Here is a 288,358-nt window from a genome sequence, read left to right on the forward strand (position 1 = left end):
AGAGGGGGGGGGGGGTGGAAGAGAGTAAAAGGAAGAGAGGTGAGAAAGTGGGGGATACAAGCACTGATTTGAATAAGTTATTATTTTAAGCTGTAACAATTATACCAGATCTGCTGGAAAGACAAATATTACATCAAAGGTGAAATTCTGACACGAAGATGAGCGGAAGACATCTGTCCATCAATACACTGTGGGTTAAGAGGAGGGATGAAGCAGACAGGGAGCAGTGTGGCAGTGTGCACGTGGGGGTGGAGATACATGCATGCTGCCGAAGTGAATCGTGTGTTCATAAGGGGAACCAGATCCTTCCCAGCCCGACCAGCCAGACCAGAAGAGATCCCCAGGCCAGGGGCTCCCCCGGCGCCGAGAGGCAAGGCGAACCCGGCCCCCAGGCCACAGGACAGGAGTGCTTAGCCGTACCAGGCGGCAGCCATGGGGGCCACTGGGCGCCAGACACTGAGACACGGGCCAAGGACGAGGCCAGGGCCCCACCACCCAGCCGGCGCCCTGTCTCTGCAAGCCAGCCCCGGCACCCGACCCCAGCAACCCAGAAATCACTGCACACCCACAGCTCCACCACCCCACAATATAACCCTACCCTCTACAACCCTCCTCACCCGCCATTTAATCTGACCCTTCCTCCCATACCCCCCCTAATGCCCTCCTCTAGAGAACAGGACGTTCTCTAGAGGAAGGTCTAGAGTGGGAACCTGAGATTCAATGTAGAAACTTTGACTGTCAAAGTCAATGAGGGTGAGAGGCTCTGTCAAGCAGAGAGAGCTCAGAATAGAACCGCTGCACCTCCAGTTCTTCCTCCACACGTCCAGATGCCTCCTGGACACATCCATTGGGAGGGGCTCTGGCATGTCCCCCAGGTTGGTGACCGCGGTGTAAACCCAGGACATGCTGGAGAGACTATGTCTCCCCACTGGGCTGGGAACGCCTCAAATTTCCTCCAGAGGAGCTGGAGGAAGTGGGCGGGGACAGGGAAGTTCTGGTCGTCTTTGCTTAGATTGCTGCCTTCAAGACCCGGATGAGCAGAAGTTTTAAATAAAAACAAAGTCAATTCAGTTCTATAATTCAAGTGAAAATGCAGTTTACAACCGTCAACTCAATATGCAATTAAGTCATTAAAAATGCATTATGCATTTGTTAATTAAAAAATAACTTTTAATTTCCTCATTATAAAGCATCTTTTTGGAGTTTCATTAGTCATTTGTCTTTTTGTGCCTAAATCCCGAAGAAAACAAAAAAAAGGTTTCTACAAAAGAATCAGAACGTTAGCACGTGTCCTAAGCTTGTTAAATTTATGCTAAATGTTAATTTATTTCACTGTTCTATTAATAGTATCAACAGTTCTCTGTCGTCCTCTGGTGGTTAATCAGGAGGTATACTCCAAAAAGCAGGTAATGCTAGTTACCACGGTAAGTTTGAGGCTAAGAAAGTTGATAACCTCAGCTTTCGGTTCCAAAAATGGAGGTATGTTTCAGGGTATGTCAAGTTGCCATAGCAACTCCTGCTCTGAACATAACCTGGTCTGGAGCACGTTTAGTTGAAGGTTACTTTGTTTACAGAGAGGTGAAGCAGCATGGCGTGTCCATTTGAAGATGATTTAGTGGATGAAGAAGCTCAGATAATACTTTTTCCACCGTCAGAGGGTGATAAGACCACGAATGGATGTTGGAAAAAAAAACTTTTTCACTTTGATCTAACTTAAATATTTGATTCAGTTAAGATAAATCATTTTTTTAGTTAAGTCATCTTAAAAATGTCACATAGTTATCGGACAGTTATTTTAAAATCCATTCAAATTGATTCAATTAAGTAGGTGTAACTTGCTGCTGTTAGATCGGCAGTGCAAGGAATTCTGGGATACCATTCCTTTTGCCTGTCTGGACGGATTTGGGTTTAAGTGTGGGTTTTTGACCAAATGTGTTTAGTTGTTTAACTGTTTTACTGTGTTTTACCGAATTATTTGTCCTGTTATGTTTAATTATTTTTATTGGATAATTTATATATATATGCGTCACAATGAAAATGAGATAGAAACTTGTGCGTTTACTTTGTCCGTTCTTTTTCCTCAAGCAGAAACTCTTTCTTTTGCTGATGCAGCCGTATTACTTTTTTAATGGGCGTATAATCTTCATACGCCGTCATTTAAACCTCAGACTCCGTCTCACTAAAGTGTAGCGCTCTCTTTTTTTCTCCACGCGTTTCCATGGTGACTCCGGAAATCGGCGATCCATTGAGAATTTTTACATTTTTCGTTCTTATATAACTGCTATTTGTTATTTTACTTTTTTTATTTTATTTCCCAACTAATGACTAATCCGCGATGATCCAGTATAAACTGAGGGAAGTGACTTTGACAAAAAAGTAACAAACAAAATAGAAAAGAAGTAGTCCGCTTAATTTTAGTCAAGTGGACCGGCGGAGCGCGGACTTCCAGCTTTGTGTTTGATGGGGGGGGTGCTTTGTTACATGAGCGGTATGTGTGTGAGATTTAAGACTGCGATCCGTCCCGCAGCTCTAGGGGTACGAGCTACCGAACTCAGAACCGGGTCTAAACGTGTGTCTGAGCACAGCTCGGATCGTCAGCACACACAGCGGTTTGAGCTTCAAAGCAGAAATGTCGCTCAGTCCTTAGAAAACATTCAAACAATCACGTGGATTTGTGTTTCCAGTCGTGTCCCGACTAAATAAAGGCTGTTGTTATTCCCACATGTTTACGTGCAGCCAGGATGCAGCGCCCCCCAAAGCTAATGTTGTTAGCCCGTGTTAGCATACTGCTAATCCTGGCTTCGTTCAGAAAAAGCACTGACCACACGGATTAAAATTCAAATGATGAGCGAACAGGTGTTTCATAATAACCGTAACATTATTAAAAGCATGTTTAGATTACCGAGCTGACATGTCAATGTATATAGCCGCTCGGCGCTGTATCAAGCTGTGCAATATGCATATCGCAAAAGACAGCAAATTTGCAATAAATGGTTACCTTAGATGTGGCCAAACAATCCTATGGCAGCTTGAAGTGTTTAATGGATTGAAAGAATCCCTTTCTGCATTTGACCAATCAGATGGACCCCTTCACGTTGTTAACTAATCGGATGGCGCCCTATTATGTTGTATGTTCGCCTCCTATGTCAACAAGGGTCATTTGTAGTATAATTTTTAAGCTGTTGTAATGGAATGGGAATAATATTTTTGGTTGTTTTGCTAATTGTTTATATACCGCAAATTATATCGTTATCGCAATATTAATTACTAATATCGCATATCGCGAGTTTTCTTCATATCGTGCAGCCCTAATTGGAACATTATCATGTATAAAGTAAAAATTTTTGTTGGAAAAACAATGTTGTTGCATAACGGGGAAATAAAACAATTTATGTTCTTATTTTGATATATATTTATTCGCCATCAAAAAGTATCGATAAGAGTATCATTAAAATACAAAACATGTGATCAACTGTAAAAAACATGTAAAAACCTTTTTTTTGTTTTTCTCAAATACAGAAATAAGTAATAAAGTACACACTAAAACATACAACTGTCCAGGAACAAAAAACAATTGAAAATTGAAAAACAGCAACAACTGCAACAAAAGTAAATTAATTAATAACCTTTTGTGCCATTGCTTCCATTTCTGACAGCACCCTGGTCTTGATGTTTGAGACTTGATCTGTGCCTATATAGTTGGCTTTGAATCTGGGATCCATGAAAAGCGCCATGTCCAGAAGTTCTTGGGTAGCTGGATTTTCATATTTTTAATCAAATAGTCAATGTTTTTTTTTCTTGATTGATTTTGTCAAATCACTGTCTGTCCACTTCCATCTATGTGAGCAAGGATGTCTTCATCAAGTGGAGGACTGGTTTCTCATATGAAACACTAACATAACTCTCACCTGACAGTGCATCTTTAAAGTCTTGCAGGGGGTGTAATGCCTGGTTGACAGATTCCAGGACGTCCAGATCCTGCCAAGTTGATTTCTTGTCTGCTGAGAGCACATCAGAAATGGTCCGCTGCTGCTCCAGGACTCTCTCAATCATCTTCTGTCTTCTTCCCCACCGTGTTGGGCATTCAGTGATGAGTGTGTGCCCAGGGAGGTTGTGATCCATCTTTGCTTTTTTCAGAGCCGTCTTGGCTTTCCAGCTCTGATAAAAAAAATGTCAAACTAACTTTTTGCAAAGGCCAATGGCTCGGGAAATGCAGGCATCATCTTTGATGGAATTTTCTTGAATAAGAGGAAGATACAGAAAAAAAGGTTTAACAGTTACAACGATTTTTTTTACCTTTAAAATGTCATAACTTTGTGTCCATAAATATTTTACATAATTTTGAACATGACTCATATGAGTAGAACTAATTTAATAATAAAATGAATTTTTAAAGTCATTTTTAAGTGAAATATTAAATCATGACTAATCTTCTTCAGTATAGAGCAGTACATTGTTGAGTTCATGATCTCATCAATGAAATTCAGCTCGCCAACACGAGCAGCACTGATGCAGCCCCACATCAGGACATTGCCACCGCCATGTTTCACTGTAGGCACCATTCATTTCTCTTTGAAATCCTCACCTTTACGACGCCATACGGTTCTAAAACCATTAGTTCCAAAAACTGTGATCTTTGTCTCATCACTCCAGAGTTTTGAGTCCCAGTACTCTTCATCTTTTTTAGCATGGGCCATAGCAAATTCTCGGCGTGTTTTTTTGTGTACAGTGATCCCTCGCTATAACGCGGTTTACTTTTCACGGTTTCGCTACTTCACAGATTTGCGTCGTACATTCTGTTCTGCATTCTGATTGGCTAAAAATTCAGTCTGCTTCTTCTCTACCTGTGCGTCAATAACGTTGCAGTTTAATATGTACACGTACGTAAATCAGCTTGCCAAATTTACCACACGTACGTGCAAATCATCTTGCAATTTAGAGTTTCTCTAAAAACCATAGAAAAAAGAGCGACAACAACTACGTATCACACAAACACACCTGCACGGCGGGCTTCAAAAGAAGAAAACGCTGCAGAGTGGAGTCAGGATGCAGCGACTCAGTCTTAAGAGCAGTGAAATACACCTGAGTCACTATTTGTCCGACTGTACTTTGTATTTTTTTCCTAATCATTTTAAATTTTCTCCCGTTTAATCTTATTACTCGGGTCGCGGTGGGCGGGGCTAATCTCCGCAATTTGAAGCCTTCTGTTCACATTGATGATCAAAAGTATTATTTGACAGTACAGTACAGAAGTTATTTGTTGAAAAAAAGTTTCTAAAGTACTTTTATTTGTGAAACAAATGCTTGAGCCTGTAAAAGGGTTTGTTCATTCTTTTCAATGCATAATAGAGTATTTAATTGGATAATAATTGTAAAAAAAACAAAAAAAAAACAGGGTTTCTACTTCACGGATTTTTCCTATCACGGGTTCTCTTTGGAACGTAACCCCCGCGAAAAACAAGGGTTTACTGTACAGGTTTTAGGAGAGGCTGCCTTCATGGATGATAACCGTGCATGCCATTCCTCTGCAGTGTGCGTTGTTTGGTGTCACGGGAAACAGTCACTGCAGTTTGGCTGTCTACTGCTTTAGCTAACTGCAGTGAACTTTCATGGCAGGTTTCTTCAACCCTTCTCATAAGAAGACACTCCTGTTGAGATGTTAGCATGCGTGGACGGCCTGTACATCTCTGTAAGAAAGTTCCATCTTTCTTAAATTTTTGGATCACTTTGCTGCAGTATTTTGACTCATGTAAAGCTTTGTTGATCTTCTTGTTGCCCTCACCTTTTTGTGCAAAGAAATGATTCCCTTTCTCAGGTTTTGTTACATTTCTTTTCCGTGGTGAGCCAAGTTCCTGTTAAGAAATGCCCTTTTCTAGTCACCTGTGTGCTGGACACCTCTTAAATGAATCATTAGACTCACCTGTGGTTGAATTCCTGTTAAGTAGAATTTTGGAGTCTTAAGTTTGGCTTTTGTCCTAAGACTATGACTGGGGTGTACTCATTTTTGAAGCATGGGCTTGAATTTATTTTGTCAGGAAATCATTTTTTTGTGTGCAAATTAACATATCTTGTTTGTAATCAATGGCCCGCCTTTGTGGGTTTATTTTGTAGTATAGTATTCCACAGAAAATGTTGATTCTAAAAGGACACCAAATGTTTTCTGTGACAAATGTAGTGGGGTGTAATAGAGCGGTGACGGTGTGGAATTTTTGATCACCGTGGCGCTGAACCACCACACACACGCCAAACACAAAATCCCCCGGCGACCGCATCCCAAATGAATACAATTACAACACAGTATTCTTTATTAACAAATAACAGTAACAACTAACTACTACTAAACTAATACTAAACTTCTGTTGTAGAATGAAGATGTGTGTGTAAGTAGAGGGAGTGAGAGGCGTGGTGCGGGGAGTGAAGGAGAAGAGTAATAAAAGGTTTGCCCAAGAAACCCTTGAAGTCTGAAGACAGGACTTGCAGAAAAAGTAAATTATCAGCAAAGATGAGTTTATTATAGTTCCAATCACTCACCATATGCATAACTTTAAAAAAAAACTAAAAAGAAAAAAACGTGCGGTGATGCGGTTATCGTCACACCCCTAGGGGGTATTCGTTTATGCTGTGAACTGTATTTATTTTAATTTGTCCCTTCCAGCTCACACTGGACAATAAAATCATTAAATATGTAAAGCTTTAATAAGCTTTTTAATGGCCTTTTTTATATATATAAACACATTTAATTATTGAGTTTCAATTTTATTTATTAAATGACTATTTTAAATAATAACTTACACATTAATTAAATAATTTAATGGTGGATATATTTATTTTAATTACCGTATTTTCCGGACTATAAGTCGCTGCGGAGTATAAGTCGCACCAGCCCAAAAATGCATTATAAAGTAGAAAAAAACACAGATAAGTCGCACTGGACTATAAGTCGCATTTTGACGGGAAATTTATTGGACAAAATCTGAGACCAAGATATAATAACACAAACTCATATGACACAATCATAGCAGACTGTTTATCTCATAATTTCACAGTAATTCTTTCTCATACTTATTTATTTATTCCTTTCATGAAGCATCATTGGCAAACTAATACTCTGTTTTCATCCTGTATTTGTAGAAACAGTTGTCATTTTTATTGCATTTCTGAATCTATGAAATCATTCGAAAATAGAATATTATGGTTTTAGCCTTCAAGATCTTACTGTAAAAAAAAGTTTACTGATTCTCTGAGTCACTTAACATACTCTCAACACTTAACATACCTCATACATCAAATTGACCCAGGAACATCACATCTCTGTTCCTCAGAAATGAACATAACAGGAGGGTTAACAAGGTTTTTATTTCAGTATATTTCTAATATAAGTCGCTGCGGAGTATAAGTCGCACCCCTTGCCAAACTATGAAAAAAAGGGCGACTTATAGTCCGGAAAATACAGTAGTCTCTTCTGGTCCTCCAGACTCCTCAGACTTTTTCTCTAATGATCACTGAGTTTATTGGTGCTTGAGAAAACCCAAAAGTTCTGCTAATGTATAAAAGGCTCCTTGTTGTGTTTGTGTCCCTGCAGTCCTCCCCCAGCATTGGATGACTGAAGAGGAAGATCTCTGCAACCAGCAGAGGAACTTCAGAGTGGAACTGGAGGAACCAGAACTTCCACAGATTAAAGAGGAACTGCAGGATCTAGAACCTCCACAGACTAAAGAGGAACGGGAAGAACCAGAACCTCCACAGATTAAAGAGGAACTGCAAGAACCAGAACCTCCACAGATTAAAGAGGAACTGCAGGAACCAGAACCTCCACAGATTAAAGAGGAACTGCAGGAACCAGAACCTCCACAGATTAAAGAGGAACAGGAGGAACCAGAACCTCCACAGATTAAAGAGGAACAGGAGGAACCAGAACCTCGACAGATTACGGAGGAACTGCAGGGACCAGAACCCCCACAGATTAAAGAGGAACTGCAGGAACCAGAACCTCCACAGATTAAAGAGGAACGGGAAGAACCAGAACCTCCACAGATTAAAGAGGAACTGCAAGAACCAGAACCTCCACAGATTAAAGAGGAACTGCAGGAACCAGAACCTCCACAGATTAAAGAGGAACAGGAGGAACCAGAACCTCGACAGATTACGGAGGAATAGGAGGGACCAGAACCTCCACAGATTAAAGAGGAACCAGTGGAGCTCTGTATCAGTTGGGATGAAGAAGGAAACCAACATGAAGAATCAACATCAACTACTGATAGAGGGACAAACCCACAGAACAGAGATCAGAGGAAGAGAAGAGACAGAAGACATGTCCAAAGTGTGGACAGCTCTCAAGTGTCAGAAAGTCGGTGTGACTCTGATGTTAGTAGAAAAGATGATTTGGTTAAGAAACGCAAAGAATCGTCAAAACAGAAAAAACTTTCCTCTTTCAAGTCTGGTGAAAACTCAAGAATGGCTAACAATCTTTTTCATGTAAGATTACATCCAGGAAAGAAGCGATTTTCATGTAAAGAATGTGGTAGAAGTTTTAATCATAAATCCAATCTCAAAACACATATGAGAACTCACACAGGAGAGAGGCCTTTTTCTTGTATGGAATGTGATAGAAGTTTTAGTCATATATCTAGTCTCAAATCACGCAAGAGAACTCACACAGGAGAAAAACCTTTTTCTTGTATGGAATGTGATAAAAGTTTTAGTCAAATATCAAGTCTCAAAAAACACATGAGAACTCACACAGGAGAGAAGCCTTTTTCTTGTATATATTGTCATAAAGGTTTTAGTGATTTATCTAATCTCAAAATACACGCGAAAACTCACACAGGAGAGAAGGATTTTTTTTGTGAAGAATGTGAAAAAGGTTTTAATCGTATATCTCATCTCAAAACACACATGAGAACTCATACAGGAGAAAAAACATTTTAAAAGAGTTTAAAAAAAGGATTTATTAAAGACTTTAAACTCAGGAAAACCTAGAGCAGAGAACTTGTTCAGTAAAACACTAGGTTTTCATGAGACAAGGGAAAGATTTGGAAAAAGTACACATTTTCTTCCATAAAGACAGAAACTAGTATGTTATTCGAAATTATGATTTTTAGATTGAAATATTTTAAGCCTTTGTTTTATGTTGCCATAAACGTATAGGATATACCACTTATGTACCTTCTTTAAAAGCCCAAAGTGCTTTACAGTAACAGTCCCATTCACCCCCACACACACACCCATTCACACACTGATGGCAGCTGTGCTGTCTCACACTGGCACCAACCTATAACCACCAGGATCAATGTGGGGTTCAGTTTTGTCCAATGACACTTTGACACATGGACGGGCAAAGTGGTAATTCAAACTGTGATATTCTTCTCAGAGGTCAACCACACTCTGCAGCAAAACTGATAACTTTAGTTTCTGTATTTCAGAAAATGGGAATATTTTAAAATACATTTTTAATATTTAAAACTCTTGGGATCAAACCCTAATGTTCTCATTTACTCCAAAGCAGCCTGAGCTTTAATTACATGAACACAGAGACGCAGACTGTTGGCCTCCATAATACATTGATCCAGTCATTCAATGAAAATGAGACACAAGTTAGTCTTGAACACATAACAATGAACAGTTTCTAAAGTCTGACATGAGCTGAAAACATCCCTTTTTTCACAAGTTAATATATACTAATTTTTTCGAGTCTTTTTATTTTATAATCCATAAGCCACAATTATGAAAACCAAAGAAAAAAAGAACCAATATATTTCAATCTATGTGTAAAGATAATAATCAATGAGTTTTGCTGCTTTCATTGACAAAAATGTTCACAAAATGAATTCTTTTAGATGTACCCGTTAATAGAATATAATAATGGAATGTGTTGTTTTGTATTATTAGAGTTAAATCTTGAACAGATTCAATGTGGTTGTAGTTTATGCTGAGATCATGAGTATGTCATTAATGTGTGTGTTACCATGACAACACTAGAAAGATTTTGTACACGTCTTTTATTCTAACAGTTTTTTTTGTGATCAGTGAACATTTGATTATTATTTTAAACAAAAAGTAGTAACTGCAGTTTATATTTTGTTACACCAAGTTTAGTGAGGAAAAGATTTTCTCCAAAATGTATGAAGGAAGAGGCGGATAAAGAACCAGACTGGTGTTTGTGTCTGGTGTTCTTGTGATTAATGTTTTTAAGTAAACATTAGAACTGTTTATCTGTTGTCTTTGGTTCCCAGTGTTCTGTTCCAATCTTTACTGGGAAGAATAAAGTGGACGTGAACATCAGTCAGAAGTGTGAAGTTTTTCCCACAGTGTGGGTTTCTGCTGTTTGTTGGTTCTCTGCTGGTTCCAAAGCTGGACTCTGTTCAAAAAAGCAGAGTATGTGACGTATTCGGGTAAGTTTAAGGGTAAATTAGTTGATGTTCTACACTTTTAGTGCCAAATGGAACTTTAAATATGAAGGACTGCATTCACTATAAAACATATTTTTTCAAAGATCCATACATCAATCCGTCTTCTTTCGCTTATCTGGTACCGGGTCGCAGGGGCAGCAGCCTGAGCAAAGATGCTCAGACTTCCCTCGCCGCGGCCACTTCCTCCATCTCCTCTGGGGGACACCATCTCCTGGGACTTCCCCGGAGCCTCCTCCCAGTGGGACATGCCCGGAACACCTCCCCAGGGAGGCGTCCAGGAGGCATCCAGACTAGATGCCCGAGCCACCTCAACTGGCTCCTTTCAATGTGGAGGAGAAGCGGTTCTACTCCAAGCTCTCGGTGGTTGATCGAGCTCCTCACCCTATCTCTAAGGGAGCGCCCAGCCACCCGACGGAGGAAGCTAATTTCTGCCGCTTGTATTCCGGACTTTTTTCTTTCGGTCATGACACAGAGCTCATGACCATAGGTGAGTATTGGAACAAAGACCGACCGGTAAATTTTGGCTCAGCTCTCAACGGACCGATACAGGTACCACACAACAATAGACGCTGCTCCGCCCTGCCTGTCAATGTCATGCTCCGGTCTTCGCTCACTCGTGAACAAGACCCCAAGATATCTAAACTCCTCCACCCACCGAGTGATGACAAACTACCTTTCTCCCGTTGAGAACTATGGCCTTTAGTGGTCCTGATCCTCATCCCAGCCGCTTCACACTCTCTAGCAAACAATCCCTATGCACGCTGGAGGTCCAGGCTCGGTGAAGCCAACAGGACAACATCATCTGCAAAGAGCAGAGAGGAAACCCTATGGTCCCCAAACCAGACCCCCTACAGCCCCTGGTGAGCATAAAATGACTTTTAAGGAGAATTAAATCTTGCTTAAATTTGACATTAGATGGAGACTGAAGCATTAGCAGGTAGTATGAATAAAAAAGCTAAAATATAACCAGTGTGTTTGTGACTGAAATATAAAATGAAGTAGACATAAATATGATGGAGAAATCAATAGAATCTGCAGTTTTTTTTATCAGTTTTTGTTAAAAAAAAGGCTGCATAAAAATGACAGACAGCTTTCAGGTTCTGATGCAGTTCTGAAAAAACTCAGAAACATGATCTGATGGAGGCTCTCATGTATCCTCTTTATTCTTCCAAACAGCCCAATCAAGTTGGCCCAAAGGCACATTGGCAGAGCAACATGTTGTCTATGAAGAACCTACTCAGCTGTGCTACAAATAAAAAAAAAAAACATCCAAACCACAACGGTAAACAATGAAGACCAACACAACTGTCAACATCCAGAATCCGGCAAATATCCCAAACAGAACAAAACATTTTTACCCACAAAGCACTTGGACAGTACAGGTCTTGCAGCAGAAACAGTCTTTCCAATAATTTAATTTGTCTCATCGTTTTAAAACTGGAAATGTTTTTCTTCCACATTTAAAAAATAAAACAGGAAATGAAAATATGTATGTAAATAAAATTAAAAACAAAGCGTGCACGTGCTGCTGCATGTGCTTCTGTCATGGCGTTCTGGATGAGCTGCTGAGGTCTGTTTGCATCAAGACTCTCAGCTGCTTTAGTCAAACTGCTGAGCGATGGAACAATGGAGCCGTTTCTGAAGGAAGAGGATCAAACATGATGCTCTGCATCCGTTTGCTTCAGGAAGTGGAGGTTTTTTAGAGTCTCCAGACTGTTTCTGAACGGCCAAAGAAAAGCAACTGATGTGGTTCTGTCTCCTACCAGCAGGGAGCGCTCCCAGCCGGACAGAACAGATCCTCTGCTCTGAGAAGGAATCTTCAGGGCAGGAATAACAGTTTAGTTTAGTCTATTTTGTTAAAGTTTAGTATTATCCTAATGCATTCTTTGTATTCATGATCCCTTTTTCATTGTATGTTTACCTTACAATTACCGGTATGAAGCCCATTGAGACGTCTGTAGTTCGTATTTGCGCTAAATAAAAAGAAAATATTTAATTGAATTAGAGAATTTATACAGTGATTGCTATCTTCTTATGCCTTTTACAAGTTTCCATGTGCATGTTTTAGGGAGTTAATAAATTTTGTCTGGCCTCACGGACTCAAAATAATAACTCATTGGATGAACTCAATTTAATTGTGGGCAGGATTTCCATCCAATAAATATGAGTAACCCCGTCTCAAAGAAAATTCTTCCATGTAACGAAATATAATTGAGTAAGTCGAACTCAATTTTATCAAGAAAGGCAAGGGAAAAAAAAACATGCAACAACAGTCTGAAACCAGCCTTGAACTCAGCACCTCTGTATGCTTAATCTGCTAACTAATCCACTGAGCTAACGCTTTTGCAACAAGAAAAAGCAGCCGGTATACAGAAATAGATTCATTATTTACATAAATGAGGCTCGTTGTGTATCGTCTTATTGGGAGAAGCCGAGTTGAAACGATTTCATGCCACAGTTCGTTTTTTATGTCGAAAAAAGTGAAAACTTTCGTTCGTTTTTTACACTGTAAGACGGCAAAAAGAATAAATAAAGAGAAACAGGAAAACACCATTCAACAGCATGCCCCTTACTTGAACTCAATTATTTTGGATTACTGGAGTTACAGTGAATATGAGCACATATTCCAGAAGAAAAGCAACACCGCTGCATCTGCAAAACAGAGACAGTTAGCGTGGGAAAACATAGCTGCTCAAGTTAATGCCTAAGTTTGCATTTAAATCATTGTTATAAAATATTGGCTGTAATAACTTTTTAAATAGCGTAAGGTGTGAAATAAAAATGGCGATATTTAGGTGTACTTTTGAAGTGTTATTCCTGGTGTAAATGCATGAAATGCTGCATAGTGTACAGAACCAATCTGGGGAAAAATGCCGTAAACGTCGGTAATGTTTAGAGGACTTTCTTGTTAACCTTCCCCTCTTGAAGGCGTTGGTCAGTTTAATATTAATACATGCAATTGTGTTTTTAAAAGTGAACTTTTGTCTACTGTTGAACCTTTCGCTGCGCGAAGGCTTCTCCTTTCTTTTCTCTCGTCTTTCCGACCGTGGTCAGAAGTGCAGGGGAGATTTCCTTCAGGGCCGAAGGGAATTCTCCTTCGGGGTTCACTTCCCGTTGGAAACCCTCAACCTCCAGAGCGGATTAAGAATGACTCCAAAACAGTTATTCTGAGAATGACACCTTCTCTTTATTTAACTAAGTGCTCCGTCCTCCGAACACACAATATATTCCACGCACGCACCTCTGCTCCGTGCTCACCCCCCCCCCCCCCCCATCTGCACCTGCAATCGCCCCTCCCCTTGTCTCTCGTGGCTCGCACCCCGCTCAGCACACACACATGGCAGCAGTTAAAAGTGAAAAAGAAATCGAGTCTTCTCAAAATCCTCGTACGAGGTAAATGTAATTCTCTACGAATTAATGCAGCCTCCTCGTCTATTGGGTCCTCCAAAAAAGAACAAGCCATTCTTGTCACTTAGACAGTCTCTGTGTGACGGACATGTGGGCAATGAAGGTTAAAGCGAAAAATACGTCGTTCGTCTTTAAAAAGGGGAGGGGACCAGCAGAAACTTCGAGTTTGGAGAATAAAACCTGCTCCCGACCAGGTTAGGTTCACAGCATAAGTAACCATGGATACGGACTCCGAGTAGAAGTTACCTCTCTTTCAGAAACGGGTTTGACTTACTCTGCTTTCTCTGGTTTAACAAACCTCCCATTCTGAAACGGAAAACCCAGGGTTTCCCGGATTTCAGGGTTAATGCACTCAGAGTTTACACTTAACCTCCTTTCTGAAACAGGCCCCAGGTTAGGTTCACAGCGTAAGTAACCATGGACACTGACTCCGAGTATAAGTTACCTCTCTTTCAGAAACGGGTTTGACTTACTCTGCTTTCTCTAGTTTAACAAACCTCCCATTCTGAAACGGAAAACCTAGGGTTTCCCTGATTTCAGGGTTAACGCACTCAGAGTTTACACTTAACCTCCTTTCTGTAACAGGCCCCTGGAATACAATAAGAATACAATAAACAAATGTGATAAGGTTTAGTTAGTCTCTGATGCGCTTTGTCCAAACTAAACATTGGAATGAGATACAGTGTGATGACGTCACAACGCCTCTCATAAAGTTTGCCCGAAAATGTTTTTCTTTTTCCAATTTTCTTTATTATATAATGCATTAAAAGTGTGGAAGCATTTTTAACCATATTGAGTTTATTCGTTTCTTTTTCAATAAAGTTTCTGCACGTGACCCGGAAGTTAACACAGCACGAGCCGCTATCGGCGTTAGCTTGTTAGCAGGCCAGCAGCGTTAGCTCGTGTTGAGAGGATGGTGGTGTTCTGTTGGGACGTTTGTGAGGTTTTTGGACAGAAAGGACGATACGTGGTTCGTGTGGGAACTCTCAGCATTTTCCAAAGTGTCGTAAATGAGTGAAGAAGTGTTGAACGGAAAGACAACGTGAATTGCTGTGATTATTGTGAGACTAGCAGATGATCGATCGATCGGAGCTGCAGTGAAGAGGACGGCGGTGTTTGTGGGAGTTGGAGCTGAAGATCGGAGCAGGAACCATGTCTTTAGAACCTCAGGAAGGTTCTGTCAGAGAACAACTTTCTGCTGCTGAAGGAACCATCGTCCAGAACGAGGAGGAGCTCTGTCGTCAGCGCAGACTGCTGGATATCAGCTGGAACCCGCAGCTTCAGCTCAACATAGTTGGTACGTTCACTGCTGCATCCACCTGCAGACACATAGATCCATCATGGACGTTTTTGTTTTCCTCCTCTGAGCTGCTATCTGGATCCAAACTGTGCGGCTGGAAAGCTTCAATGTTGCTGCTGTTTTAGTTTAACCGCTAATGTTAGCTAGTGGTAGACTGTAAACAAGAGCATGATGGGAAATCAGTGTGCAGCTATGAACGAAACACCATGCATGTTTTAACGCCATTAACGTGGTTCAAATTAATTTCTGCTAACGCGTTTAGAGTAACAGCCCCAACAGCGCAGTGTTTTCAACCAGCAGTGGCGGTTCTACACTAACTTACTCCCCGGGCACCACCACCACCACCACCCCACACACACACAATTTGATGACAGCCTTGCTTTTAAGTTCACTACTGTTATTTGCTAATTTTACGCAAAAATGCATGAATTTGATGAACTCGTATTACAGCGGTCTTAAACGCAGTCGCACAGGAGGCCTAAATCCAAAACACGCTTTAGGTTTTGGGCTGAAAATGATAAACAGTTATTAAACACACTAAAGCTAAATTTTAAACCTTTAAAACTTGTATTTTTTGACATTAAAATGAATAAAACGGACAGGAATAACAATCCAGAAAAAAATCAAGTTAAACCTTAAATAATATGTAATATTTGGCTCTCCATAAAAAGAACATTCTGTCAAAAATTATACAAATATGAACATGCTGCACAGCAAAAAGCCTGAAAACATTAGTTATTAAAAATAAATCAGATCATTCTGTTGTCTTTGCTCTTTTGTCATTTTTTAGAGCTGAACTCCTGGCATCATTTTTAACATAAGTTCATTTCTTGGTGTGAGACGTCCTGAGTGTGTCTTTGTGAAACGGATCAGAGGGGTTTGATAATTTTTTTTTTCTCTCAAAACCTGTTATTGTTAATATCATGTTTGGGTCTTATAAAACATTCAAAACTAAATCATATGACTCATCACTGGGATTACTCCAAATATAAAACCGCTTCTGTCAACCAGTGTTCCTCAGCACAATAGTGTTCTGAGAGATGGTCAGGTGTGCTGCAGGAAAAATACATTTATCATCAGCATAATATCATCTCTGTGTTCTAAATATAAATATAATCGACCAATACTATTAAAAAAATTGTTTAAAAAATGAAATAAATCAATAATCAAAGTTAGAAAATACCATACGAATTGAGACATGGTAGGTTTATTTTACTATGATATAGAAACGACTAAGTGCCATCACAGCGGCCATTATACGTGTGATGGCAACAAAGAATCATTCCAGTCCAATGTATAGAAACACATTGAATTTAAAAAAGACATGTGACCATGCCGTGCGCTAGAATGTTCTAATAATGTTCCCTTTAGATCACGGGTGGGCAATTATTTTAACTCGTGGGCCATATTGGGTTCTCAAATTCGATAGAAGGGCCGGAGCAGATGCATGGAGTGAGAATGATATAATATGGAATGTAGATGAAAACGTTTGGATTGAAAATTATATTCTAAAAGGGAACATTCTAAAGTTTTTAGTTTAAAAGTTTTGTTCCCATTTTAGATCTCTTTTTAATTGTGAAGCCCTTTGGTACCTTTTAAGGAGTTATAAAGTGCTGTATGAATAAAGTTTCATTCATTCATGATCCTTTTAATAAAATAAATAACATTATTTATGAAATAAAACAATGACCAAATAACTCTATGATTTTCAAAGACAAAATTTCTGGAAAAATATACTGATAGATTTAAAAAAACAACAACAACAAAAAAACAATAAAAAATGGATCCTCTCACTTTGAGCTTGACTTTGAGCTCATCACATGTCTCACAGTTTGTGCAGCTGCGATGTGTCCCGCACGTCTGTTTCTCATCTAGTAATAATGAAAAAACAAATTTCCATGTCTTTTTCTGTAGCTACGCATATTTCTGTGTTACCTTTAGGCCATTATAGAGTTCCCTCGTTTATTGCAGGATATTGCAAATAACCGTGATCTGTGAAATCCACGGAGTTGGATTACAGATGTTTTATGGCAGAAAAGCTCCTCACTGAATAAATACACTTTTTTCAGACAAACATGAACATTTTCACACTTCTTTCTCTTTTTTTTAAATTCTGAAACCTTCATAGAAATTAGATCCAGGATCTTAGAATGAAAACAAAGATCTGATGGATCACAGATTTTTGATCTGAAGAGGTCCGCGTTTCTGTATAACAGACGCGGAGGATATTGATTGACAAGGTCTCCAGACAATCAGGACACAGAACAGGGTGCGCCGTTTAAAAAAAGCAGCATAATCGCTCTAAAAGAATGAGCTCAACCTGGAAAGATGAACTGCGATGTAGAAAAGGAAGACTGTCTTCAGTTCTGTTTGATAGGGATTTTTAGAGGGTTTCAGGTTGGAGCACAGACTGCAGAAGGGTGGAATAAATGTCACGTCTTGATCATGTGGCCAGATTAAAAAACATGGCTCTCTGATATTGTTGAACAATATCAGTGGGCCGGACCAAACTTGGAGGCGGGCCGGATCCAGCCCGCGGGCCGTAGTTTGCCCACCCCTGCTTTAGATTATGCTGATGTGAAAGAACACCAGTGGGCTAAACTTAGAACACTAAAATGTACCGTAATTTCCGGGTTATAGAGCGCACCTGATTACGAGCCACACCCACTCATTTTCGAGAGGTTAGACAACTTTTTACATGCATAAGCCGCAACAGTGTATAAGCCGCATGTTGTTACCAACACAATCAGATCGTCACTGACTACCATGTCCCTCAGTCTTTGAGACAAGCTTCAATCTCACTGAGGGAGGAGTTAACTGTGCGTCAGGCCATGTATTTGACCACGCCCACATGTACCAATCAGCATGCAGCTCCCTTCTGTTCACAGGTTCCTCAGTTATGTTTTTATTTATTTATTTATTTTTTTACTGATTGACAATTGAGGTATCATACATAAAATAACAATCAGTAACCGTATAATCAACATTACATCCCCTCAGTTATGGTGAGAAAATTTACACCCGCAAATTCCCCACTTCCCATGAGTCTTAGGGGCTTAAGGCGGGGCTAACCCCCAGGTCGCCAACTGTGTTGTGCGTGTTTAAAAAGAAGCAGGATGCGGCAGCAGAAGGAGGGGAGAACGGTAGAGCAGCTCTCCTCTCCTCTCCGCCTGTAACACGGCAGCAATATGGTAGTAACAGGGCTGGTCAAAAAAACATACCAGTAAAAGAGAGCAGCGGCGACTTAAAAGCGCGTGCTTCAGCGCAATACGTCTGCCTCTGCACAGCGCGTGCCCCAGAAGTTTCCTTCCACAACAGTGACACACTGTTGCGGACGCCTCTGCACTCCGCCCTTGCCACACGGGCTCTTTGTCTCTCCTTTGCTATCTTCTCCGACACCCCTCCCGAGGGGGGCGCCAGGGAGGAGTGCTTCGTGCCCACTTACGTCCGGTCCCTGCGTGCGAGGCGCGGCGGCTGCCGGTGGACGGAGCGAACCGTGTCTCTGACTGAGCAGAGCAATCAGACTTAACTTTTGTGTTTGAGGGGCGGGGAGGATGCTTTGTTACGAGAGGGAGCCTTCAGACTGACATCTGTCCCGCAGCTCTATCGAACGAACGAGCAACTGAATTCAGAAGTTCAGAAGAGCCATGTCTCCATCTCACACAGCGGCTTTGGGGCGGTGTGAGCTTTTCAAAGCAGAAATGTCGCTCAGTCCTTAGAAACTGTTCAAACAATCACGTGGATTTGTGTTTCTAGTCGTGTCCTGACAAAATAAAGGCTGATGTTATTCCCACATATTTACGTGCAGCCGAGATTCAGATTGCAGCATTTCCCGCATCGATTTATGTTCCTCCAGGCTACATGTATTTGTTAGCACATGTTAGCCTTCTCCTAACTGTTCTTCCGGCTCTGTTCTGCCACAATAAAGCACTGACCACACAGATTAAAATAAAATGATGAGCGAACAAGCGCTTCATAATAACCATAACAATAATAAAAGCACATTTAGAAGATCATCTCGTAAATTTTGGAGCTGCTAAATAAATGGGCTCGTGTCACTCTGAGGTAAATTCACTCCTGAGCATGCGCTGTATTATAGTGGCGGTCAACGTTGGGTCTAATGGCACCAAAGGATTGTGGGATGCGGCTGGGCATGGGTGTTTCTTTTTGTTGAACCATGACTAAAGTGTCTAAGACCTGAAGTGAGCTTCATGATGTTTGGTTGCTTAGACGTGTGTCGAAAATAAATTGCATTGCTGCTGCTGGAAGTTGGATCATGCATTCAGTCTCCGCTCCGAGACCAAAAGAGCGCTCAAGGTGGCCATCAAATAAATGCTTAGATTAGCCGCGTCATTGAATAAGCCGCAGGGCTGTAAGCGCATGACAAAAGTAGCGGCTTATAGTCCGGAAATTATGGTAAATGGGTGGGTTAATTTACAATTGTACTTGTTTATTTATCACACGTTTAATTAAGACATGATTATTTTGAAAGAAATCCAAAGAATCTGGAAAAGTTGTGCCTGCTCTGTTCAGTACCAGGAGTTTCTCTCTGAGTCACACTTTTTAGGTTTTTGGCTTAAGGTGTTCTGGATAAATTTTAGATCAAGTAATCTGATTGAATTAGATAGTTTAAAATAAACCAAAATCGAAAGTGAATTTAATGGGCAACCACAAATATTGAATTTATGTGAATCGTTGTTAAAATAAATTGTTACACTCCTTATGGGGCATGTTCTGGACCTTGTCTACTGCGCAGATGTCTCACCAGTCTCCTTTTAATGCCGACTCAATACTCTGACTATAAGCTTCTATCCTTCAACCTAAGCCAGGGGTGGCGAACACGCAGCTCTCGAGCCACATGTGGCTCTTGGCCAAAAAGTACGCGGCTCTTTGCATCTCGTCAAATTTTCTATATACTGTGCCTCATTTCATGGTTTTTTTCCCTCTTAAACCACACTCAAATCCATCAGAGGGTATTAAAAATAAATAATTAATAAGGATAAAATTATTTGGCAGTGTGTGTGTTTTGATGCTGCTCCTGACACATACATTTGCGCGGGATACGCCCAATGCCAGACAAAATAATTAAACATTTGATGTGCGTGCAGACTGTTATTCCTCATGGTCAAAATGGCGAAAGTCAGAGTATAAAGAGAAACACAGGATGTTTCTGGAAGAATGGGAAGATTCTTACTTTTTTACTGAATGGAATGGCAAGTCACTATGTTTATTATCATTTTAAGCTTTTGGAAGCAGGAACATTGTTAATGGCAGAAAAGAACTAAACGTATCCAGGGGAAAATGAGAAACTCTTCCTGCTCTGACACAAATTGTCTCCTTTATGAACAAGTGGAAGCTTTTGAAAGTGCACATTTAAAATGGCCATCATCCCACTTTCCTTCTTTGTGGAGCTCACAGCAGGAGGCTGCATTCAAAATGAATAAAGCGCAGAAAGTGTCGCTGCTTGCGCACCTGGACGGAAACTTTACTTTGCGGTTTGAGGACCTGCAGCAGAAACGACCGCAGATCACTTTTCTCATCGATATCTGACCTCCAGGGTAGTCGCTGTGTTAACTCTGGCTTAGCTGCATTGATGTGTGTATTGAGGGTGGGCACTTTCCTTGATATAAACACAAGTACAATACTTGCTGTTGTATTGTAGGAATAGGAGCGTTTTATGGAAAATAATACGGCTTTAATTGTGTGTTTGTGTGTGCACGTCTTGGCAGGTCAGTGTGTTGTGTGGCTCTTTGACTCTCACAGTGAAGAAATTCTCCTCTTGGTGTCCAAATTGTTCGCCACCCCTGATCTTAGCCTTTCACTCTCTAAATCCAGCAATACCCACAATACAAACGTTTGTAAGAAGAATAACAACCTGGACAATTTATATGCAAGTATTAATAACCTTCTTAACCTGGGTTAAGCTATTGGCCGAATAAGGGAACTGGGAGGGCTGGAGTGGGAGCAGGGGAATCTAAAGTTGGGAGAAGCGCTCTCATCTCGGCGGGAGAGATTCAGGAGCTGCTGAATTAATTGAACGGCGTTTGTTGCGGTCTGCAGTAACCAGAATAAAGAACCCTAAAAGAGGTTAAGTCTCCGTGCCTCAGTGTGGGAAAGGGACACTACATTATTGTATGGCTCTTTCGAAATTACATTTCAAAATATGTGGCGTTTATGGCTCTCTTGGCCAAAAAGGTTCCCGACCCCTGTTTTAGAAGAACCAGCCTGGATCGTTGGGGAGACCGGGCGGGGGGGGGGGGGGGGGGGGGGGGTTGTGAGATGAAGGCAAATCTGCAGCAAGACTGAAGGAGGACAGAAAGTTGGAGTTGTCCTTAACTTTCAATTTAGTTTTAATATGCCTCTCCTCCTTAATATGATCTGTGTTATTATATATTTTAGATTTATTTGAATTTTTTGTAATGTATCTAGCATTTTTTTAATTGATTGGTATTTTAAATTATTTTAATTAATCACTCAACTACAAAAACCATCAGGACACATGTCCCATAATGCATTGTTTTGTAGTCTGTAGGGCAGCTTTCAGTCAGTTCAGTTTCCAGCTGTGTCCACGTAGGTTTGCCCCTTGCTCCCACCCCTTTCTCGCGATATTTTTGTGATGATTGACAGTTGATGTTTGAGCAAAAACAAAAATATATGTCACACACCAGGTGATCTGCGCAGCGTTGAGTCCATCTGGGTGATCTCAAACACGCTTATTGTGCATCTTGGCTGCACCTATTTGGTGTCACAAAGATAAATTTCCATCCGTTTTCTTTACTATTTGTACTGTCATGACAGCGATGGTGCTGTCAGTTTACCTTCTTGTTGCATCTTCTAAAGTGCAAAATAAAATGTGACACTGAATTTGAAACAGCACATTGTAATTTCTGCATCTATTATTAAAGTATTTATTAGTAATACAGTGGAAATTAGTAGATTTGGTTAGCATGTTGATTTACGGTATGCACCCCTAAATTTTCTGGTTGTGCCCCTAAATCTTTCAGTCAGGGGCCACTGTGCTCCTAGTGAAAAAAGTTAGTCTGGAGCCCTGATAAGTATGACTTGGAAAAAAAAACTGTACTATTAATATGTCTTTCATTGTAATAAAATTGTAAAATTCTGTTTATTGAATGATCACAATGTTAAGCACTGCAACTGCATCTCATGTATAAGGCAAATTGTGCTTTTATTTTGGTAACTTAAAAAAAAAAAGGCAAAATTGTACGGTGTCTGATTTCCACAACAGGATATATTTCAGTATAAGAAAGAAAAGGAATGAATGTGCCGTAACCAATAATGTTTTAAAAGTATGATTGAGGAATTAAAGTGCTATGTTTTTCCCCCCAATATTATTTAATGCAGCTTCTCCACGACTTTTAAACGGTTCTTCAGCCTGAACAGTGTCTCAAAAATAAAGAAAAAAAACACATTCTTTCCAGAAACGATAAAGTGTGATGATGATGCAGCATGAAGGAGATCTCTTAAATGTGGCTAAGATGCTTTCTTCCACGCTCTCTCACACATGGACGGAAACTGGTAACGTTCATCGCCATGATGTCGGCTATTTTTCAGAGCGTTGGACACATCACTCTGATCGATCAGGTCGCTGATATAAAATCTATTGCTGGGAGGTTCTGCAGAACTTTGGCCCACTTTGCCAACAGCATTTTGGCTACGTGCATTAGCCGCTGTGCAGCTGCAGTTCTTCACTTGTTCTCATCTGAGCCGCTACGAAGCACCGCAATCTGTGTTTTTATATGATCCTGGCAGCAACATGGCACAAAGTTGCAGTTCGGTACCCATCCTTAGTAAAACCAAAGTAGTGGGTGTCTTATAACAACAAAACAAACGGCTTCTCGCTGAGATTTGGTTGTTTTGTGCGTGTTGAGCTGCTCAAAGAGGCTCAGTGTGCTCTGCTGCCTACTAGCAGTTTAAGGTTTAAGTGGAAAACAAGAGTCAGACGCTGAAGGACGCTCAGAAATAATTAAATAAATGTCATCCTGACAGCATTTTGAATCCGTACAAATATCACCAAATGAATTATCACTATATATCGACAAAATGATTTTTTCTTACGCCCCTACATAATACAGTTTCTGCACAGCAGTGTCAAGCCAGACTTGTTCCTACTTTTGTGTTCAGGGTTCTATTGGGGGACCTGGGTGGGCGGAGGGAGGAATCTGGTGGGGGAGGTGTGCCAAATTAGCAAATTAGCAGCAGTCACTGACTGCAAGGACCATATTGTTTTCGCAGTTCGAACGACTTCGCCGCCTTTCAGCGAGGATGTGACCCCCGCCTGCATGCTCGAAAAGTCACCAAAATGTGCACACACCTGGGATAAATTGGAAATGAATTTTCCAAAAAGTCAACGTGAAGAAGTGTCGTTGACCTTTGACCTTGGGAAAAGGCCGCCATTTGTAATTTTCTCAAAAAAGCACCTTTAGCACCAGATACAAATGAAAACTCGTCGTTGGAATTTTAATCAATCGTCTCATAACCAGCTACTCTGGACAAAATGTTGGAATTAGAAGTTGTAGATTTTGAACGGCGTTCGCGTGGCGAGCTAGCAAAGTGGCCTCTGTTATAACTGCTATGTTTTTCAATGGAATACTGTGAAATTTGAATGCATGCATTCATGCCTGAAACTGAATACATTGAAAAACACTGAATATGGACATATAAGGAATGTGGGCGTGGTTAGCATTAAACCACTGTTTCTAAGGACAACAAAATTGTATTTTTTCCGATCTGTCTTAAATTGACGTCGATCTGTTCGTCTTTTCGAGGGGAAAAAAAACATAAAATTTTTGCTATGGAGATACAATTTAACAGAAAAGCTGCCATTTTGAAAAAAGTGTTGTTTTTTTAACTAAATAATGACATATTGCTCTCACCAATGGAGCAATGTGTTTTTCTGAGTCAGTTGATGATGCTGATCCCAGTGCTAGCACTTTTAGCCACATTAGCATAGTTAGCATGGTTAGCAAATGCAGCTTTGACCAGCCTTGATCAAAGGGGGGCCAGGAGGGTGGTGAGGGCGGTGAAGGTGGTGATGGCGGCGGTGGTGCGTAGAGTTGGGCGTGGAAGGCAGGTTGCGTCTGCGGGCCATACGCCGCTTGCCGCTTTAATTTAGATTTATTCTACTCAAATGCAAAAAACATGAGTGTTTTTTTTCTTATAAACATATTGATGGGTCAAGAGTTATAGAGTTTGATTCACTGAAGACTAAGACACCAAAATCAATTTTTGATTTCTTAACTTTGAATGACATCTTAGTAGATACATTTAAAAAAAAGTTTTTATGCATTTTCTTTACTGCAATGTTTTTAATATTTATTGCTGTTTGACAAGATGTTAAGTCCTTTTAAAGAATAAGAGGCCTCCTTTCTGTGTTTGTGTCTCTGCAGTTCTCCCCCAGCATTATGTGACTGAAGAGGATTTCTGTAACCAGCAAAGGGATTTTACAGTGCAACTGGAGGAATCGGAACCACCACAGATGAAAGAGGAACAGGAGGAACCAGAACCACCACAGATTAAAGAAGAACAGGACGAACCAGAAGCACAACAGATTAAACGGGAACAGGAGGAACCAGAACCACCACAGATTAAAGAGGCACAGGAGGAACCAGAACCACCACAAATTAAAGAGGAACGTGACGAACCGGAACCACCACAGATTAAAGAGGAACAGGACGAACCAGAACCTCCACAAATTAAAAAGGAGCCAGAGGAACTCTTCATCATTCATGATGAAGAGAAGCTTGATCTGAAGCAGGAGACTGATACCTTGTTGGAGATTCCTACTTATGAGGAAGATGAGAACAGTGAAGCAGATCTAAACAATCAGCAGAGCTTTAATGTAACTGATAGTCAGGATGAAGAAGAAAACCAACATGAAGAATCAACATCAACTACAGATGAAGAGACAGACCCACAGAACAGAGATCAGAGGAAGAGTTTTAGTTATTTGTCTCATCTCAAAACACACATGAGAACTCATACAGGAGAAAAGCCTTTTTCGTGTAAAGAATGTGATACAAGTTTTACTCGAATAGATAATCTCAAAAGACACATGAGAATTCATACAGTCAACATGCCTTTTTCCTATAAAGAATGTGACAACAGCTTTGCTCAGAGTATTACTCTTAAAAAACAAATGAGAAATCATACAGGAGAAAAGCCTTTTTCTTGTAAAGAATGTGATAAAAGTTTTAGTCATGTATCTAGTCTCAAAACACACATGAGAATTCATACAGGAGAAAAAACTTTTTCTTGTAAAGAATGTGACAGAGGTTTTTGTCGTATATCTGATCTCCAAAGTCACATGAGAATTCATACAGGAGAAAAGCCTTTTTCTTGCAGAGAATGTGATAAAAGTTTTCGACATATATCTGCCCTAAGAAGACACATGGTAACTCATACAGGAGAGAAGCCTTTTTCTTGTAAGGAATGTGATAAAAGTTTTAGTCATGTATCTAGTCTTAAAACACACATGAGAACTCATACAGGAGAAAAGCCTTTTTCTTGCAGAGAATGTGATAAAAGTTTTCGTCATATATCTGCCTTAAAAACACACATGAGAACTCATACAGGAGAAAAGCCTTTTTCTTGTAATGAATGTGATCAAAGTTTCAGTCATGTACCTAGTCTCAAAATACACATAATGAGAACTCATACAGGAGAAAAGCCTTTTTCTTGTAAAGAATGTAAAAAAAGTTTTAATCAAATATGTACTCTCAAAACACACATGAGAACTCACACAGGAGAAAAGCCTTTTTTTTGTAAAGAATGTAAAAAAGGTTTTCGTGATGCATCTAATCTCAAAAAACATATGAGAACTCACACAGGAGAAAAGCCTTTTTCTTGTAAAGAGTGTGACAAAAGTTATAGTCAAATGTCTCGTCTCAAAACACACATGAGAACTCACACAGAAGAGAAGCCTTTTTTTGACTAAGTGTGACAAAAGTTTCAGTGGTGTATCTAATTCAGAAACACATAAGAACTCACACAGGAGAAAACCCTTGTCTGTTTAAAGGGTTTTGTTTATCTTTACTTTGGTAAGTCAGGAAAACTCAATAGAGAACTCCAGCAGTAAAAGTCATCAGGGCTTGACAAAAAAAGTGGGAAATGATAAAAAAGGAGCACTTGTCTTCTATCAAAAATAAACTGGAATTTAATACAGACTGTGAACAAATAGAGTGAGGTTTTGTTTTATTTTGCTGATTTTTTTGTACAGTAAACCCTTGTTTTTCGCGGGGGTTACGTTCCAAAAAGAAGCCGTGATAGGCAAAATCCGTGAATTAGAAACCTTTATTTTTTTTTTACAAATTTTTCAACAAATAACTTCTGTACTGTACTGTCAAATATAATTTGAATCATCAATGTGAACAGAAGGCTTAAAATTGCGGAGATTAGCCCCGCCCACCGCGGCCCGAGTATTGGATTAAACGGGAGAAAATTTAAAATGATTATGAAAAAATACAAAGTACAGTCGGACAAATAGTGACTCAGGTGTATTTCACTGCTCTTCAGACTGAGCCGCTGCATCCTGACTCCGCTCTGCAGCGTTTTCTTCTTTTGAAGCCCTCGGTGCAGGTGTGTTTGTTCGGGAGAAGAACATAGTGATCGGCAGTTGTTGTCGCTCTTTTTTCTATGGGTTTTAGAGAAACTCGAAATTGCTAGAGAATTTGCACATACGTGTTGTAAATTTGGCAAGCTTTTTTATGTACGTGTACATATTAAACTGCAACGTTATTGACGCACAGGTAGAGAAGAAGCGGAGTGACGTTTTTGCCAATCAGAATGCAGAACACAATGCACGATGCAAATCCGTGAAGTAGCGAAACCGTGAAAAGTAAACCGCGTTATAGCGAGGGATCACTGTATCTTAAAAAAATACAACCCAAAGTTCATGAAATTCATTCTTTTAGATGCCCCTGTTTATAGGGCACCTAAAATTTTCTTACATTTTCTCCAAAATGTTGGGGGCGCCCATGAGGCGATGCACCTAATGTGTTATTGTGGGACTTAAGCAGAGCACTTAGAAGAAGACAGCATGAATACGGGGGAGGGAAGTGTGGGTGTGAAAGAAGACACCCCCCAAAGAGTACAAAAGTGCAGGTATGTCCGTTCAGCAGAACGCCATTTTTTTCAACCCTAAAAATGGCAACTGCAAAAGTACATGCTTATGAAGCGCAGTTGAAACTGCAAGCCATCAGCCATGCGGAGGAACATGTGAATCGAGCAGCTGTGAGAGAATTCAACATCAATGAATCCACGGGTTGCAGGTGGAGGAAGCTGGGAAATGAACTCTGGCAAGTCAAGAATTTCTGTGGGAAAAAGTGGCCCGAGTTGGTAGACCAACTCGAGCGATAGATTAGCAATCAGAGAAAATCTCTACAGTCACGATTCGATTAAAGGCATTCAACTTCCAGCGGATTGCAAGGAAAAGCTGTCCATCTTCCGCTCATACTGCAGGAAAAAGATTGCCGATAAACTCATTCAGCCGTGCCATGTCACCAACATGGACTAGGTACCGCTCACTTTTGACATCCCGGTGAGTCACCCTGTCGAAAAGAAGGGGACCAGCACGATAGCGATATGCACAACAGGGCACGAAAATTCGTTTTGGATGCTGTTTTACGACTGAAAAAATAAATCACAACCATCTCAGTTTTTTTCCCGCTCCCTTTTTTAAACACACACTAGCATGCATGATTTACCGGTATATGTCAACTTTGACGCCTAGTCATTAATCGAAATAGAGCTTTTAAAGAAAAACTTAAACTTTTAACACTTTGATTTGAAATGGTTTATTTCAAGCAATAAAAGCTTGAAATAAACCAAAGAATAATGCACAAAACAATGTAATCAGCAGTTTTACATTCAAACAAAGATGTATCAAACTTCAGATAATTAGTCAAGTGCATTCAAGAATGCCCATTAAGCGCATTCTCGAACGTGCCACACATCCCTGGTGTTGTTAGCATAAGAGTTAAATTTTCATCTCTTGAGTGGCTTTTACCATTTTAAAGTTACCATTTCTACTTGAATTGTTTGTGTATTTTTGCTTTTTAATGATATTTTGTTAAACGACAATCAAAAAGCAATGTTCAGTTTTTGTATTTTGCTTTTTTTTGGATTGATTATTTGTGATATAATGATTTGGTTTAAAGTTGCTTAGTTGACCATTCTGGTCATAGTTTATCCTGTGACAATGTGTAAGCTGTTTTAAGTTTGTGTTACCATGACAACACTAAAAATGTTGTGTATACATCTCTAACACTTTTGATGTGATCCGTGAACATTTCTGTTTATTGTTTTAAACTAAAACTGATTAGAGTTTCATACTTTGTTGAGATGTGAGCAAATAACTATTTTGTAAAAGATACAATTCAGATTAGTCAGAAAAAGAAACAGACTGGTGTTTGTGTCTGGTGTTCTTGTGATTCCTGTTTTCTAGTAGATGTCAGAACTGTTCCTCTGTTCTGTTTGGTTCTCAGTGCTCTGTTCCAATCTTTACTGTGAAGAATAAAGTGGACGTGAACATCAGTCAGAAGTGTGGAGTCTTTCCCACATTGTGGGTTTCTGTTGTTTGTTGGTTCTCTGCTGGACTCCTCAGGTCCAGTTTTGACTGTTGAAACCAGGACTGAGGTGAGATCACAGAGCTACAGCAGAAGCTGTGAAGAAGACTGAAGCAAACAAACTGCTATTCTGTGGTTTTCTCATCAGTCTGAGGGCAGCAGTGAGGTTCAGCTCAACACAAATCTGCAATCTTCATTCTTCTGGTTTTGGTGAGTCTCTTTGATGTCTTCTTGAGTTTATATTTGGAGATGAGGTCAAAAACCCAAATCCAGGCCTTGAGGGCTGGTGTCCTACATGTTTTCCAACCAACCTGCCATTGAAGCTCCGTATTGGCTAAACACACCTGATCCAGGTGATTAGTAGCAAATAAGTGCTGCTACGCAGACCCGAGAAACTAAACCACCGCTGAGTGCGTGTTGGTCCAACCAGCAAACGCCAAAAGTTTAGCATGGCGAAAGCCCTGCCTCCCCTCTGGAAATGCTAATTCGAAATGAATTATGTGACAATGTTCACAGGAGCACGGCCACCAGGGAATCAAGAGGACCTTGTCTCTATTAAGATCGGGCTGTTATTGGCCAGGGATGGCGTCGGAGGTCACCCAGTGGTGCCAGGCATGCGAAAGGTGTCAAATGGGAAGAGATGCCCCCCAGCCGGCTGTCAGTCTAATGGGGCACTTGATGTGGCATCACAACCTAATGAAATTTTGGCCATTGACTAGACCCTGCTGGAACCAGCAAGGAACGGGGTTGAAAATGTGTTGGTCATGACTGATGTTTTCAGCAATTCTAACTCTGGACCAGTGGGCCTCCACGGTTACTTTTAATGTCTGCTCAGAACTTCTTTTGATGTTTTAGCAATCTGTTGTTTTTAGGGCCCTGTCTCATGCGATGATGTGTTGTGGGGGCTGCGTAAACAAAAAGGACATGAAAAAACTGAATCGTCCGATCAGGAGGGCAGGCTGTGTTGTGGAGCGTAACCTGGAGACAGGGGAGGTGGTCGCAGAGAGGAGGATGCTGTCCAAACTGGACAGCATACTTACTGATCGGTGTCCACAGCATAATGAAGAACACCGATCACCCCCTTCATAGACTCTTCGCTGACCAGAGGAACACATTCAGCATCCGCTGAATGTGTTTCTGTAACAGTGAGATGTGCTCAGGGATTTTGGTTTAGGACACTTTGGTTTCATTGCAAATATATATATATATATATATATATATATATATATATATATTTCTCCAGTATATATATATATATATATATATATATATATATATATATATATATATATATATATATATATATATTTCTCCAGTATATATATAAACTGGAGAAATACCAGGGACTCAGATAAGAACAGGAGAAAGCATGGAAAGTGAAGGTGACAGTGGTGCCAGTGGTAATTGGAGCACTCGGGGCTGTAACCCCCAAGCTGGAGGAGTGGCTACAACAGATACCTGGAAAGACCTCAGACCTCTCAGTCCAGAAAAGCGCAGTGCTAGGAACAGCTAAGATACTGCGCAGGACCCTCAAGCTCCCAGGCCTCTGGTAGAGGACCCGAGCTTGGAGGAGAAACCACCCGCGGAGGGTGAGAGGGGCGTTTTTCTTTTTTTTTATATATATATATATTTATAGGTAGATCTTCAAGACACTGTCGATTCAAAAGTAGCTCACACGCCAAAAAAGTGTGAGCACCCCTGTACTAGACAATTTGAGTTTTACTGCTTTTAGGACAAAAATGGTAAATTATTCCACAAAATGAATTCTTTCAGATGTACCAGTCAATAGAAATTATTAAAGTTAAATCTTGAACGGATTCAATGTGGTTGTAGTTTATGCTGAGATGATGAGTATGTCGTTCATGTGTGTGTTACCATGACAACACTAGAAAGATTTTGGAGACGTATTTAATTCTGACACTTTTTATGTGATCAGTGAACATTTGATTATTATTTTAAACTAAAAGTAGTAACTGAAGTATATATTTTGTCAGACTAAGTTTAGTGAGTAAAAGATTTTCCTAAAAATGTATGAAGGAAGAGGCGGATAAAGAACCAGACTGGTGTTTGTGTCTGGTGTTCTTGTGATTCATGTTTTCTAGTAGACATTAGAACTGTTCCTCTGTTCTTTTTGGTTCTCAGTGTTCTGTCCCAATCTTTACTGTGAATAATAAAGTGGACGTGAACATCAGTCAGAAGTGTGGAGTTTTTCCCACAGTGTGGGTTTCTGCTGGTTGTTGCTTCTCTGCTGGTTCCAAAGCTGGACTCTGTTCCAAAAAGCAGAGTATGTGACGTACTCGGGTAAGTTTAAGGGTAAATGAGTTGGTGTTCTTCATTTTTAGTGTCACATCTGCATGAAACTTTAAATATGAAGGACTGCATTCACTATGAAACATACTTTTTCAATGATCTAGCCATCCATCTTTCTCCGCTTCTCTGGGAGCAGGTTGCGGGGTCCGCAGTCTAAGTAAGGATGCCCAGACTTCCTCTCGCCCTGGCCACTTCCTCCAGCTCCTCTGGGGGGAACCTGAGGCGTTACCAGGCCAGCCAAGAGAGTCGTAGTCGTATAGTCTCTCGCATGTCATGGGCCTTCCCCGGGGCCTCCTCCCAGTGGGATATGCCCGGAACACCTCCCCAGGAAGGGGTCAGGAGGCATCTGGACTAGATGCCTGAGCCACATCAACTAGCTCCTTTCGATGTGGAGGAGAAGCTGTTCTACTCCAAGCTCTTGGCGGGTGACTGAGCTTCTCACCCTTTCTCTAAGGGAGCGCCCATTCACCCTACAGAGGAAGCTCATTTCAGCCGCTTTTATTTAGGACCTCGTTCTTTCGGTTATGACCCAGAGCTCATGACCATAGGTGAGTATTGGAACAAAGATCGACCGGTAAATTGAGAGCTTTGCATTGCAGCTGTTCTCTCCTGACAGATGGAATGATGGGAAATGAAGTTCATGTTGAAGTGTGGTCCAAGCAGAACAGAAAGGTCTCACCTCATAGTCAGGACTTGGATCAGCAGCTGCATGTGCTTCTGTCATGGCGTTCTGGATGAGCTGCTGAGGTCTGTTTGCATCAAGACTCTCAGCTGCTTTAGTCAAACTGCTGAGCGATGGAACAATGGAGCCGTTTCTGAAGGAAGAGGATCAAACATGATGCTCTGCATCCGTTTGCTTCAGGAAGTGGAGGTTTTTTAGAGTCTCCAGACTGTTTCTGAACGACCAAAGAAAAGCAGCTGATGTGGTTCTGTCTCCTACCAGCAGGGAGCGCTCTCAGCCGAACAGAACAGATCACTTAGTTCCTTACTCATTTTTGGCCGTTTTAATGAACTGAAATACCTCCACACGGGCTGAAATTCAATTTTTGAGTCACAAACATGTTTTTTTACCGCCCAAATTAAAACACTATTTTACATAGAAATGCCTTTGGCGTTTTACTTTTTGAACTATTTTCTGATTTGTTTAAAGAAAATTGCTCATAAGTCATTAATAATTGGTCTGAACACGTCTTTTTTGTCATCTAACTGTAAACTCCAATTCAAACATGCTGACAAAACAAGGACAGATTTCCTAATTCTGCTTCCATGTGATCACATGAAAACAGTCCAATGTTTTGTATTCTTCTTCTTCTATATCAGTGTTTTTCAACCTTTTTTGAGCCACGGCACACTTTCACCCTGACAAAAATCCCGCGGCACACCAGCATCCCAAAAAAAAAAAAAAACAGAGATTCATGGTCTGTATTGATCGACCGCCCCCCCCCCCCCCCCCCCCCCCCCCGTGCAATCTCACGTGGATTTTTGTGATAATTGTGGCAGAAAAAGCAGGAAGTTGCAGCTGTTTTTTTCTAAGAGATGAACCACCACTAAAGACGAGCTCTAGCTGGTATTTTTGTTAGAACTGAGCGACTTTATCAGCAGAATTAAGAACAAGGAAGGGGCCAGACTTTTCCTTACACAGTTATAGCTGCAGCTAAATCGCGGTACCGTGATTCTTATCAAAATGTCTTTAATAGAATTAAATAAACACAAAGAAAAAGTAATTTTAAGATCTTTTATACTCCTAACTACTCAGTGTTTTATCAGGGCCTGTTTGGATGAACACAGAGCTGAAATCCTGGAGATGGAAAATGTTTTTAGATCAGTGAATCAGGGCAATTTCTCCACGGCACACTTGACCATCTCCCACGGCACACTAGTGTGCCGCGGCACACTGGTTGAAAAACACTGTTCTATATCATTGACATTAAAGCTGCAGCTCTGTCACCAGGAAACAACATGTGAAAGGTCCCAGTTTTTGGTGGAACACCGTCTCTGTGATGCTACAGACGCTGCTAAAACACAGTGGATTTCATTCTGTTCTATGTAGAAAAGACTGTTTGATTCATGTCTGATGAATTCATCTTGGAGTTTTTATCCTCCACGTCTATAAGTCCACTCCGTGAAAATCCTGTCCGACTTTAAAGCGGTCTGTGTTTCCATGGTGACAGAAGGAACAGCTGGTTAGCATCTTTCTAACTTGACTGAACTGAGGGATGGGGCTTCCAGCAAAGAACCAACCTGAGAGCAGATGTGTTAAAGTGGGTGTTTCCACACAAAAAAACCAGTCCAGCTTCGTTGCAATATCCCAACTGGGTCTGCATTTATTAACACCGTCGGCCTGTATCTCTTATTCTCCGGTCTCACTTCCTGAACTTCAACATAAATAGACAAACCATCATTGCCCCCTAGTGGCAGGCCCATTAACTTAAACAAACAATATACAATATTGTTACATCTTTTCTCTTTTTGGAAGCTACTGCTCAATGTTATTCTTTGTACGGTCAAAATAAAAAGAATCATCACATATGTCTAGAACAGCTAAATCAGTTTACCATAACACAATCCAAACTTTTCAAACAAATGTTTGATTTTTTTTTTTTTTTTTTTTACAGGAGTGTCTTTGTAGCGCCTTGGCTTGTGAATGACCCTACCAGTTCTGGTTGTTATTGGTCTCTCAGGGGTCGGTTGAGTTTGTACTAACTCTGCTTGGGCACTTTCCGGGTCAACCGTCTCAATATCAAGGGGTACTGTTGGTGTTATGTTGTGAGAACGCCTGAGGTGCCTACGGTTTCTCCTCAGCACAGCACCTGACTCCATTGCAACCTCATAGGACCTATCCTCGACAGATTTTCTCACCAAGCCTCTCCTCCATTTGTTGTGGGGCTGAAAAGGCTGAACTCTCACAACATCACCTACTTTCAAAGGACTGAGGTCTCTGGCTGATCGGTTGTAGTAAGCACACTGACGATGTTGGTTGTTAAGCAGTGCTTCTTTGGCTTGAGGTACTTTGGGCTTGAGTAGACTGGGTTTGACTGGAAGCAATGTCCGTGTGCGGCGACTCAGTAGCCTTTGTGCTGGGCTGCTGTCCAGTCCCTGGGATGGTGTATTGCGATGGTCTAAGAGTGCAAGATAAGGATCTAGTCCAGAAGCTTTGGCTTTGTGTAACAGTCTCTTGGCCGTCTTAACAGCTGACTCGGCTTTGCCATTACTCTGTGGGAAACCTGGGGATGAGGTTTTGTGTTCAAATTCCCACCGTAGGCTGAATCTCTGAAACTCTTGAGAAGAGTACTGTGGTCAATTGTCTGAGACTACAGTGTTGGGGATGCCGTATCTGGCAAAATGAGCTTTTAATTTTTTGATCACTGTGCTCGATTTGGTGTCTGGCAGAAAGTCTATCTCCCAAAGGTTGGAGTAATAGTCAACTATTACATGATAGTCTTTGTTGTCAAACTGAAATAAGTCAACACCCACTTTGGCCCACGGCCTGTTTGGTATTTCATGTGGGTGGAGTGTTTCCTTTTGTTGTTTGTCATCTACTGACCTGCAGATATCCCAACGAGCAATATGTTTCTTGATTTGGTCACTCATGCCAATCCAGAACACGCATTCCCTGGCTCTCCTTAGGCATCCTTCTGCACCAAAATGAGATGAGTGCAGGCGCCTGGTGATGTCCTCCTGGAGGGAAGAAGGGATAACCGCACGTTCTCCTTTAAACACAATGCCATCTTGGTGACTGAGTTCCTCTTGAAAAGAAAAGTATGGATTTATTTCAGTTGGTATTGCTCTTTTATCTGAAGGCCATCCTTGCTGCATCATTTTGATAATCATTTGTAGAGTTTTGTCACCTTTTGTTGCTGTTCTGATCTGGCTAAGACTGTCATGGGAAATAGGCAAATGTTGCAACATATTAACAGTCTCTATTTCAGCTTCTCCAGAGTCCTGGTGTGCACCTTCTGGGAGGTATGCTCTGCTCAATGTGTCTGCCAGTAACATGTCTTTGCCTGGGACGTACACCACATTCAGGTCATATTTCTGAATACGTAGCATCATTCTTTTGAGTCTCTTTGGTGCACTTAACAGTGGTTTTCTAACTATGGTCACTAAGGGCTTATGGTCAGATTGGACGGTGACTTTGCGACCATAAGTGTACTGATGGAACTTCTCGACACTGAAAACCATAGCTAAGAACTCCTTCTCGATCTGAGCATAACCGCGTTCTGTTTGCGTGAGTGCTCTACTTGCATATGCGATGGGCTTTCCCTTCTGTAGGAGTGCTGCACCCAAACCTGCGTCTGATGCGTCACATTGCACCACCAGATCATCTTCTGGGTTGTAGTACTTTAGGGTAGGAGCATCTGCAATCGTCTGTTTAATATTCACGAAAGCATTCTTATGATGATCTGTCCATTCCCATTCAGTGTCTTTATGGGTCAACTGTCTTAACACTGCACACTGATTGGAAAGATGTGGGCAAAACTTAGCTAAATAATTAGCCATGCCTAGCAGTCTTTGTATTGCCTTCACATCTGTGGGCCTCGTCATTTGTTCAATTGCACGCACCTTGTCTGGGTCAATCTTAAGTCCATTCGCTGTGAGACGATGTCCGATGTATGTGCACTCACGTTGTCTCAGTTTAAACTTTTCTGGGTTCAGTTTGATGTTTTTCTGTTGACAGCGTTCCAGGAATTTTCTCAACTTTGCATCATGGTCTTGGATGGCTGCTTCCGGACTTTCACCTTGGCCTGTTATAAGCACATCGTCAGCAATAATGTAAAGGCCTGGCAGCCCATCCAGAGCTTGGGTCAGTTTTCTCTGGAAAACCTCAGGTGCTGGACTAATCCCCATGGGCATTCTAAGCCATCTGTAGCGCCCAAATGAAGTGGAGAAGGTAGTGAGGTAACTCGACTCCTCTGCGAGTTTCACATGCCAAAATCCATTCTTAACGTCGCAAACTGTGAACACTTTTGCCTTAGACATGTCTGGAAGTACATCCTCAATAGTAGCCAATGGAAAGTGACTTCTTTTGAGTGCCTTATTCAAGGGCTTTGGATCAATGCAAACTCTGAGTTTATCGTTCTGCTTTTGCACAACCACCATGCTGCTGATCCAATCTGTGCTACAGTCAACTGGGGTGATAATACCTCTCTGCTCCAACTTCTGAAGCTCCTCCTTTAGTGGCTTCATCATGGCGACAGGCACTCGTCGCTTTGGGAGTTGTACTGGCTTCACGCACTGGTCCACTTCCCTTTTGTATTTTCCTTCCAGACAACCGTCTCCTGTGAACACATCTGCAAAATCTGTTTTAATTTGTTCGAATGTCCATTTCCCGTTTGCGTCTTCTCCTTTTGTCACAATGCTATCCATAGTCATAATGTTTTCATAGTGTACTTTTATCAGCTTCATAGCTTCACTAGCTCTTTTACCAATCAGTGGCACAGGGCCGTCTTTGCCTACCACCTGGAACTCTAACTGGTACAGTTTTTGGCTTCTGGGGTTCCTTAACTTCACTTTACATTTACCCAGTGGCTTCACTTTGCTACCGTTATACATCACTAACACAGAATTTGTTTCATCAAGTGTTACATCTTTGTTTAGCAGGTAAACAGGTAACACATTACATGTGGCTCCACAGTCTATTTGAAATTTTACCATCTTTTTGCCTAAGAGCATGTTTGCAAACAGTTTAGCGTCTTTCATTTTGTCAGAGCTAACAGGTTTTCCATTTTCTCCTTGTGCCTCATCTTTAACACACAAAATATCCTCAAACTCACTTTCACATTCTGTTATATGATGCACTGTTTTCTTCTTTCGTGTGTCAATGCGGGCTTTACACTTTGCAGCAAAGTGGTTTTCCTTACCACACTTTTTGCATTTTTTCCCAAATGCTGGACATTTTAGTTTGCTCCTTTGATGCGTTCTGCCGCAAAACTTGCATTCGACTGTGCTTTCTTTGTCTCTTTTTCTCTGATGCTGGTGAGGAGACCTGTGTACAGCGTGAACGTCCTCCTCCGTTGTACTTGAAATTGCTTTGCAGTTCTCATGGGATAATTCAGCCGCTCTGCAGAGTTGAATACAGGTGTCCAACGTCATGGCTCTCTCTCTCAGAAGCCTTTCTCTCATGCCGTCATTGTTAATGCCACATACTATCCTGTCTCGGATGAGTGAGTCTCTTAAAGTGCCAAAATTGCACGTTTTGGTGAGCAGTTTCAGTTCAGTCACATAACTATCAATGGACTCACTGATGCCCTTATTTCTTGTGAAAAATTTGTACCGCTCCACTGTTTCATTCACCGTGGGATTGCAGTAATTGTTAAACTTTTCAATCATGTCATCCACCTTCCAGTCAGACTGTGGCTTGTCCCCCATTAGTGTATCCAGCAGCTCTCTGCCATTTTCTCCCACCAAATAACGGAATTGAGTCACTTTCTTACCCTCCTCATCTGGGGCAACTGTCAATCCAACATAAAGTTGAAACTCATCTCTCCAAGTCTTCCATGTTTTCGACAGGTTGTTGGAGTCCAGACACAGTACTTGTGGAGTTTTCAGTCCTTCCATTTTAGCTAGCTCGTCCGTGTATGATGCTAAGCTCTGCTAATGTTAGCGCTTCACCGTCTTCCACGGAACCTCTGCAGCAAACGACGAGAGAAAAAAAATGCTCTTAAAAAAACTGGGTAGAGTTCTCTACCGCTGCCACCATGTTAAAGTGGGTGTTTCCACACAAAAAAAACAGTCCAGCTTCGTTGCAATATCCCAACTGGGTCTGCATTTATTTACACCGTCGGCCTGTATCTCTTATTCTCCGGTCTCACTTCCTGAACTTCAACATAAATAGACAAACCATCATTGCCCCCTAGTGGCAGGTCCATTAACTTATACAAACAATATACCATATTGTTACAAAATGAACATTCAAATCCTCCACAAGCTAAACCCCATCAGCGTTGGATTGCTGCTGACAGACAGACTTCATTGATGGCATCTTCCGTTCTGGACCTGACGTTTAGCACACCATAGCTGGATTCCAGAGCGCTTTATCAAAGCGCCTTAAGCCGTTTGGACTCTGGCGCTCCACGCGCTGGATGAATAGTGGCGTTTGGAGGAAGTGCGGCTGCGCAGCATATCTGCCATAAAGTGAAAGGGTGTGGAGACAACTGAGCGGGTGTATTCAGGAACTGAGTGAGTGAACCTTACAACCGCGCAGGCGCAATTCTAACCTAGCGACCCCCTATTTTACAACTGCACGGCTGCAATCTTCCTTTGCGCCCTCACCAGGATTTACGCTAAGTGTTAAGGGGGCGTTTTTGTGACTTGGGGGCAGGAAACTTTCTAGTTGATCTGATTGGCTAAAATTTGCATGTCGAGTCCAGCGAAGCAGCGGGGCGGGACTTTCTGTTTGGGGCTTTAATAGAAAAGAAACGGCAGCTGTAAGGTGGATTAAAAGGATTCAAACAGTAACAAATGCAGTGTTTTTCACATGAGATAAACTTACAGCACAAAAAAACCCGCTACACTTTCTTACCTTGGTCTTGGGTCGTTGGTGAATGTTTTAATTACATTACATCCACCGTGTTTTTATATTAAAGCCTCTAACACAAACAGGGGCGGCGAACAAGTATGACACAAAGAGCCGAAATTTCTAACTGTGATGGTCAAAGAGCCACACCACACACTGACCTGCCACACACAAACATGTAATTAAATCCATTTTATTTTATAATACACTCCTCTCCGTACAATACAACAGCACTGGATTAAATGGCACTGTTTCAGTCATGGATTTTTTTTTATGTATTTAATGTTAAAACACACATGCTAGTGTGTGCTTTAAAAAGGCAGTGGGAGCAAAACTGAGTTGGTTATGATTTTTTTTTTTTTTTTTCAATCAGCATCCAAAAATGTCATCAAAGTCCTCATCTGCTGTATCTGAAACAGCTGAGCTTAACCCTTGTGCTATCTTAGATGACCCCACCCTGACATTGACGTGTTCTCCCTACCATGACAAAGGTGGATAAAGGTGGAAAGATTTCATGTAATCCATGAACACCAGTGAAGATCACAAATCATTGAAGAAAAAAGGTTCAGCGCACTGTCTAGTGGGTCTAGATGACCCAACTCCCAATGTTAAAATGCCTAGGATAGCACAAGGGCTAATTTCTATCAAACAAGCCGGCTTCCCTTTCGTCATCGTCAGAGTCCGTCTCTTTGCCGTGCTGCTCATAAGAACAGTGAAAGCAGACGCATCAGCCCAAGTTTAAGTTCTACAGTGCCAAAGTGTGGCGTAACTCACCGGCGCTGCGTCCCTGTTAGAGGAGCGGAGGATGGACAGCTTTTCATTGTCATCTGCTGGAAGTGGCTGCGCTTGAGTCGATCTTCCACCACAGGCAATCTCCTTTTCCGTGGAAACTCAGCTGCTGCTGCGTCTTCTTGTCTTGTCGGAGATGGTTTTCCAGCGTCTTCACTTGCGAACCATAGATTCATTATTTTAAATCCTCTGGCAGCTGAGGTTTGATAAAGATAGAAAGATCTTCACAGATTCTGACTTCCTGCTATAATAACTCTTCTGATAAACGTTCAAATGTGTCAGCAAGTATCTCAATCGTTTTGTATTAACACAGAGAGTGAACCACAAATGCATTTCTAAAGAAAAAAGATCGTTTTTTTTGCCTTTTAATCAGAATTGTTCGCTTCAACCTGTAAATGCACACATGCAGCGAGCCGGCTGCCAAGGGACCGTCAACAAAGTGCAACCTCTGTGAACTGTGAAACACCACTGTGTAAAAATCAATAAAGATTTAAAAAGCGAAGACATGTGCATATTAATATGAACTGGTAATGAAGACTCATCAGCACAGTCATGCCACATTATTATTATTATTATTATTATTAGACTAAATTTTGCGAGAAAGCCGAACTGCAGCTGCTCTATTCCCGTGTTCCTCCGAGTAGCTGATAGCTTGCAGTTTAAACTGTGCTTCATAAACGTGTCTCTTTGCATTTCCAGGGTTTCCAAAACGGAGTCGTTCTGCATTATACTCATAATGCACCTTTGTACTATGGAGGGGGGGGGGGTTCTTTCACATCCTCTCTCTCTCCATATTGTTCTCATGCTGTTCTCTCCTAGATCCTCTTTACCGAAGTGACACAACAACACACTAGGGCCGCTCTGTACATTCTGAAAAAAATGTAAGACTTTCACCTTATGGTTGTAAAGGTATGGTATATAGAAAATATGATAAAAGGCAGAGACCCGCATGCAGTTCAAGAGCTGCCTGTTAGCCCCCTCCCCCTCTGAAACATGAAGGTCCCGCCCCACTTCCTCACCGATAAGACATGCAAATTTCGGCCAATCAGATCAACCAGAAAGGTTCCTGCCCCCAAGTCACAAAAACGCCCCCTAAACACTGAGCGTAAATCCAGGTGAGGGCGCAAAGGAGGATTGCAGCCGTGCAGTTGTAAAATACGGGGTCGCTCGGTTAGAATTGCGCCTGCGCGGTTGTAAGGTTCTCTCACTCAATACCTGAATACGCCCACTCAGTTGTCTTCACGCCCTTTCCCTTTATGGCAGATATGAAACGCCATAGCGCAATCCGTCACTGCCTGGACCTCTTTCTGGGTCCTAGTGCCCTAAATGTTACAGCTTCTGGTTACACAAAAAAAAGTAAATTCTAGAGGCTGCTCATCATCATCACTACCTGCTGCTCATCATTACCTAGCAACCATACCAAGACCATAGCAGCTATAGAGGGAAACACAACAAACCATCAACGGCGGTTAAAGCAGTCAGACGTTTGTTCTGCAGCTCAGCAAAAATCTCTGCTTTAGGTTTTGGGGAGAAAAACAAAGGAAAACACACGGAGAAGGATTCTGCAAAGGAAATCCCAAGTTCTATTGGTAAGTCAGCGTCCTGGAAACATGCTTTGTTGGTTCTGAAGTGGCATGAATGCAGACTTAGATTGGTTTGTTTCCTTGGATTCTTCAGATGGATTCAAGCTGTAAATGTTGTCAGCATAAAGCAAGTTTGGACTAAACTAAAGCAGAAAGTGGCTTTGAAGATGGTCAGGAGAAATGAGGGCTTTTTTCAGGAATTCTTGGAAGAGGAGGACTTCTCCAAACAACCAGAATCTAGGAGGAGGTTTTTTCAGCATTGAGATCAGGATTTAGCATGAGCTTCAATCCCATTTTTGTTCAATCCAAATGTTTACCGTCATATTCAGGAGTTCAACTCTGAAAGCCACCATGACATCATAGACATTAAAGACCCTGTTACCTAGCAACCAAACACAACAAACTGTAGACTATTCAAACTGGACATTTTGGGGCAACAATTCTATTCTAACTCAAGTTTTTATGAAAAATCCAAATGATGGAAACAGATTGTGTAAAGGAAATGAGGATATATTGGTGAGTCACAGTCCTGGAAACATGAGTTGTGCTCTGATGAAGACGCCTGATCCAAATGTGGATTTTTGAAATGTTCTTCATGAGATTCAAACTGATTGAAGCTTTGAATTAGAGGTGTCAACACAGTTCTGCATTGGATTCATTCTGTTTCAGTGTCTAAGGTTGGTTGCGCTGTGGTTAGCGCTCTTGCCTCACAGCAAGAAGGCCCCCGGTTCAAGTCCCGGCTGGGGGACATGAAAAACAACATCAAAGGGGGACCTTTCTGTGTGGGGTTTGCATGTTCTCCCCGTGCATGCGTGGGTTCTCTCCGGGGTCTCTGGCTTCCTCCCACCATCCAAAACCATGCTTCATAGGTTAATTGGTTACTCTAAATTGTCCATAGGTGAGAGTGAATGGGTGTGTGATTGTGGATATTCTACCCTGCAACAGACTGGCGACCTGTCCAGGTTGTCCCCTGCCTTCGCCCACAAGTGGCCGGGATAGGCTCCGGCAGCCCCGTGACCCCAAAAGGGAGAAAGCGTAATAGAAAATGAATGAATGAATGTCTACGGTTGGTTTTGTGGCATAAACCAAGTTTTTGTTAAACAGCAGCGTTTTAAAAATGGAGGGGGCGGTATCTGCAACCGTATCCTCTTGGCGTGATGGAGAAACGTAGAGCAACTTTCTCTTTTGTGCATAACGGGCACATTTATTCATAATAGAAAGATCCAGAACATAATCCTCGGATCAGGAAGTCCATCATACACACACTGAACATTTGCACATGTGCAGCTCTGCTGCAGAAGCAGACTTCACTGTCATCAGCGTACTGTAAAGAACCTTGTATGAACACATGCTAAAAACACACACTCATACATACACTCTTCCATTCCAAATCTTTCTAAGGTCTCATTCACATATTTTTTTCTGTGAAATTTTGCCTTTTTGCAATGATGGAAATCAAAACCCAAAAAGTGTTTCAATCTTCCCAAATCCTTCATTTAAATCTGTCAGTTAACATTTGCTTTACATCACTTAGAGCCAGTTCACTGCTTCCAGCTAGAATAATATCAACCCAAATCACAAGGATCATGTTTTCATCCTCCCTTTCCCTAGAATAGAGACAGTGATCAGCAGGATTCTGTTCAAAACTGTTTTCAGTCAAATGCGACCCGATTGCTTTAGCCCATAAAGTGACTTATGTAGCTTACACGCCAGTTTTGACCTATTTTATCTGCTTTTTGAAACATTTTAGTTGTTCCACAAATATTTCACAGTCTATTTGTCATGTCTGCAGTGGATGAAAAAGTCACACTGAAATCTTTTCATTCTTTATGGTTATAGCCTTTAGCCACAAACCTTGCTGTAACCCTTGTTCTATCCTATGCACTTTAAAATTGGAAGTTGGGTCATCTAGACCCACTGGACAGTGCTCTGAACCTTTTTTCTTCAATGATTTGTGATCTTCACTGGTGTCCATGGATTACATGAAATCTTTCCACCTTTATCCACCTTTGTCATGGTATGGAGAACACGTCAAAGTAAGGGTGGGGTCATAGGATAGCACAAGGGTTAAATTTATCAGCTCCGTCAACGTCTGTTTTAACGGCATAGACCCACCTTCCCCCCACTGCTTTCCTGCCTGCAGGTACCTTAGTAAAGGTGAAAGTTTTGTTGTCTATCAGTGACTTCATTTCTTCCTCCATAGAAATCTTCCATTGCTCTGACTCTGCTGATGCTACTGCTTCCTGGTAGGTATTGGGGAGATCACTCTGTAAAAGAAATCTACACACATTTGGAGATTGCCATTACAGTCAGTGTCAGTCTATTTTTATCTGTTTTTTATTGAACATTTGCAGAATACAACACAAAAATACGGCATTTATAACAATACAACAGAAGTTTGAATACAAAATAAATTTGTTTTTACCTTTTGAAATGTTTAACTTTAAGGAACAGAAATATAAGTTTTATATTTTTTAGAAACAAACTGGTTTTCCATAAAAACATTTTTTTACATGGAAATTAATTTGAAATTTTGCTGTAGTTCTAGTATCAGTAAGAAGAATTCAGGTTTTTTTATTGGAAAATTTACTTTCATGAATATGCATAGGTCAAACGAGAGATCCCTTCTGCTTTTCTAAGCAGAACTCTGCCCTTCAGAGATAGATCTCGTTGCAGCCATTGATTAAGGTTTTTTTTGGGTTTTATCTATTATATGAGAGAAATTTTTAAAACATCTGGATTGCATATCTTCAGTAATTTGAATACCAAGGTATGTTACAGATGTTTTTACAGGAATACATTGGATAGATGTTACTAAACAGTTTTTAACAGGCAGAATTTCACTTTTGTTTAAATTAAGCATAAGTCCAGAAGCTTTAGAAAAGGATTGGATAATGTCAATCGCCACAGCTACTTGTGGTTTCTCGAAGAAAGAGAGCAGTATCGTCTGCTAGTTGACTTATGAATATTTCCCTCTTAGTAACAATTAAGCCTTTTAATGGACTGAGTTTGATATGTAGGTTGAGGAGTTGTACAGAAAGAAGAACCAGATACACCGATAAGGGGCATCCCTGCCTTGCGCGAGTTTTAAGTAGAATCTGATCCTGTTGCTGTCAACATGTGCACTGTTACCTCCGTCACTTAATGGCTGTTGAACCTGAACTGCAGTGACGTTTGTAAATTTGATCCAAGTCCTCTTGTAGTTTGATCGTTTCAACTTTCTGCTCATCTGACTGGCTGTCCAGATGTTTTTGTGGAAGTATCGTGATGCCTGTGATTAGATCATGTTCTTGTTGCTTTCTTCATTTGGCTAAGTTGCCACCAAATGTTCTTAAAAAATTGGCTGATACGTATTTGAACAACTCCCAGTTAACTGAGAAATTATTCTCCAATTTGGCTTTATTAAAGATTTTTTGTCATGGTGCCTCTGTCAGCCCCGCCCCTCTGCTCTGCTCTGCTCCCGACTCCACCAGCTGTGACCAATTCATCCTCATCAACTCTGCCCTTCTTAAGGAGACCCAGCTCCACAACTCATCGCCAGATCGTTGCCCCTTATGGTGACTAACCTGGTCTCAGTCTCGCTCATGTTTATGCATCCTATGCTGATCCCGCAATTAATGTTTTTATTCCTGTCTCAGGATTCCTGCTCTCGAGTGTCACCTGTGTGGAAGTCAGTTCGAGCCCCCCTGCTGTTCTGGAAAAACCCCACCCTCCGCTAGCCGCGCTACTACCTCCAGCCATGCCTCAAGCTTCGCTCCTCTCTGGATCACATTCACGCTATCACCATCTTCCTGGAAGGAAAGAATAAAAATCATCCTTACTTACCTCTCATCTACCTGTGTCCTCATGCTGGGTCTGCCGCTCCTCCGAATCATGGTGCTTTTTAAAGAAAATTGTAAATTTTTGTTTGCACCTCTGTAATTTTGAGCAACAAGTTATTTAACTTCCAACTTTACTGACATTTTGTGACGGCCATAAAATATCATTATGAACAGCTTGATGGTCGCTTAGTGGACACGGTAAGATGTTCACTGAAATATCCTTATCCTGTAAATCACTAGAAATGAACCAAAAGTCTGTTTGAGAAAAGGCTGTTCTAGATTTATTACTCCATGTAAAAGATGGTATATTTGGATGTTTGAGTCTCCAGATGTCAACCAAGTTAAACTGTTCCATTAAAGATTTGAAAAATACGTTTTTGCGCTCATCATGTGATGATGGCCAACAACCATTTTTAGGGTTTAAAGTCATTTTAAAATCTCCCCCCAAAATAATTGCAGAGTTGATACTTTCGAAGCCATGTTTTTCAACGTATTCTCAAATTTAAGAAACAATAGTTTATTCTCTGCATTAAAGATGTAGCCGTATATAATAAAGATAATTATAACATTATTGTTGTAATCGCTACCTTGCCCAACAAAGGGCCCTTTAGCATTTGTTTTTGTGGGCAGAATATTCCCATTATATTTCTGTTTCAGAGTTAAAACTCCTGCGGATTTTTCAGAGTGGCGAGAAAACAAGTCATCACCCCACCGTGTTTTCCAAAAATTTACATCAGAAAAAACAGAATGAGATACCTGACAAAATACAAAATCTGCATTCAGCTGTTCAAGAAAGAAAAATGTACCTTTACGTTTGACATTACTTCTTAGCCCCCTGGCGTTGAAGGAAACAATAGACAATGAAATGTTTAGAACAAGACAAAGATCCTCTCAAAGATAAAGAAATAACAATTATTTTCAGAGCTTAACCTGCACATTAATAAAAGTGTCAAACAGAATAGCTCAACAATATTTGGTGAATATATTAGATATTCATGAAATTTCCGAAAGAGGAAAAGTTGAACTAAGCCCATATCTGTGACAGAATGTCCAAGGAAAAGAACCCAGGAGCGGGAAGAACGACCCAAATCCAATAGTTCACTGGAAGGGGCTTTAATGCCAGAGAACCATAACACCAGGGCATAGAACGAAGACGCTCCGATACAGAAACAAGAACAGACACTGCAGAAATAGACAAACATAATCAACATAAAACAGGACACCTGTGACCAGCGGGAGGGCTCAGGAAGGGGAGGGCCTCCAGGAGATCAACACAGGAGCAAAGTCACGGGCTCCATGACAATATCAATATATTTTGGACTTGTGTTTTCCATTTGGGCATCCGTACGTTAATGTTAGTCAAATCCATCCTGTTCTTGTTTTAGCAATTTGGCATCCATTTTCATTTAAAGACATGTCAGTGTCTCACATCACCATCAGTGACCTGATTACTTGACTTCTTGAGCATTGATGAAAGCTCTGCTTCCCACCAAGTCAGCTCGTTTTCCTTCCTCTCTGGCTTTTTGGATGAGGGGCCGCACGTTCAGCTGGGCTTCTCTGACAGCTGTGGAAAGGTCCTTGGCAAAGCAGAGCTTTTTTTCTCTCGTAGAAAGGAGCTGTTGTCAGCTGCCCTCCAGACTGTGTCTCTGTAGGCTCTTAGGGAGAACCGGATGATGATCGCTCTGGGACGTGTGTTGTTTGGATTGGGCTTTCTCAAGGCGATGTGCAACATCAATAGCATAAAAAGCCTGCTGAAACTCTTCTGCAATGATGCATTGACATATCTTAGTGACCTTGGCTTTCACATCTTCATCAGGACTTTCAGTGACACCAAAGAGTTTCAACCTCCACGTCCTTGAAGATGACTCCAGTTCCATCACCTGGGCCTGAAGAGCTGCCACAGTTTTTTCCTCATTTTTCAAACGTAGATCAACATCTTTCGAAGATTTGTGTGTCTTTTCTTTCGTTGCATGCAAATTCTAAGCTTCTCTGTATCCCTTCAGTCTTCAGAGTGTTTTCATCTATCTTCATTGAGTTTTCACTTATCAGCTTTTCCAAGGAATCTGCACGCACTTCCAACAAATCGCCACGCTTGTTTATCAGCTCAGATAAAAAAGCAATGACTTCATTTGAATCTGATGAGCTTTGTCCAGCTGCCAACGGGGCTTGTTTTTTTTGCAGCTGGGGCCTTACTTGGAGTTTTAGGAAGAGGAGGGAAAGCGTCCATGTCCGAAGTTGGTGACGACTTAGCGTAATCATGACACGTGGTGGTCCTCAATATTATTTTATTATGTTACATCTCAATTTTTATATTTTATACATTTGAACAAAGTACTTTATTGCTTATTTCACTGTAATAAGAATTTCAAATTATTCCTTGTCTTTGTTATTGATTACAGTTTAATGTTTATTTATACTCATAATTATCCTCTTCAGAAACTATTTTTAGGATCTTTTTGCTTTTAAAATTACTTTATTCAACGTTGTTTCTTCACTTAAGACATTTCTTTATCCATTACTGTAGTTTAAGAATACAATATACAAATGTGATCAGGTTTATTTAGTCTCTGATGCGCTTTGTCCAATCTGAACATTGGAATGAGAGGCAGTGTGATGACGTCACAACGCCTCTCATAAAATTTCCCCGAAAAGTTTTTTTTATTATTTGATTGTCTTTTCTTTATTATATCACGAATTTAAAGTGTTTTTAATATTGGAATTATTTTCAACCATATTGAGATCCAGTTAAGCAGTTTATACGTTTCTTTTTCAATAACGTTTCTGCACGTGACCCGGAAGTAAAGAGCACGAGGCGCTAGCTGTGTTAGCTTGTTAGCAGGCTAGCAGCGTTGGCATGTGCTGAGAGGACGGTCGTGTCTTTTTGGGACGTTTGTGAGGTTTTTGGACAGAAAGGACGATACGTGGTTCGTGTGGGAACTCTCAGCATTTTCCAAAGTGTCGTAAATGAGTGAAGAAGTGTTGAACGGAAAGACAACGTGGATTGCTGTGATTGTGAGACTAGCAGATGATCGATCGGAGCTGCAGTGAAGAGGACGGCGGTGTTTGTGGGAGTTGGAGCTGAAGATCGGAGCAGGAACCATGTCTTCAGAACCTCAGGAAGGTTCTGTCAGAGAACAACTTTCTGCTGCTGAAGGAACCATCGTCCAGCTTTACTTAATTGGTAAGTTCACTGCATCCACCTGCAGACAAATGGATCCATGAACGTCTTTGTTTTCCTCGTCTGAGCTGCTATCTGGATCCAAACTGTGTGGCTGGAGCTCCAATGTTGCTGCTGTTTTAGTTTCACCGCTAATGTTAGCTAGTGGTAGACTGTAAACAAGGGCATGATGGGAAATCAGTGAGTTCGGTAAAGTTAGAAAAAGTCTTTCAGATTCGGATTTCCGGTCTCATTACACTTCTGATAAATGTTCAAATGTGCCAGCAAGTATCTAATTCCTTTTGTATTAACCCAGAGAGTGAACTACAAATGCATTTCAAAAGAAAAAAGATCGTTTTTTCACCTTTTGATCAAAATTGTTCTCTTCAGGGTGTAAATTCAGACATGCAGCGAGCCGGCTGCCAAGGGACCGTCAACAAAGTGCAACCTCTGTGAAACACCATTCTATAAAAATCAATACTCTTTTGAAAAGTGAATACATCTCTACATTTATATGAACTGGTAATGAAGATCTGTCAGCATATTCATGCTAAAATAAATATTTTGTGTCTTTCTTTATTATATTTTATTGCGCATATATTTCACATTTTAATAGAGATACGAATCATAATTAAAGTGATCAAAAGCTTTTAAAAATTCTGAAGCTAGAGTCCCCAAACTTTCTGTACTGACTAATCATGACCTTATTGTCCAACTACAACAAAGATTTGGTCAGAAATTTTCTTTGTTCTTTTTTAAGAATGAAAAGTAGTTTGTCAATTACACTCATTTGCTTATAAAATACAATTAATGCAGTCTTTAACCTTTTACTCATTTTTACTATACCATCTTACTACCACAACCTTTATTTCTTTATTTTTTCTGGTATCTCAACTATTCAAATATTGATCATCATTGGCCCTTGACATTTAATTAGTTCTGCTTATAGTTAAACCACAGTTAACTCAAGGCCCGTACACACCGGGACGAATATTCGCCAGGCGTTATTCGCCAGCGTTTTTCGCCACGTTTTTTGTATTCACACCCAGGCGATTTTCGCTGACGATGAGTGGAGTGAACATGCAATTTCATTCCCTGACATTATATGGCGCTTAATGTAAAACAGAAATACTCCTGTACACAAGGTGGCGCTGCGCAACTTTACGCTTCTTAAAGTCGCTTTTCACTCAGAAGAAGAGAGCAAGTATTTACGCACTTGTCAGAATCAAACAAAGAAAACATGAATATTTCAAGCACCAGTAGCTCCAACTGGTGCTTGGTTCGGGGATATTTTAGAATGTCCGTCATTATTGCTTCGCGGCTGTGTAGACGCTACTTGGCGTCTATCTTCTTCGCTGGTATGTGTGCTCAGCAAGGCAGTTTTGTGTTTGAGCGCCCCCAAGTTGTGTTTTACTGTAACTTCAGAAGCTCCAGACACGTGAGCAAAAGCGCCATTCTCATTGGTCGAGTAGATCTCGACGCGTCGAAGAAAAAAAACGAACCCGAGGCGTTTTTTTTTTTTGACGCTTTAACGCGTGGCGTTTTTTCGCGTCGGTGTGCACACTCTCGTTGGTGCCCTTTGTTTAGTCACGAGGCGTTAAACGTCGGCGAAAATCGCCGGCGAAATTCGTCCCGGTGTGAACAGGCCTTAACTCTGTACAATGACAACTGTTCCACATTCATTTATACCATACCACTAAAGAAAATATTGATAGAAAATAACTTTCAATAGCTGTTGAAGACTGCATTAATTGTATTTTATGAGCAAAAGTGTGTAATTGTCAAATTATTTTTCATTCATAAAAAGAACAAAGAAAATTCCTGACCAAATCTTTGTTGTAGTCGGACAATAAGGTCATGATTAGTCGGTACAGAAAGTTTGGGGACTCTAGCTTCAGTTTTTTTTAAAGCTATTGATCACTTTAATTATGATTCGTATCTCTATTAAAATGTGAAAAATATGTGCAATAAAATATACTAAAGAATGACATACAAAATATTATTTTAGCATGAATATGCTGACAGATCTTCATTACCAGTTCATATAAATGTAGAGATGTATTCACAGGGCTCCAGACTAGCTTTTTTCACTAGCAGCACAGTGGCCCCCAACTGAAAATTTTAGGGGCACAACCAGAAAATTTAGGGGCGCATACCGTAAATCAACATTCTAACCAAATCTACTAATTTCCACTGTATTACGAATAAATACTTAAATAATAGATGCAGAAATTACAATGTGCTGTTTCTAATTCAGTGTCACATTTTATTCTGTACTTTTAAAGATGCAACAACAGGTAAACTGACAGCACCATCGCTGTCATGACAGTACAAATAGTAAAGAAAACGGATGGAAATTTATCTTTGTGACACCAAATAGGTGCAGCCAAGATGCACAATAAGCGTGTTTGAGATCACCCAGATGGACTCAACGCTGCGCAGATCACCTGGTGTGTGACGTATGTTTTTGTTTTTGCTCCAACATCAACTGTCAATCATCACAAAAATATTGCGAGAAAGGGGTGGGAGCAAGGGGCAAACCTACGTGAACACAGCTGGAAACTGAACTGACTGAAAGCTGCCCTACAGACTACAAAACAATGCATTATGGGACATGTGTCCTGATGGTTTTTGTAGTTGAGTGATTAATTAAAATAATTTAAAATACCAATTCATTAAAAAAGGCTACATGGATTACAAAACATTAAAATAATCGTAAAATAAATATATAATAACACAGATCACACTAAGGGGGAGAGGAATATTAAAACTAAATTAAATGTTTAGGACAACTCCAACTTCCTGTTTGTCCTTCAGTCTCGCTGCAGATTCGCCTTCATCTCACAGCCATGGGGGGGGGGGGGCTGGTCTCTCCAACGATCCAGGCGAGGTGCCGGTTCATCTTAAACACGTCTATCGTTGCATTTTCCCCACGTATTTTCAGTATGTCTAAATCTAATGTTGTTTTTGCTCGCACGTGTTTAAAGTTCAAGCCCCGTTAGCTGTCACGCATGTAGGTGTGGGACATTAATTCTCCTCAGCTAACCCGACTCCCGCGGGAGCGGTGTGCTGCCGTAACAGCTGCGCATAAACCGTTTGATGCGCCACCGTAACCAAAACCTAAATCTTCCTCCGGTTCTGTGAGACCCAGAGAAAAGTTCAGCACGGACTGCATGTATTTAGAAAATTACGAGCGAATAGATACGTTCTAGAAAGGAAAGTAAGGAACTCCTTGATGTGGTCCGGGGAGGGAGGGGGCTGTCAGGTCTCCTGCTTTCAAGCCCTGTCTTTGTCCCGCCCCCAAGAGTCATTTACCCCACTGTGATTGGTTGGTCATCTCCGTGCACGACAATGAAAAAGTGTCATTCATTAAAACTGGCGGGCTGCAGTAACATTAAATTTTCATATTAAGGCGGGTATTTTATAAGCAAAATATCATCTCGGGGGCCGCAAATAACCCGCGGACCGCGAGTTTGAGACCCCTGCTGTACACTCCGGCACTGGTACACTAGCCGCAGGCCGGAAGAACGAATCAATAGTTCGCTTGCTCATAGCTCAGACGCACATATCAGGTTGTGACTAAATTTGTCTCCGTTTCCTTCCCACAGATGTTTACGCGCGCGCGAATATCTGTGGCCCCGCCCCCTCCACATATTTTAGCCACTTACAGTGACTTATTCTTCTCACACGCAGTGGCCGCCTCACAGACGGGCATCACGCGAGAGTGTGTTCTTGGTTTCATGAGTATGTGCGCGAGTGTGTGTGTGTCTTCCTGCGTGCGTGTGCGCTCGCGTCTCAGATTATTTCATTGATCATTGACGTGCCCCTTCCACGTTTAATGTATAAAAAATACGGAGGGTGGGGGAGGCAAATTTACTGGTCGCACATGTGCGACTGGATGTAAAATTCAGTCGCACACTCTCAAATTTTGGTCGCAAAATGCGACCATTTAGTCGCAGTCTGGAGCCCTGATTCACTTTTCAAAAGAGTATTGATTTTTATATATATGCGCAATAAAATATAATAAAGAAAGACACAAAATATTTATTTTAGCATGAATATGCTGACAGATCTTCATTACCAGTTCATATAAATGTAGAGATGTATTCACTTTTCAAAAGAGTATTGATTTTTATATATATGCGCAATAAAATATAATAAAGAAAGACACAAAATATTTATTTTAGCATGAATATGCTGACAGATCTTCATTACCAGTTCATATAAATGTAGAGATGTATTCACTTTTCAAAAGAGTATTGATTTTTATAGAATGGTGTTTCACAGAGGTTGCACTTTGTTGACGGTCCCTTGGCAGCCGGCTCGCTGCATGTCTGCATTTACACCCTGAAGAGAACAATTTAGATCAAAAAGTGAAAAAAAACGATCTTTTTTCTTTTTAAATGCATTTGTAGTTCACTCTCTGGGTTAATACAAAAGGAATTACATACTTGCTGTTACATTTGAACGTTTATCAGAAGAGTTATTGAGACCGGAAGTCAGAATCTGTGAATATCTTTGTAACTTTACCGAACTAAATCAGTGAGCAGTTTTGAACGAGCCACTATTCATGTTTTAACGCCGTTAACGGCTTTCAAATTCATTTGTGTTAATGCGTTAACAGCGCAGTGTTTTTTTTTTAAACTTTTTGAGAAATTTCATGATACAAACTTAAACACACGAACCTGCACAGTAACCCTCCCACCCCAAAACATAATAATAATAATAATAATAATAATGAATAACTTTAGAAAAACATAAATTAAAAATAAATTAAAAAATTAAAAAAAAGGAAAGAAAAGTGTACATCCAGGACAGAAATTTTCAAATGTTTTTCTCTATTTCTTCTATCTGTAGAAACACAAGTACCCGTGCATATTCAAACACTTATAGACCCATACAGATGCACACACTTATGTACGCATACCTCTACATCTTCACAGGTTATTAGGCTAAAACATGCAAAGAGGCTTCAGCTTAGACTCACATTTTTAACATAATTTGTAAAGGGTGTCCAAATTTCCATAAACTTTTCACAGCTGGATCTCAATTTTTCCAGTTGTAACACAGAGAGCATTTCTCTAATCCTGCCATTAAACGAAGGAGGTTTATCTGATTTCCACTGGAGGAGGATAGTCCTACGGGGCTATTGTTGTTGCAAAGGCAACTGCCCTCCCTTTGAATGTAGAGACTTTGACCTCAGGGGGCAAAACCCCAAAAACAGCAGTGAGTGGGAAGGATGGAACCTTCGTCTCAAAAATCAGTGAGAGGACCTCAAAAATATTTGTCCAGTCCTAGAGAGGCAGGACTTTGTTTACACCTTAGACATAAATGACTGACATTAGGGTAGATCCTAGAAAGTCTTTCATTTGAATAATGAAGACGGTGTAACACTCTAAATTGAAGAAGACGGTGTCTAATACAAATAGAGCAGGTATGAATTTGTTTCAAGCAGAGTTGCCACGATGTTTCTGAAAATGTAACCTCAAGATCTTTTTCCCATGCCAGCCTGTTCTTGTTCCATGAAAGTGGTTTAATACCCTGGATCTTGTTGTAAATTTTAGATATGTTGCCCTTTATATGAGGGTTTAAAGCAAATAAGTCGTCCATGGTGTCAATGTGGCAGGCTTCTCAGGGATCAAAATATTTATTAACAAAACTTCTGAGTTGGAGAAATCTGAAAAAGTGGGATCTGGGAATATTGTATTTTTCATGTAGTGATTCAAAGGGCATTAGATTTCTTTTGGAAAAAAGGTCCTTCAAAAATACCAGCCCATTTTTGTGCCACATCTGGAATGCACCATCGATATGGGACGGTGGGAAAAGGGTATTATTAACTATGGGAGAAAAAGAGGAAAGACGAGTAAAGCTAAAGTGTTTTCTAAACTGAAACCAGATTTTTAGGGAATGTTTTAAAACTGGATTAAGAATCTGGGGATATGAAATTATAGGGATTGAAGAACTCACAATTGAAACCAGACCAACTGTTGACATGCTATTTACCTCCATTTTAGCCCAGGCTGGACCCTGGCTACTACCCCACGTGGAAATCCAATGTGGTATCTTACTAATGTTAGCGCCCAGTACTACGATATAAGATTAGGTAAACCTAGACCTCCAGCAGACGTTGGTATTTCCAGAAACATCTTTTTCATTCTTGGAACTTTTCTGCACCATATGAAAGATGAGATCATATTATCTTTTTCTTTAAACATTGTCTTTGGTAAAAAGAAAGGGATCATTTGGAAAAAATATAAAAAACGGGGGAGGACAGACATTTTAATTATATTAACTCTCCCGGCTAAAGAGATGGGTAATGAAGACAATCTTGTCAGATCTTCCTTGATTTGTTCTGACAAAATCTTTAAGTTGAAATGGTAGAGGTCTTTGTAATTGTGTGTAATTTTAACACCAAGATAAGTAAATTCTTCAACTCTTATATATATATATTGCTGCTGCCAATTCATTGATTGGAAAGAGATTACTTTTGGCGAATAAAAATTCCCATTCTACTCAATCAAATGCTTTATCTGCATCTAGCGAGATGACAACTTCTGGTTGGTACACGGAATGGGAAGTGTGCAGTAAATTCAGCAGGCGGCGCATATTATAGAATGATTGTCTACCGGGTATAAAGCCTGATCTGGATTTATTATTTTAGGGATCACAGATTCAAAGCGACGAACTAGGGTTGGGCGATGTCCCCTAAATTGGCAGTTGACGATGGTTGCAGTCAACCATCGGGATGGACGATGATATCGTCGGGGGGGGTTGTTATTATATCAATATTATTCATTATTTTACTCCCTTTTATTCCCAAAAAATGACTCATCTGCGATGATCCAGTCTAAACTGAGGGAAGTGACTTTAAAAAAAATCAAATAAACAAAGTAGAAAAGAAGTGGTCCGGTCCTGCGATTGATTAGACCGGTGGAGCGAGCGACCGTGTCTCTAGCAGAGCAGACGGACTTACAGTTTTGTGTTTTAGGGGAAGTAAGGATGGTTTGTTACGTGTGGGAGACTTAGGACTGTGATCTGCCCTGCAGCTCTACGTGAACGAGCAACCGGAATTTAGGAGACGGGTCTCCCGGTAAAAGTGTGCCATGTGCGTTGAAATACTATATTTTCTGGGAAGGTTAGGTCAAACTGAACAGGGGAGTGATCAGAGATCACTATACTATGATATTGACTATTAGTTATTAGAGAAAGGAACCTTTGGTCAATTAGAAAGAAGTCTAGGTGTGGGCTGCTAAGCTAGCCGCAGCTAGTTCCTCCTCACCTGCGGGGTCTTTGCTAGTGGGGGCTGCAGGCTGGGTCGGTGTGGCAGGCCTCACCTGTAAAAGAGTTGTCTGCTTTCCTCTCGATGGTTTTCTAGACATTTTAAGTATTTATTTCGTGTCACCGCAACTTTAAACAAAGTCCAGGCTAGAATTTACTCCTCAATCGTGTTAAGAACTATACTTTAAGGCAATTATTCTGCTCCGCTCCACAAAACACGTCTTAATCCATGCTCTGTCAAGCCATGCCCCCTGCGCAGAGTTTTTTAATTTACTCCCCAGGCAAATCCCCCCCCCACACAATTTGATGACATCCTTGCTTTTGAGTTCCCTACTGTTATTTGCCAATTTTACGCAAAAATGCATGAATTTGATGAACTCGTATTACAGCGGTCTTAAAACAAAACCGCTTCTGTCAACCAGTGTTCCTCAGCGCACATCTCTGTGTTCATCAAAAAAGGCCTAGGTTTCAACCTGAGTACCGTATTTTCATGACCATAGGGCACACTGGGTTATCACGGTGGCCCAGAAGGGTCACAACATAACACTATAACTTTACACACAACACATTAACTTTACAGACAACACATTAACTTTACAGACAACGCATTAACTTAACACACAACACATTAACTCACAACACAAAACATTAACTCACAACACAGCACAATAACTCACAACACATAACAACACATTAACTCACAACACATTAACTCACAACACAACACATTAACTCATGGCCCAGAAGGGTCACAACACAACACATTAACTTAATTCACAACATTTTAACTCACAACGGAAGTAAAACAGCAATTGAAGTGCTTTTATTTGGAAATTTCCACTGGGCTGAGTGGCTAACTAAACACACACAATATGAACGCACACTCCTCCCTCTGCTCTCACACCCCTCTCTGTCGCTGCACCCATGCTCCTCTCCTCTCCTTTCTTCCACTCCCTCCTCTCACACACGCACGTGCAGTCCCCAACACACACACACACCCATTCTGCAACACTAGACACAAACAATGTGGAGAGATGGGGTTTAGTATTTTGGAGAGTTCTACTTGGTAATCATGTTTCCATGTTTGAGATCATGAGATCATCTCAGAGAAAGTCTCTGCTTCAACTCCTGCAGTGAAAGCTGCATCTAAATCTGATGCCCCTGTTTCTATCTCTCTGACAGAGTTTGAAGCCCCTCCCCCGCCTCTCTACCTGTTCACCTGTTCACATCCTCTGCAGCTGAGAGTTGTTTTCCCCCACGCTCCTCCAGTGTATCCTACACAGAGAGCGCAAAATACGGTCATCATAGGTTCACACGATAGTCGCCGTGCTCAGGTCTAGCACATGGAAGAAAGAGCCGCATATAGCGGGGATAGAGCGGGTTAAGAAAATGAATGAAAGACAGCCGGTCCGCTGAAGAAATATTCAATACTGTCCTCCTTTTATTAGATCAGGAGAAAGAAGAATACACAACTTTCGTTGAGTTTTTCCCTCTACTGGACTGATTTAGCACCCCATCCGATGATTTTTCAAAATAAAAGATAGTTCAGACTAATAATAAAAGGATTGATAAACGCAGACACCGCTCCATGTAGCGATCAGACCATAACTTTAGCTGGTAGCTCCTCCCACACGCAGCCGCAGTGTCAGGCTTTAAAGAACACAATTTCTAAGAGGCGGGGCGTTGCACACCCCCAACAACAGGTTAGATGACAGAGCCCGTTAAGCGTCTCTGCCTGGTGCGTTTACTGAGCTTCAGTACATAGAAGTTCACAGCCACACGGCCTAACGTAGTCCGCTATTATATATTCATGTGGGGGGAAAAAACGCCGAACCGACCCTAAAACCGCCCAAATTATGCAAACCCGGCCAAAGCCATTTTTACCCGCAAATTTAGAACCAAAACCGCCCAATCTGGCAACACTGCTGCTAGCTTCTCTTGTAGAAAAATCACGCTCCCTCCACAGCTCACTGTGACGTTACTTTCTGTTAGCTAGTTAGCAGCTCAGCCCAGTGGAAATTTCAGAATAAAAGCACTTCCATTGCTGCTTTACTTCCATTGTGAGTTAAAGTTTTGTGAGGTAAGTTATGTGTTGTGTTGTGACCCTTCTGGGCCATGAGTTAATGTGTTGTGAGTTATTCTGTTGTGTTGTGTTGTGTTGTGAGTTAATGTGTTGTGTGTAAAGTTAATGTGTTGTGACCCTTCTGGGCCACCTTAAGTTATAGGGCGCGGTCTCAGTTATGGGGCATTTTTCAGTCTTTGACACAGACAAAAGGCGCACCAGGTGTTAAGGCGCTGGCACATCAACGCCCCATTCAGACCCTCAGAGCCTCCAGAGTGGGTTAATGAAAGAACTGGCCTCTGCAGGGGTTGACATAGCCCAGAAATTTGCACTGGCCCACAGGGCCAGTAGTTTTTGAAAGTTACTGGCCCGACACCGCGCACAGCAAGACCCGCTGCTCCGCAGGTGCTTGCAACTTTAGGGGGGTCCGGGGGCATGCCCCCCCGGAAAATTTTAATATGCTGCAATTTGGTGCATTCTGGTGACATCTAGCACTTATTTATACACTTTTCAATGACTAAAAATAGAGCATATCAAACTTAAATCTGCTCTAGTCTGTTTCAGATGTTTTGAAGAGAGCACTGCAGTGTAGTAGTTAACACTAGTTAAGAAGTTTTCATGCTGCTTCTAATCACTGCTATTTCACATTTGTTCCTAATCAATAGTTAAGAAGTTTTATTGACTTTTTTGCTCTGACTGCCTTGAGGTTCTGCTTTTTGTTACTGTTGCAAAGTTACATTTACTTTTTAGTTACTTTAGTTACCTAATTAAATTAAATAATTGAAAAATTAAATACAATTAAATTACTGAGATCATTCAGCTAACTAGAAATACTTACTGCTTACAGTGTTGTAAAGAAAAACAAAATTAAGTAGTTTGACCTTATACTCCATTTGAGTCTGAGATTCAGGTATTTTGAGTTGCCTTTGATTCTTTGACATTCAGCTTAAAGCTTAGTGGATACAGTTTCATCTTCAATGCATTCATTAAATATCTTGCTGTCCATAGTACTGATTCCACCCGTCACTCCATCTGACATATTCCTATCTATTCCTGCCATGTCTTCCACATCTCTGACATGCTTCAGTCTCTCTTCAGTGACGGTGTTGGATTTATGATCATCGCGGTGAAAAACCACCAGGGGGCGCGCTGATATGTGTGTCAGTTTAAATATATCTGCCTAAAATGTAATAATAACCCACTGGCTTGTTCCTTCGTTGTTGCTGTTTAACATTGTTTAGTATTGAATTGTTACATTCAATAAAGTTTGAAAAAAAAAATTGAGTGAGCGCGTGCCGCGTGGTGCTCGGCAGTGACAGTCGCGCGCGCAGGCGGGAGAGGAGGAGAAGAGTGATAAAAGGTTTCCCATAGAAACCCTTGAAGTCTGAACACAGGACTAGCAGAAAAAGTGAATTATAAAGACGAGGTAAATCTACACGTTTTCGCAAAATATACTTTATTGAAAAAGGTGAAAAATGTATTAATTGTTAGATATTTTAGTGGCCCGAGCGGACAAGTAAAAAATAAAGTCTTGTGGTCCGTACTGCATGAAAAACAGGACCGGGCCAGCGGACAAATGGCTATGTCGAGCCCTGCTCTGTTCTTTTTGAGGAAACCCTTATTATTACTGTTCTCCATAACTGAGTAACACAAACTGAATGCTCACACACTCATTTGCGCTGAGTGTCTCCCTCCCTCCTTCCTGCACATGCGCAAGCGCAAACACCAGCTTCAGCGCACACACACAGTTTGTGTTTAAAAAGGCTTCAGGAGCAAATCTGACTTGGTTGTGATTTTTATTTTTATTTTTCAGTTATGAAACAGCATCCAAAAGTCCATTAAAGTCCTCATCTTCAAACACAGCAGGTTCCCTTTCGTCATTGTCAGAGTCTGTCTAGTTGCTGCGCGGCTCCAAGCAGACACGTTAGCCCAAGCTTCTACAATTCATTCACAAGCTGTAGCGTAACTCGCACAACAACAAAAGCCAACTTTTCCTGCCCCGTTCTGCGTATCCTACCACGCTGCTTTTGTTCTTCTCAACATTGTGACTCACCTGGATGTCGAAAGTCAGCAGCACCTCGTCCATGTCGGTGATTTGGCTGGGCTGGAGTTGTTTGTTTGCTATCTTTTTACTACAGTATGAGCGGAAGATGACAGCTTTTCATTGCTATCCACTGGTTGTCTCTGCAGCACCGGGATCCTCGTCTGGATTTCCACGGAAATTTAACTGTGTCATCTTGACTTGTCGGAGTGCGTTTTCCAGCTTCCTTCACTTGTGAACAATGGATTCATTCATTCATCTTAAATTCTCTGCAGCTGCTCCCATGTTCCTCCGTGTAGCTGATAGCTGCAGTTTCAACTTTGCTTCAGCCATGTTGTATACAAGAGTGGCGACCGGGGGTTAGTCCAACCTATGGCCCCTAAGATTCATGGGAAATGTGAAATCTTGTGTGTGTGGATTCCCTCACCATAAGTGATGGAGCTGTGTAGAGAAGTGACGTCTATGTTGTTGCCCGTTTTGTTTGTGTTTAAACTATATCAACCAAATGTCATTCAACCAGTGTGACTCAGAGATGAATACCTGGCACTGAACTGTGCAGGTGAAGTTTTCCAGATTCTTTGGATTTCTTCAAGATAGTAAAGATTTAAATAAAAAAATTTTTTTACAAGAAGTAAAAATATAGTTGTAAATCCAACTAAAATCCAGTATCACTTCTTAGGTATGTCCTCCATTAAAATATTATTTGATGAGTCAGGATCGGTTGTTGCTGTTTATGGTTTAACCAGCTCATTGAATCGCTGTGTCTAGGTTTTCTGAGCGGGTGACGTCCTGGGTTCTGAGTCCTGCCATTAGATATGTCTGTATCTTGTTACTCTAGCTTGATTCAGCTATAATCGATCAGCACTTGAGTTTGTGTACAATTAGCCAGCATATCTACTGTAAGAGTGTGGGGTAACCCGCCTGCTCTCTCTCCTTCACACCTCCTGCACATCAGGATGAACTACATTAGAATTATAATTGTCTGGGATGTCATGTCTCTTGGTTATCAACCATTGAAAGTGCTGCTACAGTACTCTGCTATGGAACTCGCCAAAATCTGCTCAACTCCTAAAGATCCACCAGCATTGCTCAAGCACCTTATATGAGCCACCGTTTCAGTTGCACTTACCGAATCTTCCCGGGCAGTACTTCCAAATCAATTAAATCCTTCTGGTCGTCTGCCCACCGTCCTCTGAGGAACTCTCGCCGCCGCACGGATTACAGCGTCCTGGCCCACTTAACTTGTTAACAATGGCTAACAATGCGACTGTGAAACATTCCTCCACGACCATCAACTTTGGTCTATTAAACATCCACTCACTCACGAAGAAGGGACATCTCATCCATGATCTCCTAGTTGAACGGAAATTGGATGTTATGTGCCAAACAGATGTGGCAGCAACCAAATGACTTTTCTCCACTCAATGACGCTACTCCTCCAGGGTTTGTTTATATAGTAGAACCACGCGTCATAGGCCGCGAGGGGAGGGGGTTCTCTCGATGTTGACCATGAGAACTGGAACATGGCGTGTTACTTTCTCTTTGTATTAGGGGTGTAACGATACGCTAATTCAGTTTCATAGGGCTCGGTTCGATACGTTTCGATTTGGTACGGCTGTTTAACAAACCTGGCTGATGTTAACTGCTATTTTATAATTGACATTGTTATGTATTGTGTGTATTTTGCTGCCGGACACCTGCATTTCTCCCTTTGATAGATAAAAACTTTATCAATCTCCAATCTATTTTCTGTATTCTTTTGGTACAAAAAAGGCAGAAAAAATTACTTGCAAAATTAATTTATTGGTTTTATATAACAATAAATAAAATTGACCGCGACTCCTGCTGCTTCATCATCTTCTCTGCATAGAAGACAGCGTTTCTTAATCGAATTAAAACCTTAGACCCCAGATATGAGCTGTATTGTTAATCCTTTAGAAACTTGTGCTACTGTCAAGGTGGATGTTTTTCTCCTTTTAGTCTAGACTTCAAAGTGTGACTTAAAACACAGCTGGGACTTTATGTAAGTAACCTTTTTATTTTGGACAAGTGAAAGCAAGTGTAGAATAACGAAATTAGACAAAAACAAGACAAAAGTTATATAAAACAAGACAAAATTATTTAAACACAAGTCCAAAAAGGGAGTAAAAAGAAAAGTCTTATACTTAACTTTGATTCCAAGAGTATGTTAGTTTATTTATTATTCATACCAGAAATGGGGGTTACATTTGTCTTGGGTTTGATTAAATAAAAGCAACATTTGTTTTAAGTTGTCTGCCGTTTGTACTTACTGCTTTCCTTAAGCAGGGGGGGGGGGGGGGGGGGGGACAAATCGGGAAACAATCGGAAATGGAATTAAAAAAAATAAAATCTGAGATTTTATTTTTAGGCCATATCGCCCAGCCCTATCAGAGAGTATTAAAAATGAATAATAAATAATGATAAAAGTAATTTGGCAGTGTGTTTTGATGCGTCTCCTGACACATACGTGACCACCAATCGTATGCGTGGGTTACGCCCAATGCCAGACAAAATTACTAAACATTTGATGTGCGTGCAGACTGTTACCCTCATGATCAAAATGGCGAAATTCAGAGTATAAAGATAAACACAGGATGTTTCTGGAAGAATGGGAAGATTCTTACTTTTTTACTGAATGGAATGGCAAGTCACTATGTTTATTATTATTTTAAGCTTTTGGAAGCAGTAACAATGTTAATGGCCGGGCAAAATAAAAACTCTTCCTGATCTGACAAACTATCTCTTTTATTAACAAGTTGAAGCTTTTCAAAGTGCACATTCAAAACGGCCATCGTTCCACTTTCTTTCTTTGCGGAGCTCACAGCAGAAGGCTGCAATCCAAATGAATAAAGCGCAGAACGTGACCCTGCTTGCTGGAAGGAAACTTTACTTTGCGGTTTGAGGACGTGCAGCAGAAACAACCGCAGATCACTTTTCTCATCAACCCCTTTTTAATGCAGAGACTGACTGCCTAAGGTTCCCCACTTGTCACTGATGAGGCAGCGAGCAAACTGGAGATGACTGAGCTGAAATCTCTTTGAAAGAAGAGAACATTTTATGAGGCAGCTCGGTAATATACGAGACGATCTTCCAAACGTGCTTTTATTAATGTTGTGAATATTATGAAGCGCCTGTTCGCTCATCATTTTATTTTTAATCCGTGTGGTCAGTGTTTTTTTGTGGAATAACGGAGCTGGAAGAAGCCAGGGTTAAGAGAGGCTAACAACACATGCTAACAACATTAGCCTTGTTTGATGGACACAAAAAAAACAACCATGCAGGAAACGCTGCAATCTGCATCTTGGCTGCACGTTAATGTGTGGGAATAACATCAGCCTTTATTTTGTCGGGACACAACTGGAAACACAAATCCATGTGATTGTTTGAACGGTTTCTTAGCACTAAGAGGGATTTCTGCTCTGAAAAGCTCACACAGCGGCTTTGGAGCTCTGCTCGGACGCGGTTCTCCTGAGTCAGCCAGCCGCTAACCCAGAGTGGCGGGATGGATCGCAGTCCATCCAAGTCTCCCACACATAACAAAACAACAAAACGCACATATAACAAAGCATCCTCCCCTCCCCTCAAACACACATCAATACATCCGGCTGCTCTGCTCAGAGACACGGTTCACTCAGTCCATTGGCATCCGAGCCTGGACGCAGAGCTCGGATGCACGGTCCAGAGGTCAGGGGGCACAAAGCGCTTCTCCCCTGCATCCCCCTCGAGGGGTGTAAGAAAGGGGAGAGGCGAAGAGCCAGCAGGGCGAGAGTGGAGCAGGGCCTCTGCAGAGCAGCTGGTCGGTCCCGTATGCGCTCCGAAGCTTTCTCTCAGTGAAACACCGTCTATGCATGACGTAAACCAGAGCAGTAGTGACACACGATCGGAATGACCGTTTACATGCTCCACGATCGGATAAACAATCGGTATAACCCACCTATCTCGATCGGAAAGAAATTTTGATCCAAACGAGTCTGATCGGGGCAGAGTATTACGATCAGCGTGTTTACATGACGCATTTCCCTTCCGATTACTTTTGTCCATGTAAACGCAGCTACTGCCTCACTAGCCATTAACCTCACTGCCTGTCACTGAGTAGTAGTGCGTGTTAGAGAGAGGTAGAGAAAAGAGTGAGATCTAAGCCTTTCACTAATAAATACAGCAATTTAATTCAATTTAGTTTTATTTGTATAGCCCAAATTCACAACAACAGTCGTCTCGATGGGCTTCGTATAGGTAATTAAAAAAGTAAAACATAAAATCTAAAGGATTTTAGGTAATTCTTTGTATCTCATAGAATTTAATAGGAAAAAACAAAACTGAACTAACAAACTGACTAAACTAAACTGGACATCGCTGCCCTAAGACCCCTTCGTGGTAAGCAAAAACTCCTAAAAAAACTGATTCCGGAAAAAACGAAGAAACTTAACGGACGACAGCGAGGTCTGGGAGCCGTCGCGTAGCGTCAAGAACTTCCGGGTTACGGGCAGGGCGCGTGGCGTGTCTCTCTGTGGATACAACTATCTTCAAATGACTTAAAAAGTTGATTTTCTCCAAAAAAGAGAGCTTACTATGGCCCCTAAGAAAACCCAGGAATACGAAGACCTCAAAAAGACTCTTGATTATATTCAAGCTACGATGAAAAGCTTTATTGATCAGGTGCCGGCTAAGCTAACGCCACTTTGGGAAATGATGGAAGAGTTCCGAAGATTTCGGGCTCAAAACGAGCAACGAGAAAACCGGGTCGACATTTTGGAGAAAAGACTGGACGATGTGGAACAGCAAGTAAGGATGAATAATGTCATTCTCACTGGAGTACCAATCAAGCCTCGAGCGAAACTGACAGCAGGAGCAAGCACTGCTAATGCTAGCGCTAGCGTAGCTAGCAGTGAACCGGCGAGCGGTGCAGAGTCTCTGGAACAGCAAATACATTCATTTCTCACATCTAAAGGGATTTCCTTGGATCTCAATACCATTGAGACCTGCCACCTGTTCCCCAGGAGAAAGGAGACGGATAAACCAGCGATCCTCATCAGGTTTGTGAATCAAAAACACAAGCTAGCTCTGATGAATCAACGTAAAAATCTCAGAGGATCTGCTGTTTATCTGAACGACCATCTGACCAGAAGGAATGCTGAAATCTCCAAACATGCACGGCTTTTCAGGAAGCAGAAGCAGATTGAGAACACTTGGGTTAAAGGCTGCAGGATTTATGTCAAACCACTCAGTCCACCGGACCGGCCAAGGTTTTGGTTGTGAACACCATGAAGGATTTTCAGAAGTGCTTGATTACGGTTGTCTGAAACAACATGCAGTAATAAATCAAAGAGCCCAATAATTTCAAGAAATATGACACCTGGATTCATCACTTTCTCCGTCGTCTGACATCACCTGAATAACAGCAGAGTTCTGACCTGCAGACAACTTGACCCCAACTTTCACCGCAGCTGATATCAGCTGAAGAAGGATATGGACCTGAATCTAATGTCTGCAGACATAACATGGAAGAGAACTATTAACTGTTTTGAACCCAGAAGGAGAGCTGTTATTCAGCAGAAGAAGAAATGCCAACCTTGGACAATCGACAGATTATGGACCATGTTATTTTTTTCCCTTACAGCATTACTTTAATATATAAAAAAAAGAAAAAGTAAAACAAATGATTAATCACCTATTGAAAATGGTTAAATTGATCGATGCTTAATGATATTACTTCACTTCCTTCAAAAATTGATAAATTGATTCAAAAATCTTTCCTAATGTAGCATAACTGTGCACGTTTTTAACTTTTGATACTTGATTAAATTTTGCTATGAAAATTCCTGAAACAGTGTTGTCTATTTTACTGATATAGTATTATGTTTTAATCATATGAATGACTTTTATAAGTAACATAATCTGCATATATTTTTGATGACTGATCTGCATTTGCCATGTTGATTTCTAAAAGTTATTTTTTACATAATAATTAAGTAATTCATCTTTGTCATGTGCTTTATCAATACTTTATGATTTTTAATTCTGTCTGATAAAAACTGGGAACCGGATATTGATAAATAATGTAATAAAATGGTTATAGTATAACGGGGTGGGATTATATAAGTTCGCTTCCTTCCACTCCCTTTCAAGCAATATTTATTAATATGTCTAATTATCCTACATTTGATTAGTTACTGTATGAATGTAAAACTGATGATTATATTGCTTTGGTGTATTATTTCTACTTAATTGCTTGAAATAAAGCATTTGAAATCAAATCAAAGTCTTTGACACTACAAAGTCCTTGAAAAAACATTGTTTCCAGAAATAAAAAAGTGTGATGAGGCAGCATGACAGGATGAAGGAGAACTCTTTAATGTGGCTAAGATGCTTTGTACCATCTTTTTTCCCCATGCTTTCTCACACATGGAAGTAAACTAGTAACATTCATCGCAACAATGTTGGCTTTTTTTCAGAGCGTTGGACATATCACTGATCGATCAGGTCGCTAAACTAGAAACTATTGCTGGGAGGTCCTGCAGATCTTTGGCCCGCTTTGCCGACAACATTTCGGCTGATGCTTCGTGCATTAGCTGCTGTGCAGCTGTAGTGCTTCACTTGTTCTCCGCAATCCGTGTTTTTATATGATTCTGTCAGCAACATGGCACAGAGTTTTAGTTCGGTACCCATCCTTAGCAGGGGTTTAAGGGGTCGGGAAAAAATCGGAAATCGAATTAAATCGAATCAGGCCATATCGCCCAGCCCTACTTTGTTTGCTATTTGTACTGTCATGACAGTGATGGTGCTGTCAGTTGACCTTGTTGTTGCATCGTCAAAAGTGCAGAATAAAATGTGACACTGAATTAGAAACAGCACATTGTAATTTCTGAAATTAGTAGGAAATTAGTACATTTGGTTAGCATGTTGATTTATGGTATGCGCCCCTTAATTTTCTGGTTGTGCCCCTAAAATTTTAAGTTGGGGGCCACAGTGTTCCTAGTGAAAAAAGTTAGTCTGGAGCCCTGCAATGAATCATTATATAATATAATGCCCCATACATTATACCGTTTCTGCACAGCAGTGTCAAGCCACATTTAAGCTACATTTCCTATTTTTTTGTTCAGGGTACTATTAGGGGACCTGGGTGGGTTGAGGGAAGAATCTGGTGAGGGAGGGGTGCCAATTTTGTGTGATTATCCTGTGTTTTCTTCTTTAATTAGTTTTTTTTATTGCCGTTTTCTTTTCTTTTATGTTAAGCACTTTGTGTGCTTAACTGGAATTAAAGACGCTACACCAATCAATAAAGTTTGAGTTTTAGTTCATACTGGAAATGGTAACTGGATTTTTTTCCCCCCATAGATCCCTGTTGTTGCAAATATATTAATTTATTAAAACTTAAATATATGGCTGTTTATATGCTATAGTCAAATTACGGATCTGAATCTAATTTGGCTTCTACTTAAATGCAAAAACATGATTGTTTTTGTTATAGATTGATGGGTGAGGAGTTATAGTTTATTTGATTCACCAAAGACAAAATGACAAAAATCACTTTTTAATTTCTTAATTTTGAATGACATCTTAGTAGATACATTTTAAAGGTAAGGTAAAGGTAAAGGTTAGAAAGGTAGCTTGCCATCTCTCGGTGGGTGGAGTATCCCTACCCCAGGTGGAGGAGTTTAAATATCTGGGGGTCTTGTTCACGAATGAGGGAAGACCGGAGCGTGAGATTGACAGGCGGATCGGAGCGGCGTCCGTAGTGATGCGGTCGCTGTATCGGTCCGCTGTGGTGAAGAGAGAGCTGAGCCAAAAAGCAAAACTTTCAATTTACCGGTCGATCTACGTTCCAGTACTCACCTATGGTCATGAGCTATGGGCATGACCGAAAGAACGAGGTCCCGAACACAAGTGGCTGAAATGAGCTTCCTCCATAGGGTGGCGGGGTGCTCCCTTAGAGATAGGGTGAGAAGCTCGGTCACCCGCGGAGGGCTCGGAGTAGAACCGCTTCTCCTCCACATCGAAAGAAGCCAGTTGAGGTGGCTCGGGCATCTAGTCCGGATGCCTCCTTGACGCCTCCCTGGAGAGGTGTTCCGGGCATGTCCCACTGGGCGGAGGCCCCGGGGAAGACCCAGGACACGCTGGAGAGACTACGTCTCTCGGCTGGCCTGGGAACGTCTCGGGGTTCCCCCAGAGGAGCTAGAGGAAGTGGCTGGGGCGAGGGAAGTCTGGGCATCTCTGCTTAGACTGTTGCCCCGCGACCCAGTCCCAGATAAGCGGAGGAAGATGGATGGATGGATGGATATACATTTAAAAAAAAAAAAAAACTTTTTATGCGCTTTTTTTACTGCAATGTTTTTGACATTTATTGCTGTTTGACAAGATGTTAAGTATTTTTAAAGTATAAAGGCCTCCTTTCTGTGTTTGTGTCCCTGCAGTTCTCCCCCAGCATTATGTGATCCACAACCAGCAGAGGAATTTCACAGTGCAACAGGAGAAACCAGAACCACCACAGATTAAAGAGGAGCAGGAGGAACCAGAACCACCACACATTAAAAATGAACAGGACGAACCAGAAGCACAACAGATTAAACAGGAACAGGAAGAACCAGAACCACAGATTAAAGAGGCACAGGAGGAACCAGAACCACCACAGATAAAACAGGAACAGGAGGAACCAGAACCTCCACAGATTAAAAAAAAGCAGGAGGAACCAGAACCACCAATGATTAAAGAGGAACTGGAGGAACCAGAACCACCACAGATTAAGGAGGAACCAGGGGAACTCTGCATTAGTCTATATGAGGAGCGGCTTAACTTGAAGCAGGAGACTGATACCTTGTTGGAGATTCCTACTTATGAGGAAAATCAGAACAGTAAAGCAGATCTAAACAATCAGCAGAGCTTTAATGTAACTGATAGTCAGGATGAAGAAGGAAACCAACATGAAGAATCAACATCAACTACAGATGAAGGGACAGACCCACAGAACAGAGATCAGAGGAAGAGAAGAGACAGAAGTCATGTCCAAAGTGTGGACACTTCTCACATGTCAGAAGGGCAGTGTGACTCTGGTGGTAAAATACACTTATTAACACATGCAACTTTGGGTGAAAAACACAAACAATCCCCCAAAGAACATGAAATTCCCTCTGCGAAGTCTGGTGAAAGCTCAGGATTTGTTAGTAATCTCTTTATCCCCATGAAAAATGAGTCTGATGACAGACTTTATGCCTGTTCAGAAGGTTTAAGTCAATGGTCTAACTCCAGATTGCACATGAGAACCCACTCGGGAGTAAAGGCTTTTTCTTGTAAAGAATGTGATAAAAGTTTTTGTCATTTATCTCGTTTCAAAACACACATGAGAACTCACACAGGAGAAAAGCCTTTTTCTTGTAAAGAGTGTGATAAGAGTTTTAGCAGTGTATATAGTCTCAAAGCACACATGAGAATTCATACAGGAGAAAAGCCTTATTTGTGTAAAGTATGTAAAACAGGTTTTACTCAAATATGTAATCTCAAAACACACATGAGAACTCACACAGAAGAAAAGCCTTTTTCTTGTAAAGAATGTGATAGAAGTTTTAGGAGTGTATCTAGTCTCAAAGCACATATGAGAGCTCACACAGGAGAAAAGCCTTTTTCGTGTAAAGAATGTAGAAAGGGTTTTAGTGATTTATCTGGTCTTAAAAGGCACATGAGAACTCATACAGGAGAGAAGCCTTTTTCGTGTAAAGAATGTACAAAAGTCTTTAGTTTTATATTTGATCTCAAAAAACACATGAGAACTCATACAGGAGAGAAGCCTTTTTCGTGTAAAGAATGTACAAAAGGCTTTGGTTGTAAGTCTAATCTCAAAAGACACATGAAAACTCACACAGGAAAAAATGCAACATCTAGAGAAAAATTGTAATTAAGAATTATTAGAAAAATTGATGAAACATTTTTCAATGTAAAATCGTTCCTAATGGTCTTTTAACTGATCATGTAGTTTTTAGCCTGTGTTGTATTTAAGAAGACATATTTTCTGTGGTACAGCAGGAGTTCATCGGAAATGGTCATCTGAGTTGTGGGCAGGACTGTTTTCGCTGACATTAGCTTTGCTAATTTTCCCAACATTCCTTTGTTTACATGCTCTTCTGATAGCTCAGGGGTGCTCGTGACGTTGATCACGATCGATTGATTGATCTTCAAGGACATGAGGGTAGATCGCAGGCCAGCAAAGAGAAATAACCCAAAAATGAAAAATATATTCCTAAAAAAATCTGTCAGCCAGTCAAAAATCTCTCAGAGAAATACGCAACTTGATTGAATAATGATAGTAATCCATTTTATGTATATGGCTCATTTCTGGACACACTAGGTAGCCTCAAAGTACGCAAATATGCAAAAACATAAAAATACAACAGTAAAACTCCACAAAACAAGTTAACAGTTAAAACAGGCGCTTTAAATATTATGTGCTGAATACATGACGAAAAAGGTGAGAAAACTGAGAGAGTGAGTCCATATTTTTTAGATCAGAGGTGAGTTCCAGAGTTACGGGGCAGAGCTGCTGAATGCACCCCCCTCCCCCCACCCCCATAGTAATGAGACTGAGTCATGGAACAGCCAGTCGAGGGGAGGAAGCCGGTCATGCTTTAGAAATGCCACGCCCCGCCTATATCGCACGGTTTACAGCAGAGCAGTAAAATTTGCAATAGTTGCTGCTTTCTGATTTTGTAATAAAACGCCTCATCTGTTAATGTTAAAATATCTCTCTCGCTTTCGCTCTCGCTCTCTCATTCAGTTAAAAGGAGGCACAAGGGATTATTGAATGCATAGAAGTTACGTTGTCTAAAGTCTGATTAAAGTGCTGAAAACATTCTTTTTTGGTTCTTTTGATTTTCTAAGATACTATTTTTTATTTCATCAATAAGCCACTATGATCATATAGCTGAAATATTGTAATGTGTAATGATTCTATGCAGCCTGAGTTTCACTTTTTGTATTGATTGACAAAAATATTTTAGTTGTTCATGAAATTATTTTTTTTTTAGATTCGCCTGTAAAATAGAAATGTGTTGTTTTGAATTAAGAGGATACGATTTTATTTAAAAAAAAATGTTAATCTTTTTCAATTTTTGCTGATTGATTTTATAAGTAGATTTTTGTACTTTTATTATATTGTTTAAATGTGTTACAGTTGACCATTGTTGTTTTAGGTAATGCTGAGACAATGTGCTCCAAGTCAGTGTGTTACCATGACAACACTAGAAATATTTTTACACGTCTCTAATTCTAAAATATGATTCATGAACATTTCAATATTGTTTTAAAAATAAAATAATTACAGTCTATATTTTTTTGAGTCATGTTAGCAAATAACAGTTAAATAAAGAAAAGAATTTCCTAAAAATGTATTAAGGAAGATGCAGATAAAGAACCAGACTGGTGTTTCTGTCTGGTGTTCTTGTGATTCGTGTTTTCTAGTAAACATTAGAACTGTTCCTATGTTATTTTTAGTTCTCAGTGTTCTGTCCCAATCTTGTGTGTGAAGAATAAAGTGGACGTGAACATCAGTCAGAAGTGTGGAGTCTTTCCCACAGTGTGGGTTTCTGCTGGTTGTTGGTTCTCTGCTGGTTCCAATGCTGGACTCCTCAGGTCCAGTTCTGGCTGTGTAAACCAGGACTGAGGTGAGATCACAGAGCTCCATCCAATCGTTTGATTGGTTCATCAGTCAAACTGACTATTTGATGGCTTTCTTAAATCTGCCTGTTTCAGCTCTAAAACATCTCCAACTCTTGGACTCCTCCCACTTTGGTTTCTGTCAAATGTAGAAAAACTCAAAGAACCCAAATCAATCCAGTTTGGATCAATTCTGTCTTTCAGATCTTTGGAAAAACTGAAGGAATCTCTGCATCCCAGACTTCTTCTTGGGTTTTGGTTTCTGCAGGTTTTCAATCTCCTCCTTGATCTGAATGAATGTGTCCATCAAGGTCTTTGAAAGCATCATTTTCTTCTCCTCCTCCTCCTCCTCCTCCTCCTCCTCCTCCTCCTCCTCCTCCTCCTTCTTCTTGAGGGTCTCTGTGAGTGAGGAGATCAAACTGAAGGTGGGACTCCCAAAGCAAACGTTCTGGGATGTTTGCTTCAGCTCTGTGCTTCTGTTCTCTGGTTGCTTCTTTGCTTTGGTTGCAGAGACTTGGAGCTCTCTCTTCATGCAGATCAGCAGCTTCTTTGGAGGCAGAGGCAGCTGTGTGGGAAGTCTCTGCAGGTCCAGAATCTTCTGATGGATCAGCAGCTGCTGCAGGTTCCTCTGGGTGGAAACACATTTCTGCCTTTCAGAAGTTCTGTTTGTCTTTGTTTGGATTGAAAACGGACGAAAGAAACTTCTTTGGAGAGAAATCTGCTTTGTTTCTTGTTGCTATGAGGTTGTTGAATAAATGTGGTCACTTTCACAGCTTCACTTCAAATGACTTCCAATAGACAGAAATTATACATTTTCAGTTGATTAGAATAAGTTTGTGATTTTTTTTAAAATGTTTTTTCTGTAATTCTAGGTCTGATTTCTTCATACATGATGGCTAAAATAACAAACCAAACCAAATCAGTCAGGGGGGTATTCTAGGAAGCAGGTTATAGTTACCACGATAAGTTTGAGGCTAAGGAAGTTGATAACCCCAGCTTTCAGTTCCAGAAATGGAGGTATGTTCCAGTGTATGTCAAGTTGCCATAGCAACTCATGCTCTGAACATAACCTAGTCGGGAGCAGGTTCAGTTGAAGGTTAGTTTGTTTACAGAGAGGCGAAGCAGCGATTGTTTTTTTGTTTTTATTAATAATGTCAAATGTTCTGGATCACAAAAATCCCATTCAGTTGATGTCAAAATCCTCATCTGACATGAAATCAACCGCTATTCCTGCTGTTTCTGACCATTTTCATGGTCTGCAGGTCTGACAGCAACAATCTCAAATGTTGGACTGGGGCCTGTTTCACTCATTTCACCCTCTCACTCATGGTGTGGAAACCTGAGCAAAGTACGACAAATAACTCGGCAAAACACAGTAAAACTGCTATACAACTAAACACATTTGGTCAAAAAGCCACAGTTAAACCCAAATCCGTCCAGACAGGCAAAGGGAATGGTATCCCACAATCCCTTGCGGTGCCGCTCTAACAGCAGCACCAAAGTTACACCTACTTAATTGAATTAATTTGAATGAAAGCAAAATAACTGTCTGAAACCTAGGTGTTATTTTTAAACTGACTTAACAAAAAAATTATTAATCTTAACTGAAGCAAATAATTAAGTTAGATCAGCAATGTAAAAAAGTTTCTCTTTCCAACATCCATATGTGGTCTTATCACCCTCTCATGGTGGAAAAAGTATTATCTGAGCTTCTTCATCCACTAAATCATCTTCAACTGGACACACCATGTGGAAATAGCACATTACAAGCGTGGAAACATAAACGCTCCGATTGTTTTTTTGTTTTTATCAATAATGTCAAATGTTCTGGATCACAAAAATCCCATTCGTTTATGTTTCCACGCTTGTAATGTGCTATTTCCACCAGCAGGGGGCGACAATGTTCAGCTCTTACGCCAACTTGAAGCAGTGGTAGAAAAAGTAACGTTACATCCTCAATGTTTCTGGAAGAATTGGTTAAGATATGAGCCCTTTATGTCTCTGACTTTTATGTTTGATTTTTATTTGATTTTCATCATTTGATTATTTTCAAATGTTTAATTGGCCACCAAGCGGCTCCTATCCAGAAACCGGCTCCTTTCTTCCTTTAGAAGAGCTTCTGTGTTTCCTGAAGCTGTTCTGGATCCAGACTGAGGAAGAGGCTGGACTCTGCTTCATCAGCACAGAGGAACAAAGTGGATCAATGGTTCTCATCCACAGTGGTCCTTGGAGCCTTACTGCTGTTGTCTTGCTATAAGGATGATCATTATCGACACCCTAATGACCAAAATGTTGTCAAAAAGTGAAGTGGAGTGAAGAGCTTTCCAGGAAAAATGGACAGTTTTTTTTTTCTTTCTTTCACGAAGCTGAATGCAAAACCCAAATTCTTTGTATGTCATCAACATCGCAGTGCTCAAAGAATATGACTTTCAGCACCACTAAGAGACTCACCATAAAAAAAAGTTTCTGGATTGCTTCAGTGTCAGTAAAATATTCAGTCTGTATTAATTTGAATAGACCAACTTTTTTTTAATTGAAATTAATTTTATTTGAGATCCATTGGCCCCAAGTCATTAGGCTACTATGTTGATTGAGGCATTTTTTCCAACTGAGTAAAAAACTAAAACAAAGCTGTTATTTTGCATTTATGTTACTGGTCCGGCCCACTTGAGATCAGACGGGTTAAATGTGGCCCCCGAACCAAAATGAGTTTGACACCCCTGCTCTAAGGTGAAGCTTCATGTGGACGACTTCTTCTTCTCTCCTCTTTTCTGGAGCTTGGGCTCCATGCAGTCTGATCAGCTCTGATTTGGGCTTCAGTTGATGTTTGTGATCAGGAACTCTGGATTCTTCTTAGAAGGAGACGTTCTGTCTCTTTAGCAGAGAGCAGAACCTTTCTACCTCTAAAATGAAAGTCAAAAACTCATCTGTGCCAACTATTCTGTTTGTTGTTTCCACCACCACTTCCTTTTCCTTTGTGGCTTTGGTAGTCACGTGTGTGATGTCACTTTGAATCAGTGTCAATAAACACAAAGGTGTAACCACCTAAATTTCAAAATTGTCCATTAATGGAGGAGAAATTAACGATTATGGTTTGTGCACGGCCTGAATTACATGAAACTAAAGCATTTGAGACCTCTTGGAGATTTGACATTGAGCCTCTTTCAGCTGTAGGAGGCGGACACAGACTAGTAAACAGTAGAAGAAGCCTTTCTTCTTGCGTTTACATGCAGTTCATTGTCTGTTGACACACTGCAGTTTGTGCTGAACAAGTGTTCTTTATCACATGTCAGTTGCATGGTGTGAATATAGCATAAGTCTCAGGGTTTGGCTGCAGCTTTCCTCCAGAGGAAAGAACATTGAGATCCTCTGAACTGTTCTCTTCTGCTCTGCTTCTCAGCATCAAGTACAGAGTTGAAGGTTTTTTCTCCAATTTCTGATTCATAATCTTTGTTTCAGTCTTTGTGAAGCAGATGAACTGAATCCTACCAGAAGAGAAACCTCCTTCAGTTCCTTTAGGATTAACTTTCATGGAGAATATTTAGAGTAAAAGACGATAAAAAAAATTTACTTTCAGTTTAGTTCTGAAATACAATCAGGTTCTCTCTCTACTGCTTGTTGACTGCTACAGCTGCGGTCCCACCATTTCTTGTAAATGCAGAGGAAACACTTACCCACCTGCACACACACACCCATACACGCACACACACGCACCCATACACGCACACACACAGAAGTAGGTCTGCTGTCAATCTCAGAGACAGCAGAGTTTGTCCAGCAGACACAGACGTTGGAGTTTCCTCCGTTTTCTTCTTCTGTCACGGTGAGTCTTTGTGAAAAAGTTGTTTTCTGCTCTCATCATGAAGCTGTTTTGTTTGATCTGTGAGGAAAAAAAGGAGCAAACAAACAAATCAGAGGTCACTGACAGCCTGGGGACTCTGAAAGTTTTCATGCAGGCGTGTTGAGATGGTTCTGAGAAAATCTGGTCCTTCTTCCAGAAACTCGGATTCAGTTTGATCTGTGGATGTTCTTTCCCGCTTTTAATGTGTTTTTAATAATCCAAGACAATTATAATGTATGTAAGGGTTAAAGGACGACGAAAGTGTGCATTATCAGAAATTTAAGCACACCGTTGAAGCCTAAATAATCAGATGCAAAGCGGAGGACTGTTGCCTCGGCTAAGTGAGTTAATGCTGATAATCCACACTTCGAAGGCCATTAAGCCAAATTTTTTGGCTTAATACTTTATTGTTATTGTTTTCGGTTTGGATTGCTTTTCCCCCTACAAAAAGTGGACTATTTGTTACCTCCTGCTGCGCGTTGACAGAGTAACATGACAACGCCCTGAGTCTGCACCGTCCTCAAAAGGGGCAAAGGAAAGTTAGTCAGTTTTTGTTTGCTGATCATCACAATGTGTTACATAAAGCATCAGTTCAGAGAGAAGTTCACCCCTTACTGTTTTTGTCCAGATGATGAAGCTAAAGTTTGTTTTAAAGAAACCAGTGCAGTGATACAAAGCATTTCTGCTATGTGACTGGAACTTTTTTTTAGGCGTCCCTGTTGATTACGACTTTTTGTGAAGGTGGAGGTGACACCCTTGGGAGAAAACGATTATCTTTGCATCTTTCCAGCATTCTCCTGAGAACCTGTGTTAGCAAGCACATCCAGCAGCCAATGAGAATCAAGTATTCACCTGGACCATGGTATAAAGAATTCTTATGGAGTCAAGAAGTCAGGTTTTGTTTTGTTGTTGTTGGTTCTGTCTTCGTCTAATAGAGTCTGAACAGTGTTCGCTCATATCAAGTACAACTGGGAATCTCTTTTGAGGTTGGAACAAACAACTCACAGAGACATATATTGACACAAATATCCTGAACCCCCACCCGGAGCTCCAACCCCACGCTGGGATCTTGCAGCGACAGTGTTAGGAATGATTAGAAACAGAATAGTTAGACACTCCCTTTTGCATTTTATTAAACTAACTTTTACCTTTTATCACATTAATGGCTTAACCTCGATTTACTATGTATTATCATCTCAAAATTATATTACACTCCACACAGAGCACAACCAAGACTATTGTCTCGCAAACATTCCTTTAACATCCTCCCTTTTCATCTTTGTGTGTTCTGGTGTATGCGTTCTGGCAAATGTCTGCAAGAGATCTGACACTTTAGGTGCTCTGACCTTCGAGCATCTAGCCTGCAACAGTCTGTAGGTGTGTTTGTCACACCATGATCCATCGAATGAGGTTCTGAATATGCAAATGCAAGGTATATATGCCAGGCCTTTTGCTGAACCCCTTTGTTCAGACTTTGAATGTATCTTGTTCATCTGTCTGTAACCCTGGATACAAATCTGTGCTCTTTGTGCGGAGTAAATCTACAAAAGATAAGTAACTGTCTCTGAGTCGTTATTCATTATTTCTGTGTGTAAGAAACTGACGGAGTTACGAACTAATACAAATACAGTCCTTTCTAGAAAATCCAGTTTCTTCACAGACAGGCTGCAGCAGGCTCGTCTCCCGGGATCCAGAAGCCGCTATGCAAGCGTGGAAGATGGGAAGGGACAGCCCAGAAGTTATGCTGGCTGTCTAGCCTCCTTGGTTGATGAATCAGTAGACCCTATCAGTTTTCCTACCGCCCCAATAGATCAGCAGAAGACACGGCGGACATGCCACCTCACTCCGCCCTGCAACACCAATGAAGAACCCCTATGCTCGGTTACTGTTCCTGGACCACTGAAAAACTCGCCGAACTGGGAGTATCTACATCCACCCAAAACTGGATACAGGACTTTCTCACGGACAGACCACAGGTGGAGAGGATGGGAAAGAAGGTCTCTGCAGAGCAGACAATCAGCACAGGAACACCACAAGGGGTGCCGCCTTTGTCCAAAGTTCTTCTCACTGTACATTATGACTGCACCTCCCCGGACTCCAACAACATCATCATTAAGTATGCAGACGACACAACTGTCCTTGGTCTCATCAGAGGAGGGGACGAGTCTGCACACAGAGATCACCATCTACGGCGAGGACAATAAGCCTTGATCTCAATGTAGAAAAACAAAATAAATAATCATGGATTATAGAAGGAAAGCACCGCAATATCAGCCACTCTGGACTGTGGTGGAGCGGACCAACTGCCACCGGTTCCTGGGTGTGCAGATCACTAACAGCCTCAGCTGGGAAAGAAACATTGTTGCCATTGTGAAGAAAGCCAAGCAGAGGCTGTACTTCATCATACTGCTAAAGAAGGCCGGACTCAAGCGCTGGACCCTCACCCAAACCTACAGGGGGTTGAAAACATCCTCACCAGTGGACTAAATGCTTGGTTTGGAAACACCACCATAAAAGAGAAGAAGATCCTGCAATGGGTCATCAATACAGCTTAATCTTAAAACCAGGATGACCAATTCTAACAACATTCCACACAGTCCAATAAGTCGGTTCATCAGCTTAGTTGACACAAACAAACAAAACGTATCCAGAGTACAGAACTCAGAACCACATCTGGTAACAATCGGGATGACTGTCAGAGGTGAAGAAGACATGTTTCCTCTGCAGGTGAAGGTGGAAGGTGTGTGTGAGCTGATGTGGATCCAGTGAATCCAGAAGCATGGATCAGTGGGAGGAACCACAGGAGGGAGCCCCTCCCTCTAAAAGCAGAGATGGTAACCATGACAACCAGATCAAAGCTCAGAGGTGAGATGAAGATCTCCAACTGTCCATGATCTTCTCCATGTCAGAGCTCAGCACTCACACCAGCAACCTTCATTCTTCACAGGAACCAACCTGGATCTGGATCTGGATCCAGCTGTGGGTCCAACAAGAGTGAGGCAGCAGAATATTATTTAAATGAATTCAAAAACAGTTGTTCAAGAGTGAAACAGTAAGTGTTTGGATAAAAGTTTGTAATAAAGTACAAGTTTTGGATGCAATTGATCGTTTGGAGGTTTTTTGCCTACAATGACAACACCTGCAGTGTCACACAGTTGTCAGAAGGGGGCATTTTACTATGATCTGAGTTCAATAGTTCAACATGGAAGATAATCTAAAAAAAACCTCAACGACAAAAAAAAATGAATTTTTGAAAAAACAAATGTTTTTCCATCAGGATCCAACAGATGTTTCAAACTGACAGTGGATCTGAACCCAGCCGTGTTTTCTCCAAGACTAAAAAATCATTGGCTTCTATTCCTCACTTAAAAGACATCAGTTCAGGAGTGGAAAGGTGAGTGTTTGTCAAAGTTAAAGAAGCATATCAGAGTTCAGCACTCACACCTCCAACCTTCATTGTTTACAGGAACCAAGCTAGACCCGGATCTGAATCCAGCTGGGGGTCCAACAGGAGTGACAGATCAAAGGATTTACCAATAACCTCCAAGGACATCCATTCAGGAGTGAAACAGTGAGTGTTTGTCAGAGTTTTTGGAGGCTGGATTCTAGTTCAGATGATCAACAGTTTTCAGATGAAGGACTTGAGGTCTGGTTCAGTTCTGGATCTCTCTGATCAGACTCACTTGGATTCAGATTTTCATGCTTTCCAAACATCACATTGTTCTAGTTTGACTTTCTGCTCTCAGAATTTCTACATTTCTACATGGAGAATTGGAATCAGCTTTTCTAGAAAAAAGTCTGGATTGACTGACAGAAAATGCTGAAAGCTGGAAACTGTTGATCCAAACATGTCATGTTATTCCAGACTAAACAGCTCAGTCTGTGTTCATGTCAAAGTCCATCAGCTGTTCATGAAGAAGCAGATCCTCCAACACTCTGATGGTTTGGTGTTTGCAGAGGTCAACAGGTCACACAGAGAGTCCAGTCTGCAGCCTCCAACAGTGGCTCCATAAAGAGTGACAGGTTCAAAGGTCATCCTCCAACCTTCAGAACTGAACCAGGACCTTCAGACTCACAGTAAGAAGCAGTTTCTAGTGAACAGAGATCTGTCAATTAATCTTTTTCCACAGTCAGTGTTTAGATGGGATTTGATTGTTGGAGGGAAACCCAAACAGTAACTTTAGCTCCAAATCACAAACAGTCTATAAAAATGTCAGGGATGATGTCATCATCCTCTGATGGTTTGAAGTCCTTCAGGTCACTGAGTGAACAGAATTCATTCCAAATGAAACTGGTTTTCTGAGATTTTCTGAGTCTTTCCAGATCTTAGGCTCACTTATCAACCAAAGCACAAAGTCTAAAGGTCAATGAGGAATTTTTACTGGACTACAGAAATTCAAAGAGTTGTAGCATTTCTGACTGACATGTTGGCTCCTCCCATTTTCTGTGATTTCTGTTTTTCTTCTCCAAATGGTTTCAAAGACTAAAACCAGAGCAAGTCCAAGTGTCCTCTGGAGCTCAGAAACCCTCAGAGAAAGTTGTTGAAGTAAAGCTACGACAGAGTTCAGAATCCCAAACAAACAGCAGAGCTTTGAACTGAATCTGGTCGTAATTTCAGTGTCATGGAAATTCATGGAAGCTCTTCTCACCACATAATGTCTCACTCAGCAGACTTACTGTGTGGGGTTCCTCAGTTCTCTGTTCTGGGCCCTGTTCTATTTCTATACATAATCCCCCTTGGAAAGATCAATCAGGATTTCAACTATGTCTCCTACCATTTCTTTGCTGATGATATCCAGCCATATTGCTCTTTTGAACCCTCAGAAATACACAAGCTGGACTCTGATGAACTGCCCGATGCGGATAAAACAATGGCTCTTTAAAAACTCTTTGCAGCTAAACTCAGAGAAAACAGAAACATTAGTCATTGCCCCCGATGATGCTATACCAGGGATTAAGCAGCATTTGGGTTCTCTTGGTCAGGCTGTCAAACCCAGCTTTAGAAATGTGGAGCAGCACTCCAAACAGCTGATCAGGAACTGTTTCTTCCAGTTGGGGAATATTTCTAAACTACGGAAAATGGTGTCATATGAAGATCTAGAACTTCTTGTTCATGACTTTGTTTCTACACGGCTAGACTTTTGTAACAGTCTATTTTCTTGCCTGAACAAGAAGGAGCTGTCACGCCTGCAGTTGATCCAGACCTCTGCTGCGAGGATCTTGACCCGCAGAGATCACATCTCCCTTATCCTCAAAGCTCTTCATTGGCTCCTGGTTGCTTACCGTTATTAATGCAAAATCTTAGTTTTGACTTTTAGGGCGCTTCATTCTCAAGCTCCTTCATATGTTTTTGATCTGATCGCAACGGGAACCCATCTGTGTGCAACTCTGTCTTCCCGGTGTATGCAGTCTGGCTATATTGGTTGATAACATAAAAATGGGTCATTCAATCAGGGAGAACAGAAATATATCTTGTATGATCAGTACATTTTACGTCAGTGTTTTCTCACTGAAAGACAGAACTGAAACACAATTATATTAGGGTGATGGCAGTGTGTGAGCAAATGATAACTACATGAACTCTAACAATGTTATTGAAAGTTATTCATAAAGTTAATTTTATACTTGACCACAGAAAATATAATGATGCATAATGGTTAGTCTCTATTACATTTTTTAAATAGAAAGTTTTTCTTTGTATCTCATCAACAATTTCAAACATTAAATTCTTTATTTTCTTCTGGTCTAAATGAGAATCAATGATCCAGTTGACTGTGATTCACCTGTGAGTCAGAATGAATGTTGGAATCATTGCTGTTCTGAAAACCACAGCATTCATGATGCATTTATGATCTGAGATGATCCAAATCCAAAAGAACTCATCGAACACCATCATGAAAGAAACTCACTTCTAACTAAAAAAAGTGTTTTTCTATCAGGATCCAACAGAGACTCAGAACTGGATCTGGATCTGAACCCAGCAGTGTTTCCTTCAGGAGTGACCGGTCAAAGCGTGGCTTCATCAACTTTAAATCATCTTCTGGTTCAGAGAGGTGAGTTGTATGTAAATGTTCTTTCTCACAGACATTTCTATCTTCATGTGTGCAGCAGTGAGTGTTGGAACTTTTCCACAAACACAGAATAGATCTTCTAGATTCTACTGAGTGTTTGTAGGACACCAGTGGGTCCAGTAGAATCTGATTGTTGCTGATTCTCCACAGACTGGACCAGCAGAGCTCAGAGACTCCCAGTGGTCCGTCTGTCCAGCAGCATCAAACACAGCTGGACTCCATCTTTCTGGTCTGTACATGAACAACAACTACTTTTCCATCATTCTGTCCACAGTCGTCTCCATGCTGCACTTTGGACACCAGTGGACTGTCAGTGTGTCCAACATGGAGCTGATGTTTGGCTCCATGACTTCACTCTGATTGGCTCATTCATCTGGAATTCTGTTGCAGCTGCTGGAGGACAACATTGTCACTTTTGTCAAGAAGGAGCTGAAGAAGATCCAGAAGCTTCTGAGTCACAGAGAGGATGAGGAGGAGCTGGAGGATGAAGATGAAGAGCAGAGGAGCAGCAGAGAGTCACTGATGAAGATCACAGTGAACTTCCTGAGGAGAATGAATCAGGAGGAGCTGGCTGATGGACTGCAGAGCAGTAAGAGGATTTCTCTGAAGGTTTCAGCTGCTGAGAAATGAAGATTTACTGATGTCTGAACACATGGAACCACAGGGATTCAAACCCTCATCATTCAGGGCTGCAGAGAGTTGATTTACTGTTTGTTGTCTTCTTTCAGGATCTGCTGCAGTTTGTCGACATAGAGTCCAATCTGGTCTGAAGGAAAAGTTCCAGTGTTTGTTTGAGGGGATGACTAAAGCAGGAAACCCAACCCTTCTGAATGAGATCTACACAGAGCTCTTCATCACAGAGGGAGGAAGAGGAGAGCTGAATGAAGAACATGAGGTCAGACAGATTGAAGCAGCATCCAGGAAAGCAGACCGAGCAGAAACAAGCATCAGACAAGAAGAGCTCTTCCAACTCCCAGCTGGAAGACAAGAACCAATCAGAACCGTGATGACTAAGGGAGTGGCTGGCATCGGGAAAACAGTCTTAACACAGAAGTTCACTCTGGACTGGGCTGAAGGCAAAGCCCACCAGAACCTCCACTTCACATTTCCATTCACTTTCAGAGAGCTGAATGTGCTGAAAGAGGAGAAGTTCAGCTTGGTGGAACTTGTTCATCACTTCTTCCCTGAAACCAAACAAGCAGGAATCTGCAGCTTTGAACATTTCCAGGTCCTCTTCATCTTTGATGGTCTGGATGAGTGTCGACTTCCTCTGGACTTCCACAAGACTCAGATCCTAAATGACCCTAGAAAGTCCACCTCAGTGGCTGATCTGCTGACAAACCTCATCAGGGGGAACCTGCTTCCCTCTGCTCGCCTCTGGATAACCACACGACCTGCAGCAGCCAATCAGATCCCTGCTGAGTGTGTTGACATGGTGACAGAGGTCAGAGGGTTCAATGATCCACAGAAGGAGGAGTACTTCAGGAAGAGGTTCAGAGATGAAGAGCAGGCCAGCAGGATCATCTCCCACATCCAGAGATCCCGCAGCCTCCACATCATGTGCCACATCCCAGTCTTCTGCTGGATCACTGCTACAGTTCTGGAGGATCTGCTGAAGAGCAGAGGAAGAGGAGAGCTGCCCAAGAGCCTGACTGAGATGTACATCCACTTCCTGGTGGTTCAGGCCAAAGTCAAGAAGGTCAAGTATGATGGAGGAGCTGAGACAGATCCTCACTGGAGTCCAGAGAGCAGGAAGATGATGGAGTCTCTGGGAAAACTGGCTTTTGAGCAGCTGCAGAAAGGAAACCTGATCTTCTATGAATCTGACCTGACAGAGTGTGGCATCGATATCAGAGCAGCCTCAGTGTACTCAGGAGTGTTCACACAGATCTTTAGAGAGGAGAGAGGCCTGTACCAGGATAAGGTCTTCTGCTTCATCCATCTGAGTGTTCAGGAGTTTCTGGCTGCTCTTCATGTCCACCGGACCTTCATCCCCTCTGGACTCAACCTCATGGAGGAAGAACGATCACAGAAGAAAAGATCCTTAATGACTCTCAAACTGAAACAAAGTCCAGTCCAGTTCTACCAGAGTGCTGTAGAGAAGGCCTTACAGAGTCCAAACGGACACCTCGACTTGTTCCTCCGCTTCTTCCTGGGTCTTTCACTGCAGACCAATCAGAATCTCCTACCAGGTCTACTGACTCAGACAGGAAGTAGCTCACAGACCAATCAGGAAACAGTCCAGTTCATCAAGAAGAAGATCAGTGAGGATCTGCCTGCAGAGAGAAGCATCAACCTGTTCCACTGTCTGAATGAACTGAATGATGGTTCTCTAGTTAAGGAGATCCAACAGTTCCTGAGGTTAGGACGTCTCTCCACAGAGAAACTGTCTCCTGCTCAGTGGTCTGCTCTGGTCTTCTTCTTACTGTCATCAGAAGATCTGGAAGTGTTTGACCTGCAGAAATACTCTGCATCAGAGGAGGCTCTTCTGAGGCTGCTGCCAGTGATCAAAGCCTCCAACAAAGCTCTGTAAGAACTCTCAGGAAAATCACCTTCAGTGAACAAATGAATCTGAGTGGAAACATGAAAGTTTCAATAACTGCTGTCTGTCTTTATTTCTTTCAGACTGAGTCACTGTAATCTTTCAAAGTTAAGCTGTGCAGCTCTGTCCTCAGTTCTCAGGTCCCAGTCCTCCAGACTCACAGTTCTGGACCTGAGTAACAACAAGCTGCAGGATTCAGGAGTGAAGGTGTTGTCTGCTGGACTGAAAGGTCCAGACTGTAAATTGGAGACACTCAGGTCAGGTTTTATTTAAACATTCATTCTCTTCAAGAAGTTTGTTTTTTTTTTTTTTTTTCAGGAAAAAGCGTCAGATAGATATCAGTGCAGAGGAAATAGCAGAGGACTGTTGCATAGAAGTACAAAGAAAAGAGAAAAATCCAGATTTTTCCTTAACTGATGGTTACAAATGTTCTCCTGGGTTTTTGCAACACACTTAACAGCAGAACATAAGTCCATCCAGGTGTTCATATCTGGGAGAAGTTAATGTTTTCTGTGTTCTTTGAAAGAAAACATGACTCAATCGCAGAACTGCAGATTTAAAAGGAGAAACAGTTGCAGCAGATTTCTGACCCACAGAGCAGCAGCTCCTTATGAAGAGAAATAAGGAGATCAAACTGCAACAGACTGACAAGGTTTGATTTCCACTTTGCCTGCCCATATGTCGAAGTGTCCTTGGGCAAAACCCTAAACCCCGCCTTTACTCTGGTGGACGGTTGGCGCCAGTGTTTGGCAGCGAGGGCACCACCAGTGTGTAAATATGTGTGTGAATGTGCGAATGGGACTGTGTCTGTATAGCGCTTTGGGCCTCGAGGAATACAAGTCTACATGTATACAAGTACATGGCTATACAAGAATACACCAAACACTATTTTCCATTAACTTTCACACAGACCTGGTTCAGTTATTATTCAGAACCAAGCTTGGATCAGAACCTGTTCTTTCATTTCAAATAGTATTTAGGTTAGCTTCTGGTTCTCAGTTCTGGTGCTTAAACAGACACTAAATCTTTGCTGGTTAGAGTGAAGGACCTCTGCATGTAGTTTATGGTCAAGGCTGGGGACAGAGCTACCTGGCCAAAGGAAGATGGTTAGATCAGCTAACCAAGAAATTGAAGAAGATCCTAAAAGATTTCTGGTATCAGAAATGGGACTTTGGGAGCAGCAGACACAGGGGACCTCACTAAATTTTACTCTCTGCATTTGACCGGTACACAGCGTATTTATTTACATAATGACACAGCAACAGTGAAACAACTAGTTACTGTTAAGTATTATATGTAAACTATTTCACTCTTACTCTTTCTACTCCATTTCCCATGAGTCACTTCTGTTCCCATGAGTCATTGTTGTGGTATCTCTGTGTCGAGGGTTGATGACATCACTCGCAAAAAAAAAATGAATGAGCCCTGATGTACGAGAGACACGAATTTGTTCCGTGCTCAATGTTTAATAAATAAGCCTAGAGGAGGCTAAAGTTGATCCTGTCCCGGAGTCTTCTTCATCTATCCACCACGCGGATGAAAGATCGGAGCTGCGCTCAACAGTTACTCACTTAGACCTGAAAATGTGCAAACACATGCAGGTTCTTTAGAAGCTCCAGAACTAAACCAACTGAAACCCTTAGACTACCAGCAGAACCATCAGCAGCTCCTCTGCAGGGCCACATTCAGACATTTTGGGCCCCGTGGATCCTCATGTTTTTTTAAGGCCCCTCTACAGTTTAGAGATGTCAGGAAAGGCTTTCAGAGAACACCTGAAGACTTTTTAAGCTGTTTTTCTGCAAAACCTGCTTTTACCAGTCAGGATGAAGAGAGAAAGAGAATCAGTGAGTTTTAATTGAAGAGCTCAGTTCAGGTTTAGAAAATAATTTTTTTACTTACAAACTGATCTAAAAGATATTTTAAGGGTCTATACCAATGTTTTTCAACCGGTGTGCCACTCCAGCTGCATCATTGCTCCTGAACACACTTTTCTCTCTGATTTCAGGTTGGAGAGATGCAGTTTGTCAGAGATCAGCTGTGAAGCTCTGGGCTCAGCTCTGAAGAAAAACCCGTCCAACCTGACAGAGCTGGACCTGAGCTCGAACAAACTGCAGGATTCAGGATTTCTTCATCTGTGTGGTTTCCTGGAGAGTACAGACTGCAGACTGCAGACTCTGAGGTTAGACTCCATGTTTCAGTTGTGTTCAGATTAATATGATGAGTACAAATGACTGACTGATGACAAGACTACAGAACAACACTGTTACATTAATGTGATTTTTTTGTTCTTGTTGTTTTGAATTTACTTTGGTGAAATGTATTTTATAATCTTGCTCATTTGCCATAGTATTTTTGTTGCTATGTCAGTGATAAAGAGGGCAGAATATATTTTTGTTGTTCTTAAGTGGATTAAATGATGCATAAGGAAGAGTGAGAGAAAGGAGAAATGATGACATCATGAGGAGAAGGTGATACACTCGCGGTGGTCCAGCAGAGATAAAACATTAAGAAAATACGTTAAGAAGTCCAATGAGATCTGTGTGTTAAGAACAAATGTAAAGTAAGTTTAGCATAACCTGTTTATGGTTTTGAAGGTTGTTGAGGACTTTAAGGGTGTGAGCATGCTAGTCATCTGGACTTAGCTAGCTGTATAGCATAGCCTGCATGGGACTGTGTAGTTTGAGTCACTAACACAGTGACTGAAAACACCGGGACTGCACGATGAAGACATGAGTCTAGTGCGGGGGTCGGCAACCCGCGGCTCAGGAGCCGCATGCAGTTTTTTAGCGCTGCCCTAGTGGCTCCCTGGAGCATTTTCAAAAATGTTTGAAAATGTAAAAAGATGGGGGAGAGAAATATATATATTTTTTTAATATGGTTTCTGTAGGAGGAAAAACAAGACACAATCATTCTTAATGTTTTCCAATGCTGTAAGAATGTGTAGAAGAAATATTAAATTTCAACATTTCTGTCAACGAAGATTTGCATCATAGCCTGCGACACACGTTTCTACCAGCAGGGCAGTGGACCGCTAGGCAGGTGGCTGATGTAAATGAACCAACGTCAGTTCCGTGCATTGCTTGATGAAGTTGAAAGCGAATATTCTGATCTCCTGCTACACAACACAGTCCGATGGCTGTCCAGGGGTGACGTTTTGCGTCACTTTGTCATCTGTTTCGAACACGTGAAAACATTACTGAAAAGTAAAGACCTGAACTACCCACAACTGGAAGATACTGAGTGCTGTAAGAATGTGTAGAAGAAATATTAAATTTCAACATTTCTGTCAACGAAGATTTGCATCATAGCCTGCGACACACGTTTCTACCAGCAGGGCAGTGGACCGCTAGGCAGGTGGCTGATGTAAATGAACCAACGTCAGTTCCGTGCATTGCTTGATGAAGTTGAAAGCGAATATTCTGATCTCCTGCTACACAACACAGTCCGATGGCTGTCCAGGGGTGACGTTTTGCGTCACTTTGTCATCTGTTTCGAACACGTGAAAACATTACTGAAAAGTAAAGACCTGAACTACCCACAACTGGAAGATACTGAGTGGCTCCAAAAGCTGCCCTTTTTGGTGGATATGACTGTGACAAACCAGCTAACGAGCTGAATGAAAGTCGTTGTGCATTTTACCCTTGGACTGACTTGCTTGGCATTTGCACAGAAATCAAACTTAAGTGTATTAATTTGATTTCATATACTTTCCCTTTTCAAAAGGCTGCTGTTTTCTTTTTATAAACTCAGGCTGTGTTTTATTCTGTTTAGTTCCCAGAGAGGGGCACGTCACGCACGTTCCATTTTATTGTTTTTTGTTCGAATCCTCAAAATAAAAATGACATCAAAAATCGGATTTCTTTATTACAATTCTTTAATTTGATCAAAGCAGTCACGTGACGCGTCGTTCTCCGCAGAATGCACTGCAGGGCAAATAAATATTTAATCGTTAATAATGCTCATTATGTATTTGTAGCAACTTAGTCATTTTGATAGTAGGCTAATTTAGCTGAAATAGATACATATTGCAAGTGTTGCCTTCATTATGAGGCTTAAATAGGGCTTTTAATATTTTGCGGCTCCAGACATATTTGTTTTTTGTTTTTTCGTTCCATTTGGCTCTTTTAAAATTTTGGTTTGCCGACCCCTGGTCTAGTGAGTGGAACATACGCACGATAAAGTTTGTTTCTGACAGAACCGTCAAAGTTTATTGTCAGGCTACAACCAGTTTGCATCTGGACCTTGTAACGTGCTTAGGAAAAGACCTAACATGAACATCCCACGTCCGGACAACAGGCCTGCAACATGGCAAATTTGAGCTTCTGATTATTGTAAATTTCATTCATCCTGGCTTAGGTATATTTGGGGCTCATTTTTGTCAATTGCATTTTTGTTTTGACACAAATATTTCTGTTTTGAAATTTATCTGAAACAGACTATGTTTACGTTTAACTGGGGAGAAATAATATATAAATAGTTAAATGTTCAAGAACTGTAATTTTTGGTGAGAAAGTGAAAACTTGTATTTGCATGATTGGTTAAAGAAATATTGGGTTGATTTTAGTTTTACATTTTCTGTTTTACATTACAGTTTTACATAATGACACAGCAATAGTGAAACAGCTAGTTACTGACTTAGACCTGAAAATGTGCAAACACATGCGGGTTCTTTAGAAGCTCCAAAACTGAACCGACTGAAACCCTTAGACTACCAGCAGAACCATCAGCAGCTCCTCTGCAGGACCACATTCAGACATTTTGGGTCCCGTGGATCCTCATGTTTTTCAAGGCCCCTCTACAGTTTAGAGATGTCAGGAAATGCTTTCAAAGGAGAACTAAATACTTTTTTTTTGCTGTTTTTCTGCACAACCTGCTTTTTCAGTCAGGATGAAGAGAGAAAGGAATGTTTAGCTCTGCTTCATTATTTTATTGTGGTGAACATCTTTGAGTTTCTGCAGAGAAACTTCATGCTGACCTAAATTTCCCTACATTTCTAATAGTTTGTTTCCAAAACTCCAACATGAAATCCAACATTTCCACAAGTTTCTAAATGGGCTTTTTGTTCCTCTGATTAAAAAAGAAATAAGAGTGTTTTGTGTCTGCAGAAACTTTTCATTGGAACAGTTGGTTTTCTTTTCTGTCCTCTTCAGTCTTCATCTGAATCTGTGTTGAACCTCATGGAAACTTCAGCAGTTCAAGTGGAAACATTGATGCTGTCACAGCTGTGGAAATCTGTTCTCTAACTGAAGATTCCCACTTTAAGCCAGAATGATCTGTGACTTTTGATTCTTCAGACTGTTGTTGGGTCTGTGACTGTCAGACACTCAGATATTGCATTGCTCTGTCATCTCTCTCCCATGAAATGTGCCGTTAACTATCTGAACTAGTTCAGCAGCAGTCCTGGTCATGAGTTCTTTAGGACCAAACTGGTAATCCCAGTTCTTTTTATAAATCCGGACTCACTGTTTAATTCTCTTTAACACAGAGTAGGATTTTCTGAGCTAAAGATTCTTAACAGGGTTCTGTCTAATTGAGCTTTGCTTCTGGAAAAACTTTCAGTGTCTCTTTTCCAAGTTTTTATTAATCAGCAACTTTGTTTTCTTGAATCTTCATGTCATTTAAAAATGAATTTCACAATGTAGGATTCAAGATGAAGAAAAACAATTTAGAAAACAATTTAATCTGACATTTTTGAAATCAAAGCTTTAAATAAATGAAAATCAATTAGATTTGAGATTGTCATGTTTAATAGGTTCCATAATTTAAAAAAAAATTCATTTCCATCTCTGCACAATTAACACAATAATTTATTGCCTTCCTGAAATTAGCTTGTGGATGTCCGCAAACTTTCTTGGCCTAAATAATAGCAAACCTGAGGTAATTGTGTTTAGCCCTAGTGGTCAAAAAGATCATGGTCTTGATCTCCTCTCTCTTTCCCCTTTTGAGCAGTGTGTGGTCACCAACCCTGGGCATTAAACGTGATGTAGCCCAGAAGCTTGACCTCCAAATAAATGCTGTGACCAAGTCCTGCTTTTTTCCGATGCGACATCTGGCTAGGCTTAAATCTTTTATATCAAAAACTGACCTTGACATTGTCATCCATGCCTTTGCGTTGTCCAGACTAAATAATTGCAGCTCTTTGTATGCTAGGTCAACCCAAAGCTTCAATAGCCAGGCTGCAGCTGGTCCAAAATGCAGTAGCCAGATTTATTTGTGGGGCAAAGAAGTTTGACCACATAACACCAATCTTGGCCTCTTTGAACTGGCTGCCAGTGCAATATTTGGTTTTTATTCAAATTCCCTGGCAGGTACAACACCTTCTTACCTCTCCAGTCTGCTTTTAAGGTACTCCCCCCTAAAGTCCTTATGCTCCACTGACCAGTTTGTGTTAATGGTTCACTCAAACTAATGTAACTTTCGGGCGAACTGTGCAATTGCTGTGTTGGGTCCTAAATTGTAGAATAGTTGCAACCGGCAATTAGAGAGGTCACACTCTTGGAGAGTTTTAAAACTGAATATTTCCTTCATTTCAGCGCTTAAGCATCAGCCTAGCCCTGTTATTATGCTTGTTTAAATCTCTTAACTGGGTTTTAAGTTTTTTATTCTTTTCTATTTATGTCTCCACGATATTTCAATTTGATCTTATGCTTTAATATTTTTTGTGCTTTGTCGTCCATGTGTACGGAACTTTAGGTCAACTTGGCTGGTGGTGGAAGGTGCTTTTTAAACAAGTAAATGATGATGAATAATGATGAATCTGCATTTCTGCCATCTACTTTAAAAATGTGTTTAGTAATAATTAATTAATTATGATAAAGGACATTTCAAATCCTCGTCTGTTTTAACTTAATTTTAAACTCTTCACAAATCTGCATTTTAATTTACCATCGTGTTTTTGGGTCAAAATCTAAAAGAAATTGCTCCTGAACACACCATTCTGCCTGATTGCAGGTTGAAGGACTGCAGTTTGTCAAAGATCAGCTGTGAAGCTCTGGTCTTAACTCTGAAGAGAAACCCGTCCAACCTGACAGAACTGGACCTAAGTGAGAACAAGAACCTGCAGGATTCAGGAGTTCTTCATCTGTGTGGTTTTCTGGAGAGTCCAGACTGCAGACTGCAGACTCTGAGGTCAGACTCCATGTTTCAGTTGTTTTCAGATCAATATGATGACAAAGTTGTGTTGACCCACAGTGAAGCAGAAATGTCCAGATTCTGATCTGCAGCAGCATCTTCCTGCAGCTGCTTGTTCTCCTCAAAGATCTGCAGAAGAACTTCTTCTTTTCTTCCTGCAGCTGCTTGTTTCAAAGCTGTCTGCTGACATTTGTCCTCCACAAAGTTCTGCTTGCAGCCATCAGCTCTTCTTTGTGTCTTTGCTCCAACAGACTCCTTTAAAGCGCGTGCAGAAGAAGCAGCCGTGCACGCTCACATGCACTCTGAGTCCTGCTGCTGTGTTTCAGCAGATGCAGCTGAGAGTCCAGCGGCTGATGTTTGTGAGCAGACAGTGACAGAGTCATGCTGCAGCTGGATGCTGCTCTGACAGACACATCCTCCACAAACATCCTCACCTTTTCATCCACAAACATCATCACATCATCCATCAAAGCTCCCAGCAGCTTCTGACTCTTCATTCAGAGCTGAAGTCATGGATCAGGGATCAATGTCCAACATTTGCTGCTGACTCTTCCTCATCACTTCCTTCTTCTCTCTGCTTTGATCTGTTGGAGCTGAAAGTCTCTGCTTGAAGGGCTGCAGCAGAGAAGGACTGGAAGATCATCTCCTGAAAACTGGAATGAAGACTTTCCAGCATCATGCTGCTGAAATTCTCCCATGACTCAGTGCTGTTTGGAGAAGAGCTGAGCAGAAAGAGGAAGTGGACTTTTTCTGCTGTTGCTGCAGAAACATCAGTTGGTTTGGATGCAGCCACAGGCTGATGTTTGACTTTCACACATCTGGACTTCTTTCCTGAAGCAGCTGCATGTTGTCCTGAATGTTCCTGAATGTTCTTCTTCTCTGCTTCTGCTGGACTCTTCTGATCTGCTGCTGTTGCTTCACATCTTTGGACTTTTTCTAAACTTTCTGATCTTCTTCAGCTCTGAACTCTTTAGAAGAAGTGATGGATGAAAAACATGAACTTTGTCTTTAAACTCAGCTCTTTGTTCTGGATTCAGGTTGAAGAAATGCAGATTGTCAAAGACCAGCTGTGCTGCTCTGGACTCAGCCCTGAAGTCCAACCCGTCCCACCTGATAGAACTGGACCTGATGTTCAATGACCTTCAGTATTCTCATCTTCAGCAGCTCCAGGATCTGGTGGAGAGTCCAAACTCCAAACTGCAGACTCTGAGGTCAGTAGAGGGTTGGAGTCAGTCCAGCTGCTTCCAGATGTTTGGTCCTAAAGTTAGTCTGAGAGCAAAGATGCAGAGTTTCCTGTGAAGCTGCAGCTTCTCAGTGAAGCTCTGAGGAGAATGATGACAGGCTTCAGGACAACAGTCAGCCAATCAGAGCAGCAGAAGCTCCAACAGGTGAAGATGACAGGAAGCTGCTGCTCTGAACAGGACTGAAGCTCCTGCTGCTCTTTCTGCTGCTGTGCTGCATCACTGACTGACAGACCAGGATCAGGAGACACTCCTTCATCTCTGTCTCTCTACATTCTCTCTGCAGGTGGACGGGGCTGGGCTGGTGAGTCTGATGTTCCTCCTGGAGGAGCAGAGAGGAGCAGCGGCAGCAGCTGGTCTGCAGAGAAGTTGTGACTGGACGGTGTTCCTGGGAGGTGGAGAGCAGAGTGATGGAGGAAAAACAGACCTGCAGACAAACAGATTCTTTTGTAGATCATCACATTCTTCTTTGATCTATATATGATGAACAGATGTGAGTTTGGGATGGACCAATCAGGGATTGAGGGAATCATTGATCAGACAGAACATTTCTGGATGACATAGATCTATGTGTGGGTCAGGGGAAAACACAGTCAGGCGTTGGATCCTGGTTCTGTCTCTGGAACAGGGAAAGAACCAGAACTCTGGATCACAAGATTCTGGTTCCAGATTTTTCACACTTGATGTCTGTTCACCAGAAACTCTTATTGACAAACAAACACAGAGTTTCATTCAGAAACCTCCAACATGGTCATGTGACCAGAATGTTCATAGTGTAGACACGGATAAACGCTGTGGTCACATGATTCACTGGTTTGGATTCAAGTCCTTTGAAGTCAGTTTTTGGATCAGAAATCCCATCTGATCTCAGTTAGTGAACAAAAGTCTCTCAGTTGAACCATTTTTCTATCATCTCTGTTCTGTTGATGATCAAATATTGACTCATGCAGTTTGAAAGACTCAGAGTTTTGGTCTGATTGATGTTGTCCACAGTTTTCTGACTGAAATTCCTTTTTCTTTGGTGTTTTGTGGGTAAAACTCTGTTCTTTTCCATGCTGACAGCTTTTTTAGCTGCAGTTTTTAAAGAAGTTTCATCTAAATCCAGTTGAATCTCCTCATTTTCTAGAATGTCTAAACTAGTAGAAACTTTCTGAGCATAAAGCCTGTTTTCTCCAGAGGACATGAATGAACAGAGTGGATCTTAGTGAGGAACGACAGCCTTTGGATGCAGAGAATCACTTTGATGCAGCTGCTGCAACAACACCAACTGCATTGAAGCAGGAGGGAGAAGGGAGACACCTGCTGGCTGTTTGCAGAACTGCATCTAACTGTCAAAAGGCTTCAAACTGAAAGCTGTCTGTAAAATTCCTGCAGCCTGTTTGGATCTAATAAATGCTCTTTTGAATCAACTCTGTGTTTGCTATTGATTTCTGTCTTCATTCTATCTTTGACTCACAAACAGACTTGAATCTTTAGCCTTCCCCCTCATCCTGTTCCAGCTGTTCTAATCTTCATGTGTTTGGTTCCTTCTCAGTAGAAATGGGTTGGAAAAGAGCTTTGGAATGTTCAGGTGGTGCTGATGTCTTTCTAGATGGGGGTGGGCAGAACAGATGAGAGCTCCTCCCTCCTGATTCAGAGGGGAACAGTGGACAGCAGCTGAAAGGAGGGAGTGGAAATGGGAAAAGTTCTTTGCACGTTTCTCCTTCCCAAGAACAGAGGGATACGTGTCCATGAACAGCAGAAGCTAAAGAGTTGGAAAACGTGCCCAAAGCTGCAGCACCACCTGCAAAAATATGCTTCTTCCTCAGGCTCCGCCCCTCCACATCAAGAGCTGCAAGGAGAAGAAAGATCAAAGTTTCTGCTGAGCTGCTATTGGAGCTTTTAGGGTATCAGATCTTTAGGAACATTTGCTGTCAATGAAACCAGGAATTTAAGTGTTTTTAACCCTTGTGCTATCCTAGGCACTTTAACATTGGGAGTTGGGTCATCTAGACCAGTGTTTTTCAACCAGTGTGCCGCGGCACACTAGTGTGCCGTGGGAGATTGCCCTCATTAACTGATTTAACAACATTTTCCATCTCCAGGATTTCAGCTCTCTGTTCATCCAAACAGGCACTGATAAAACACTGAGGAGTTAGGAATATAAAAGATGGTAAAATACTTTTTCTTTGCGTTTAATTTATTTTATTAAAGACATTTTGATAAGAATGACGTACTGCGATTCAGCTGCAGCTCCGGCTGTATTTTGGAAAAGTCCCGTCGCTTTAACTGTCTCCACCAATCATTCTTGGGGGGCTTAATCACATGTCATCAGTCTGACCAATCAGAAGTGGTTAAAGTCTTCACTTCCTTGTCCCGATTTAGCTCGTAAAGTCGCTCAGTTCTAACAGAAATGCCAGCTAAAGCTCGTCTTTAGCGGTGTAGCTTTCCACAGAATCCGGTATCAGACCGTGGAACAAGTGAACAAAACAATGAAGCTCCGAAAAGCGATCTCCGCCGGCCGTTTTATGCACTACATCTCCCATGATGCATTGGGTTGTGAGAGTGACAGCGCACAAGGAGATCTGTTGTTAAACGTCTTGAAACCAACGAACACACAAACTGTTTTTAAATCTTCTAACTTAACTTTTATTGCATCTTTTAGAAAAAAAACAGCTGCAGTTTCCAGCTTTTTCTGCAACAATTATCTCAAAAATGAATGTGAAACTGTGGAGGGGCTGTAGATCAATACAGACTGAGTTTCTCCTTTTTTTTTTAATTTTTGGATGCTGGTGTGCCGCGGGATTTTTTTTAAGGTTAAAGTGTGCCGTGGCTCAGAAAAGGTTGAAAGACACTGATCTAGACCCACTAGACAGTGTTCTGAACCATTTTTCTTCAACTATTTGTGATCTTCACTGGTGTCCATGGATTACATGAAATCCTCTTCACCTTTATCCACCTTTGTCATGGTAGGAATAACATGTCAATGTAAGGGTGGGGTCATAGGATAGCACAAGGGTTAAAGGTTAGATTGATTACATCATCAGTTGTGGAAACAATAGAAAATGGAAATCCAGCAGAGAAGTAAACATCACGACTTCCTGTTTGAGTCTCTTGATTTTAGGATCATCAAGCCATAATCCAAGCAGCTCCTTCATCCTGATGAAGCTCCACCCTCTGACCTTCATCAGTCCTCTCCAGGCCCTGCCCCCAGATGGTTCTTTTAGTTTTTCTACAATTGACAAAAACCAAAGTGGGAGGAGTCATCTTTATGAAGTCCATCAGAATCATAGAAAGAAGTTCTAGATCATATATTTCTATACTTGATTCTAAATGATGGATCTAAAGTTAAACAGAACTAAAAGTGCTGACTCAGCACAGATCTAAGGAGACAGAGATGATTTCCTGGAATGAAGAAAACCTCAAACATCATGATGTGATCTGGAACTGAGCTGTTCTTCAGAAGATCCTCCCAAACATGGAAACTGTTGCTGCAACACGTGAAGGTTTGGTTCTGTTGCTAGTGAGATCTGATGGATCAGAACCAGACTTCTGCCAGCTGGAACTGGGGCTTCTTCCAGACCATGTGACCTCATGGACAAAGTTCCAACATGGTTTCAATGAAATGTGGAGGTTTTCCAGGAAACGTTGCTGCAGTTCCTCCGTCTCATCAAATGAGAGATTTCTCTGCACTAAAGAAGAAAATCTTCCAGAACAGCTTCAAGCTGCAGAAAAACTGTTTCCATCATTCTGATGACATTTCTTTAGGCTTCATGTGAAGAAAACAAACTGTTTGAAAAGATGAAAACAGAAACAAAGACGTTTCTAGAAGCTGCAGATGCAGTTACAAAGAACAGCCAGCAGGTGTCTCACTGTGGGAGTCTCTGGAGTTGAATAATGACTTTTCTTTGGTGAAATTCAGTCATTTGGATGTAAGACAAACAGGAAGACAAATTTTTGTTCTTCTAATATTGGATCCAAATGTTTTTAGAAAGTAAAGCAGCAACAATCAAATGAGCAGCAGGTCTTTTTAGTTCATCTCTCACTAGAATGAGATCCAGACTGAAGCTTTGGGAAACTTGGATCATTCCAGCTGAAACTCACTTGGATCAACTGTGGACATTTCTGGAGATTTCAGGACGTGGATTCAACAAATTCCAGTTAGTTTGTTAAGAAAAAGAAGAAAACTCAATAACTGAAACTCTGGGATGTTTGAAATCCAGTTTTTAGGTCTGGGAGCTGAAAATGTGTGGAGCTGCTGAGAATCCATCATCCTCTGTGAACACTGGATCTTCATCCCTGAAAGTCCATGTCAAGAGGAGAAATGGTTGCTCCTCTTCACACCAAAGACAGGAGCAAGAAAAGAGTTTACTGCATTTTGACCGAGAAGCTCATTATTTGTCAAACTTTTCATTGTTCAATAATGTTTATGCCTCCATTTCTCTGGATTTGAGAGTAAAATAATTTTCTGTTGATGAACTGATGCCAAACTGAGGAATTCTGGGAGTCTACAGATCAGCTGAAGGTCAGACGACGGCCGCTCCTCTTCAGCTTTACTGCTGCTGGGTCACCTGGTGGGAAATCCTCAATGAAACACTGAAGGGTGAAGGTTCAAAAGAACAAATAACTTGTTTGGAGGCAGTGGTCTTCATGGATCTCAACATGTTTTTCATTTATTTAGAGTTTCTCCAAATATTTCAGGTTTACAGCATGAACTTCATGGATTCTCTGAAACAGACATTTCATCTGAAATGAACTTCTGATTAACCTCCAGTTTCTCCTAAATGTCAGTTAGAAAATCTCCGTTAAGTGTTGAATGTATACAATGTCACTCTTGCTCTTTTTACTCCATTTCCCAGGAGTCACTTCTGTACCCATGAGTCATTATTGTATGTTTGTGTTGAGGGTTGATGACATGAATGAGCTCTGGGGGGTATTTCAGAAAGCAGGTTATGCTAGCTCTCATGGTAAGTTTGAGGCTAAAGAAGTTGATAACCTCAGTTTTCGGTTCCAGAAATGGAGGTATGTTTCAGGGTATGTCAAGTTGTCATAGCAACTCATGCTCTGAACATAACCTGGTCTGGAGCAGGTTTAGTTGAAGGTTAGTTTGTTTTCAGAGAGGTGAAGCAGCATGACGTGTCCATTTGAAGATGATTTAGTGGATGAAGAAGCTCAGATAATACTTTTTCCACCATGAGAGGGTGATAAGACCACATATGGATGTTGGAAAGATAAACTTCTTTACTTTGATCTAACTTAATTATTTGCTTCAGTTAACATAAATCATTTGTTTGTTAAGTCAGTTTAAAAATAACACATAGTTTTTAGACAATTAATTTATTTTCATTCAAATTAATTCAATTAAGTTGGTGTAACTTTGGTGCTGCTGTTAGATCGGCACTACAAGGGATTCTGGGATATCATTCCCATTGCTTGTCTGGACGGATTTGGGTTTACGTGTGGGTTTTTTACAATATGTGTTTAGTTGTATAGCTGTTTTAAAACGTAGTCATCAGACAGGTATTTTACTTTCATTCAAATTAATTCAAATACGTATGTGTAAGTTTGGTGCTGCTGTTAGATCAGCACCGCAAGGGATTGTGGGATACCATTCCCTTTGCTTGTCTGGATGGATTTTGGTTTAATTGTGGCGTTTTGACCAAATGTGTTTAGTTGTTTAGCTGTTTTACTGTGTTGTGCCATGTTTTGCTGAGTTGTTTAGTCCTACTGTGCTTATGTCTCTGCACCATGAGTAAGAGTGAAGGAGGGGATGATGAGTTTATATAGCACCCCTTCCAGGTATTGCTGTAATGACAATGACGGAAAATTCTTTTAATGAATTTGAGCGCAACGTGCATTTTTTTTCCCCATCCTTTTTATTGTTATAAAAATGAGCATATCTGCCGGCTCATACTTAGACATATGAGAGATCAAGAATTATAATTAATTAAGATGGAAAAAATATTAATTGAATTGGAGTAATGTGACATTTAGTTAGATCTTCCACTTTCGGCTTCTCCCATCAGGGGTCGCCACAGCGAACAAGTCGCATGGTAAATTTGGCAATGTTTTACGCCGGATGCCCTTCCTGACGCAACCTTCTCAAACCGGGCTTTGAACCGGCAGAGGTAGAGAAGGGAACAGGGAGCAGCCCGGAGTCGAACCCTGGTTTCACGGACGGAAGGCGCCGCAAACCAGCACGAGCTTTAGTTAGATAAATACATAAATTTGAGTTGTATAAACAATTATTGAGTTTTATAGACGTAAGAAATTCGGTTGATTAAATTTAACTCAATTACTTGTTACCAATAAAAGTAATTCATTTAAGGTGGCAAAATTGGATAAGTTATATATATATGCGTCACAAGGAAAATGGAAATAAGATCACAAACTTGTGCGTTTATTTTATCTGTTCTTCTACTACAAGCAGAAACTCTTTCTTTTACTGATGCAGCTGTATTACCTTTTTAATGGGCGTATAATCTTCATACGCCGCCATAAAAATATAAGACTCCGTCTCACTAAAGTATAGCGCTTTCTTTTTTCTCTCCACGCGTTTCCATGGTGACTCCGGAAATCGGCGATCCATTGAGAATGTCTTTATGTACCTGCTGTGCACGTGCATTAACCCAGGGTTACCAAGTCGAGCGTAATTACGCTAACTCATATCCGGTCTTTTGGAACCGACATACCCAGAGTAAGCAAGTTCAGGCAGATTTCAGCCAGAGTTCAGGCTTAAAGTCAGGGTAGTTCAGGGTAGTTTAAACATGCTTTCTGGAATACCCCCCCTGATGTACTAGGGAGACGTTTTTGTTCCATGCTCAATGGTTAATAAATATGCTTAGAGGAGGCTAAAGTTTATCCTGTACCGGAGTCTTCTTCATCTATCGACCACGCAGATGAAAGATTGGAGCTGCGCTCAACACCCTGTCAACTTTCTACAATCACCCAACTATTATTTCCTGGTGTTTCCCAACATCCTGTACTGAGAGAAACTCAACATTACTCCTGGTTGAACCTACTGGGCTAAACAGATACAAAATAAATATTGGAACATTGGAATAAACATTGAAAATATATGTATTTCCAATGTATGAACATGTCTTAATAGATACAAAAGATGTTGATCCCTGTAAAGCACAGAATAAAGTTATCCTATCCTCTGTGTTAGGATTTTAGTTTATTTATAGTGTTTCTTTAGCCTCAGATGGTTTTCCTTTGGCTTTGTGTGGACCTGAGCAAACTTTATCTAGAGATGGAACTCTTTTTTTCTCACCTCAGTCCTGGGTTCCATCAGAACTGGACCTGAGGAGTCCAGCTTTGGAACCAGCAGAGAACCAACAAACAGTAGAAACCCACACTGTGGGAAAGACTCCACACTTCTGACTGATGTTCACGTCCACTTTATTCTTCACAGATAAGATTGGAACAGAACCCTGAGAACCAAAAAAAACAGAGGAACAGTTCTAATGTCTACTTGAAAACAGGAATCACAAGAACACCAGACACAAACACCAGTCTGGTTCTTTATCTGCCTCTTCCTTCATACATTTAGGAGAGATCTTTTCCTAAAGAAATTATTTGCTCATATGACCCAAAAAATATCAACTGCAGTCGCTACTTTTAAAAACTATGATGAAATGTTCACTGATCACATAAAAAGTGCTAGAATTAGACAAAATACTTCCAGTGTTGTCATGGTAACACAGGCAAAGACAACATACACATTGTATCAGCATAAACTACAACCACAATGAAGCTGTTCAAGAGATGAAGAGTAACCCTTGTGCTATCTTAGATGACCCCCACCCTTACATTGACGTGTTCTCCCTACCATGACAAAGGTGGATAAAGGTGGAAAGATTTCATGGAATCCATGGACACCAGTGAAGATCACAAATCATTGAAGAAAAAAGGTTCAGAGGACTGTCTAGTGGGTCTAGATGACCCAACTCCCAACGTTAAAGTGCCAAGAATAGCACAAGGGATAAACTATGACCATCAAAAACAACACATATCTATTTACAGGTTAATCTATAAAAATAAATTGAAGTTTAGCATTTTTTAAAGTACAATTCAAACAGTAAAACTCATTTTATAGAAGAATTATACTTAAACTGAAATATATCAATGCTTTCTTTCAAGGATTTTGTTCTTTGTGGTATATAGATGATGAAAACCCCCAAAAAAGTGTCTTAGAATATTAAAGTATCAGAATAAAAAAAGATGTTTCAGTACAGGTCAGATATTAGAAAACGGCTCATTTCTTTCCAATCAATAATCACGTCTGCCTCCTTTTTACTAATGCCTGCATCATATGGAGTGATATTTCTGCCACCATGTTGCACACAAAACTTTCTAAGTTGAACACAAAACTTTCTAAGTTTTTTGCTCAAAAAAACATTTTTTTTGCTCAAAATTTTTTTTTTTTGCTTTCAAAAACGTTTTTTGTGTTTGCAAAACACATTTTTTTACGTGCGTAGTGTCAAATCTCGCTTTTGTCTTATCTTTGATTTTGCTGACTACTTTGAGCGCGACTTAGCGTGATATGACTGCCACTGGCATCGCCAAAAAGAAATTTGCATGCGTTGTGTGTCATCTCACCTTTTTCTTATCTTTGCTAAGTTTCGGTTTGACGTGACCAAGCTGCCATCAAACAGCACTGATTGGTCCAGATTCTAACCAATCAAGTGTCTCTGTCTCATATTGACTGTGCTCCGAGGCTGACATTGACTTTGCACTTTGTGTCAGTTCTGTTCATACAGGGTTCTGCCGTTTTCAACCACTCTGGCCCGTTTGTCTCAGAGTAAAACCCAGAAGAAGCAGCAAAGCAACTAAAATAAAACAGAGTTTAGTATTTATTCATCTCTGTGTAGAGACCAACGTGTTTAAAACGTCTGCAGCAAAAAAAAGACAACAAAAAAAAAAAAGTCCGAGCTCCGACTCCATCCAGCCGGAAGAAGTTAAACTTTTTAAGATTTGTATCTGAACTTTTGTTTTATTTTAATAAATAATTGTTGAAATATTAAGAGAAAATAGCATTTTTGATGAATAATATTTTAAAACTTTGGACAAACGCTCACAAGTTCTAAAACATGAGACACTGGTGAAAATTTACATAAAAGTTAAAAATGCTTCTTCTGATAAATGCATTGAGTCTCCTGTGGTGAGCCATCATTCTTCTGCTTATTACTGCTGTTCATCTGATCCCAAACACGTGTGCATCATAAAATAATATGTGCTTTAATTTTTTTATTGTTTTGTTTTAACAAACAGACCTTAAAGAAAATCAAACTTTTCACTAATATTTTGCTCTGCAGGATTCACAGATCAAACAGACCTGTTGATGTAATGTCAGCAGATAAACTTTACAGTTTCAGGAGATCCTCAGCCATAAATTCACAAATCTGACTTCATACAAATGAACGAATGCTAAAAAAAAAGAAAGTACGAATTATTATGAATTATTTAAAAAATGAAAACGTCTTCATCCAAAAATGAGCGTAAAAAGAGCTGGTTCAGCCTCTGAGCCTCGGCAGCAGACACCATGTTAGATTCACATGGCGATTTGATTGGTTAGAATCTGGACCAATCAGCAGCTGTTTGATGGCAGCTTGGTGACGTCAAACCGAAACTTAACTTAGCAAAGATAGGAAAAAAGTGAGATGACACATAACGCCTGCGAATTTCTTTTTGGCGATGTCAGTGGCAGTCATATCACGCTAAGTCGCGCTCAAAGTAGTCAGCAAAATCAAAGATGAGACAAAAGCGAGATTTGACACAACGCACGTAAAAAAATGTGTTTTGCAAACGCAAAAAACGTTTTTTAAGCAAAAAAAAAAAATTTTTGAGCAAAAAAAAAATTTTTGAGCAAAAAACTTATAAAGTTTTGTGTTCAACTTAGAAAGTTTTGTGTGCAACATGGTGGCAGAAATATCACTCCATAGCATCAATGAGGTCTTGAAACCACAAAGAACACACGTCAACCTTGGAGGGTATTCCAGGAAGCATATTTAAACTACCCTGACTTTAACCCTGAACTCTGACTGAAGTCCTTCTGAACCTGCTTACTCAGGGTATCTCGGTTCCAAAAGATCGGATATGAGTTAGTGTAATTACGCTGGACTTGGAAGACTCATTGTGCGTTGAGACACTGTCACTTTTACCCAATGCATTATGGCAGATGTAGTGCCAACTGCCGCAGATGGCAGAAAGACTCGCTTCATTGTTTTGTTTACTTATTCCACGGTCTGATACTGGATTCTGTGGAAAGCTACACCGCTAAAGACGAGCTGTAGCTGGTATTTTTGTTGGAACTGAGAGACGTTATGAGCAGAATCGGAACAAGGAAGTTAAGACTTTAACCACTTCTGATTGGTCAGACTGATGACATGTGATTAAGCCTCCAAGAATGATTGGTGAAGACAGTTCAAGGGGCAGGACTTTACTGAAGCTGTGGCTAAATCGCGGTACCGTCATTCTTCTCAAAATGTCTTAAAATAGACTCAAACACAAAGAAAAAAGTATTTTATGATCTTTCATATTCCTAACTACTCAGTGTTTTATCAGTGCCTGTTTGGATGAACACAGAGCTGATATCCTGGAGATGGGAAATGTTTTTAGTTCAGTGAAAACAGAGAATTTCCCACAACACACATCGGTTGAAAAACACTGATTTAAAGCATATCATTTCATCACGCATACTATTTATGCAAAAATGAGCTGGCACCTGTGCTCAGATGAGTTTGTGTATGTAGTACTACTGTAGTGTATGATAGAATGTAAAAAGAGGAGGAGATCCTGGTTACCCCCACACCAAGACCCCCACCAAAAACATCATCTTGACTGGAGTGAGTCTTTAAACATGTTTGTAAAAAGAGATTGACTCACATTTGCATCCAGATACTAGTGGTCATTCAGGAAAAATCTAAAACTTTGCAATTTCTTTAAAAAGAAATGCATGTGTAGCACTTTTGTCACAGGAAGCTACTTAAATGGTAATATAAATGGATAAATGGCTAGAGATCAGAAGACTCTAGTTGTCGACTCACGGAGGGAGGGGCAGGAGACAGAAATTGTTTATGGATTAGCACCATTTATTACACATGCAGGAAATTCCCAGTGACAGATAATGAGGCAAAGAATGGCCATTCACACATATATACACAGAAGCACTTTGGTAAAATCACCAATACTCTATGCTCTTATTGAGATAGGTTTTCAGAGAAAAGAGTCCAGCATCTCTTAACTGCACCACAGAAGAAAAAACTAGACAAGATTTGCCCAGAGTTCAGAAGATGCATTGGATTGTGCAACTCTCATGTCCATAGTAGCTCACGTAAACTGATGCTGTGAGGATAAGTCAAGTCACAGTTTTTGGACTGTTTAGCAAACAGAGGGAAAGAAACATCTCTTTGGTTTTGGGCAACTAGTGACGTCAAGAGAGAAAGAAGAGAGGAAACCGGCTCTTCTGTTTGGGCTATTAGGAAAAAAAAACCCTACCGGCCCAGCGGGAGGAAGATTCCAATTCAATTCAATTCAATTCAATTCAATTTTATTTGTATAGCCCAAAATCACAACAACAGTCGTCTCGATGGGCTTCGAAGTAAAACATGAAATCAAAAGGATCACGAATACAAAGAGTTCAATAGAAAAATACTAAAATGAACTAACAAACTGACTAAGCTATACTGGCATCCCTGCCCTTAGACCCCCCTTCGCGGTAAGGAAAAACTCCCAAAAAAACCGGATTCCGGAAAAAACGAAGAAACCTCAGGGGTGCCCACATGAAGGAGGGATCCTCCCCCAGGACGGACAGGCGATTTACCAGAACTCTTAGAGAAGAATTAACTTATCTAAATCTACAACTACATATATAAAAGTCCAGCAGACGAGCTTCATCCAGCCGTGGTTGTGGGGACAGTCAAAGGCGCGAGTCGAGCCGGAGACAGGAACCACAGCCAGGTGTAGGAGCAGGAGCAGAGACGAGGTACTCGGTCAGGTACAGAGCAGAGACGAGCCAGAGATGAGCCAGAGGCAGGATCCACAGCCAGGTGTAGGAGCAGGAGCAAAGGCGAGGTAAACGGTCAGGAACTGGAGCACGGATGAGCCAACTGGAGTCTGGAAGCACTCCCACTCCCCAGGAGGGGAGAGGAAAAGAGGGACAATACATGAATCGCACTGCACCAAACAGAGGCATGGAGAACTAAATGATAAATTATGATCAAGAATAGAGGAGAGGAAGGGTAGAAGTAAAAAAGGAAAGAGGACAGAACCCCAGTGCACCATAGTTACCCCAGCTTCAACTTCTAGCAGCCTTCCAGGGTCTCACCATCAGGACCTGGCCAAGTTCCGCCAACCACATATCACTAATGTCTTCCATATGTGGACTGATAGACATGTGGACCGGATAGAGGGTTCCTTGTTGCCCAGATAGCTTCCCCGCCGCACCTTACACCACTGATTCCCCGTACCTTAATAAGAGTGAGCGACTGGCCAAATTGGAAAAGAGTTATCCCACTGGAGAACATTGGTAGAACAAGCAAAAAGCTCCCTGATCCAGATCCAGCAACAAAAGAGTGAAACTGAAGCTGCGTTGGCTCAATGTCAGAAACTGTTAAAGGTGAAGGAGGAACAATTTGAAGACACCACAACTTTAAAGTTCAATGTAGAACAGCTCAAACATAAGCTCCAGGTTGAACAATCTCTCGTGGAAAAGGAGAAAATAGCTGTGATTACGTTTGCAAAATATCTTTGATCGGATTAAAGACTGGAGTAGAATTGAACTGGGGTCATGCGCCCAGAAAATCTTTTTCCAATTATAACAAACGTTTACACACGTCAAACTTTTGGTTGGAATAAATCATTTGGGTATGGTAAATGGCGTATACTTATATAGCGCTTTCTACCTTCTTACGAAGGCCCAAAGCGCTTTACAGTCACAGTCCCATTCACCCATGCACACACACATTCACACACACATTCACACACTGATGGCGTCTCCGCTGCCAAACACTGGCGCCAACCTCCCACCAGAGGCAAGGTGGGGTTCAGTGTCTTGCCCAAGGACACTTCGACACATGGGCGTGACAGGCGGGAATCGAACCTGCAATCTTACGATCATGGGTTGACCGCCCTACCACTGCACCACGGCGCACAGTAATCTAAAATACCCGAAACGAGCGTAGAAGAAGAAATTAGTTCTGTTGTAAACAAACAGAGCTTCTACATGGAGCGAGATGATCTTCTAAACTTGATTTTATTATTGTTACAGTTATGATGAAGTGCATGTACGCTCATCATTTCATTTTAATTCGTGTGGTCAGTGCTTTTTTTCTGTCGCGGAACAGAGCGGATAACAGGGTTAGGAGAAGGCTAACATGCGCTAACAACATTTAGCCTTGGATGAGCATAAAATCCATGCTGGAAATGCTGCGATCTGCATCTTGGCTGCACGTAAACATGTGGGAATAAATTCAGCCTTTGTTTTGTCTGGACACGACTGGTAACACAAATTCACGTGATTGTTTACACGGTTTCTCAGGACTGAGCGACATTTCTGCTTTGAAAAGCCGCCTCCGCCAGCTCAGACATTGCCCCAAAGCCGGTGTGTGAGCTGGCGGTCCGAGCTCTTCTCGGAAACACAGTTCTACCAGCAGACATGGTTCTCCTGAGTTCGGCAGCTTGCTCACACAAAAGAGATTATCCAGAGAAAGGATGACAGACTTTACCGAAGAAGTATTCATGTCAAAGCTTGAACAACTCCAGGAGGAGGTGAACAATAAACAAGACAAAACCACACAGAGATTTTCTGAGCTTTTTCAAAAGGGATAAAAAAGATTAGGAACACACCACATTGTGTGTACTATAAATAGAAAAAATAAATAATAATAAAAAACACAAAAAAAATTTCTTTTGTGTTTTTTGTTAATGTTTAATTTGCTTCGGTTTTCTCCTGGTACTCAGGGTTAGTCCTTAGATCCATCTTCATCATTTATCAGTGTTATATTGCGTATTTGTAAAAAACCAAAAAAACGAACTAAAAAAGTAGTTTTTGTTTTTTTTTATTCATGTTTCATCTGCTTGGGTTTCCTCCTGGTGTTCAGGTTTACCCATAAAGTATTCACATTGATCAATATTGTAGTTCATTTTGATAAGATAAAGAACTAAAACCCTTTTTTATGTGTAATGTTTGAGGGGTTTTCTACGGAGCCCGTGTCCTGACATTAAGATATAAAAATATATCTTGTTCCCACAGATTAATATCTCGTTCGCACGAAATACTATTCCGTTCCCACAAGATACTATTGCGTTCCCTCAAAATACTATTGCGTTCCCTCAAAATACTATTCCGTTCCCTCGAAATGATTAACTCGTGCGAACGCAATAATTATGTCGTTCGAACGCAATAATTAATCCGTTCGAACACAATAATTATTCACGTCATAAGTCATTCGCGCGGATATGCTCTCTGTACGCCGGCAAAAGCCGCTTTCAGCTGTAACTTCCGTGTCTCTGTGACCCATATTCGTTCAAAAAAGGAACATGAAAAACAAAAATGATCATTTCATTACCGTCTCAATGAATATAAGAAAAATATCAAAAGATTTATGATAACTAGGCTGCTTTGTCATACGATACCTACTGCTAGGCTACTACTAGCGCCGCCGCAGAGCTCTTTGATGTATGCCGGCATTTGGGCAACTGGCTGGTCGGTTGACAGACAGCTGATATTGTAGTTTAGGGTCGAATAGGAATAATAATATTCAGGACTTGTCTTTTATTAACTTTAGCAGTCAGTCGCTTTACATTCGAAGGCAATTAGGCTACATGATAACTAACTAGCCGATAATTTATCCTGTTATTAATTTACGTCATAGATTTACAGCAGATACCTTCACATTTCTGTCTGAGTGTGTCTCCTTACATTGCATTGAAGACACGGAGGATGTTTAGAGAACAGATTTATTTATTTTAAAAAGCACAAAAGCATCCATCGTATGCGTTGAGGGAACGCAATAGTATCTTGTGGGAACGCAATAGTATCTTGTGGGAACGGAATAGAATTTCGTGCGAATGAGATAATAATCTGTGGGAACAAGATATTACTCTTTGGGAACAAGATATATTTTTATATATTAATGTCAGGACACGGGCTCAGTAGTTTTCTCCTGGTGCTCAGGTTTCCTCTAAAAAAATCTCAATGTTTCTCAATGTTTAAAACGTTTATATATTATTGGTGACTATAAATAGACATTTAGGTGTAAATTTGAATGTTTGAACAAATGGATGGATACATGGATGAAATTAATAGATGAGAAAGCAGCATTACGTGTGTTAGATGTAACAGATACAATGAAATGATGTGAATGAGTGTATGAATGTAATGCAACCAAACACAAGGGAACACAATCCAGTATTCTCTTGTGCCGGTCCCAAGTCTGGACAAATGCAGAGGGTTGTGTGTGCAAAAGAAAATTGAACATATGAATCACAAACAGTGATGAGTTCAATTTATATACCGTAATTTCCGGACTACAAGCCGCTACTTTTTTCCTGCGCTTACAGTCCTGCGGCTTATTCAGTGACGCGGCTAATAATTGGATTTTATTGGCGGCCGCCGTGTACGTATGTTTGGACACAGTGAATGGTTTGAATTCTCTAACATCAAACACAAGTCATTTGTTTTTCAACACACCTCTAAGCAGCCAAACAGCATGGACCTGACTTCAGGTCTTAGACACTTCAGTCATGGTTCAACAAAACAAAACACGCATGTCCAGCCGCATCCCAGAATCCTTTGGTGCCATTAGACCCAACGTGCACGTGATCGCCGCTACAATATGATGAAGCTTTCAAGTTAAAAGCAATCGTTAAAAGCAGCGTGAAAAAATCACCAACGGGTTTGGAAAAGCCGGTCAGCTGCGTGACGGAGAGAACAGCGCATGCTCAGGAGTGCATTTACCTCTGAGTCATAGTGACTCGGCTGGCTGCACCTAAATATGTGGCAATAATATCAGCCTTTATTTTGTCTGGACACGACTGGAAACACAAATTGACGTGGTCGTGTTAACGGTTACTAAGGACTGAGCAGAGATTTGCATTGAAACGCTCACAGCCTCCGTGTGAGCTGGAGACTGCGTGTCGTGTGAGCTGCGGGGCCGATGGCAGTCTGAAGGCTCCCACACGTAACAACGCATCCGCCCCTCATACACAAAACGTACAGTATTAAGTCCGATTGCTCTGCACAGACACGATTTGCTCCGTTCACCGGCGCAATGGGGACGAAGCGCTCCTCCCTGTAGCCGCGCTGGCCAGAGCTGTCGGAGTAGATAGGAAGGGGAGACAAGGAGCGCGCGGGAGCGCGGAGGCGTCGAGCCATTCTGCAGGCTGCAGCCAGGGCTTACTCGAGGCGTCCGCGGAGCAAGTGTTTGTTGTGGAAGGAAACTTCTGACCCACGCGCCGCGAGGAGGCGCGCGTATCGCGCTGAGGCGCGCGCTTTTCAGTCGTCGCTGCTTTATTTTACTAGCGTGTTTTTTAAACAGCCCTGTTACTCCCATAACGCTGCCGCGACACAAGCGGAAGGAGAGCTTTACCCGTTCACCCCTCCATGCACTGCTGCTCATTCTTAAACACGTACAACAGAATGGCGAGCCGGGCGTTGGCCCCGCCTTTAGCCCCTAAGACTCATGGGAAATGGGGGATCGGGGATGTAAATTTCCTCATCATAACTGAGGGATGTAATGTTGATTATATGGTTACTGTTTGTAATTTTATGTGTGATACCTAGATTGTCAATAAGTTAAAAAAAAATAATAAAAATAAAAACCATAACTGAGGAACTTGTGAACAGAATAGAGGTGCATACTGTTTGGCAGATGCAGATAAACTCAAAGACATGAGCCTGAGGCGAAAATGACTCCACCCACTGTGTGCTAATAAATCACACTTACACTCTGAGTCAGGAAGTGATCCGTCAGGATGACAATGTTGCCTAATTCATGCGGCTTGTACCCCGACGCGGCTTGTGTATGTATAAATCTAGTTAAACACGTGAAAATGGGTGGGTGCGGCTAATAATCGGGTGCGCTTTGTAGTCCGGAATTTACGGTATGTGTATTTCACGCACTCCTTAGCAACTCAGAGATATAGTCCAGGATGGCTGGACTCCTCCCCTGTGACTGTGTGTGGGCTCAACTCGCCTCACAGTCTAGGCTCTGAAACAGTCACTCCAGGGGTTGGACTCACTACCATTCTGGAGTTGCTCATGGTGAGAGGGGACGGGCTGGTGTTGGCTTACTTGTGAGCCCCCAGCATAGCCCCCAAGTGTTGAAGTTTTCCCCAGTGCATAGGAGGGTCATGTCCTTTAACCTTTTTGGTCTACTGGTGGAAAAGCACTCAAGAGTACCCAGCCTTCTTGGTGTCTCCTGGAGGGGTAAAGGTTTGTCTAGTCTGCATTGCAGGTGTTATGACTCCATAAACACTCCAGCACAGAAAGAAAACAGAGACCAAAAGTTACAGACAGGCCTACTGCCGACCTCTGCACATATTATCTGTTACTGCAGGCAGAAAACATGCATATATAGAATCCATTAAATGCATAATCAAAAAGAGCATAGAAATATAATAGAACCCCTGTAATGCATAATAAAAATATCATAGAAAATATTATGGAACCCCTTTTCTCCTCCACATTCCATCATGTGGTTTTTGAAGAAACAGAAAGAGAAAAAACTCCAAATCTTTTGATGTTTTACAGAAGAAAACAATCCAATCCAGGTAATGATTACAAAGAAAACAGTTGAATTCATAACAGATTAACCAAATTTAAGATCTGCTTCAGGGTCAGACCATGTCCTTCATGTCCAAAGTCCACAGGAATCTGCTTCCTGCCTGCATTCAGAACCGGTTTGAAACTAGAGTCGGTTGGACTTCAGGGATTTAAAGCAGTTCAGAAAATCCAGAGGAAGAAGTCAAAGAAAGAACAGATGCATTTGTGTCAGAGGGGTGAGTTGATGGAACAGCTGGGATGGAAAGAATGTGGATGTTTGCATTTCAAAGGCTTTCAGAAGAAGTTCTTGAATGTTAGGACTCAGCTGGGAGCCTCTTTGTTGGAATCCTAAAGGATCCTGGCTGAGATCAGATCAGATTGATCCAGCATTAGTTTGGAGTTCTGGATCATGAAGTGATGAAATGATTTGGAGGAGTTGAAAGGAGGATCAATCATCTGAGCTTCAGCTTTTTCAATCCCATTTGATCTGGTTGTTATTTTTCTTTCTTTGATTCTTTTTTCATCTTTCAACCAAACAAAGAAACAAAGTGAAGATCTTCACCTCTGGAGGTTGAGATCATTAGATCATCTGCAAACAGACTGAGGCTTTTGGGATCTTCAAACACTGACCTCTGCAGGGCGGAACAGGAAGTGCAGCTTGATGTCTGAATGGAGGAAATGTTTGCTCAGAGGTGAGATGAACATCTCCAACTGTCCATGATCTTCTCCATGTCAGAGCTCAGAACTCACACCGGCAACGTTCATTCAGTTAGGTCAAATATTTAAAGGAAAGTCTGTCATCCTGTTATTCTTACATTTATTTTATCTAATTTATCTTATTAACTACAGAAAATATAAATAGTGATGCAAAATTGTTGGTGTACATTAATAAATTAATTTGAAAATTTTTCTTTGTATCTCATCAACAAACTCCAACATGAAATTCTTCATTTTCTTCTGGTCTAAATGAGAATCATTAATCCAGTTGACTGTAATTCTGATTCATCTGTGAGTCAGAATGAATGTTGGAATCATTGCTGTTCTGAAAACAACAGCATTCATGATGCATTTATGATCTGAGATGATCCAAATCCAAAAGAACTCATCAAACACTATTATGTAAGAAACTCACTTCTAATAAAACAAGTGTTTTTCTATCAGGATCCATCAGAGACTCAGAACTGGATCTGGATCTGAACCCAGCTGTGTTTCCTTCAGGAGTGACCGGTCAATGGATATTCTCATCAACTTTAAATCCTCTTCTGGTACAGAGAGGTGAGCTGTATGTAAACTTTGAAACCAAGTCAAATGGGTGAAATGTTTTCATTCCAACAGGTGTTTGATGTGAGCTCAGTTCCTTCTCTCAGACATTTCTATCTTTGGCGTGTTAGTGTCTGTGTTTACAGACAGAATGGATCTGATTGTTGCTGATTGTCCACAGACTGGACCAGCAGAGCTCAGAGACTCCCAGTGGTCCGTCTGTCCATCAGCATCAAACACAGCTGGACTCCATCTTTCTGGTCTGTACATGAACAACAACTACTTTCCCATCATTCTGTCCACAGTCGTCTCCATGCTGCACTTTGGACACCAGTGGACTGTCAGTGTGTCCAACATGGAGCTGATGTTTGGCTCCATGACTTCACTCTGATTGGCTCATTCATCTGGAATTCTGTTGCAGCTGCTCGAGGACAACATTGTCACTTTCGTGAAGAAGGAGCTGAAGAAGATCCAGAAACGTCTGAGTCACAGGGAGGATGAGGAGGAGCTGGAGGATGAAGATGAAGAGCAGAGGAGCAGCAGAGAGTCACTGATGAAGATCACAGTGAACTTCCTGAGGAGAATGAAGCAGGTGGACCTGGCTGATGGACTGCAGAGCAGTAAGAGGATTTCTCTGAAGGTTTCAGCTGCTGAGAAATGAAGATTTACTGACGTCTGAACACATGGAACCACAGGGATTCAAACCCTCATCATTCAGGGCTGCACAGAGTTGATTTACTGTTTGTTGTCTTCATTCAGGATCTTCTGCTGCAGTTTGTCGAGATGAAGTCCAATCTGGTCTGAAGAAGAAGTTCCAGTGTGTGTTTGAGGGGATGACTAAAGCAGGAAACCCAACCCTTCTGAATGAGATCTACACAGAGCTCTTCATCACAGAGGGAGGAAGAGGAGAGCTGAATGAAGAACATGAGGTCAGACAGATTGAAGCAGCTTCCAGGAAAGCAGACAGAGCAGAAACAAGCATCAGACAAGAAGAGCTCTTCCAACTCCCAGCTGGAAGACAAGAACCAATCAGAACCGTGATGACTAAGGGAGTGGCTGGCATCGGGAAAACAGTCTTAACACAGAAGTTCACTCTGGACTGGGCTGAAGGCAAAGCCCACCAGAACCTCCACTTCACATTTCCATTCACTTTCAGAGAGCTGAATGTGCTGAAAGAGGAGAAGTTCAGCTTGGTGGAACTTGTTCATCACTTCTTCCCTGAAACCAAACAAGCAGGAATCTGCAGCTTTGAAGACTTCCAGGTCCTCTTCATCTTTGATGGTCTGGATGAGAGTCGACTTCCTCTGGACTTCCTCAAGACTCGGATGCTAAATGACCCTAGAAAGTCCACCTCAGTGGCTGATCTGCTGACAAACCTCATCAGGGGGAACCTGCTTCCCTCTGCTCGCCTCTGGATAACCACACGACCTGCAGCAGCCAATCAAATCCCTGCTGAGTGTGTTGACATGGTGACAGAGGTCAGAGGGTTCAATGATCCACAGAAGGAGGAGTACTTCAGGAAGAGGATCAGAGATGAAGAGCAGGCCAGCAGGATCATCTCCCACATTCAGAGATCCAGAAGCCTCCACATCATGTGCCACATCCCAGTCTTCTGCTGGATCACTGCTACAGTTCTGGAGGATCTGCTGAAGAGCAGAGAGGAAGGAAAGCTGCCCAAGAGCCTGACTGAGATGTACATCCACTTCCTGGTAGTTCAGGCCAAAGTCCAGAAGGTCAAGTATGATGGAGGAGCTGAGACAGATCCTCACTGGAAACCAGAGACCAGGAAGATGATGGAGTCTCTGGGAAAACTGGCTTTTGAGCAGCTGCAGAAAGGAAACCTGATCTTCTATGAATCTGACCTGACAGAGTGTGGCATCGATATCAGAGCAGCCTCAGTGTACTCAGGAGTGTTCACACAGATCTTTAGAGAGGAGAGAGGCCTGTACCAGGACAAGGTCTTCTGCTTCATCCATCTGAGTGTTCAGGAGTTTCTGGCTGCTCTTCATGTCCACCGGACCTTCATCACCTCTGGACTCAACCTCATGGAGGAAGAACGATCACAGAAGAAAAAATCCCTAATGACTCTCAAACTGAAACAAAGTCCAGTCCAGTTCTACCAGAGTGCTGTGGAGAAGGCCTTACAGAGTCCAAATGGACACCTGGACTTGTTCCTCCGCTTCCTCCTGGGTCTTTCACTGCAGACCAATCAGAGTCTCCTACAAGGTCTGCTGACTCAGACAGGAAGTAGCTCACAGACCAATCAGGAAACAGTTCAGTTCATCAAGAAGAAGATCAGTGAGGATCTGTCTGCAGAGAAAAGCATCAACCTGTTCCACTGTCTGAATGAACTGAATGATGGTTCTCTAGTGGAGGACATCCAACAGTTCCTGAGGTCAGGACGTCTCTCCACAGAGAAACTGTCTCCTGCTCAGTGGTCTGCTCTTGTTTTCATCTTACTGTCATCAGAAGAAGATCTGGAAGAGTTTGACCTGCAGAAATACTCTGCATCAGAGGAGGCTCTTCTGAGGCTGCTGCCAGTGATCAAAGCCTCCAACAAAGCTCTGTAAGACCTCTCAGGAAAATCACCTTCAGTCAATAAATGTATCTGATGGAAACATGAAAGATTCAATAACTGCTGTCTGTCTTTGTTTTCTACAGACTGAGACACTGTAATCTGTCAGAGAGAAGTTGTGCAGCTCTGTCCTCAGTTCTCAGCTCTCAGTCCTCCAGACTCAGAGTTCTGGACCTGAGAGACAACAACCTGCAGGATTCAGGAGTGAAGCTTCTCTCAGATGGACTAAAGAGTCCACACTGTAAACTGGAGAGTTTCAGGTCAGATCTCATTCAAATGTTGATTCTCTACGAAAATTTCTGTTTTTCTATTTTTTAGGAGAAAATCTCAGATAGACGTCAGTGCAGAGGAAACAGAAGGGAACTGTTGTTGGAAGTAAAAAGAAAACAACATTCTGTTTGACTTAAAAATCCAGTTTTTTCTTTATCTGATGGTTACCAATGTTATCTTGTTTTTTTGCACCAGACTAAACAGGGGAACCTAAGTCCATCCAGGTCTTGATATCTGGGAGAAGTTCATGTTCTTTGTGTTCTTTAAAACAAAACATTCCCCATTATTTATCTCTCTGAGGCTCCGCCTTTTGCTCCGTGTGGGTGCCGCCCATTTAATGACATCTATCTAGACCTGGGGGGTATTCCAGGAAGTATGTTTTAACTAGCCTGACTTTAAGCCTGAACTCTGGCTGAAATCCGCCTGAACTTGCTTACTCGGGTTACGAGTTGGCGTAATTACGCTCGACTTGGTAAACCTGGGTTAATGCACGTGCACAGCAGGTACATAAAGACATTCTCAATAGATCGCCGATTTCCGGAGTAACCATGGAAACGCGTGGAGAAAAAAAGAGAGTGCAATACTTTAGTGAGACGGAGTCTGAGATTTTAATGACGGCGTATGAAGATTATACGACCATCAAAAAAGTAACACTGCTGCATCAGCTAAAGAAAGAAACTTAATTAGTTTTTATACAACTCAAATGCACATATTTATCTAACTGTCATATTACTCCGATTCACTTAATCGTTTTTCCATCTTAATTTAATATAATTCTTGAACTCTCATATGTCTAATTTTGAGCCAGCAGATATAGTCATTTTTATAACAATAAACAGAAAGACACAAAGCACATGGAAAGAACACATTCATTTTCCATTTTTCCAATATTGTTGATACAGGTTTTGACAGTAGGGGTGCTATATAAACTCATCATCCTCTCCTTCACTCTCCCTCATGGTGCAGAGACTTAAGCATAGTAGGACAAAATAACTCGCCAAAACACGGTAAAACACAGTAAAACAGCTAAACAACTTAACACATTTGGTCGAAAACCCACACTTAAACTCAAATCCGTCCAGACAGTCAAAGGGAATGGTATCCCACAATCCCTTGTGGTGCCGATCTAACAGCAGCTCCAAAGTTACACCTACTTAACTCAATTATTTTGAATGAAAGTAAAATAAGTGTTTGATAACTATGGGTTATTTTTAAGCTGACTTAAATAAAAAAAACATTTTTCTTAACTGAAGCAAATAATTAAGTTGGATCAATGTAAAAAGTTTATCTTTAAACATCCATATGTGGTCTCATCACCCTCTCACGGTGGAAAAAGTATTATCTGAGCTTCTTCATCCACTAAATCATCTTCAAATGGACACGTCATGTTGCTTCACCTCTCTGAAGACAAACTAAACTTCAACTAAACCTGCTCCAGACCAGGTTATAATAATAATAGTAATCCATTTTATTTAAAGCGCCTTTCAAGAAACCCAAGGACACTTTACAAAACAAAGGTTGAAAATAGACGTTATGTTATGTTATGTTATGTTCAGAGCATGAGTTGCCAGGGGAACTAAGCATACCCGGAAACATACCTCTGTTTTTGGAACTGAAACCAGTGGTTGTACATTTCTTTAGCCTCATACTTACCGTGGGAGCTAGCATAACCTGCTTTCTGGAATACCCCCCAGGGGGTACTCTTACGATAAGTTTGAGGAAGTATCAACTAAGGAAGTTGATAACCTCAGCTTTCGGTTCCAGAAATGGAGGTATGTTTCAGGGTAGGTCAAGTTGCCATGGCAACTCATGCTCTGAACATAACCTGGTCGGGAGCAGGTTTAGTTGAAGCTTAGTTTGTTTACAGAGAGGTGAGGCAGCATGGCATGTCCATTTGAAGATGATTTAGTGGATGAAGCTCAGATAATACTTTTTCCACCATGAGAGGGTGATAAGACCACATATGGATGTTGGAAAAATATTTTTTTTATTTTGATGTAACTTAATTTATGTTTCAGTTAAGATAAATCTTTTTTTTTGTAAGTCAGTTTAAAAATTACACGTAGTTTTCAGACAGTTATTTTACTTTCATTCAAATTAATTCAATTAAGTAGGTGTAACTTTGGTGCTGCTGTTGTTTAGCTGTTTTACTGTGTTTTACCGAGTTATTTTGCCCTACTGAGCTTACGTCTCTGCACCATGTGTGAGAGTGAAGGAGAGGATGATGAGTTTATATGCCATTGAGATTATGCACTCCGTGCATTTTCCCCCCTGTCTTTTTTATTGTTATAAAAATGAGAATATCTGCCGGCTCAAACTTAGACATTTGAGAGTTCAAGAAATATAATTAATCAAGATGGAAAAAAGATTAATTGAATTGGAGTAATGTGACATTTAGTTTAATAAATATGTAAATTTGAGTTGTATAAACAATTATTGAGTTTTCTAGACGTAAGAAATTAGGTTAAATAAATTTAACTCAATTGTTTGTTCCCAATAGAAGTAATTCATTTAAATTGGGAAATTGGATACGTTTTATATATATATATATATATATATATATATATATATATATATATATATATATATATATATATATATATATGTGAATCACAAGGAAAATGGAAACAAGATCAGAAACTCGTGCGTTTACTTTGTCTGCTCTTTTTCTACACGCAGAAACTCTTTCTTTTACTGATGATGCAGCCGTGTTACTTTTTTGATGGACGTGTAATCTTCATTCGCCGTCATTAAAATCTCAATGAAGTATCTCAATGAAGTATGGCGCTCTCTTTTTTTCTCCACGCGTTTCCATGATGACTCCAGAAATCGGCGATCTATTGAGAATGTCTTTATGTACCTGCTATGCACGAGCATTAACCCAGGGTTACCAAGTCAAGCGTAATAACGCCAACTCATATCCGGTCTTTTGGAACCGACATACCCAGACTAAGCAAGTTCAGGCGGATTTCAGCCAGAGTTCAGGCTTAAAGTCAGGCTAGTTTAAACATGCTACCTGGAATACCCCCCCTGGCCTTTGCAACTTGTCTGTGTTTTGCAGATGAAAACAAAAGAACATCCAAACTTTTTCAAAGATGGATCTGCATGTTGTGCATAGAAAATGACAGAGTTTTGCCGACCCCGCTAGCTCCTTGGATGAAGTGGGTTTGTGTGTTAGCTTGGGGCCTAAGCTGGCAGCACATTCTCCTCCTGGAAAGGGCTGTTGCTCACTTCTCTATTTCAGAATGTGAGAACCCACTTGTTTTTGTGGGTTGGGAAGGATTGGTGCTCAGAGAGGAGGGTTAGAGAGTAATGCTCAGAGATGAGTGAATGGATCAAAATACTGCTTTGGGGTTGTGTTTTATGAGGAATTAAATCTCTGCAGCTGTTTTTGAAAAAAACATGATAATTTGTTCATATTTTCTTAATCAATTGAATTAATTTGTGATGATGATTCGTGTGAAACTGATCTGTTTCAGTCATGATCTTGTAAATCAGCGATCCAAACCTTATTTTTTTGGGCCATGTACCAGTTTAATGTCAGACAATATTTTCAAGCACTTGGTGTTTTTTAATCTATTTTTCACATTAAAATGGTGCTGATAATTTTTCAGGTCCCAACTGGTAATCCCAGTTCTTTTTTTTAAATCTGGACTTATTGTGTATTTCTCTTTAACACAGAAGATGATTTTCTGTGCTAAAGTTTCCTAACAGGGTTCTGTCTAATTTAGCTTTGCTGTTGGAAAATACTCCAATTAAAACTTGGTTTTTAAAATTGATAAACAGCTCTGCTCCCAAGGCCATGATGTATTTTAACTTACAGGTCATCACAAATTTTCAGTCTGTTTCAAGATGTCATCTGTCAGTCTGTCATTAGAGCGGGTCCCATCTGACTGAATGTATCAAGTTCCTGGACCTCCAGCTGCATCACTGCTCCTGAACACACTTTTCTGTCTGATTGCAGGTTGGAGTTCTGCAGTTTGTCAGAGATCAGCTGTGAAGTTCTGGTCTTAGCTCTGAAGAAAAATCCGTCCAATCTAACAGAACTGGACCTGAACTGGAACAACCTGCAGGATTCAGGATTTCTTCATCGGTATGGTTTTCTGGAGAGTCCAGACTGCAGACTGCAGACTCTGAGGTCAGACTCCATGTTTCAGTTGTTTTCAGATCAATATGATGAGTACAGATACCTGACTGATGACTTGAGAATGACGACTCAGACCCCCCATTCCCACCTTACCGTGTGCTTTTGCTGACTCTGAGGATGTTTTTTTTTTCTTACTATCATGTTTATCGGGTGTGCACAACTCATGTGATCTTTGCATCAGAAATGAGAAGGAGGAGCTTGTCTGAACAATTAGCCGAAAAAAAGTATGTAGGGGGTTCAATTTCTCTTTGTTCACTTGATTTTGTGTCAGATCCATTAAAATCTGATCAAGATTTTCCTATGGAAGTTTTCTTTGCCCATAATTCTAAGTGATCTTTAGTTGTCAAAGAACAAGTCACTGAAGTATTTTGCAATTCAAGATTCAAGACGAAGAAATGCCAATTAATCTGACATTTTGGAATTCAAAACTTTAAATCGAAGAAAGATCAATTGGATTACTAATTATCATGTTTCATGGTTCTTTAATTCAAATGAAAATGTATTTTCCAACTGTCAATTTAATCTGCATTTCCGCCATGCATTTTGAAAATGTATTTAGTAATTAATAATTCTTGATGATAAATGACATTTCAATTCCTCGTCTGTTTTAACTTCATTTTTAAGGCATTTCAAATCTGTTGCATTTTCATTTACCTTCATGTTTTGGGGTCAAAATCTTTAGGAAAATTTGGATTTTGAAAATTTAACCCTCTTCCTCATATAATCACTTATTAAGGTAATGGAGGGGGGGGGGTCAGCCTGCGATGTACCTTGGGAGGGAGGAGTCACTTGGCAGTGGTCCCCTTCCCCTGGTTGTCGTGTGGGAATTACCCCCCCCCCCCCTCGGTTTTAATTGCACCATAGACATGTATGACCCGTGGTAGTGGGGGTGCTTGGGCATCACTGCCAGCAGACATCCTGTCAGCGCCCTGTCTGCCAGTTGTAACTGCACCTTAGACATTTAGGGCCCTTGGTGGGGAGGGTGTTTGCACATCACTGTGAGTAATCAGGAGATGTCCTCTCAGTACCCCTGCCCCATCCCTAGTAGGGGGTACCGGGCCCTTGAACATGGCGGCCGTGTGCCTTGGGTGCTGGCTTCCTGGGCCGAATCACCATGCGGGGAGAGGGATCCCTGTGCTCTCTGGCAACAACGGGGGCCAGGGTTCACATCACATCTGAGCCTGGGGCTGTTTGTGTTCCTGTGGTGTGGATTCCGGTCCTTGCCCTCGAGTGCTGGCCTTTTCCAAATTCCATCTATGGGGGAGCCTGGTCGGGCCATGGTAACAACACCCCTTGTGAACCCCCACCGCTCTGGAGCGTCTTCCTCCTCAGCAGGGGTGGCTGCCCCCTGCCTTGCTCTCACCTGGACAAACTGTGGACTGGGTGGGCGGTTGTCTGGAGAAGAGGGCGGGTCTGTATTGGGGGGCCCCGGCCTGTGCCCAGAGTCAGGGGGGGGGGGGGTGCCCAGAACTCCTGGGTGGTGGTGGGTTGGTTGTTTGGGGCTGGGGGTGCTTTCCTGGGACAGGGCCCCGTGTTGGGCCCTACCGGCGGGGCGGGGGGGCTGGTCTCCTGGTTGGGCTGGGGCTTGAACTCTCTGTCGCCCTAGGTCTCCCAGCTCTCTGGCTTTGCGGGCACCTGTGGCCTGGGTGGTGGATGTGATTGCCCGGTGTGCAGTTGTTCTCTATCTGCTACAGCGGGGGTCTTGGTGTAGGGATGTCTTGGTACTCTCCCTTTTTACATTCCATCATCCACTTTAGAGAAACAAAAAGACCCACTCGAGCACAGATGTTATCTCACATTTGCACAAATAGTTGTAGTGATTGAATGAATTATTTCACGTGTTGGTCCGAATGCAGAAGTATGTGTGTGTGTAAAATCAGGGGGGTATTCCAGAAAGCAGGTTATGCTAGTCACAACAGTAAGTATGAGGCTGAGGAAGCGGATAACCTCAGCTTTTGGTTCCAAAAATGGAGGTATGTTTCAGGGTATGTCAAGTTGCCATAGCAACTCATGCTCTGAAAATAACCTGGTCTGGAGCAGGTTTAGTTGAAGGTTAGTTTGTTTTTAGAGAGGTGAAGCAGCATGGCGTGTCCATTTGAAGATGATTTAGTGGATTTAGTGAGAGGGTGATAAGAAGCCCGGTTTGAGAAGGTTGCGTCAGGAAGGGCATCCAGCGTAAAACATTGCCAAGTTTACCATGCGACTTGTTCGCTGTGGCGACCCCTGATGGGAGAAGCCGAAAGAGGAAGGAAGTGAGAGGGTGATAAGACCACGTATGGATGTTTAAAGATAAACTTTTTAACTTTGAACTAACTTAATTATTTGCTTCAGTTAAGATCTTTTTTTTTAAAGTTAAGTCAGCTTAAAATTAAAACGTAGTCATCAGACAGGTATTTTACTTTCATTCATTCAAATACGTAGGTGTAAGTTTGGTGCTGCTGTTAGATCAGCACCGCAAGGGATTGTGGGATACCATTCCCTTTGCCTACCTGGACGGATTTGGGTTTAAGTGTGAGTTTTTGACCAAATGTGTTTAGTTGTTTAGCTGTTTTACTGTGTTTTGCCGAGTTATTTTGTCCTACTATATTTCAGCCTCTGCACCATTAGTGAGAGGGAGGGAGAGGATGATGAGCTTATACAGCACCTTTACAAATGTATGATGTAATGACAATGTTGGAGGTAAATGATTGCAACTGTAACAGTGCACTAAACCTGTTTTCTTCAATGATTTGTGATCTTCACTGGTGTCCATGGATTTCATCAAATCTTTCCACCTTTATCCACCTTTGTCATGGTAGGGAGAACACGTCAAAGTAAGGGTGGGGTCACCTAAGATACCACAAGGGTTAAATCGATACAGTTGCTTTGTTTTTATTGTTATAAAAATGAGTATATCTGCCGGCTCAAACTTAAATGTATGAGAGTTCAAGAATTATAATAAATTTAGATGGAAAATTGAATTAGAGTAATATGACATTTAGTTAGATAAATATGTAAATGTGAGTTGTATAAACACAAATTGAGTTTTATAGACTAAAGAAATTAGGTTGAATAAATTTAACTTAATTACTTGTTACCAATAGAAGTAATTCATTTAAGTTGGCAAAATTGGATAAGTTATTTATATACAGTATGCGTCACAAGGATAATGGAAATGAAACAGAAACTCGTGAATTTACTTTGTTTTACTGCAAGCAGAAACTCTTTCTTTTGCTGATGCAGCCGTATTACTTTTTTGATGGGCGTATAATCTTGATACGCCGTCATCAAAACCTCTGATACCGTCTCACTAAAGTATAGCGCTCTCTTTTTTTTCTCCACGCGTTTCCATGGTGACTCCATGGCGGCGATTCATTGAGAATGTCTTTATGTACTTGCTGTGCACGTGTATTAACCCAAGTCGAGCGTAATTACGCTAACTCATATCCGGTCTTTTGGAACCGACATACCCAGAGTAAGCAAGTTCAGGCAGATTTCAGCCAGAGTTCAGGCTTAAAGTCAGGGTAGTTCAGGGTAGTTTAAACATGCTTTCTGGAAAAAACCCCAGTTGTATTGTGTGCATGTTGACATTTTTTGTATGTGGGCATTTTTGGAGCCCACAGGTATTTTTGTGGCATTTGGGTGTGTGTGTGAACAGGCCCCGCCCCCTTTTGGATTTACATTATTTATAACCCTGACTGTAATGATTGTAAACATCCCCCCCGGCATCCTTCTCTCTTCTTCACTCCTTTTCTTTTCCATCCGGTCCAACAAAGAACTGTTACAGATATGAGTAAGATGAATAATAAAGTTTAGCCCAAACTACAGAGGGAGTTCATTCAAATAAACACCTAGTGTGTCAAATGTTTCATAACCCCTATTGTAACGGTAAAATATGTTCAAAACAAGAGGCTTTTAGCTCTCAACTGTCTGCTCAGCTGTTGGATAGGGCAAGTAAAAAAAAAACACATTCCAAAGGAAAATGCACAGTGAAAACATAATCTGGCGTTCATCATGGCGGGTCCCTCCTGACAGAATTTACAAGTTCCTGGACCTCCAGCGGCATCACTGTTCCTGAACACACTTTTCTGTCTGATTGCAGATTGTGGAACTGCAGTTTTTCAGAGATCAGCTGTGAAGCTCTTGGCTCAGCTCTGAAGAAAAACCCATCCAATCTGACAGCGCTGGACCTGAGCTGGAATTGGAACCTGCAGGATTTAGGATTTCTTCATCTGTGTGGTTTTCTGGAGAGTCCAGACTCCAGACTGCAGACTCTGAGGTCAGACTCCATGTTTCAGTTATTGTTGGAGCCATTTGGCTGAAATTAAGTTATTTATTAGATTTCATGCATGCATGGATCCGTCATTCCTTGGCCATGCAGGTTTTCTGGCATCCTATTGGTTAGGTGCATTTTGGGAGCTGTTGTGTCTTCTATTGGCATTTGCCTTTTTGGATTTTGAACTTGGGAAGCACGGCAGCACATTAATCTTAGACCATGTTTAGAACGTGTTTAGAACATTTTTAAAATATGTTATTGTCATAGTTAAGACATGTTCATGCCCCTTGAAAATTATTTTTTGTAGTTTGTACTTAAAATTTTTACTGTTCAAGAAAGTGCAAGAAAATAAATTACAGATAAGGAAGAAGAACAACTTTTATGTAACTGCAACGCAGTTACATAAAAGTTGTTCTGTACTGCGCTGGACTGATTTCACCATAAGAAGAGGACCTCAGAAAGAGTTTCTTCACTCTCAGCGTTAAAGCATCGCACAAGACTTACGTGAGTAATGAGCCAATAAAATCAAGGCTGAAGCCGCACAGCAAGACTGTCAGGGGAGTGCTCTTGCTAAAATTCAAGGTTGAAGTGGAAGCTGATATATGTGAGAACAGTAACTCATTTCAAGAAAAGACGACAATTTGAGCCATAATTGCAGTTAATTGGAGTCACTTCAACAATGCATGATGCACGTGATGGCCTCCGGAGGGCGCCAAAGCTCATTCCAAAGGCAGCAGAATAAAAATGTGAATGGCTTAACCCTTGTGCTATCCTAGGCACTTTACCATTGGGAGTTGGGTCATCTAGACCCACTAGACAGCGCTCTGAATCTTATTTCTTCAATGATTTGTGATCTTCACTGGTGTCCATGGATTACATAAAATCTTTCCACCTTTATCATGGTAGGAATAACACGTCAGTGGAGGGTGGGGTTCATCTAAGACAGCACAAGGGTTAAAAAAGGAAGAAAGAGAAAGCCGGCTCAGCTTATTCATAAGAAAAAAGAAATAGAAGAACTAAAGAAAGACAAAGTGCATGCTCAGCTTATAAAGGAAGAAGCATTATTTGCTTTGAAAAGGTGTTTTTAAGAATTTGGAAAGCTCAATGCAGAAATATTGCCACTTCTTCATGAGGACGAGGCAGATAAAGTTCAGAAAGACTGGTTTTTGCCAAATAATGAAGAGTTGAAAGATTTCATTTGTGAAACAGAAGATTGGCTTGGAGATGGCTTGACGAGTAAAAATAAGGAATGTGATGTTGAATGTGAGGATGATGTGCAACACACCGATAGCATTTCAGCAGTGCTTTCTTGCACTACCAGAGCCAAAAAGACTAGCTCAGTTTACAGTGAATCTACACAAGTGTCTAGTACTACAAGCTCTGCTCGCTTAAAGCTGGAAGCCAAACGTGAAGAACTGCGAGCTCAAGCCGTGTTTCTTAAGAAAAAACAAAAGATTCAAATGGAAGAAGCCCACAAAAGGAAAGCACAAAAAGAGCAGTTAGAGCTGGATGCCAAAAAAGCTGCATCAGAAGATGCAGGTTATGCAGATTATGAAGAGGTTTAATGTGTCACAAAGGAGCAATTTGAGACAGTGCACAGTGTCCTAAATGACATAGCAGATACTCAAAGAATCAGTTATCAAGAGAAGAGACATTCAGAGAACCTCTTTCCTTCTATAAGCCAATATCAAATTCCACAGACTGCCTATTATGAGCATGGAAATGCCTTGCATAGAGCAGCCAGTTCAAGCCCTGTACCACCTGTAGTACCTCTTGTTGCATCTGAGGACATTCATAAAATAATGCAGAGACAAAATGACATAACGGAAATGCTTGCCAAACAGCAAATGATGTCAGAGCTTCCTCAAAGGGATGTTCCAGTATTCTCAGGAGATCCGTTGAACTATCGTTCTTTCATCAGATCATTTGATCAAGTTATCGAAGGCAAGACTAACAGTCATCAAGACAGGTTACATTTTCTGCAGCAGTTCACTGTTGGAGAACCTCAAAACCTTGTACGCAGTTGTGAACACATGGAACCAGACAAAGGTTACAAAGAAGCATGAAAGCTTCTTCAAAAACACTTTGGAAAAAATGAGCTTCAAATAGCAACTGCCTACATAAAGAAAGCTTTGGATTGGCTGTTGATAAAAACAGAGGACAGAAAAGCTTTGCAAAGCTTGTGCTCTTTTCCTTGTAGGATGTCGAAACACCATGACTGATATTGAGTTTATGAATGAAATGGACAATCCAAGTAACATGAAGACTGTGCTCTCAAAACTTCCCCTCAAGTTAAAGGAAAAGTGGAGAAGTCAAGCGTACGATATTCAAACAAGAAGAAGAAAGAGAGCCAGATTTTCTGATCTAGTAGAGTTCATTACTTGGCAAGCACAGATCAGTAATGATTCATTGTTTGGAGAAATTTAAGACAGTCGCTAAGAAGCAAAAGAAAAACCAAAACCTTTCACGAAATGCAATTCAAAAACCTGCACATTTGTGACAAGAACTTATTTGACCAAAGAAGACAGTGAAGGTCAACAACAAAGAGAAAAACCTCTGACCTAGTAATCTCTGATGCTTTACATAGTCCATGCATGTATTGTAAAAATAATCATGCATTGGAGGTTTGTAGAGAAATCAAAGTTCAGAATCATAAAGACAGAATTCAGAATTCAGTTCTTTATCACAAAAGGACTCTGCTTTGGTTGCCTCAGCAAGGGGTAAGTTGAGTAAAAACTGTCGCAAACAACTGCATGAATGTTCATTCAAACCCCCGAGCATCTTACTTATGCAAAAGGAATCTCCAGCAATGACTGAAAATAAAGGATCAAGTCCAACAGTAGTGATCAATGAGGCTACTAATGCTTTTATTGAGGCTGAAAATGAAATCAGAGGAAACACTGGGGCAGGTGACGGAGAAACTGTTCTTCCAATAGTGTCGGTTAAGGTCAAGTCCAAAAAAGGTGACAAGATAAATCCAAGTGTATGAATTTCTGGATCAAGGAAGTACAGCAACTTTCTGCACATGTGATGTGATGAGACACCTTAATGTTCGTGGGGAGAAAGCAGATCTCTAACTCACCACCATGGGGGCAGAGAAGAAAGTTAATACACACTCATCTCAGATGACTCAGACTCATCTTGGGAAGCACGGCAGCACATTAATCTTAGAACATGTTTATAACGTGTTTAGAACATTTTTAAAACATGTTATTGTCATAGTTAGGACGTGTTCATACCCTGTGGTTTGTACTTTATATTTTTACTGTTCAAGACAGTGCAAGAAAATAAATTACGTAAAAGTAAGAACAACTACCTTTTTTTATGAAGCACGCGTGAAGACGGTTCCTGCTCCCCAAGATATCCGAATGTAACTGCAACGGCAGTTACAGTTATGTTCTCATCAATATGATGACAAAGTTGTGTTGTAGCCAGCAGCTTCTGACTCTTCATTCAGAGCTGAAGTCATGGATCAGGGATCAATGTCCAATATTTGCTGCTGACTCTTCCTCATCACTTCCTTCTTCTCTCTGCTTTGAATGTTAAATCTAAATGTTCTGAAATTATGCTAATTTGGCCACATCCGTGAAACAGTCAGCCATGCCCACACCACTGTAAAAATGTCATCTGTCAGTCTGTCATCAGGGCGGGTCCCACCTAACTGAATCTACCAAGTTCCTGGACTTCCAGCTGCATCACTGCTCCTGAACACAATTTTCTGTCTGAATTTAGGTTGAGGAGCTGCAGTTTGTCAGAGATCAGGTGTGAAGCTCTGGTCTTAACTCTGAAGAAAAACCCCTCCAACCTGACAGAACTGGACCTGAGCTGGAACAAGAACCTGCAGGATTCAGGAGTTCTTCATCTGTGTGGTTTTCTGGAGAGTCCAGACTGCAGACTGCAGACTCTGAGGTCAGACTCCATAGATGCATTTACACTGCAGGTCTTGATGCCCAAATCTGATTTTCTTACTATATCCAATTTTTTTGACGACCCGCTTACATCATCTCTTAAAAGTGACCGCTATCCGAATTTTTGCATTTACACTATATAATGCTGAAACTGTCAAACGTAGACGTTCTGAGGACTACGTAGCATTTCCGCCTTTCGCCGACCTGAGCACTGACCGCATGGATTTAAAAAATTATGTGCGAGCAGGCCCTCAATAATAATCACAACAGTAATGAAAACTCATTTAGAAGATGCGTGTTGGCAAACATGTTGGCAAACGTTAAGCGTGGCGAACCGCCCCCCCTTTTTTATGTGTTTGGGTTTTTTTTTGTGTGTGACTGGGGTTGTCATGGAGGCAACGCAGCGACGGAAGGAGGCGTTGCCTTGAGCGCTCCAGGATAAGGCAGGAGAGGGGATGCGTGGGAGAGGAAAAAGAAGGGCTGCTCGGCCGGTTTATGTACTCTCTCTGAGTTTTGGATGAGGAAGTGTTTGCAGACGTTGTGCTGCACTAACAGTTTGAAGCAAGCAAAGAAATACACGGCTTCTAGCCTGTTCCAGAGCAACGGTGTCCCGCTTCATTAGTTACCGTTTGCGTCCCGACCTGGACCGGACCGGAAATAACAGCGGTTTCCGACTAGGGTCTGAAGCCTGAGGCTGAAAGGTAACACGCTGATGGGGCTCCAGCTGTCCTCGAACAGCAAAATCAGCGCGCAAAAGCACTTTAATAAGTGATGTGATCTTAGTTGGTGGTGTCCTGAGTTGACGTCACTGACGTACGACTCGAATTTACTGGGGAATATCCGATTTATCTGCTTGCATGGCACACGCAAATGCACATATTCGATTCGTTTCCGATTTATTTCCACATATGAATGAGGCCTGAATCCGATCTGAGAAAATCGGAATCCATGCGCTTTTGTCCTGCTTATACACTCACCGGTCATATCCGATCTCTGCCACATGAGAGGAAAAAATCGGAATTGGGTCACTTGAACCATGCAGTGTAAATGCGGCCCATGTTTCAGTTGTATTCAGATCAATATGATGACAAAGTCGTGTTGACCCACAGTGAGCAGAAATGTCCAGATTCTGATCTGCAGCAGCATCTTCCTGCAGCTGCTTGTTCTCTTCAAAGATCTGCAGAAGAACTTCTTCTTTTCTTCCTGCAGCTGCTTGTTTCAAAGTTGTCTGCTGACATTTGTCGTCCACAAAGTTCTGCTTGCAGCCATCAGCTCTTCTTTGTGTCTTTGCTCCGACAGACTCCTTTAAAGCGCGTGCAGAAGAAGCAGCCGTGCACGCTCACATGCACTCTGAGTCCTGCTGTGTTTCAGCAGATGCAGCTGAGAGTCCAGCGGCTGATGTTTGTGAGCAGACAGTGACAGAGTCATGCTGCAGCTGGATGCTGCTCTGACAGACACATCCTCCACAAACATCCTCACCTTTTCATCCACAAACATCATCACATCATCCATCAAAGCTCCCAGCAGCTTCTGACTCTTCATTCAGAGCTGAAGTCATGGATCAGGGATCAATGTCCAACATTTGCTGCTGACTCTTCCTCATCACTTCCTTCTTCTCTCTGCTTTGATCTGTTGGAGCTGAAAGTCTCTGCTTGAAGGGCTGCAGCAGAGAAGGACTGGAAGATCATCTCCTGAAAATTGGGATGAAGACTTTCCAGCATCATGCTGCTGAAATTCTCCCATGATTCAGTGCTGTTTGGAGAAGAGCTGAGCAGAAAGAGGAAGTGGACTTTTACTGCTGTTGCTGCAGAAACATCAGTTGGTTTGGATGCAGCCACAGGCTGATGTTTGACTTTCACACATCTGGACTTCTTTCCTGAAGCAGCTGCATGTTGTCCTGAATGTTCCTGAATGTTCTTCTTCTCTACTTCTGCTGGACTCTTCTGATCTGCTGCTGTTGCTTCACATCTTTAGACTTTTTCCCAAACTTTCTGATCTTCCTCAGCTCTGAACTCTTTAGAAGTGAAGGATGAAAAACATGAACTTTGTCTTTAAAGTCAACTCTTTGTTCTGGATTCAGGTTGGAGGTCTGCAGATTGTCAAAGACCAGCTGTGCTGTTCTGGCCTCAACTCTGAAGTCCAACCCGTCCCACCTGACAGAACTGGACCTGAGATACAACAACCTTCAATATTCAGATGTTCAGCAGCTCCAGGATCTGGTGGAGAGTCCAAACTCCAAACTGCAGACTCTGAGGTCAGTAGAGGGTTGGGGTCAGTCCAGCTGCTTCCAGATGTTTGGTCCTAAAGTTAGTCTGAGAGCAAAGATGCAGAGTTTCCTGTGAAGCTGCAGCTTCTCAGTGAAGCTCTGAGGAGAATGATGACAGGCTTCAGGACAACAGTCAGCCAATCAGAGCAGCAGAAGCTCCAACAGGGGAAGATGACAGGAAGCTGCTGCTCTGAACAGGACTGAAGCTCCTGCTGCTCTTTGTGCTGCTGTGCTGCATCACTGACTGACAGACCAGGATCAGGAGACACTCCTTCATCTCTGTCTCTACACTTTCTCTCTGCAGGTGGAGGAACTAAAGGGTCTGATGTTCCTCCTGGAGGAGCAGAGAGGAGCAGCAGCAGCAGCTGGTCTGCAGAGATGTTGTGACTGGACGGTGTTCCTGGGAGGTGGAGAGCAGAGTGATGGAGGAATCAGAGGAAGTGGAGATGAGTGTCAGAGCTGCAGCAGGAACCGATCTGAGATCAGCTCCACTGTCTCTCTCAGCATCAGGTGGACAGTTATTGTGCTGCAGCTCCCCCGGTGGACTGATGGAGAACTGCACTTCCTCCTCTCATTCTAACTTGCAGTGCTGGGAAGTCTTCTGCTTCTTTTCTCTTTTGTATTGGAAGCTTATCTTTACTTTGTCCTCACACTCTTGCCATAGTTGCTTATGTCATCCTTCCTGTCAGCTGATGTCTGTGTTTCTCTGTACATTTCCATGAGTGAGCAGCTGTGGGTGTCGGCTGTGAGCAGTTCTACTTTAAAGTCAGTTGATCGAACAAACCAATCATTGATCATTTTTCTCCTTATCTGTCCTGAAACTGTTTTCTGAACTATCTGTGTTGGTGATTCATCAGATTCAGGCATGATGGTTTCTTGCAGAAGCTCAGAAATTGTTTCTGCTGTTTCTTGGACTCCTGCACCTCTCTGGACCACAGACTGGACCAGCATTCTCTAAACATCCTCCAGCTGGTCCAGAAAGTAGCAGCTTGGCTGTTGACCAAAGAAAGACCACTTTCCAGCAATTTTGGGTGAATGATTGTCCATCTGTGTGCAGTTCTTCTTTAAGTTCGTCTTTTTCACGAAGCCCATTGAGATGACTATTGTTGTAATATTGGGCATTCAATTGAATTGAATTGAATTGAAAATTTAGTCTTTACCTGACCTTTCAGTGCCACACAGTGGACTGAGGTCTTCTGATTAAAGGCTGCTGTGGTTTTGTATTCTGCTTATTATTGTATATGATTGGGTTCTACTTTCATGGTGGTACCTGATCTCCTGTCTAGCCTGAGAACTGGAGCAGAAATCCCGTCTGATCTCAGTTAGTGAACAAAAGTCTCTCAGTTGAATTATTTTCTATCATCTCTGTTCTGTTGATGATCAAATATTGAATCATGCAGTTTGAAAGACTCAGAGTTTTGCTTTGATTGATGTTTACCACAGTTTTCTGATTGAACTTCCTTTTTCTTTGGTGTTTTGTGGGTAATAAAATGTTTTGTGGGTTATAGAATGTCTGAAACTAGTAGAAACTTTCTGAGCATCAAGCCTGTTTTCTCCAGAGGACATGAATGAACAGAGTGGATCTTAGTGAGGAACGACAGCCTCTGGATGCAGAGAATCACTTTGATGCAGCTGCTGCAACAACACCAACTGCATTGAAGCAGGAGGGATAAGGGAGACACCTGCTGGCTGCAGAACTGCATCTTAGGCCGCCTTTACACTGCATGGTTCAAGTGACCCAATTCCGATTTTTTCCTCTCATGTGGCACAGATCGGATATAATCGGTGAACGTGTAAGCAGGACAAAAGCGCATGGATTCCGTTTTTCTCAGATCAGATACAGGCCTCTCTCAAATGTGGAAATAAATCGGAAACGAATCGGATACGTGCATTTGCGTGTGCCATGTAAGCAGACAAATCGGATATTCCCCACTTAATGCGAGTCGGACGTCAGTGATGTCAATCCAGGACACCACCAACTGAGATCACATGACTTATTAAGGTGCTTTTTGTGCGCTGATTTTGCTGTCAGTGTGTTACCTTTCAGCCTCAGGCTTCAGACTGTAGTTGGAAACCGCTGTTATGTCCGGTCCGGATGCAAAATGGCAACTAATCAAGCTGGACACCGTTGCTATAGAACAGGCTAGAAGCCGTTTATTTCTTTGGGGGGCGTGTACGATAGGGGGGCCGTGTGTGTGTGAGCGCGCGCGCGTGCTTGCGTGTGTGTGTGTGTAAGGAGAGAGGGGGGGTGTGAGCGCGGAGCGGGGGACTGTCGGAGAACCGTAAATTAAAAATAAGGTGATAAGGTGTCCTGCCCAAAAGTTTTGGAGTCTTTCTTAACCCACTCTGGAGGCTGAGGGTTCAGAACGGAAAAGTGAATCCCCAGGAAATCTCCCGTGTGTTTCTGACTACGGTCGGAAAAGAGAAGTCATCGCACAGAAAAGGTTCAACACTTGGATCAAACTGTTAGTACAGTACGTCTGCAAACACTTCCTCATTCAAAACTCAGAGAGAGCCGAGCAGCCCTCCTTTTTTCCTCTCCCGTGCATCCCCTCTGGAGCGCCCAAGGCAACGCCTCCTTCCATCGCCGCCTTGCCTCCATGACAACCGCAGTCACAAAAGTCTGAAGGAGGTCCGTGGAACTACTGCTACGTAGTCCTCAGAACGTCTACGTTTGATAGTTTCAGCATTGTATAGTGTAAATGCAAAAATCAGATACGGGTCACTTTTAAAAGATGATGTAAGCGGGTCGTCAAAAAAATCGGATATAGTCAGAAAATCGGATATGAGCATCAAGACCTGCAGTGTAAATGCGGCCTTAGTGTCAAAAGGCTTCAAACTGAAAACTGTCTGTAAAATTCCTGCAGCCTGTTTGGATCTAATAAATGCTCTTTTGAATCAACTCTGTGTTTTCTATTGATTTTTGTCTTCATTCTATCTTTTTTTTATTTTTTATTTTTCCTTTTTAACTTGTCCTGTCCAACCGCTGGGCAGACAGATGAGAGCTGAAGGCCTCTTGTGTTGGACATATTTTACTTTAACAACAGGGGTTATTAATCTTCACACAAACCAGAGGTATGTCTGAATAAACCCCTTTTGTAATCGAGGCCAGACTTTATTCATTTTAGTTATCTTTGAAATTCTTTTGTGTTGGACCGGACGGAAAAGGAAAGAAGGGGAGTAGAGAGAGGGTTGCTAGAAAGAGGGGGACAGGAGGGTGACCACAGGAGGGGGGGAGGGGGGTAAAACCATGAAGCATCATAAAGCAACAAGCTACTGGATGTTTATCATTACGGTAAGGTACAGATAGAATACAAATCTCGAAGGGGCGGGGCCTGTCCACACCCACACTCAAATGTCATAAACACACCTGTTAGCTGCAAAAATGTCCCCATGTCAACATGTACACAGTACAGATAATGTTCACACACGCACACTTATGCCTACAAGCCAACTAGTGTGAGATATTTCATTCATTCACGCAAACTGTTAGTGCAAAGGTGAGCTAACACCTGTGCTCAGTTGAGTGTTTATGTTCTTCTAAAATGGATGATGGAATGTGGAAAGCAGGAGGGGGAGCAACCAGTCACACCCAGACCCCCGCCGCAGCAGCTGCAGCAGCTGCAGCAGCCAGAAGCCCCCAATGCCACACGGCAGCAAGCAGGCAGAGACCAACCGCCCCCGGGCGCCCACGCCCGCCACCCAGGCCAGGGCCAGCAGGACCGCCGCGAGGCCCCCAGAGCCAGAGAGCAGGGAGGCATGGGGGGAAAGAGAGCGCCACCCCAGCCCAACCAGGAGAGCAGCCCCCGCGCTGTTGTATCTTGTTCATGTTACGTTCATGTTTACTCCATGCCACTAGGAGGCGCTGAAAAGGGGAGATGCAGAAATGAGAATGAGGAAGTGGAAGGAAGGAATGAAAATGGAGAACTGTTGCTGAACGTAAATAAAGCTTCTGTTAATCTACTACGTTCGTCTTCTTACGCCTGAACACTACATTTTGGCGAGGAGTGATCCTACGTGTTTTTTGCCGGCGTATTTTTCAACTGACCGATATGGCGGCGAACGTGCACCCCCCCGCCAGTGTTTTTGCCGTGTCCCGGAGAACCGCCACTACCGTACCCCATGTGGATGCATATGTTCAACAACTACTTGCTTGTGATAAATGCCTCAGGGAATGTGTGGCCAGATGCCAGACGGAGAGCCACATTACTTCACCGCCTTGGAACTGAGGGACAGCGGATTTTCTACTCTCTGCCAGACACAGGTGACACTTTTGCTTCAGCTGTTGCTGCTCTGGAAAGGCACTTCTCGCCCAAAGTAAACATTTTCGTAGAAAGACACGCTTTCAGACAGCGTACACAGTCACCACATGAGACAGTTATGCAGTATGTGGCTGCATTACGGGATCTTGCTTCCAAATGTGGATTTGATGACAAGATGGACGAAATGATCCGTGACCAGCTTGTCGAACACGTCTCCAGCTCCAGCATAAGAGAAAGACTTTTGCTTGAACCAGATTTAACCTTGGATAAGGCCATTACCCTTGCAACTCAACTGGAGTCTGCAGTTCAGCAGGCTAGAGCAATAGCTGCAGACCGCAGTATGCCCGTCCAAGCCATACAGCCTCATCCTGACTATATCAAAGTACAAGCAGGACAGTCGCCGGAGTCCTCATCCTGCTGCAGCCCGAAAAACTGTTCAAAACTGTTTCAAGTGTGGTTCAGATAAGCACCTTGCCAACTTTCCTCAGTGCCCTGCTGCTAAGGCTGCATGTAAGCTTTGTCACAAGGTGGGACATTTTGCTCGTGTCTGTCGTTCATCCAAGACCAGACAGGTGCGTGAAGTCCAATTGCCTAAACTGACTGTGCTATACCTGACAGAACCTTTTCAGGCATCCAAGAAATTACAGTGTGACATTACAGTTAAAACTTCTGCCTCATCTGCTAAAGACATTGAACTTACTGTTGACACAGGCTCTGCTGTCTCTGTTCTGCCATATCACATCTACAAACAGCATCTTTGTGATACGCCATTATGCCCACCAGAACTTCAACTGGTGACGTACACAAGGAAGTTAATTCCTGTCATAGGCTGCTTAAATGCCACAGTGGTCAGAGGAAGCAAGACAGCTTCAGCTACTTTCTTTATTGTGAAAAAAGGCACGCCTCTCCTGGGACGAGATCTCATGGAGGCTCTGAACATCTGTATTTCTGGCAATACTGTCCTTTCTCCTCACAAAGCTCTGCCTGCACCGGTGATGACAGCAGAACCATCACTGCCTTCTTGCATCCCTCCTGCTCCTGACATTGGATGCGTGCATGCTTTTATGCACAAAGTGAAGATAGACTCTTCAGTAACACCAGTACGCCAAAAACTGCGCCGCCTGCCACTTGCTGTGAGGGCTTCAGTGTCAGCTGAACTAGAACGCCTACTAAAGGCTGGTGTCATCGAGAAAGTTGACGCATCACCCTGGGTTTCACCGATTGTTCTCACTGGACGAAAAAATGGTGGAATTAGGTTGTGTGCAGATTTGAGGGAACCAAACAAAGCCGTAATCACTGACTTCTATCAATTGTCACATATGGATGAAATTTTCGCCAACCTACAGGGTGCAAAATTGTTTTCCACAATTGACCTGGCTAATGCATACTATCAGCTGCCACTGCATGAAGACAGCAGAGACCTCACAGCATTCATCACTCATGATGGTCTCTTCAGATTTTGCAGGGTTCCTTACTTGCTTCTGCCCCCTCAGCTTTCCAGAAAATGATGAAAGAAATCCTCAAAGATCTTCCGGGGGTCCAAAATTACTTGGATGACCTCATTGTTTTTGGCAAAACTAATTCTGAACATGATCAGAACCTTGATGCTGTCCTTCGGAGGCTCAAGGAAGCTGGACTCGTGCTCAATGACCAAAAATGCAATTTCAGAAAATCATCATTGCGCTTTTTGGGTCATGTCGTTAGTGCAGATGTCATTCTTCCTGATCAGGACCACATTGAGGCTGTATTAAAAGCCCCTTCTCCATCTGATGCTGCTTCACTGAGATCCTTTCTGGGCTTGGTTTCCTGGTACTCCAAATTTCTGCCCAATTTTGCAACCGTTGTAGCCCCTATGCATATCTGTTTCAAGGAAAAGAACGCATTTACCTGGACCTCAGCTGCCCAAGCCAGTTTCGAGGAAGTTAAACACCTCCTGGTTACTAGTGCTGCTTTGGCTCCTTTTGATCCAACTCTACAACCTGTGGTATCCACTGATGCCAGTGACTGTGGACTGGGTGCTGTGCTAGCTCAAGTGCATCCTGATGGCACTGAGAAAACAGTGGCTTTTGCCTCGCCTACATTGACCGCCACGGAACAGAAATATTCTACTGTTGAGAAAGAAGCACTTGCTTGCGTCTGGGCAACTGAGAAATGGTGAACATATTTATGGAGACAACGATTACTCTCCGCACAGATCACCAAACATTGACAACTCTGCTGACCACAAAAGGGATGGGTCGAGCTGGATTGCGTATTGCTCGCTGGTCTGCGCGCTTACTATGTTTTGATTATAACATCATTTACCGACCAGGCTCTGAGAATCATACAGCTGATTGTCTTTCCCGCCTTCCCTTGCCTGTTGCTGATACTTTCATTCCGGGTCCAGAACCAGAAATGGTAGCTCAGATTTCAGCTGCTTTGTCTTCACTTCCCATTTCTGACTTCGAGTTGGCATGTTCTTCTTGACCTGAATTGTCTGCGTTGCGTTCTCAAATGGTAAAGGGAAAGCCTGCTTCTATTAAGTCAGTCAGCGAGGCAATTGCTCCTTATTACAACATCAAAGATGAACTCAGAGGTTCGAGGATTGTTGCGCCACTTTCTGTGAGGCCTATGCTAATTACTCTTGCCCATGAGAATCATCAAGGCATCGTGTGCACTAAACAGCGCTTGGGGGACCTTCATTGGTCGCCAAAGATGGACTCCCAAGTGCAGGCTGCAATAGCCTCATGTGTCATTTGTCAGACAAATGACAAAACAGCTCATACACATCCTGCTCCCTTGCAGCCTGTTCCTCTTCCTGATGGACCATGGAAAAAGCTTGGAGTTGACATTGTTGGACCTTTTTTAGACAGCTGACCCTACCTGCAGATTTGCTATCACGCTGACTGATTACTATTCTAAGTGGCCTGAGCTTACTTTTTCACCAACTGCTACTGCTAATGATGTCATTCGGTTCTTGTCTAGTGTTTTTAGTCGTCATGGTAACCCCGAAAACATAGTCACAGATAATGGGGCACAGTTTACCTCTCATGTATTCACCTCTTTTCTTCTTCTGCGAGGCATAACACACAGCAGAACATCTGTCTACTACCCAGCTGCTAATGGGGCGGTTGAGAGATTTCACCGTGGTCTCAGGTCCTGCATTCAGACTGCAATTCAGCAATCCCTACCTTGGACAGAGACTGTGACAGACTGGCTCCAGGTGTACCGTGCAACTCCGCATGCGACCACCTCCATCTCTCCTTATGAACTATTATACGGTAGGAAGATGCGAACCAAACTTGACATTCTTCCAATACCCCCTGCTGTTTCTCCTTTGGATGACGTACCACGTTGTTCAGTTCAAAAACAGCAGAGCACTATGCAACGTTACACCAACGCTAGACGTGGTGCACGTACACCATCTTTTCTGCCAGGAGAGAAAGTGCAAATATGGAAGCCGAATCATGTTGCTAAAGCACACCCCAGGTTTACTGCTACTGTAACTGTGGAGAGGGCCAAAGGTGCAAACTCATTCTTACTCAGTGACGGGAAGACATGGAACGCTACACATGTTGCTCGTTTTCCTGAGATGACTGAACAAGCTGCTGCTCAATCATCGCAGCCTGATGACACTTCTCCAGCCACATGGAAACCAGTTCGTGCTAAAAAAAAACCTACATGGCACAAGGATTATGTTGTATAATCGATTTTGTTGTAGCTGTGTGTTCAGAAAATTTTAGATTAGAAACAAATCTACCAGATTTGTTTGAGTTATAAATCTTTCAAGTCGTAGCCTTTGTATTTGAAAATTATGTTTGTTTATTGATGATGTCATTTAACTGCAGCTTTATATTTTTCAGATCTCCCAGAATGTGTTCCTGTGCAGAAGCAGCATAAGCAGTCTCTAGGGTTTTTATTTTATTTTCTAGTTCTAATAAATCTGCTTTCTCTTTGCGTTTTTCATGCGTTGAATAAGAGATGATTTTCCCTCTCATGACTGCCTTTGCTGCTTCCCAAAGAAGACAAGGTGAGATGTCTGGAGTATTGTTTTATTCTTTTTTAAAGAATTCAATAAATTTTTGGTCCTTTAAAAGAGACGTGTTAAACCTCCAGGTCGTACCAGAGGGTATGGATATTTCCTTGAAATTTCTTATAGAAACTTGTGCATGATCACTGATAATAATTGGATGAATGTTGGAACTTTGGATATCTTTTAAGAGAGAGTTACTAATTAATAAATAGTCTAAACGGGAGTGTGAGTGGTGAACTGCAGAGAAAAAGGTGAACCCTTTAGTGTTTGGGTGACATGAGCGCCAAGCGTCGCAGAGACCCAGATCATCTGGGTCTGAGTCTGTCAAGTTCAGGGTCCATAACAAGGTTGATGTCTCCTCCTATAATGATTGTGGAGTCAGAGTGAACTGAGAGTGAGGTGAAAAATCTGTGAAAGAAGGAAGAGTCGTCAACATTAGGGCCGTAAACACTCGCTATGCAATAGTCCTTATTCTGAATGGATATATTAATGATTACAAATCTGCCTTCTGGGTCAGTAACTGTATCCTTATGAGTAAAATTAAGGTTTTTATTAATCAAAACAGCAACCCCTCTTTGTTTGGAGTTATAACTAGAAGAATATATGACTGGAAATTGTAAGCAGCACAGGTCGATTCAATGAATTCGATAAATGGGTCTCCTGCAGTAGAGCTATATCTGCTTTTAGACCATCCAGGTGATTTAACACTTTCAATCTCTTTGGCCCAGAACCAAGCCCACGCACATTCCAGCTAACGATGTTAAGACTGTTCATAACTGCTCTGACTGAAAAGGTGTAAAGCTAAGTAATGCGTGTGTGCCACTCCGTGTGCGCGTGCCCGCATTGCAAACCCGGTGCACAGAGAGGCGCTATGCATGTGCACGTATTCTGGCTATGTGAGCTGCGTGTTGAGTTGAGTGTGAGTTGCGTCCTATGAGAGCCTGTGTGAGGTGTTTGCAGCTTGTCGGCGTGTGTGTGCGGGATCTATTGTGCATGTCCGTGTGTGCGCGCACGCCCGTTCAGTGCGTAGATAAATACTTACCGAGGATGTGTTGTTTTTTGGTGATTTACATATGAGGAGGGGGGAGAGGGGGGGACTAAGAAAAAGATAGAAAACAAGAGAAGAAAGAGAAAACAAAAACAACAAAAACAACAGAGACATGAGTGGGAGGTGGAGAAAAACAACTGTTTTCCTGAGATGGAGGTGTGCATTATTGATGATCCGGTTTCCATTCATTGAAGTTAGTTTAGTTTCTTCTGGGCAGCGCAGATGTTCTCAACGCGGATCTGAAAGCCTTCAGCACAGCCAGGGGGTGATCTCCGGGTCCCGGAATAGCCGGCTGTCCACGTATAATTTGTCAACGGCCAGAACCGCTCTAGAGCCAGCAGTAAGATGCTTCCTCCTCAGCGGGGAACAGGATCTTCCTTTTACGGAGGATTTCTGCCTGGAACTGGTCATTCACGCTGAAGTGCGTTCCTTTCAGCTCCCGGCCTCGGCCCTTCACCAGCTCCTTCTGTTTAAAATGTTCGAATTTGGCCGCAATAGGACGCGGGCGCTGATTGTCGGACCTTCTTCCTCCGAGGCGGTGAACCCTGTGGAATGAGATTTTCTGCACCTCCTCCTTGGGGAGCTTTAGGTGGACCTCCAAGAAGGACTTCACAGTGGCCTCTGGGTCTTCCCCTGCTTCTTCTGGAATCCCAGAGATCACTAGGTTGTCCCTCATGCTCCTCGACTGAAGATCCAGGAGGGTTTCCTTAATGGATCGGTTCTCCTCGGAGAGACGGGCGGTGTCGTTGCCCAGAATCTTGACGGTCTCTCTGAGGGCCTGGTTCTCCACCGCTAGCTCCCGCACCTGCTGCTGGCTGAACTCCAGAGACTCCCGCAGGCCTTGAAATTCCTTGTGGAGGATCTCCAGCAGATTAAGGCCGCAATCAAGGCTGGAGAGCCTTTTATCAATCGTTTCTAGGATGTCGCTCACGCCGCTGCCTGGAGAGGACGCAGCCCCTGGAGAGTCCTCAGGGCGTCCACGCTTGGAGGAAGGGGTGTTTTGGTTGGTTTTTCCCATGACGCAGGTATTATAACACTCGTCAATGAATTTCTCCAGGTCCTCCAGGCTGACAAAAGCTTAATAATCTTATCAAGTCATGTTAGTTACTGGGATTATTTTAATATGGCGGAATATTGAAACAAGATCGAAAATGTTTGTACAACTGCTTACGTGCCGCCAAGTTGACTCACCACGCTCGTCTCGTTGGTTCTCACGATACTACAGCATCACACCTTCGTCTTCATTCTATCTTTGACTCACAAACAGACTTGAATCTTTAGCCTTCCCCCTCATCCTGTTCTAGCTGTTCTAATCTTCATGTGTTTGGTTCCTTCTCAGTAGAAATGGGTTGGAAAAGAGCTTTGGAATGTTCAGGTGGTGCTGATGTCTTTCTAGATGGGGGTGAGCAGTACAGATGATGCTCCTCCCTCCTGATTCAGAGGGGAACAGTGGGCAGCAGCTGAAAGGAGGGAGTCGAAATGGGAAAAGTTCTCTGCACATTTCTCCTTTCCAAGAACAGAGGGACACGACTCCATGAACCGCAGAAGCTAAAGAGTTGGAAAACATGCCCAGCTGAGGGTGCAGCTTCAGGACTCATGAGGAGGACCACATGCACGGCTCTGTTGCTGCTGAACGTCTGACTGAGATGATCCACATTCAGAAGAGAGTTTGTGCCGCAAGAGTTCAGAGTGAAAGACGTGTAGAAGAAGAGAATCCTGAAGGGTTTCTGTGCAGACATGAACTCAGTCAGAGAGCGTATGAATGTTGGAGGATCCAGAAGAAACCAGGAGCTCACGAAGGTGGTTCTGTTGGAGCAGAGAGCAGAACTCTGATCCCAGTTTCAAGAACAATGCAGGCTCTTTTTTTTTTTTTTTTCCGGTTCCGGGTTACAGCACGGACACGTGTGGCTCTCTGCAGCTATACAACTATCTTCAAATGACTTAAAAAGTTGATTTTCTCCAAAAAAAGAGAGCTGACCATGGCCTCTAAGAAAAACCCGGACTACAAAGACCTTAGAAAGACTCTTGATGACATCCAAGCTGCGTTGTATCCATTTATGGAACAAGTGACCGCTAAACCAGCTCCGCTCTTGGAGCTCATGGAAGAGTTCCGAAGATTCCGAGCTCAAAACGAGCAACGAGAAAACCGGGTCGACATTCTGGAGAAAAGACTGGACGATGTGGAACAACAAGGGGCGGCAGTGGCTCAGGTGGATGAGCGGGTCGTCCAATGACCGAAGGGTTGGCGGTTCGATCCCCGCTCCCACCAGTCAAAATGTCGTTGTGTCCTTGGGCAAGACACTTCACCCTCCTTGCCTCCAGTGTGGCTCCACTGGTGTGTGAATGCGCATGAATGATCCCGGTGATGGTCAGAGGGGCCGTAGGCGCGAACTGGCAGCCACGCCTCTGTCAGTCTGCCCCAGGGCAGCTGTGGCTACAACTGTAGCTACCATCACCAAGTATGACTGAGGAGTGAATGAATAATGGACACAATGTAAGCGCTTTGGGTGTCTTGAAAAGCGCAGATAAATCCAATCCATTATTATTATTAAGTAAGGATGAAAAATGTCATTCTCACTGGAGTACCGATCAAACCTCGGGCTAAAGCTAAATGCAGCTAGAGTTAAAACGGCTAATGCTAATGGTGCTAGCATTGCTAGCAGTTCTGAAACGGAGAGTGGTGGAGAGTCTTTGGTGGAATCATTCATCACCAAGTGGAATCATTTCTCACGTCTGAAGGGATTTTCCTGGATCTCAACACCATCGAGACCTGCCACCCGCTCCCCAGGAGAAAGGAGACGGATAAACCAGTGATCCTCATCAGGTTTGTGAATCAAAAACACAAGCTAGCTCTGATGAATCAAAGGAGGAATGTCAAAGGTTCTGCTGCTTATCTGAAAGACCATCTGACAAGAAGGAATGCTGAAATTGCGTAACATGCCAGGCTTCTCAGGTAGCAAAAGCAGATTGAGAACACTCCGGTTAAAGGCTGCAGGATTTACGTCAAACCACTCGGTCCACTGGACCGGTCCAAGGTTCTGGTTGTGAACACCATGAAGGACTTTGAGAAGTGTTTGATCACGGACGTCTGAACCAACATGCAGTAATAAATCAAAGAGTCAAATCATTTAAAGAAATTTGAATTCTAGATTCATCGCTCTCTCCAAAAGTCTAAGTGACCCTGATTCTCAGCAAAGTTCTGACCTGCAGACAACTTGACCTCAACTTTCAGCGCCGCTGATATCAGCTGAAGAAGGATATGGACCAGAATCTAATGTCTGCAGACAAAACAGCGAAGAGAACTATTAACTCTGTTTAAACCCAGAAGAATGGCTGTTGGTCAGCAGAAAAAGAAATCGTAACCTTGGTCATTCGACAGATTAGGGACCCTTTTTATTTTCCCTTACAGCATTACTTTATTATAAAAAATAAATTTTAAAAAAATACTAAGAAATAGTAAAACAAACGATTAATCAATTATTGAAAATTGTTAAATTTATTGATTTCTAATGATACTACTTCATTTGCTCCAAAAATTGATAAATTGATTCATATTTTTTTCCTAATGTAACATAATTTTGCACATATTTTTAATAATAATAATAATAATAATAATACATTTTATTTAAAAGCGCCTTTCAAAACACCCAAGGTCACCGTACATAGTTAGAGGTAAAACACAATAAAATCACAACATGTTAAAAACAATAAATAAATTGGATTCATTAGTAAAATCAGCTGACAGAAAACGTGAAATTGTGTTCCGGAAATGCAAGCTTAAACAGATAGGTTTTGAGTCTGGATTTAAAGATCAGAAAGGAGTCAGTGTTACGGAGGTCTGGGGGGAGAGAGTTCCAGAGTTGGGGAGCAGAGCGACTGAAGGCACGGCTCCCCATGGTGACCATACCTTCAGGTCACCAGAGGGACAGAGAGCTGAAGAGAGGAAGAAGACCGAAGAGAGCGAGAGGGAGTGTTAACATGGAGGAGATTAGAGAGATAGGAGGGAGCCAGGCTATGGAGGGCTTTGAAAGTGTAGAGAAGGAGCTTGAATTTAATCCTAAAGGCTACTGGAAGCCAGTGCAGCTGCTGGAGAACGGGAGTGATGTAATGGAAGGAGGGGGTTCTGGTGATGATGCGGGCAGCTGAATTCTGGAACAATTGAAACTTATTTAGAGTTTTGTTGGGAAGACCATAGAGAAGAGCATTACAATAGTCAAGACGAGAAGTGACCAGACTATGAACTAAAATGGAGGCGGAGTGGATGGTGAGGGAGGGGCGGAGTCGATTAATATTGCGTACATGAAAGTAGGCTGACCGAGTAATGCTATTGATGTGGGATTGAAATGATAATGTACTATCAAGGATGACACCCAGACTCTTTACTTGAGGGTAGGGGAAAACTGGAGAGGAATCGATGGAAAGGGTAAAATTAAAAACTTTGGAAAGGGTGGATTTGGAACCTACGAGGAGAAATTCGGTTTTATCACTGTTAAGTTTGAGGAAGTTTAGGGTGAACCAGGTTTTTATTTCAGACAGGCAGGAGGAGAGGGAGGTAGGTGGAATAGAAGAGTTGGGTTTACTGGACAGATAGAGCTGAGTGTCATCCGCGAAACAATGAAAATCAATATTGAATTTACGGAATATATTACCAAGGGGTAGCAGGTAGGTAATGAAGAGGAGGGGACCGAGAACAGAACCTTGAGGAACACCAGATGAAATGAGTGAGGGTTGGGATTTAAAAGAATTCAGTTGAATAAACTGAGTGCGGCTTGAAAAATAAGAATGAAACCAGCGGAGGGGGGTGGACTCGATAACGAGGGCTGAAAGTCTGTGGAGGAGGATGGAGTGAGATATGGTGTCAAATGCTGCGCTCAAGTCGAGGAGGATGAGGATGGTGATGAGTCCAGAATGAGCTGCTAGGAGAAGGTCATTGGTGATTTTTAGTAGGGCAGTTTCTGTGCTATGAAGGGGACGGAAACCGGATTGAAAAGGTTCAAAAAGATCATTTTGGGTGAGATGATGGGAAAGTTGGGAGGCGACAATCTTTTCAAGAATTTTTGAGATGAAGGGGAGGTTGGAAATAGGACGAAGATTATGAAAGGAATTGGGGTCTGAGCCAGGTTTTTTTAGGATAGTTCTGACGGCAGCGATCTTGAGGAGTGAGGGGACAATACCTGATGTCAACGAGGAGTGAATAATGGCACAAATGAAGGGAAGAAGAGAAGGAAGGTAGGATTTAACCAGGGATGTTGGTAGGGGATCGAGCAAACATGTGGATGGTTTGGACTTATGGATGAGGCGGGAAATTTCACTGGGATCAGGGAGGAGAAAGGAAGTGAATATATGAGTTACAGAAAACAAGTCAGACGGGACGGGAGGAGAGGTGGAGGAATGGAGATGCTGATGGATATCTAGAATTTTCTGGTTAAAGAATAACTGAAGAGAATTACAGTGCTCATCTGAATAAAAATGAGGGGGAAAACTGTTACGGGGTTGAAAGACATTATCCATTAGAGAAAACAGCATTTTGGAATTTCCCTTATTTACATCAATCAGTTGAGTGAACTAGTTCGTTTTAGTGTTAGAAACCAAGTCCTTGTATTGTAGAATATGTTCATTGTAGATTTCCTTATGAAGGGGAGAGCCAGTTTTTTTGCAGAGCCGTTCCAACTGGCGGCATTTGGCTTTCATTTTATGGAGTTCAGGGGTGAACCAGGGGGAAGATTGAACAAATAAAACAGACCGGGTTCTTACAGGAGCGAAACTGTTAAGAACATCTAAAAGGCAGTTATTATAAAAAGAAACCAGTTCATCAGGGTTGGACGAGTTCGGGAAAGGAATGCGCTCCAAATGAGAAGAAAACAGATCCACGTTTATATTCTTGATGTTTCGGAAGGAGATGAGGCGATTGGGTTTGATCTCAGATAAAATCAAGGGGATGCTAAAAGAAACAAGATGGTGATCAGTCATAGGAAGGTCATCTGTGGAACAGTTAGAGGGGGTTAACCCAGAGCAGCAGACCAGGTACAGAATGTGTCCTTTAGAGTGGGTGGGGAGCTGAACATGTTGATTAAAACCAAGACTATCCAGGCATGAGCAGAAGTCTCTGGTGAGGGGGAGGTGGTTGTTATCAAAATGTATGTCAAAATCCCCCATACACATTTTAACTTTTGATACTTGATCAAATGTTTCCATGAAAATTCATGAAACAGTGTTATGTCTATTTTACCGATATAGTATTTTTTTAATCATAACAATGAATTTTATAAGTAACATAATCTGCAGATATTTTGGATAAATGATCTGCATTTGCCATGATGATTTCTAAAATAGTTATTTTTACATAATAATGAAGTAATTCATCTTTGTCGTGTGCTTTATTGATACTTAATGATTCTTAATTCTGTCTGATAAAAGATAGGAACCGGATATTGATAAATCATGTAACAAAATGGTTACAGTATAACGGGGGTGAGATGATATAACTTTGCTTCTTTCCACTCCCTTTCAAGCAATATTTATTAATATGTCTAATTATCCTAAGTTTGATTCGTCTTTGTATGAATGTACAACTGATTATTGTATTGTTTTGGTGTATTCTTATTTGATTGCTTGAAATAAAACATTTCAAATCAAATCAAATCAAATCAAAATGTTCTGGACTGAAGAGTTCTCCTGAAATGTTCTGTTCAGACTTCTTCAGGATCACATCTGACTGAAGCTGCTGTGCTGCCCTCTAGTGGCAAACAAGGGATCTGCAGCACACATTTCTGAATTTCTCAAGATTTTTGAAGCTCATCAAGAGAATGCCAAAAGTGTGCAAAGCAGTAATCAAAGCAAAAGGTGGCTACTATGAAGAACATAAAACATGACATTTTCTCAGTTGTTTCACACTTTTTTGTTATGTATATAATTCCACATGTGTTAATTCACAGTTTTGATGCCTTCAGTGAATCGACCATTTCCATTGTCTTGAAAAATAAAGGAAACTCTTTGAATGAGGTGTGTCCAAACTTTTTGTCTGTACTGTAAATAAAAAAGTTAAGTTTTTTTTTTCTTAACCTGAAAAAAATCTGTGAATTTATTTAAATCTTTCCCATTTTTTTTATTGAAAAAATATTTGAAGAAGACAGAAACAAGAAACAGCATTAATATATTTGCAAATTGTCAGTGAAACATTCCAAAGATCTTACATTTTTTAACTTTTCTTTTAGTGTGTTACATCTCAGTTTTATACTTTATAAATTTGTCGTAAATGTCTCTATTTTTTCACTGTAATAAGAAGTTTTAAATTATTGCTTGTCTTTGTTATTAACTATACAGTTAAATGTTTATTTATATTTGTAATTATTCTTTTTAGAAACAGTTTTTTGGGATCTCTTTGCTTAAAATTTTCTTTTTTTAATTTTTGTTTCTTTGTTTACTTAAGGGATTTCTTTATTGATTACTGTAGTTTAGAAATACATTATACAAATGTGATCAGGTTTAGTTAGTCTCTGATGCGGTTTGTAGTCAAACCTGAACATAGACCTTTTTCACACTTCCGCATTTTTCGACCGGAAATACGTCAATGACGTGTAAAACAACTTCCTGTTAGCATAGCGGCACATATGAAGAATGGCAGAGTGGAAGAGTTGCAGTTTCTGTTGTGTTCCAGGCTGTTCGTCTTCCAACCAAAAACAACCCTACTTTTCATTTCATTATTTTCCTATGGATCCAAACCTGAAACCCAAATGGATATAGGCGATCCGAAGAGAGGAAGGGCATAGTTTAATGTAAACACAGGTGGCACCCTCTGCTGCCGGCACTTCGCTCCGGATTGTGGTGCGGCTGCGTCGTTCGTCGGCTGAAGAGTGGTGTCGTCCCGAGCCTTTTCCCTTGGAAATACTTTACTGCTCCTTTGAGAAGGGAGTCAGTATATGACAGAACCTCAAACGTCAGGCTATGCAGCTATGCTGTGAAGATAGCAACATGATGGTGGCTAAGCTAAGGCAGTAAATGGATCACGACTACGTGACACACCCACCTGCAGGTAAGGTTGTTCATAATGTGTTAACGTTAGTCAACTATGTGTACCGTTATTGGATAAATGCATTTGTACCTGAACAAATGAATGTTTAGAATAAAAGCTGTTCATGCTCTCACCTATTTTAATTACATGTATTTAACTAATTTAGAGTATTTTGTCATTTTTTATTTTCCTTAAAAATAAATGAAACGGTTTTGTAATTAAATACTTAACATACTTTTCAAATCATGATTACTGTGTTGTGGTGAAAGGTAGCAAATGTTTTAATACTGATTTTTAATTTCGTTATCTTCACAGGTGCTCTGTATGAGGCTTTGGATTACATCCATGACTTACTTACTGACATTGGATCTAAGCTCATCATTCCACCTTTTAAGCGTTCAGCTCCATCAGCAAGGAGGAAACGGAACAAACGCAGTCATGCCCCGCCTCAGAATTATGGTGGAAAGAGTGATCGATAGGATAAAGTCCTTACACATCTGGGACTCTCCCGTGCCGCTCACACTGATGGGCAGTGGGAATCAGATCTGGCTTAACTGCCGTGTTTTGGCAAATTATCATGGACCTTTTTTGTTTTGAAGAGTGAATTAATGTTTGGTATGTAAATAATGTATAATGTGCAAATAGTATGGAAAAATGTAGTGTTCCCACATATTCTTAAATTCTAATTAAATATAATTGTTATATTCTTAATATTTTTCTGTTGAAATGTGACTTTGACTTCACACAAAAATTAGATGAACAAATAAAACAATTTTGGTCAAAATTGTGCCTCATTTAATTTTTTGGTATGCGTAACATCAACTGATTAATCACAACACAAATAACAAACATTTACAATAAAAAACAACATTACAGATCAACAGTAAGACAGAAGGCTGAACTGATTGTTAAAGACAAGATAAGTGTAATTTAAGGTATGCATTCATGCATTTGCAATGATATATATCCAAGTTCTCTTTCATTCCATCTCAGAAACCCCATCCAACACAGCCATGAGAGGTTGGGGCTGCACCTGGCATAATCTGCTTCCAGATGCCATCATATGGATCTGGCTGTGGTCCTACACAAAAGAAACACAACACACAAAAGTTAGACATAAGTGCATAACTACATTTAAATTTAATTCATTATATCTGCTGTAACCATAATTTGGTTAGTCATAAGATTAGAAAAAACAACTTAATTTGCTGTCACAAAGCAACAAAAAGTTAAATGAATCACCTGTATATGCCTTGTACAGTGTGGACCTCAGACCGTCCCTGCCAACTGTTTTGGGCTTTAGCACCACCAGCTCACTAACCGGTTCAGGATGGATTCCCTTATAAGTAAAAGGCAGAAAGCAATTACAGTTTGTATTCACTACTGGGGGTGTTTTTATAATAATTTAGAGTTGTTATGGATACACATCCGTTCTTAAATCATAATGACAATTTTATCACAAACCCACCTGTGTTCTTGGTCTGTGCCATCAAGCCACTCGTGCAGGCCGGGGGGGGTTGGTGGAGCAGCCTGCAGACCAGCTGTGAATAATGTGCGGTCTGGAACAGGATGGCAACTATGTGATTGCAAAATCCTTTAGCAGCCACACAACTGCAGAAGAAAGCTTTCAGGTTGGCACTTTCTGCATCCAGTGATATCTGGAAACAATAAATTAAATAGGTTAAAATTGAGACATACTTATGTTGCTACATCAATGTAACACGAAACTATAACTTTCAGTAGGGTGACCAGATTTGAGTTTGTAAAAAAGAGGAGTGAAGTGAGTTTGTGAGATATTTCATCGAGAGTAATTGGTGTGCAGAGCTGCGTACATAAAACAAATATGATTACATTTCATCTATGTTCAATGCTATTTTATTATAAAAGTATCAAAAAAGAGGACATGTCCAGGAAAAGAGGACGTCTGGTCACCCTAGTTTGAGAAAAATAATACTAATAGTAAGTGAATAAAGTGCCGCAACCGCAGCAGCAAAAAGAATGAACACGCAAAAGGGCAACTTAACATTTCTTATTTACAGCTTCGCCAAATTTTTGGGTGTTATGTTAATCTCATGCCTTTTCACTTAAACATACACACAACATATTCACTGCGATGTGTTATACCTTATATTACAAATTAATAACACCAGGATTTACAGTTGACGTAAACAAAGAGTTACCGGTGATGCGGCTATGGCTAAGCTAGCTGAAGCTTACCTTGGTAATGGTGGATAAACTCTTCGTGGACGAATTTATATCCCTTGTCCAATTTGTTTCCTTTAGTGGACGAATGCATCTTCACACTCTTCATCACATCGGTGCTGGTGAACTTCGGAACACAACTCTGGCTCTTCAAAAACACTCTAGGCTCTGCCATTCCTCCGCCAGCGAAGCACAAACCGGAACTAGGTTTACACGCTGACTACGTATTTCCGTTTTTTGTGAAAAAGGTCTATTGTAATGAGACACAGTGTGATGACGTCACAACAACTCTCAAAAAGTTTCCTCAATACTATTTTGATGGCCTGGGGGGTTCGGCAAGATGGCGGACCGGGAGCCTGTAGTGTTCTAAACTCTGTAGAAGTTTGCGTGCCAAACCCTAGTAACAAGACAACAAATGAATACAGTGACTGACTACCGGTAAGAGAGCTTGCTTAAAAAAAATAAAAAAAAAAAAAAAAAAACGAACTCAACATTACTTACTCGCTCTGGGAGTTCCTGCTGGGGAAGATCTTTCAATCCACCACTATTAGCAATTGCTAGCTAGCTATTGCTAACGCCATGCCGAAACGATATAAAATCAAAGGGAACATGTTAATGGACACAGATGAAGAGGGCGCAGGTTCTGCTTGTGCACTGCTGCTTGAATCTCCTGCTTCAAGTCCTCTCTCTAAGAAACAGTGTTAAGGAAAAAAAGAAGAACATGTGTCAAATGCTGATATTCTACACGCAATCCGCGAATTAACAGGCAGATTTGCTTCCCTTGAAGAAAAGATCTGCAGAAACACTGCAGATATTGTAACCATCAAAGAAGTGGTGGAAGGATTGGATCATCAGGTTAAAAAAAGCGAGGAAAGGATGCAAGAGGTGAATCACAGATTTTCAGATCTGGAGATGAAGACCGATGAGATGGAACGTTACAGTCGCAGGTGGAATCTGAAGATGTTCAACCTTCCTGAATCCACAAATGAAACAACGGAGGAAACAAGAGGAAAAGTTTTTGAGGTTTTTGCCCAGATTGCTCCAGAAGAAAGGCAGAAATTTGGCTTTCTCGTTGACACAGTGCATCGCGTGGGACAGCATAAAGATGAAAACAGGCCTCGACCAGTCATCATTCAATTCACAATGCGAGTCTTCAGGCAGAAAATCTGGAGGGCGTCAAAGGATGCTGCAGTCATGAAGGAAAAGAAGCTTCGCATCGCCGAAGATTTGACCTTTCGTGAAAGGCAGAACAGAGGAAAGATCTGGCCGTTGGTGGAAAAAGCTCGGAAAGAAGGGAAGAAAGCCACCTGGAGAGGACAGGATGCCATCATCGATGGAAAGAGAGTTTCAGCTGAAAATCTAAAACACTGATTTATGTAACTGTAAAGGTCGGTAATTAAGAAATATTCCCTCATCATTCGTTGACTTAGAATTTTACCTCATGAAGGCATGTCAAACTTTCGATAAGTTTTTGTTTCCAACTTATCCCTAAGCTAGGTAAGTTGGTATAGAATGGTTATTTGTTCTTAGTTCTTATTTTCAAGTTCTGTGTTCTATAAGCTATGACTGATTTTAAGTTTAACTCTTTAAAAATAATTTCTTTAAATGTTAGGGGACTACGTGATACAACCAAGAGAAAAGCATTATTTCTTTTTCTTAGAAGAACTGGCGGAAATATTTTTCTGTTGCAAGAAACTCACTCTTGTGAGTTGGACGAAAAATTTTGGAAATCTCAGTGGGGTGATCAGTATTTTTTCTCTCATGCTTCTCATCATTCTGCAGGTGTTTCAATACTCTTTAACAAATTTACTGGGGATATTTTAGAAAAAAAGAGTTCTGAAGATGGCAGATGGATAGTAAGGGCGTTAAAGCTGGATAATTCCATTTTCATAATCCTTAATTTGTATGGTCACAATATAATAGCACAAACAAAACAATTAGCCACAGATGTTTACAATATTATACACACTTTTATAAAGAAATATAAAGATGCAATTCTGATTATTGGGGGAGATTTTAATGATGCCCCAAATGATTGTGTGGATAGATTTCCAGTAAGAGCTCTAAACTCTCAATTTAAATTGACTGATTTCCTATTTGATAAACTTTCCCTCATTGATGCATGGCGTTTTTTAAATCCTAGTAGCAAAGAGTTTAGCTGGAGTAACTCTCGTAAAACTCTGCAATCAAGAATAGATTTATGGTTAACATCCTGTAATTGTCTACAATATATAACTAATATTTCACATTGTTATGCCCCATTTTCTGATCACAAAATGATAACTATCCAACTAAATGGTTCAAAACACAAAACAAACAATAAATTAAGAGGATATTGGAAATTTAATAACAAATTACTTGAAGATGAACATTTTGAAAATTCCATTAGACAAGAAGCAAAACATATATTTGGAAATAAAAGCATGAATGCTAAGCAGAAATGGGAGTTCTTTAAATTTAAAGTTAGATCCATTGCAATTGAACGTAGTAAAACTCTTAACATAAGCAAACAGGCCAAAGAAAATATGATAATGGAAGCTATACAGTCTTTATTACACAAAACGTTTCTTTCTGATGATGAAAAGACAAATTTAACCCAACTTCAAAATGAAATAGATAAATCATACATTGAAGCTGCAAAAGGCGCCTTCATTCGATCTAGAGCAAAATGGCTAGAAAATGGAGAAAAAAATACCAGCTACTTTTTTGCTTTAGAAAAACGAAATTATAAAAGAAATACAATTACAAAGTTGAAAATTGATAATAATATTTGTACTGATCCAACAGAAATCACAAACCATGTAAAAAGATTCTATGAAGAATTATATATTTCCAAATTTAATAAAGAATACAGTCAAAATTTTTTAGGTAACCTAAAAGAACACATCCCTTCTATTTCAGACACATTCAAATCTATCTGTGACGATCCTTTAACTAAAGATGAGCTGCTTAATGCCTTGAAAAAGATGAACAATGGGAAATGTCCAGGAAATGGTCTTTCTAAAGAATTTTATTGTCACTTTTGGGATGTTATCAATCCTCATCTTGTGGAGATGTACAAAGAGTGCATTGTACAACAAGAAATGACATCTACAATGAAACCGGGTTTAATTAATTTAATACCCAAACCAAATAAAGACCCTGTTTTGATAGAAAATTGGAGACCAATAACTCTTTTGAATGTGGATTATAAAATATTAGCTCTTGTTTATGCCCAACGATTGAAAAGTAATCTACACGAAATTATTAGCGAGACTCAATCTGGTTTTATGAAAAATCGACATATTAGCAATAATATAAGGTTAATTTTGGATTTATTAGACTATTCAGAACACATTGATTCTGAAGCACTCATTCTTTTTTTAGACTTTTACAAAGCTTTCGACACTGTAGAACATCCCTTTCTCTATAATGCACTGAAATTATTTGGCTTTGGGGAAAATTTCATTTCTATCGCTAAAATGTTTTATAAAGACATTAGCAGCTCTATTCTTCTTTATCCTAATACATCCCAAAGATTCTCCATAAATAGATCAGTACGCCAAGGATGTCCTATTTCTCCATTTTTCTTTTTAATTGTTGCAGAACAACTTTCATTAAGAATTAAAAATTGTCCAAACTTATTAGGTTTATCTATATTTCAGAAAGAAATCAAAATAACACAACTAGCAGATGATACTGCATTATTCTTAAAAGACAGAAACCAAGTTGACCTTGCTATAAGCACAATGAACTCCTTTTCAAATGCTTCCGGATTACACCTTAATTTAGGAAAATGTGAAATATTAAGTATTAAAAACGTAAAATATGAAAGAATTCATAGTATCCCGATTAAAGATGTAGTTACATATTTAGGTATTAGTATAACTAAAGACATCAAATCTAGACAAAAGCAAAACTTCTCCTTGAGAATTAAAAAAATGCAGGATGTTATGAATATGTGGCTTCAACGAGATCTATCTATTTTTGGCAGGATCCTCTTGACTAAAGCAGAAGGGATCTCAAGAGTAGTTTATCCTGCCTTATCTTTATTTGTTCCTGATTCAACTTCCAAAGAAATAAATAACCTCTTAGTTAACTTTACATGGAAAAATAGACGTCACTATCTCCAGAAAGAACAACTTTATGCCCCCTCATGTAAAGGAGGGTTTGAACTCATAAATTTTTTTGATTTCAATTATACATTTAAAATTAACTGGATTAAAAAATGCCTTCAACACTCAAATTCAATTTGGTATTTCATCCCCTTCAATATTTTTAATAAAATTGGTGGCCTTCAATTTCTATTAAAATGTAACTATAATATCAAAAAGATTCCCGTCAATCTCTCAAATTTTTATCAGCAGGCTTTTCTTGCTTGGAAGTTATGTTATAATCACAATTTCTCACCACACAAAAGTATAATTTGGAACAATGAAGACATAACAATACAAAATAAATCTTTGTTTAAACAAAACTGGATTGACAAAAAAGATAATTTATGTTTCGGATCTTTTTGACGAGAATGGTACGATTTTGGATTATGGCAGATTTCTAAATAAAATGTGTTTTCCAGTAACCAGAAAAGAATTTAATGGTGTAATGAAAGCTCTCCCCTCAGGATTAATTCAGCTGATGACCTCTCACCTTAAATATCAAGACGCCTCTAAAATTGACTCTCCTTTAATGATTAATGGCATTGATATTCTCAATAAAAAATGCGACAATAAATATATTCGGAATACCTTAAGTGAAAAAAGACATATCACACCAAAAGGAGAAATATTTTGGAACAACCTTTTAAATGATATAAATTGGAAAAAAGCTTGGTTATTGCCAGATACATTTTGTATAAATAACAAAGTTAAAGAAATACACAAAAAAATTCTACATAACATTTACCCCACAAATATGTTTATATCCAAATTCTCTAATATAGAAAATAATTGTAGTTTTTGTATTGATTTCCCTGAATCAGTTCTTCATCTTTTCTACTTTTGTAAACTTTCCCTTGAATTTTGGAACCAATTAGAATGCTTTGTAAACAGCAAATTTAACTGTAACGTTGCTTTAAATTTGAAACAAATAGTTGCATATTTTAATTCGGATGATAAAAAAGTAGAAAAAAGTATTAATTTGTTACTTCTCCTTTCCAAATTTTACATTCATAAGTGCAGAATAAAAAAAAACAACTCCCAACTTCACCATATTTAAGTTCGAGATGATCCAGTTTTATGAATATATAAAAAAAATTAACACACCCAAAGCAAGTAACACTGAAATAATTTGTGCTTTTTTGTTTGATAGGTAATCCCCTCCTCTAAGAAAACTTTGTATTATAAATATTATTATTATCATTATTTTGTAATCCCCTTTTATATATTTTAAGATAATTTATTTTTCTATCAGCATATTCTATTTTGGATATATTTCTGATTATTTTATTATTATTATTATTATTTTTTTCTTGAGATGATTCGATAAGTTTGGATTGATGACATTGACTATCACTGCTGATGCTCTTTCTGAGTCTTTGATGCTGGATTTTGTATGTTTATGTTTTGTTCAATAAAGTTGAGAAAAAAAAACTATTTTGATTTTTTTTTAAACTGTTTCTTTATTATCTCCCAAAATAAAACTTTTTAAATCGATTGCAAGTATTTTGGACCATATTGAGGTTCAGTTAAGCAGTTTATACGTTTCTTTCAAAATAAAGTTTCTGCACGTGACCCGGAAGTAAACAGCATGAGGGGCTTGTTAGCAGGCTAGCAGCGTTAGCTTGTGTTGAGAGGACGGCGGTGTCTTTTTGGGACGTTTGTGAGGTTTTTGGACAGAAAGGACGATACGTGGTTCGTGTGGGAACTCTCAGCATTTTCCAAAGTGTCGTAAATGAGTGAAGAAGTGTTGAACGGAAAGACAACGTGGATTGCTGTGATTGTGAGACTAGCAGATGATCGATCGGAGCTGCAGTGAAGAGGACGGCGGGGTTTGTGGGAGTTGGAGCTGAAGATCGGAGCAGGAACCATGTCCTCACTTCAGCCTCTGAGAGAGTTGATCAGCGAGCGACTAGCTGCTGCTGCTGAAGAAATCTGCAGACTCTGTGAAGGAACCATCGTCCAGTACGAGCAGGAGCTCTGTCGTCAGCGCAGACTGCTGGATGTCATCTGGAAACCACAGCTGCAGCTACACCACATAGGTATGTTACCTTCATCAAAAGAGAAGCCCTTCATCTCTCACTGATTTCTCCTTCATCAGATGGGATTTAATTCTGCGTTTTTCAGCAGCTGATCTCAGGTTTCTTCATTTATTTAGTCAATAACTTAATGTCAGCAGCATACGCTGTAGTTCTCTCTATTGCGAAAATCTCAAGAAACGATTTCCCACACAACCTATATGTAGAGGGATGGAGGGTGTCTGCTTCCGTGTCCTCTTTGCGTGATGAAGAAACGTAGAGCAACTTTCTCTTTTGTGCATAACAGGCACATTTATTCACATTGGAAATATGTAGAACATGCTCCAGTTGTCAGAATAGATCAGTTTCTGTTCACAACGTGTGCAGTCTTCCATTCCAAATCTTTCTAAGATCTTATATATGTATGTTTTCTGCAACATTTTTACTTAGTTTTCGTTTTGATGGAAATCAATACCCAAAAAGTGTTTCAATCTTCCCAAATCCTTCATTTTAAATCTGTCATTTAACATTTGTTTTACGTCACTTAGAGCCAGTTTGCTGCTTCCAGCTAGAATAATATCATCAACCCAAATCACAGGGATCATGTTTTCATCCTCCCTTTTCATAGAATAGAGACAGTGATCTGCAGGATTCTGTTCAAAACCGTTTTCCGTCAAATACTTGTGTAGCAATAAGTTCCAGTTTCGACCTGATTGCTTTAGCCCGTAAAGTGACTTATGTCGCTTACATACCAGTTTTTGACCTGATTTAATTTTCTTTTCAAAACCTTCAGGTTGATCCACAAATATTTCACAGTCTATTGGAGCATGCAAATAGGCTGTCTTTACATCCATTTGGTGTAGGATTAAACCTTCCTGTGCTGCTTTTTGCATCACTATCCTTACACTTGTCATGTCTGCCGTGGGTGTAAAAGTCTCACTGAAATCTGTCCCTTCTTTCTGGTTATAGCCTTTAGCCACAAACCTCGCTTTAAATTTATCACCTCCGTCAACGTCTGTTTTAACGGCATAGACCCACCTTCCCCCCACTGCTTTCCTGCCTGCAGGTAACTTAGTGAGGGTGAAAGTCTTGTTGTCTATCAGTGACTTCATTTCTTCCTCCGTAGCAATCTCCCATTAGCTGGATGCTACTGCTTCCTGGTAGGTATTGGGGAGATCACACACTGCTCTGTAACAGAAATCTACACACATTTGGAGATTGTCGTTACCTTCAGTGTCATAGTCTTGGAGATAAGCTGGTTTCATTTTGGTTAGTGTTGGATTCTTTCTTTGAGCTGTCTCCCGGGGTTTCCCCACACAGGATTGGTCTGCCTCTTCTGTGAGAGTTTCAGGAGCCTCTCAGTCAGTGTCAACATTTTTACCTGTTTCTTTTTCCATCTTTGTTGGATCATCATCATTTGTTTCTCTAGGAAACATTCCATCCACACACTCCAAAAATGGCTCTGGTGTTTATGTTTCTTGTTCACTTGTAGCCCTATTAATGAACTTTACCAGCCTGTGCTTCTGGACTTTACTCTCATTCTGGTAGTAGACCAGGTAAGCTGAGCTATACTTGTCAGATCCAACAAAAACTCCGTCATTACATCTTGACTCAAGGCCCGTACACACCGGGACGAATATTCGCCAGGCGTTATTCGCCAGCATTTTTCGCCACGTTTTTGTGTTCACACCCAGGCGATTTTCGCTGACGATGAGCCGAGCGAACATGCAATTTCATTCCCTGACATTAGATGGCGCTTAATGTAAAACAGAAATACTCCTGTACACAAGGTGGCGCTGCGCAACTTTACGCTTCTTAAAGTCGCTTTTCACTCAGAAGAAGAGAGCAAGTATTTACGCGCTTTTCAGAATACAAAGAAAACATGAATATTTCAAGCACCAGTAGCTCCAACTGGTGCTTAGTTCGGGGATATTTTAGAATGTCCGCCATTATTTGTTCGCAGCAGTGTAGACGCTACTTGGCGTCTATCTTCTTCGCTGGTTTGTGTGCTCAGAAAGGCAGTTTGATGTTTGAGCACCCCCAAGTTGTGTTTTACTGTAACTTCAGAAGCTCCAGACATGTGTGCAAAAGCGCCGTTCTCATTGGTCATATAGTTTCCGACGCGGCGCGTCAAACCAAAAAAACGAACCCGAGGCGTTTTTTAAAAAGTGACGCTTTGACGCGTGCCGTTTTTTTGCGTCGGTGTGCACACTCACATTGGTGCCGTTTGTTTAGTCACGAGGCTTTAAACGTCTGCGAATATTGCGGGCGAAATTCGTCCCGGTGTGAACAAGCCTTCAAAGCCCGGACACACCGGGACGAATATTCGCCAGGCGTTATTCTCCAGCTTTTTTCGCCACTTTTTTTGATTACACACCCAGGCGATTTTCGCTGACGATGACCTGAGTGTACATGCAATTTCATTCCCTGACATTAGATGGCGCTTAATGTAAAACAGAAAAACTCCTGTACACAAGGTGGCGCTGCGCAACTTTACGCTTCTTAAAGTCACTTTTCACTCAGAAGAAGAGAGCAGGTATTTACGCGCTTGTCAGAATCATACAAAGAAAACATGAATATTTCAAGCACCAGTAGCTCCAACTGGTGCTTGGTTCGGGGATATTTTAAAATGTCCGTCATTATTTCTTCGTGGCTGTGTAGGCAGTTTTGTGTTTGAGCGCCCCCAAGTTGTGTTTTACTGTAACTTCAGAAGCTCCAGACATGTGTGCAAAAGCGCCATTCCTCATTGGTCGAATAGATTTCGAAGGCGGCGGGTCAGACCAAAAAAACGAACCCGAGGCGTTTTTTAAAAAGTGACGCGTGGCGTTTTTTCGCGTCGGTGTGCACACTCACATTGGTGCCCTTTGTTTAGTCACGTGGCGTTAAACGTCGGCGAAAATTGCGGGTCAAATTCGTCCCGGTGTGAACAGGCCTTCAGACTTACCTTTCTCTTGTTAGTAGGCCAAACATGTGGAGCCAGATTTATGCATGTTAGCAATATGTGATTGCTTTCCTGTTAACATCTCATACTCTGTTTTCTTTGTGCGTCTGCTGTAACACCTGTTTCTGATATAAGCCGCTGTCTGCATTGCATAATTCCAAAACTTATCTGGCAACCTGCTTTCCATCAGTAAACATTTGCTCATTTCGAAAAAGAGTACGCCAGCCCCTTTCTCCTGTGCCATTTTGATGCGGTGAGTACGGTGCAGACCTTTTGTGTCTGATTCTGTTTTTGGCCATACGTGTCTGAAAATCTTGACTTGTGAAGAACGAATCAGAACGAATGCACCTTATTTCACCGTATGGTGCTGCATCAGCTATGAACTTTTCAGTTGCACAAACTGCATTACTTTTAGCTTTGAGAAAGTATACAAAAATGGTACCCGTGTAGTCATCAGTAAGAGACTCTGCGTATCTGTACCCATCTAAACTAGTTTGCATAGGACCAGCTAGATCTGTATGTACTAGTTGTAGTGGTTTTTCAGCCTTTCCATCTGGTTCCCTGTTTCTTGTCTGAGTGGTTTTACCTTCTGTACACACTCTGCATTGGTTCACCTGTTTATGCACATCCCCTTTTACTTCCATTCCTTTCACCACACCTTGCAACTTTCTTATGTCGTCAAAATTGCAATGACCCATGATTTCATGCCAACCTTGAATATCATGAATAGCTTTGCATTTGTCATTGTCATCTTCAATAGTGGGTAAATAGTACAGTTTTTCATATTCATGAATATCAAACCTGCATCTGCTCTTCGTTATCAGGTGGCTTTCTCCTTTCTTGAATGTGATGGTTGTCCCCCCATTTGCTGCTCTTGCCACTGAGAAGATTTTATGGGGATACGTTGGCATGAAGAGGGCATCTCTGAGATATGCCCAGTGCTGCTGTCCAGTGCAGTCTACCAGGTGTATCAACGCTGTTCCTCTGCATTGCGCTGTCCCGTTGACCTTTGTCCCGTCAGCTAACTCCACTGTGTCCCTCTCTGGATTGAAGGACTCATCAAAGTCTGTGAATTTCCTGATGTCATTCACGATGTGGGATGTGGCATGTGGCGCCTGCGTCGACCATGACGCCTTTTTATCTTCACCTTGCTTGCTGGTGTCTCTGCTTTGGCCTTGAAGAAGTGGTCTGTGCTCCCACTCATGTCCTCTGTTACCTTCCGGACGTCATCTTGTCTCCCCTTTTCCTTAATTATTGTCTCTTTATGTCTGTTACTTTTGCAAAAGTTGCACCACACCTTTTGCTTGCACTTTCTTGCTATGTGTCCTCTTTTTCCACATTTGTAGCATGTCACTTCAGCCTCTTCTTCTTTTCTGTGGTAGGTGCGCGCCTTCTTTTTCGTCTGTTCTTGTTTTGCGTAGGTTTTCATCATGTTGTCTGCTGATTCTGCCTATCTCATTTTTTCTGCCTCTTCATAGACTCCTAACCTCCTCTTGAAGTCTGTGAATGTTACTTTATCTTCATTCTGAGTTATGTGCACGGCGAGTGGTTTAAATGAGTCGGGGAGTCCACTTAGGATCATGGCGATGAGCAGTCCGTCACTCATATTCTCCCCGGCATCACGTTGAGCTGTGATTGTATTTTCCGCCCTTATAATGTAATCCGTCACGCACTCTTTTTCTGTCATCTTCAACCTTTTTAGCGTTTTGTAGAGGTTTATGATTCTGGGTTTACTCTTCCCCGAGTAGTGGTCTCTCAGAATCTTCAGAGCTTCTCTGCCTTTGTCCGCGGCTTCATGTCTGACGAGTGACAAGCTCTTATCGTCAATTAGCCGTATTAGCTCCGCATAGCAGTCGGCATTCTTGCTTTGATCATTAGCTAGGTGCTCTTTGGTCACAGGTTCATTAAGGATGGTTTCCTTAAGCTTTAAGCTGTGTAAATGTCCGAGAAAACGTGTTTCCCACAGTTCATATCTTTCCTCTGAACCGTCAAATACTAGCTGAGCTGTTTGAAGGCTTGCTAGTCCGTTAGCCATGTTGTTAGTTCGCTTTTCGTGCCATTTTCGTGCTTCGCTCCGTCAGTTCTTTTCTTTAGCAAACTTCTCTTTAGCTCTTGCTTTAGTTTCTCCGAATTTCACCTTTCGTATCGGCAGCTTGAATACTTAGCAAGTCCGTTAGACGTTTAAGGAATCCGCTTGATACTCGGCGTTCATTCATTCCTCCATACGCACCGGTGAAAATGTCTGCCTGGGCACATAACTTGTAGAGAGGGATGGGGGGAACGGTGTCTGCCTCCGTGTCCTCTTTACTTGATGAAGAAACGTAGAGCCACTTTCTCTTTTGTGCATACCTGGCACATTTATTTACATTGGAAATATTTAGAACATGCTCCTCGGATCATGGGGTCTGCCATACACACCGAACATTGCACATGCAAAGGTCTGCTGCAAATTCGCCGACATCAGCGTCAAAAGGTTACCGTCAAGCACCTTGTATGAACACACACACATAAACACAGGCTCTAACTTTACCATAACACATTGAGTAAGGGCGCACTTTAATCTTTAGATCTTAACACTATATTTGGCGGCCATTGTGTGCCAAGATCTACGATTGCACGATTCGCGTTTTTTTATAATTTTTTAGAATATAGGAAAATTTAATTTTTTAGACTCATTTTCATGAAATTTTACACACATTCCATTAATTTCAGTCTTCAAACACCTCAGGAGTTTTCTCGAACTTTGACCTCAGGAAGAGGCTGCCATCTTTGATTTTAAAACAGCACCTGTATTATCAGATACTAATGAAACTTATCGTTGGGATTTCTATTGATTGTCTCGTAACTTCTTAAACATCAATGGCAAGTTACTGTTGCAAACTACTAAGTTGTAGTTTTTGAACGGCGTGCGTGTGGTGAGCTCGCAAAAGTGGCACACTCATATTACTCGTACAGTTTTCAGCGCAATACTGTGGAAATTGACTGCATTCCATCCATGGCTAAAACTGAACATGTTGAAATACACTTTTAAAACATCTAAAACAATGTGTGTTTTTTTTTAGTCAGTTGATGATGCTGATTAGGGCTGCACCATATGAGTAAAACATGCGATATGCGATATTAGTGATTAATATTGCGCTGACGATATAACTTGCAGTATATGAACATATAGCAAAACAACCAAAAACATAATTTCCATTATACTGCAACAGTTTAAAAATTACATTCCAAATGACCCACATCTACATAGGAGATGGACATCTAACATAAAAGATGTCCATCTGATCGGTCTGTGATGTTAAGGAGTCCATTTGATGGTCTCCATTTGGTCAGATACATAAAGGGATTTGTTTGCTTTGTTAAATACTTCAAGCTGCCATAAGATAGTTTAAGCATATTTAAGGTAACCATTTATTGCAGTTTTCGTTGTCTTTCGCGATATGCATATTGCACACCTTGATATTGCGACAATGATAAATTTGCTTTATATTGTGCAGGCATAATGTTGATAGCTATGCTAGGGGCGACAGTGGCTCAGGTGGTTGAGCGGGTCGTCCAATGATCGAAGGGTTGGCGGTTCGATCCCCGCTCCCACCAGCCAAAATGTTGTTGTGTCCTTGGGCAAGACACTTCACCCTCCTTGCCTCCAGTGTTGCTCCACTGGTGTGTGAATGTGTATGAATGATCCCGGTGATGGCCAGAGGGGCCGTAGGCGCGAAATGGCAGCCACGCCTCTGTCAGTCTGCCCCAGGGCACATTAACACATTTTAGCCACATTAGCATGACTAGCATAGTTATTATTAGGCCTGGGGGATAAAGCGATTGAAAGAATTAATTCGAATTTTTTGTTACGGGCGATTTAAAAAATAACTAAATTGAGATTTTGTGTAATGGTGCATTTTTGGCTCTCCGGAGTTTCCGTAGCGTTAGTTTCACACGGCGGTATGGCAAGCGACAAACAACAACATCATAGCACACACGAAACAGCAAGCGACAGCATGGCTACCGGTGACAGTGGGAAGTTTGTTCCCAAGAAAGGAATAAATCATCTGTTGTTTGGAACTGGTATTGGTTTGCTGCCACAGATGTGGAGGAAGATTTTCTTTAAACTATCAAGAAAGTTAATTTCTTTATCGTCAGCAGGTTATGGACTGACACAGCTCTTCTCGTAGGGGGGAGGTGTAGGGGCCTTTTTCAACGGAGTGTTGTAAAGCTAGGCTACCTAGAGAAGACACTTTTTTTTTTAAACCACTTCATTGACAGTGTTACAAGGAAGTTTACTTTTCAAACAATGATCCTTCAAGGGCTCCTCCTCCAAATATTCTGACAGAGACTATTAAAAAAATGTGGGTGTTTAACAATACAGGCTTCAAAACATAAATAAGGCATCTTCTTGTGTTTCTGCAGTCCTCCCCCAGCATTGGGTGACTGAAGAGGAAGGTCTGTGCAACCAACAAAGCAACTTCAGCGGGGAACAGGAAGAACAAGAACCTCCACTAATTGAAGAGGAGCAGGAGGAGCCAGAACTACCTCATATTAAAGAAGAACAGGACAAGCAAGAGGAACAGGAATATTCTCAAATTAAAAAGGAGCCAGTGGATTTCTGCATCAGTCAGGATGAAGATCAGCTTGATCTGAAGCAGGAGACTGATACCTTGATGGAGATTCCTACTTATGATGAAAATGAGAGCAGTGAAGCAGATCTAAACAATCACCAGAGCTTTAATGTAACTGATAGTCAGGATGAAGAAGAAAACCAACATGAAGAGTCAACATCAACTACAGATGAAGAGACAGACTCACAGAACAGAGATCAGAGGAAGAGAAGAGACAAAAGACACGTTCAAAGTGTGGACAGTTCTCACATGTCAGCAGGTCAGTGTGGCTCTGATTTTAGAAAAAGCTTCAAGAAGGCAAGTTTGGGTAAGAAACGCAAACAATCTCCAAAAGAAGAGAGACTTTCCTCCATGGAGTTTGGTAAAAACTCAAGAATAATTACTAAACCGTCTGACTACATGGAAACTGCGTCTGATGAACGATGTTATATTTGTAAAGAATGTGATAAAAGCTTTTGTAACAAATTTCTGTTCAAAATTCACGCAAGAATCCATCCAGAAGATAAGGTGCCCTTTGTTTAGTCACGTGGCGTTAAACGTCGGCGAAAATTGCGGGTCAAATTCGTCCCGGTGTGAACAGGCCTTCAGACTTACCTTTCTCTTGTTAGTAGGCCAAACATGTGGAGCCAGATTTATGCATGTTAGCAATATGTGATTGCTTTCCTGTTAACATCTCATACTCTGTTTTCTTTGTGCGTCTGCTGTAACACCTGTTTCTGATATAAGCCGCTGTCTGCATTGCATAATTCCAAAACTTATCTGGCAACCTGCTTTCCATCAGTAAACATTTGCTCATTTCGAAAAAGAGTACGCCAGCCCCTTTCTCCTGTGCCATTTTGATGCGGTGAGTACGGTGCAGACCTTTTGTGTCTGATTCTGTTTTTGGCCATACGTGTCTGAAAATCTTGACTTGTGAAGAACGAATCAGAACGAATGCACCTTATTTCACCGTATGGTGCTGCATCAGCTATGAACTTTTCAGTTGCACAAACTGCATTACTTTTAGCTTTGAGAAAGTATACAAAAATGGTACCCGTGTAGTCATCAGTAAGAGACTCTGCGTATCTGTACCCATCTAAACTAGTTTGCATAGGACCAGCTAGATCTGTATGTACTAGTTGTAGTGGTTTTTCAGCCTTTCCATCTGGTTCCCTGTTTCTTGTCTGAGTGGTTTTACCTTCTGTACACACTCTGCATTGGTTCACCTGTTTATGCACATCCCCTTTTACTTCCATTCCTTTCACCACACCTTGCAACTTTCTTATGTCGTCAAAATTGCAATGACCCATGATTTCATGCCAACCTTGAATATCATGAATAGCTTTGCATTTGTCATTGTCATCTTCAATAGTGGGTAAATAGTACAGTTTTTCATATTCATGAATATCAAACCTGCATCTGCTCTTCGTTATCAGGTGGCTTTCTCCTTTCTTGAATGTGATGGTTGTCCCCCCATTTGCTGCTCTTGCCACTGAGAAGATTTTATGGGGATACGTTGGCATGAAGAGGGCATCTCTGAGATATGCCCAGTGCTGCTGTCCAGTGCAGTCTACCAGGTGTATCAACGCTGTTCCTCTGCATTGCGCTGTCCCGTTGACCTTTGTCCCGTCAGCTAACTCCACTGTGTCCCTCTCTGGATTGAAGGACTCATCAAAGTCTGTGAATTTCCTGATGTCATTCACGATGTGGGATGTGGCATGTGGCGCCTGCGTCGACCATGACGCCTTTTTATCTTCACCTTGCTTGCTGGTGTCTCTGCTTTGGCCTTGAAGAAGTGGTCTGTGCTCCCACTCATGTCCTCTGTTACCTTCCGGACGTCATCTTGTCTCCCCTTTTCCTTAATTATTGTCTCTTTATGTCTGTTACTTTTGCAAAAGTTGCACCACACCTTTTGCTTGCACTTTCTTGCTATGTGTCCTCTTTTTCCACATTTGTAGCATGTCACTTCAGCCTCTTCTTCTTTTCTGTGGTAGGTGCGCGCCTTCTTTTTCGTCTGTTCTTGTTTTGCGTAGGTTTTCATCATGTTGTCTGCTGATTCTGCCTATCTCATTTTTTCTGCCTCTTCATAGACTCCTAACCTCCTCTTGAAGTCTGTGAATGTTACTTTATCTTCATTCTGAGTTATGTGCACGGCGAGTGGTTTAAATGAGTCGGGGAGTCCACTTAGGATCATGGCGATGAGCAGTCCGTCACTCATATTCTCCCCGGCATCACGTTGAGCTGTGATTGTATTTTCCGCCCTTATAATGTAATCCGTCACGCACTCTTTTTCTGTCATCTTCAACCTTTTTAGCGTTTTGTAGAGGTTTATGATTCTGGGTTTACTCTTCCCCGAGTAGTGGTCTCTCAGAATCTTCAGAGCTTCTCTGCCTTTGTCCGCGGCTTCATGTCTGACGAGTGACAAGCTCTTATCGTCAATTAGCCGTATTAGCTCCGCATAGCAGTCGGCATTCTTGCTTTGATCATTAGCTAGGTGCTCTTTGGTCACAGGTTCATTAAGGATGGTTTCCTTAAGCTTTAAGCTGTGTAAATGTCCGAGAAAACGTGTTTCCCACAGTTCATATCTTTCCTCTGAACCGTCAAATACTAGCTGAGCTGTTTGAAGGCTTGCTAGTCCGTTAGCCATGTTGTTAGTTCGCTTTTCGTGCCATTTTCGTGCTTCGCTCCGTCAGTTCTTTTCTTTAGCAAACTTCTCTTTAGCTCTTGCTTTAGTTTCTCCGAATTTCACCTTTCGTATCGGCAGCTTGAATACTTAGCAAGTCCGTTAGACGTTTAAGGAATCCGCTTGATACTCGGCGTTCATTCATTCCTCCATACGCACCGGTGAAAATGTCTGCCTGGGCACATAACTTGTAGAGAGGGATGGGGGGAACGGTGTCTGCCTCCGTGTCCTCTTTACTTGATGAAGAAACGTAGAGCCACTTTCTCTTTTGTGCATACCTGGCACATTTATTTACATTGGAAATATTTAGAACATGCTCCTCGGATCATGGGGTCTGCCATACACACCGAACATTGCACATGCAAAGGTCTGCTGCAAATTCGCCGACATCAGCGTCAAAAGGTTACCGTCAAGCACCTTGTATGAACACACACACATAAACACAGGCTCTAACTTTACCATAACACATTGAGTAAGGGCGCACTTTAATCTTTAGATCTTAACACTATATTTGGCGGCCATTGTGTGCCAAGATCTACGATTGCACGATTCGCGTTTTTTTATAATTTTTTAGAATATAGGAAAATTTAATTTTTTAGACTCATTTTCATGAAATTTTACACACATTCCATTAATTTCAGTCTTCAAACACCTCAGGAGTTTTCTCGAACTTTGACCTCAGGAAGAGGCTGCCATCTTTGATTTTAAAACAGCACCTGTATTATCAGATACTAATGAAACTTATCGTTGGGATTTCTATTGATTGTCTCGTAACTTCTTAAACATCAATGGCAAGTTACTGTTGCAAACTACTAAGTTGTAGTTTTTGAACGGCGTGCGTGTGGTGAGCTCGCAAAAGTGGCACACTCATATTACTCGTACAGTTTTCAGCGCAATACTGTGGAAATTGACTGCATTCCATCCATGGCTAAAACTGAACATGTTGAAATACACTTTTAAAACATCTAAAACAATGTGTGTTTTTTTTTAGTCAGTTGATGATGCTGATTAGGGCTGCACCATATGAGTAAAACATGCGATATGCGATATTAGTGATTAATATTGCGCTGACGATATAACTTGCAGTATATGAACATATAGCAAAACAACCAAAAACATAATTTCCATTATACTGCAACAGTTTAAAAATTACATTCCAAATGACCCACATCTACATAGGAGATGGACATCTAACATAAAAGATGTCCATCTGATCGGTCTGTGATGTTAAGGAGTCCATTTGATGGTCTCCATTTGGTCAGATACATAAAGGGATTTGTTTGCTTTGTTAAATACTTCAAGCTGCCATAAGATAGTTTAAGCATATTTAAGGTAACCATTTATTGCAGTTTTCGTTGTCTTTCGCGATATGCATATTGCACACCTTGATATTGCGACAATGATAAATTTGCTTTATATTGTGCAGGCATAATGTTGATAGCTATGCTAGGGGCGACAGTGGCTCAGGTGGTTGAGCGGGTCGTCCAATGATCGAAGGGTTGGCGGTTCGATCCCCGCTCCCACCAGCCAAAATGTTGTTGTGTCCTTGGGCAAGACACTTCACCCTCCTTGCCTCCAGTGTTGCTCCACTGGTGTGTGAATGTGTATGAATGATCCCGGTGATGGCCAGAGGGGCCGTAGGCGCGAAATGGCAGCCACGCCTCTGTCAGTCTGCCCCAGGGCACATTAACACATTTTAGCCACATTAGCATGACTAGCATAGTTATTATTAGGCCTGGGGGATAAAGCGATTGAAAGAATTAATTCGAATTTTTTGTTACGGGCGATTTAAAAAATAACTAAATTGAGATTTTGTGTAATGGTGCATTTTTGGCTCTCCGGAGTTTCCGTAGCGTTAGTTTCACACGGCGGTATGGCAAGCGACAAACAACAACATCATAGCACACACGAAACAGCAAGCGACAGCATGGCTACCGGTGACAGTGGGAAGTTTGTTCCCAAGAAAGGAATAAATCATCTGTTGTTTGGAACTGGTATTGGTTTGCTGCCACAGATGTGGAGGAAGATTTTCTTTAAACTATCAAGAAAGTTAATTTCTTTATCGTCAGCAGGTTATGGACTGACACAGCTCTTCTCGTAGGGGGGAGGTGTAGGGGCCTTTTTCAACGGAGTGTTGTAAAGCTAGGCTACCTAGAGAAGACACTTTTTTTTTTAAACCACTTCATTGACAGTGTTACAAGGAAGTTTACTTTTCAAACAATGATCCTTCAAGGGCTCCTCCTCCAAATATTCTGACAGAGACTATTAAAAAAATGTGGGTGTTTAACAATACAGGCTTCAAAACATAAATAAGGCATCTTCTTGTGTTTCTGCAGTCCTCCCCCAGCATTGGGTGACTGAAGAGGAAGGTCTGTGCAACCAACAAAGCAACTTCAGCGGGGAACAGGAAGAACAAGAACCTCCACTAATTGAAGAGGAGCAGGAGGAGCCAGAACTACCTCATATTAAAGAAGAACAGGACAAGCAAGAGGAACAGGAATATTCTCAAATTAAAAAGGAGCCAGTGGATTTCTGCATCAGTCAGGATGAAGATCAGCTTGATCTGAAGCAGGAGACTGATACCTTGATGGAGATTCCTACTTATGATGAAAATGAGAGCAGTGAAGCAGATCTAAACAATCACCAGAGCTTTAATGTAACTGATAGTCAGGATGAAGAAGAAAACCAACATGAAGAGTCAACATCAACTACAGATGAAGAGACAGACTCACAGAACAGAGATCAGAGGAAGAGAAGAGACAAAAGACACGTTCAAAGTGTGGACAGTTCTCACATGTCAGCAGGTCAGTGTGGCTCTGATTTTAGAAAAAGCTTCAAGAAGGCAAGTTTGGGTAAGAAACGCAAACAATCTCCAAAAGAAGAGAGACTTTCCTCCATGGAGTTTGGTAAAAACTCAAGAATAATTACTAAACCGTCTGACTACATGGAAACTGCGTCTGATGAACGATGTTATATTTGTAAAGAATGTGATAAAAGCTTTTGTAACAAATTTCTGTTCAAAATTCACGCAAGAATCCATCCAGAAGATAAGGTGCCCTTTGTTTAGTCACGTGGCGTTAAACGTCGGCGAAAATTGCGGGTCAAATTCGTCCCGGTGTGAACAGGCCTTCAGACTTACCTTTCTCTTGTTAGTAGGCCAAACATGTGGAGCCAGATTTATGCATGTTAGCAATATGTGATTGCTTTCCTGTTAACATCTCATACTCTGTTTTCTTTGTGCGTCTGCTGTAACACCTGTTTCTGATATAAGCCGCTGTCTGCATTGCATAATTCCAAAACTTATCTGGCAACCTGCTTTCCATCAGTAAACATTTGCTCATTTCGAAAAAGAGTACGCCAGCCCCTTTCTCCTGTGCCATTTTGATGCGGTGAGTACGGTGCAGACCTTTTGTGTCTGATTCTGTTTTTGGCCATACGTGTCTGAAAATCTTGACTTGTGAAGAACGAATCAGAACGAATGCACCTTATTTCACCGTATGGTGCTGCATCAGCTATGAACTTTTCAGTTGCACAAACTGCATTACTTTTAGCTTTGAGAAAGTATACAAAAATGGTACCCGTGTAGTCATCAGTAAGAGACTCTGCGTATCTGTACCCATCTAAACTAGTTTGCATAGGACCAGCTAGATCTGTATGTACTAGTTGTAGTGGTTTTTCAGCCTTTCCATCTGGTTCCCTGTTTCTTGTCTGAGTGGTTTTACCTTCTGTACACACTCTGCATTGGTTCACCTGTTTATGCACATCCCCTTTTACTTCCATTCCTTTCACCACACCTTGCAACTTTCTTATGTCGTCAAAATTGCAATGACCCATGATTTCATGCCAACCTTGAATATCATGAATAGCTTTGCATTTGTCATTGTCATCTTCAATAGTGGGTAAATAGTACAGTTTTTCATATTCATGAATATCAAACCTGCATCTGCTCTTCGTTATCAGGTGGCTTTCTCCTTTCTTGAATGTGATGGTTGTCCCCCCATTTGCTGCTCTTGCCACTGAGAAGATTTTATGGGGATACGTTGGCATGAAGAGGGCATCTCTGAGATATGCCCAGTGCTGCTGTCCAGTGCAGTCTACCAGGTGTATCAACGCTGTTCCTCTGCATTGCGCTGTCCCGTTGACCTTTGTCCCGTCAGCTAACTCCACTGTGTCCCTCTCTGGATTGAAGGACTCATCAAAGTCTGTGAATTTCCTGATGTCATTCACGATGTGGGATGTGGCATGTGGCGCCTGCGTCGACCATGACGCCTTTTTATCTTCACCTTGCTTGCTGGTGTCTCTGCTTTGGCCTTGAAGAAGTGGTCTGTGCTCCCACTCATGTCCTCTGTTACCTTCCGGACGTCATCTTGTCTCCCCTTTTCCTTAATTATTGTCTCTTTATGTCTGTTACTTTTGCAAAAGTTGCACCACACCTTTTGCTTGCACTTTCTTGCTATGTGTCCTCTTTTTCCACATTTGTAGCATGTCACTTCAGCCTCTTCTTCTTTTCTGTGGTAGGTGCGCGCCTTCTTTTTCGTCTGTTCTTGTTTTGCGTAGGTTTTCATCATGTTGTCTGCTGATTCTGCCTATCTCATTTTTTCTGCCTCTTCATAGACTCCTAACCTCCTCTTGAAGTCTGTGAATGTTACTTTATCTTCATTCTGAGTTATGTGCACGGCGAGTGGTTTAAATGAGTCGGGGAGTCCACTTAGGATCATGGCGATGAGCAGTCCGTCACTCATATTCTCCCCGGCATCACGTTGAGCTGTGATTGTATTTTCCGCCCTTATAATGTAATCCGTCACGCACTCTTTTTCTGTCATCTTCAACCTTTTTAGCGTTTTGTAGAGGTTTATGATTCTGGGTTTACTCTTCCCCGAGTAGTGGTCTCTCAGAATCTTCAGAGCTTCTCTGCCTTTGTCCGCGGCTTCATGTCTGACGAGTGACAAGCTCTTATCGTCAATTAGCCGTATTAGCTCCGCATAGCAGTCGGCATTCTTGCTTTGATCATTAGCTAGGTGCTCTTTGGTCACAGGTTCATTAAGGATGGTTTCCTTAAGCTTTAAGCTGTGTAAATGTCCGAGAAAACGTGTTTCCCACAGTTCATATCTTTCCTCTGAACCGTCAAATACTAGCTGAGCTGTTTGAAGGCTTGCTAGTCCGTTAGCCATGTTGTTAGTTCGCTTTTCGTGCCATTTTCGTGCTTCGCTCCGTCAGTTCTTTTCTTTAGCAAACTTCTCTTTAGCTCTTGCTTTAGTTTCTCCGAATTTCACCTTTCGTATCGGCAGCTTGAATACTTAGCAAGTCCGTTAGACGTTTAAGGAATCCGCTTGATACTCGGCGTTCATTCATTCCTCCATACGCACCGGTGAAAATGTCTGCCTGGGCACATAACTTGTAGAGAGGGATGGGGGGAACGGTGTCTGCCTCCGTGTCCTCTTTACTTGATGAAGAAACGTAGAGCCACTTTCTCTTTTGTGCATACCTGGCACATTTATTTACATTGGAAATATTTAGAACATGCTCCTCGGATCATGGGGTCTGCCATACACACCGAACATTGCACATGCAAAGGTCTGCTGCAAATTCGCCGACATCAGCGTCAAAAGGTTACCGTCAAGCACCTTGTATGAACACACACACATAAACACAGGCTCTAACTTTACCATAACACATTGAGTAAGGGCGCACTTTAATCTTTAGATCTTAACACTATATTTGGCGGCCATTGTGTGCCAAGATCTACGATTGCACGATTCGCGTTTTTTTATAATTTTTTAGAATATAGGAAAATTTAATTTTTTAGACTCATTTTCATGAAATTTTACACACATTCCATTAATTTCAGTCTTCAAACACCTCAGGAGTTTTCTCGAACTTTGACCTCAGGAAGAGGCTGCCATCTTTGATTTTAAAACAGCACCTGTATTATCAGATACTAATGAAACTTATCGTTGGGATTTCTATTGATTGTCTCGTAACTTCTTAAACATCAATGGCAAGTTACTGTTGCAAACTACTAAGTTGTAGTTTTTGAACGGCGTGCGTGTGGTGAGCTCGCAAAAGTGGCACACTCATATTACTCGTACAGTTTTCAGCGCAATACTGTGGAAATTGACTGCATTCCATCCATGGCTAAAACTGAACATGTTGAAATACACTTTTAAAACATCTAAAACAATGTGTGTTTTTTTTTAGTCAGTTGATGATGCTGATTAGGGCTGCACCATATGAGTAAAACATGCGATATGCGATATTAGTGATTAATATTGCGCTGACGATATAACTTGCAGTATATGAACATATAGCAAAACAACCAAAAACATAATTTCCATTATACTGCAACAGTTTAAAAATTACATTCCAAATGACCCACATCTACATAGGAGATGGACATCTAACATAAAAGATGTCCATCTGATCGGTCTGTGATGTTAAGGAGTCCATTTGATGGTCTCCATTTGGTCAGATACATAAAGGGATTTGTTTGCTTTGTTAAATACTTCAAGCTGCCATAAGATAGTTTAAGCATATTTAAGGTAACCATTTATTGCAGTTTTCGTTGTCTTTCGCGATATGCATATTGCACACCTTGATATTGCGACAATGATAAATTTGCTTTATATTGTGCAGGCATAATGTTGATAGCTATGCTAGGGGCGACAGTGGCTCAGGTGGTTGAGCGGGTCGTCCAATGATCGAAGGGTTGGCGGTTCGATCCCCGCTCCCACCAGCCAAAATGTTGTTGTGTCCTTGGGCAAGACACTTCACCCTCCTTGCCTCCAGTGTTGCTCCACTGGTGTGTGAATGTGTATGAATGATCCCGGTGATGGCCAGAGGGGCCGTAGGCGCGAAATGGCAGCCACGCCTCTGTCAGTCTGCCCCAGGGCACATTAACACATTTTAGCCACATTAGCATGACTAGCATAGTTATTATTAGGCCTGGGGGATAAAGCGATTGAAAGAATTAATTCGAATTTTTTGTTACGGGCGATTTAAAAAATAACTAAATTGAGATTTTGTGTAATGGTGCATTTTTGGCTCTCCGGAGTTTCCGTAGCGTTAGTTTCACACGGCGGTATGGCAAGCGACAAACAACAACATCATAGCACACACGAAACAGCAAGCGACAGCATGGCTACCGGTGACAGTGGGAAGTTTGTTCCCAAGAAAGGAATAAATCATCTGTTGTTTGGAACTGGTATTGGTTTGCTGCCACAGATGTGGAGGAAGATTTTCTTTAAACTATCAAGAAAGTTAATTTCTTTATCGTCAGCAGGTTATGGACTGACACAGCTCTTCTCGTAGGGGGGAGGTGTAGGGGCCTTTTTCAACGGAGTGTTGTAAAGCTAGGCTACCTAGAGAAGACACTTTTTTTTTTAAACCACTTCATTGACAGTGTTACAAGGAAGTTTACTTTTCAAACAATGATCCTTCAAGGGCTCCTCCTCCAAATATTCTGACAGAGACTATTAAAAAAATGTGGGTGTTTAACAATACAGGCTTCAAAACATAAATAAGGCATCTTCTTGTGTTTCTGCAGTCCTCCCCCAGCATTGGGTGACTGAAGAGGAAGGTCTGTGCAACCAACAAAGCAACTTCAGCGGGGAACAGGAAGAACAAGAACCTCCACTAATTGAAGAGGAGCAGGAGGAGCCAGAACTACCTCATATTAAAGAAGAACAGGACAAGCAAGAGGAACAGGAATATTCTCAAATTAAAAAGGAGCCAGTGGATTTCTGCATCAGTCAGGATGAAGATCAGCTTGATCTGAAGCAGGAGACTGATACCTTGATGGAGATTCCTACTTATGATGAAAATGAGAGCAGTGAAGCAGATCTAAACAATCACCAGAGCTTTAATGTAACTGATAGTCAGGATGAAGAAGAAAACCAACATGAAGAGTCAACATCAACTACAGATGAAGAGACAGACTCACAGAACAGAGATCAGAGGAAGAGAAGAGACAAAAGACACGTTCAAAGTGTGGACAGTTCTCACATGTCAGCAGGTCAGTGTGGCTCTGATTTTAGAAAAAGCTTCAAGAAGGCAAGTTTGGGTAAGAAACGCAAACAATCTCCAAAAGAAGAGAGACTTTCCTCCATGGAGTTTGGTAAAAACTCAAGAATAATTACTAAACCGTCTGACTACATGGAAACTGCGTCTGATGAACGATGTTATATTTGTAAAGAATGTGATAAAAGCTTTTGTAACAAATTTCTGTTCAAAATTCACGCAAGAATCCATCCAGAAGATAAGGTGCCCTTTGTTTAGTCACGTGGCGTTAAACGTCGGCGAAAATTGCGGGTCAAATTCGTCCCGGTGTGAACAGGCCTTCAGACTTACCTTTCTCTTGTTAGTAGGCCAAACATGTGGAGCCAGATTTATGCATGTTAGCAATATGTGATTGCTTTCCTGTTAACATCTCATACTCTGTTTTCTTTGTGCGTCTGCTGTAACACCTGTTTCTGATATAAGCCGCTGTCTGCATTGCATAATTCCAAAACTTATCTGGCAACCTGCTTTCCATCAGTAAACATTTGCTCATTTCGAAAAAGAGTACGCCAGCCCCTTTCTCCTGTGCCATTTTGATGCGGTGAGTACGGTGCAGACCTTTTGTGTCTGATTCTGTTTTTGGCCATACGTGTCTGAAAATCTTGACTTGTGAAGAACGAATCAGAACGAATGCACCTTATTTCACCGTATGGTGCTGCATCAGCTATGAACTTTTCAGTTGCACAAACTGCATTACTTTTAGCTTTGAGAAAGTATACAAAAATGGTACCCGTGTAGTCATCAGTAAGAGACTCTGCGTATCTGTACCCATCTAAACTAGTTTGCATAGGACCAGCTAGATCTGTATGTACTAGTTGTAGTGGTTTTTCAGCCTTTCCATCTGGTTCCCTGTTTCTTGTCTGAGTGGTTTTACCTTCTGTACACACTCTGCATTGGTTCACCTGTTTATGCACATCCCCTTTTACTTCCATTCCTTTCACCACACCTTGCAACTTTCTTATGTCGTCAAAATTGCAATGACCCATGATTTCATGCCAACCTTGAATATCATGAATAGCTTTGCATTTGTCATTGTCATCTTCAATAGTGGGTAAATAGTACAGTTTTTCATATTCATGAATATCAAACCTGCATCTGCTCTTCGTTATCAGGTGGCTTTCTCCTTTCTTGAATGTGATGGTTGTCCCCCCATTTGCTGCTCTTGCCACTGAGAAGATTTTATGGGGATACGTTGGCATGAAGAGGGCATCTCTGAGATATGCCCAGTGCTGCTGTCCAGTGCAGTCTACCAGGTGTATCAACGCTGTTCCTCTGCATTGCGCTGTCCCGTTGACCTTTGTCCCGTCAGCTAACTCCACTGTGTCCCTCTCTGGATTGAAGGACTCATCAAAGTCTGTGAATTTCCTGATGTCATTCACGATGTGGGATGTGGCATGTGGCGCCTGCGTCGACCATGACGCCTTTTTATCTTCACCTTGCTTGCTGGTGTCTCTGCTTTGGCCTTGAAGAAGTGGTCTGTGCTCCCACTCATGTCCTCTGTTACCTTCCGGACGTCATCTTGTCTCCCCTTTTCCTTAATTATTGTCTCTTTATGTCTGTTACTTTTGCAAAAGTTGCACCACACCTTTTGCTTGCACTTTCTTGCTATGTGTCCTCTTTTTCCACATTTGTAGCATGTCACTTCAGCCTCTTCTTCTTTTCTGTGGTAGGTGCGCGCCTTCTTTTTCGTCTGTTCTTGTTTTGCGTAGGTTTTCATCATGTTGTCTGCTGATTCTGCCTATCTCATTTTTTCTGCCTCTTCATAGACTCCTAACCTCCTCTTGAAGTCTGTGAATGTTACTTTATCTTCATTCTGAGTTATGTGCACGGCGAGTGGTTTAAATGAGTCGGGGAGTCCACTTAGGATCATGGCGATGAGCAGTCCGTCACTCATATTCTCCCCGGCATCACGTTGAGCTGTGATTGTATTTTCCGCCCTTATAATGTAATCCGTCACGCACTCTTTTTCTGTCATCTTCAACCTTTTTAGCGTTTTGTAGAGGTTTATGATTCTGGGTTTACTCTTCCCCGAGTAGCGGTCTCTCAGAATCTTCAGAGCTTCTCTGCCTTTGTCCGCGGCTTCATGTCTGACGAGTGACAAGCTCTTATCGTCAATTAGCCGTATTAGCTCCGCATAGCAGTCGGCATTCTTGCTTTGATCATTAGCTAGGTGCTCTTTGGTCACAGGTTCATTAAGGATGGTTTCCTTAAGCTTTAAGCTGTGTAAATGTCCGAGAAAACGTGTTTCCCACAGTTCATATCTTTCCTCTGAACCGTCAAATACTAGCTGAGCTGTTTGAAGGCTTGCTAGTCCGTTAGCCATGTTGTTAGTTCGCTTTTCGTGCCATTTTCGTGCTTCGCTCCGTCAGTTCTTTTCTTTAGCAAACTTCTCTTTAGCTCTTGCTTTAGTTTCTCCGAATTTCACCTTTCGTATCGGCAGCTTGAATACTTAGCAAGTCCGTTAGACGTTTAAGGAATCCGCTTGATACTCGGCGTTCATTCATTCCTCCATACGCACCGGTGAAAATGTCTGCCTGGGCACATAACTTGTAGAGAGGGATGGGGGGAACGGTGTCTGCCTCCGTGTCCTCTTTACTTGATGAAGAAACGTAGAGCCACTTTCTCTTTTGTGCATACCTGGCACATTTATTTACATTGGAAATATTTAGAACATGCTCCTCGGATCATGGGGTCTGCCATACACACCGAACATTGCACATGCAAAGGTCTGCTGCAAATTCGCCGACATCAGCGTCAAAAGGTTACCGTCAAGCACCTTGTATGAACACACACACATAAACACAGGCTCTAACTTTACCATAACACATTGAGTAAGGGCGCACTTTAATCTTTAGATCTTAACACTATATTTGGCGGCCATTGTGTGCCAAGATCTACGATTGCACGATTCGCGTTTTTTTATAATTTTTTAGAATATAGGAAAATTTAATTTTTTAGACTCATTTTCATGAAATTTTACACACATTCCATTAATTTCAGTCTTCAAACACCTCAGGAGTTTTCTCGAACTTTGACCTCAGGAAGAGGCTGCCATCTTTGATTTTAAAACAGCACCTGTATTATCAGATACTAATGAAACTTATCGTTGGGATTTCTATTGATTGTCTCGTAACTTCTTAAACATCAATGGCAAGTTACTGTTGCAAACTACTAAGTTGTAGTTTTTGAACGGCGTGCGTGTGGTGAGCTCGCAAAAGTGGCACACTCATATTACTCGTACAGTTTTCAGCGCAATACTGTGGAAATTGACTGCATTCCATCCATGGCTAAAACTGAACATGTTGAAATACACTTTTAAAACATCTAAAACAATGTGTGTTTTTTTTTAGTCAGTTGATGATGCTGATTAGGGCTGCACCATATGAGTAAAACATGCGATATGCGATATTAGTGATTAATATTGCGCTGACGATATAACTTGCAGTATATGAACATATAGCAAAACAACCAAAAACATAATTTCCATTATACTGCAACAGTTTAAAAATTACATTCCAAATGACCCACATCTACATAGGAGATGGACATCTAACATAAAAGATGTCCATCTGATCGGTCTGTGATGTTAAGGAGTCCATTTGATGGTCTCCATTTGGTCAGATACATAAAGGGATTTGTTTGCTTTGTTAAATACTTCAAGCTGCCATAAGATAGTTTAAGCATATTTAAGGTAACCATTTATTGCAGTTTTCGTTGTCTTTCGCGATATGCATATTGCACACCTTGATATTGCGACAATGATAAATTTGCTTTATATTGTGCAGGCATAATGTTGATAGCTATGCTAGGGGCGACAGTGGCTCAGGTGGTTGAGCGGGTCGTCCAATGATCGAAGGGTTGGCGGTTCGATCCCCGCTCCCACCAGCCAAAATGTTGTTGTGTCCTTGGGCAAGACACTTCACCCTCCTTGCCTCCAGTGTTGCTCCACTGGTGTGTGAATGTGTATGAATGATCCCGGTGATGGCCAGAGGGGCCGTAGGCGCGAAATGGCAGCCACGCCTCTGTCAGTCTGCCCCAGGGCACATTAACACATTTTAGCCACATTAGCATGACTAGCATAGTTATTATTAGGCCTGGGGGATAAAGCGATTGAAAGAATTAATTCGAATTTTTTGTTACGGGCGATTTAAAAAATAACTAAATTGAGATTTTGTGTAATGGTGCATTTTTGGCTCTCCGGAGTTTCCGTAGCGTTAGTTTCACACGGCGGTATGGCAAGCGACAAACAACAACATCATAGCACACACGAAACAGCAAGCGACAGCATGGCTACCGGTGACAGTGGGAAGTTTGTTCCCAAGAAAGGAATAAATCATCTGTTGTTTGGAACTGGTATTGGTTTGCTGCCACAGATGTGGAGGAAGATTTTCTTTAAACTATCAAGAAAGTTAATTTCTTTATCGTCAGCAGGTTATGGACTGACACAGCTCTTCTCGTAGGGGGGAGGTGTAGGGGCCTTTTTCAACGGAGTGTTGTAAAGCTAGGCTACCTAGAGAAGACACTTTTTTTTTTAAACCACTTCATTGACAGTGTTACAAGGAAGTTTACTTTTCAAACAATGATCCTTCAAGGGCTCCTCCTCCAAATATTCTGACAGAGACTATTAAAAAAATGTGGGTGTTTAACAATACAGGCTTCAAAACATAAATAAGGCATCTTCTTGTGTTTCTGCAGTCCTCCCCCAGCATTGGGTGACTGAAGAGGAAGGTCTGTGCAACCAACAAAGCAACTTCAGCGGGGAACAGGAAGAACAAGAACCTCCACTAATTGAAGAGGAGCAGGAGGAGCCAGAACTACCTCATATTAAAGAAGAACAGGACAAGCAAGAGGAACAGGAATATTCTCAAATTAAAAAGGAGCCAGTGGATTTCTGCATCAGTCAGGATGAAGATCAGCTTGATCTGAAGCAGGAGACTGATACCTTGATGGAGATTCCTACTTATGATGAAAATGAGAGCAGTGAAGCAGATCTAAACAATCACCAGAGCTTTAATGTAACTGATAGTCAGGATGAAGAAGAAAACCAACATGAAGAGTCAACATCAACTACAGATGAAGAGACAGACTCACAGAACAGAGATCAGAGGAAGAGAAGAGACAAAAGACACGTTCAAAGTGTGGACAGTTCTCACATGTCAGCAGGTCAGTGTGGCTCTGATTTTAGAAAAAGCTTCAAGAAGGCAAGTTTGGGTAAGAAACGCAAACAATCTCCAAAAGAAGAGAGACTTTCCTCCATGGAGTTTGGTAAAAACTCAAGAATAATTACTAAACCGTCTGACTACATGGAAACTGGGTCTGATGAACGATGTTATATTTGTAAAGAATGTGATAAAAGCTTTTGTAACAAATTTCTGTTCAAAATTCACGCAAGAATCCATCCAGAAGATAAGCGATTTTCTTGTAAAGAATGTGAAAAAAGTTTTAGTCGTATATCTCATCTCAACAGACACATGAGAACTCATACAGGAGAAAAGCCTTTTTCTTGTAAAGAATGTAAAAAAAGTTTTAGTCATGTATCTAATCTCAAAACACACATGAGAACTCATACAGGAGAGAAGCTCTTTTCTTGTAAAGAATGTGAAAAAAGTTTTCGTCATATATCTACTCTCAAAACACACATGAGAACTCACACAGGAGAAAGGCCTTTTTCTTGTAAAGAATGTAAAAAAAGTTTTAATCAAATATCTTCTCTCAAAAGACACATGAGAACTCACACAGGAGAAAAGCCTTTTTCTTGTAAAGAATGTAATAAAAGCTTTAGTCGTACATATCATCTCAAAACACACATGAGAACACACACAGGAAAGAAGCCCTTTTCTTGTAAAGAATGTAAAAAATGTTTTTGTGATAGATCTAATTTCAACAAACACATGAGAACTTGTAAGACTTTTTCTTAACAATGTAAGGATTAAGTGTAAACTCTAAATTCTAAACTTTTCTGATAAGCGGTCGACCTCAACCTCTGTACCACAGCAGAAGACTTTGTTTTACAGGGGGAAAAGTTCTGTATCTCAGAAAAAATTAATATTTTAAAATAAGTTTTTAATGGTTAAAACTTCTAGGGCTGAAACCCCAATGTTCTAATAAACTCCGTAGCAACATGAGCTTTGATTTCATGTACACAGAGCTGATGGCCTCCATACCATATTGATGAAGTAACTTCATTAGAGGGAGGCACAAGTGAGTATTGAATGTGTAGAAATGATTTTTTCTAAAATATATATATATAAAACTGGTTGTTTTGATATATGATTCTCTATAAGAGGTCCTTTGTCCCAACAGCAGACTATAGAATGACACAGTTAAGGACTGCTGAAATGGCTGCTGTATTTACTTATTTAGTTATGACATAAACTTTTACTTCTACTTTTTATTACTATTTTAATTTTTACTGACTATTTTGTTTTTCTAACTGCTATATTTCTTGTTTGGCTGCTGTAACAACTGAGTTTCCATCCGGGGATCAATAAAGTCTTGTCTTGTCTTATCCTGACTTTCTGGACAACTTTTTTAGGTTTTCATCTTCTCTAAGCCACAAATATCAAAAGCAAAAAAGTAAGGATCTATACATTTCCATCTGTGTGTAATAACGGGGTAACGATTCGCTAAAATCTCATTTCGGTTCGATTCAGAGTTTCACAGGGCTCGGTTCAACAGGTTTTGTTTCCGTACGGCTGTTAAACAAATCTGCCTGATATGAACTGCTATTTTATGAACTATTATTTTATTATTATTTATTGTGTGTGTGCTTTTGTGTGTGTGACATCTTAATTTCTCCCTTGGGAGATTAATAAAGTTTCTATCTATCCGTTCGTCCGCCCGCCCGCCCGTCCGTCTATTTTCAGTATTTTTTCGGTACCGAAAAGGCAGAAAAGGCTACTTAGAAAATACATTTATTGGTTTTACATAACAAAAGAAATGACCCATGTAAGTGATCTGCTTTATAAAATAGGAAAAACTACTAGCTGCTAAGTACCAAAAACTTTGAATACGTAGCACTGGCTTGAAAAATAACACTTACTTACACATTTTTTTTCCATTCAGAATTATTAAAGTTTAATGCTTTTGGACAAAATGATTAGTTTGTCAACATTTTCAGAAGCAACGACAGATCTTTTAGCAGTTACGATGTCGCCAGCAGTAAAAAAGAACTCTCTCCCTCGGGACAGAGGTTGCAGAAATGGAGAGATACCTCTTTGCCAATTTTGCAATATGCTTATAGCCGGTCTCATTGGTTCTCCACTATTCGAGAGGATTAGCATCAAGAGGAATGCACCCTGTTTCTCTGTATTTGACAACCTCTACCTTTATCTCCTCCAAAATAGCAGACTTATTTTCCATTGGCATCTGAAGAGTTCACCAAACAGTTCAGTCATTACAGACTTTTTGGCTGAAGGAGATGATGTGGTGGAAGGCCCTGGATCTTCACATGGAGATGTGGTTGCTTTGGTTGTGGTCTCACTGACAGGGTCAGTCTGCAGAGTACAAAGACACATTTTCAACAAATATTCATAAATAATCTCAAATTTAAATTTTGGATAAAATAAAATTAAAGACTATACGTGTTCTTCTGTGCTTTTTATTCCTGTGATAATGTCTCTGTAGATCCTCTCCCGACAGTCATCATCTATGTGAGGAAGGATTTTAAACCTGGGGTCCAGAGCAGTGCATTTGTGGAGAAAGTCATAGCATGCACTTTATCTGTCCTGCAGGTTTTCTTTGATGACAGCTTTGACTTCTTTCACAGTTGGACTGTCCTCTTGTCTTGTTTGCATTGAGTTGACAACAGTGGTTTTGAGGGGAAGTATCATTGACACAGTCGCTGTTGTGTTTGCGCTTGTGTGTTGCTCATAAACGGGTCTTGTCTGCAAAACATGACCTGCCAGCTCCCATTAAGCTGTAATGTAGTGTACAGTTACTGTTAAGTAACTGACAGTAGCTTGTGACATCCAGCTATCTGTGGTGAGTGACACAGCAGGTGCACTGGATAGTTCGTTGAGAAGAGCAGTTTTAGTTTCTTCATAGAGAGCAGGAATAACCTTTTGGATCAAATGTGGAGGAGACGGGATTGAGTAGCGAGGCACAAGCACTTCCCGCATGTATTTAAATCCCGAGATCTCAACAACAGAATAAGGACGCAGATTAGAAGCGATTAAAACCCCCTAATGCCTTTTGTTATTGAGGTGGCTCTTTGTGAGGTATTTGGTAAAGGCCCAGTAAATGTCGAGGTAATTTGTGTTTGCACCACGTTGGGTTTTTTTCTTGTCGAACCAACTTTTACAGCCGGGTGATGCCATTTTAAGTGCGTTAGCAGATTGGTTGTGTTTCCTGAGGCATACGATATCTTTGTGTAGCAATGTCGGCATACAACATTCGACTTATCCAACAGCCTTTTTTCTTAATGGATGTTTACATCGAATCCAAATTGTTCCCACACAAGAGAGCGTAAGGACATGGGAGGGTCCTCAAGTTCTGTTCTCGCGTTTGCATTAGCCATGGTGCTATGGTTGACATGCTAACTGTCCGTCACCTAATAGTGTCTCTGTCAGGGAATGAATACGTGGACACAAGATACAGGACGGCAGAAGCTCGTGAAAACAAGGATTTTAATCCAGAGGAAGGCTTTGAGACTCGTACACAAGTGACAGTCACAAAGAGAACGATCCGGTGACAAGTGAGGAGGCACACAAGTTATATATACACAACGGGGATTGAAAAGAGGTGAGTAGACAGGTGCTGGTGATGAATGAAGTCAAGTTAACAAAAGCACAATGGAACACAGAACAGGAACTTAACAAAATAAATGCCCCAACCCGGAAGTGAAGACAAACCTAACCGCTCTGGCCTCGGTACCCGATAGTACCCCTCCCTCAAGGGGCGCCTCTGGGCGCACCACCGGGTTTGTCAGGATGGCGACGGTGGAACTCCCGGAGTATGTCCTTGTCCAGCATCCTCGATGTTGGCTCCCAGGACTTCTCCTCGGGCCTTTACCCTTTCCAGTTAACCAGGTACTGCAGACCCTGACGCCTGACGTCCATGATGCGTCTGATAGTCCATGCAGGCTGACCGTCGATGATACCAGGCGGTGGCTGTTGGGAGGGAGAAGGCTGGAGAGGACTCGTAATGTGGTTTGAGCTGAGAGACATGAAAGACTGGATGAACACGCACAGTCCGAGGAAGGTGCAGTCGGACCGCCACAGGGTTGATGACCCTGTCTACCTCGAAAGGCCTGATGTACTTGGGAGACTGCTTCCTCGACTCCGTCCGCAGCTTGATGTTAGCCGTAGAAAGTAGAACCAACTGACATGGTGTGTAGGCAGGTGCAGGTAACTGATGCCGGTCAGCCAGTCTTTTGTCAGCTGCGGGCGAGCGAAGAAGAGCAGTGCGGGCCTCCCCCCAGATGCGCCTGCAGCGGCGGTAAAGGTGTCGAACCGATGAAACCGTCACTTCCTTCTCCTGCTCCGGAAACAACGGAGGTTGGTAGCCCAGGGAACTCTCAAAGGGGGACAAACCTGAAGCAGATGATGTCGTAAAGTTGTGGGCATACTCAACCCAAGGCAGCAGGGTGCTCCTGTGGATGGAAACCCGAAGACAGACTGACCATGGGTCCAAAGGCTGCACAGAAGGTCTTCCATAATTGTGAAATGCCGTGCAGCCTGAACACGCGCTCAACGATGAGTTTGGCGGTCTCAGCAGCCGAAGGCAGCTTCCTCAGGGGCACGAAGTGAGCTGCCTTGGAAAACCGGTCCACAATCATCATGTTTGCAGTTTTGCATGCGGAGGATGGCAGACTGGTCACGAAGTCCAAGGCGATGTGGGACCACGGACGGCTCGGAACTGGTAAGGGGTGTAACAGATCAGCTGGCGGTCGATTGCTGACCTTGTTTTGGGCACAGATCATGCAGGCAGAAACAAACTCTCGGGCGTCCTTCGCCAAACGGGGCCACCAGAAGCCGCGACGCAGGAAAGAGACAGTTCTGTGTACACCGGGATGACAAGTGAGGCGAGTAGCATGAGCCCACTGAAGGACCTGACCCCTTACGGCCCTGGGAACATAGTCTGTTAGGGGCCCCCCCACCAGGGTCAGGCTCCCGGGTCTGGGCAGCCTTGATATCCCTCTCCAGCTGCCAGGAGAGGGCACCCAGAACACAGGAGGCAGGTATCACAGTCTTAGGTTGTTCATCCTCCACCACAAGTTCCTTTTGCCGAGAGAGAGCGTCTGGTTTGACTTTTTTGGAGCCAGGGCGGTACGACACTACAAAATCAAATTATACCAACTAGCAATACTGTATGTAGCAATACAGTCTGGTTATGTTAAAAACATTTGTGTTTGCTTGAAACCCGACACCATAGAATCTGTGTTACACAAATTGATCACTCACATGAATCAGTATAAATCTATTGTTTTTCTATGTTGTTGTTGTTTTTTTAGGGGAAATCTATTGTTCACTTAATCCATATGCAAAACTTTTTAAAAATAAACTTTCAAAAAAAAGTGAGGTGATGCGGTTATCCTCACAGCGCTAATCCTATCCGACTTTAAAGCGGTCCGTGTTTCCATGGTGACAGAGGGAACAGCTGGTTAGCATCTTTCTAACTTGACTGAACTGAGGGTTGGGGCTTCCAGCACAGAACCAACCTGAGAGCAAATGAACATTCAAATCCTCCACAAGCTAAACCCCATCAGCGTTGGATTGCTGCTGACAGACAGACTTCATTGATGGCATCTTCCGTTCTGGACCTGACGTTTAGCACACCATAGCTGGATTCCAGAGCGCTTTATCAAAGCGCCTTAAGCCCGTTTGGACTCTGGCGCTCCACGACCTGGATGAATAGTGGCGTTTGGAGGAAGTGCGGCTGCGCAGTTCGATACTGGACACCGTCACTGCCTGGACCTCTTTCTGGGTCCTAGTGCCCTGAAAGATACAGCTAGAGCAGGGGTGGGGAACAAGTTTGTCACCAAGAGCCGAATTTTTTCGCTGTGAGAGTCAAAGAGCCACACCACACACTGACCTGCCAAAACGTACACACACACGCAATTAAAGCCGTTTTACTTTCCATAACACACTCATCTCCCTACAACAGAACAGCAAGTTTTGTAATGGTGTTTATTTCAAGGAAAGAATCCACCCTCAATACACACATCAATGCAGCTTAGCCAGAGTTAACATAGCGACTACCCTGGAGGTCAGAAACCGCCTCCACACACACTCTCTCTCTCTCTCATCTCTCTCAGACACACACACACACACACTCTCTCTCTCTTTATCTCACTCTTTTGTCTGCCTCTCTTTGACACACACAACCACACAGTGACAGGCGGTGAGGTTGATGCTGGAGTGGCACTGACTCCTCTGAAGTCAGATTTACGATGATAAAACTGAATATTTCATCGTTTATCCAACAGCATTTAACTGGTAATTCTTTGTGTCTCAACATTCCTCTTTCAATGACCCCTTAAACCAACAAATACACAAACATCTGGACAGAGCATCCTTCTGGTGTCTGAGTCATTCATATTCACAATAAACACATTAAATACATTACATTTCAGTTGTGTGCAACTTAAATTAATTTTGACCTTCATTAGAATATCTTGCTTTTATATGTTTTTTTTTATTTAAAATTGAATGACTGACATCTGCATCAAAGGCAAATAATCTATTTAATAGTAATACATTGCAATGAGTCAGTTCGTACTTAAGAGGAATAGTCCAACAAGTTCTGAGTTTAAATTTAACTGGCTGCATTATTCACGCCTCTCCTTCCTGCTCATGTTTAGGAACCTGGTAACTTCTTTTCACACTCATTCAGCCAAACGGCATGCAACTCAAATCTGCTAACAGCTACCTGGCTCACGGTTTTAAGGCCTGTTCACACCGGGACGAATTTCGCCGGCGATTTTCGCCGACGTTTAACGCCTCGTGACTAAACAAAGGGCACCAACGAGAGTGTGCACACCGACGCGAAAAAACGCCAGGCGTTAAAGCGTCGAAAAAAAAAAACGCCTCGGGTTCGTTTTTTTTTTTCGACGCGTCGCGTCGAAATCTACTCGACCAATGAGAACGGCGCTTTTGCTCACATGTCTGGAGCTTCTGAAGTTACAGTAAAACACAACTTGGGGGCGCTCAAACACAAAACTGCCTTGCTGAGCACACATACCAGCGAAGAAGATAGACGCCAAGTAGCGTCTACACTGCCGCGAAGCAATAATGACGGACATTCTAAAATATCCCCGAACCAAGCACCAGTTGGAGCTACTGGTGCTTGAAATATTCATGTTTTCTTTGTTTGATTCTGACAAGCGCGTAAATACTTGCTCTCTTCTTCTGAGTGAAAAGCGACTTTAAGAAGCGTAAAGTTGCGCAGCGCCACCTTGTGTACAGGAGTATTTCTGTTTTACATTAAGCGCCATCTAATGTCAGGGAATGAAATTGCATGTTCACTCCACTCATCGTCAGCGAAAATCGCCTGGGTGTGAACACAAAAAACGTGACGAAAAACGCTGGCGAATAACGCCTGGCGAATATTCGTCCCGGTGTGTACGGGCCTTTACACTGAAAATTTCCCACTTCCCATGACTCTTAGGGGCTGAAGGCGGGGCTAACCCCCAGTTCTCCACACTATAGATATGTATGCGGGGTGGGCGGATTGGGCGGTTTTTCGCTGGGTCTGGCGGTTTTCTCATGACTTTTGGGCTGGAAAACTGTCTCGCTATCTGGCAACACTGATCAGCTCCTTTACCTGAGTGTCGGTCAGAACGGACCGATGTCTGTTCTCCTAATTATAACAGGGCCTTCTTTCAAAGAGATTTCTGCTCATTTATCTCTGGTTCTCTCGCTGCCTCATCAGTGACAAGCAGGGATGTCAGGCAGTCAGTCTCTGCATTAAAGGATCCATGAGAAAAGTGATCTGCGGTCGTTTCCGTCCAGTTGCGCAAGCAGCGTCACGTTCTGCGCTTCGTTCATTCTGATTGCAGCTTTCTGCTGTGAGCTCCACAAAGAAGAAAAGTGGGATGATTGCCGTTTTGAATGAGCACTTTGAAAAGCTTCAACTTGTTAATGAAGGAGACAATTTGTGTCAGATAATCAGGAAGAGTTTTTAATTTTCTCCGGGACACGTTTTGTTCCTTTCTGCCATGACCAATGTTACTGCTTCCTAAAGCTCATAATAATAAACATCGTGACGACATTCTGTTGAGTAAAAAAAAAAAGAATCTTCCCGTTCTTCCAGAAACATCCTGTGTTTATCTTTATACTCTGAATTTCACCATTTTGACCATGAGGGTCAGTCTGCACGCCAGTGGCGGTTTTAGATATGGGCGATGTGGGCGGTCGCCCAGGGCGGCACTTCATAGGGGGCGGCATTTGCCGTGCCCGATGCGTGCGTTACTCATATGCGTTACTCATATTGTGCTACGATATTCAAAGAGGAAGCTTGCAGCTTTTAATTTGAAATTGCTTCAGCTGCCGACACTTAACACTTTTACTTTGACACATCAGACTGTTAAGAATGACTTCATCCTCTTTGCTCTTCACAGTTATGGTGCAAAAAAATAAATAAAAAAAAATAAAAAAATAAAAGATGAAATAACTCAGAGTGAAAAAACGTAAAACAGGCACATGAAAAGGAATTGGGCAGAACAAACACCCGTGCTCAACTCAATTTCGACAAAAGCAGGCAATGGGGATTATTTCCCACAATACTTTGCTCTGACACGGCAGACCCGACACGCACGTGACCACCGCCCTCTGCTGCAAGACGCTTGCGGCCACACCTCTTTGCTGTAGTCTTTGGAACATTAGTCAAAAAACTCGAGAGGGGGGCGCAACTCGCCGGTGGCTGGCTGAATCACACTAACAGGCGTGAGGGGAGTCTTTTTCTATCTGACAATCAACTCTGGGCCGCAGCTGCGCCTCCCGTCATAGAGACGGAGCCGTGTGTGTCAGAGGGAAGGGGAGGGGGAGGGGGGATGAGCGCAGACCATTTTTTATGGATTGAGGTTTTTTGGAGGATTTCTGCTGTTGGTGTTGCACAAATTTAGGGAAATGCCAAATATTTTTGGAGTAATCCCACTGACGAGTTCTATGATTTAGTCTTTAATGTTTTATAAGACCTAAACATATTAATCACAATAAGTTTTTTTTTTAGATCTAATCCCTCTGATATGTTTCACAAAGACACACACAGGGCGTCACACATTAAGAAATTATTGTTAAAAATGAAGCAGGAGTCCGGCTCTAAAAAAAAATGCTCTAAAAAATGATAAAAGAGCAAAAAAAATGGAATTATTTGATTTGTAATTTCTTATTAATATTTCCAGGCTTTCTTTGTTTTGTTCTGCAGCATGTTCATATTTGTATAATTTTGACAGAATATATTTCTATGGGGAGCAACATATTATTTAAGGTTTAACTTGTGTTCCTGTTTTTATTCATATTTATGTTCAAAAAGTTCAGTTTAAAAGGTTTAAAAGTCTAGCTTTAGTGTGTTCATTAAATGTTTATCTTCTCCGGCCCAAAACCTTAAGCGTGTTTTTAACTTAGGCCCCCTGTGTGACTTAGTTTGACCCCCCTGTAATATGAGTCTAGAACATTCATGCATTTTTTTGTGTAAAATAGCTAAATAGCTGATAGGGAACACAACAGGATGTTGTCAAATTTTGTAGGTGTGCGGGGGGGGGGCGGGCGGCGCCTGTGGGGTTTCTCGCCCAGGGAGTAAGTCAGTGTAGAACCGCCACTGCTGCACGCACATCAAATCTATATCTGTGTTCCGACAGTGGGCGGCGTAACCCGCGCAAATGATTGGCGGTCACGTATGTGTCGGGAGCAGAATCAAACACATACACACACACTGCCAAATCACTTTTATTATTAATTATTATTTATTTTTAATACCCTCTGATGGTTTGAACATGGTTTAAGAGGGAAAAAAATATGAAATGAGGCACAGTATATAGAAAATATGATGAGACGCAAAGAGCCGCACGCTCATTGGCCAAGAGCCGCATGCGGCTCGCGAGCCGCGTGTTCGCCACCCCTGAGCTAGAGGATAAGGGCCTTGGAGAAAGAAAAAAAAAAGGCCAATACAAAATTCTGATTTCAATCTCAGAATTCTGACTTTATTCTCAGAATTTTGACTTTATTCTCAGAATTCTGAATTTAATCTCAGAATTATGGGCTGTACTGGCGCATCATGTGAGCCACATCCTTCGGAACTGTGGAGTCTGAGGAGCTGCAGGAGTGAAACCAACAAAATTGACGTCTGTAAGTGCTTTTTGAATGCTCAAGGCTTACTGGAGGAGGTCATTTCGCTAATGGAGGAACAGAGGGTAAGTAAAAAAGAAATTGTTTTAAACTGGATGTTGTAAATGAACGGGCAGCCGGCTATGCTAGCATTTTGCAACAGCCATGCAGGGCTTTGCATAGCTGGTGCAAAAAAGGCTTTGTCTAGATAAAATTAGCACCCCATTGTCGTGCCCGTTTATATCAACAACTAACTTACAATTTCGTTTCCGTATAGCCTGCAGAAAATACTCTCTACCGTGGGACTGCCGGGGGACAGTCTACTAGCTGTCCCAGACTTACCCTCTTCCTCTTATAATCTCTTTTTAGGGTTATGGGGGGGCTACTTGGCATTGGTCCCCTTCCCATGTTTGCCGTATGGAAGAGGCCACCCCCTCTCAGTTTTATTTGCAGTTGGCGGTTGTATCCATAAAGACCAAGAGGGGTTGTAAAAGCAGTGTAGTTTCTGTGAGACTCGTGAAGTGGAATGTTGTAAAATCCTGATGTCAGATCCATGGTGCCAAAAAGGACATTACCACCAAGTGCAGCCAGGCAGTCAGCCTGATGAGGCAAGGGATGAGCATCCTTGACGGTCTTGGCATTCAGCCAACAAAAGTCAGTACATATCCTTAAATCACCTGACTTTTTCCAGACCATTACTAGAGGTTAAGCATACTCACTGACTGACTTACTGATAATGCCCTTGATTTCCATGTCAGAAAGCACTTCACACAGCTGCTGATAATGGGCTGGTGGTACACGTCGATATGGGAGGCGGAATGGACGATCATCATTGAGATGAATGCGGTGGACAAAATCCTTAGCCTCACCACAGTCGAGTTTGTCTCTGGAAAATACATCTTGGTATGTCAACAGGAGATGTACAAGTTTTTTTTTAACTTTTTTTCCAGTTGAGCAGTTTATACCAATGAGTTATATCACCAGAGGAGACATCACGTGGCTCCTCATGGGAGGAGAGCACCGCCATCTTGGTGAGGTCAAGTTATTGCTGCAGTGCATGCATGTGAACACATTTTTTGCATAATACCAGTTCATTGTTTTGGTTTCAACTGCCAAAATCAGAGAACTGAGTCCATGAAGGAGAGAGGGTATATCATTTCACAGGCAAGTAGTAGTAATTTTTATCTTTTAATGCTGCAGGGGCTATTATCAACATGCTGCATGATGTACGGATAATTTACTGTCGACATAAATGTTCATTTTATTTTGCTAAACCTGTATACAGCATACTAGGCTATTATAGTAATATAGATTTATACATTTCTGACTCAGTGACTGAACTTTTCTTGCAGATTTCCAATGGATTCAGACTTAAGGAAAAAGTGGATCTTAGCAATAAAAAGAGCTAACCCAGATGCATCACTGTGGTACCAACTAGCAATACAGTCTGGATATGTTCAGAACATTTGTGGAAACACATTTAGATAAGAGGCCAGACTGTTTGCTTGAAACCCAACACCATAACATCTGTGTTACACAAATTGATCACTCACATGAATCAGTATAAATCTATTGTTTTTCTTGTTGTTTTATAGGGTAAATCTATTGTTCACTTTTGGACTTTTTTTGAATATATATTTTATTATTATTAATAGACTTATTTTTAATTATTTACTGACTTATTAGTTATGTATTGTTATTATTCATTGTTTGTATTGACTTACTATTGATTTATTATTATTATTGACTTATTGTTGGTTTTTTCTTAATAATTTAAATTACACGTCAAAGAGGTCTAAAAATTCTAAATGTTTAGAAATTATTTTTAAAAATTCTTTGCAATAATTTTTTTATTTTTAAGAAGTCCTGCAACAATGCATTTTCATTAAAGTTTGAGCTTTTAAGGCTGACTGTTTCTCTTCTTTAACAACAACAAATGATGTATCTATATATATATATTATATATATAAATATAATATATTTACATATATGTATAAATATATATAAATGTAAAAATATATACAGTTTATAAAAGCTACTTAGACACCACTAAAAGCAATAGAAATCATTGTTATGTGGGCGTCGTCGACCTCACCAAGATGGCATCGCGCTCCGCCACCATCGGCCAGGCTTCTAAAGCGGGCGTGTCTCCTCTAGTGATATAACTCCTTGGTTTATACGTTTTCTTTTTTACGTTTCTGCACGTGACCCGGAAGTAAACAGCACGAGCCGCTAGCAGCGTTAGCTTGTTAGCAGGCTAGCAGCGTTATCTTGTGTTGAGAGGACGGTGGTGTTTTGTTGGGACGTTTGTGAGGTTTTTGGACAGAAATGACGATACGTGGTTCGTGTGGGAACTCTCAGCATTTTCCAAAGTGTCGTAAATGAGTGAAGAAGTGTTGAACGGAAAGACAACGTGGATTGCTGTGAGTGTGAGACTAGCAGATGATCGATCGGAGCTGCAGTGAAGAGGACGGCGGTGTTGGTGGGAGTTGGAGCTGAAGATCGGAGCAGGAACCATGTCTTCAGAACCTCAGGAAGGTTCTGTCAGAGAACAACTTTCTGCTGATGAAGGAACCATCGTCCAGAACGAGGAGGAGCTCTGTCGTCGGCGCAGACTGCTGGATAGCAGCTGGAACCCGCAGCTTCAGCTACACATCGTTGGTACGTTCACTGATCCACCTGCAGACAAATAGATCCATGAACGTCTTTGTTTTCCTCGTCTGAGATGGTATCGGTTCAAAACTGTGGGTGGATTATAGCTCCGATGTTGTTTGCCATTTTATTTTCACCGCTAATGTTAGCTTGGGGTTGTGGGGGTCTGTCGCTACCATAGACTGTAAATAAAGATGGACGAAGCGAGTGTGACGTCACCGACAGACAACGCCTTACCTCCGGCTCCAGCAAAATGCTCTGAAGCTCAGTGTTACATTACACTTAGGCAGATTCTGCTCTGCAGAACCTCACTGGAACTGAGCCTGTAAAATACAATAGTGTAGGTATTGCACGTCCGATCCTGTCATTTTGCATTTCACCAATGATTCAGTTGGGATTCAATAATTGACATTTATGGCAACTCAAAAGCCAGATTAGAGTATTTCTACCTCACACTAAAACCACACAATTTAGTGTTTGTTAACTCCCCATCAATGGCGGTTCTACCCTGACTTACTCCCGGGCGAGACCCTCTCCAGGCGCCCCCAGAGTCACAACAGAACTTTGTCCATGTCAACTGACATGTTTTATAGCAGGGCTTGACATAGCCATTTGTCCGCTGGCCCGGTCCTGTTTTTCAAGCCGTACGGACCACAAGACTTTATTTTTCACTTGTCCGCTCGGGCCACTAAAATATCTAACGGTTAATATATTTTTCACCTTTTTCAATAAAGTATATTTTGCGAAAACGTGTAGATTTACCTCGTCTTCATAATTTACTTTTTCTGCTAGTCCTGTGTTCAGACTTCAAGGGCTTCTATGGGAAACCTTTTATCACTTCTCCTTCTCTCCCGCCTGCGCACGCGGCTGTCACTGCCGAGCACCACGCGACGCTCACTACTTTTTTCCCCAAACTTTATTGAATGTAACAATTCAATACAAAACAATGTTAAGCAGCAACAATGAAGGAACAAGCCAGTGGGTTATTATTACATTTTAGGCAGATATATTGAAACTGACACACATATCAGCGCGCCCCCTGGTGGTTTTTCACCGCGATGATCATAAATCCAACACCGTCACTGAAGATAGACTGAAGCATGTCAGAGATGTGGAAGACATGGCAGGAATAGATAGGAATATGTTAGATGGAGTAATGGGTGGAATTAGTAGTATGGACAGCAAGATATTTAATGAATTGAATACATTGAAGATGAAACTGTATGCACTAAGCTTTAAGCTGAATGTCAAAGAATCAAAAGCAACTCCAAATACCTGAATCTCAGACTCAAATGCATTAGAATGTCAAACTACTTCATTTTGTTTTTCTTTACAAGAGTGTAAGCAGTAAGTATTTTTAGTTAGCTGAATGATCTCAGTAATTTAATTTAATTTAGTTTTTCAATTATTGTTACAATTACAATTATTATCAATTACAGTGTCGGGCCAGTAACTTTCAGGCAGGGCCAGTAACTTTCAGAAATTACTGGCCCTGTGGGCCAGTGCAAATTTCTGGGCTATGTCAACCCCTGTATAGTCATTGAAATTAAGAAATTTATACAAAAGACGTTTATGAAAATTCTGCACCGCATTATAACAGTTATCTTACATTAAAAAAAAACATAAGCATGGCAAAAATAGTTAAGTTGGAAAATATTAAATAAAATACAATAAATATATAATAAATAATATAAAATAAATATTATAAAGGACAAATCTTGTATCACACAAAAAACACGCTAAAATAAATATACTGTAATTTCCGGACTATAAGCCGCTACTTTTTTCATATTACAGCCCTGCGGCTTATTCAGTGACGCGACTAATTTAAGGATTTATTTAACGGCTGCCTTGATTGACTTTCGGTCTCGGAGCGGAGACTGAATGCATGATCCAACTTCCAGCAGCAATCCTATTTGGTTCAACTCACTCACAAGCAGCCAAACAGCATAGACTTGACTTCAGGTCTTAGACCAGGGGTGTCAAACATACGGCCCGCGGGCCGTATCCGGCCCGGCAGGTGGTTTAGTCCGGCCCACCCACACATGAAGAGTAAAAATCATAAGGATGTTTAAAAAAAAGCACGTTTCTAGTCCATTCCTGTGGCGAGTCACCTAATGTCATGAACCTGTCATCCGAACACCAATGCGGAAGTAAACAGTGTTACATACAGCTCTCCTCCAGATGAAGCGTCCCGATCCAACATAAAACAATAAAGAGGAATGAAAATAGTCTGTTATATTAGCATTACAACGTTGAAAATGCCAAAAAGTGCTCCTCCAAGGACGGAAGCGTCACAGAAACGTAGAGATCTTGTCTTTAATGGAGAAAGAAAGGATCCAGGTGGACATCTGCAGGGACACTGATGGCTTCGGGCTGCAGAGATCCTGCAAACCACCCATCGATGAGTAAAACATGAATAAATCATAAATCAAACTAACGAATTTCCAAAAATTTAGAACGTTATCAATAAACATTCAGCTCACCTCTTCAACAAAGTTTAGTCGGTCTGCTGCTGCTGTGTGGCGTTCACCTGCTGCTCATCATGCTCACTTCCACTTAATATCGTAAATTTACGACTTAAAATCTTTTAATTTTACTTTTTTGGTGGCCCTAAATCTCCGTCGTAGAGCAGCCAGCGGGCGAAGCGATTTTTAATTGTCTTTTTAATGCTGCAGCCCGTGCAAGACAGGAGGAGCTAGTGATGATGACATTTGAGATATCTTTAACTGTCATTCTGCCTAGGCAAAACTGAATTATAGATATCTACAATTGTCATTTAAGATGTGTGACGAGTTGAATGTCGTTTTCTATGACGTCATTGCAGATATCTGTAATTCAGTTTTGGCTAGTCAAAACTGAATTACAGATATCTCTATCTGTCGTTTCGACTAGTCACAATTACGTTACAGATATCTTGAATTACAATTCCAACTATCCAAAATGTAATTACGACTAGTTAGAAATACGTTGCTGATATCTACAATGTTCATTCCGGATAGTCAAACTTAGCCTTTTAATGTTAAAATGGCCTGCCATAAAAAACAAAACCTAACAGCACTGTGTCTGGGTAGGCAGTAGTTTGGTCCCCTGTGAGCTTCATCACTGAAGGATGATCAATAGTGACACAATAAAGACCAAAATGTTGTCAAAACAAAAAAGGTTGAAGTGAAGTCCTGAGCTTTCCCGGAAAATGGAAAGTGTTTTATTTGTTCACAGAGCTGAATGCAAACCTGCAAGCTTGGTATGTCATCAACAGGTTATCCAAGAACAAAACATTCAGCACCACTATGAGACTCTCCACAAAGAAAAGTTTCACCATTTGCAGTTAAGGAAAAAAAAGATTTAGCAACTATTAGCTGGACTGATAAATAACCATCTGGATTTACTGCAGCCGTGACAACAGTGATGTAGCAGTGAAAACTAGCTATCTAATTGCAAACAAATAGGAGCAAACATCCAAACCATTTTCTGATGGTAAACTTATTGAAAAATGCTGAAGGCTGCAGAAGTCTTGTTCCCAAAAAACAGTCGACCTTAAACATGAGTCTGTCAAGAATTACAACTCCAGATCCAACATCTCTGAGGAAACATGGGCAGCCATATTAAGGAATCCAGTCATTTATTGTATTTTCAGTCACTATTGATGAAAGCACCAACATCACAGATATGTACAGCTGTGCATATTTATTAGAGGTGTTAAAGAGATCGTCACAGCAGAGTTTCTGGAATTGATGGACACAACAACAGCTGATGACATAGTCAGCTCTCTAGTTACTGTGCTGGACAATGTTGAAGTGAACTGGTCACATTAAGTAATTTTGGTCACTGATGGCGCTCCGTTAAAGGTCAGGAAGAAAGCAGGTGTTGCCACAAAATTCAGGCAGAAACCAGGAAAAGATTCTTATAATAATGAATGATAATAATAATGGACATTTCATTGTGTTTTGCTCACTTGAATGACAGTAAATGTGTTTCTGCACAGGATTTGAGTCCTGATATTGACGGTCTGGTGAAGTTTCAGGAGAGAAAGGAGGGTAACTCCAAACTCTTATGTTCACAAATGTTTGCAAGTTTAATTTAGTGCAATTTTTCATCGTTTGGACGTTTACATTTTAGACAGATGTTTCATTTTTTTCTGTAGCCCCTCTTGAATTTGTTATCAGGATTGCTTCAGTGTCAGATTTAAAATATTCAGTCTGTATAAAATTGAATAAACCAATATTTTTAAAGTGAAATTAATTTTATTTAAGATCCATTGGCCTCTGTGAATGAATGTGTAATAAGAAATGGTTAGGCTACCATGTTGGTTGAGGCATGTTTTCCAATTGGGTAAAAAAAACAAGAATAAAGCTTTATTTCCCCTTTACGCTACTAGTCCGGCTCACTTGAGATCAGACGGGTTGAATGTGGCCCCCGAACCAAAATGAGTTTGACACCCCTGTCTTAGACACTTCAGTCATGGTTCAACAAAAAAAAAACCATGCCCAGCCGCATCCCACAATCCTTTGGTGCCATTAGACCCAACGTGCACGTGATCGCCACTACAATACAGCACATGCTCAGGAGTGAATTTACCTTAGATTGACACGAGCCTATCTATTTAGCAGCTCCATAATTTACGAGATGATCTTTTAAACGTGCTTTTATTAATGTTATGGTTATTATGAAGCGCCTGTTCACTCATCATTTTGTGGTCAGTGCTTATTTGTGGCAGAACAAAGTGGGAAGAATGGTTAGGTGAAGGTCAACATGCGCTAACAACAACAAGTAGCCTGGATTAACATGAATCGATGCGGGAAAAGCTGCAATCTGCAGCTTGGCTGCACATAAATATGTGGGAATAACATCAGCATTAGGCCTGCACAATATACCGCAAATTTATCGTTATCGCAATATCCAGCTCTGCAATATGCATATCGCAAAAGACAGCGAAAATCGCAATAAATCGTAAACCTTAAATGTGTTAAAACAACCTTATGGCAGCTTGAAGCATTTAACAAATCGAATAAATCCCTTTATACATTTGACCCGTCCGATGGACGCCTTAACGTTGTTGACCAATTGGATAGAGGCCTATTATGTTAGATGTTTGTCTCCTATGTCGACGAGGGTCATTTGGAGTATAATTTTGAAACTGTTGCAATGAAATGGGAATTATGTTTTTGGTTATATTGTTATTTATTTATATACCGCAAATTATACCGTTATCGCAATATTAATCTCTAATATCGCATATCACGAGTTTTCCTCATATCGTGCAGCCCTAATCAGCATTTATTTTGTCGGGACCCGACTAGAAACACAAATCCACGTGATTGTTTGAACGGTTTCTAAGGACTGAGCAGCATTTTGCATTGAAAAGCTCACACCGCCCCAAAAACACTGTGTTAGATGGAGATATGGTTCTCCTGAATTCGGCTGCTCGTTCACATAGGCCGCCTTTACACTGCATGGTTCAAGTGACCCAATTCCGATTATTTTTCCTCTCATGTGGCACAGATCGGATATGATCGGTGAGCGTGTAAGCAGGACAAAAGCGCATGGATTCCGTTTTTCTCAGATCGGATACAGGCCTCTCTTATATGTGGAAATAAATCGGAAACGAATCGGATACGTGCATTTGCGTGTGCCATGTAAGCAGAAAAATCGGATATTCCCCACTTAATGCGAGTCGGACGTCAGTGACGTCAACTCAGGACACCACCAACTGAGATCACATGACTTATTAAGGTGCTTTTTGTGCGCTGATTTTGCTGCCAGCGTGTTACCTTTCAGCCTCAGGCTTCAGACCGTAGTCGGAAACCGCTGTTATGTCCGGTCCGGACGCAAACGGTAAATAATGAAGCGGGACACCATTGCTATGGAACAGGATAGAAGCCGTTTATTTCTTTGGGGGGCGTGTATGATGGGGGCCGTGTGTGTGTGAGCGCGCATGCGTGGTTGCGTGTGTGTGTGTGTAAGGAGAGGAGAGTGGGTGTGAGCGCGGAGCGGGGGAGTGTCGGAGAACCGTAAATTAAAAATAAGGTGTCTCGCCCAAAAGTTTAGGAGTCTTTCTTAACCCACTCTGCAGGCTGAGGGTTCAGAATGGAAAAGAGAACCCCGAGGAAATCTCCCGTGTGTTTCTGACTACGGTCGGAAAAGAGAAGTCATCGCGCAGGAAAGGTTCAACACTTGGATCCAACTGTTAGTACAGTACATCTGCAAACACTTCCTCATTCAAAACTCAGAGAGAGCCGAGCAGCCCTCCTTCTTTTCCTCTCCCGTGCATCCCCTCAGAAGCGCCCAGTGCAACGCCTTCTTCCGTCGCCGCCTTGCCTCCATGACAACCGCAGTCACAAAAGTCCGAAAGAGGTCCGCGGAATGCGGAAATGCTACTACGTAGTCCTCAGAACGTCTACGTTTGATAGTTTCAGCATTGTATAGTGTAAATGCAAAAATCAGATACGGGTCACTTTTAAAAGATGATGTAAGCGGGTCGTCAAAAAAATCGGATATAGTCAGAAAATCGGATATGAGCATCAAGACCTGCAGTGTAAATGCGGCCATAGAGCTGCGGGACAGATGGCGGTCTGAAGGCTCCCTCCCGTAACAAAGCATCTTCCCCTCCCCTCAAGCACAAAACTTATTAAGTCCGATTGCTCTGCTCAGAGACCCAGTTCGCTCCGTCCACTGGTAGCCGCGCCCCGCGCAGGGACCGGATGTCAGGGAGCACGAAGCGCTCCTCCATGGCGCCCCCCCTCGCGACGGGTGTCGGAGAAGATTGGAAGGGAGAGACAAGGAGCTCACGGGGCGAGTGTGGAGCGCAGAGGCGTCCATGGAGTAACATCACAGGGTGGACACATTTTAAAAGGTTGTTAAATTACCTCATTTTGCAATTAATGAAAGAAAATTACTACCAGAAGTCCCTTTCCCATGTGAGGTGAAATTATCAGGTGAACAGACTGGTTTTGATCCACTCTTCCTTTATGTCGAAAAACACCAAAACAATAGCTATTAATGTGGCATTATTGAGATAACCTCTGAACATCAATGTGCACAGTGAAGTCAAACATTCAACTGTAAAATTAGAAGGGGAGAATGATTGGTTTGGTTTACACTCTTCAGGGCAGATGGCAGACAGCGTGTGTGGGGTCGTGTGGGTGAGCGGTTTTCTGATGTCAATGTTGTGGATCGAGTAGCCCATGGTGGTGGTGGGGTTATGGTATGGGCAGGTATGTGTTATGGGCGAAGAACACAGGTGCATTTCATTGATGGCATTTTGAATGCACAGAGAAACCGTGACGAGATCCTGGGGCCCATTGTTGAGCCGTACATCCAACAACATCACCTCATGTTGCAGCATGATAATGCACGGCCCCATGTTGCAAGGATCTGTCCACAATTCTTGGAAGCTGAAAACATCCCAGTTCTTTTATGGCCAGCATACTCACCAGACATGTCACCCATTGAGCATGTTTGGGATCCTCTGGATCGGCGTATACAACAGTGTGTTCCAGTTCCTGCCAATATCCAGCAACTTCGCACAGCCATTGAAGAGGAGTGGACAAACATTCCACAGGCCAAAATGGACAACCTGATCAACTCTATGCGAAGGAGATGTGTCGCACTTCATGAGGCAAATGCTGGTCACACCAGAAACTGACTGGTTGTCTGAGTCCCCTGACCCCCTCAATAAAACAAAACTGAAGATTTCAGAGTGGCCTTTTCTTGTGGCCAGTCTAAGGCACACCTGTGCAATAATCATGCTGTCTAATCAGCATCTTGATATGGCACACCTGCGAGGTGGGATGGATTGTTTTGGCAAAGGAGAACTGCTCACAATCACAGATTTAGACAGATTTGTGAACAATAATTTAGAGAACTGGTTATTTTGTGTTGCGTTTATATTTTTGGTCAGTGTATGTGGTGCTTGTTCACCAGGGATGTAGAGCACTCCAGTGTGCAGACTGGACTGCTTGCACAGATTGTATTTCTTCACTGTACTTGCATAAGTAATTTTCTCTAAAATCTATATGCAAGAGGGGGTTATTGTGGTTCAAGCTACTCCTGAGCTTCCTGTAGGCATCACACTGCCATTTAATGTTGAAAACATGGCGCCTAAAATGGAGTAGCCTCTCCTGGAAATCTGTGGTGAACTCATACTCTGTAGTTGTTGTCTCCCTTTTCACTGTGTACTACCCAAAAAGTGTCTGAGACGGCAAAAGGAGGTGTCTGAAATATGGCCAATATGCTGAGAGAAAAATCTCATGTGCAATTTCTTTAATGTATCGGTTAGCAACCTTTACTGTTATAAACTTGTAAACTGTTATTTATTGTTATTCAATTCAATTCAATTATGCTTCATTAATCCCACAAGGGGAAATTTAAGTTATAAAATGTCAGTAGGAACTGTTGTAATATGTAACATTATTAGTTTCTTGCCATAAACTATCAAAATGTCCTTCCTTTCATAAACCATGTCCACCCTGTCAAAGAAGGTTTGCTGACAGGGTGGACATTTTTGGTTAATGTTAGCATTTATTGAGCATATTGTGGATCTTCACTTAGCAACATGATTCAGTTAGCAAGTAGACTGTGTACTGTTTAACTTATATATTTTAAATTTAGGAAAGGCTTTTTATATTAAATGATATTTCACCATGACAGGGTGGACATGTTAAGCTTTACAACATCTGACTACACACCTAATATGATTAAAATTACTAAACAAAAGGGAAAATATTTACTCTGCAACCAGCCACTGTTTCAGTCTCCAGTGAAAAAAACACAAAATGCTGGTTGTGGTGTCACATAAAACATTTGCAGATTTTTTAAAGAGACAGTTATCCCAAAATGACAGGGTGGACAGCAATGTCAGGGATGTGCGCAAAATCTTCAAAAGCATTATGAAAATAAAATTTGCCTGATCAAAATTACTTGTTTTATCAAGTAATGTGCTGTGACACGAAATGTTTACCAATTTTTTATTTATTTAGCATAGTTTAACCATTTATTACACACCCTGAAGTTAGCAGAACAGCGTGTAGGACATACCAAAATCGCATACACCCAAAGAAAAAAATTGCATAAACTAAAGAAATCACAATTTGAGAACCAAATTATTTGACTGATTTGTGTGCACGTCTTGGGTCACTTATGAGAAGTTAGAGTTTAGTTATTCTGCTCCATTTAGTTTATGAAAGAGTAATAGTCATGGGGACACCAAAGGCACTTTATAGTGATAATGACCCATAAATGTCCTCACGAAGTCATCAAGTCCATCGACTAAACCAATTGTCACCTTAGTGACAACATTGTTTTGTGTTCCCATTTTTTATTTAGGCATTTGACACAAAATTAACCCAAAAAAACATTCATTTTTATACCCTTATTAAATTTTAGGTTATAGAATGTCACCGTATGACTGACTTTTAAAAAAGTTTTATAAAGTAGATTCTATCCCCCGCCCTTGTCCCCCACCTGGCCACTTAGCTTGGAAGAGTCCCACAGTTGAACTGATTCTCCGCAGCCCCCCCTCCCCTCTCCCCCTTTCGTCACACATTTCCAGAAGGAGTGCGTGCAGCTGCAGCCAGGGGCGCCAATTCCCTACATGGCGGCGCAGTTTACATTTTTTTTTCCATCAAGTAATGAGCCGCGACCGTTGCCCCCCTTGAAGATGATCCAGCCTGGTTTTGTGCATGCCTATCGCGGCGGTGCACCGTGGTCACCGTGCACCCTTCACCCCGCGCCCCCTCCCTTCTCCTTCTTCACACATATTTGCATCTTCTTCTCAAAGACAGGAGAGAAAGAGCGCAGCTGCAGGGCAGAGGCACTGCCAGGTTTCGGGCTGTTACAAACTCTGTGATAAAAGTAAACCTATAGTGGTGCACATATTCTTTTAAAGGCGCTGGGCCGACGGCGCCCCCCCCCCCCCTTTAATTTTCCACCCTGGGCAATTGCCCGTATTGCCCATGCCTGAAACCACAACTGCTCACCATTATCAATATTTCTTTTACTTGTATTGTCCAGCAGCCGAGCAAAGAGATAAAGCTGAAGGCCTCTTGTGTTGGACATATTTTACTGTTAAAATTGGGGGTTATGAATCTTCTGACACACAAGGTATGGGCAGTTGCCTGGGGCGCCAATTCAAAGAGCGCGCCAGCTCAGCGCTTGGAGAAAAGAAAAATCTGTGCCGCTATGGTTTTATATTATATGTGAGAAACTTTATTTCGGTTAAGTTAAACAAAAAAACTTAAAAACATCAACATAAACATTGACACTGATCAATGTCAACATAAACATTGAAAATAATAATAATAATAATAAATAAATAAACATAACATAAACATTGAACAAAATTAACCGAAAAAGGTGTTGGGTGAAGCCAAGGCTTATTTCCCCAACCCTGAATACAAACATTACATCTACCTACAAACTGTTAGAACCTTAAATCAGAAAAGAAAAAAGATGAAAAAAACCAAAAACAAAACAAACACTTCTCAAAATGACCTCACAACCACCAAAGTCTCTCAGTCCAGAAGGTATTTTTGAAACATTTTAACTTTATACATTTTCTTAAAGTGCAGTATGGATTTTGCATTTTTCAGTTCGTCTGATAATAAATTCCACATGTTTACCCCCTGAACAAAAACACTATTTCTTAATGCGTTAGTTCTGACCACTTTCTTTTTAAACATATCTTTACCTCGAAAATCATAATTATCAACTTTTATTTCGAAGAAACTCAGTATTTTGGCAGGTACACATTGTTTTTTAACTTTAAACATAAAAATTCCAGTACTAAGATAAACTAAATCATAAAATTTTATTGCCCTTAATTTAGGAAATATTTGTTTTGTGGATTGATTGTATGAAGAGTGGTTTACAATTCTAATTGCTTTTTTTTGCAGAATAAAAATAGGTTTTGTATTTGACTTGTAACTATGCCCCCAGATTTCTAAACAATAGGTCAAATAAGGAATCATGAAGGAACAATATAGAATATACAATGTAGCTGTGTTTAAAAAATATTTGACTTTATGTAGGATGGCTAATGATTTGGACAATTTAGAGAGAATATAAGTTATGTGTGGTTTCCATGATAATGTATGATTCAAGATTACTCCCAGAAATTTTATTTCATTTACTCTTTCAAGAACAACATCCTCAATTTTTAACTCAGAGATGTTTTCCCGTTTTCTATAGCCAAATATAATGTACTTGGTTTTATTTTGATTTAAAGACAGTTTGTTTGAATCAAACCATTGTTTGATTATGGATAATTCTTTTGTTATGTCTGAAAGAAGCTTTTCCAGGTTATCTCCAGATAAATACAAAGTAGTGTCGTCAGCATATAAAACACAATTTAACAAATCAGAAACTTTACAAAGGTCGTTTATGTATAAAATAAATAATATAGGACCCAATAGGGACCCCTGGGGTACTCCACATGTAACAGGACACATATCAGATTTTTCGTTATTGAAATAAACATACTGACATCTGTTAATAAGATAACTTTCTAACCAGGAATATGCTATTCCTCTAAAACCATATTTCTGTAACCTACTAAGTAACATAGTGTGATTTAATGTATCAAATGCTTTTTGAAGATCAACAAAAACGCCTACAGTAAATTTCTTCTTCTCTATCGAGGAAGAAATATGATCAACTAGATGCATTATCGCCATTGAAGTAGATCTACCAGCCCTAAAACCATATTGATCCTCATGCAATAAATTAAATTTTCCAATAAAATTGTTCATTCTTTTAACAAAAAGTTTTTCTAATATCTTGGAGAATTGGGATAATAATGAAATTGGTCTGTAATTTGTAAATATATGGCGATCTCCATTTTTAAAAATGGGAATAATTTTTGCTATTTTCATGTTATTTGGAAAAATGCCCTCCCTAAAAGACATGTTAAATATATGAGTTAGTGGTTCAACAATGAACTCAATTGTGTTTTTAATTAATGACATATCAATGTCATTCCAATCTTTGGATCTTTTATTTTGAAATGTTCTTACAATTTCTAGTATTTCATTTGAACTAACCTCAGACAGAAACATTGAAAACTTGTTTGATTGGATACTAAGTTCTTTCAACTTCTTTATTGGCTCTTTTATTTCCATTGCAAGTTTATTTCCAACATTAGCAAAGTATTCATTTAATTCATTTGCAATAAGCATTGGGTTTCTGATCTGAATATCATTTTTTTTAAAATAACTTGGATACTCTTGTTTCTTATTGTTTTTTTTGGTTAATTTGTTTATTATTTTCCAAGTCTCTTGCATGTGTAATTTGTGTTGCTCAATTAACTTATGATAATACTGTTTTTTAGAATTTCTTATTATATTCACCAATTTATTTTTATAATTTTTATATGTATTTTCTGCTTCTTTACTTTTTTCTTTTACAAACTGTCTGTATAGTGCATTTTTCTTTTTACAAGCCTTTTCAATACCTTTGGTTATCCAAGGCTTTTCGTTATTTTTTTATGACTAATTTTAATTTTTGGACAGTTTAAATTATAAAGCTCTATGTATCGATGCAGAAAGGCATCATAAGCTTCATTCACATTGGTAGAAGCATAGATTTCATTCCATGTTTGATTACATAGAGCCCTCCTAAATGAATCAATGTTATCAGAACTGCAACACCTTATCCATTTTCCCTGGGTCTGTGTATACATTTTCTTTGAAGACACATTTTTCAACACTGCAAACACAGGCAAGTGATCAGTAATATCACAAAACAAAAGGCCTCCCAAAATTTCTTTATCAGTTCTATTTGTGAATATGTTATCTAGCAACGTTGCTGATTCTGTGGTTATACGTGTAGGCTTATTAATTATTGGGCATAAACAGTTGCCATACATTGAGTTGATAAACTCTCTTGTTTGATTTAAACCAGTTGGATTGATTAAATCTATGTTAAAGTCACCACATACTATTTTTATTTTATTTGTGCCCATAGTATTTAAAACTTCAGACATTTTTTCATTGAAGTTGGCCATATTTGTTCCCGGTGGTCTATACACACAACTAATCCATATCTTTTTTGAAAGACCATCTTCTATTTCTACTGTGATACATTCCAGAACATTATCAATAGTGTAAGATAATTCATCGACAATTTTGCTATTTATTGTTTGTTCAATGTATGGAGCCACTCCTCCACCTTTTCTTTTATTTCTATTGGTAGTATAAAGCTCGTACCCCTCAAGGTTGACTTCCACCATCTTGTTATCATCAAGCCAAGTTTCTGATACAGCAATCACATTAAATCTTTTTAAAGATTTAAGAAACAATTCTATAGAAGAAAAATTCTTATATAAACTTCTGCTGTTGAAGTGAATAACTGATAAGCCTTCTTGAATGTCCACATTGCTGTTAAACTGTTCCACTGTATAATAATTACAACTAATTTCAAGATCATTATAATAGTTTGAGTCCGGGTCAATGTCATTTTCAAAGTCATGCTTTGTGTTTTCAGATTGATCTTGGATGAATGAATCAGACTGATTTTCTGTACACAGCAATAAGTGATCCTTTGTAGCTGAGTTAACTTTGCAACTTGTTTTATTTTTCATTGTATTGTCTGTCATAATTATCAGGCATCCAGTCCAGTTTGAACAGTTCCAAACCCGATCCCAGCATACCTTCTTATGTCAGTCATTTGAAACGGTCCAGTTCTTTCATGTTCCTTATCATCATTGAGCGTGTAGATTCCACCCCGTTGGGTCTGATGTAAATTTTCCCATTCCTGGTCCAAGTTGCTTGAATTTTGTTTTGCTTCTTTAGCAGTCGAGCACATCTTGCTATTTCTGCATTTTTTTTGTAAGACTTTCGTTTATGTAAACTCCAGAGCCTTTTAATTTTTTTGATTGTCTCAGTAGCTCAATTTTTTGCTTTACAGAGATTACCTGCACAACAACAGATGGTTTCATTTTAGGATTTTTGTTTGGAATCGTGTAGCAGCTGGAGATGTTTTGCTTTTCCAGAGTGATATTCTTTGTGTTCAGAAATTGCAGGAGTTGTTGTTCCAGTGACTTTAATTCCTCTGTAGGAGCATCCTCACCTTCATCCACTCCAGATGCTACTTTGGCATAACTGCGATGTTTAGTTTCAAATCCAGTGATGATAACATCTTTGTTTTTTGCTAGTTGTTCCAGATCATCAATCCTTTGCTCCAGGAGTTCAATCTTGTGGTCTTTTTGAATAATTATTTCTTTCAGTTGCCTGATATCCTCAGGGAGATCCATGAGACTTTTTTGCTGAGTCACAACTTTACTTATCTCAGAACTCATAAAGGATAGTGATTTTTTAATTTCCTCCATCTCTTCTGACAATTTTTTGGTTGCCATTGTTTTTACAGTCCAAACTACTCACACGTGTCCAAGTTAGTAGATAGATTTGGTGAGGCTGCTTTGTCTTGATGGTTCAGGTGTTCTTCAGGCTGAACAGGCCTGTGGATTGATTCCCCAATATTCCACCGAATATCCAGCTTTAACTCGGAATATTCTTCAGATATTTTAAGAGTTTGTAAATTAGGCACTTGAAGGCTGTAGATCAGTGTAATTCCATTGGATCATGTAGATTTTAGTATGATTGTAGAAGGCCATTTAGCAGCAGCAGGCAGCAGCAGCAGCCATCTTGGATACATTTCAAGAAAAAAAAAAAAACTGTCATTGGTACGGCCTAAAAGCAGCTCATTGGCGCCCCCTGCAGCTGCACGTGCTCCTTTTGGCCAGGAGAAGCTAGAAGAGCAAAAGCAATAACAAACTGGATCACTGCTTACGTTTACAAGGGGTTGCATGCCAACAGTGAGGAAGAGAATGAGGGATTCCATTTGTTGATGAATATATTACAGCCACGATTTGACATAAATACTTTGCTGAAAAAAAATATTCCTGCACTGTACGCCCAGACCATAGCTAAGGTTGAGATGTTGATGCTGAAGACAGCAGAAAGAGTGGGGCTCACGTGTGACAGCTGGACCTCCAGGGCCATGGAATTCTACATATGACGTTCATGGGGCATTTTATTTATGTAGACTTGGAAATCAAGTCGTATCTCCTACAAACCTGAGAAATGCACATATCGCATATTGCAAGTTTTCCTCATCTCGCGAATCCCTATTGATTACTACTAATCTGTCTCAGCCCTGAAGAAAAAAAAAACACATTAGTTGATATCTAGTCTGCAGAACCATTCAGGTCAAGCGAGACGATGTTGGAAACAGAAGTGTGTGGCTGCACCTGTGCCAAAATAACAGCATGTTTTTTCTTTTTACTTTTACGTTTTTTCTTGCAGATCTTCCCCAGCCTTATCTGAACAACCAGGAGAGAGATTCCAGTGTGGAGGAGCACGAACAGGAGGGACCAGAACCTCCACTGACTAAAGAGGAGCAGGAGGAACCAGAACCTCCACAGATTAAGGAGGAGCAGGAAGAACCAGAACCTCCACTGACAAAAGATGAGCAGGAGGAACCAGAACTTCCACAGATTAAAGGGGAGCAGGAGGAACCAGAACCACCTCATAATAAAGAAGAACAGGACAAGCAAGAGGAAAGGGAATCTTCTGAAATTAAAGAGGAGCCAGGGGATTTCTGCATCAGTCAGGATGAAGATCAGATTGATCTAAAGCAGGAGACTGATACCTTGATGGACATTCCTACTTATGAGGAAGATGAGAAGAGTGAAGCAGATCTAAACAATCAGCAGAGCTTAGATGTAACTGATAGTCAGGAAGAAGAAGGAAACCAACATGAAGAATCAACATCAACTACAGATGAAGAGACAGAAGCAACATCAACTACAGATGAAGAGACAGACACAGAGAACAGAGATAAGAGGAAGAAAAAAGACAGAAGACATGTCCAAAGTGTGGACAGAGCTCATATGTCAACAAGTCAGTTTGACATTAAATCAGAGGAAATGTCAGAAAAACATGTCTCTGAGAAAACGTCCAGGAAAAATTCACCATCTAAGAAACGTAAAAAAGAAATGAAAATGGAGAAATACGTTTGTCTTGAGTGTGGAAGAAGTTGCACAACTTCTAAGGGTTTGAAGCGTCACATAAAAATCCACACAGGAGAGAAGCCTTTTTCATGTAAAGAATGCAGCAAAAGTTTCAGTCGTAATTATCGTCTCACTCGTCACATGTCAACTCATTCAGAAGAAAAGCCTTTTTCTTGTGAGGAATGCCATAAAAGTTTTAGGCGTAGTTCTCGTCTTAAATCTCACATGTTAACTCATACAAGAGAAAAACGATTTTCTTGTACAGAATGCAAGAAAAGTTTCCGAAATAGTTTTCATTTCAAATGTCACATGTTAACTCATACAGGAGAAAAACCTTTTTCCTGTAAAAAATGCAACAAAACCTTTAGCCGTAAGTATCATCTCACGCGTCACATGTCAACTCATACAGATGAAAAGCCTTTTTCTTGTGAAGAATGCCATAAAAGTTTCAGTCATAGTGTTCTTCTCATAAGTCACATGTCAAATCATTTGAAAGAAAGACGATTTTCTTGTACAGAGTGCAATAAAAGTTTTAGACATATTTTTGATCTAAAATATCACATGTTAACTCACACAGGAGAGAAGCCTTTTTCCTGTAAATTATGCAGCAAAAGCTTTCGTCGTAAGTATCATCTCCTTCGTCACACGTCTACTCATTCAGGAGAAAAGCCCTTTTCCTGTAAAGAATGCCATGAAAGTTTCAGTCAGAGTTCTCTTCTCAAAAGTCACATGTCAACTCATTCGGAAGAACAACAATTATCTTGTACAGAATGCAATGAAAGTTTCAGACATATTTTGGATTTCAAATGTCACATGTTAATTCACACAGGACAGAAGCCTTTTTCCTGTAAAGAATGCAGCAAAACCTTCAGTCGTAATTATCATCTCAAGCGTCACATGTCAACTCATTCAGGAGAAAAGCCCTTTTCCTGTACAGAATGCCATAAACGTTTTGGGCATAGTTCTTTTCTCAAATGCCACATGTTAATTCATACAGGAGAAAAACGATTTTCCTGTACAGAATGCAATAAAAGATTCAAGAGTATTTCTTATCTCAAATGTCACATGTTAACTCATACAGGAGAAAAGCCCTTTTCCTGTAAAAAATGCAGCAAAGCTTTCAGTCGTAACTCTCATCTCACGCGTCACATGTCAACTCATACAGGAGAATAGCTTTTTTTCTTCTACTGAATGCAACAACAGTTTCAGTCAAAAGTTTCATCTTAAATATCACATGAAAAGTCACACACAGTGGAGAGCTTCTTGTTCCACTACTCCCCAACATTATTTGTATGCTGTAGAATAAAGAATTGTGTGCATCTCTGTAAGTTTATTGTCCTACAATAAGAAATTAGTCTTGATTCTTTTAAATGCTTACAAAGGTCTATTTGTTAAGGTGGTAGGTCAGTTTATTTGAAAAAGTTTTTTTTACAATGTTATGTATTCATAAAGGTGATTTTTAGCAGTTTCTGAAGTCCTGAAGTGTTTAGTGGTTAGAGTTCTCACCTCACAGCAAGAAGGTGGAGGTTCAAATCCCACCTGGATACTGTATGTCTAGAGTTATTATATTCTCTCTGTATATTTATGGGTGATCTCTGCTTAACAGGTTAGCTACTCATTTTTAATTGTACCTTTGGTCTGAATGGTGTGTGTGGTTGTCTGTCTCCCTGTGGCCCTGAAATGATCTGGCAAACTGTACAGGTGTCCTTCACCTTTTCCCAACTTGGTACATTCTGGTAATCCAGTGACCCTGAGCAGGCACTAGCAGTGTATTTTAAATGGATGAATGAATACACTTTATTGTATTTCTTTGTCACAACCGAGATTTGTATTATGTTGTAATACCTGAAAAATAAAAAATAAATGAAATTCTTTTGCCTTTTTAATATAAGAGATTTTCTAAACTCTTCAATCTGTAAATTGAAATAAGTCCTGGGTCACTCAATAAATACATGCTCGTTAGCTAACTTTAGTCTAGATCAGGGATTGGTATCATTTGGCCCACATGTGAGTCAGCAAAGACTCTGGCACCTCTTTGGTGTTGAAATACTCATCACTTCATATTTGCCCTTATGTCTTGGGTTTGAGTAGCAGCCTTTCCTACAATTGAGAGTACTGTAGCCATGGTCCCGCCCACATTCACAGGGACACCATGCATTACAAATGTCAACTATGGCAACAAAAAAGGCAGACTGTAGAAATTCAGTCTTCATGTCTACAATACTAATTTTCTAAAGACTGCTGTGTGTGCTTTTTGTTGTGAAAGTTTTTTTTTGTCAAATGTCAAGCGCTAAGCAGAATTTTGAGACGAAGAATGTTCAAGGCAGTCAATAAAACCTTCTGTGTCCAGATACGACAAACAAGCTAGCTTCCTCAAAGTCTGTACCACTGCTCAAATTAAAGGTACAGAAGCAAGTTAATCTATGAAACGTGCTCAGTCGCTTAGCAACCATGCCGTTTGAGTCCTGTTTTAAACTCAAGATAACCAACTCCAAGCCCGAGGGATCACACTGACTGGTAGGCATCTGATTGGTACCTCATCCTACACTTGGTTTAATTTGAATGTCTAGTTCGCTTACTGCATTGATGTCTTCTTGTATTGAAACTGTTTTATTACATTTATCGTTATAATATATTTGCTTTGCTTTTCACTCCAACCTAGATCATTAGACGAATGAACTTTTGAACTTTGTGTGATCATACTTGGTGCTATGTGGGTCTATGCAAACGTTGCTTGCAATTGTCTTGTCTCCAGGAAAGCAGAAATGATACTTTTGCTTATAGCAGCCGTTGGAAGTGAGTGACCTCTGAAAAACAGGAAGTGTGGCCCGTGCCATAGGGTCAGCGGCAGAGCACCCCTCATAGGGGCAGTTAGTATTGCCAAAGATACTGTGCAGGCGGGTTTTCTTGTTTGCATTGTGATTATGTGTTCCTTCCTCCCTTAGAATTGCAACGCATGAAGGACTGCCCTATTTTCAATAAATACGGAGAGCAGACATTGTGAACTCAGAGCAGATGGGAGAATTGCTTGAGTGAATTGTCCGTCTGGCTCTCCGGCAAAAGGTACCAACTGAGTCTGTGTCCTTTCTTCCTTCTTGCATATGTTTGAGAAATGTTGGTTTATCTCTAGATCTAACATTTTGTCTGGACTTACTGCAGGTATCATGGTTTGTCCCTGTCCCTCTGTCTCCCTCTTCTGGTCATCTCTGCCATTGCTGTCCTCTGGCCTTTTCCTGCAGGTGTTGGTGTTTTTCTCCACAGGTGTCCAGGATGACTGGCGGGGACTCCTGCTTCACCTGCAGCCCATCTCCACCCTCTGACTGTGTTTCTGACTGCTGTTCCAGCTCTAGCCGCCAGTCTGTCAGCTAACGTCTGATGGGATGGAGCTGACATCTGCTAGAAGATTTCCTGTCAGACATCAGACGTCTAGCAGCTGCTCTGCACTCTCTGATCACTCTGTCAGGAATGGTGTCTGGTCCAGCAGACCTCTGGGCGTTAACTCTTCATGGAGTCTTCCTCATGGCAGCCATTGTGAGACAGAGCAGCTGGTGGTCAGGAGGAGGGATGGTCTTCCTGGCTGTCATGTTGTTCTGAGCCTCAAACAGCCTAGAGGTCATTGGCTGCATCTAGAATGGAGGTGTGACTGTCACAGGCAGGTGATGATGTCCTGTAGTTGGAGATCACCTGGATGCTCTGTCACATGTGGCGGGAATCTCTGCTGTTCTGGAAGTGGATTCTCTGAGCATGTGGCACAAAGGTGGAAGTTTCTTCTTTTGATGAGTCAAACCTGTAAAAGAGTTTAGTTTGTCTGATCAGGAAACTGAAAATGACGACGTCGGCGGAGCAGAAAGAGGAGGAACACCGTCAATAATCATGTTGGAGCTCCAACAGGCATTTTACTGACTCAGCAAAAACATCTGTTTGTTTTTCTTTGTTCTGTCCAGCAGCTGAACAAATGGAAGAAGGTTGTAGGTTCAGTGGACCAAGAGCTGGATCATTTATCCCTTGTGCTATCTTAGATGACCCCACCCTTACTTTGACGTGTTCTCCCTACCATGACAAAGGTGGATAAAGGTGGAAAGATTTCATGTAATCCATGAACACCAGTGAAGATCACAAATCATTGAAGAAAATTGGTTCAGTGCACTGTCTTGTGGGTCTAGATGACCCAACTCCCAACATAGTTAAAGTGCCTAGGATAGTACAAGGGTTTATGGAAACAAATCGGTTTTGAGAGATTGAGGATTAATATAAAATTTGTTTTTTTTTTCTGTTGTTATTTTTTGTTTTACATAAAAAGAAAGTGAGTGACAAAGAGTCGAATCTGTTGTGTAAACATATAAATTTAAAGAATCTAAGCACCCTAAAAACGTAATGAGCACTAAACTAAACAGATGATTGTTACAACATGGATCACTTCTCCTGTGGACAGACACATTCTCCGCACTTCTAGAACTTTTCCAGACCCTCCATTGGAAAATCCCTTTTCTTATGGGGTCTTTTTTCTGAAATCAGAGTCACTCTGACTCTCTGACGTGAAAGCTGGACCTTTTCCCAGAGAAATTTCCCTTTTTCCAGAAACTGCTGCTTCCGTCTTAGTCCAACATTTCCTGTCAGGTTTGTGTTCTTAGGAGGAAAACGTGATTCTGAGCAGAAAGCAGATAAACAGACTTGGAAAGATCCAGAATCTGCAGAGAGAGGACTCCAACCATCCAATCCAATCCAAGCCAAAGCTGGACTGCAGTTCAGGAGCGCCTCCTACAGGACAAAGGGGAGTAATGACTTCCAAAAAGCTTCACTCTGAACAGATGCTCCATGTCCACAACAGGCTGAGTTTAGACTGAAAGCAGCAACGGGAACCAGATGGTAGTCCTTTACCTTCATCGGTAAAGGACTGGACTGGTTTTAGAGAGAGCTGCTGGTGAGGCAGAGAACCATCTGTGGAACGGTTAGAGAACGCAGAACCATAGCAGCTTGTTCCTATTGTTGTTTCTGCTGTTGACCCACCTCCTCTCTCTGGGTTCTCCTGTGAGCCGTCTCAGCAGAAACAGGTTTCTGGGGAATTTTGAAGACGTCATCAGTCTGCAGATCCAGAACCAAAGCCTCAATGCAGACATTAGAGGGGTTGTTCTTGAGGAGGTTCTGATCAGTAACTTCAAGTGTTTTTCTCTGCAGCTCCTTCTCTGAGCTTCGGTCCAGTTTCTGTCCTCATTTAGTCCAACTTTAGCCTGAAGCTCTGCAGAACATTTACAACAGCAAACATGTTGGAATCTCTTTAACTTGGTGACACTTTCCACTCAAAGAAATCATCAAGATCTTTCTTCACATCCACAAACTTTTCTCTTTGTTTGCTCGAAGGCGGTTTTCATCTTTCAGCTTCACAGTAGATCATACTCAGATGTCAGGGAGTCCGACTGAAAACCACAAGATCCTCACATCAACTCTGCAGATCTTCAACCTGAAGGGTTGTCATGGTGAAATCCGAAGTTCTGAAAAAAGCCATACGATTATAATAATATGTAATATTATTAAAATTAATATTTTAAAATGCTGTTTTAAAATAATGGACAGGTTTTTAAGCAAAATGAAAAATATTCAATAATAGAATGGCTAATTTAAAATCTGTGTGCAGGTTTTTCACAATTTCATTATCTTTTTATATATTTATGAGAGATTTATTGGTTGATTGTGTGATTGCACAAGGTCAGATTTAGAAAGAACTTCCTGAACTCTGAAGAAAAACATCAGAACAGAGGAACAGCGACACTTTGTGGATATTTGAAGAACTTCATGATGTCACAGAAAGAAATCAGTCAAAAACAAACCTGCAGAAGACAAACAAACATCTGGATCAGTGTCTCCGGTTTCTTATGCACATCTGGATCCTTCATGAAGTAAAAAACAAACTACAGCAGAGCTGTTCCACCACCAAACACTAGGAGGAGCACTGAGCTGAAAGAAACACCAAAATATCTTTGAAGGAGGGGGTTTGTGGAGCGACCTTTGAACTTAGAGAAAAATGAAAGAAGAAGCTTTGAAAGTGAAGGATCTTCTGATGAAGCTCTTTGATTCTGTCTGCAGAGATGATCTGTGGCTGCAATCACAGACCTTCATGCACACGCTCACACGCGTGCACGTTCAATCCTTCTGAGCATCTTCTGAGCACGCGTGTGCGTGAAGGATGACGGCGCTCTAACAGAGAGCTTTGAAGGGGAGGGAGGAGTGAAGCAGGGCTGTCTTCTGAGCGGCGCCCTCTATGTTTCAGCCAGCAACATGCATGACAACGCTCTGTCAGGAAGATGTTAGGCCACGCCCACTGAGGAGGAGCCTGTTCCACAGCAGGAGGAGCTGCAGGTTCCAACAGGAATCCTGTGAGAAACAGAATCTGCAGCTGAAGGAAAGCAAACAGTATTTTCTGTCGCTGAAATGTTGCTCTGTCATCTCCTCTGCGAAGACTCTAAGACTCTCCTCTTCATCACAGATGAAGCTCCTCCATTTGTTCTCCAACCTTCTACAGGTTCTGATCTGCTTCTTTCTGATTGGTCAGAACCTTCAGACCCAAAAATCTCTGCTATCTTCCCAGAACTGCTGGTTCTGAACCTTCCTTCTGTTTCTTCTTCATTTCCTGTCAGAGCAGCACTCCCACTGCACCAGGATGAAGAGGAACCACCCTCATCTTGATCCTGTCTTCATGGATCCAGAGTCTGCAGGACAATCCACAAACATCCTGCAGCATTTGAGAGGCAGATCACCTCCAAAAAGACTTCTGCATCAAGGTGTCAATCACTCTGAAGCCCCGCCCCCTTCCATCACATCTGCTGTGTTCAGAAATCAGAGATGAATCCTGTTCAAACCCTCAGAACCCAGAGCATTCTGGGAGATCCTCTACACCTTCAATTCAGATGAAATGATTGGATCAGAGTTTTTATGAATTCACTTTGTTTCAGTTCAGTGAAAGTTTGAATCCAGAACCGGTTTGGATCCAGAACCGAGACGAGGAGCTGAGATGTGGAGACTAGAGAGGAAGGATCAACATGAAGCTTCATCTTCTCTTCATCTTCCTCATAAACAGCAGCTCAGTATGACGATGAGCCAACGGGTCAGAGGTCATGTGATAAAATCCTGCAGAACCGTTCAGGATAAAGGCTGAAGCTGATTGGTCCAATGCACAACCCACACAAAATCAACACAACATGAGGAAGTGATCTGTTCTTAAAGCAAAGCAGAAGAGAAAGAAGCAGAATCACTGATCTGAGCTGCAGCTGCTTCACACGGTGAGAAGAGAGGACTTCAGATCTTTGAAGAAAATCTACTTTGTTTCTTTGTTGAACTTTGTCTTCACTAACTTGACTGTTTGTCTCTGATTGTTTAGAGAAGATCTTCTTCTTTCTCTGCAAACTCTCATCACTCTGCTGTTTAAAGATTTGATCTTATTACTGATCAACAACTGAGGATCAATTCTCACTTATTGATCAGTTTCTGTTTCACTGATTTATGAAGAAATGGAAACAAATTGTGTTTTTATTGTAGATTTTCACAGAATAAACTGTTGGTGATTACAGAAGTGAAAATGCTGACTCATCAAAGTGGGACAGATCAGCTGACTGCTGCTTCCTGTCAGAACTTTCCAGAACCAAGACAGAAGAAAGAGTTTCTGTCAAAAACACAAACCATTATGAAGCTCTGGAGGTCAAAGGTTTCATTTCTGACTCCCGAACCTTCCTGTTGTCCTCCATCCAAACCAAGTGGAGGTCAAAGTTCATGTCAAAGTCTCTGTTGGAGCTTTGAAAACAAGGATTTGTGCTTTTCTTTTGATTCTGGCTGTGTTTCTTGATGCTTCATGTTTCCTGAAGTGTAGAAACAGGAAGTTTGTTGTTTCTTTGTCAAAGTGACTGAATGGAAATGTTGCTGCTGCAGCTCCATGTCTCCACCTGGTGGAGGGAGAGCAGAAGTGCAGCAGCTGATGGCAGCTTCCTCTGCCTCCCACTGCTGTCTGACTGCATTCACCTGAACCTGGGAGGAAACACAAGAGAAGAGCCAATCAGTGGAGGAGCAGCCACGGCCACCCCTCTCCGACACCTGGCCACCCCTGTGGCCACCCCACGGTCACCCCACTAGCCAGTAGCGGTTTTAGGCACGGGCCATACGGGCGATCGCCCGGGGCGGAAAAATGACGGAGGGGCGGCGCCAGCGGCTCAGCTCTTGTAAAATACTTTAAGGACCACTATTGGTTTACTTATATCACAGAGTTTGTAACAGCCTGAAACCTGGCGGCGCCCCCGCCCCGCAGCTGCGCTCCCTCCTGTCTTTGAGAAGTAGACGCAAATGTGTGTGAGAAGGAGAAGGGAGGGGGCGCGGGGTGAAGAAGGAGAAGGGAGGGGGCGCGGGGTGAAGGGTGCAGGCTGAGAGGTGAGCACGGAGCGCAAAACGCATGCGCAAACCTGGCTGGATCTTCTTCCAGGGGGGCAACGGTCGCGGGCCGCGGCTCAGTGCTTGATGAAAAAATAAAAATAAAAATTGCGCCGCCATCTAGCGAATTGGCGCCCCTGGGTGCAGCTGCACGCGCTCCTGCTGGAAATGTTTGACGAACGGGGGGGGGGGGGGGGGGGGGGGGGGGGGGGGGTCTGCGGGTATAAAAAAGGTATAAAAAAATCATGCTTTTTTGGTTATTTTTGTGTGAAATGCCCAAATAAAAAATGGGAAAACAAAACAGTTGGTTTAGTCGACAGACTTGATACCTATGTCAGGACATTAATGCTAAATGCAAAAAACATCTGAAATATGGAGAAAAAAGGTCAAAGCTCAATTAAGAAAGAAAAGAGAAGAAGAGGAGAAAAGAGACAAAGAAAAGGGTATTATCGCATAGCTAGATGCACGTTTTCTAAATTCGAATGCTACCTGCCCTCCGACAACAACAACGTTGCAGAGGAAAAATCTCTTGTTTGGTCTATCATGACCAAAACTGAAGGAGGCCCAAATATTGCAAATAACGTCATTTTTCAGATATTTATTCTTAAATGTTTGCTATGCCTTAACTTGTAACATTAGTTATGATTCGTGTGTCTGTCTGCTCTGCTGTAACACAAAGTTTTTGTTGTGTTTTATTGTTGTATATTAGTTCATAATGTTAAATAAGCTGTGATGGTAGCATGCTGCTGCTGCTGCTGCTGCTGCTGCTGCTGCTGCTGCTGCTGCTGCTGCAGCTGCTGCTGCTGCTGCAGCTGCTGTTAGCTTTTCAAAACTCCAGTTGATCAAGTCATACCTGAGATCACCAATGTCTCAGGAGCAACTCACTAACCTGCTGTTGTTAGTATCAATCATTCAGGGGGGGAGCAGATTTCATATGATGACGTTATTGACAAGCTTGCATCAGGAAGGCCACAAAGGTTAGGTTTTAGTTAGTGTTTTCTGTTCTTAGTGCTGCAGTTATATTTATTCTAGTGTATTATAAGTGTGATTTGTAGTTTATAATATTTATTTCAGATTATTTGTGTTTGATTAAATATTTCCTAACTGTATTTTCAGTTACAATAAATGGACAAAGTGACTCTATTGGGGGGGGGGGGGGGGGGGGGGCGCCAGAGGAGGGTCTCGCCCGGGGAGTAATTCAGGGTAGAACCGCCACTGCCACTATAAGCTGTGGTAGCATCAGTTGTGTGTTTCATCCCAAATGCACAGCCAGCAAGCGAGCAAGTCGCTCTGATCACTTAAACCGGCCCACGCACCCTCCCCTCCCTGCTGCCTTTGAGTGCGCAGACATCTACAGACGAGCCGCGGAATATGACTAAGACGCGGGGTTCACTTCCGTGTTTGAACCATTATAGACTCCTGGACGGTTAGACTAAAGAACCAGTCTCAGTTACTAAAGATGAACGTTCTTTATTACTTTTTCCTTAAGTCTAAAACGGCGACTGACCGCGCGTGTATGCGCTCCACACCCTCACACGCTCTCTCACCTCTCTTTTCCTGCATCGCGCGAACGCTGGTTTCAGCACGCACGCACGTACACACACAATCACACATCCCAAAATGCTACGTTTCTTTTCCTGTTGCATATTTTCTGTGGGTCTTTTAACAATCTGTTTACTGGATCACCTAATCTGTATTGTGTGCAAATACTTGGTGCAAAAATATGCCACATCATCAGCGGTGGTGGATGTGCAATTACTGTTTATTAATAGGTGAGAAAGGATGTCCCCATCACACGCGCCTCTCATTTCATGGTACTATTTAAGCACTGGTTTTTGTGTTACCGCAACATTCTGATGTGTTTTTGTTTCCACAGAGTTACCTATAGTCATTATTTGATGCTTGTGTGAGTCAATTTTCAGAGAATGAAGAGAAATTCAACACATATTTTTATTTTAAGAAGAAAATTCCAGCAGAAGGAGTGAAAGAGATGGTAGGGGAGTAGTGAGGCGGAGGAAGATGATACAGAGCAGCACTAATGACAAAAGATAATCAGGAAGACAAAGATGAGACGGCATCAGATGAGGGACGGCATCATTGGTGAAAGAAACAAAGCAGAACTCAGCATAAGCAGGGGCTGGACCTGTTCCTGGACCAACGGGTGAGGTTAGAATTATGTTGCCCCAATAATAAAAATGTTTCATGATTATTATTCTGAATAGAAATGTCTACAGATAGAATTAATAACTACCATGGAAGGGTATTTTAATTATTAATTCAGAAGAACAGATTTCATTTTTTGTTCGTTATAGATATCTCTCAGTCAAGAGAATTTTTAAAAATTTCTAGGATTTTCTAAAATTTCTAATCATGAAATTTAAACAAAATAAATAAAAATATATCAGTAGTAGTATCTACTAATGGTATCTACTAGTATATATTAGTTTTTATACTAGTAGTATCGAAGTTCTGGTTCTACAAAATATCAGTAGGCATTTAACTTTTCTGTTGGTTTTCTCTAAAGGTATTTTACTATGTTTAGTAGAATGAATTTTAAAAATATAGCTCGTGGTTTTTGTGTGCCACCCCGAGGTTTAAAGTGGCCCCCTACCGGCCACCCCCATGAAAAATTTCTGGAGGCGCCACTGCACTGCTGTCTGACTGCATTCACCTGAACCTGAGAGGAAACACAAGAGAAGAGCCAATCAGTGGAGGAGCAGCTGATCTGTTGGTGAAGGAGGATCAGAGCTGATGATGATGATGAGGAGGGTTTCCTCTGCAGGTGAAGGTGGAAGGTGTGTGTGAGCTGATGTGGATCCAGTGAATCCAGCAGCATGGATCAGTGGGAGGAGCCACAGGAGGGAGCCCCTCCCTCTAAAAGCAGAGATGATAACCATGACAACAAGAGCAAAGCTCAGAGGTGAGATGAACATCTCCAACCGTCCATGATCTGTCAGGTTTTGAATAAGCTGGACCCAAATGCAGACAGGAAACAGATTAATTGAGAAGAGGATTGAGTCTTTGAGAGAGTAAACTGGCAGAAGATCCAGAATGCGAGGCTGGAAGTGGTGGGCTTGGCTCGGGTTTGAGCTGCTTGGTTTGGTTTGCTTTGGTTTGGCTTAACTTGGCTTGGCTTGACTTGGTGTGGTGCAGCTTAGCTTGGCTGGACCTTGCTTGGTTCGGGGCTGCTTGGCTCAGCTTGGTTTGGTCTTGAGCTGCTTGGCGTGGCGTGGCTTGGCGTGGCTTGGCTTAGTCTTGAGCTGCTCAGCTTAGCTTTTGCTTTAACCAGCGGGGATCAGTGGTCTTTTCCATAGAGGAGAACAGACGAACCGACAATGGCCGGAGGAAGAGAAGGACTTATAAAGGCAGACTAATCAGATGTAGAACAGGTGCGGGAACCAGCGGCAGGTGTGCGGGGACGGCCTCGACACCTGACATGATCTTCTCCATGTCAGAGCTCAGGATTCACACCAGCAACCTTCATTCTTCACAGGAACAAACCTGGATCTGGACCTGGATCTGCACCTGGATCTAAATCCAGCTGGGGGTCCAACAGGAGTGACATGTCGAAGGATTTACCTATAACCTTCAAAGACATCATTCCAGGACTGAAAGAGTGAGTGTTTGTCAGAGTTTTTGGAGGCTGGATTCTAGTTCAGATGATCAACAGTTTTCAGATGAAGGACTTGAGGTCTGGTTCAGTTCTGGATCTCTCTTATCAGACTCACTTGGAGCATCATGTGTGTGATGAGATCTTTTCAGTTGAGTCTTCTGAGAGTCTCTGAGAGACATCAGAGATGTTGGAGAAGAAAACATGTTGACTGCTGACTCTGACTGACAGCAGCTCCAGTCTAATGAGAAGAATCACTGCAGACTCCTAGGATTCAGATTTTCATGCTTTCCAAACATCACATTGTTCTAGTTTGACTTTCTGCTCTCAGAATTTCTACATTTCTACATGGAGAATTGGAATCAGCTTTTCTAGAAAAAAGTCTGGATTGACTGACAGAAAATGCTGAAACCTGGAAACTGTTGATCCAAACATGTCATGTTATTCCAGACTAAACAGCTCAGTCTGTGTTCATGTTAAAGTCCATCAGCTGTTCATGAAGAAGCAGATCCTCCAACACTCTGATGGTTTGGTGTTTGCAGAGGTCAACAGGTCACACAGAGAGTCCAGTCTGCAGCCTCCAGCTGTGGATCCATGAAGAGTGACTGGTCCAAAGGGAAAACTCCAGACTTCAGAACTGAACCAGGACCTTCAGACTCACAGTAAGAAGCAGTTTCTAGTGAACAAAGCAGAGTTCATCTCTCAGCAGGAACAACAATGTTCTCATCAAGAACATCAGCTGATCCATCCAGGAAGGTCAACCATCTGCTGTGATGCTTTAGGTCTGAGAGGAAAGAAAAGAGTTGAACAACTCTGGAGGACACAAAGCTCAGTCTGTGAGGATGAAGCAAACAGCTGAACTTTTCTCTGACCTCAGTCCAGACATGAGCTCCAAACACAGCTAACGCATCATTTAGACCTTCAGATGGACTAGATCTGCTCTGGTTTAACCTGGAAACACATTTGTTCACATTCAGCACAGTCTGGATCACAATGTCTGAGTCTGAAGATCAGAGAGGATCTGCTCCATGATCAGAGTTAGTCTGGAACTTCCCACTGACTGCTTTGATTGTTGTTCACTAACGTTTCTCCTTAGTGTCCACAGAGAGAAGAAGAGGAGCGGACCCCAGTCTGCAGAAAGACCCAGAGCTGGTGAGTCAGAGCCTGATCATCTGCTGATGGATTCTTCTGGAAACATGTGGAACACTCATGAAGGAGCTTTCTTCTCTGCTCTTTCAGCAGATGTTGGTCTGCAGGAGATGTTTGGAGAACATCAGATCAGTCTGAGGAGCAGAAGTGAACATGTGGCTGAAGGAACTGAAGAAGCAGGAAGAGAAACGCTCCTCAACAGGGTCTACACTGAGCTCTACATCACAGAGGGACTGAGACCAGAGGCTCACACCCAACATGAGGTGATGCAGCTGGAGACCACCACCAAGACCAACCAGCTCCATGACACTGCAATCAAGAACCCAGACATCTTCAAAGTCTTCCCTGACCAACACAGATCCATCAGAGTGGTTCTGACCAGCGGAGTTGCTGGAGCTGGAAAAAGCTTCTCAGTGCAGAAGTTCACTCTGGACTGGGCCGAGGGCTTGGAGAACCAAGACATCAGTGCTGTGGTTCCTCTGTCCTTCAGGGAGATGAACTTGATCAGAGATGAGCAGCACAGTCTTCTCACTCTGATCCAGCTGTTCCATCCAACACTCCAGAAGATCCCAGCAGAACAGCTGTCTGTCTGCAAACTTCTGTTCATCTTTGATGGTCTGGATGAAAGCAGACTTTCTCTGGACTTCAACAACAGTCCGCTGGTGTCTGATGTCACACACAAGTCCTCAGTCAACGTGCTGCTCACTAACCTCATCCAGGGACGTCTGCTGCCCTCAGCTCTGGTCTGGATCACTTCCAGACCTGCAGCAGCCAATCAGATCCCTCCTTCATGTGTGGACAGACTGACAGAAGTCCGAGGCTTCAATGATGTTCAGAAGGAGGAGTACTTCAGGAGGAGGTTCCCAGATGGAGAGCTGTCCAGCAGAATCATCTCCCACATCAAGGGCTCCATGTCCCTCTACATCATGTGTGAAGTTCCAGTCTTCTGCTGGATCACTGCTGTGGTTCTGGAGAACCTGCTGACCACAGAGCAGAGAGGAGAGCTGCCCACCACCCTGACTGACATGTACTCCCACTTCCTGATGGTCCAGACAAAGAGGAAGAAGAACAAGTACCAGCAGGAACATCAGACAAGTCCACAAGAGCTGACAGAGACTGACAGGGAAGTTCTTCTGAAGCTGGGGAGGCTGGCATTTGAACATCTGGAGAAAGGAAACATCATGTTCTACCAAGAAGACCTGCAGCAGTGTTGTCTGGATGTCACAGAGGCCTCAGTGTACTCTGGAGTTTGTACTGAGATCTTCAGAAGAGAGTGTGGGATCTTCCAGAAACCGGTCTACAGCTTTGTTCATCTGAGCGTTCAGGAGTTTCTGGCTGCAGTCTACATGTTCCACTGTTACTCCAACAGGAGGGTAAAGGTCATTGAGGACTTCCTGAAGAAAAACATGGAGAACCCATCCCTGGATGAGTTTCTGAGTAGAGTCATGGAGAAATCCCTGCAGAGTAAAACTGGACACCTGGACCTGCTGGTTCGCTTCCTTCATGGTCTCTCTGTGGAGTCCAACCAGAGACTCTTAGGAGGCCTGCTGGGTCAGACAGAGAAGGATCCAGAAACCATCCAGAGAGCCATCAACAACCTGAAGATCAACAGTGACGGAGTTTCTCCTGACAGAAGCATCAACATCTATCACTGTCTGATGGAGATGAAGGACCTCTCAGTTCATCAAGAGATCCAAGAGTTCCTGAAGTCATGGAACAAATCAGAGAAGAAACTCTCAGAGATCCACTGCTCAGCTCTGGCCTACACTCTGCAAATGTCAGAAGAGGTTCTGGATGAGCTGGACCTGGACCAGTACAAGACATCAAATGAGGGTAAACGGAGACTGATCCCAGCTGTGAGGAACTGCAGAAAGTTCAGGTGAGTCCAGCAGTGATTGTGATGAGATGTGTTCAGAACTTCAACAATTATCTTCTAACATGTGTGGTCACACATTTTAATCTGACACCAGCATTATAAGAATAAACACAAACCAGCATTTAGATATGATTTCTGGAATCAAGTCAAACTTGCGAAAAAGAGTGAAATGTCTGGAACTTCATCACAGCCTGAATTCATCAGAAGATCACCTGTTTCTGTCTTTCGTTCTCTTTACAGACTTCCAGAAGAATGTGTATTCTTTGAGACTCACTGTGAAATTGTGGCCTCTGCTCTGAAGTCCAACCCGTCCCACCTGACAGAACTGGACCTGACCAACAACATCCTGGAGGATGCATCAATGAAGGTTATGTGTTCTGGACTGGAGAGTCCAAACTGCAGACTGCAGACTCTGAGGTCAGAACATTGAAGCTGCTGGTTGGTTCAGTTCTACATTTGTAGTTCTTCACTGAAGCTGAAAGGTTTGGGTTCAAAGATTTTCTGGATTTTCCAGAAATCGAACATCTTTGATTCTCTGAAGAGTCTGCAGTGGATGAAAACAGTTGCTTAGATTTTCTTTAGCACAAAGATGTTTCCTAGGCAACAAAAGGTTCAGCTGTTGAAACATTTGACAGATTTATGAGTTTAAAGAGTCAGAAAACAAAAAAGAACTCAAACTAATGAAAGACTAGTCGTCCTGATCAAACCTGCCTGAAAGCTGACCGAGGTCAAAGTTCAAATCAGACACAGCAGAGCATGTGAGCATGCATGTGCACACACACACCCACACACACACACACACACACACCCACACACACACACACACAGACACAGGTGTGAGTGCAGACTAGAGAGGAAAATCAGAGAAAGGAGAGTTTTGGTGCAGAAATGAAAGAATCGAGTAAACCTGCAGAGGCAGATCTGTAGCTGCATATCAGTTTAATGTCAGACAATATTTTCAAGAGTCTACCAGGTAGACTCTGGTCTTTTAGGACCCCTCCTGGACTTTTAATTTCCCAGTTCCTGTAAAATCTATTTTTCACAATAAAAGTGATCTGATCATTCCTCAGAGCCAATGAGCTCTGGGCCAATTCGAGAGGCGTCAAACATTAGCATATTTTCCAAATATTAAAATTAAAATTGTTGTGTTTTGGGTTTTATAAGGAAAAGATTCAGATCAACAATGTTAAGAGTTAAGAAATTAACAATATTTGATATTGGATTGCATGCAAAATACAAAGAGAATTAGTTTAGTGTCAGCACGCTGCACCACAGCAACACTTCTGTCAGAGATCAGTGGTCCAGAGTGTCAGAATATCTCAGTCTTCTGTTCTCTCCAACGGTTAACTAGACTCCTTCTGAGGGTGTTCCTCTGTGTGGATCAGTTTCCATGGGAACCAGAGTCTGTGAATCAGAAACTGGACTTTAATGTTGAAATTAAACATTTATCGTTAACATTTAGATTTGGCATGTAAATAAACAGATGACACCTTATTTGCCATTGTCACTGGTACAGCAACATTGTAAAAACTGCTCTTTGCTCTGAGCTTCATTTACTGGGTTCTGAGAATTTGGGTAGCGATCCGATACTAAATATATATGGGGCTAATATGAAGTATATTAATACAGATTCATAATTAATACCTAAAGTTTTTACCACCACAAGCATCTTGCGAGATTTTTCCAGCTCCACATATCAAACTTTCCAAGTACATGCATTGAAAAAACATAGAATTTTGGAGCCATAAACATTCTTTATATGACTACATATTTGTTACCAAAATACCTTTATTACAAATGCAATTAAATTTCTATTCAATTTTATTTAATTAGCTTAATATTGCACCAAGACCCATCTCAATGGGCTTCATACCAGGAATTGTATAATAAACATAAAACGTCAAGGATCATGAAGTCATGAAATTCAGTAGGTAATGGCTAAACTAAACTGGGCATCCCTGCCCTTAAACCCTCCAACTGTGCTTTTACAAATTCTAGGAAGCACAAGCAGTCCCGCATTTTGTGAGCGAAGCACTCTGCTTTGGTGGGAATAAGTGGAAAGAAAATGTAAGTAAAACTACATTTTAGGCCTAAAATAATTATTTTTATGATCATTTTCACAGACAACATTTGATAACACTAACATCCTAAGGTTTCCCTCGATGTCACCAACTCTGGCCCCTGGAAAACACCTGACTGTAGCCGCTGAGAGCTCCATGTGTCTAACTACAGAAGAGCCTATTACCAGAGTTGAGGATTCAGCGGGTGTGTCGCAAAGGGGGGAGAACCTATTACTAACGTGGAGTCTTGGGTGCTCTAAGTTTTTGCATTTAGCACTATGTTTCCTCCCCACCGGTATAAACTCTGTGTGCTTCCCGGCCGCTGGGAAGGCGCTGGGGGGTTAACTGGGCTATCCCTGGCAGCGCAGCCCACACTACAATTAACAACCTGGCTAACCGGCTTAGCTTCCACTGTGCGGAGCCGCCCCTCTAACTGCTCTAGCCTGGCCTCTACGTTTAACACTTAACATACCTACTGCTACCTTCACTAAAGGAGGCAGGATCCTCATTAAACATATGGCACATGGGGCAGGAAACGAGGGTGAAAGCAGAAGAAATGGAAGCCATGGTAAGTGCTGAGCTAAGGCTAGTGGTGTTTTAGCCAAGGAGAAGCGATTTACTTTGCAAACTAAAAGAAATAGACAGCTAGTGTACTAAAAGATGCTAAATGTGACTAGTAAACCAGGTAATGTAAGGCAATAGTAATCAGGCTAATGCCAACAAGAGCAAACAGTCAAGCAACGATCAGCAGTGGATTATGCTCACCCGGAAGTGACGTCACAGGAGATGTGTCGATGCTTCCCTTGACTGTGGGAGATTAGCTATGGGAGACCAAAGAGTCTGAATTCCTTCCAAATTACTTGAACTTTGGGCTGACATTTTTTCCAAGCTGATATGATCAAACAGCAGATTTCTGTATTGACTTACATTAATATTTTTCTTATTTTTCCATTTTAGTTTAATTTTTTGTTTTTTTTGCAATAATGACAATAATAGATACTAATCCTCCTTCTACATCAATGGCACTCATGTCACCAAGCACACAAAGTGACGGTGAAGCTGCGATTGAAACCTTAAGCCAGACTGATAGATCAGCACATACCTGCTGCCAGAGAGCCTGGACAGGTGTGCAGAACCACAGTGCGTGCATGTAGCTGTCGGGTAGATTACTATCACGGTGCTGACAAATGTCTGAGTTACTGAGACCCATCTTGAACATCCTCTGTCCAGTGTAGTAAATTCTGTGAAGAGTTTTGAAATGGATTAGCTGCAGATTTGGACTTTTTGTCAGTTTAAAGGTGTTTAGACAGAGTTCTGACCAGAAGTTTTCATCTGTGCTGTACCCTAACCTTAAATGTCATATTACTCCAATTCAATTAATCTTTTTTCCATCTTAATTTATTATAATTCTTGAACTCTCATATGTCTAAGTTTAAGCAGATATACTCATTTTTATAACAATAAAACGGAAGAAACAGTAGTTCTGGGCAAGTACACATTTACCAACCTTCCAACATTGACATTACAGTACTTTACTGTTGGGGTGCTATATAAACTCATCATCCTCTCCCTCCCTCTCACTCATGGTGCAGAGGTTTAAATTTAGTAGGACAGAATAACTCGGCAAAACACAGTAAAACAGCTAAACAACTTAACACATTTGGTGAAAAACCCACACTTAAACCCAAATCCGTCCAGATAAAGGGAATGGTATCCCACAATCCCTTGCAGTGCCGATCTAACGGCAGCACCAAGGTTACACCTACGTAACCCTTGTGCTATTCTAGGAACTTTAACTTTGGGAGTTGGGTCATCTAGACCCACTAGAAAGTGCGCTGAACCTTTTTTCTTCAATGATTTGTGATCTTCACTGGTGTCCATGGATTACATGAAATCTTTCCACCTTTATCCACCTTTGTCATGGTAGGGAGAACACGTCAATGTAAGGGTGGGGTCATAGGATAGCACAGGGGTTAAAACACACACCAGCAATCATGGTTTACCGGTACGTTTTTTTACGTTAAATACAGAAAAAAACACCAATAACGTGTTTTAATAAAGGGTTTTAATTGAATTAATTTGAATGAAAGTAAAATAACTGTCTGATAAATACGTGTTATTTTTAACTGAAGCAAATAATTAAGTAAGATCAATGTAAAAAAGTTTCTCTTTCCAACATCCATGCATGGTGTCATCACCCTCTCATGGTGGAAAAAGTATTATCTGAGCTTTTCCATCCACTAAATTATCTTCAAATGGACACGCCATGCTGCTTCATCTCTCTGAAAATAAACCAACCTTCAACTAAACCTGCTCCGGACCAGGTTATGTTCAGAGCAGGAGTTGCTATGGCAACTTGACATACCCTGAAACATAGCTCCATTTCTGGAACAGAAAGCTGAGATTATCAACTTCCTTAGCCTCAAACTTACCGTGGGAGCTAGCATAACCTGCTTTCTGGAATACCCCCCTGCTCAGGCCTGTTCAGTTTAGTCCCACTTGTTTTTTTTTGGTTTCGTTTTTTTTTTTAGCTGGGCCTCAAATTACTTTATTTTTGAAACTATTCTGTTTTTGTACTTTTTCATCTTCTTTTTAAAAAAAAAAAACTCAACCAAAATAAAATACACATTAAAAGATCTTGCAAGAAACCCCATCTTGTCCATTGACTAATTGTCAACCTTCACACCTTTCTAGATCACCACTTCTTCTTTGATCTACCTTTGATGAACAGATGTGAGTTTGTGATGGACCAATCAAGGATTGAGGGAATCATTAATCAGACAGAACATTTCTGGATTAGATAGATCTATGTGCTACCAATTGTGCAAGTTTTCTCAATTAAAAAGATCAGAGAGACCTGTAATTTACATTATAGGTAAACCTCAACTATGAGAGACAAAATTAGAAAAAGAAAATCCAGAAAATCACTAAATTCCTCAAAGACTTTATATTTAAATTATGATGGAAAATAAGTATTTGGTAAATAACAAAAGTTTAACTCGATACATGGTTATATACCCTTTGTTGGGAGTGACAGCAGTCAAATGTTTTCTGTAAGTCTTCACAAGTTTTTTACAAACCGTTGCTTTTTTTGTCCCATTCTTCCATGCAGATTCAATTAAATTCAATTTTATTTGTATAGCCCAAATTCACAACAACAGTCGTCTCGATGGGCTTCGTATCGGTAATTGAAAAAGTGGAACATAAACTCAAAAGGATCATGAATACATAGAATTCAATAGGAAAATACTAAATTGAACTAAACTAAACTAAACTGGACATCCCTGCCCTTAGACCCCCCTTCGCGCTAAGGAAAAACCCCTTTAAAAAAAAACGGATTCCGGAAAAAACGAAGAAAACTCAGGGGTGCCCACATGAAAGGAGGGATCCTCCCCCAGGACGGACAGGTGATTTACCAGAACTCTTAGAGAAGAATTAACTTATCTAACTCAACAACTACGTATTTAAAGTCCAGCAGATGAGCTTCATCCATATGGAGTTAGGGGGACGGCTGGGGGTGCGAGTCGAGCCAGAGACAGGATCCACAGCCGGGTGTAGGAGCAGAAGCAGAGATGAGGTACACGGTCAGGTACAAGAGCACGGAAGAGAGCACTGGAATCTTGAAGCACTCCCACTCACCCAGAGAGGGGAGGGAAAGAGGGAGAGTACATGAATCGCACTGCACCAAACAGAGGTTAACTAACGTTTTCATCCACGTTTTTTTCTATTTTCTATTTGACACAAAGGGCAGAATTTTCTAACTATGATAGTCAAAGAGCCACACCACGCACTGACCTGCCAAGACTTACACACACACGTACACACACACACCCACACACACACAGTCAAAGCCATATTATTTCCCAAAACACACTCCTCTCTTTACAAAACAACAGCACTGGATTAAATGGCGCAGTTTCCGTTATTGGTGTTTTTTTCTGCATTTAACGTTAAAACATACCAGTAAAACATGATTGCTGGTGTGTGTTTTACAAAGGCAGCCAGCGCACAACTCAGTTGGTTGTGATTTTTATTTATATATTTCTATTATTTATTATTATTGACTTATTATTGATTTATTATTAATTATTAATAATAAGATTCTTATTATAATTATTTACTTGTTATTGAAATATTGTTGGGCGTTTCTATTTTATTTTTTTTATTTTTTATTTTTTTTTAACTTGTCCTGTCCAACAGCTGGGCAGGCAGATGAGAACTAAGGGCCTCTTGTGTTGGACATATTTTACTTTAACAACAGGGGTTGTTAATCTTCAGACAAACCAAAGGTAAGTCTGAATAAACCCCTTTTGTAATTGAGGCCAAACTTTTTTAATTTCAATCATGTTTGAAAATCTTTGGTGTTGGATGGGACGGAAAAGGAAAGAAGGGAAGAAGAGAGAGGGATGTTAGAGAGGGGGGGGGGGGGGGGTAGGAGGGTGATAATAGGAGGGGGGGGATAAGACCATGAAGCAGCAAAGAGCAGCAAGTTTACTGGTTGTTTATCATTACGGTAAGGTTCAAATGTAGTACAAAAATGGCGGGGCCAGTCCACACAAACACTCAAATGTTATCAACATACCTGCTAGCTGCAAAAATGTCCACATGTCAACATGTACACAAAACTGATAGTGTTCACACACGCATACTTATGCCTTTAAACCAACTAGTGTGAAATCTTTCATTCATTCAATCATGCAAACTATAAGTGCAAAGGTGAGCTAACACCTGTGCTCAGGTGAGTGTTCATGTTCTTCTAAAATGGATGGTGGAATGTGAAAAGAAGGAGGGAGAGTGCCCAGCCACCCCCACACCAAGACCCCCGCCGCATCAGCAGCGGCAGCCGGAACCCCCCAACGCCACACGGCAGTAGGCAGGGAACAACCGCCCCCGGGCAACCAAATCCTCCACCCAGGCCAGGGCCAGCAGGACCGCCGTGAGGCCCCCAGAGAGCAGGGAGGCATGGGGGCAAAGAGAGCGCCGCCCCAACCCAACCAGGAGAGCAGCCCCCCGGCCGCGCCGGAAGAGCCCAACGCAGGCCGCCACCCGAGAAGGGCACCCACAGCCCCAGACGAGCACCCCATCACCACCCAGGAGTTCTGGGCATCCCCCCGCCCCAACCCCAGGTACGAGCCAGGACCCCCCAAGGGAGACCCGCTGCGCACTCCAGGCAGCCACCCACCCGGCCCACGGATGGTCCAGGGAGGAGCAAGGCAGGGGCCAGCCGCCCTCGCCCAAGAGGGGAGATCCCCGGGGAAAAAAGGGGGCCAACAAGGGGTGTTGTAAACATGGCCCGACCAGGCTCGGGCACAGTTGGAAATTTGGCGGGGCCCAGCGCTCAGGGGCAAGGACCAGAACCCACCCCCAGGGACACGGATACCCCCGGCTCAGGTGTAATGCGAACCCACACCCCCGCGCGGAGAGAGCACCGCCAGGCCCAGGAAACTGGCACCCAGGGGACACGGCCGCCGTTACCAAGGGCCCTGCACCCCCCACCAGGGAAGGGGTAGGGGACAGATGGTCCTAGGTCCCACCCTCCTGGCAAAGTGCGTGTATGTGTGTTTGTGAGGGTGTGTGTGTGCATGTGTGTGTGTTTATGTTGGAATGTATATTTTGAGGGGGGAGGGGTGTGTGTACTAAGGGGGGTGCAGTTAAAATTGGCGGGTAGGACACTGAGGGGACATCTCCTGGTTACTCACAGTGATGTCCCCTCACCCTCCCCACCAAGGTGCCCTAAATGTCTAAGGTGCAGTTAAAATTGGCGGGTAGGGTGCTAGGAGGGCATCTGCTGCTTGCTGGCAGTGATGTCCAAGCACCCCCCCTACCAAGGGCCCTACATGTCTAAGGTGCAAATAAAACCGAAAGAGGGGGGGCCCACTCCATACGGCGACCATGGGAGGGGGACCAATGCCAAGTAGCTCCCCCCCCAAGGCGCATCGCAGGCTAAACCCCCCACCCCTTCACCCTAATATGAGGTTATATGAGGAAGGGTGTAGGTTGGGGACAGCTGGTAGACTGTCCCCCGGTGGTCAAACGGCCCCCCAGCCCCCCCAGCATAGGGGCCAAGTCCCCCCAGCCCAGGGACCCCATCCCGGAGGCGCCGACACCCCAGGCCCTCGTTGGGCTTTTCTAAATAATTAAAATTACATGTCTCGGAGGTCTAAACTTTCTAAATGTTTAGAAATTATTTTTAAAACTTCTTTGTAATATTTTTTTTTATTTTTAAGCAGTCCTGCAACTATGCATTTTTCATTAAAGTTTGAGCTTTTCAGGCTGACAAATGTATATCTATCTATCTATCTATCTATCTATCTATCTATCTATCTATCTATCTATCTATCTATCTATCTATCTATCTATCTATCTATCTATCTATCTATCTATCTATCTATCTATCTATCTATCTATCTATCTATCTATCTATCTATCTATCTATCTATCTATCTATCTATCTATCTATCTATCTATCGGCAGCAGCATCTGGACGTCCTGCTGCAGCTGTTGTTAGTTTTTTTGCAAGAAATTATACAGTTACAGTACAAAAGCACACATCTATATTGTTAATGAAAACAACCTGTTTCTCCTTTATTTGCTAGTAAAGTTAAAAAAGGGCGTTTTTTGCCGCCATCGAGATAATTTAAGCGACAGACAACAATCCAGACCAGCTGGTGGCGCTAAAGCACCATGACGCTGTTAGCCAAACAAAGAAGAAGAACAGCACGAGGCGCTAGCAGCCAATGAGTTATATCACTAGAGGAGACACACCCGCTTTAGAAGCCTGGCCGACGGTGGCGGAGCGCGACGCCATCTTGGTGAGGTCAACGACGCCCACGTGACAATGATTTCTATTGCTTTTAGTGGTGTCTAAGTAGCTTTTATAGACTATATATATTTTTACATTTATATATATTTATATATATATATATATATATATATATATATATATATATATATATATATATATATATATATATATATATATATATATATATATATATACATATATATGTATGTATATATATATATATATATCTTCTTTCTCTTTCGGCTTTTCCCATCAGGGGTCGCCACAGCGAATCATCCTTTTCCACCTCACTCTATCATGGACATCTTCTACCCTAACATTAGCCAACTTCATGTCCTCTGTTAAGACATCCATGTATCTCCTCTTTGGCCGTCCTCTTGCCCTCCTGCCAGGCAGCTCCATCTCCAACATCCTTCTACCAATATATCCACTATCCCTCCTCTGAACATGTCCAAACCATCTCAGTCTGGCTTCTCTGACTTTGTCGCTGACACAGGCAACATGAGCCGTCCCTCTGATGTACTCGTTCCTTATCCTGTCTAACCTGGTCACTCCTAAGGAGAACCTCAACATCTTCATCTCTGCTACCTCCATCTCAGCCTCTTGTCTCTGTCTCACTGCTACCGTCTCTAACCCATAGAGCAGAGCTGGTCTCACCACTGTCTTGTACACCTTTCCTTTGAGTCTTGCTGGCACTCTTCTGTCACACAACACTCCTGACACTTTCCTCCAACCGCTCCAACCTGCCTGCACTCGCCTCTTCACCTCTTTTCCACAATCCCCATCACACTGAACTGTTGACCCCAAGTACTTAAACTCCTGCACCTTCTTCACCTCAGCCCCCTGTAACCTAACGCTTCTACCTTGATCCTTCTCGTTCAGACACATGTATTCTGTCTTACTACGACTGACCTTCATGCCTCTTCTTTCCAGAGCAAACCTCCACCTCTCTAGCTGTTCCTCCACCTGCTCTCTACTCTCACTGCAAATTACAATGTCATCCGCAAACATCATTGTCCAGGGAGATTCCTGTCTTACCTCGTCTGTCAGCCTGTCCATCAGCATAGCAAACAAAAAAGGACTCAAAGCTGATCCTTGGTGTAGTCCCACCTCCACCTTGAACTCCTCTGTCTGACCTACAGCACATCTCATCACCGTCATACTTCTCTCATACATGTCCTGAACTACTCTGACATACTTCTCTGCCACTCCAGACGACCTCATACAGTACCACAGCTCCTCCCTCGGCACCCTGTCATACGCCTTCTCTAAATCTACGAACACACAATGCAGCTCCTTCTGACCATCTCTGTACTTTTCCATCAACATTCTCAAAGCAAAAATGGCATCAGTGGTGCTCTTACGGGGCATGAAACCATACTGCTGCTCACAAATCTCCACCTTCTTCCTAAGCCTGGCTTCCACTACTCTTTCCCACAGCTTCATTGTGTGGCTCATCAACTTTATTCCTCTATAGTTGCTGCAGTTCTGCGTGTCACCCTTGTTCTTAAAGATCGGGACCAGAACGCTTCTCCTCCATTCCTCAGGCATCTTCTCACTCTCTAAAATCCTATTGAACAACCTTGTTAGAAATTCCACTGCTGTCTCTCCTAGGCACTTCCATACCTCCACAGGTACGTCATCAGGACCAACGGCCTTTCCGCTCTTCATCCTTTTCAGAGCCTTCCTAACCTCATCCTTTCCAATCTCTGCTACTTCCTGCTCCACAACAACCACATCTTCCTCCCTTCTTTCCCTGTCATTTTCCTCGTTCATCAGCTCCTCAAAATACTCCTTCCATCTTTTCTGTACACTCTCTTGGGTTGTTAGCACCTTTCCATCTCTGTCCTTAATCACCCTTATCTGTTGCACGTCCTTCCCATCTCTGTCTCTCTGTCTGGCTAGCCTGTACAAGTCCTTCTCTCCTTCCTTTGTGTCTAACCTGTCATATAGCTCATCGTAAGCTTTCTGTTTGGCCTTTGCCACCTCTCTCTTCACTTTACGCTGCGCTTCCTTGTACTCCTGTCTACCTTCCTCAGTCCTTTCTACATCCCACTTCCTTTTAGCCAACCTCTTCCTCTGGACGCATTTCTGTACTTCCTCATTCCACCACCAAGTCTCTTTACCGTCTTTCCTCTTTCCAGATGACACACCTAGCACCTTCCTACCTGTTTCCCTGATAATCTCTGCTGTAGTTTCCCAGTCCTCTGTAAGCTCATCCTGACCACCCAGGACCTGCCTCAACTTCTGCCTAAATTCCTCACATATATAATAATATATGTGAGGAATTTCTCACATAATATATAATTCCTCATATATATATATATATATATGAGGAATTATATATATATATATATATATATATATATATATATATATATATATATATATATATATATATATATAAGGAATTATATATATATATATATATATATATATATATATATATATATATATATATATATATATATATATATATATATAAGGAATTATATATATATATATATATATATATATATATATATATATATATATATATATATATATATATGTAAATATATATATATATATATATATATATATATATATATATATATATATATATATATATATATATATATATATATATATATATATATAATATATATATATATATATATATATATATATATATATATATATAATATATATATATAGATACATCATTTGTTGTTGTTAAAGAAGAGAAACAGGCAGCCTTAAAAGCTCAAACTTTAATGAAAATGCATTGTTGCAGGACTTCTTTCAAATAAAAAAATTATTACAAAGAATTTTTAAAAATAAGTTCTAAACATTTAGAAGTTCTAGACCTCTTTGACATGTAATTTAAATTATTTAGAAAAACCCAACAATAAGTCAATAATAATAATAATAATAAATCAATAGTGAGTCAATACAAACAATAAATAATAACAATAAATAAATAATAAGTCAATAAATAATAAAAAAAATAAATCTATTAATAATAATAATCATACAAAAATAAATATTCAAAAGAAGTCCAAAAGTGAACAACAGATTCACCCTAAAAACAACAACAACAACAACAAAGAAAAACAATAGATTTATACTGATCCCTGTGAGTGATCAATCTGTGTAACACAGATGTTATGGTGTCGGGTTTCGTGCAAACAGTCTGGCCTCTCATCAAAATGTGTTTCCACAAAATGCTTTGAACATATCCAGACTGTATTACTAGTTGGTACCACAGTGATCCATCTGGGTCAGCTCTTTTGATAGCTAACATCCACTTTTTCCTTAAGTCTGAATCCATTGGAAACCTGCAAGAAAAGTTCAGTCACTGAGTCAGAAATGTATAAATCTATATTACTATAATAGTCTAGTATGCTGTATACAGGTTTAGCAAAATAAAATGTACTTTTATGTCGACAGCAAATTATACGAACATCATGCAGCATGTTGATAATAGCCCTGGAGCATCATGCATGAAAACATGTGTATGATTAATTAAGCCTATGCAGCATTAAAAGAAAAAAATTATAGTACTTACCTGTGAAATGATATACCTTCCTACTTCATGGACTCAGTTCTCTGATTTTGGCAGTTGAAACCCGCAAAATTAACTGGTATTATGCAAAAAATGTGTTCACATGCATGCACTGCAGTAGTAACTTGACCTCACCAAGATGGCGGTGCTCTCCTCCCATGAGGAACCACGTGATGTCTCCTCTAGTGATATAACTCATTGCTAGAAGCGTTAGCTCGTGAGCAGGCTAGCAGCGTTAGCTTGTGTTGAGAGGACGGCGGTGTCTTTTTGGGACGTTTGTGAGGTTTTTGGATAGAAAGGACGATACATGGTTCGTGTGGGAACTCTCAGCATTTTCCAAAGTGTCGTAAATGAGTGAAGAAGTGTTGAACGGAAAGACAACGTGGATTGCTGTGATTGGGAAACTAGCAGATGATCGATCGGAGCTGCAGTGAAGAGGACGGCGGTGTTTGTGGGAGTTGGAGCTGAAGATCGGAGCAGGAACCATGTCTTCCCTTCAGTCTCTGAGAGAGTTGATCAGCCAGCGACTAGCTGCTGCTGCTGAAGAAATCTGCAGACTCTGTGAAGGAACCATCGTCCAGTACGAGCAGGAGCTCTGTCGTCAGCGCAGACTGCTGGATGTCATCTGGAAACCACAGATTCAGCTCCACAGCATAGGTATGTTCACTTCTACAAAGAAAGAGAGAAGTAGGGCTGAAACGATTCCTCGAGTTACTCGATTACAAAAAGAATCGATAGCTGCAGCCCTAGCCCCAAGTTCATGCTTTTCTTTTTGGTGACCTGCCTGTCACTCAGTGGCGGTTCTACACAAATTTACTCCACGGGCGAGTAACCCCCCCCACGCACATATAAATATTTGATGACATCCTTTTGTGTTCCCCGTCTTCTTTTGGCCATTTTACACAAAAAATACATGAATTTTATAAACTCGTGTTACAGGGGAGTCTAACTCGGTCACACAGGGGGCCTAAATCCAAAACACGCTTTTAGGTTTTGGCCCGAAGAAGATAAACATTTGTTGAACACACTAAAGCTAAACTTTAACACCTATAAAACTGAACTTCTTGAAAATAAATATGAATAAAAACAGACAGGAATATTACCCCAGAATAAATCAAGTTAAACCTTAACGTATTATCTTGTGGCGACCTGGGGGTTAGCCCGCAAATGGCCACTAAGTCCGCATTTACACTGCATGGTTCAAGTGAGTCTCATGTGGCACAGATCGGATATGACCGGTGAACGTGTAAGCAGGACAAAAGCGCATGGATTCTGTTTTTCTCAGATCGGATACAGGCCTCACTCATATGTGGAAATAAATCGGATACAAATCGGATACGTGCATTTGCGTGTGCCATGTAAGCATACAAATCAGATATTCCCCAGTAAATGCGAGGACACCACCAACTAAGATCACATGACTTATTAAGGTGCTTTTGTGCGCTGATTTTGCTGTCAGCGTGTTACCTTTCAGCCTCAGGCTTCAGACCATAGTCGGAAACTGCTGCTATTTCCGTTCCGGTCCCGGTCGGGACACCGTTGCTCTGGAACAGACTAGAAGCCGTTTATTTCTTTGCACGGATCAAACTGTTCGTACAGCACAACGTTTGCAAACACTTCCTCGTTCAAAACTCAGAGAGAGCTCATAATAATTTTTAGAACAATTTATAAATGGAACCTGTATAAAACATTTAAAATCGAATTTTAATTAAATATTGACATATTTAATTACACTTTTGATTATTTAATTCCAATTTTAAAGAATTAATGACACGTTTATTTAATAATTTAATGGTGTATGTATTTATTGTTTCAATTAGTCTCTTCTGGCCCTCCAGATTCCTTAGGCATATCGGTGCTTGACAAAACCCAACAGTCCTGGAAACGTATAAAAGGCTCCTTGTTGTGTTTGTGTCCCTGCAGTCCTCCCCCAGCATTGGATGACTGAAGAGGATCTCTGTAACCAGCAGAGGAACTTCAGAGTGGAACATGAGGAACCAGAACCTCCACAAACTGAAGAGGAACCAGGGGAACTCTGCATCAGTCAGGATGAAGATCATCTTGATCTGAAACAGGAGACTGATACCTTGATGGAGATTCCTACTTATGAGGAAGATGAGAACAGTGAAGCAGATTTAAACAATCAGCAGAGCTTTAATGAAACTGATAGTCATGATGAAGAAGGAAACCAACATGAAGAATCATCATTAACTACAGATGAAGAGACAGACCCACAGAACAGAGATCAGAGGAAGAGGAGAGACAGAAGTCATGTCCAAAGTGTGGACAGCTCTCACATGTCAGCAGGTCAGTGTGACTCTGATCTTCATCTCCACACTATCGGCATGTTCACTTCAACAACGGTTCTATCTTGAGCTTCAAGCTCTCCAAACATGCAGTCCATCAACAGCGTGTCCTGGAAGAGTCTCTTCTGTCCCTTCCAGTTGAAAAGACAGAAGACATTGTTGGTCAGTGCAGCCGACAACATTCTTCAAATCATATGATCGTAGCTAGTCCCTCCAGCTAACGACAAACGGGAAACCTTAACAGATCAAAGAGAACATTTTTAGCAGATAAAAAAGTACAATCTGTTTGTCGTCTGTGGTTCTAAGTTTGTAGTTCAGTTCTTTTCAGCAGATTTCTCTGTCAAACCCAAAATCCCATCTAAACCTCTTTGATGTCTCCAATTCCAGACATTCAGACAGATTCTATTTCCAAAACTACATTTCAAGCTAAAACCCAAAGACAGGGTCCTGCTCATGGATCTGCAGACAGAAAAGATTCAAACCTGAATACATCAGTGAAAAACTGCTTAGTGTCAGAATTGTTCTCTATCTTTTTCTGGACTGATTCTTCCTCCAGTGCAGCTTCATCTTCGTCAAACTGCTCCTCATTGGTGGGTGGAAACACAACAGGGAGGTTTTTCTGTGTCCAGTCCAGCTCCATGAATGTTCAGGCTGTTTAATGTCAGTGATTTCAGTTTAGAGAAACTGCATCTCTGCTGAGATTTGCTTCACTTCCATAAGTACAACATCAGCGGGCATCTGTCTGTGGAATGACATTTCATACTCAGTTTCACTGGAGATTAAGAGTCTGGAACCTTTAACACTAAAATAACCATTTGATCCAGTTTCTTCCTGACCAAAACCCAACAAGAGCCACAAAGTTTCACTTCATTGTTTAGCAAAACACTATTTCTGTTTTTCTGGTTATTATTATTTATAAAATGAAGCTTTTAAATATTTACAAAAAATGAAATATGACAGTGTTATTAGAACTGTCATGTAATCACATGACAGTTCATACCATGGTCCGGGTGAATACTCGATTCTGAATGGCTGCTGGGTGTGCATTAAAAAGTGATAATGTCTAAAAAAGAAGTTCCGGTCACATAGTTTAAATATTCTGTATCACTGTGCCGGCTTCTTTAAAAAAAACTTTTGATTCATCATCTGGGCAAAAATAAGCGGTTAGAGGTGAACTTTCTCTCTGAACTGATGATTTATTTTACTTACCGTGACAATCAGCATAGATATTTATCGCTTTATATTACTGAATCTTGACTGCAGCGGTGGTGCGGCTCATTGTCACATTACCGGCATATTCGGCCCAAACCAGTAATCGACTCCAGTCATCCTTTTGTTGGTTACTGTAGGTACGGATGAACCGAGTGATCTCCTGGTTCAGGCGTTCCACTTGCAGTTGGACTGTGGATGCTAGCCAGAGGTGAGACTCACTTTGATGCCCAGACCCTTGAACATTTCCACATTTTGACAGCTGTTTCTTGAACTGTGGGCAGCTTAGGCAGAGGGATCAACTTGCATGACTCGGAAAAGAAATCAACAACAATGAGGATATAGGTGTTACCTCTTGAACGGGGTCAGTCAGTGCTAAAATCCACTACAATGTGTGACCAGGGGCGCTGAGGTATGGGCAGTGGATGCAGGAGGCCGGTCAAGGCGACCTAGCCATTTGGCAGGCTCCATATCTGGTCACGTACTGGACTATGTCAGCCTGCAGCGTGGGCCACCAGAAAGAGTTTGCAGTTAATTCTTGTGCGCTTGCCTCACCTGGATCTCCAGCTGCAGGCAAGTCCGTACACAAGGTTTACAGAGACCAAAGGACATGACCAGATATTCAGTGTCCAGTGACGGTTGAAAAGGTGGTTTTCCATTCATCCCCTGGTCGACTGTGGAAGACGTTGTAGGTACTCCTCAAATCCAGCTTCGTAAAGAAGCAAGCTGTGCGAAGCTGCTCCAGAGCTTCAGGAATCAGAGGCAGGGGATAACTGTATTTAACAGTCACACCAGTAAGGCTGCGGTAGTCAATACATGGCCTCAGTCCACCATCTTTCTTTTTTAAAAAGAAAAGCCGCCAGAGGTTGGAGATGTAGATGGTCAGATGGAGCCCTTTGCCAACTCCTCTCGGATTTAGGCCTGCATGGCCTCAGACTCGGGGAACACCTGTCCTCGGGTGGGCATAGCTCTGGGAAGAAGGTCGATGGTGCAGTCGTAGGACCATTATAGTGGGAGCTGTGTGGCACGCTGCTTATTTAAGGCCTCTCGCAGGTCCTAGTATTGAGCAGTAAAACCTTCCACCTCCCCTGTCATGCTGATCTCAGCGAAGGTGGTGGCTGCTATCGACCTCAATGGAGCACAGCTTTCCGACTTTCTTGCGGTCTGAAGGCAGTGTAGCATTGAGCAGAAGTATGGACGGCTCTGTGCTCTAACCAGTTTACGGTTGGGTCGTGCCTCTTCAGTCAAGGCAGACCGAGGATGACGGGACAACCAGGGGACTCAATGGTGAAGAGACTCACGATGGTGATCTGGTGCAGTTCTGCGGAGAGTTCCACATAAAAAGCCATACTCAGCAAGCTAATTGTCCAATATGTGCGCGCTTCCAGACTCTGGAAGCGCAGCAGAGTGGCTGCTGTCTGTCGCCCCTGCTTGATCCCGTAAAGCTGTTCACTAGCGTCACCAGGAGGTTAAACACCTCCCAAAGCTGGTGTGTGGGTGTAGCATATGAGTGGAAGGGTAATGAACCTCCAGTCCAGAGCGCAGCTATTCACTCTCGTGCTGCTTCTGTCAGGAGGGAGCACACCAGCAACACTTAAGCTATAATTTTACTGTTATTTATTGTGTCTGTTTGTGCGTGTTTTGCTGCCGGACACCTGAATTTCTCACTTGGGAGATTAATAAAGTTCTGTCTGTCTCTCTCTCTCTCATCTCTGTCCTCGCGTCTGCATTAGCCATATGTTGCCATGCTTACTGTCCGTCACCTAATAGCGTCTCGGAGGAAACTCACGGCAAACATTAGTTCTGCCTCGGCTAAAAGTTGATGCATGGACGGAGGTTAGCCCCGCCTATAGCCACTAAGACTCTGTGTTGAATTCTTCATCACTAAGAGAGCTGTGAAGATCGTGTGTGTTCATAATAGATGGGTTTAAATGCCGGAGATGGAGCAATCTGATTCTCTGTCTACTCTCTCTAAGACTGTTTGAGGGCGTGTGAAGTAAGGGGGAAGGAGAGTCAATGCAGCTAGTTGATCAGCAGCTCGGCTCTCTTTTACCTTCTACGAGTGACAAAGCAGCTGGGTTGTTACAATGCATGTGCGGGGGAAAAAAGAAAAAACGTGCATAGTTTTGTTGTGTATCCGTGAAGTTTACAGTAATCTCTGCATCTCAGATTTATCTCTGTAATTCAATTGAAGTTTGCAAACACATTTCCGCACATTCTTAGCAGTATTGGATAAATGACTTTTAAAGAGCAATTGATTACTTTAGTTACTGGATGAAATTACTGGCATCCTTCTGTCTCAGAGACGGTGGACACTGCACCTGAGTCTTTAGTTTATCAGGCAACAGTGCCGTCCTTTCCTCACACAGGATCTCTCTCTTCTTCTCAACCTGCCAGGCGCCGGTTATGATGTTGGCTAGAGAGGTCGGAAGTTGCTGTTTTGAGATCTGCTGGGTTGATGTTACATGACTTTAAATTTCTCTCCTGCAAACATCCTTGTAGGGCAGGACAGGTTGTCCGGTTGGCCACGTTCCAGTGGCGAGCTCGCAATAGAGGATTTCCTTGCACGTCGTCCAACCTGCGTACATGTCCGAGGCAGCGCAGGCGCCTCTGGGAGAAACGTCATTGCAGTGCAGGTTCAATAGCTATTAGGTGACGGTGCGCATGTAATGCAGATGGGAGGACCTCCCAGCTCCTTACGCTCTCCTGTGTGGGGGGAACACTTTGGCTTTGTTGTCGGCATCCATGAAGGGAAAAGACAATTGGATAAGTCGAATGCTGCATGTTGTAATTGTTACACAAAGATAGCGTATGCTAAAACTGTGACGGTGTGGGATTTTTGAACACCGCGGTGATGAACCAGCAGGGGGCGCGATCTCGTGGTTCACCGCAGCCCCCCAAAAAAAAAAAAAAAAAAAAAACACAGAATCCCCCAGCGACCACATCGGAAATAAATACAAATACAACGTACCATTCTTTTTTACAAATAACAGTAAGAACTAACTGCTACCTATCTAACTAATGAACTATGTAGGTATTGTAGAATGACTGTGTGTATGTGTGAGCATGCTGCGTGTGTAGGACTAGAAGGAAGGAGCGCACACAAGTGTGTTGGGGGTGCGTGTTGATTCAGTAAATTTGTCGTATTTCCTCGAGAGATTGAAACTTCTGTTGTAGAATGAGGATGTGTGTGTGTTTCTAAAACCGCACAAGTGTGTGTGTGAGAAGAGGGAGCCTGGTGCCATGTGCAGCTCTAAGAGGCAGTGACAGCCACGCGCAGCGCAACTCATGGCGCAGGGAGTGAAGGAGAAGAGTGATAAAAGGTTTGCCCCAGAAACCCTTGAAGTCTGAACACAGGACGAGCAAAAAAAGTAAATTATCAGCAAAGATGAATGTGTTTAATGTGTTTATTATAGTTCCAATCACGCACCATATGCAGAACTTTAAAAAAAAAAGAGTGCGGTGATGCAGTTATTGTCACACCCCTAGCGTATGCCAAAGTATTTTTTTTTTCAGGCCAGTATTAAGTATCCAAAGTTTTTGGTTCCTGGCAGATAAGAGCCCTATGAAACTCTGAATCGAACCGAATTGAGATATTAGCATATCGTTACACCCCTACAATCAAGATTCCCTTGTAAAAAACACAAAATAAAAACATAAAGGCTACACAAGGCCAATCAGGTTTTTTTTTTTGCACCACTTCAGTGATTTCAACACATGAACATGAGAAAACAGACTATTAGCATACATACGTGTTATAGTTGGAAACTGTAAATCTGGGCCCCTCTTGGGTTTTAGGAAAAATTCTGTCTTCGTAATTGAACCGGTCCTTTCTGCACAATTGAGCAGCGGTCTGGGCCGTCTTCAAGAATAAAATATTGATGAACAGATTGACTGCTACTCACTGGGTGCTGAATGTCATCCTAGCATTTTACTGTCTATTTAAGGGAGAGCAACGGGCAAGGTTGGTCTCCCTTCTCCCCCACTTTATCAATGGTGACAGCACTGCTGGCGCTGCTAGCTGGTTCTTGTTGTTCATGTCGACCTTCATCAGCAACGTTATCTGTTCATTGAAATGTCAAAAATTCAGTCACTTTTGGAAGTGTGGCAACAAATTTCCTTTTTTGTCCTTGCCATTATCTTTTCCCAAAGCGTTTCATCTTCGCGCTGTTAGTCTCTGCACTCTGTGCATTGAAGGCAAACATGATCGTCTGTCTGATGGAACAGTCCATTAGTGTATAAGGGCAGGGGGATACACAACACTATCATGTGAGGAGGCTTATGTTATATCAGTGATTTGGGTTTTTATGAAAAAGTGTAAGAAATCTTTTGGTAGGTGTCCAACTCAGGGGGCCCAGGGTGTTTGGGGCCCCAAGTGACCGTCTACCTCTGCCTAATGCTATGTCTGCCTCTGCTCTGTTGAGTGTGAGAAGTTCTTCTGATCATGAAATGCTCCAGCTATCAGAAGCTCACAAAACATTTGCAGCATTGATCTACAAACATTTTTACAGTTTGAATTCAGTAGACCTTTGACTTTAAGCACAATTCCAAAGGAGATGTTAAAATAAAATTGTTTTTTGTTAAACATATTCTGTCATTTGTAATTTTTGTTAAAGAAAGTAACAGGAGGGGAAAAAAGCTATTAAAATCAAAAATCAAACTTAGAATTGGCTATATCGCCCAGCTCTAAATTATTAATGAATTGATTTATCCAACCAGATTGACGGATTTCTTAGGCAAATTGTTAGTTCGTAGCATCATTAGCATCGTAGCATTAGCGTCTAACAACAGCATTGTCTCCAAATAAACACTTTTTTTTACATCCTCAATCTACAACACAGTGTGGTGACCTGGGGGTTAGTCCTGCTTTAAGCCCTTAAGACTAATGGGAAGAGGGGAATCGCGGGTGTAAATTTCCTCACCACAACTGAGGGACCTGTGAGCAGAAGTAAGGTCCATGCTGTTTGGCAGGTGTGGGAGTGTTCAAATAAATGGATTGGCGCACTGCTAACTCCTCCCCCAGTGAGACTGAAGCCAGTTGCATAGTCTGTGGGTCAGGATAATCAGTGACGGGCCCATAGTGTTTGTAACAACATGCGGCTTGTATACAGGTGCATTTTGACGTAACTTCCTTAAAGGAAGTAGGTGCGACTTGTAATCAGGTGCGCTCTATAACCCGGAAATTACGGTAATCCGTAAAAAACAAATAACCCTCTTTGGGTTCTTTACGGCAAAATCAGGAAAAATATAATAACAGCATTTTAGATTTTAGAAAATCAATAATGACCAAGTAAATCTCTGTGTGTTGTTCACAGAAATAAAGCTTCTGTTGCCCATGCACAATCTCACGTAAATGTTCAACTACAGTTGTAAGAGCAGAATTTTTCAAATGACTCCGCATTTGCAGTCTCTTAAGGTTTTTCTGTTCTTTCCTTATAATCCAATTTTGGAGGTTCCAAGAGGCTAACCTAGTAGACACCACTGTTTGTTTTTTCTAGTCAACTACCTAGGTCAGGGGTGGCGAACACGCACATCTCGAGCCTCTTTGTGCCTATCATATTTTCCATATACCGTCATTTCATAATTTTTTCCCACTCAAACCAGCACAGGGTATTAAAAATAAATCTTTCTCTTTCGGCTTTTCCCATGAAGGGTCGCCACAACGAATCATCCTTTTCCACCTCACCTGTTGTTTGTCACGTGTTGTGCGTGTGTGTGTGTATTTTTGTTGCGTTACACAATTGTCGTGTCGTTTTGTGCTTTGGGCGACTTTTGACCTCATTTTTTGGTGTTTTGATGCGTTTTTTTGACATTTTGGACCTTTTTGAGTCTTCGACCCTCGTAGCAGTTACAATATGGTCCTTGCACTCTGTGACTGCTGCGGGCCATAATAATGCAAAAAACAACAATACCAGAGTCTCTCTCTGGTATTGTTCAGGGGGCCGGGTCTTATGGGTGTGGCCAACGGGCCGTAGATTCGGGACCCCTGCTCTTTCTTTTACTCACCAAACAGGACAAAATGCTCCCAACTGGCGGGTTTTAATCTCAGACCCTTCAAAATAAAAGTCCATCACGATACTCATTCTTGTATCGAGACAAAGTTCTATCCCGATATATTTAATTATTTTATTGCCCAGCCGTATGTTCTGCTTTACCTGTTTCAAAGCACAAAGCAATATTTGACATCCCACAAACAAAATATATGATGTGATTCCTGGCTTGTAGCATAGGATCCCCTATGGGGAGACAGGATTACCAGGCCCAGGAAGATGATGCCCAACGGACACAATTTCCACCTCTTAGCAGCTGTAGTTTCCCCTCCCAAGAGACTGAGTAGGGGACAGAAGATCAATGGTCACCACCCTCCTTGTATAATGTGTGTGTGTCTATAGTGTGTTGGTGTGTAGTTAACATTGATGGGTATTTTTTTTTTAAACCTAAGAGTTATTATGATCGGGTGTTTAACCTAAGAAGTTATTTTATTTTTTGTATTCAATTTTTAAATTGTGCAGTGATTATAAAGTATCAAAGGGCCTCTTCTTGTATTTCTGCAGTCCTTCCCCAGCATTGGGTGACTCAAGAGGAGGATTTCTGCAACCAGCAGAGGAACTTCAGAGTGGAACAGGAAGAACCAGAACCTCTACCGTCTGAAAAGGAGAGACAACAACTTCCACAGATTAAAGAGGAGCCAGAAGAACTCTACATCAGTCAGGATGAAGAGCAGCTTGATCTGAAACAGGAGACCTTGATGGACATTCCTACTTATGAGGAAGATGAGAACAGTGAAGCAGATCTAAACAATCAGCAGAGCTTTAATGTAACTGATAGTCAGGATGAAGAAGGAAACCATCATGAAGAACCAACATCAACTACAGATGAAGAGACGGACCCACAGAACAGAGATCAGAGGAAGAGGAGAGACAGAAGTCATGTCCAAAGTGTGGACAGCTCTCGCATGTTAGAAAGTCAGTGTGACTCTGATTGTAATAAAAAATCAAACCACGATGAATTGGTTGAGAAACACAAACCTCCAAACGAGAAGATACTTTCCTCTATGAAGTCTGATAAAAGATGCTATGTTTGTAAAGAATGTGGTAAGAGCTTTTGTTTCTTGTCTATGTTCAGAATTCACGTAAGAAGTCACACAGGAGAGAAGCTATTTGTATGTAAAGAATGTGGTAGAAGTTTTAGTCAAAAAGGTAATCTTAAAAGACACATGAGAACTCACACAGGAGAGAAGCCTTTTTCTTGTAAAGAATGTGATAAACGTTTTAATGATATATCTAATCTCAAAGCACACATGAGAAATTTCACAGAAAATCCTTTTTTTTGTAAAAAATGTGACAGACGTTTTTGTAACGTGTCTCAGTTCAGATATCACATAAGAATTCATACAGGTGAGAAGCGATTTTTATGTAAAGAATGTGGTAGAAGTTTTAGTCAAAAAGGTAATATCGAAAGACACATGAGAACTCACACAGGAGAGAAGCCTTTTTCTTGTAAAGAGTGTGATAAAAGTTTCAATGATGTATCTAATCTCAGAACACACATGAAAAAACACACAGGAGAAAGGCCTTTTTCTTGTATAAAATGTGATAAAAGTTTTAACCGCATATATCACCTCCAAAGACACATTAGAACTCACACATGAGCAAAGCCTTTTACTTGGAAAACAGTGTAATAAAGTATATATTGTAGACTCTAAAACCAGGAAAAGTTTGAGCAGAGACCTTGTGCAGTAAAAGACATTCAGGGTTTTCGCAAGAAAAGGTAAAGATCCGGAAAAAGTACAATTTTTCTTCCATAGAGATCGAAACTAGTATTTTACACAAATTCATGACATTTTGATTAAAATATTTTAGACAGGGTTTTATTTGTATGGTAAATACCGTGTAGTTGTATAACTTTTATGTACCTTCTTTGAAAGCCCAAATTATTTTACAGTTACATTCCCATCCACCCACACACACACACATTTACACACTGGTGGCATCTGTGATGTTTCACACTGGCACCAACCTATAACCACCAGGATCAATATAGGGTTCAGTTTTGTCCAATGACACTTTGACACATGGACGGGTAAAGTGGTAATTCAACCTGCGATGTTCTGATCAGAGGTCAACTCCTCTACCTCGCAGCACAGCTGATGACTTAAGTTTCTGTATCCCAGAAAATGTGAATATTTTAATATGTGTTTTAAATCTTCAAAACTCATGGGATCAAACCTTAATGTACTTGTTAACTCCAAAGCTTTCATTACATGAACACAGATTCACAGACTGTTGGCCTCCATAACACATTGACGCAGTCATTCAGTTAAAAGGAGACACTAGTTAGTATTGAACACATAACAATGAACAGTTTTCTGAAGTCTGACATGAACCAAAAACATCCTTTTTTCATGGGTTTGATACTATATTCAATTTTTTTACGACTGATCTTTTTATTCATCTTTTCGTCACAGTTAACAAAACTGAAGATAAAAAGAACCAATACATTTCAATATATGTCTTAAAATGATACATAATTTGAATTAAACAGCTTGCACTGACAAAAATGTTAAAATCTTTCACAAAATGAATTCTTTTAAATGTACCTGTTAATAGAAATGGGTTGTTTTGTATTATTAGTTAAGACTTGAATGTTTTCATTGTGGTTGTAATTTGTGCTGAGATGATTGCATGTTGTTTATGTGTGTTACCATGACAACACAAGACAGATTTCATACGTCTTTAAATCTAACTTTTATGTGTTTAGTGATTAATTAGTGAGAATTAGTGAGACTAGTGAAAAATGTATTCAGACACACCTTTGGTTTGTCTAAGGATTAATAACCCCTCTTGTTAAAATAAAATATGTCCAACACAAGAGGCCCTCAGTTCTCATCTGCCTGCCCAGCTGTTGGACAGGACAAGTTAGAAAAAAGAAAAAAAAGAAGTGTGGAGTCTTTCTCAAAGTGTGGGTTTCTGTGAATATGATGCACTGTATTCATTCCAATGCATATTTGTATAAAAATCATAAAATGACTTTAGTAGAATCAAATGTTAACATTTTTAGACTAAATGGAGACTGAAGCATTTTTCTGTTTTTAAATCTATGGAAAATATCCCATTAAAAATCACATGTACCGTATTTTCACGACAAGGCACATTTAAAAGTCTTAACCCTTGTGCTATCCTAGGCACTTTAACATTGGGCGTTGGGTCATCTAGACCCACTAGACAGTGCACTGAACCTTTTTTCATCAATGATTTGTGAACCTCACTGGTGTTCATGGAAGTTAGTTTTAGGTTGGATATTCGACAGACATTCAGCGCGTATCTCCAGGGAGGTCTCTTGGGGACCATAAACAAATTAACCCTTGTGCTATCTTAGATGACCTCACCCTTACATTGACGTGTTCTCCCTACCATGACAAAGGTGGATAAAGGTGAAAAGATTTCAGATAAGTGGCATCTCTTGACACGTTCATAATTTCCAAACCAAGACTGCATCATCTCCTGATTGTTTGAATTGCTCCAAGAAAAGCAGCAGAAATTGCCCAGAAGGTAAGAGCGGGTCCCTCCCAGATGCCCCGATCAGTTGCCTTTTAATCAGGAGCGAGCTCATAATGCAGTTTCACAACACACCAAACAAAGTGTGAGACAGAGCGCATGTTTCTATCCCCCTTTCAGCAATTATGCTGCTGTGTGAAGCACAAACGCTTCATTTAACACAGCCAGCAGCTTTGTTCAACAACTGCAATCTCTGCCATCCGAGATCAGACTTATTAGCGGCATTAACAGGCCGAACGGCCTTGTTAACATTTTGGAAATGAGTCCAGCCTCCAGCACTCATCATTATCCAGGTTGTCTGTTGTTTTCCAACCTCGGTGCAACAACTGTGCAGACTTTCAGCGGCCTGATTGGACCGCCGCCTCTACCACAAAGGAGCCAAGATTCCCACCTTTGTCTCTGATCTGCACAAAGCAAACCATGGACACCAGTGAAGATCACAAATCATTGAAGAAAAGAGGTTCAGTGCACTGTCTAGTGGGTCTAGATGACCCAACTCCCAACGTTAAAGTGCCTAGGATAGCACAAGGGTTACCAAGCGCATGAGATGGAGAAGATTTTAGATCAAACCCAAAACTAAATGCTTTGCAAAAATAAATTACTATAAAATATTTCCTCATGTTGTGTCTAAATAATCGATTTATTTTGCAATGTTTTAATGGGAAAAGTTTTGCAATCATAGATGCTCAATATTTTATTAGAAATATGTTTTGCAGTAAAGGTTCTTTTTTTTAATACCCTCCAAACCATGTGACCTCATGATTGGAAATAAATAACAAACATACACCATACACACATTTTATAAAACGTTTATATAAATTTTTATACAAAAACTCCTGCAATTCGCAAGTTCATTCTGTCCAGTTTTTTCAATAGCTCCCAAAACACGTCACCAACCTATGTCAAATTGTTTTACTGGCATCCCAGCATTAGACACACCAATTTGTTTCGTAATCGTACATAATACAACATTTATATGAATTTTTATATACAAATTCCAGAGGTTTGCTTATAAATTTGGTCATTTTTTTCAATAGCTCCCAAACCACCTGACCCAAAGAAATGTAGTAGTAGTGACCACCCAACATCAGACACACCACATGGTTTTGTAAATCAAAGATGAAAAAAAATTTGTATTAATTTTTATATCAAAATTCCAGAGGTTTGCATATGAAAGATGGTCAATTATTTCAATAGCTCCACAACCACCTGACCCAAAGATATGAAATCTCTGCCGAATCTTAATTTTGCAGTAGGTTTTATCTCTTTGGGTCACATGGTTTGTGAGCTATTGAAAAAATATATAATTCATATGCAAACCAAATTTTAATAAGAAAATGCATGTAAATTTAACACGTCAATATAAGGGTGGGGTCATCCAAAGTAGCACAAGGGTTAAAGGCACTGTATGAGTCCAACAGAGGACTCTTTAAAATGTTGGCACATGTATTCGCCATTGGAAATTTTAATGTTGCAGAAGACAGGAAGTGAAGGCGTGGCAGAGGACTCATGCCAGCAGGAGGAACACGTGGCACACCTGCAGCAAACATCAACACCTCCTCCAAGGTCACGGGGCTGTCATCTTCTAAAAGTAGATTAAAAAAAATGACAATAAAAACCACCTAAAAAACCTATTAAAAGAGCCTACATCATGCAGAATCAACTTTTTTGAGCGTTTAAGTGTATTATAATTCCCCACAAAAAACAATCCAAAGTGAAATCTCGATTTCTGAGTATTTTTCCAAAAATCTGAGCAGCTGCCCCTCCCAATCCATAAAAACCAGTGGGTTCTCACACCACAAAGTCAAAAAGTAAAAAAAACAATACACACAATCTTTTTCTCTCTGGAACTAGTGGGGATTGGCAAAGCGCTTTCCTGTAAATGAACAATATTCACATTCATCTTTGGAATTGTTTGGATGTTTGTTTTCGTGGGTGAAATGCTGGCTAGCTGCCTTGGCAGATTCTAGGTTTACGTCATGAATGTTCATCACCCACACAAAGAGAAAGTTGGAGCCTCAGATATCAAGTTGTCCTCCTTCCTGAGAGCTCCCAAAAATAATTTAGATTAAAAAAAATGTGTTCTCTAAGTTTAATACATTATCCATATATTATATGGACAAAGCTTACTCTGCAAGTCTCAGAAAAGCTTGATATAAGCCTTTATAACACCAAAACCTTTAATAATTTGTGTGTATAAAAGAAGACGAGCAATTTGCGTTACATTCACATTCAAGGAGATGGTCTGCCCGGTAACTCCTGACTATGTCTTCCTGAGCCCCTAATGTTGCTTCCCTGTTGACTCAGTACTGGCTTGAAAAGATTTTCCATCTGTGCAGAATACAGCTTCACATCCGAATGACAGAGAGCAGGAGTCAGGACTATCGGATGCTGCTTAAGAGTTGCGAGGAACTGCAGACTTTCAAGTCCAACCATAAATCTAAAATACAAATATAATCTGCAGTTACAGTGCATCAAGTGGAAGTAAGCAAGAAAATGGGACAACAGCAACTCATTTTTGTATAATAAAGTGACAGCAATGAAATATTAAAACCTACCTCTGGATTGCAGTGCTGTTCCTGTGGATGATGTACCACTTTAGATAGTCCTCTACAATATTTTTCTTGTCTTGGCTAAGTCATGGCTATCAGAGGGTAGATTTAGAAAGAAAAGACTATTCTAATGTACACAAACATGGATCTCTAGGTCAGTGTGACACATAATTGTATGAAATCGAAGACACTGTTTATTTGACAAGGCGAAGTGTGAACCATAGACTGTCTTTAGGAGCCACAATTACTGGAGCCGCTGAATCGGTGCATGACTCTCCATCTGACACCACATCTGCAGTTTCCCATAGCTGGAAGTAAAAAAAAAATTACATTTATATACATCAGTAAGCACTTCAAGTTAGACTGACAGATATAGAGCTGAACAAATTAGAATATTAACATTGGATTCTGTTATTATGACTGATTTTGTGTGATTTCAGACAGGATGAATGATCATTCTCACAGTATAATTAAACAAAAAAAAGGTTGCTGTGAAGAAACTGGTTTTGCTACATAGGACTGGAAATGAAAATGGTTAGCTTCGTACCCTTTCAGTTTCTTGCACACAGAAATAAATGAATAATGACTCAGAGACAAAACTTATCTTTAGTGGAAGTTCACTCCGCACAAAAAGCACAAATCAATTTTTACGAAGGGTTACAGACAGAAGAACAGGCTGCTGCATTCAAAAATCCGAACAATGGAGGCAGGGAGATGGGCTTGGTATAAGAACCCTGCATTTGTATATTCAAAGGATCAAACACTGGACAATGGTGTGAAAATCACACCCACAGGTTGTTGCAGGGAGATGCTCAAAGGTCAGGAAGCTTCAAGTGTCAGATCTCTCTGATGTTCTCACAGACATTTACCAGAGCACAAACACCAGCACACACAAAAAGGAAAAAAGGGAGGATGAGGAATGCAATGAGAAAATAGTCTTGGCTGTGCTTTCTTCAAATGTGACATAATTTTGAGATGAAAATACATGCATAATGTATTAAGTTTGAACCATTAGTGTAATAAAAATAAAAAGGGAGTTTCTAACTATTCTGTTTCTAACTATTCTTAACAGTTGGCTCTTTGTTTTCAAATTATGTGTAGGTCAGGACGCTGGAACTTCTTTTTATAACAGAAATATTTTTGAATGTTTTATCAAAAAATTTTAGCTTCCATCCAAGATTTAGAAGCATTTTTCTCTTTAAGTGAGAATTTTCAATATTGGCAATGTAACAACAAAAGTACCACTCCCCAATGTATCAGCTGTATTGAATAATTTAGCGCTTGGACTCCTGATGATCACCTCTGAATCTGATGAGTCTGATTCGGGTTTGGATTCCTGAGCTGTGAAGTACAATAACAGTATAAAAGGATTTTAGACTAAACTCAAAATAACAGACAATTTTTCTTGAAAAAACAAATTATTTTAATTGGCTGTTCTTGGTTGGTAATTCTTTCACAATTACTTACAAGAGGTAAAGAAATCTTGAGCTGTGTGATTCGTTGGTAGGCCTTTCCCAATGCCTCCTTGTACTGTTTTAGAGTGAAAGGTACTTCTGTTCCCGGGATATTATTTATCCTTGTACCGTCAGTGTAGAGCAACACATAGGGACCACCATGTAAGTTTCAGTGGAAGTCCTTCAGTTTGTGCTTAGCAGCTCTCTGCAATTCAGTTGCATTCACCTCTGGTTGCACCAAAAGGGAAAGCACTGTTCCTCTTTAGTCTTCAGTCCACCATCTTGTAGCCGCATAAGACCTACTGAAATCTACAGGGGAACATTAAAATACTGACTGTTAACTAGATCAGTGACACTGTAAATACATGACACAATGGACTGTCAACAAATTATTAGTTTATATCAGCCAAGAAAAAAAACTAAAGTAAACTATGGCAAGAGAGGCGGTAAATTCAAATTTGCCCGCGAATCGCTTTAGGCATGAACGCAGCTAGCGAGCCTAAGAATAACCGGAATAAAACCTGGGGCTAAAACCAAATAACGTCAAAATACACATAGTAACATTTAACACCAACATTTTCACTTACTTCTTTCTTGTTCGTTTTCCGTATTCCTCTTTTTCGCAGCTGTGTATATGGGAAAAGCCAATCCACTTCTTGTGTTCTTTCGCCAAACTGATCCTCGATCTGTTGCGGCGTCAGTTCCATAGTGATGTCATTTCCGTAGTGATGTCACTTTCATCGTGGCTTTCTTTTTTCGTTTCGTATCATTTTTACCATCTTCAATAATTGATTAAGATTTTTTTATTATTATTATAGGAGGCAATGCCAGGAAATACAATAAAAAAGGGTCCATATTCTGTTGAATGTCCAAGGTTGGTAATCCTTCTTCTGCTGATCAACAGCCATTCTTTTGGGTTTAAACAGAGTTTATAGTTCTTTTTGCTGTCATGTCTGCAGACATTGATTAAGATCCTTTTCCTACTATAGCCTGCATTGTTCCTGAAACTGGGATCAGAGTTCTGCTCTCTGCTCCAACAGAACCACCTTCATGAGCTCCTGGTTTCTTCTGGATCCTCCAACATTCAGACGCTCTCTGACTGAGTTCATGTCTGCACAGAAACCTTCAGGATTCTCTTCTTCCACACGTCTTTCACTCTGAAACTCTCTTCTGAATGTGGATCATCTCAGTCAGACGTTCAGCAGCATCAGAGCCGTGCATGTGCTCCTCCTCATGAGTCCTGAAGCTGCACCGTCAGCTGCAGAGCTTCAGAGCTGCTTCTTCTCAGACTTTCCACTTTCTTTGGCTCTCTGGCTCTGATGCTGCTGCTGCAGAAAAACCAGCAGCTGCAGAAAAACTCTGCAGAGACTCACAGAGAGAGGATGGAGGCAGCAGATGAAGCTGCTGCAGACTGGGGGCGGAGCCTGGAGATGACTGATGGAGGTCAGAGGGCAGTTCTTTCAGATTGGACGGGTTTTTCTTCAGAGCTGAGACCAGAGCTTCACAGCTGATCTCTGACAAACTGCAGTCTATCAACCTGCAATCAGACAGAAAAGTGTGTTCAGGAGCAGTGATGCAGCTGGAAGTCCAGGAACTTGGTAAATTCAGTCAAGATGACAGACTGACAGATGACTGTTTTATGAAATAATTTTTGCAGGTTCGAGGGAGGTAGGCACTGAGCAGAAACAAATGACTCAAAGACTGCAAGCTAGAATAAAATGTGTCTTTTTATTCCCCGCTTCAAAACAGTCACACAACATAACACAGGAGTTTAAGCCATGCAGTTTCAACAGAAAAGATTCATCTGCCCCTACCGTGACACACGGACTGGAGAGCCAACAGTCCCGATAGAGTGGCTTGAAACAAACTCCGGCTGGGCGTTCGTACGTAACCCACAGCTGACTCTGAATAAAGTTGGGCTTCCTTATCTTTTATATTCTTCGATGAGCGTGAGGAAAAGGAGGGCCGGTCCCTTCCCGCAGGCTCACCCTGCACGTAGACTCATTCTATACCATCATAAACATGTCAGAATATCTTCTACAGAGCACTCCTTTTACGGGTCAGTAACAGGATAAAATTCTAAACATTGTCAGGATATGCTCTACAGAGGCCTCCCTTATTAGGATAAAACTTTATATTAAACATTCCTTTTGGGGGTCAGTCATAGAAACATCATAAACATATCAAGACATTCTCATTTTTTGGTTATTAGCAACATAGAACCTTATTTAAGAGTACATAAGAGTTTACATAAGTATTCCTTTTTTGGGTGGTCAGCCACAGAACATTATCTTTAATGCAGGGCAGAAGGCTCCCCTCCTGCCTACAGTGCATTATCCATCTCAATGACATTTTGAAATTATGGACTAAAAAACTGTGAGTACTGGTAAATGAAAACACATTACAACTTGGGAGGGGGAGCTGTCTCCCTCTGTAATTGTGCTGACTCAATAACTTACAACATGGATAAACACCTAGCTACCATTTTAGCCCCTCTAGTTGGCAACACAGAGCATCATGTTAGGAATTCAAAAGATTTTGCAAACAAAGTCAAACATCTTCAGCTGGATTCTGACAAGGCGATGGTGTCTTACGACGTAACTTCACCTGCATTCCCACCACGGAGGCAGTGATTTCAGTGAGGAAGAGATTACTGCAGGATTCTCAGCTACAAGACAGAACAAATCTGACACCAGACCACATCTGCGAACTGATGCCTCAACTCCACATATTTCCAATTCAGGGGAAACTTCTACAGGCAGAGGCACGGCTGTGTTATGGGCTCTCCAATCTCACCCATTGTGGCAAATTTGTACATGGAAGAAGTCGAGAGAAGAGCCCTGGACTCTTTCCCAGGTACTACTCCAAGCCACTGGTTCGGATATGTGGACGACACTTGGGTCAAGATCAAAAGCCAGGAAGTGGAGACTTTCACAGATCATATCAACGCAGTCGACAAGAACATCAAGTTCACCAGGGAAGACACAAAGGACAACACCCTAGCCTTTCTCGACTGTGCTGTGATCATTGGAGAGGACAGACAGCTCCAGGTTGAAGTGTACAGGAAGCCTACTCACACAGATCAGTACCTGTTATTTGACTCAAACCACCCTTTACAGCACAAACTAGGCGTCATCAGGACATTACAACACAGAGCCCAGGAGGTGCCCACAAGCTCTGACGGAAAGAAGAAGGAAGAGCAACATATCCACCAAGCCCTCCAAACCTGTGGATATCCCAAGTGGGCATTCACCAGATCCCAACATACAGGAAAACAAGACAAGAAGGAACAAGAGCCGAAAACGGAACAGTATTTCAATTACGTATATCTCAGGCCTGTCTGAAAAACTTAAAAGGATTTTCAAACAACATAACATCCCAGTTCATCTCAAACCAGTTAATACCCTCAGACAAAAACTGGTTCATCCAAAGGACAAAATTCCCAGCTACAAACAGAGTAATGTGTACTCTATCCACTGCAAAGAGAACTGCAATGAACAGTATATAGGAGAAACCAAGCAACCTCCACACAAGCGGCTTTACCAACATCGCAGAGCCAACCCAAGTGGACCTGAGTCTGCAGTAGATCTCCACCTGAAGGTCACAAACCACTCTTTCGAGGACAGTGAAGTCCGAATTCTAGCCACAGAGAAAGGATGGTTTGAGCAAGGAGTGAAAGAAGCCTTCTTTGTCAAGAAGGATAAACCTTCTCTTAATAAGAATGGTGGTCTCAGGTTTATTCTTCCATCCATCTACGGCAGTGTTTTGAAACCTAAACAAACCAAACCAGTTCCACCTGGGTCATTAACAGCTGAAAGAGATGACCAATTTGGAGAGGGAGTCACTGGCTCCCCAACCCCCAGCTGAGGACAAAGGACTATTAACGACCCGAAACCATGTAGGCTAAGTGGACAATACCTCCAGTTTCAGGTCTGACTCCTCCCCCATGAACGCATATATATACCAGCTCTTAGACCAGCTAATTCAGAATTGACAAAGCCTCTTGGATAAGAGGCGAAACGTCTTCTAACTTTAAAAAACCAAGTCCAGATGACATCCCTTAAACCTACTACAACGATCTTTTAGTTTCTTTTAACAGTGCGGTTAGAGATACGAGGGCTGCTTCCTTCACTAATCTCATTTCTAAAAGCAGAGGTAATCCTAAAGTGCTATTCAACTCCATCAGTGATATTGTGATACCCAGTCCACCTGCCGTTCCCATCTATTCAAATGATGATTGTGATACGTTTTTATCATCTTTTCTTGACAAAGTCAGATCTTTGAGAAGCTCTCTGTGTCACACAGCTGGTTCTGGTTCTGTTCCTAGTCCACCTCTGCCTGTGATTTTAGACACACTCTCACCTGTCTCTTTCCCTAAGCTAGTCAGATTACTTGGCACAATGAAGTCATCCTCTTGCTCTCTCGGCGTGCTGCCAACATCTCTGCTCAAGATGTCTTCCAGTCAATCGGTCCCTGTGTCCTGTCAATAATTAACTCGTCCTTGCTGTCTGGTCAACTCCCAGAGCATTTTAAGAATGCTGTCGTTCTTCCTCTCCTTAAAAAACCTAAGCTTGACTCCTTCCTCTTGAGCAGTTTTGGACCTATTTCTAAGATCCCATTCATGTCCAAAATTTCAGAAACAGTTGGTACAACACAACTTACTACTGCTCTCGAAAGTCTTGACATTTTTTTTTCTTTTTTTCTTTTTCAAAAACTTGTCCTGTCCAACAGCTGGGCAGACAGATGAGAGCTGAGGGCCTCTTGTGATGGACATATTTTACTTTAACAATAGGGGTTATTAATCTTCATATAAACCAGAGGTATGTCTGAATAAACCCCTTTTGTAATTGAGGCCAAACTTTATTAATTTCAACCATGTTTGAAAATCTTGGGTGTTGGACCGGACGGAAAAGGAAAGAAGGGAAGAAAAGGGAGGGATGTTAGAGAGAGAGGGGGGTAGGAGGGTGATAATAGGAGGGGAGGGGGGATAAGACCATGAAGCAGCATAAAGCAACAAGTTTACTGGTTGTTTATCGTTACGGTACGGTTCAAGTGTAGTACAAAAAGGGCGGGGCCTGTCCACACACACTCAAATGTTATCAACACACCTGTTAGCTGCAAAAATGTCCACCTGTCGACATGTACACAAAACAGATAGTGTTCACACGCATACTTATGCCTTCAAACCAACTAGTGTGAAATATTTCAGTCATTAAACCATGCAAACTGTTAGTGCAAAGGTGAGCTAACACCTGTGCTCAGGTGAGAAGTGAGAAGAAAGTCTTGGCATTTTTGATCAGTTTCAGGCAGGATTTCGCAGGACTCACTCCACTGAAACAGCCCTACTCAAAGTCACTAATGAAATCCTGATGCTCAGTGATGCAGGAAAATGCTCTGTGCTACTGCTACTGGACTAGACCAGAGCTTTTGACACTGTCGACCACTATGTCCTTCTGGACAGGCTAAAAAATTGGGTTGGGGTATCTGGTTCCACGTTAAACTGGTTCTCCTCTTATCTGACGGGTAGATCTTTCTCTGTTGTATTTTCAGGGTTTAAGTACTCTTCTACATCCCTCACTTCTGGTGTCCCACAAGGCTCAGTTTTGAGACTTTTATTGTTCATTTTTATATCTGCTGCCTTTGCAGCACATTTTAAGTTCTTTTAATGAAGCTGTGGCTAAATCGCGATACTGTCATTCTTATCAAAGTGTCTTTAACAGAATCAAATAAACACAAAGAAAAAAGTATTTTATGGTCTTTCTTATTCCTAACTACTCAGTGTTTTATCAGGGCCTGTTTGGATGAACACAGAGCTGATATCCTGGAGATGGGAAATGCTTTTAGATCACTTAATAAGGGCAATTTCCCACGGCACACTACACTGGTTGAAAAACACTGGTCTAAGGGTTTCAGCTGATTCAGTTCTGGAGCTTCTAAAGAACCCATGAAAATGCAATGTGCCGGTTATTGCAGAGAATAACATTTAGTGAGGTCCAATTTATCTGCGGCTCCCAAAGTCCCATTTCTGATCCCACAAATCTTTTAGGATCTTATTCAGTTTCTTGATCAGCTGATCTAAAAGTAGTCCTTAGGCCAAGTAGCTCCGCCCCCAGCCTTGACCATAAACTACCCGCAGAGCTTCTTCACTCTAACCCAGCATAGATTTATTGTCTGTTTAGGCACCAGGACTGAGAACCAGAAGCTACCCTGAAGACTATGTGAAATGAAAGACCTTGTTCTGATCCAATCTCGGTTCGGAATAATCACCAGAACCAGGTCTGGGACCTGTCGGTCTACTGCAGTTTGACCGCTTCATATCTCTTCACGAGGAGCTGCTGCTCTGTGGATCAAAAATCTGCTGCAACCGGTTGTCCATTGAAATCTGCAGTTCTGAGATTGATTCATGTTTTCTTTCAAAGAACACAGAACACGAACTTCTCCCAGATATGAACACCTGGATGGATTTAGGTTCTCCTGTTTAGTCTGGTCTGGAAAAACCAAGAGAACATATGTAACCATCAGATTAGGGGAGGAAAAATCAGGATTTTTAGCTGAAGCAGAATGTTGTTTTCATTTTACTTCTATGCAACAGTGCTCTGAAATTTCCTTTGCAATTACATCTATCTGACACTTTCTCGTGAAATAGAGAAAAACAGACAGAATTTGTTGTAGAGAATAGACATTTGAATGAAACCTGACCTGAGAGTCTCCAGTTTACATTCTGGACTCTCTAGTCCAGCTGACAGAAGCTTCACTCCTGAGTCCTGCAGGTCTTTGTTACTCAGGTCCAGAACTCTGAGTCTGGAGGACTGAGAGCTGAGAACTGAGGACAGAGCTGCACAGCTTCTCTCTGACAGATTAGAGTCACTCAGTCTGAAGAAAATAAAGACAGACAGCAGTTATTGAATCTTTCATGTTTCCACTCAAATTCATTTATTGACTGAAGGTGATTTTCCTGAGAGTTCTTACAGAGCTTTGTTGGAGGCTTTGATCACTGGCAGCAGCCTCAGAAGAGCCTCCTCTGAACCAGAGTATTTCTGCAGGTCAAACTCTTCCAGATCTTCTGATGACAGTAAGATGAAGGCCAGAGCAGACCACTGAGCAGGAGACAGTTTATCTGTGGAGAGACGTCCTGACCTCAGGAACTGTTGGATCTCCTCCACTAGAGAACCATCATTCAGTTCATTCAGACAGTGGAACAGGTTGATGCTTTTCTCTGCAGACAGATCCTCACTGATCTTCTCCTTGATGAACTGGACTGTTTCCTGATTGGTCTGTGAGCTACTTCCTGTCTGAGTCAGCAGACCTCGTAGGAGATTCTGATTGGTCCGCAGTGAAAGACCCAGGAAGAAGCGGAGGAACAAGTCCAGGTGTCCGTTTGGACTCTGTAAGGCCTTCTCTACAGCACTCTGGTAGAACTGGACTGGACTTTGTTTCAGTTTGAGAGTCATTAAGGATCTTTTCTTCTGTGATCGTTCTTCCTCCATGAGGTTGAGTCCAGAGGTGATGAAGGTCCGGTGGACATGAAGAGCAGCCAGAAACTCCTGAACACTCAGATGGATGAAGCAGAAGACCTTGTCCTGGTACAGACCTCTCTCCTCTCTAAAGATCTGTGTGAACACTCCTGAGTACACTGAGGCTGCTCTGATATCGATGCCACACTCTGTCAGGTCGGATTCATAGAAGATCAGGTTTCCTTTCTGCAGCTGCTCAAAAGCCAGTTTTCCCAGAGACTCCATCATCTTCCTGCTCTCTGGACTCCAGTGAGGATCTGTCTCAGCTCCTCCATCATACTTGACCTTCTGGACTTTGGCCTGAACCACCAGGAAGTGGATGTACATCTCAGTCAGCCTCTTGGGCAGCTCTCCTCCCTCTCTGCTCTTCAGCAGATCCTCCAGAACTGTAGCAGTGATCCAGCAGAAGACTGGGATGTGGCACATGATGTGGAGGCTTCTGGATCTCTGGATGTGGGAGATGATCCTGCTGGCCTGCTCTTCATCTCTGAACCTCTTCCTGAAGTACTCCTCCTTCTGTGGATCGTTGAACCCTCTGACCTCTGTCACCATGTCAACACACTCAGCAGGGATCTGATTGGCTGCTGCAGGTCGTGTGGTTATCCAGAGGCGAGCAGAGGGAAGCAGGTTCCCCCTGATGAGGTTTGTCAGCAGATTAGCCAATGAGGTGGACTTTCTAGGGTCCTTTAGGATCCGAGTCTTGTGGAAGTCCAGAGGAAGTCGACACTCATCCAGACCATCAAAGATGAAGAGGACCTGGAAGTCTTCAAAGCTGCAGATTCCTGCTTGTTTGGTTTCAGGGAAGAAGTGATGAACAAGTTCCACCAAGCTGAACTTCTCCTCTTTCAGCACATTCAGCTCTCTGAAAGTGAATGGAAATATGAAGTGGAGGTTCTGGTGGGCTTTGCCTTCAGCCCAGTCCAGAGTGAACTTCTGAGTTAAGACTGTTTTCCCGATGCCAGCCACTCCCTTAGTCATCACGGTTCTGATTGGTTCTTGTCTTCCAGCTGGGAGTTGGAAGAGCTCTTCTTGTCTGATGCTTGTTTCTGCTCTCTCTGCTTTCCTGGATGCTGCTTCAATCTGTCTGACCTCATGTTCTTCATTCAGCTCTCCTCTTCCTCCCTCTGTGATGAAGAGCTCTGTGTAGATCTCATCCAGAAGGGTTGGGTTTCCTGCTTTAGCCATCCCCTCAAACACACACTGGAACTTCTTCCTCAGACCAGATTGGACTTCATGTCGACAAACTGCAGCAGTCAAACCTGAATGAAGAAAACAAACAGTAAATCAACTCTCTGCAGCCCTGAATGATGAGGGTTTGAATCCCTGTGGTTCCATGTGTTCAGACATCAGTAAATCTTCATTTCTCAGCAGCTGAAACCTTCAGAGAAATCCTCTTACTGCTCTGCAGTCCATCAGCCAGCTCCTCCTGCTTCATTCTCCTCAGGAAGTTCACTGTGATCTTCATCAGTGACTCTCTGCTGTTCCTCTGCTCTTCATCTTCATCCTCCAGCTCCTCCTCATCCTCCATGTGACTCAGAAGCTTCTGGATCTTCTTCAGCTCCTTCTTGACAAAAGTGACAATGTTGTCCTCCAGCAGCTGCAACAGAATTCCAGATGAATGAGCCAATCAGAGTGAAGTCATGGAGCCAAACATCAGCTCCATGTTGGACACACTGACAGTCCACTGGTGTCCAAAGTGCAGCATGGAGACGACTGTGGACAGAATGATGGGAAAGTAGTTGTTGTTCATGTACAGACCAGAAAGATGGAGTCCAGCTGTGTTTGATGCTGCAGGACAGACGGACCACTGGGAGTCTCTGAGCTCTGCTGGTCCAGTCTGTGGACAATCAGCAACAATCAGATCCATTCTGTCAGTGCACAGAGACTAACACAAGGTGAAGGTCATTGAGGTCAGATGTGGATGTGAACAGTAAAGCAGATGATCATAAGAGGACCTGACTGCAGACATCATCATCAGAAGTTACAGTTAAGGTTTCATCTGTTCTTAGCTTTGACACATTTTTTTTTATAATTCTGAACACTTTTGTTATATCGTTTTTTTATAGTTAGTTTAATATAGTTTTTTTTCCATTTTAAGTTTATCATGCTCACTAAAACTTATTTTTGTACTGACAACCATTAATCATCAGAACTTCTGGTTCCGGGTTACTAAGCGGATGTGAGAGCCTGTCGGGAGCTTTCACAATGATCTTCAAGTGACTTGAAAGTGGATTTTCTCCAAAAGGACAAAAATAGCGCTCACCATTGACCTGAAGAAAAACCAAGCAATAAGTGACAATAATAACATTAAAAGAATACTCAATGACATCAAGCTATGTTGCATCCTTTCATGGAGCAAGTGAACAACATCCAGGCTAAGCTAACTCCAAGATAACCAGGTCGACATTCTAGAAAAATGACTGGATGATGTGGAACAACAAGCAAGGATGAATAATGTCATTCTCCCTGGATTTCAGATCAAACCTCGGGCAAAGCTAAATGCAGCTGGAGCTAGCATTGCTAATGCTAATAACCCTAGCAAATCTTCTAAAATTAGGGTGCCCTGGAGTGTCTCTGGAACACCAAGTGGAATCATTTCTCATGTCTAAAGAGATTTCCCTGGATCTCAATACCATCGAGACCTGCCACCCACTCCCCAGGAGAAAGGAGACGGATAAACCAGCGATCCTCATAAGGTTTGTTAATCAAAAACACAAGCTAGCTCTGATGAATTAAAGAAAGAATCTGAAGGGATCTGCTGCTTATCTGAACGACCATCTGACCAGAAGGAATGCTGAAATCGCCAAACATGCCAGGCTTCTCAGGAAGCGTAAGCAGATTGAGAACACTCGGATTAAAGGCTTTATGTTATAGAAAATGTATGTTTTAATATCTTATTCTTTATTATGTTACAGCTTTATCTTTAGTATGAAGTGAACTCATTTTGAACTATCAAGACTTATAGTCCTGTGACATTCCTTTATACTTTATGGTGTCAGCATCCTGTTAAGAAATAGGATGTTCTTTGTGCAAAGTTAGGAGTTTTCCATAGATGCAATAAATATGCCATGGATACATCCGTACCATCTGGGTTGAATGTTCTTCCCCTGGGAAAGTGTGAAGATTCATGTTCTCATGTGGAGGTTGAAGCTGACCTCACCCTAAAGCCGGGAGGAGAGAACTCTGAGGTTGATACTCTAGCTATTGGCCAGTGAGAGCAGGAGGGACATCTACCGACGAATCAGAGCGACCAGGGGCGGAGGTTCGGCGCCCATGATGTTTCCGGAAGGCGGAGATTCAAACACATGTTTAAAAGGACTGTTTTTAAAGTTTTCCATGGTTCTCAAGACGGCTTATGAGTAATTCGCATGTAACTTATGCGTCTGTAGGTCTTTTAACTTGAGAATCCAGATATCTGCAACAGTGTCTCTAAATCTGTGTTAGAATTATTGTTAGGGCAATAAACATCGTGTATTTTTAATCCGGTTGAATCCTTGGTTTGCTTCACCACTCTTGACTCCTGAACACGCATGGATGGAAAGAACTGAAAAGCAGAAGATTTCTTTCCTACAATTTTGGTGACACCGACGTGAAGTCAGGGTGTAACGGACGCGGAACCGAACGGACTGGATTATAATGGTGTATTTCATGAGATTACGAGGTTTTCGTCGTAAAGTCAGGGGACAGCCCATGTGTTCGATTCTCCTGAGGGCCCTCATACAAAAGTAAGCAGTGCCTATTGTAAATTCTGCATATTAATTACTTTATTGAATTAGTGAATAACTCAAATTAAAGGAGAATTCGAGTGTGGACGGCGTAGCGCGCGTACCCCATGAGTGATGGGTTTACTCATTGCCTTGGACAGGAAGTCCTAAAATATGAAGGGTTGGGACTGTTAGATCCAAAACCTGCGGCATTTCGGTGCGCGAAAACAGAATAAATAGAAATGATGATTAAGTTCACCCGAGCCCTTAACAGATTTGGAGGGTTGTTTGTCAACCTTTGAAATTTGGTGTGTAAAAACAGAGTATGAATAAAGATGGTAAGGTTCACCCGAGTCATCAGAATTCGGAGGGTTTGCGTCTGTTTGGACCTGAGACGCCTTAAGGCGGACGAAAAACAGTGTTACATAGGACGTCATTCTGCGCGAAGGATGATTTGGAAGAACGAATGAGGCGTCGACCTCTACAAATAATTTTTTTATATACGGAGAGAAACCAAAGAAGGATTCAAAATAAACATGAAAGGTGAATTTGACAGAAAATGAGGGAAATTGTTCATTTTGTCCGGACAACAACGACAACAACGACAAAAACATGACTTGACGACTGACTATGACGACAATACAGACGTGATTGCTGATGACTGGAATGAATGTGTGAGATTTTGGAGATGTGACTGCTTATGAAAGAAATGTATGCATGAGATTTTGGAAAGTATGGGATGAAAAACGGAAAAACGTGGCTTTGTTTGTACCATGTGGGCGGCGTGACAGCGTCCCTAGAGACCAAAATGTTGGACCTGCGCTAAACTTTCACGGAACAAAGCTCAAGAGTTTGCGATCTAATTTGTGGTACAATAACGGCGGACATCGTAATTATTGAGCATGGTCATGACCTCGGTTGTAAGACGTTCATAAAAACAAATTTCAGTGGTCTTGGTTCGACGAAAAAGATTTTTATGTAGGATGGCGCCTATGTGTAGCGCTTCCGACAGAGGTTTAAGCCACAACAGTGAGCTTGACTAGGCGCGCGGCTGCAGCCTGCAGCAACAGTCGCTGTTTGAACGAAAATAACTTTCTTGGGAATTTGCCCAAAGTTGGGCAAATCTTTCTAAAACACAGTAAGGTAATATCGGTCCAATATATTTTGTGTAAAATGATTTTGCAATTATTTCGTTTTTTTATTTTTAATATATGTCTCTACTTTATTTGTATTTCCTAATTACCATGATTTAGTTCAGTTTTGCTAAAAAAGAAATGTTACTGATATTGTCAGTATTTGGTGGTTTAGATCCGGACTCCCTAAAAAAACGTTTACAATGTTTAAATTAGTTTGTTTGTTTGTTTTAATATTTCCCAGATTACTTAGTGTTGGTGTTAAATGATTTATTGGTGTTTAAAGATAGTTTAAAGCAGATCCCATGTTTTGATGGAATTATAGTTTGAAAAAACAGTGTAAGTGGATGTTGTACATCCGTTATTTCTAAAGCAGAAATAATGTATAAATAACTGAGGTACTTTCATAGAATATCATAGTAACTGGTGTTCTTTTTGCCATTTGGGGCTTTGATGTTACTATATTTTAGCAATTGTATGTTTTGCAGCTTTAAGGAAAAGTTTAGATTGTAAGATTGTGTTACTGTGTTACTTTAGCAATTATGCAATTTCTTTTTTAGGAACAGCAAGTCCTTATTGGTAAGTCAAACTAGGGGTTTGAATGTTAAATTATGATGCTCCACTTAGTCTTAGTTTCTTGATTAAGAAGTGAAAAACTAGCTACCAGAATGCATCTAAGACAATGTATTTTTCAAAGATTTTGCTCCATATCCGTCATATCGTTCAAAGAAAAGTTCAGGGATTTTTTGCTTTGCTGATTTTCGTCATTGGTTAACTGACTTGCATCCACAGTGTTGGCGATGGTGAAAACAAAGTATGACAGTAATAAATCTGCTTTAACAACATCTGCAGTAACAACATGTTTTTTCCAAGCAGCACATAGCTTTAATGTTGCAGGAAAGGCACAGAGCAGAGCCGTCCTGAGACCTCATAAATGAGTGACAAAAAGTGCATTTCTCAGTTCTCTGGCTTCACAGGAAGGAGCCGATTTAGGAGTGACTGACCCTCAGGTCAGCTGCGCTAATCAAAGGAAGCCATGACTGCATGCATGGAGAATGCACTGGAGCGTCTGCGAGGTGATAAGAGTCGATTTAAAATACATCTGATTCATCACTGCAGAGCACATTTGAAGAAAAAGGGCAGAGGGAGAAGTTGAACAACTGAAACAAAAACAATTATTTACACTGCAGGAAAATTTCACTCGGAATAATAAAGGTGTTCAACAAAAAAAAGGAAAATAACATGATGAGTTTAAATACCCTCAGGACCTGCAGCAATGTTCAGGTATCGGAGGCCGGGACAGGAGGACAGGTATCCACCTCCTGGGAGACGTGAGCCACTCAGGGGTTCCCCCAGCAGCAGCTGGAAATGGCAGCTGTGGTGCTGAGGACAAATGGGCCCAACTGCCCACAACAAGGTACCCAACAGCACGGCGTGGTGATGCAGGAGCCATGGTCCCTTTCAAGCTCAGGGGTAACCCATGATGAGTCTAGTGGACACTCCATCTGCTCTGACAAATGAACATATGACTCCACAAAACCTGCAAAAGACCATCCGACTGACTTTTGACCAGATGGTGGAACATTCATTTGTGCATTTACCACACACGCCTGTGAATCTGTTGGGACGGAACATTTTTGTCAAAACAGGAGCCAGCATTCTTTCAGACTGGATGCCATGCCACACACCACAGCCAACCCCCACTGCAGACACCTGCTGGATCCAGGGGCACTGAAACACCAGGTGTGTCCATGAATTTCAGGTATGGATGCCATGAGTCCTGTCCTTGAAGCCATATTTTTCCGCCTCCGATGACCTGAACTGCACACTATATTATGACTGAGAGGATGATCAACTGTACCAGGAAGCATTTTATCAGGTAGAAGGCCACACGTGGCATTTAAACTTCACTGACAAATATATTGGTCAAGAGGGTGTATGGTTTATTTTGCATTCACACACTCACATTTGCAATGGTCCCGGAAGTTGGACACAGCTGTATCGCATATAGAATTGGCACTCCCCTGGTCATGAGGCTCGGCAACTTGGATCCATGACTAAAAGGGATGTAAACAACACGAACTGTCTAAACTGTAGTTTTTTCAGGTGTTCACTTCTCTCCCTCAATAAAAATGTACAGGATAACTTTGCCTTCAACAACTAACTCCTCAGTTGTAGAGCATTTCTGCATTGTCAGTCATAGCAGCAGAGAGAAGACAGATCATGAAGATGCAGAAGTGATGTTAAAAACGCTCTCTGATGCTTCATGGTCCACAGGTTCAGTTGATGTTGGTTCAGGCTCCACTGTTCCCCCGGTGGAGATTCAGGTAACTGCAGGAGTACAGGTTTTTAGATCTCAGTGCAGCTGGGTCATGGGTGCAGATGAAGGGATGACGGAAACTCAGTTTAGTTTGTAGAACTCTGGTGTAATTGAGCATTCAAATTTTTCATGGTGTACTCCCTTGAGACCGGTTTTACAAGCAGATAATAAAACTTATCGCATGGCACATGATTTAAGGGCTGTTAGTGAAGTCACCATTACTCCAGTCCTCCCTGTGCCTGATCCACATCGCATGCTGTCAACTTTAAACCACAATGTGTATGGTTCACTTCCATTGATTTAGCAAGTGCTTTCTTTTGCATTCCATTACATGAAAATAGCAGACATCTATTCGTATTTCAGTATAAAGCTTTCTGTTTGCAGTACACATGCTTTCCAGAAGGATTTAAAAATTCTCCTGGCATTTTCAATCACTGTTTAAAGTCTCTCTGACAAGATATTATGCCACTAGAGGGTTGTGTTCTTGATGTAGGTTGATGACCTCCTGCTAGCAGCACCGACTGCTGCAACTTGCCTGCAAGTAATGAAAGATCTTCTGTTAAAGTTGTTTGATTTGGGTTTTGAAGTGTCTAACAGGAATTTGCGACGTTGCGGAAGGGAAGTCACATTTTTAGGTAGAACTGTTTCCAGCACAGGATCTTCAATGTGTATGGAACATAGGATGTCTAATTTACAGCATAAATATCCGGAGATAGTTTGGACATGTTGGTTTTCTTGAGTCTTTGTGGTTATATTGCTCCTCCCGCTGCAAAAGAGTGCAGACGCTTTTTGCCCTGCTCCTGCCGCCTCCTGCTTCATTTGCTTTTTAATCATTTAATTAATCATTTTTAATTATTTTTACCTCATCCACACATCCTGGAATATCAGACTGGTCATCCTTTTTTGTGACTTCCACCTATACAAATCAATATTTTTACGTCTGACAAGCCAGCGACATGTCCGGAAGAGGAAGAAAAACAAACTCCCACTGTGAACGCTGTCGGATCTACCAACAAGAAATAAAAGAGCTACAAACACAGATATTTACTTTGGAAACTGAAAATGGACTTCACAAGACCCTTCCAGTAACATCGGGTGGTAAGAAGCCCACTCCTACTATAAATGAGAATAATAACAGTGACATAGACCTGAGTGATGTTGTGTCCTTTCCGAAACTTTGTGTGGAGGAACTCTGTGTTAAGCCAAAGCGTAAAGATGACAGAACATCCGAAATAAAGCTCACAAACAGATTTTTACCCCTAACACAATGTGTTGTTAAAGAACAAAGTGAAATTGGACCACAGAATAGGAGTTATAATGTTGACAACAAAGCACGGGCAGAAAGAAAATCTGTGCCAAACGTCAAGGTCAGAGATACGCTGCTGCTTGGAGATGGCGCTATCAGTGGAGTCAGCCACAGAAGAATGCAAACTTTATGTTGCCCAAGTTCTACTATTCCAGTGATTACAGGACTCTTATCTAAAGTCTTGTACCAAGGTGTTAAACGAATAATCATCCATGTAGGTGCTGTCGATATCAAAAAAGAACAATCTGAATGTCATGGTTTTGAGTTTGTTGTCTTGTTTTTCGTCTTAGTTCTTGTTCTGTCTTGTTTTCTGTTTCCTGTTTTATTTTGAAAGGTCCTGTCTTGTCTTGTTTCTTGAGTTTTACTTCCTTTGGTCCCCATCAGCCCTGATCGTGTCCACCTGTGTCTTGTCTGCCCTGTCTGTATTTAAGTCTTGTCTCTGCCTTCCTCCTGTGCTGGTTCATTACCTCTGTTATGGTGTTCATGCTGTCTAGTTCCATGTTCCTCCCCACATTCTCGTTTCATGTTCCTCGCCACGTCAAGTAAGTTTTGTTTTGTTCTGAAGACCTGTGGCGCTTTGTGTTTGGTTTTTGTTAATTAAATCCTCTAGTCCCTGTTCCGCGTGCCTCCGCTTCTGCTTCTGGGTCCAACCGGCTCTCGAGCCACCCCACATCGTGACAGAATGAACCAGCCATTTTTCCTGGACCCAGTGGAGCGGAACATGCTTCTTCTTGAGGCCTCCTGCCGGGAAGCAGAAAGGACTAGAACTTTTTGGATTTTCGATCAGGCCCAGTTTGCCTCATCTCCCTGGAGTGGGAGCCGCCCGGACTACACTGGGAGCCGTCTCGCCATGAGGGGGGGTCGACGTCGCCGTCGTCCCCGCCGTCCCCTTCCTGTTCCAGAGGTGGTCCCCATGCACCCCATCCTCGTCATGTTCCGGTGGTGGTCCCGGATGCACCACAACCACATTCAGTGGCGGTCCCGGACGCACCCCGACCCGTCCCGGCTCCCAGGGGGTTGCCGCCTGCGCTCCGACCCGCCCGGCTCCCAGGGGGGTGCCGCCTGCGCCCCAACCCGTCCCGGCTCCCAGGGGGGTGCCGCCTGCGCCCCGACCCGTTCTGGCTCCCAAGGGGGTTCCGCCTGAACCCCGACCGACCCCCGCTGCCAAGGCCATGCCTGACCCGCCAGAGCTCGGCTCCACGCCTGACCCGCCAGAGCCCGACTGCTGGCCCGACCCGCCAGAGCCTGACTGCTGGCCCGACCCGCCAGAGCCCGACTGCTGGCCCGACCCGCCAGAGCCCGACTGCTGGCCCGACCCGCCAGAGCCCGACTGCTGGCCCGACCCGCCAGAGCCCGACTGCTGGCCCGACCCGCCAGAGCCCGACTGCTGGCCCGACCCTCCAGCAGACTCCATGCCTGACTCTCCAGCAGACTCCATGCCTGACTCTCCAGCAGACTCCATGCCTGACTCTCCAGCTGACTCCATGCCTGACTCCATGCCTGACTCCATGCCTGACTCCATGCCTGACTCCATGCCTGACTCCATGCCTGACTCCACGCCTGAAGACGCCTCCACACCTGACCTGCCTCGCCGGACGGCACGGCCCCCCGGCCGTCCTCCGGACCTGCCTCGCCGGACGGCACGGCCCCCCGGCCGTCCTCCGGACCTATCTCGCCGGACCGCTCGGCCCCCCGGCCGTCCTCCAGACTCTTTGGACCTTTATGCCCGTCGAGGTTTGTCCTCCGGGGCCCCCCCCTCAGTTGACTTTTGGAACCTCGGAGCGGTTCCTTGAGGGGGGGGTACTGTCATGGTTTTGAGTTTGTTGTCTTGTTTTTCGTCTTAGTTCTTGTTCTGTCTTGTTTTCTGTTTCCTGTTTTATTTTGAAAGGTCCTGTCTTGTCTTGTTTCTTGAGTTTTACTTCCTTTGGTCCCCATCAGCCCTGATCGTGTCCACCTGTGTCTTGTCTGCCCTGTCTGTATTTAAGTCTTGTCTCTGCCTTCCTCCTGTGCTGGTTCATTACCTCTGTTATGGTGTTCATGCAGTCTAGTTCCATGTTCCTCGCCACATTCTCGTTTCATGTTCCTCGCCACGTCAAGTATGTTTTGTTTTGTTCTGAAAACCTGCTCTGCAGCGCTTTGTGTGGTTTTTGTTAATTAAATCCTCTAGTCCCTGATCCGCGTGCCTCCGCTTCTGCTTCTGGGTCCAACCGGCTCTCGAGCCACCCCACATCGTGACACTCAACGCTTGAAAAAAGATTTCATGAAGTTATTTGAAGAGATTGACAAAGTAGAAGTTGAAGCATTCATCAGTGGACCTCTTCCCAACATCGATGGGGTGTCACTCAAGTTCAGCCGTCTGTTTCAGCTGAACAATTGGCTCCCCAGAGAGTGTGCTTCCAGAGGATTCCATTACATTGAGAACTTCAATATATTCTGGAAGCGAAAGGACCTATTCATGGGAAGAGGCCCACACCTGAACAGAGGTGGAGCAAGAGAGTTAGTGAAGAACCTCCTCCACGCTCTGGGGCACAGAGGCCAAGGCCCTGAAAAGGCAGTAAGGAAGGACAGAGCCAGTGTCCCAGGAACCACAGCACAGCGGCAACAGCAACTACCTCCACCAGCACCACCGGTCAAAGACTTGGATCCGGCAGCACCAGCACCACAACCAACCCCATCTAAGGACTCAGCTGCACCAACATCACAACAACTACCGCCAGCTAAGGACCCAGCCGCAAAACCACAACAACAACCACCAGATTTGGCCCCAGAAATATCACCATCTGACCAGCTGTGGGCGCCCCCTGCTACATCTACTCCCAGTGAAGACTCACTTTCCTTTTCGCCCCCCCCACTTTCACCCATGGCCCTACCTAGCCATTTTGATAGCCTCATTAAGTCATGAATTAAGATGGCTCCCCTAACACCTGTGAGCCTCACACCACACAGGAGCTCTCCTACCCCTCCAGCTCCCCTTCTTTATCCTTCACCCAAAGTCCCTCCAACACGCCTCCTCCATCGTTCACGTCCGTCCAGCTCTCGCTCCTCCTGGTCCATCACCCAAACTACCCTCAACTCGACCTCCCCTGCGCGCCTCTAGAGGTGCTATCCCCCAGAGCTAGGATGAAACGGGCCCCCAATGTCCTAGGAAAGGTTATGTCAAACTGGGGCCCTGTGAAGAACATCTTCCTTCTGGTGCTATACCTGTAGTTGCACTACGTAGAATGCAAAAAAGGGCAGTTAGACTGTCCAATCAAAGAAATCTAGTTCATATCCCTTGCATGAAGGTTTTGACCAGTCCCAAGGAAACTAATCTCAAACTTGCTGCACTCAATGTCAGATCTTTATTAGGGCTGCAGCTGTCGATTCTTTTTGTAATCGATTAATCTAGCACTTAATCGATCGATTAATCGAGTAATCGGATAAAACGATTTGTGTGTTTTTGAACAACCAAAACAAATAATGCATAACAAAACTGATGTGGTTGTAAAATGAACAAGCATTTTATTTTAAAGATCCGCTCTGATGCAACACTTTTGGTGTTTTTAAGTTGGTCTAGAGAAGTGGTGGAGCTAGAACATTTTGTATGGGGGGGGGGGTGGGGGGGGGCAGAAGACTTTGAAAGGGTAGCACAACACCAAAATGGAAAGCCATTAAAAATAAAAGAATCAGAAAAAACATATTTGATCATTATGATTGTTTATATTTCGTGTAAAAATAATGCTTGACAAAAATTAGTGTTCAAAGCAGCCCCGGTCGCCTGAATACCGCAGCTAGGGGCTCTCGCCGCCTGCCGAGGCGGCCCGCGCTGGTTGCCGTGGAGGGGGCGCAGAGCGGCTGACGCCGCCACTCGCTGGCTGCCAGCGGCACGCGCAGGTCCCGTGCCTAAGGCGTCGGGGTTCCAGCGGTCGCGCAGATATCTTCTGTTCAGATGCTGAATGGAAGATTTGCTGTTGTGGTATGCCAGCTCTATTTTGCAGTAGAGACACTGCACCTTGTTCTCTTCTTTATTAAGTGTGTAAAGATTTTTTTTTTATTTTTTATTTTTATTTTTCCACAATGCATCGAAAGCAACAAATCTCACAATACAGAATGTGGAAAAAATGGACATCCCAGAAGCAGCTGCTTATTATTATTAAGATCCCACACTTTAGACAATTTCTGCCGTTTATTTATAGATCTATTCTCCGCCATCGCGCCAACTAAATTCAAAAGGTCCGTGTGAATAAACGGTCCGTGTGACACAATCAAATCCCTGCGCCGCGCGTATAGTGCGCGTCATAGGAATTTAACAAGGCTTCAAGGCAGAGTTTTTGCCTCGAGGAATTTTTGTAATCGAGTACCTCGGGTGACTCGACGAATCGTTTCAGCCCTAATCTTTATGCAACAATTCATTTTGAATCAATAATCTTCTCTCTTCTTTTAATCTTGATTTTATGTTATTAACTAAAACATGGCTTGACAAAAACACAGGAAACATAGTTTTAGTCGAATCAACTCCCCCCAACTACAAACATGAATCGGAAATACGAAAAAAAAGGGTGCACTGTTTAGAGATAATATTGCAACCCGCAGACTATCATTTGGTGTGTTTTCATCATTTGAGTATGTGTCCTTTAAGATTGAGTTAAAACAAACTCCTTCCTTACTCTGCATAGTTATGTACAAACCTACTCAGCACAGCCAAAGTTTCATTGATGATTTCACTGAAATGCTCTCAGTTGTGTGCACAGACTTTGATGGTCTAGTCATTACAGGTGATTTTAATCTTCATGTTGATAATGTCAATGACAGAAACGCAAAAGAGCTGTCCTTGAAACCTTTGATCTAATTCAGCATGTGAGTTACCCCACCCACAACAGAGGGCACACTCTGGACCTGCTCATCACAAAGGGGGTTAATATTTACAATGTCAGTGTGGTTGATGTCGCCCTCTCTGATCATTTCTGTGTTTTCTTTGACCTGTCTGTTGCTCCCAAACCACCGCCTGGCCCTGCAGTTGGCCAAAGGAGACAAATAAATGAGAGCACTAGGGCACAGTTTGTAGAAATGATAAACCCTGAAAACGCCTCTGGTGCCAATGTTGATGAAATGCTGAATTCTGTTACTTCTAGCATCTTGAATGTTCTGGATGCCATTGCCCCTGTGAAGGTTAAATTGAGAAAACATAGAAAGCTCCCTGGAGGAACGATGATCTAGTCAGGGCACAGAAACAACAGTGCTGCAGAGCTGAGCGAAAGTGGCGCAGGTCAAAACTCCAGGTTCATTATGAAATGTATAAGGGGGAGTTGTACGCTTACAACCATATCTTATGCAGAACAAGGGAAAGGTACTTCTCTGAAATCTTTGGAAATTGCAGCAGCAACTCTCGTGTCCTGTTCACAACAGTTAACAGATTAACTAACCCTCCAACCCAGTTACCAATAGAACTGGTTTGCACACCTAAATGTAATGAGTTTGCTGTATTTTTTAATGACAAGGTTCAGGGCATTAAAAAAAGCCATCAACTCCACAACACATTTAACTATCCAACGGCCACCTACTCACTCTAAGCTGACTCACTTTGTACCTGTCACTGACCAAACTGTCCAAGAGACCATCACCCGTCTGAGCTCGTCTACATGCTGTCTTGATGTGTTACCCACTAGATTTCTAAATTCTGTCCTGAACAGTGTGTTGCCACCAATTACTCAAATAGTTAACATGTCTCTTCAATCTGGAATATTTCCAGAGGCCTTAAAAACTGCAGTCATTAAACCCCTCCTGAAGAAAAGCGGTCTTGATCCCACTGTACTGAATAATTACAGACCTATCTCTAATCTGCCATTTTTAGGAAAAGTCCTTGAAAAAGTTGTCTACCAACAGCTCACTGATTTTCTCTTATTAAACAATTCATTTGATGTTTTCCAGTCAGGTTTTAGACCCCATCATAGCACAGAACTGATCTTATCAAGGTAACCAATGACATCCGCCTCAACACTGATGATGGCAAAGTCACTGTCTTAATCCTGCTAGACCTGAGCGCTGCCTTTGATACTGTTGATCAAGGGATCCTTTTGTACAGACTCCAAGATTGGGTTGGCATCTCTGGATCTGCCCTAATTTGGCTCAAGTCTTATCTAGAAGACAGGAAATATTTTGTTGAAATTTGGAGTTGTGTCTCAGAATAGATGGCCTTGACTTGTGGTGTGCCCCAGGGATCAATCCTGGGACCCCTTCTGTTCAACCTGTACATGCTGCCACTAGGGCAGTTAATACGCAGTAATAACATATCTTATCACAACTATGCAGATGATACTCAGATCTATGTGTCACTGACAACAGGTGAATATGGGCCAGTGGATTCACTCAGCCACTGCCTCCAACAGATCAGTGCGTGGATGCAGAACAACTTTCTCCAGCTAAACTCAAACAAGACCGAAGTTATTATTTTTGGCCCACAGAAACAAAGAGAAAGTGTCAGCAGCTACCTTCATTCTCTGTCTCTTAAACCCTCAAAACAAGTCAAAAATCTAGGGGTAATCATGGACTCTGACCTAAACTTTAACAGCCATATCAAGTCAGTAACATCAGGGGCATTTTACCATCTGAAAAACATTGCCAAAATCAAAAACATAATGTCAAAGCCAGACATGGAGATACTTCTTCATGCATTTGTCTCCAGTGGGTTAGATTACTGTAACGGCCTGCTCAACGGCCTCTCCAAACGAGCTGTAAAACAGCTTCAGTACATCCAGAATGCTGCTGCTTGAGTCCTGACCAAGATGGCGCCAGTGTGTGCGGCCTGCCGTCTGCTTCTGCGTTGTGCTCTAATGTTTTTACTTTTATTGAAGATTGTGACACAAGAATCTATCTGTCTGCTGGTGTATGATCGGGAATCGCTACTGGATCTTGGTTTCCAAAGCATAAGGCTTGATTCGCGACATTTCCGCGGTCAAAAACCCCTGCCGCCTTTTCTAGAAGGAATTACTCCATTTCTCCACCGCCTATCACCTCTCCTTCTCCCTGAGAAAAAACGCCACCGTCGCCGCGGAAGACGAGGTGGTAAAATGATCCGCTTAAAAGTCTGTCTGATACGTTTTGCTGGTCACACCAAGGCCGAACTCAAAGATTTTAAACGCCGCTGTCCTTCCTATCGCTCCCTGGAGCCTGTAATCAGCTGGCTGACTCCTGTCATCGGGTTTGACAAGCTGTCAAACTCCTATCGGCCCCGCTCACCCCGCCTGCGCCATAGAGGAGTTAATACCCGCAACCTACGACCCCTGGACCGGGAAATCCGGGGATCCCAGCACGTCGGATCATCAGCTGAGGATCAACTCTGCTTCGCGTTGTTAAACGCACGGTCCATCTCTAACAAAACTTTTTATCTGAACGACTCCTTCACATCGGAGCTCTTGGACTTCCTTTTCCTGACGGAGACATGGCAGCGGGAGACGGACCACATCCATTTCAACGAACTGTGCCCCCCGAACTGCTCTGTGCTCTGCACCCCCCACTCATCAGGATGGGGTGGGGACGGAGTGGCTGTCGTCTACCGGGATATTTCCCCCTGCTTAAAGCTGAGGTTGGATTATTTTAGCTCATTTGAACTGCAGATCACCAAGGTTGGATCTGACTCTTCGTATTATTACATTTTTTACCAACCTCCTGGCCCTGCACGGGTATTTTTAGATGAGTTTGCCGAGTTTTTATCAGGCATTATCAATTTTAACTCTGTACTCATAATGGGTGATTTTAATATCCACATTGATGACTCTTCCTGTGTTTCTGCTTCAGAATTATTATTTATAACTGAGTCTTTTAATTTGATTCAACATGTTTCTGTTCCCACCCATGACAAAGGACACACTCTGGACCTAGTCTTCTCCTTAGGTCTAGATATTAAGCAGCTCAGAGTTAAAGACAGTCACATCAGTGGTCACTGCTGGATTTTCTTCAGTGTGATTTCCCCCCGCCCATCTTTACCTTCGTTAGAATGCAGCGACGTATTTTAAGTCAGAATGTATCGGATAGATTCACAGATCTGTTTGATGCAAACTCTTTTAATAATTTTAACGATGTAGATTATTTTATGCATTCTTTTAACAGTCACTGTGAAACTATTTTAAACACAATTGCTCCTGTCAGACAGAGTGTCTCTTCCAAAAAGTCATTTCCGTGGTTAAATGCTGAAATTCATTCCTTCAGAAGACTTTGCCGAAAAATAGAACGTCTTTAGAAAAAACAACAAAACTGGAAGTGCACAGGCTGCATCTTAAAGAGCTGATCTCCCCCCTAAATGGCATGATAAAGCAAGCTAGGTCAACATTTTTTCATAAACTTATTTCAATGAACAAAAGAAACCCCAAAACTCTTTTTAACACCGCATACACTCTTACATCATCCTCCTCCTCTCAACTCCCCAATCTTTCTGAATCGGATTGTAGCACTTTTCTTCAGACCTTCTCGGCTAGGATTTCAGATGTTGGAAATAACATCCCACCTTTAGTCGGTGCTCAGCCACCTCCATCTCCTCAATTCTCTCAGACTTGGTCTAATTTTTCTCCAGTCACAGTGGACGACATCCATTCTTTGCTCGATAAGATCAAGCCCTCATCTTGTCCCTTTGATATAATTCCAACTCCTAATTTTCTCCAAGTGTTCGAGTGTATTGGTGCTGCTGTGGTTGACCTTATAAATCTCTCCTTAACGTCTGGATCCGTTCTTTCCTTTCTGAAGCACGCTATAATAAATCCTGTGCTTAAAAAACCTAACTTGGACCACTCTGATCCAAATAATTTCCGTCCCATTTCAAAACTTCTTTTTATTGCTAAGATCTTGGAGAAGGTTGTAGCAGAGCAACCAAGGTCATTCTTAGAAAAAAACAATATTTGTGACGTTTTCCAATCTGGCTTTAAAAAGAACCACTCAACTGAAACAGCTCTTTTAAAAGTTTCTAACGTTTAAAGTTTCCCCGTTCTCGTTCTTTTAGACCTAAAATCTGCATTTGATACTGTAAACCATGTCATCATGCTCGAACGTCTTCACGACTACGGTTTATCTGGTTCTGTCCTAAGCTGGTTTGTCTCCTATTTCAGTGGTAGATCTTATAAGGTCTGTGTTGACTCTCTTTCTTCAGAAGCAAAAATCCTGTCTTGTGGCGTTCCCCAAGGTTCTGTATTGGGACCCATTCTATTCACTCTCTACATGATTCCCCTTGGGAGACTCATCAGCAACGTTTCAAATATTTCTTATCATCTTTATGCTGATGACATTCAACTTTATTGCTCCTTTGGTAAAAATAATTACACAAATCTATCAAATCTACTAGACTGCTTAGCCAGCATTAGTGTTTGGTTAAATGACAACCATTTACTCCTGAACCGAAACAAGACAGAGACAATAATTTTTGCTCCTGATGACAAACCTCCATCAAAAGACACCTTGGTTCACTGAGCTCTTCTGTCCAGCCCAGTCTCAGGAATCTTGGTGTCTGGTTTGACAAAGCTATGTCTCTAGACTCTCATTCGAAGCGCTTGGTCAAAAACTGTTTTTACCACCAGAGGAATGTGGCTAAACTGAAGCCAATGTTGACCAGGTCTGACCTTGAGCTGATCATCCATGCTTTTATCTCCTCTCGTTTAGACTATTGTAATTCTCTTTTTACTTGTTTTAACAAAAAGTCTCTTAAACGTCTCCAACTGGTCCAGAACTCTGCTGCAAGGCTTTTAACTGGAACCAATAAGTGCACTCATGCAACCCCTCTGCTTTTATCTCTACATTGGCTTCTTGTTAAATTTAGAATAGATTTTAAGATTCTGATTTTAATTTTTACAGCCCTGCACGGACAAACCCCGATCTATATTTCTGACCTTTTAACTCCCTACTCTCCTGCACGTTCTTTGAGGTCCACTGAAAAAAATCTTTTATTTGTTCCAAAAACTCATTTTAAAACAAGAGGAGACCTCGCCTTTCAGGCAGTTGCTCCCTGACTTTGGAACGACCTCCCCCTGTCTCTGCGCCAGATTGACTCAGTCGAGTGTTTTAAAGCTCAAGTTAAGACTTTTTTATTTAGGAACGCTTTTAGCTGACTTTTACTTGTGTTCACTTTTGCCTGTTTGTTTATTTCTATGCCTGTGTGCGTTTTATTGGGTATCGCTACTGATTTTATATTGTTTTTACTTTGTGAAGCACTTTGTGAGTCGCTCTCTGTGAGAAGTGCTATATAAATAAAGATTACTTACTTACTTACTTACTTACTGACCAGAACCAGGAAGTATGATCACATTAGTCCTGTGCTCAGGTCTCTGCACTGGCTCCTTGTACCTGAAAGAATAGACTTCAAAGCAGCTCTGCTTGTGTACAAGTCTCTCCATGGCCGAGCACCAAAGTACATCTCTGACATGTTAGTGCCATATGAACCATCTCGTACTCTGAGGACCTCAGGGGCCGGCCTCCTGTTGATTCCCAGAGTCAGAACTAAACAAGGGGAATCAGCGTTTCAATATTCTGCAGCTAAAATCTGGAACAGCCTCCCTGAAGTCATAAGACAGGCCTCTTCTGTGTTCATGTTCAAATCTAGACTTAAAACATTTCTGTTTAGCCGTGTATATGACTGAAAGGTCCTATCTGCACTTTTCTTTCCTTTCCTTCCTTTATTTTTAAATCAATTTTCAAAATTTTTCTTTTCTTTTAAAGTAAATTTTTCGTTGATTATTTTTATGATGTATTGTGATTTTAATGCATTTTTCTTTTTTGTGAAGCACCTTGAATTACTTTGTGTATGAATTGTGCTATACAAATAAACTTGCCTTGCCTTGCCCTTGCCTAGAAGACATTTTCTTCTTTGTTTTGTGGAACCTACTGCCCCTTGAGGTCAATGCTAACCGACAAGGGTGTGACTGACCTCACGGCTGCAAGGCAACGACAATAAGTGGTTTCATTTCTTCACTTTGTGATCTTGCCTTTCACAGAAACGTGGACAGGACACCTGTTAATCTAAACGGTGCACAGAACTGTTTGTTGGTTTTCTATTTTATGTTCAATTTATATTTTTATATTCAATTTATCTGGTTTTGTGTTTGTGCCTTATCTCTGTTTGACTCTGCAATGTTTCCCTCCACTAGAGAGGGAGATGTACAAAAGGTCTCAAGGACATTATTTAATGTCTCAAGGACATTAATTTATTAATATAATTATTGTTTTATTGTTATCATCGTTTACATGTATTTGTTTAGAGAGGATGTTTAAATGGTAACTCAGATTGACCTTTTTAGACAGCTTTGTGTGTGTGTGTTCATCTGGTTCACTCATCCTCAACACAGATGAGGAGGTTTTACGACACTGTCCTGGGTTGATAAGGAAGTTATACGACTGTCTCTAATGAACTTTTCTCTTTGCCTTGAATTTGTATATTCCCCAATTGTGTTCTTAATGACAGCATGAGGAGAAGCAGATCTTTGGAAAGAGAAACACTGATGGACTTTTTCCATCACATTTGCTGCTCTCCCCTGTGCATGTGTAATAGGATTCTTGTCTCATTGTGTCTTGTGTTTTGCTGATATGGTTTTTGGTTATTGTTTTTTATTTTTAAGCTCCTGACCCTGACCCTAACACTAACCAATATTTAGACCCACAGCAGATTCATCTTGGGGTGAAGGTACGTATGTGTGGACACTCCAAGCTCTTTTACAGCCGTTCTGTTGTATCCTCTGTATCAGATCTCTAATTACCAGGTTTATTGAGAAGTCCATAGGAGGCCTGGTCCAAGCTGGTCAGAGCTTGTGGGACATACAAAAGGACGCGAGTGTTCGAGACCCGGAAGGACCTTTTAGATTTTGTTGCATTTTACTTAACCGTGCGGCGCGCCCGAAGCAATGCCAGGGGGGGCTCGCGGTGGTGGCGGTTTTAGGCACAGGTAATACCGGCAATTGTCCGGTGCGCAAATTTAATGTGGGGGTGGCGGTGGTGACAGCGGCTCAGTGCTTGGAAAAATATCTGGTCCACTGTTGGGTTCCTATTGTCTGTTCAAACAGAGTTTGTAACAGCCTGAAGCCTTTGAATCCCCGTCCCTACAGCTGCTCCTGTCTGTGTCACACGCGGCTGCGTGAGTGAGAACGAAAGGGGAGGGGTGGTGTGGGCTCTGTCTGCCAGGTGAATCGGGAACGCGGAGGAGAGCTGCCTGTTGCGCAACACCAGGATCATCACATGCCTTTAGATTCCTCAGCTCATGCTAATAATGTCATTCTTTATGAACTATTGTAGACATTTTAATGATGTCTTTATTTTCCATCTAGAGATAGACAGAGATAGAGTGAACCTAAAAGGTGAAGAAAATGCATTCTGAACTGTGAAAAAGTATTCCCTTTATGTAAAAAAGAACTTGTTTTGTTTTTGGATTTTTTTTTTGTTCATAGCTGCATATTTTGTCACAGAGTGTAATTGTAAAATGATGATTTTAAATTGTGTGCGTTAAATGTTAAATTTGTCCTCGTTGGTCACCCATAAGCCCTTTTTTTAGGTCTACTTTTCTGAGAAAACAGTCGACTCTTTAAAATCTACAAAATCGTGCACTCTGCCAGTCAACCACACTAACGGCTACGTATGTAAAGATCTGCTGCTCAATAAACCCGTTCTGAACTGCCTGGTTGGAACGAGGGTTCATTGTTTCATTTTGACGTGCGCTTGTTTTATGTGGCACAGATCAGCATCACTGCAGCAATGTTCTTCACATTATAGGTGAGTTAGAAATACACAGTAATCATGTGTCAATATGTCACCTCTTGTGTGCGGCCCGGACCTTTGCTCCTTTTTCTGTATTTAGCCCTCACCAAAAAAACTTTGGACACCCCTGATCTAATGTCTGCAGACAAAACAGCAAAGGGAACTAAACTCTTTTTAAACCCAGAAGAACGGCTGTTAGTCAGCAGAGGAAAGAAAACCAACCTTCGACAGATTTTGGACCCTTTTTTATTTCACAGCATTACCTGATAATTATAATGTCATAAAAAAGCTTAATCAATTATGGAAGATGGTTAAAATGATTGATCTCTAATCTTTATCACTTCACTTTCTCCAAAAATTGATTCATGATTCTTTCTAATGAAACATAATTTGCACATATTTTTATTTTTTGATACTTGATCTGCATTTGCTATGAAGATTTTTGAAACAGTGTAATGTCTATTTTTTCTGATATAGTGTTATTTTTACAATTTTTGGTCAGCAACATTTTTTTAATTTTTTTTATGATAACTGATGTCCATGTGCTACGTTGATTTCTAAAATTAAGTTATATATATTTAACATAATTAAAAAATTCATCTTTGTCATGACATTTATTAATACTTAAGGATTTTTAATTCTGTCTGATAAGAAGTTCTGAACCGGACAATGATAAATTACGGAATAAATGGTTATGGTAGAACGGGGGTTGGGATTATCGAAGTTCGCTTCCTTCCACTATGTAGTGCACTATATAGGGGTTTGTTACGGTTTTACGTTTTGCTCCTGTGTTTTGGTTCTCTTTTTGTTCTGTCATGTTTTGAGTTCATTTCCTGTTTTATTTTGAAAGGTTTCTGTGTTGTGTTGTGTTTTCGAGTTTACTTTGGTCCACATCTGCCCTCATTGTTTTCACCTGTGTCTCATCTGTTCTGTGTGTATTTAAGTCCCGTTTTTCCTTTCCTCCTGTGTTGATCCATAGTTTCATGTTCCCCTGATTCAGTGTAGTTTGCTGTTTCTCCTTTCGAGTGTTACGATTTTCTAGTTTGGTTTGCCTGCATAGCAGTGGTTTTTGGTAGGGATGGCAATAGAAGCCCCATGAAGCTTCTCTTGGGGTTCATGTAATTGTGCTGGAAAAATGAACCAACCATTCAGGGCTTTGAAAACCACAAAGAACAGCGGCATCTGGTGGCGGACTGGACGTATATTATATGCTTCAACTAAGCTCCTTGTAACACTTCAATGGGAAAAAAACATGAAACAAAACAATGTTGTTAACGATGATTGATGTAAAACAACATGTGACGTTTTCTGTGAGAAGTGTTTGACACAGCAAAACACACATCACATAAAGAAAATAAATGCAAAACAACCAAAAAAATTAAGAAATGCTGGTCTTGAACCTTTGACTTTAGGATGTACATTCCATTGACTTTTCCACTTAGCTATCTCTTCTGATACTAATTTGCAGTGCCATTGTAGATTCATTGAAGTATTTTTTTTTCATACACAACATTTATAGTGAATTGTTTTATTAGGAAAAACAGAGTTGAAACGATCCTGAGCCACAGTACGTTTTTTTACCAGGAGTCATGGTAAAGTACTGACACTGACACTGATTCTAATACAGGGGAAACAATAGAACTTGTCGGGAAACATTCGGGATTCATTTGTACTATTTACAGAGAATAGCATGCCCAACTGTTCAAACACAAGTGACATCTGAACCGTGGTTCGACCAAACGATGCATGTGGTGCTTAACACATCATCAACCACGTGATCTGCGGTAGTTGACACACGCCTGAAACATTGTGCCGAACCACTCTGTTTCATGAAGGTGAAACAAGCGCCGGAGCGTCCGTGTCAAACGGGCCATCCCTAGTTTTTGGTGTTTAGTTTTGAATTAAAACCCTTGTTTCTAGAACCTCCTGCCTCCTCCTCTCTGCACCTGGGTACTCCCTCAACCCCTGATGAAACAGGGTTAGGGTGGGAATTCGGTTGGGAAGATTTGTGGGCAGTGGTCAGGCGGTTGAGCAGGTTGTCCAATGATTGAAGGGTCGGCGGTTCAATCCCCGCTCCCTCCAGCCAACTGTCATTGTGTCCTTGGGCAAGACACTTCACCCTCCTTGCCTTCACTGTGGCTGGTCTCCAGTATGAATGTCCCAGTGATGGTCAGAGGGGCCATAGCCGCGAAATGGCAGCCACGCCTCTGTCAGTCTGCCCCAGGGCAGCTGTGGCTACAACAGTAGCTTACCATCACCAAGTATGAATGAGGAGTGAATGAATAATGGACACAATGTAAGTGCTTTGAGCGTCTGGAAAAGCGCAGACAAATCCAATCCATTATTATTATTATTTGGTTTAAATAAGTCCTGTGAAAAGGCCACATTACAAAGCTAGGCTATTGGGTAAGAAAATGAAGAAATATAATCATAAAAAAAGTTGTGCACAAATTTAAAATTTTTGACAACAACATTTAGTATATGTGTGACATGTCTTCTTTGATTACTATTTGTCTTTGTTTGAAATACGACTCTCGCCTGTCTTGCATATACAAGTCAGGAAATATCGATTCAACTGACGGAGCATGCACTTTGAGCTTCATTCATTGAACCACTGTTTTTCAACCAGTGTGCCGTGACACACTAGTGTGCCGTGAGAGATGGTCACGTGTGCCGGGAGATTATCCTCATTCACTGATCTAAAAACATTTCCCATCTCCAGGATATCAGCTCTGTGTTCATCCAAACAAACCCTGATAAAACACTGAGAAGTTAGGAATGTGAAAGATCAGAAAATACTTTTTTCTTTGTGTTGATTTGATTCTATTAAAGACACTTTGATAAGAATGACGGTACTGCGATTTAGCCGTATCTTCAGCTGTTTTCGGAAAAACTCCCGCCCTTTCAACTGTCTCCACCAATCCTTCTTGGAGACTTAATCATACATCATCAGTCTGACCAATCAGAAGTGGTTAAAGTCTTCACTTCCTTGTTTCAATTTAGCTCATAAAGTCTCTCAGTTCCAACAAAAATACCAGCTAAAGCTCGTCTTTAGTGGTGTAGCTTTCCGCTGGATCCGGTGTCAAACTGTGGTACAAGTGAACAAAACAATGAAGCTCAGAGACGCTTGTCTGTCTGCCATCTACGGCAGCTGGCACTACATCTCCCATGATGCATTGGGTTAAAGTGACAGCGTCTCAGCGTAATAAAAGTCTTCCCTGTTTAACGTCTTGAAACCACAGTGATGTCCTGCTACATTTTTTGTTGTCAAACGAGAACAGCTGATGGTGTAGAAAAGGCACCAGACCCAAAAGTGGTAAGGGGAAAAAAGAGAAGCAGGCATCGCTATTATTAGGTGTAAAAAAGTCCTTGGGCATTAAAATGAATAATGTAACAAAGGAAAAAAAAACCCGAGCAGGCAGGAGGGATCCTCACTCCCCTGCTGCCACCGCTCTCTCATTTGCCTGCCGGCCAACGGCGGCATGCGGTGGGTAGCGAGACATGCACTTGGTTTTTTGTTTGTTTTTTTAACACATCTAATGAGCAGAGTGTAATACTTTCAACAGCTTTCTGGACTGAATTTCCTTACGAGGATTAATAAAGTTGATCTTAATCTTTCCTTCCCTAATGGGTCTGAAAGTATCCACTGATGCATAGTTTACACAATCAGTACCAACAACTGTTTGAATTTCTCTCCAACAATCAAATCCCATATTAACTGAGGAAAAAGATTCATCAACAGATCTTAGTTCACTAGAAACTTCTTCTTACTGTGAGTCTGAAGGTCCTGGTTCAGTTCTGAAGTCTGGAGGTTTATTTTTGGACTCGTCACTCTTCATGGATCCACAGCTGGAGGCTACAGACTGGACTCTCTGTGTGACCTGTTGACCTCTGCAAACACCAAACCATCAGAGTGTTGGAGGATCTGCTTCTTCATGAACAGCTGATGGACTTTGACATGAACACAGACTGAGCTGTTTAGTCTGGAATAACATGACATGTTTGGATCAACAGTTTCCAGGTTTCAGCATTTTCTGTCAGTCAATCCAGACTTTTTTCTAGAAAAGCTGATTCCAATTCTCCATGTAGAAATGTAGAAATTCTGAGAGCAGAAAGTCAAACTAGAACAATGTGATGTTTGGAAAGCATGAAAATCTGAATCCTAGGAGTCTGCAGTGATTCTTCTCATTAGACTGGAGCTGCTGTCAGTCAGAGTCAGCAGTCAACATGTTTTCTTCTCCAACATCTCTGATGTCTCTCAGAGACTCTCAGAAGACTCAACTGAAAAGATCTCATCACACACATGATGCTCCAAGTGAGTCTGATCAGAGAGATCCAGAACTGAACCAGACCTCAAGTCCTTCATCTGAAAACTGTTGATCGTCTGAACTAGAATCCAGCCTCCAAAAACTCTGACAAACACTTACTGTTTCAGTCCTGGAATGACGACTTTGAAGTTAGGAGGAATGACTTCCATTGATCTGTCACTCCTGTTGGACCCCCAGCTGGATTCTGATCCAGGTCCAGGTTGGTTCCTGTGAAGAATGAAGGTTGCTGGTGTGAGTCCTGAGCTCTGACATGGAGAAGATCATGGACAGTTGGAGATGTTCATCTCACCTCTGAGCTTTGCTCTGGTTGTCATGGTTACCATTTCTGCTTTTAGAGGGAGGGGCTTCCTCCTGTGGTTCCTCCCACTGATCCATGCTGCTGGATTCACTGGATCCACATCAGCTCACACACACCTTCCTCCTTCACCTGCAGAGGAAACATGTCTTCTTCGCCTCTGACAGACATATTGGTTGATACCAGATGAGAATTTGAGCTATTTACTCTGGTCCAAAAAAAAAAAAACCTTTTTGTTTGTTTGCGTCAACTAAGCTGATGAACCGACTGAGCGGCCTGTGTGTCATGTAGTTAGAATTTGTCATCCTGGTAATAATTGTGTTGGATTTTTTTTTTTTTCAAAATCATTTTTGTTGGATTTAAGTACAGCAATGTAGTGATATAAAACATTATATGTAAATGTAAAAAATGTAAAAGATTTTTTCCCTTTAACAGGCAGTTAAACAAATAAATAAATAAATAAGGCAATACACATCCCATCTCTGGGAAAAAAAACAAAATGGTCTTCATGAACAGAGAAAAAACAGTCAGAGGTCAGTGATGGTTTAAAGTGATAATGAGATAAAAAAGAAAAAAAAAGAAAAGAATAGCCAGATAGCTGGGTAGGTACATTGAGGGATTGTAAAGTCTCAACATGTCCAAAAAAGGGTTGCCAGATTTGAAAAATATTGCCCGTGGTGTCACGTAGAGAAAACTTAATCTTCTTAAGTAGATAAGTAGATAAATTAAATGAACACATATTTTAAAAAAGGTTTAGAAAATAAAAGCTTGGAAAATAAACAAATAAAAATTATGCAGCCCAAATATCAACCTTAGCCAGATAAAATTTAGTTGTGGATCTTAAGAGGTAGAGATCCCCAGAATCTTATTGGTAACACTATCCTCTCCTGATGGTTCAGTAAACTTACGCACAACCCCTCCGCAAGCGTAAATCTCAGTTCTGCATGATAAAACAGGCCAAATTTGACACCAGAACAAGAGTGTAGGCGACGCTGGTGTGGGTATCGTATCGTCTCGGGCTGCCAGATCCTCTCGAGGTCCTTCGACCGATGATGACGTCACACTATTTGATTGGCTGTAAGTTGCCACGATGACGTGTACGATAGTGATTGGTCAATTTATTGGTCCTGACAAATCAGGCTCTTACAGTTACAGTGAATGGTTGTTTGTTTGTTTGTTTTGATAAAACATGAAGAACAAATAAAAATTAATGCTTTCAACAGGTTTTAAACGGGAAATATAAACTTTGCAATCATAACTGTTAAATCCGATGAAGTTCTGTAATTCCATAGTGTGGAATTCGATTAATGCTGTAGGCTGCTCCTTTTGATTATAGTTATCGATATGACAATGTTTTATTTCTGAGATAAAAGAAGGGAATCTGACATTTGGGAGAATTAAACCAGACTGCACACCATAAATAAATATTGTTTATATACAGTCATACATTTGCTCAAATTGGAAAAATAAGTTTATATTGCCAATGGTTATACCTTTAAAACATAAACAGAACGTATTACAGTACAGTTTGCATTTGGTCTAACAAATAATAATGTCAGATATAACAAACAATTATGTCAGACACCTTAAAATTAAAAATGGCATTATTAGTTATGAGTGAGAAAAACTTTACACAAGGAAATGTAAAATCGCTAAGTAGTTTGTCCAATTGGTGTTACCGTAGTGACATAGCTAAGTAGTAAAATCGCTATGTAGTTTGAGTAGTTTGTCCAACTGGTGTTACCGTAGGGTGACGTCATCATTGGCCGAAGGACCCCGAGAGGATCTGGCAGCCCGAGTCCATCCGGTACCCACACCGGACAATGTGACCACTTCTTGGCCACTGCAGATGTGAAATCAGGAAAGATGGAGATTGTTTTTTTCTGGAAAAGGAGAGGTATTTTGGCCCCCGCTTGGCATAGCATAGTTCTCCAATGTGGAAATAATGCACCCTAACAAGCAATGGTCGAGGACGGGCCCCTGTTTTGGGTTTTGGACCAAGAGCTCTATGAACATGATCCAGCAGGGGGGGCTCGTCCAATTTCAGAAGATTCTGTTAAGGTTGGGAAGTAAATTCCCTGGGATCAGGGGTTTCTTGACCCTCAGGAACACCAATCAAACTAACGTTACGGCGTCCGCTTCCTTTAAAATCAGGGGTCTGCCTCCTTTGCCACTCAAAGAGCCATTTGGATCTGTTTCTTACAGAAATGAAAACACAGGGAGCCGCAACAGCCTTTGGAAAACCTGGCATTTCCAGTGAACGGCATCATTTCATTCATTCATATTCTCATTCTTTTTCCAACCCATTGTGTCCCTTTCGGGGTCACAGGGTTGCTGGAGCCTATTCTGGCCACTTGCAGACGATGGCAGGGGACATCCTGGACGGGTCGCATGTCTGTCACAGGGAAGAATGTCCACAATCACACACCCATGCACACTCAAATTCACACAATTTAGGACAATTTAGATTAACCAATTGACCTATGATGCATGTTTTTTTTAGCATCATTTCACTGGTTTTTATAATTTTTACTCGTTATTTCCTTTTCATTCAACCTCATTCAACATGTGGTGTCTTCAGAGATTGTCCTGGCAATTCTGGCACCCTGGGTGAAACAAAATATAATTTATTTTACTTTATTATGAAACATAAGTAAAACTTATTTGTATAGTTGAATTCACAATTAAGATATATGTAGTTAGTTCAGTCTGAACCTGCATCAGTTTGTGTTTTCCTTTTGAAGGCTGGCTAGTTCTGGTAAAAACTGCCACATTTTTCTTTTCTTTTTCTTGAGCTGAATACAACTCTAACTCCAGTTATGAATGAATAAATTCCGATAATTTCTGTTGATTTCATGAATGAACATCAACGGAAACTAAATGAAACATTCTTCTGTTTTTGTACTAAAGTGTCACCTGAGCCTGAACAAAAAAGACAAACGATTGTGTTCATTTTCCAAAAATCGAGTAAATCCAATAAAGTATATTAATTTTATGGAAGCATCTGTTAGTTTGTTGCAAGTCTGGAATCATAAGCAGGGAGATTAAGAGCAAAGGAGGGTCTAAGGGCAGGGATGCCCAGTTTAGTTTAGTCTGATTACCATATTTTCACGCCTATAAGGCGCACAAAAAAGTCATAAATTTTCTTCCGCCAGCAGGGGGCGCCCTATGAGCCGGTGCGCCTATTGTATAGTTGTGGGTCGTAGAAGAAGATGGAGTGAGGCAAGAAGAGAGACGTAAAGGCCCAGTGGAACCTAACTGCAGTGCAACTATCTACATTTTAAAGCCTTCTATGTATGGAGTCCTATGTTGTTCATAATTAAATAAATAAATATTTAATTAAATAAATAAATATGGCCTCATGCAAATACACAATCAACCAATAAATCTCTCATAAATATATAAAAAGATCATGAAATGGTGAAAAAGCTGCACACAGATTTTAAATTAGCCATTATATTATTCAATATATTTCATTTTGTTTTAAAAACCTGTTCATTATTTTAAAACAGCATTTTAAAATATTCATTTTATTCATGTGGAATATTATTATAATTCTACGTCTTTTTTCAGAAGCTCGTATTTCAAAATCAATATTTTTTTCAAAGTAGCTTTGTTTTTATTTCAAGTTGTTGTTTTTCACAATGGCGAATTTATTTCATGAGCTTTTTCAGGAGAATGGGTCTATCTGTCAATCAGTGAAAGTGGGCGGGGTCTAAACGCCCATTTGCTGTTCCCTGGAAATCGATTCATATTCCTCGATACCCGCTTTGCGGTGTTCCAGTCAGATAGATGACATATTTCAACGATATCCGCGCGGCTTTGCTGACATTTGATACAAACTGTCTGCAGCAAAATATGCAAACATGGACGACTCTGTTTTTGTAGTTTGAGGGTTTGTGTGGACCAAAGTAGCTTCAGTCGTCCACGTGTCGAAGTTCCCCGTGAAACATTCCTGACTCTCACGCATTTCACTCAGCTCTCCTTTGCTCTGCAGCTAACAGCTCTGCTGTCTCAGCTCACAGATCCAGTCTGACGTCATCGTGCCTTACACTGTGTTGGCCTTCAGGAGGAGGCGAGCTGGCGGACCGACAGAGAGTCAGAGCAGGCAGCAGCGGATAGCGGAACAAGCCTGCTCAGGCCTCCTGAACTTTATGATATTTTTCTATTTTCATTGAGAAAATGATTATAAATCCGGTCCTCTGGTTTTATTTTTCCCTCTCGGGGAAAATGTTGAACCTTTCCTGCGATGACGTTTCTCTTTCTGGTTGTAAAACGCAGCGGAGATCCGGGGTTTGATTTGGGGTTCACTTCCCCGTTCAGACCTCATTAGACCTTATTAAAAGATTCAGTCTCTATACTTTGGATATACCTTTTTATTATTACTTTTCCGGCGAACTGAATAACAGACCCTTAACGTGCGCTCACACACACATACACACACTTTTGCGCTGGGCGCTCTGATTT

At 41.6% G+C, this 288,358-nt stretch overlaps 6 protein-coding genes, 3 long non-coding RNA genes and 2 other non-coding genes across 25 annotated transcripts; 9 read left to right on the forward strand and 2 right to left on the reverse strand.

Annotated features, from left to right (window-relative positions):
• The first annotated feature begins 14,675 nt into the window (after positions 1–14,675).
• Positions 14,676–28,668, forward strand: LOC101161378 (uncharacterized). Its single transcript, XM_078936808.1, has 3 exons — positions 14,676–14,787; positions 14,889–15,114; positions 24,525–28,668. The coding sequence occupies exons 2-3, from the start codon at positions 14,970–14,972 to the stop codon at positions 26,069–26,071; spliced, it is 1,692 nt and encodes a 563-aa protein (XP_078792934.1). The 5' UTR covers positions 14,676–14,787; positions 14,889–14,969; the 3' UTR covers positions 26,072–28,668.
• Positions 28,669–47,265: 18,597 nt separating this feature from the next.
• On the forward strand, positions 47,266–70,812 carry LOC105355324 (uncharacterized). Its single transcript, XR_013651947.1, has 2 exons — positions 47,266–47,900; positions 67,690–70,812. It is a non-coding gene; the product is annotated as an uncharacterized LOC105355324 (transcript).
• Positions 70,813–74,633: 3,821 nt separating this feature from the next.
• Positions 74,634–93,153, forward strand: LOC110016799 (NACHT, LRR and PYD domains-containing protein 3). 4 transcript variants are annotated; one of them, XM_023961911.2, is made up of 15 exons: positions 74,634–74,741; positions 77,487–77,624; positions 77,707–77,811; positions 78,037–78,153; positions 78,226–78,330; positions 78,717–78,836; positions 80,699–80,812; positions 80,981–81,059; positions 81,221–81,419; positions 81,559–83,359; positions 83,456–83,629; positions 85,378–85,551; positions 90,324–90,500; positions 91,541–91,714; positions 92,031–93,153. In XM_023961911.2, the coding sequence occupies exons 2-15, from the start codon at positions 77,539–77,541 to the stop codon at positions 92,050–92,052; spliced, it is 3,447 nt and encodes a 1,148-aa protein (XP_023817679.1). In that variant the 5' UTR covers positions 74,634–74,741; positions 77,487–77,538; the 3' UTR covers positions 92,053–93,153. The 4 variants fall into 4 exon arrangements, with proteins under 4 accessions (XP_023817679.1, XP_078790334.1, XP_078790340.1 ...); XM_078934208.1 differs by lacking the exon at positions 92,031–93,153 and having other exon boundaries at positions 91,541–92,002; XM_078934214.1 differs by lacking the exons at positions 90,324–90,500; positions 92,031–93,153 and having other exon boundaries at positions 91,541–92,002.
• On the forward strand, positions 78,723–131,076 carry LOC110016798 (NACHT, LRR and PYD domains-containing protein 12-like). Of its 3 annotated transcripts, none has more exons than XM_023962179.2 (12): positions 109,583–109,729; positions 110,035–110,185; positions 110,655–110,768; positions 110,935–111,013; positions 111,175–111,373; positions 111,513–113,319; positions 113,415–113,588; positions 117,563–117,736; positions 121,827–122,003; positions 125,733–125,909; positions 127,989–128,162; positions 128,479–131,076. In XM_023962179.2, the coding sequence occupies exons 2-12, from the start codon at positions 110,163–110,165 to the stop codon at positions 128,489–128,491; spliced, it is 3,111 nt and encodes a 1,036-aa protein (XP_023817947.2). In that variant the 5' UTR covers positions 109,583–109,729; positions 110,035–110,162; the 3' UTR covers positions 128,492–131,076. The 3 variants fall into 3 exon arrangements, with proteins under 3 accessions (XP_078790626.1, XP_023817947.2, XP_078790625.1); XM_078934499.1 differs by having other exon boundaries at positions 110,070–110,185; XM_078934500.1 differs by lacking the exons at positions 109,583–109,729; positions 110,035–110,185 and adding an exon at positions 78,723–78,836.
• A 13,805-nt stretch (positions 131,077–144,881) lies between these two features.
• On the forward strand, positions 144,882–146,291 carry LOC144988364 (uncharacterized). The gene is made up of 2 exons (XR_013652252.1): positions 144,882–145,528; positions 145,823–146,291. It is a non-coding gene; the product is annotated as an uncharacterized LOC144988364 (long non-coding RNA).
• Positions 146,292–153,405: 7,114 nt separating this feature from the next.
• On the forward strand, positions 153,406–178,642 carry LOC144986818 (uncharacterized). 2 transcript variants are annotated; one of them, XM_078935059.1, is made up of 5 exons: positions 153,406–153,884; positions 161,209–161,676; positions 166,416–166,883; positions 171,623–172,090; positions 176,830–178,642. In XM_078935059.1, exons 1-5 carry the CDS (start codon positions 153,713–153,715, stop codon positions 178,050–178,052), a joined length of 2,799 nt encoding a protein of 932 aa, XP_078791185.1. In that variant the 5' UTR covers positions 153,406–153,712; the 3' UTR covers positions 178,053–178,642. The 2 variants fall into 2 exon arrangements, with proteins under 2 accessions (XP_078791185.1, XP_078791189.1); XM_078935063.1 differs by lacking the exon at positions 176,830–178,642 and having other exon boundaries at positions 171,623–176,191.
• A 10,969-nt stretch (positions 178,643–189,611) lies between these two features.
• Positions 189,612–207,927, forward strand: LOC105355239 (uncharacterized). Its single transcript, XR_013652034.1, has 2 exons — positions 189,612–190,061; positions 205,352–207,927. It is a non-coding gene; the product is annotated as an uncharacterized LOC105355239 (transcript).
• A 5,297-nt stretch (positions 207,928–213,224) lies between these two features.
• Positions 213,225–224,640, forward strand: LOC105355240 (protein NLRC3). 6 transcript variants are annotated; one of them, XM_078935693.1, is made up of 8 exons: positions 213,225–213,332; positions 217,250–217,387; positions 217,961–218,083; positions 218,620–218,739; positions 219,174–219,229; positions 219,317–221,105; positions 221,343–221,519; positions 223,226–224,640. In XM_078935693.1, the coding sequence occupies exons 2-8, from the start codon at positions 217,302–217,304 to the stop codon at positions 223,251–223,253; spliced, it is 2,379 nt and encodes a 792-aa protein (XP_078791819.1). In that variant the 5' UTR covers positions 213,225–213,332; positions 217,250–217,301; the 3' UTR covers positions 223,254–224,640. The 6 variants fall into 6 exon arrangements, with proteins under 6 accessions (XP_078791819.1, XP_078791821.1, XP_078791818.1 ...); XM_078935695.1 differs by lacking the exon at positions 213,225–213,332 and adding an exon at positions 215,680–216,628; XM_078935692.1 differs by lacking the exon at positions 213,225–213,332 and having other exon boundaries at positions 215,680–217,387.
• LOC144988344 (uncharacterized) lies at positions 218,773–219,210 on the reverse strand. Its single transcript, XR_013652216.1, has 3 exons — positions 219,139–219,210; positions 218,950–219,028; positions 218,773–218,861 (listed from the first exon to the last, which is right to left on the reverse strand). It is a non-coding gene; the product is annotated as an uncharacterized LOC144988344 (long non-coding RNA).
• Positions 224,641–232,719: 8,079 nt separating the features above from the next.
• LOC144988118 (uncharacterized) lies at positions 232,720–245,900 on the forward strand. The gene is made up of 3 exons (XR_013651926.1): positions 232,720–234,171; positions 235,438–235,821; positions 243,584–245,900. It is a non-coding gene; the product is annotated as an uncharacterized LOC144988118 (long non-coding RNA).
• LOC110016671 (NLR family CARD domain-containing protein 3-like) lies at positions 244,878–287,196 on the reverse strand. 4 transcript variants are annotated; one of them, XM_078935050.1, is made up of 13 exons: positions 283,886–287,196; positions 283,696–283,803; positions 283,040–283,159; positions 259,865–259,943; positions 259,505–259,703; positions 257,562–259,365; positions 257,292–257,465; positions 251,180–252,129; positions 250,606–250,901; positions 250,439–250,479; positions 249,145–249,446; positions 248,811–249,026; positions 244,878–248,171 (listed from the first exon to the last, which is right to left on the reverse strand). In XM_078935050.1, exons 1-8 carry the CDS (start codon positions 283,969–283,971, stop codon positions 251,877–251,879), a joined length of 2,823 nt encoding a protein of 940 aa, XP_078791176.1. In that variant the 5' UTR covers positions 283,972–287,196; the 3' UTR covers positions 244,878–248,171; positions 248,811–249,026; positions 249,145–249,446; positions 250,439–250,479; positions 250,606–250,901; positions 251,180–251,876. The 4 variants fall into 4 exon arrangements, with proteins under 4 accessions (XP_078791176.1, XP_078791180.1, XP_078791169.1 ...); XM_078935054.1 differs by lacking the exon at positions 248,811–249,026; XM_078935043.1 differs by having other exon boundaries at positions 244,878–249,026.
• Positions 287,197–288,358: the final 1,162 nt, after the last annotated feature.

This window comes from Oryzias latipes, chromosome 2 (assembly GCF_053564925.1).
Source record: "Oryzias latipes strain Hd-rR chromosome 2, Olatipes_Hd-rR_3.1".
Taxonomy (NCBI): Eukaryota; Metazoa; Chordata; class Actinopteri; order Beloniformes; family Adrianichthyidae; genus Oryzias; species Oryzias latipes.

Coding starts and splice junctions, on each gene's coding strand:
- LOC105355240 (XM_078935693.1), top strand. CDS start 217,302: ATGGATCAGTGGGAGGAGCCACAGGAGGGAGCCCCTCCCTCTAAAAGC. Junction 217,388..217,960: donor AACAAGAGCAAAGCTCAGAG/GTGAGATGAACA, acceptor CATTCTTCACAG/GAACAAACCTGGATCTGGAC. Junction 219,230..219,316: donor TGCAGAAAGACCCAGAGCTG/GTGAGTCAGAGC, acceptor CTGCTCTTTCAG/CAGATGTTGGTCTGCAGGAG.
- LOC110016671 (XM_078935054.1), bottom strand. CDS start 283,971: ATGGATCAGTGGGAGGAACCACAGGAGGAAGCCCCTCCCTCTAAAAGC. Junction 283,804..283,885: donor AACCAGAGCAAAGCTCAGAG/GTGAGATGAACA, acceptor CATTCTTCACAG/GAACCAACCTGGACCTGGAT. Junction 259,944..283,039: donor CCAGGACCTTCAGACTCACA/GTAAGAAGAAGT, acceptor GATTGTCCACAG/ACTGGACCAGCAGAGCTCAG.
- LOC101161378 (XM_078936808.1), top strand. CDS start 14,970: ATGTCTTTAGAACCTCAGGAAGGTTCTGTCAGAGAACAACTTTCTGCT. Junction 15,115..24,524: donor GCTTCAGCTCAACATAGTTG/GTACGTTCACTG, acceptor GTGTCTCTGCAG/TTCTCCCCCAGCATTATGTG.
- LOC110016798 (XM_023962179.2), top strand. CDS start 110,163: ATGGAGGAAATGTTTGCTCAGAG. Junction 111,374..111,512: donor GGCTGATGGACTGCAGAGCA/GTAAGAGGATTT, acceptor GTCTTCATTCAG/GATCTTCTGCTGCAGTTTGT. Junction 117,737..121,826: donor TGCAGACTGCAGACTCTGAG/GTCAGACTCCAT, acceptor GTCTGATTGCAG/ATTGTGGAACTGCAGTTTTT.
- LOC110016799 (XM_078934208.1), top strand. CDS start 77,539: ATGGATCAGTGGGAGGAACCACAGGAGGGAGCCCCTCCCTCTAAAAGC. Junction 77,625..77,706: donor AACCAGATCAAAGCTCAGAG/GTGAGATGAAGA, acceptor CATTCTTCACAG/GAACCAACCTGGATCTGGAT. Junction 85,552..90,323: donor TGCAGACTGCAGACTCTGAG/GTTAGACTCCAT, acceptor GCCTGATTGCAG/GTTGAAGGACTGCAGTTTGT.
- LOC144986818 (XM_078935059.1), top strand. CDS start 153,713: ATGTCCTCACTTCAGCCTCTGAGAGAGTTGATCAGCGAGCGACTAGCT. Junction 153,885..161,208: donor GCTGCAGCTACACCACATAG/GTATGTTACCTT, acceptor GTGTTTCTGCAG/TCCTCCCCCAGCATTGGGTG. Junction 161,677..166,415: donor CAGTTCTCACATGTCAGCAG/GTCAGTGTGGCT, acceptor GTGTTTCTGCAG/TCCTCCCCCAGCATTGGGTG.